We start from the raw sequence: 248,343 nt of genomic DNA, 5'->3' as shown, positions 1-248,343 counted from the left end.
TGACTTGGAATCTTATGTCTTTAAAACCACGTGTCTTTGTAAACCGATACCTTAATTGTAAAGGGCTCTACCCCCTTTGGCTAAGGTCCGCTCTATATAAAAATGTATATATTTAAAACGTAGGAAAACCTGAGTTAGGCAAGTGTGCATTGGCTGGGTAATGGGGGCTCTTTAAATTGATCTTGTGATGCCGTATAAATATATAGAAATGTAAGTGAGGTCTAAAGGGGTGAAGTCAGAGGCTTGGCTAATAGAAGCAAAATATCCTGTGACTTTATCATCGACCCTACATGTAACAGCATATAAAACATTTTGGCCGTCCGCACACTTAACTGATAATTCTATTTTTATTTGAATTCTTAAATATCACTTGTTTACATTCCATCAAAATGGAAAGATTGCAGTATTTAATCAGCAGTCACATTATTTTCTACAGTCAGTGCATTCCTGGGAGGAAGATGTCTTAAATGGGACTGGAACTTGTGACATGCAGATTACACAAAGATCCCCGCAGTAGCCGCATTAGTCCACTGATCTATCTTACAAGGATTGGAACCTATGATGATGACAGATACGTATCTCTGCAGTGAGTGCATTAGCACACTCAGCTTCGTCATTGGGATCAGCATCTGTTGACTGCAGAATACAAGCAGATCTCTACAGAAGGTGGATTTATCCACTTTGTTTTTTGAAGGGGCCAGAACAGTCTTCTCCAGCTATTGGCTGCTCTCTGAGTACCTGTAAATAGCTCTCCTGGGTGCAGGTGGCTAGCCTACAAAATTAGATGCTTTTGTTTGGTTCAATTAATAAAAGAACACCAAAATTGAAAATCGCGTATTAAGGCTAAAATGTATCTAACTTAAGAATTCATAGGCTGGTGTTTGGAGGAAAATAGATGATTTTCCTACATATATTTAAAGCAGAAATTTGAGTGAGAAATCATGCGGCTTTGGTGATGCCTATTATTACAAATATTATTAAGTTGCTGCCAGGGGCATTGCAGCTACGGTTTCAGCCTGTATTTCCCAAGTAGGGAAAATTGGTACAGCCCTTTTGGTCGAGCCTGCCAGGGAGCGCAAGCTGGCGGTTGCAAAACACTTACTGTGGACTTACAAAGAATTTACGGGGGCTTACATCCCCCCTATTGCTTACCATTGGTTGAATTTATTCAGTCTCATTGCTTCCTTCTTGTTCAGGGGCTTTCCTGGTCTCAGCTTGTCGACCTTGTGTTTTGTCCCCCTTCTGAAACATAACCTCTTTACCATCTCTCTAACTGGCTGACTTGTGTCCTTCAAATCCTTTTACAGAACTAGTTTTTAGGTGGAACGCGCAAGCGCTCTGGCCTGTTGTAATCTATCTGTGGGCTTTTAACCACCCCCTCCGCATGCCCATCACTATCATGGGCATGCCTTTATAAAATCCTTTATCATTGGTAAATGCTTTATATTTGTCCCTCCTTGGGGCAGTTTTGTTACCGCTGTGGCCATCGATCCTGCTACATGGATAATTGCATGATTGCCGATACATTTGACTGCAAGCAAAATTAATTTTCCTTTTGTGTGTCTCCTTCACACTCATGGCGGTCGTAGTGCTTTGAATTGGTGTGCTTATGTCAACTGTTTTACTTTTCATTTTCAATTTATGTGGCAAGAAAAGTCCAGTTAGGAATTTACAATGCTAATAACCCTAACTCGAGCAAACCCGAGGCCCCTCGCATTGCAAATGCTTGTTTCTTATCTGTTAAGCAGTCTATCATAGAGCATGTGCTTTCCAGCGCTCTCATTCTCTTTACATGTGTTCCCCCAGGTGCCTACATTACAGTGCTTCTATTGAAACACCACCATTTGAAGCTGCTCTCATTCTGCAACATGATGTACTCATTGACAGCGGCCATTCCACCAAAAACCAAAGTGAAAGCAAAATCCTAATGGTCCCCACAGAGTGTGTATAAACAATCTCCTTTCAAACACTGCACTTTTCTTTTGGTATTGTACAGCTGACATATTGTGACGAGGCAGAACCACACTTTTCTTTCAGTTCAACGCTCCCTTTGCTGCACAGCAATGTCACATAAGCATCCCGAACCACAGTGCTGTTCACACTGCCCTAACGGCCCTTGTGATCCTGGGCTGAAATGGGTCAGGCTTTCCAAATGCAAAATTGTTAAAGTTACTGCAACAAGCACCTCCTCAGCTTTCCTGGATGAAAGGTCCTGGCACCGCCTGCGCTGCTGAGTCTCTGGCACAAACAGGGCCTCTCTTAAACCGAGTTAGTAACCCTTCCTCCAGCACCTAGCCACTGAGCAAGACTGGCCAATCACCTTTAAACAGAATTCTTCCTTCTCGCTCACTCCTGCTGCACACTCCTCATGGAGCTGCTGTGCTCGGCCTCGGCGCTGCACGGTGTCGCGCCACTGGTGGGGATCCTGCTTCAGCTTGCAAGCTACACGGATCTCCACTTCAGTCCCCTCCAAGCACCTTTAGTTTACACTCATCACAACTGCTACATTTTGAAGATGGACTCTGGTAAGAAGACCCAGGAGACAGGTAGATACAGGAGCAGGTGCTGTATTAAGGAACAAGTAATGGGAACCCTACCAGGAGCTAGGATGCAACACATCCCCCAGCTGTAGACAGAAACTCCAACTGACCTGGATAGAGCATAATGACATAACAGGTTCCATATAACTCACAACATTGCACGCACCATAGAAGTACAGAAGAAAGTATACCATATACATGCCATTATCTAGACTCTACATATTTGGGACTCTGCATCCTTCATCAGTTTTTGCACTAGGCCACCACCTTCTAATGCAGGACATTCAACTGCACACTTTATACACATCCAGCGCAGCACACATCTGTAATTGAAGTCAATTTCTAAATGAATAAGTAGAAATCTGTAATTGTTTTGTGAATTCCAAGTTCCTTCCATGTGAAGTCATTTTCACATGTTTATATGTAACAGTGGTATATTTATGCATATGCTCATATTTCACGATGAGTAATTGCACTTGGAAATCCATTTTTTCTCCAAATAGAACATATTTTCATCCTGGAGAAACTCCTCCCACTACAGGCCACCAGTTTTTTTGGGACTATGAATTAAGTTCATAGTTGGGTATTACTGTACACGCAACTACAGAACACAATAGATACGACCCACAATATACATACATCTGGGCCGAACCATGCCCCCCATTACCACCGGTCCTGGGCTCTTATTCGTCTGCAAGGCAAAGAGCATGTCTACCGCCCAAGAAGATGCTGAAGCAACTTAGTAAGGCCCTCCTGTCTCATTCCAGCAGACAACAAGATCACATGTGCAAGTCAGTGAAAATGAAAGCCACCTTACCCAACAAGACAATTCATGCTGTGGTTGTGAGTTATGTTGACTCTTCTTAGATGTTTTCGAGTCCTTTTGTATCTAGCTGGGCTCATAAAAGATGAGAAGTGCACCTGCAACCCTTAAGGTGTTATCATTCTGCAGCTTCCGTCTGTTGCCTTCTGATCTGATGGGCCATTTATTTTCCTATGTGTAGTTTGTTTCCTTGTTTGACGTCCTTCGGTTGTTCCTTGATGATTTTATTTATGCACCACAAGGGGGCTAGTTTTCACGTCTGTCTTTACGTTGCTGTGCATTGCCTGATATTTAGTATGTGTGAGTGAGTTAATCATGGGTACTGGTTGCTGTTGAGGGAACCAAACTAGCAGCATATTGTCCTCCCTGAATTGCATATGCTGCTCGGAGCTCAACTATTTTGCTTGTTTGAAGCTGATGTGTGGTTTTTGAAGAATATGCTTTTGGGAGTGCAGGGATAACCAACTATACATGCAGGAGAAGAAACATCAGTTCATACCAGTTTAGTTTTCATTTTTTCACTTTGCCTCACAGGATTAGAGATGTTAGTGTTTGCATTTGCAAGTGTTTCTGTTGGGCCAGTTATAGGTGTGGGGCTGGTCTTGATGGTTGCCTTCAGCCTCAGCTGCCCCATACTGACCACTGGCTGAGTCTGCGTTGACCATGGGATGCAAAGGCGACTTTCTAGATTTTATGGTACTAATCTCCATCAGTTCTTGTTCTCTCCATGGTACAGTGTCAAGGTGAGGTGTTCCTAAAAGAAATGTTAAAGTCCATCAGACCCATCGCTGGAACATGTTTGAGGCTTTCCTGTGCATCAGGTGAGTAGAAATGAAAATGTCACTTACCCAGTGTACATCTGTTCGTGGCATCGGTCGCTGAGATTCACATGGTATGCATGAGCTCGCCATCTGGTGTTGGGTCGGAGTGTTACAAGTTGTTTTTCTTCGAAGAAGTGTTTTCGAGTCACGGGACCGAGTGACTCCACCTTCTGTGCTCATTGCGCATGGGCGTCGACTCCATCTTCGATTGTTTTCCCCGCAGAGGGTGAGGTAGGAGTTGTACTATAGTAATAGTGCCCGCGCAATGAAAAATGTAAGTATGTACCTATTAAAGGATTAAGTAATATATATACAAATGTACAAAATTGAAGGTAACTTCTGAACTGCTACAGGCTTCCGGGGAGGTGGGTGGGTCCATGTGAATCTCAGCGACCGATGCCACGAACAGATGTACACTGGGTAAGTGACATTTTCAGTTCGATGGCATCTGTCGCTGTAGATACACATGGTATGCATAGACTAGTAAGCAGTTAGTTCCCCATAAGCGGTGGTTTAGCCTGTAGGAGTAGAAGTTGTCTGAAATAGAGTTCTTAATACAGCTTGACCTACTGTAGCTTGTTGTGCGGATAGCACATCTATACAGTAGTGTTTGGTGAATGTGTGAGGCGTAGACCAAGTGGCTGCCTTACAAATTTCTTGCATTGGGATGTTTCCTAAAAAGGCCATTGAAGCACCTTTTTTCCTTGTTGAATGTGCCCTGGGAGTAATGGGCAGTTGTCTTTTTGCTTTAAGGTAGCAGATTTGGATGCATTTAACTATCCATCTGGCTATACCTTGTTTTGATATTGGGTTACCTGCATGAGGTTTTTGGAATGCAATAAATAGCTGTTTAGTTTTTCTGATGTTCTTCGTTCTGTCAATGTAGTACATTAATGCTCTTTTGACATCTAATGTATGTAGTGCTCTTTCAGCCACAGAATCTGGCTGTGGGAAGAATACTGGTAGTTCTACCGTTTGATTTAGATGGAATGGAGAAATAACTTTTGGTAAAAATTTTGGATTAGGTCGTAGGACGACCTTATTTTTATGTATTTGTATAAAAGGTTCTTGTGTTGTGAACGCTTGAATTTCACTTACTCTTCTTAGAGATGTAATGGCGATGAGAAAGGCAACTTTCCAGGTGAGGAATTGTATTCCGCAAGAGTGCATGGGTTCGAAAGGTGGGCCCATGAGTCTTGTTAGAACCACGTTTAGGTTCCATGAAGGAACAGGTGGTGTTCTTGGTGGTATAATTCTTTTAAGCCCTTCTATGAATGCTTTGATAACTGGTATCCTATACAAGGAAGTTGAATATGTAGTTTGCAGGTATGCAGATATTGCTGCAAGGTGTATTTTAATAGAAGAGAAGGCTAGCTTTGCTTTTTGTAAATGGAGCAAGTAATTTACTATATGTTTTGGAGTTGCCTCTAGTGGTTGTATCTGATTATGATGGCAGTACCAAACAAATCTTTTCCACTTACTTGCGTAGCAGTGTCTAGTGGATGGCCTTCTGGCCTGCTTTATGACTTCCATACACTCTTGGCTAAGTTGTAAGTGTCCGAATTCTAGGATTTCAGGAGCCAGATTGCTAGATTCAGCGATGCTGGGTCCGGGTGTCTGATCTGTTGGTTGTGTTGCGTTAACAGATCTGGTTTGTTGGGCAGTTTGATGTGTGGTACTACAGACAGATCTAGCAGTGTTGTGTACCAGGGTTGTCTTGCCCACGTTGGTGCTATTAAAATGAGTTTGAGTTTGTTTTGACTCAATTTGTTTACTAGGTAAGGAAGGAGAGGGAGAGGAGGAAAAGCGTAAGCAAATATTCCTGACCAGTTCATCCATAGGGCATTGCCTTGGGATTGCTTGTGTGGGTATCTGGACGCGAAGTTTTGGCATTTTGCGTTCTCTTTTGTTGCAAATAAGTCTATTTGTGGTGTTCCCCAGAGTGTGAAGTAGGTGTTCAGAATTTGTGGGTGGATTTCCCATTCGTGGACTTGCTGGTGATCTCGAGAGAGATTGTCTGCCAGCTGATTCTGGATCCCCGGAATAAACTGTGCTATTAGACCAATTTGATGGTGGATTGCCCACTTCCATATTTTTTGAGCTAACAAGCTTAACTGCGTTGAATGTGTTCCTCCTTGTTTGTTTAGATAATACATCGTTGTCATGTTGTCTGTTTTGACAAGGATGTATTTGTGGGTTATGATTGGTTGGAAAGCTTTTAGTGCTTGAAAAACTGCTAATAATTCTAGATGATTTATATGCAGTTTTGTTTGATGTATGTTCCATTGTCCTCTTATGTTGTGTTGATTGAGATGTGCTCCCCACCCTGTCATGGAAGCATCTGTTGTTATTACGTACTGTGGCACTGGGTCTTGGAAAGGCCGCCCTCTGTTTAAATTTATACTGTTCCACCATAGAAGCGATAGGTAAGTTTGGCGGTCTAGCAACACCAGATCTAGAAGGTGACCCTGTGCTTGAGACCACTGTGAGGCTAGGCACTGTTGTAAGGGCCTCATGTGCAGTCTTGCGTTTGGGACAATGGCTATGCATGAGGACATCATGCCTAGGAGCTGTAGTATTGTTCTTGCTTGTATTGTTTGGTTTGGAGACATGTGTTGAATGACCCTGTTGAAATTGTGGATCCTTTGTGGAGTTGGCGTTGCTACTCCTTTTGTCGTGTCTATTATGGCTCCTAGATATTGCTGTACTTTGCTTGGCAGAATGTTTGATTTTGCAAAGTTGACGGTGAACCCTAGATTGTAGAGGGTTTGTATGACTTGATTTGTGTGGTTTGAGCATTGTGTGAGCGAACTGGTTTTGATTAGCCAGTCGTCTAGATACGGGAACACATGTATTTGCTGCCTTCTGATGTGTGCAGCGACTACTGCTAGGCATTTTGTGAATACTCTTGGAGCGGTTGTTAAACCAAAAGGCAATACTTTGAATTGGTAATGTATTCCTTTGAATACAAACCTTAGATATTTCCTGTGTGATTGATGTATTGGTATATGGAAATATGCGTCCTTGAGGTCTAGGGTTGTCATGTAGTCGTGTTTTCTGAGCAATGGTAACACTTCTTGTAGTGTGACCATGTGAAAGTGGTCTGATTTGATGAATGTGTTTACTACCCTGAGGTCTAGAATTGGTCTCAGTGTTTCGTCCTTTTTTGGTATCAAGAAGTACAGTGAATAAACTCCTGTGTTTATTTGTGTGCTTGGTACTAATTCTATTGCATTTTTTTGCAGTAGTGCTTGAACTTCTATCTCTAGAAGCTGTGAATGGTATTTTGATAAATTTTGTGATTTTGGTGGTATGTCTGGAGGGAATTGCATGAATTCTATGCAATAACCATGTTGGATAATTGCTAGGACCCATGTGTCTGTAGTTATTTTGTCCCATGCTTCGTAATATTGATGTATCCTCCCCCCCACTGGTGTTGTGTGGGAGGGGTGAGTGACGTGTGAGTCACTGCTTGTTGGTAGTGGTTTTGGGGCTTTGAAATCTTCCTCTATTTCTAGGAAATTGCCCCCCTCTATACTGGCCCCGAAAACCTCCCCTGTACTGTCCCTGGTAGGTGGGCGGTGCGGACTGTGAGGTGCTAGCTTGTGTGGCCTGACCCCGAAACCCTCCTCTAAAAGGTGTTTTGCGGAAGGTGTTATAAGATCCTCTGCTCTGCGGGGAGTAGAGTGCGCCCATGGCCTTGGCAGTGTCAGTGTCCTTCTTGAGCTTTTCTATGGCTGTGTCGACCTCCGGACCGAACAGAAGTTTCTCGTTTACTGGCATGTTAAGCACTGCCTGCTGAATTTCTGGCTTGAATCCAGACGTTCTGAGCCATGCGTGCCTACGGATGGTAACCGACGTATTAATGGTTCTTGCGGCCGTGTCTGCTGCATCCATGGAGGAGCGTATTTGATTGTTGGAAATGTTTTGACCCTCCTCAACAACCTGTTTTGCTCTTTTTTGCAGATCTTTTGGGAGATGTTCAATGAGATGCTGCATCTCATCCCAGTGGGCTCTGTCGTATCGCGCTAGCAGCGCTTGTGAATTTGCGATGCGCCACTGGTTTGCTGCTTGGACAGCAACCCTCTTCCCGGCTGCATCGAACTTCCTACTTTCTTTATCTGGGGGAGGTGCATCCCCAGAAGTGTGTGAGTTTGCCCGTTTTCTGGCAGCCCCTACCACCACAGAGTCTGGTGGCAGCTGAGAGGTGATGAATACAGGGTCCGTAGGAGGCGCCTTATACTTTTTGTCCACCCTAGGCGTCACTGCCCTACTTTTAACTGGCTCCTTGAAAATGTCCTTTGCATGGCGTAGCATGCCTGGGAGCATCGGCAGGCTTTGGTAGGAGCTGTGGGTTGAGGAGAGGGTGTTAAATAAAAAATCATCCTCTACTTGTTCCGAGTGTAGTTCCACATTATGGAATAATGCTGCTCTAGCCACCACTTGTGAGTAGGCTGTGCTGTCTTCCGGTGGTGATGGCCTAGTTGGGTATGTGTCTGGGCTGTTATCAGACACTGGTGCGTCATACAAGTCCCACGCATCCTGATCTTGGTCATCGTGGCTCATGGCGGTGTGAGCTGGCGAATGTGACGGGGTGTAAGTTGGCGAAGCCGGAGTTACAGGTGGAGGCGAGGGAGGAGGTGTTACCTTTTGTGCTGTTTGTTGCTGAGGAGTAAACTGAAGCGTTCTCTTTCGTTTGACAGGTGGAAGGGTACTGATCTTCCCAGTCCCCTGCTGAATAAAGATACGCTTTTGCGTGTGATCCACGTCAGTGGATTGCAGTTCTTGTTCAAATCTATGTTTCTTCATTTGAGAAGACATAGAATGCTCTTCAGTGTAGGAGCCAGAAACAGGGTCTGATGTCGCTTTTTTCGGCTCCGAAAACCCAGTCGATTGTTTTTTCGGCTCCGAGGTAACCTTCCTCTTTTTCTGTGCCGAAAATTCTTGGCCTCTATGGTCTTCGGCGCCACTGTCTCGGCGTCGATCCGTGTCGACACCGAACTCTCGGTGTCGATGCTTCTGTTTAGCACTCTCTCGGTCCCGAGGAGGCTGCGTGCCGGTGTCTCGACCGAAGTCGGACGATCTCGACACTGAATGGGCCTTTTTCGGTGCCGATTGTTGGTCACCGAGAATTTGGGTGGAGCCATGGCCGGTTGGCAGTGGCGTCCCCTGGGCCTTCTTTCCTTTTTTAAGGTTTGATCTCGACGTCTTACTCACAGTTCTTGTAGAGTGTAGCTCGTCGGAGTCTGAGTCCTGGATGGAAAAGGATTCCTCCTGTTCCTCTTCTGTCTCGAACTGTCGACGCTCTTTTGGCGTGGACGCCATCTGGAGTCTTCTCGCTCGACGGTCGCGCAGAGTTTTTCGGGACCGGAACGCCCGACAGGCCTCACAGGATTCTTCGCTGTGCTCGGGTGACAGGCACAGATTACAGACCGAGTGTAGGTCCGTATAAGGATATTTGTTGTGGCATTCGGGGCAGAATCGAAACGGGGTCCGATCCATCGGCGTTGTCCTCCACGCGGTCGGGCCGACTAGGCCCCGACGGGGTGCCGAAATCTACCCCGAAGGGCACCGAGGCGCTTCGATGTTCAACGCGTCGTCGTATGTGTCTATCTCTAACCGGATCGCAACGATACCGTCGAAAATCTTCCGTCTTCAGCTATCTTTCCGTTCCGAAACTCGGAGCGACAGGAACACGTCCGAACCCGATGGCGGAAAGAAAACAATCGAAGATGGAGTCGACGCCCATGCGCAATGAGCACAGAAGGTGGAGTCACTCGGTCCCGTGACTCGAAAACACTTCTTCGAAGAAAAACAACTTGTAACACTCCGACCCAACACCAGATGGCGAGCTCATGCATACCATGTGTATCTACAGCGACAGATGCCATCGAACTCATCTACATCTAAATTGTGTCTGGAACTCTCTTATTTCAGAGTTGGGTTGGTGGGTTCTTCTCTCTTTACCTGCTGATGTCTGTTGTACTTGAGACCTTTGTAAGTCACCAGGTCAGCAGGCGATGAGAAGAAACACTATACACCTTATCCAGGACTAACTTCTGAGCCCAGTTTTTTGGCATTTTAGTGCCCATTTCCTTCGTGGTGTTTCTCCTGTTCCACTTCAGGTAAAGCTTATCTATGTCACCTGCGTGATGGCTGGATTTGCGGGCAGAGTGATCCCACAGGTCGATTTGGCAGCCCAGCTTAGTCACTTTTCTCCAGGTGGGTTTGTCTTTCGGCAGAAGCTGGATGGGCTTGGCAGTGGAATTGATTTCTTCATTCACTTTTTCCCCATACCTTAGGTGAGTCTTCTAAGTGACTCTTCCATCAACCTCCAGAGTGAGGCTTGGTCCCTCACGAGAGGGTAAGCCGGTACTGAGACTGGTCGCTCAGGTGTGTTCCATATGTGTGGGTGAGCTTCAGGGACCATTGTGATGGGGTGGTGGCAGCAAAACCTTTGTTCTACATCAGAGTGAGCAGCAGCGGCTATTGTGATGCAACCAGTGCATGCTGTGCCACTCACCATCTCCTCAGGACACTGCAGATCAGGTGATATGAAACGCAGTCCTAAAGTGTGTCTGGAGAGGAAGTCCGTGTTCCCTCAGAGGTCTGGCTCAGTTAAACTGCGTGAAAGAAAATAGCTGGGGTGCCAGAAACCAACAACATATATGAATCTGTTTACAGACAGCCTGGTATGTAAAGAAGTAAAGGCTGACCTGATAATGAGGTGAAATGTCTCAGCAGTCCATTTGTTGGACAGAATTTTTTATGTTGTACATTAAGGATTGTCTTTCTAATCGTGAAGAACAACCAGTGCTCCTCACATTCACCCCCTGGGAAAGGATCGCTCCTATTCCGAATGTGAAGATTGAAGACATTCTTCTGATTCAGACATACAAAGAGTGAGCCTGTGCACAGGATGGCCTCAAGGTTGTGGGTGGCCAATGTGCTGGAATGAGTCAAGTGGTGCTTTTAAAAAAAATATTTCTGCAAAAAAAATTATATATTTTTCATGGGCAGCACATTTTAGAAGGTCCAGATCACATTGTTGATAGTAGGTGACCAAGGCCAGAAAAGGTACCTGTAGTTGTACTTTCCCTTGTGTACTTCTGTGGTTGCATCAGTCAAAGCACAATATTTACTCAATGTATCTCACTTCCGTTGTCCAACGGATGCATTTCGGATGGGTGGTCAGGTTAGGGTCCGCAATATGAATCATAGATGGAACAAGTGAGACAACCAGTCTCGACTATAAATGATGGTGGTATTGATAAAGGCCATGGCATAATTTGGGTGAGGAACCAATGAGTGGTCCATGCCATTAAGAAAGCACAGTGTCAAGAGTTCTACCATGAATTGGTATAAACCCCTTGAGATCAAGGATGCCATCTTATTTCATGTGCTGAGGGTGACTGACAAAAACCAAGGATGCGAAAGACCAAATGGGTTAAATACCCAGACAGAGGAAACTTGGTCAATTGCGTAGCCTAGCTGACTTTTCCTGATGTCAGTACAGAACAGGAATGTTCTGTATCTCTTTGGTACCATTTAGACAGGGGGGAGCTACTTAGAGACAGCTTGGTGATATCCAAGTATTTCATCTGATTGCATTTTCATGAGCTTTATGTATTTAATAGTGGTATAGTTTGGCCCTATGCCAAGCTGTAGTTTGTACCAATGAAGCCCCTCTGGGCAGGTGCGAAAAAGTGAATATACAATAATCCCAAATGACCGCTATGGTTTTAGGACAGTTCCTGGTCTATGCTCTCAAGACGAAACACCCTTGGTTTAACAATATTTTTTTTTTGTTTTAGCTTCCTTTTAAATGTTTCTTAGCTGTCAGTGGAGAAAAAGTAAACATATGTAAGTGTCAAAGTGAACAAAAGAAACTGTACAGGAAGTTTTCCAACATTTGAAAGTTAATATTGAAATCACAGCATCCAACACCAGCCATCTCTACTGTGGACCCCGGAAGCTCTGCACTGGACGAATAACCATCTGCCCGTCTGAAACCCAACACATTACCACTTTCCCGCTCTGGGCTTCGAACTCCCTACCTGCTGCTGAAGGAGTGACGATGACAGTAGCCTAATAGGTCAAATTACCTTAGGCCATCTTTAGGTCCTTGACTCAGTACATCTAACTCAGGTGTTGAAGTAAAAAGCTGAAAAAGTAAGGGGATACTCCATTTGTTGACTTCTTCGCTTGGCTATGTTCAAGAGGAAAACAAAAGGCCCAACACCTAATTCGTTGCATCAAAAGCCGATGATGAGGAGTGCATGCCAAGTTTGTTGTGCATTTTGCAATCTGGCAAAACATTTTTTGGAAATTATGAACAATGACTCCTGCTGAAATGTACTTATAACCCATGTCGCCATCATCTTTGTAATGCTTAGCCGCAACCACTGCATCCTGCTGTACTGTGTTCGGAGCCTTTGGGATTTGCCTTTGAGTGAGAAGCCTTCTTCACTTTCCAGTATACTGTGCTCTACATTAAGCGTCTTCTCACTGCAGCTGTGCTCCCCTTAAAACCAACCTCAAGCTCCTCCGCTGCCTTTCCCTATCCAGAGCCACATGGCACCTTCTCGTCCATTCACTGACCACGCATCCTTTGCATATATACCGATATCATTTTTCACCCCAGTACCCAAAATAGAAAGCCTCTTTCAGTTTTAAAAGTCAGTTCCATCTCTGAGCCAGCTTCCTGTTGTCGACATAGCACCTCTTGGTATGCAATACAAAATCCTTCATAACGGCATGATTTAACAGTCTGACCATTTCAAAGATTCCTAGATTTTATGGACCAGAAAACCTTTCCTCAGTGCTCTCCTCTGCTACCCATTACCTTAATTTTATCAGAATTCTGATTAGGACATCAGGTGCCCATCCCATCCCAGACCTCCACTGTACAGTGCTGGAAACTAGCCACGGTCACACTCAGATAATAAACCAAACATAAGATGATCTGAGTCTCATCACCATGTAAGTAAAATTGGAAGCAGGTGACCTAATGACTCAAAGATGTTGACCAAGCTACGAAAGACAGGGAGCCTTACAGAATTACCTGGATTTTTTGCTTGTTTAGGGTTAACAGGAGACACAGAGATCCCTTAAATACTCTTCATGCCCCAGCAGTTGGTTGTGGTTTATTTAAATAGGACAATATAATTAACTTATTTCAAGCTTAATCCAGGTGGCTGACTTGCACCTTCACCTATAACCCCAGGCCCACCCAACTACACGTCTCCCCAAACTCACCTCCACTAACTTTGCAACTTACATTTCTATGAAGATCTCAGATAGTCCAGGATGTTTATTTACTGTCCTAACTCCAGACCTGGGATATTCTGGGAAAAGCTCAAATTGTTCAATTGCTGTTATTTAGAATTGTCAGCAAGACAAAAAAAAAAAAAATAGAACCTTACACAATCAGAAACACAACCCATAAAATCTTCTTAGTGTCTCCCCATTTTCCTCACCCCATCCTTCATCTCCTGGTCACCAGCTATACTCCCCCCTTCACCCTCTCTTTCCACTCTGCGCTAGGATAACCTATCCAACTTGTCTTTTCATCAACTCACCGTCACGTTTCAAGTCAGTAGTTTTCATGCCTTTACCAAAAAACCAAGCTACCCACCTCCATATCTAACCTTCCTTTGAAAGAAAGAAAAAAAATCTTGAGTGGGTATTTATCCAGCGCACCAGGTACCTACCCACCTTCAACCTACTAAACCCGATGCAATATGGCTTTTAACATCTACACTGTGTAGCCCACACACAAAGGTATACAACTTCATAAATTCTGACTACCATGACCATCTACCCTATGTCCTGGGATTGCCATTGTTGATTGCCCTACAACCCTTACTACCACTGGCATTGAAAACACCTCTCTTGAGTGAGACACATACGGTTTCCAATTGCTTATTTACTCTTTTGCTGGTCCTTCACGTTGCTTATTTCCTGACTGGCAATCCTCAAGGCTTCACCTCGGCACCCTTGTTAGACCACCTCTCTTGGTGGTAGGTATCTACGACTTTCTTTATGAAAATAACACACAAATCGTTTACTTTTCATTCCACTTTCATGCAAATGTATCCCAACTTCTCACTGCCATTAGATAATAAATGTCCTTCCTTTCTCTCGTCTGACGTCAAAAACCTATGGCCTGTCCACACATGGCAAGGTCCGCCTCATGACTGGCATGTTTGGCCTGCCCCCGCATACCAAAGGAACAAAACACCAAAGTTACCTACCTGTAAGTACAGTTCTCCAGAGTTGGTATATTTCATAGATTCATATGCTGCAGTCAATCTCCATCATCAGGTTGGCTGGGCGTTCTACTGGAATCTCTACATAGAAAGCAGTTCCACTTCAGCAACACTCACATCACTAGAAAAGACCGAAGTCCAACTATTGAGCAGAAAGCGCACTCAACTCCATTCTCGAGGGGCTACCATACCTCACATTTTCAGTAGCATAAGTGTGAAAAGAGGAAACAAGTTATCTGACTGGGGAAGAAGGATGGTTGTAGGTGATATGATGAACAGAACCAACACTTGAGACCTGTAGTTACAGTTCCTTCTCCAGGACTGGGTCTTTTATAGATGCACATGACTGAATTGGAATAGTAAGCAGTATCAACATTTAATGGCAAATCTTAGAAGTATTAAAATTATGTGCTTTCATATAAATTAATGTAGAACTAACTAAAGCAGGAACAGGCTTACCTTATGAAATAGATACTAGAGGACTGTCTGGGCCACTGCTGAGAGTAGATTTTTCTGCATCCAGGCATTAATGTTTTTCCAAATGTTCTAGCTGCCACTAATCTTATAGAATAAGCCGATACGGAGAAACATAAGGGACATCTAGCTTTAAAATGGCAGAGAGTAAACAAAAAATAGTGCAATCCACTCAGTTATTCTTGGTTTGTAGCTAGATCTTCCTTTCTGTAGGAGTCCAAATGCAACAAATAATTCATCAGATCGCCAAAATGTTTTTGTAAGGAAACCGGCTTTTTGCAGGTTTACCTCCTCTTTATTTTCCCCCATTTGGACTACTAGCTGCCAGCTTTTCGACTCACAGTGCATTGAGGCCTGCCAAACAGACCTCAGTGCAAGTGTTTCAACGCTATACATGTTACATGTTTAATTTGATGCATCCAAATGGCAAGGCCTGACTTATAGGTCCCTATAATATGGTACCCAGGGCATGTAACGCAGTGTGTCCACTTACGGCTGAAGCACTGTTTATGCCACGCTTTGTGTGACAAGGTACTAAATGGCTCCCAGCCTGCCACTGCAGACTGGAAGGACAGTGGTTTCACTGCCAGTTCAACTTTGACATTGAAACCGACAAAGCCACCCTATCCCTTAACATATATAAGCCTCCTCTAGGGAAGGCCTATGAAGTCCTATGGCAGGGAGCTGTATTTTGTTAAGTAGTACATATATTTTTTTATGTCTTTACAGCAACACCTCCAAATTGTCGTTTTGCTGTGGGTAGAGTTGGCTAACACAGAATTACTGGGTGGCATCCCGACCTAGCTAACTTCCGACTGGGACTACCTAACTGGGTCATGTAAGGTATCAAATTAATCGCATAATTAAATGCAACCTGATGGCCAGGTCAAAATTAATGTCACTATTAAAGTTAAGCAACTTTGGAAAGTTGCCACTCTGTGCCTCTGCTAGTCCAGTGGCCTCTTCAAACGTCTGATGAGTGAAGTGTGCTTTCAGCCACCAACGTGGGATTTTGAAAAACAGTTTTGATCACTACAGCCCTGTTAGCACTTTTGGTACAGATAAACAAAAATACTCATAATAACTGCTTACAGTTCAAAGCCTGGATCTTACAGTTGCGGCAGATGTCAGGGTAACAAATAATGTTATTTTCCAAGCAGCATATTAAATGTTCATCCTGTGCATCGTCTCTGAAGACAATTTTATCTGTTGACTATGAAGTGTGCTATGTTGCCAATTAACTGATGGCACATGCTGTGAAAAGCTACTTGATTATTCATGTAGCCAAAAGAGGAATCTAATTGGAAAACAAAGTTTAAATCTTGATAGGACCACCAAGTGAACCATAATGGAAGTAGGTCTGTGACCTGACCAGGCTGACTTTAACAGGTACTGTAAACCCTGTAGTTCTGAGATGGCAGGATGCAAACCCATGGAACACCACCAGAAACCAAAAAAACAAAAACGTCTGCTGCTTTACTTGTCCTTTTAAATTGTTGAAGCTGCTCGTGCCTGATGAAAGATCAGCAGGGTCCAGCAATTCTAGTTGGGAAGGCTCCTTGTAATCCGATAATATCAACCATTTGTGATGACCACGATTGTGGTGAAGAATCCACCCCCCCCCCCCCACAGGCCTGTCAGCTGGTTAATGGAATGCAAAGGCCTTTTGACAGGTGGAGACCATCACTGGACCAATAATGGTGAGGCCATGCTGGAACCATGAGAATAAGCTTGCATGGCTTTCTTTTCATCTTGCGGATTACTCACAGAACAAGGTCAAACAAAAGACATAAGCAAAGGTCTTGGACAATGACACTGAAAGCACCCACACAATCTTGGACCCCACTATCAGACTGCAAACAATTAGTATTTCTTGCTTTTGGGTTTTGTAAAGAAATCAAACACCAGTTGGAGCCAGTGATGAATGATCACCGTCACCAGGTCTTCGTTGAGTTTCCATTCATGACTTGCTGCTGCTAGTGAAATGCCATCACTGATTATCAAGTTCCAAAGATACTGTGACTGTTCTGGAAATACTGAGTACTGGGTGCCTCCTTGTTTCTGTAAAACATAGTTGTTGTGCTACTTGTTCTTATGAGCACTGAGGAGTTCATCCATCTTGGAAGAAATTATGGAAGCCCTCTTCTCACCAATGTAAGATATAATTTATAGCTATGGAGTTGTTTTTCTTCTTCTGACCAATGCTCTCTGAGCAGAGGACTGAACTGAACTGTCTAGGTATATTTCTGTTGTCATCACCTACCAGGCAGCTTGCAACTGAAACTGCAGGCCCACCACCAAGTTAGATTTTGCGTTACACAGTTCCAACACAGATCTCATTTGAAGCATTGTGTGACTCCAAACTGCAGAGGATCTGGACACACAAAATCTTTGGCCATCTAACTCTTCATTCAAAAGACAAAAGTGTAGCCTATCGTGGGAAACTAGTGGAACGTATGACATCATGCAAGAGACTTTAAACTTTTAAATCAACAAGTTTGAATGTTAAGGCTTGTATTTAAAAAAAATGTGATGGGTAGGTCTTCTCCAATACTCTACCCAGAATATCCCTTTGGACTTAGCTTGTGGTTAGATTTGGCTGTACAAAGTACAAGAGCCAGCCACTGAAAAATATACTTACCTACTTTTTTGATGACCTTGCCATAGTGAGTGGCATGTTCTTGACCAACCAGTCATCAAATGAAGGGAAAGAATTGATGTAGTTTGCTTCTTAACATGCTGCCACTGGATGGACAATTACATTTTTTTTTATTGGCACTGACTTGGGACCGAAGGGAAACACGCTGAACGTATAGTGGCACTTGGCTTCATCAAAATAAAGATATCTGGAGTTGGGAGGGGGGGCGGGGGTGCAGGCACAAAGCCTACTTTGGGAATCCCCGACAGATTCGAATATAAATAGTATTAACAGGTTAATAAAGTGTATATAATAAAGAAGCAAATTGAAATTTTTAAAACATTTTGCAATGTGAAGAAATGTAAAAACAGAGGCTAAATATGAAGTTTGTATCCTCAGATTAATTCGAGGGAGCAGTGCAAATGCAGCAAACAGAACACAGTATATCGACGAGGAGCGGCCAATTAAAATCAGAAAAGCTACAATCTTCCTATCAATATTTTGATTTTTTTTATAATCATGTGTGAATTAAATAAAATATTTCATTATTTGTTCATCCCTGGGTTTTAATAGTTATTCAGTGGGGGATCCCCAGGTTACAGTAATCATTAAGTGGGGGGGTTCACAGAAGCCAAAAGGTTATTGTAGAAAGCTGGCCTGGTTTGTGGTGGGTACCTAAGGTACTTACACCTTATACCAGGTCCAGGTATCCCCTCTTGGTATAGTGTAGGCAGTGTCTAGAAGCCAGGCTATCTAGAGGTAGCTGTGGATGAGCAGCCAAGGCGTATCTAGGAGACATGCAAAGCTCATGCAAAACTACTGTAGTCACACAGCCCTTAACACACATGAAAGAAAACACTCAGTTGTACAAAAAACAAAAAGGCACTTTATTTTTGGTCACACAATACCACTAAGTATTAGAAGGGCAATCCTCCAGTAGGAGGTAAGTAATACACTAATTATATACACTAGTAAACAGTAATAGGCATAGAAAAGGTTAGAAAACAGTGCAAATGCAGTTAGACAATAGTGACGCTAGGGGGAGCCCAAACCATATACTAAAAAAAAATGGAATACGAACACAGGACCCCCATCTTGGTAAGCGGGATGTATAGAGGGGAGCTGGGAGTACTAGAAAACCACAGAGGTAAGTAACAGTATCCCCCCAGCGACCAGGAAAGCAGGAGTAAATCACTGGAATTTCCCCAAACCACCCAAAAGAAAGAAAAATAAAAAAAAAAGACACCCAGACAAGACTGCAAGAAACCAGCGGTGGATTCCTAGAGAGGAAGACCTGTGGAGAGGGGGGGACCAAGTCCAAGAGTTTCAGTGGAGTCCAGAAAGAGTAGAAGCTACTACCCACCCAGCTATCCTTGCAGGCGTTGGTCGACAGTGATGAAGATCAGGTCAGTACTGCAGCCCTGGAGCCGGAGAAGAGTTCCTGAGAGATGCAGAAGATGTCCAACGCTGGGATGAAGAATGCAGATGGGTGTCGGTGCAGGAATTCCACCAACAAGCCTTGGCAAAGGCAAGTTCAAGGTTAGTGGAAAAGTGGAGCTGCAGGGGACCAGCAAGGCCCAGGAGGACTCAAACCAGGAGGGAGAGTCAGAGGGAGCCCTCAGCGACAGAGAGCCCAATGAAGCAGAGGCAACACCCACAGGAGTCCCACAAGACGGGAACACAGAAGTTGTTGAAGAAGCCCACGTAGCACTACAGAAAAGGATCCCACACCGCAGGAATACCACACAGAGGGCTGTGCGTTGGAAGGAGTGCTCAGGGCTGGAGCTACACATTGCCTGAAGATGCCTTGGAGGAGATGCAAACAAGCCTTGGCAGCTGCAAGAGATGGGGTGCAAGGGGGTACTGTCCTGCGTGGGAAGGTAATGGCTTACCTCCACCAAAGTTGAATAGCTGGCAGAGAGGCCCAAGAGGACTATTCTGGACCACCACCCATGATGCAGGATCCATGCAGCTCAGGGTGAGAGGAGATCCAAGCAGCTGGTCGTTGTTGCAGTAGGTGCCTGAGGATGAAGGGAGTGACTCCTTCACTCCATGGGAGATTCATTTTTGCTTCTTGGTGCAGACTGAAGACTTGCCGCCCTCAGAGGATGTACAGCTGGGGAAATGTTGCAGTTGCTGGAAGAAGCTGGAAAACAATCTTGCAGGGCAGAGTCATCGCAATAGCTGCAGATTGTAGGTTCATGTGGAGTCCAGTTGCGGTTCCAGTGGCCAGAAGTTGAAGTAAACGTTGCAAAGTAGTTCTGCTGGAGTCTTGCACATCGAATCTGAGGACCCCACCCAAGAGAGAAACCCTAAATAGCCCTAAAAGAGGGATTGGTCACCTAGCCAGGTGACCACCTATCAGGAGGGGGCTCGGACATCACCTGCCTGGCCTGGCCAGATTAAGATGCTCCCAGAGGTCCCTGCCAACCTTGGTTTCAAGATGGCAGAACCCAGGGACCCTCTGGAGGAGCTCTGAGCACCACCCCTGGGTTGGTGATGGACAGGGGAGTGGTCACTCCCCTTTCCTTTATCCAGTTTCGTGCCAGAGCAGGGACTGGAGGTCCCTGAACCACCGTGGACTGGTTTATGCACGGAGGGCACAAAATGTGCCTTTCAAAGCATACCAGTGGCTTGGGGAGGCTACCACTCCCGAACCAGTCACACATATTTCCAAAGGGGGAGGGTGTTACCTTCCTCTCCTAAAGGAAATCCTTTGTTCTGCCTTCCTGAGCTTGATCAGATCAAGCAGCAGGAGGGCAGAAACTTGTCTGAGGGGTGAAAGAAGCTTGGGCTGCCCGGAAACCCTGAAAGACTGGTGATAGCAATGCTGCAGGTCCTCTAAGGAGCTTCCAGAGTGCATGGAATCATACTTCTAATAGTGGCAACAGTATTGGGGTATGATTCTGATATGTTTGATGCCAAACATGCCTACGTTCGGAATTACCATTATGTAGCTGGACATAGGTAGTCTATGTCCAGTACACGCATAAAATGGCATCCCCGCACTCATGAAGTCCAGGAAAATGGAGCTGGAGTTTGAGGGGGCACCTCTGCTAGTGCAGGAGTGCCCTCACACACAGGTACTTGCACCCTGCCCTCTGGTCAAGGAGGGTGCATGTACCCTTTCACACCTGTTGCAATGGCAGGCCTGCAGAAAGGTTTGTATGGGCTCCCATGGTGGCATGATACATGCTGCAGCCCACGGGGATTCCCTGGTACCCCAATGCCTTGGGTACCTAGGTATCATATACTAGGGACCTACATGGTGGCACCAGTGTGCCAAATGTGGGATGTAAAAAAAAAAAACAAGTTAGAAGGGAGAGAGCATAATCACTGGGGTCCTGGTTAGCAGGATCCCAGTGAACAGTCAAACACACTGACAACAGTCAGAAAATGGGGGTAACCATGCCAAGAAAGAGGGTACTTTCCTACAGTTATGAACCACTGTTGTATAAGCCAGTAACTGATTTTACAGTGGTGGATTCATCAACTGTAGCTTCATTCATGGCATTGTTATGGTCCTTGTCAAAGGCAGGGGTGTAGTTGTAGGTAGTCAGAAAGGGCTCGGTCATCGTGTGTACAAAGATGACAAGGGGCATGCAGGGTAGAGACACAGATGATAGTTTGCTGCAGATAGTCTATAACTCATTCAATACCCCAGCACCTCTTGTTCATTTTGTTGTAATTTCTTTTAACTGTTTTGACTCCTGTGTTCCTTATTTACCACCTTGCTACCTTGGATATCTCCCACTGATTGTTGGGTGATGAATATAAATGGAATTATTTGCACTGCCCTCCTCGAGGGCAAATCAATATGCAGTAATGATTTGATAAAAAAAAAAAAAGAATTATTAAAAAATAAATTTGGCAAAACATGAAAGTCTCATGTCACAAAGGAAGTGGTGCACACAGGCATGACAGAAAACTCCGGAGAGTAGCTTTACAAATAATTACAGTTTGCTGTACACAGGTCAGAATTGATGACGGTTGTGAGGTTGTTGTCAGAACATACATGAACAGTCTCCCAGGCAACTTATTTTCCCTTGATGCATGAGGAGCCTGTCTGTTGTAGTTCCCAGTTGATCTTTTTGGGCATGTTTCCCTAACATGGAGGACACTTTTTTGGCGTTGTCTCTATGATTCTTTGTCTACCTCCAGTTCTTGTGATCATTTTTTTTTTTTTTACAGCTCAGCTGATAAATCCTTACTTGAGGAAGATTATCCACCACCTTCTTGTTGTGTATCTACCAGAGAAGAGGGACCCCCCTATGATTATGGATATTTTTGTGCAGAAAGAGCAACACATTCTGAGGTCTCTGGTTTTATGGCTAGGGTAGAGATAGTATATACAGTCTGAACGAGGCTCATCAGTGTGGAGCCTCCTTTTTCCACATGAAGCACAATATCTGAGTAAGCCTTTCTTGGGTTTTGCCACAGCAATGAAAGGCTAGGCACCCTCCCCTCAATCACTGGTGTCTTGTAGAGTGCAAACTTGTCACCCAGAGTGGAGGGGTCCTCCAGGCGCTGGTGGGATGCTGTGAGCCTCGTCCGGCTGGTGATGGCTGTCAAAGGGCCAAGTCTTGAGCTGCTTTCTGAAGTTCTTCAAAGAAGGGGAGGTGCGCATTCGCGACAGATGTGGGCCGGGGCGTGGGTGACTGAGCGGAGTTCTCTGGGTAGTTGTTGATGTAGGCAGGACGGGATTTGTGAAGGGCCTTGTAGGTGTGCATGAGGATCATGAAGTGCCATCTTTGCTGGACAGGGAGCCAGTGGAGGGCCCCGAGGTGGGGAGTGATGCTGGTTCTTCTGGGGAGGTCGAGGACGAGTCTTGCTGCTGCGTTCTGGATGGTATAGAGGCAGTTCATGATCTGCTTTGTGGTTCTGCCATAGAGCATGTTGTAGTAGTCGAGTTGGCTGGAGACAAGAGCCTGGGTGACTGTCTTCCTGGTGGAGATGGGGAGCCAACAGAAAATCTTGTGGAGGATGTGGAAGCAGGCAGAGCAATATGTGTTGATGTGTTGCTTCATGGTCAGTTGGGTGTCCAGGATAATTCTGAGGTTTCGTGCGTGGCCGGTGGGTGAGGGACCAAGGTCAGCAGGCCACCACGAGTCACCCCAGGGGGAGGGTTTGTTCCTGAAGATGACGATCTCTGTTTGGTCTGAATTTAGCTTGAGGCAGTTTGTCTTCTTCCACGTAGCGATGTCTGTCATGGTGTTTTGGAAGTTAGTCTGTGTGGTGGCGTCATCGTCTGTGAGGGTTAGGACGAGCTGGGTGGCATCTTAGGAGACCATGTTGAGTCCATGGGTGCGTGCGATGTCTGCCAGTGGAGTCATGTAGGTTTTGAAGAGGGTGGGGCTTGTTGGCTACAATGGTGCCTGTTTTCATTGCCATGTGCTCTGCCCCCTATGGCATTCCATGTCATCCTGTACTGTTTTGTGGTCTTCCACTATTCTTCTAGTGGAACAAATGTTTTTTTGAAAAAAAAATTTTTTTCATCACCCTTGTCTCCATTGTGCCGGTCTACTCCGCCTTCAATTGGACTGGTTACTTTTTCAGACTTGGGTGGACTTTGTTCGCAGACCCATCTCCTGGGGTTATATTGCTTTGGTATTTATTCTAAGGTAAGGGATCTGCGGCTAGTTGTCTCTATCAGATGAACAAGTTAGTTACCTTCAATAACGCCTTATCCGGTAGAGCATAGACTCGCTGCATATTCCTTGCCGATCCTCTCCGTTTTGCAAATTACTTTATTTTGCCTCACTATCCCTTCCTTGGTCTCAACCTACCAAGCATTTCCATTCAGTGGTGGTAATTCAAAATTACATCTTTTTCTTTTTTTGGTATACTGTTCCATTGCCAGTTTCTATGGTGGCTCAGTGTTGTTGCACGGATTCCAGTCACAGAAGAAACTGATGTCAGCGTCATATCCGGTGGATGACGTCATTATAGAGACACATGGTGCCTCACGCGCAGAGGTACTGGTGAAAATGTTTTACGGATCCAGTATGGTCCCTGGGGAGAACTCTAAGGTAAGGAATCGGCGGCAAGTTGTCTCTATCAGATAATAAAGGTAAAACTTGAATTTGGACTTTAATTGGAATTACTGAACTCTTATAAATTGGAGTGGTGTGCTAAGATTCCATAAACTTTACCTGAACATGAATAATCTAGGTTATGGGCCACATGCAGCGGAATCACAGAAAGCACTCAGAACTGACGTCATACAAATTTACTGGCATTCATGACAATAAAGGTTTCTAAGCTATGTAGACTTCTCAGAGTACTAGCATGCTTTTGTTTAATGTCCAGACAGAGTGACTCCTCTGATGGTGACCAGACCCAATTCTTAATATTTCACTGAAAGCCTTAAATGATAGGGCAAGAGCGGGGTCTGTGGGAGAATTCTCAGAATAAAAGATGCCTAATGTTGCTGCTCTGGTAGGGACAGACATAAATAACATGCCCTACCATAACTATGCATTCTGAGAAGGCTATCTTAGAGTCAACATCAGGTTGGACTGAAGAATGTTGAACACAGACATGTTGCAGTGTTCTACTTAGAAATATATTTTAATTCAACAAATCTACTTTTTTTTAGATTACATATTACTCGTTGCAAGGTGAACATCTTGAGTGTGTCATTTCATAATTTCATAGACAGAGCGTACTCTCAAAACAGGTCTAAAGCCTCCATTCATGGACTGTCTGATGCAGAACTTTTATGAAAACCAGCTATTGTTTATAATTGCCTTTGATACGCAGTGCACTGTATTTTTTGGAGCACAGAATGGCTACCTTCTGTGTGGCTATTTAGGTGACCCAGAAAAATACAGCAAGCACTCTTGTTATCGAATTCTGAAATTGCGAAGTGCAGGTGTACTCAATTATGTCCCTTACCTGGGCATCCCATGTCACATCTTTCAAAGAATAGAGGAACACATATAGTTTATTATGATGAAGACAAATATGTTAGGAGGAATAGGTCATTGGGATTTGGCCATAGATGGTAAACCTTTTCCAATTCCAACTAATGGAGCTTCTCCATCACTTGCTCTTCCAGCCGCAAAGTATCTCAGCCTTTAATGTTACTTCTGTTAGGCCTTGGGGGCACCAATCCACTGGTAGCTCAGTTTTTATTTTTTTTTGTTTTTTTTATTTTTTAGAGTAGATGGGAAGGTTAACCTTCTTAAGGGTTTTAAATTTCCAAATTCCTACAGATATTATTAGATTTAAGTCTACCCTCATTTGTTAAACTCTTCACCAGCTGAACCAGGAAGGCTAACATACTGAATGTGGCTTCAGGTCTCAGCCTTTAAAGGCCAGAAGCAAAGCCTCATTCACTCCCACAGAAAGAACGCAATTACTTCTCTTGCAGCAAATACACAGTTCAACTTAAGGATGCATTATTAGTTGGAAATAGCATGGTCTGCCCTAAAACAGGTGAAATTGTTTTTTCCTTGTTCTGTGGTACGAGTACAGTAGATTTTCTAATTTGTTTCACAGGGACATTTTCCAAAGCAGCCACATTCGACTACAAGCCCAAAGGGTTAGACATACAAGTTACTTAGCGTAAGTAATGTTCTTTCTGTTTGATTCGACATCTGCCAACAGATTCCTGATGTTTGGAATCCTTGTAAGCACCAAACTGGAACCAAAAGACCCTCAATAACTCAGATGCACTGATAGTTGGTGCCATTGTTGTCAGCCATAGCTCTATTCCACCCCTAAATATGACCGTAAGGAGCAGTAAAAGTATGCACCACCACTGCATGCTGACTTTAGGTCTCGTCCTTTTTTTTCCCCACCCTCAGGTGCTGAGAAAATCAAGCAAAACAGGCAGTAAGTGAAATCTAAGCTACAAACATTTAATTCATGAAAGTCAATTCCACAATTGGGGAGGCAGGCAGGCATAGAGGAATCTGCAGGTGGCTACATTATCTACTAGGAACGTCATCAGAGATGAGTAACATTCTTCAGTATAAATACAGTCTCCCTCCAATTCGGAGGTGGGTCAGAGAAGCAGATTAAATCTGAAAATCATGCAGGACGAATGGGAAAAATGGTCCTCCCTGTGGAACTGAGTAGAGCTTGGTGAAAATGTAGACAAAAGCTCACATAGTGGCTTGATTAGTGTCCAGAGCTGGAACATCCCCAGACAAAGCTGTGGTTGTAGCCTTCACAACAGAGGAGTCAGCCATAATGCTCTCCGGATATTCCTTATTTGCTTGTACATAACAGTTTTATACCAAGAGCAATAAATTAGGATAAAGCCTTATGCTGGACAGCTTTGTCTTGCTTCTTACTGATGTACCCCACAAACAGTTGATCATCAAGATGTTTTTTTGTCCTATCAACGTAGAAACTAAGAGTACTCTATGGATTCAACCAGTGTAACCTCTTTTTCCTTCTCAAAAGTAAACGGCTGAGGAAAGAACATAGGCAGTGTAACAGACTGTCCCAAGTGAAACAGTGACACTACATTCGGAAGAAATGAGGAATGCTTCCTAAGCACCAACTTGTTCAGGAAAAGGAAGGATGGATATGGAGGGTGGGCTGAAAAAGCCTGAAACCCGCTGAGCAGAGGAACACAGTTTTTAAAGTTAGAAGCCATAGCATACAAATATGAACTAGTTCAAATTGTACAAATGTCAAAAAGGTCCGGTCCAACTTAAGACCGACGGTGGCATAGCAAAAGAAGCAGAGGCAAATGTGTAACATCCCTTTTGTGAAATGCATCTCAACAGGTGATTTAAACAATGAGGACTGACCAAACAAATAAGTGGACGCGGAAACGGCAATATGACACCTTCATCTGCCGTCAAAACAGCCTTGTCAGACAAAATAAAGAGAAAAGTAAACACATTAGATAACACTGCCTCTGAAGGGTCTACATGCATTTCTGCACACCACGAGACAAAGTGAGCTCAGCAGCCTGATTATATAATTTTGGTGGCTGAGCAATGAAAAGCCCCAATGACATCCACTTCACCCTCCAGGAGGTCAAAGGTTATTAGCTGGCACAGCTGAACCTCCACGAATGAAGGTGCACCTGTGGAGGTTAGTGGTGAAACCCATGTTCTGGTACTGGGACAACAAATCCTCTTGGAATGGAGTCAAAGAGAATGACAAACACTCTTTGCCGATAGTATAGAGTGCCAGACCCTCCAAGCCCAGTCTAGTCCATGAGGCTAATTTGTGTTCAGTCATCTCACCTTCCATACATCGCATGAGATCAGATGAAATGGTGGATACTTATACAGAATGCTGAAGTCCCATCAATGGCAAAATGTATCTCCCAGGGCCACTAGGGGAATTGCAGAAGTCAGGTGCTTTCAAAGTCCTTTCGGAGGTGGTGAAAAAGTTCACCCAGGATATACCCCACTGGATGAAAATTCTATTGACCACCTGTTGGTGCAGACACCACTCATGGTCAGCAAGATAATGTCTGCTTAGTGTGTCTGCCTTGACGCCGAGGGAGCCTGACAGATGACTAAGAGAAAAGTGGGATCCTTTTCACAGAAAGCCAGCACCATTTCCTCAGCTCTTACAGGAAAAGAGTTTGGAGCCCACACAGTCTTGCATGTTGCAGTACCTCATGGCAGTCACATTGAGTGTGGACTTAATCCAACTTGCCCTTAATCAAAGGCAGAAAGGCCTTCAGGGACAGAAAGACTGGCTGAAAATCACCTCATTTATGTGGCTGCTCTGTACCAACAGGGAACAAATATCCGCTTCATGCAGGTGACACCTCCTGCTCCCTACCATCCAACAGACAATGCATCAGTCAACTGGTCATTACCATGGCAAATGATGAAGGAAAGCAGAAGGGTCACCACAAGTCAGATTGCGACTCACCAGCTAGGTCTTGAGAAACCTCTTCAAAGATGCAGGTCATGCCCAAAAGACTCCCTCATTTTTATTTCTTAAGTCCAGTGAAAGCACAAAGCTCACAGAGGTCTGCATTTGCTACCTTGTCAGTGGTACCAAAAGGATGCAAGAGGAGAACAGGCCGAGAAACCATGATAATGGTAACACTGGAAGGAGAGCTCCCAACTAAAACACTGGGATGAAACCATGAAAGTCACGAACCAGTAAGAGTGGAAAGACAAAGGCAGCTGTGTCCAAAATTGCTCTGTTAAAGCATGGCTTGAGGGTGTTAATTGGAACCATTAACGAAAAACGAAAGTTGAAGAACAGTTACACCATGCTCTGAATGTGGTCTGACACCAGCTATGGCAGGCCTGTGTTTGGACTCCGGACATTATCAAGTTATGGAAATATATACATTCCTGAAATTAAAAAATGGGCTGTGACCTCTGACATGACCTTCATAAAGACCAGAAGGGCTGATGTGAGGCCAAAGGGGAGGACTGTAAACTAGTAGTGGGTGTCTCCCACCACTGTCATTGGTATTGTCTGAATTCATAAATTGTTAGACCTGGCACACTTAGGCGGTCATTCTGACCCTGGCGGTCAAAGACCGCCAGGGCGGAGGACCGCGGGAGCACCGCCGACAGGCCGGCGGTGCTCCAATGGGGATTCCGACCGCGGCGGTAAAGCCGCGATCGGACCGGCAACACTGGCGGTCTCCCGCCAGTGTACCGCCGCCCCATTGAATCCTCCAAGGCAGCGCAGCTTGCTGCGCCGCCGAGGGGATTCCGACCCCCCCTACCGCCATCCAGATCCCGGCGGTCCGACCGCCGGGAACCGGATGGCGGTAGGGGGGGGGTCGCGGGGCCCCTGGGGGCCCCTGCAGTGCCCATGCCACTGGCATGGGCATTGCAGGGGCCCCCGTAAGAGGGCCCCTACAAGTATTTCACTGTCTGCTTGGCAGACAGTGAAATACGCGACGGGTGCCACTGCACCCGTCGCACAGCTTCCACTCCGCCGGCTCGATTCCGAGCCGGCTTCATCGTGGAAGCATCTTTCCCGCTGGGCTGGCGGGCGGCCTGAAGGCGGCCGCCCGCCAGCCCAGCGGGAAAGTCAGAATTACCGCGGCGGTCTTTTGACCGCGCAGCGGTATTCTGGCGGCCCCCGACAGGCCGGCGGCGACCGCCGCCGGTCAAAGTCGGAATGAGGCCTTAGTGTTCTTACCCCATACTTTTTGCCTTTACCTCCTGTTTTGCTGCTGTATCTTTCTGTTAACCTTACGATGCTGAGCACTTTGCCACTGCTAACCAGTGCTAAACATGGTAGCATTGGTGTATCCACAATTGGCATATTTAATTTACATGCAAGTCCCTTGTAAAGTGGTATACCACTTACCCAGGGCCTGTAAATTTGATGCTACTAGAGGGCCTGCAGCACTGATTATGCCACCCACTTAAGTAGCCTTGTAAACATGTCTCAGGTCTGCTACTGCAGAGCCTGTGTGTGCAGTTTCACTGCCACCCGGCTTGATATTTAAAACCTCTTGCCAAGCTTAAAACTCCCCTTTCCTTACATATAAGTCATCCCTAAACTAGGCCCTGTGTAGCCCATAGGGCTGGGTGCCATGTAAGTGAAAAGCAGGACAAGTACTCTTCAGTTATTCATGTCCTGGTAATGAAAAACTCCCACAGTTGTTTCTCATTACTGTGAGGCCTGCCCCTCTCATCCAGCATTTGGAATCCCTTATAATGCCTTTAAGCTGTAATTTCTGATCTGAGAGGATTAACTGCATCAAGTTTAGTACCATTGGAATGGTAATAATAAATCCTCTTTACTGGTAAGTTGGACTTATCATAACTATTCTAGAAATGCAACTTTTAGAAAGTGGGCATTTCTCTGCACTCACTGCCCTGTGTGCCCACAGCCTATCGTCAATACACATCTGGCTTTGCCTAATTGATAGCTACACCTGTGCATTCCCTTCAGATACCCACAACACAGGATACTCAGGTGCATCTGCATTCATCTGCATACTGAAGGGTCTTCCCAGGGAGGAGGTTGGAAACTGCTCCAACTTACATCTCAAACGGTAGTGGTCAGGGCCCTCCCACTGATAGTCTGGAGCTACGGCTGACCTGAAATGGGGACCTGTGCACTTCACCGAAATTCTTTGTAGTCATCCCCCACATCAAAGGCACTTTTTAGTATAAGTACTGGTTCTCTGGCCCACTAAAATTATTACACGTCCAGACTCAAGGAAATGCTGCCGGAGAAAAGACTGCTGTGTGTCAGGATTGCCACTCTGTCACGACCAACTGTTCCCGGGAACTGCTGCCTGCTGATCTCTGCCCGGTAGCCCAGGCCTCATCCACCAACCCCAGTGTGGTTCCAAACGGCTTTTGCTTCACTTTGCCGCTTGTTTCCTTCAATCACCCGGCGCAGCCTAGCTGGACTTCGCCGCCGCTTTTTGAAATCACCCGGAGCGGCTCTACTAAGCTTCGCCACCCACTCTCTTTAATCACCCTGAGCAGCAGTACTAACTTTGCTGCCCGCTCTCTTCAATCACCCTGAGCAGCCTTCCCAGACTTTGCCTCTGCTTTCTGCAATCACCTGGAGCGGCTCTGCTAAGCTTCGCTGCCTGCTCTCTTCAATCACCCTGAGCGACCCTGCTGGACTTTGCAGCCGCTTTCTTCAATCAACCTCAGCAGCTTTGCTAAACTTCGCTGCCCCCTTTGACCAAAGGTCCAGAGTGGCATGGCCTCCTGCGTTAGGCCTGTCTACTCTGCGCCAAGCTGCCAGAAGGGGGCGTTGTGTATCTGACTCACCCTGACTAGGACTGCGCTCCCTACCTGGACAGGGTGCAAACTACTGCCAACTATAGGTCCAATTTCTAACAGTAATCAGTCTTCTTGTCTACCATTTTTCGAATGCACCGGTGAAATGCTGAAAAGGTAGTGGATCTTACACTGTATTTCCTTCAAAACAAAATATCTCAGTGATCCTGCGCTGTATGATGGGAAATACTGTCCACAAAGCTTAATACTGAGGTTATATATTCCTTTTACGTTTTGCTTGAAAACAAAAGTTCAAAATAGAAGTGTATTCAGCCAACTGTATTAAAATTACATAATTTTAAGGGTGGGGCATATTTCCTAAGCAGCTGATTATGTTTAGATTTGGCACCTCCATGACCTTAGACACTAGGATTCTCATCATTAGCTGAGGAACTGCGATTTGGTTGCAATATCGTCAGAAAAGGTATGGGGTGGCTAAGAATCTTTACACAGGAATAATTCCTAAGGTGTTACTCAGCTCACTTCTTTCTGCATGCAGCCGGGTCTCTGAGCAGTTCACTTCAAATCCCACTTCAGTCTTCTGTAAATGCACCTGAAGCACACTACATCCATACACCCCACAACTCACACTGATTCCTATTCGTTAAATCATCATCTTCACCAAAAGACTCGCTGTTTTTGGCTGCATTTTCCCAGTATGTCGCCACTGTAAAGATGTTCCCATCCCACACCTAAAGGCAACTGGTTGTTAGTTTTGTAGTATATGAATGTACTAGACACACACATTACAAACTAGTTCAAAAGCCTTCGGGTCTCACTAGATTCATCGTATTTTAATACAAAGGAACAGGAAAGCATCGGCGTTCAGTGGCTCATTGCTCTCTTTAAAAAGTAATGATCCCCTTTTATCCCTCCCTCCCCCAGTTCACCCTTTACGGACAGTAGTGCAACAAGTGTCTCTCAACCCTGCGGCCTGCATCCCGGCACCTCCGGCGGGATGCAACCTACCTCATTTCTTTGGGATCACCCTGTGTGGGTGGACTCCACCCTGGACTGTCGACCTGTTTTTGCACGTGGGTCACACAGTAAATCTTCGGTGTGTTTTCAAAAGGCACCAGACTCCTCCCCGATCTGCCAAATATCGGATAGAGATCTTTAAGAAGGGTTCAACATGTCTGACAAACACCTGGTGCTGTAAAGTGTAGGTCCCCTCCCTAACTTACTAAGCAAGGAGGCGGCAAGGGGACATTTGGGTTGGGATGCTGAAAAACAACGGCTGATGGGAAAGGTTCAAGGAAACACAAGTAGTTGTCTTCAAAAATAATTGCAACCCCGTAAGAAAGACAGGCATGAAACGTCATGGCTAAGACTGTACAAAATACCACATAAAAGTTACACACAAAAGTAATGAGACGCTGTTGTCTGGGAGTTCAAGTCTTCCTCGCTCTACCAGACTAGGACCATGCAACTTGCACAAGTATTGGAGCAAAGCCAGGTGATACGTAAGCAGGTGAGGAAGGATAGGCATAAGAGGTATCTAAATCATTCCAACCAAGCCCATGAAAATGGAGGCAAGGGGGGTGAAGCCGCTCAGGATGGAAGGGCCAGACTGAGGCCTGTGACGGTCATCTTCAAGATGCTGCGACCACTGAAGAACATGCACATAAGACAGGACATCAAAAAGTAGAATGTCAGTGAAAAATGGAGATCGAGGGTATTTCAGAATAGTTGGGCTCTGGCAGAAAGCCTCTCCTCCACACAGTGCAGAGTGTGTCAAACGGGTCCGCCCGGAGGAAGCGAGTACTAATTCTTGATTATGTGCAAAGACAAAGGGGTAGTAATGCTGACGGTGCTGGATGGGGGGAATCCGGTACAGGACCTGCCCCACAACACCTTCCTTTCCGGGAACACCAGCAAATATTTGAAAGCATGATTGGCAAGGCCGTCAATGAGGCTTTCAGGAGTCCCAAACACAAGCGAGGTGTCTGGAAGATTGCAGGCATAATACTGTGTTAGAAAGAGGGCAGTGGTCTTTTTCAGGAACCTCATATCTACATGGGACATGGCCTTCCCTTTCTCAGGCATTCCTGAACAGGGACACCAACAGTTCCAACATGATCCTTTAGTTTGCGGACATTCATTGTTTTCCAAATTGCATTTCTAAAAAGAGACTGGTAAATGGTCAGATGGGACGATGCCCGTCAACGCCGGGTGGGACACACACTCTCCACTTGGGAGCGACACCTTGCTTCTTTTGCTTGCGGTGTCCAGGATATCATCCAGCAACTGATATCTGGAGTCAGGTGGCACAGAAGACGGCTCACATGATGCCGTTCGTCAGATACTGGAAGCCGTCGTACAGCTTGGTGGTGATGGACCGCATACTACCGTCAACAAGCTGCTCCACCAGAAGCTGCAGCTGCTCTTCCGTCATGTTCATGTGAAATCGCTCCTTCAGGTTGCGAATGGTGCTGGAGCCATGAAAGCAGGGCAACTGGGAACCTGTCAGTAAAGTTTAAGACAAAGAACAGTGAGAAGCACTTTGAGAAAGTACTACATCCACAAATGAAAAAGAACAATGAAAAGAAGTAGCGAAAGGCTGTCATCCGGAAGGACACAGCTTCAATTTCACGTTCAGCATCATCTTAAGAAATCCAATGTTACAAAGATGAGAGTGTGTACAATGACAGAAAAGGACCTTTAGAAAACATTGATTGCAAGGCTATGCGAACAAAGCAGCTCTTTTCCTTCTGTGACCACCAGAAAGGCAAACGTTATGGGGAAGTGTACTCCTAACCACTATCAATGGATCAAAACCAACTCACTGTAGGTTCATAGTGTGAATGAGGTACCCGTGTATAGAAACACATTCTAGGCCTAGGGCGTTGTTTGATCCAACAGCTATAAATTACCACTTACACATCAGGGTGCACTGATCTTTCTAGCATATATTTCATACCACATATTTGAGCGGTGTTTGAAGATCAGGAAGAGTGAAGAGGTGATTCTCACAAATACATCACACTTTTCTGGCAACCTCAGTCCTGGCAGTCTCATGCTGCTACAGGAAAACAGAGATCCTGCAGTAAGAATTTTAAAAGTTCAGCTTAGCAAAATATGAAAGAAAGTGTGGGAGATGTAGAGATAAGCATTGGCAAGAGCAATAGATCTCGCCTATGTGAGATCTATTGTCTTTAGTGGAGTGACATTGTGCGGCGTGTGTAGGAAGCTGGCTCTTTATATGATACATCGTGCAAAGAGTCCATGGGTTCCCTTACTGGTGGACTGGGGCTTAACTACACTAGCAACCCCAAAGTGCTCTCCTAGGGTGTATTGTAGACAAGCTGCCTTAGGCTTATCAGAGAGGAATGTTAGACATCTGCAAATACACATACATTCAACTGAGACACACGACTCAAGGAGATCCACACCAATTTACAAAAATAACAAGTAGCTTTATATATGTTTTGGCACCAAACTCAATACGTTCAGATAAGTACCTTTTGCAAAAAAAATCTTTACAGTTTTGAAAAGGAGACAGTGCAATTTCTGAAAAGTTGCAATGTTATCCTATGGAAAGAAAAACAAGGACTTACGGGACCAATCTCCTGGTCTTAAGGTAAGTATTGGGCAAGTGACAGGATTACACCAGCAGTTCACACTGGGCAGCACTGGGGCGACAGGGTGCAGAGGTGTAGTATGGCATCAAGTGCCCAATGTTAGTCAATGGGGCTCTGTCAGGTTGAAAAAAGGCTGAAGGTCTGGAGTGAGTCCAGTCGGATAGAACCAACAAGTTGGTTCAAATCTTGAGATGCTCTGGGACGGGTTTGGGTCACTTTTGGTCCTCTTCTCTACAGGCCAGGCGTGACGGGTGCAGGGGTGTCCTGAGACATCAGGTTTTCTCCACTAGGAGCACTCACGGTTGAGAGGGCCTGCGGGCAGAGGCTGCAGGCGTGTCAGTGAGTCCACAGTGGACAAGTCCAAGGTGGGCTTTGTCGCTAGAGGGCTGGGGGACCATGTTGCCACTGTTGGCCCACTTCAACTTAGGCTTGGCGGCACAGGTGCAGTGGTGCTTTCCGGTGTCAGGTTTTCTATGGTCCAGAGTCTAGCACTTGTCTTGGGGTGCCTACAAGAGGCAGGGAAACGGGTTGACTGCTCCACATGAGCACCTGAGTGTTTGTTGAAGATGGGGAGGCCTCCCAGGTTTTTGATTGCACAACAGCTTGCAGGAAGAGTCGACTTTGGTACAAATCGGCAGGAACCGCAGACTGGCGGGCAGGGTTGGGGCTAACTCAGGTGCTTCTTCCTCAGGCTTTGCTTTTGCGGCTCAAGGGTGTCCTTCGTAGGTCAGCCGGAATCTGATTTCCTAGTGCCAGAGGCTCCCCTCAATACTACATTTAGGGGCATTTCGGGAAGTAGCCAGCCCCTTATATGACCACTTCCTGAGGGAACTGGGCGTAAACCTGTCCCAGATTTCCTAAACCTGCCAACACCAGGATCGCAGATTTCTAAAAGTCGTGTCCACATCAGGCAGCAACCTTAGGGATGGGACTAACCTGAGGGTGAACACACCTCCCTGAATGCTACATTTCCTGGCTGTCCATATGCCAAATAGGCCCTGGGGCAGGGTAGTAAGCTCCATATAAATAAAATTAAGATGAAGTGGTACCTCAATCACAGTACAAGAAGTGGATGGGTACTAATTAAAATGAATCAAACTGTGTTTGAGCTATGTGCCACAGACAAAAAAAGGAGCCCTCTCCAGCACACCACAAGTGAAGGTAAATGGTGTGGAGTAGAAGGGACTTTGCAATGCTGGTTAAGTATCGCCACCTACCTCACAGGAAGAACTCAGAAGATCATCATCCTTCCCTACTCCTCGACCCCTAAGAACATCACTTGCGGTGTATTCAAGGCACATCCCTCAACACAACCTTTATCAACATATACATGCCACCCCTGGCCAACATCGTCAGGCGCCACGGACTCAACATTATCTCCTACGCTGACAATACTCAACTTATCCTCTCCCTGACCAACAACACAACTACCGGCAAAGACAGGTTTCAAAGATGCATTAAGTAGTCAAGAGATCTGGGTTAAATCCATTGTTCTTTGGCTCACCATGTCACCCCCAGTTTGGACCCAGCCATATGCAAATCAGTCTTGACCCTGCCCCTGACGGGAACAGTCCAGCCCGAACTGCCAGACCAGGTCCTCCCTGGACCACAAACAAGCATCCTGGATATCAACCCTCACCAGCCAGACTAGCTTGAATCCAGCAGCACAGCTATAATTAAATAAAGCCATTTTGGCTTAAAACCGAGAGCACACCTAAGTCAGAAGTGCTGGCTTTTTAGTTGTTGTTTGTGTTTAGAAATTATAGCATAGTTTTTCTCTCGCGCTCGAGTTCAGAAACCAAGCAAACAGAACAGATGGATAACAATGAATAAAAGGGGTGTTTTTCATCTTGGTGATCAGAGTGCATCATATTCTACTTTAGATTTCACTCAAACACCTTGGTAAAAAAACACCCCGTTTATTCACTGTTACCCAACTATAATTATATATGTTATCTATAGTTCTCACTGAGAGCGATTCCTAATCTGGTTATTCACTGCTAAGACGTAGCAACAGTGAGAAACAAAAGTTGTTTCATATTTTTGCCACGTTATAAAGGAATTCCAAGATGCTCTAACAGGGCTCTCTGAGAGCCTGTCATTGCAGCGCTGGCTCTCTGCTCCCACTGACGGAAGACAGCACCGCTTTGAAAGGGGCTGGGGGGAGACAGCACAGAAGATGGTGGGGGTAGGAGGTCATATATTTTTTTCCATTTGGGACAGGAAATAGGTGCCATATGATGTTTTCCTCACAATTTACACATCTACTTCTGCGCAGCATTTGAAGAAAGGGAAGATTATTTTGGGGTATAAATAACAAAATTAAATATGGGTAAAAAGTAAAAAAAACAAGGATGTTTCAAACTCCTTCTTGAAAAACATCCTCTTGATTCACTGTTATCCATCAATAATTCTTAATATAAAGTGCTAGTAGCCTTACACCTTTAATCATGGTACCACTGGACAAAATGATCCATATTCGACTTAAGTGCACCCATTTAGGGACAGTCATTAAAGATGTGCTAGCCAAGCCAATAGGACTGACTTCGATGTTGACTCCTGATGAAATCCTTAAAGAAAAAGCCTTTCATCATAGAGAACACCAACACTCTGTATGCAATACATATGTAAGGTCAGGAATTTAAAGTGTGATGATTCATGTACTTCTAACGTTCAGGTGAACTGTGTTAGAAAATTAACTTGCAAGAGTATCGTGTAAATTTGCAAAGTGTTTACTTTGTCTCATCTGGTGCTAGTTCTTAAAATAAGAATGTTGCTAGGCTGGGAATGTATACTTTGATCTGTAAAAGTGTTGTTTCTGACATGCTTTTTATGTGTTGATATATTTTATCTTTGTTGAAGTGAGGATGTACATATGTTTTTTATATGATTCTACTGTTATTTGGTGAAATGCAGCCAAATACAATAAAGGTTTATGATCACTTGACAGTAGTTGTTTTTTTTATGCTTTTATCAAGAAGATATGCCCCAACGGTATATAAGGTTGCACTGTAGACTATGTCCAGCAGGCAATACGTGTAAACCACCAATTATGTTATGCAGCAAATTGTCCATGGATGACTGGGAAGCAGACCAAACAATTCCACATTACTAAACTTTCTAATTCCATAACTGACCGGAGGTGGTGCCTCTTGTGGACAAGGGTAAAGTATTAGTGAAGAACCACAGCACTGGTTCTGTAGGGGATAAAGAACTTTTCACAGACAAGTCTTGTTAAGCTTATCGTAAGGTCAATTATTTAGTCCAGCAATAGCAGACCATCAGCAGAACTGGGTGTAGTATTGGTTTACTTTGGCCAAATAAATATTTGATCGCAATAATGGTTGAGGCACCACCTCCCTACTGACTTCAATTAGATGAGATTCGTATCACAGCTTTTGCAACAAAGTGCTGCACAGGAGGGATGGGAAAATAGAAACTTATCTGTCTCAGTACTAGTCTATGCTAGCTTCTGACACGCACAGATGATCTGAGCTAGGGTAAGGCGCTGTCGCTGCTGGGCTGCTCCTGAACACCTGCGGCAACCTGTGGAACAGACTGACATTTGCTCAGTTACATGAGTTTTTTAAGTACCTGCTGTAAAGCTGGAGAAAAACAACCTTCCATTAACAAGAGGCCTCTGATCGTCAACACTTAACTAGGCATGATCTGAACAATAGAGGACAGTAAGTCGGCACTGGGTCCTGTGACACAGCAGATGCCTACACGTGGAGGCTGTATTACTATGACGATTGAGACCGATGAAGCAACAATTGAACTATTGGTAGGCTAGGTATGATGGGCGTGTTCAGCTGGTGCAAAAGGAATTTAGTAGAGAGGGGTAGAGGAACTGAGAGGAATGAAATGGTGTGCAAATCCAGGGCAAAAAGTGCGTCTCCTTGGGGCCCGCATAAGAAAGGTGGTAGTGACAGATTAGGATTAAAGGTGGACAGTCTCACGAAGCAGTGGGCTCCTGATGTGGGCAGAATATTTAAAAACACTGCATACAAAGGCATAGTCTTTGAATAACTTGACTGGACTAACACCTGCCACTTTTTGCACTGGATCCCAAAAGTGTATCACAGGGACTTGGACGTAAGGCATTTGGAGGCTCAGCGTCTGACGGGATGTAGTGCATTAAGCTATGATTCTACTGCATTGGGAACTATGGGCTCTAGATTCAGCCTTCCTCAAAACCTAATGGATATGTTCAATGATGGGGCAGAGAGTGACAGTCCTGTGCTAGGACTAAATGATTCTCAATTTAAACAATGCCTACCGGCACAGAAATTACTTCTGCCATGTGAAAAGTGCAGGTTTAGGGATACATCCTGTGAACAGATCAGTCTCTTCCACTGAATAATGAACTCAAATCAAGTTAACATGCAAGAACAAAATCGCCCACGGACGTCTAGTGTGGTTCAACAGTGGGAAGGGAGGTAAGTCCACTGTGCTAACACAAGTGGTGGGCTTTGGAGCTGTTAAGATTTAGGTGCTACGAGGGTGGCTGAGTGGAGATAGGGTGTTGAGCGCTTCAAACTCACATCTAGTACAATTTAACCCTGGGGAGGTGGGTTGTGACCTGCTGTTTAACCCCCACAGCTAAGAAGTGGTACAGGGAAAGGCCAAGACTTCCTGCATTAAGGAGTACTGTAGGTTATAAACAGAGCTGTGACTGACAACTCTTGCTTACAACCCGTCTTCCAAATGAGACAAGATGACCAATAAATTGAATGGGGAATTCATTTTTTGATAGTACTAAATGCAAATAACAGCCTCGTTTTGAGAGAAGCACCAGAAACAGAATAACAAAAAACTGAGATGCACAAAGGGAAGGCGACGACTGACACAGGCATTGAGCTCTCAGCTAGAGCATGAACAGTGTGTGTCAGGGGGCCTTTTACTGTCTGTCTGAATGTGTGTTTGCATGTAACCGTTTATATGTTCATTGGAGGGGCAAGGTCTATCAGGGCTTTTTATGCATCAATCAGTCTTAGGGAACATGCCTTCAGTTTACACCTTCCAAGCATTCAGTCAGTTGCAACATTCAGTGACATGGTTAAGCGGATGCAGTTATGTGCCCTGATTCTTGGGGCTTCCGTACCTTGCTGCATTATCTCCACGATTTGCACCACTTTGTCCATGTGCTTCCGGGCAGCGATGAGTCCCTGCAGCATAAGCATCTTGTAGTAGTTGAACATGTCACCGTCCAGGCCTCCCATCACCTACAAAATTAATGCAGGCACAGCGGTTAGACAAACAGAGGGATGGACAAAGTCCTAGTGTTGAACCTAAAGGAACAACCAACAAAAAAAAAACTAGACCAGGGTTTGCTGGGCATTCGGTCTCTTCAGACTCCACAAACCATTCACATGGGCAGAACACCCACAACGTGGATTTCATGCCTCAGAGGAATAAAACTGATATAACTATTTAAAGTGATATAACTATTTAAACTGAAAACCTGGTCAACATAAGATGAAGGACAGCCACCAAAAATGAAAAGGGTTGTATCGGCTCGCTGGGGCATACTGGAAACTTCCATTACAGCCGTTACCATTTTCAATTTCCAAAACATAAAATGTGGCAACAGCTAAAACAATAAAACTCAAATACAAAGCTGAATGCATCTGAAAAGATTAAGAAAAAATGGATAAAGACCAATAAAAAAGAGACACAAACTTACGACCTGTAACCATGCAAGGCAATTATGCCATGCTAACCACGATTAACTAGTTCTTTTTTTCCCTTGAGGCTAAGCAATGCTATTGGGCCTCAGATCCAATATAGCAGTACTTCTCTAGAGCGAACAACGTTACCTTACGTCAGCCTAGATCACTTCTTGGGTAACACGCTCATTGCGGCAATCAGATATGTTTTAAGGCATCATCTGCACTGGTCTCTTTGTACAGGAATAGGTGAGAATAAAATTGAATTGTACTTGAGTAAACCCGGGTTACAGGCAATGGATGAGACTGGGGAGCTCCTATAAGAAAGTCTTGAACTTGAGAGCAACAGGTGTTCGGAGATACAAGGATGAAGAACCTCTTCAGGTGATGCTAAACTTACCAGCTGTAGTTAACACCATGGACGATTAGATGTGATTCATACATTAGAGCGTAGTCACAGAAGTATCTGTTAACTCCATCAAACGGATTAGGTGATACCTTTCTAGCCGGACCTCGCAGGGCTGCATCAGTCAAAAAAGACCGTATACGGCGATCAGTACTTGTTGTGCCACACATGAGTTCCCACGTTTGCTCTTGCATTTAAAACTAACACGATCGTCTAGTTAAGCAAGACACTGGATGTTGGTTGATGACATTCAGCATTTCTTTATACATCAGGAAGAAGCTGGAAAGATTCATTCCATATTTAAACTACAACCTCAAGCCACTACAAAATTGGATTTTTCAGAATTGGTTCATCCAGATATATCTGAATTGATGTGAGTTTACTATTATCATGTAGATCATAAACCCATTATCATAATCTCCCTAAGGTTGATTCAACCACAATATCGCCACGACAATAATATTACTGGTGGTGACTGACTAGGCGATGCTATTATAAAATATATAAACCAGGTACCCAAGCACTGCCTTTTCACATTCGATTACTGACCCACAACTAAGCAGAGGAAATGGAGGCGGAATGTGTTTGTGGTTGTAGAGGGGGGGGGGGGTCACTGTGCAGCCAATCTGGTGTTTAGGTTTACTTTAAAATGTGCTGGGTTTGTCTAAAAAGAGATTCAAAGTGCTGCATCAAGAGTACTGGCGAAAGTCTCTGAAAACCATTCTGAATAGTTAAGCTGACGATGAAGATAAGGGTGAAACTCCATGCAACAATCGTTATCAGTAAAACTTTAAGCTAAACATCACTGGGAGGATTGCATCGAGCAATATAGTTGCTCAAGGCCCGTAAGATGACTAGCTCACAATAAAAAAGGAATCCCAAGATTCCAAGAAGAATCTTCGGTGCTCCTCACAAACTTGCAATTCACTGAGAGTACATAAGCAGACACAAAAGACCTTTTGTTAGACAACTACTAAAACATGCTGTATTTAAAGTCCGGCAGAGAAAGTCGCTTGTCAGTTTCAGCCCCACGAGTGCCCTGACAAATCCGACTTTTGCTGATTCATATCCAAGACCCAATGAAAATGGAGTGTGAAGTAATTCTTCATCTAGTCAGGCCTAGGCTGCTACAGTCCTTCTCATGTCTACCACGAATGACCCATGAACATCGACAATTTGCACCACTGCTACAGAGGTTCAGACCAAGATAAAGAGGATGCTCTGGGACGTCAATTTGCATTACAGCACCTGTAAAAGTATTCATTCCTAGGTCCATCAGCAGCTTCATTTGCACATTTGAGGCGTCCGGCCTCTCCAAAGGAGATGCAATAATATCTGAGCAGTGGTGGCCAAGGTGCCAGAGTGGTTCCGCCCCACCATTCCTTCAAAGCTACTGTTCCCCTTGGACTAATCTCCTTCAGGAAGCAGAGGGGGCATGTGCACGCTCATCTCCATTTAGAAAGAAAACAGCATACAAACGTTTATAGCGATAGGAGCACAATTGCGTTTTCCCTACTTTTCATCCTGCTTCAATGGCCAGACTGTGCATCTCCCATAAGGTGAAAGATTGCCATTCCTATGCATCCTGAAGCACAAAAAGCATCTGCACGAGACTTCACGTGCTCTGAAACTTTGGGAGAATGCCTCCTAACAATACCTAAACAGGAAAAAAGTCGAAAAGCGAGAAATGGGTTTGCATTGTCTACATCCTACAGACCAATTTCCATATTTTACCCATAGTCTATTCTGATAAATGTCAGCCGAAAAAACAAACTTACATAAAGTTGCAGGTTTTAACCTAAAGTCGGGGCTATTTACGAAGTTGCTCCCAAGGTGCTGATCGAGTCTAACACAACCAAGCATAACAACGTATACACCAACGCCTGAAGTGTGCCACAAGCCATTTAAGGAGAATCTTTCTCTTTCCTGCCTCTGTTTCCAAAAAAAAAAAATTATTTCGCTCGGAGGTACCTTAAGCCACGGAAGCAATGGAGACCAGTCCATCAGTACCTACCCCCGGCACTGGAAACATTGGCAGAGCGAGAAAATGGTCAGTCAATGGCCTCGGGTCAGCTGCCACCTCCTAAGCTGGTGTGAATGTCACAGCAAATGTTACTGGAGACAAGCTGCACAAAACAGAAAAACTGTCCTCGCCCCTACGATGAGAGGGGTGAATGAATTTTGGCTGAACACACTAAATTTCAAAAGCCCTCTTCAGGTATCAGAAAAGTATCTGCAGGCAGAATTAATTGTGGAACTACCTGCCCTTGGAATCAGGACCAGCGCACTGGGTCCTAAGTTTTAATAAGTGCCTGAAGCTAGACTTAAATCAGCAACTCGCACTCAGATTAAATATTTGTATTTCCTATTTTACCGCTGTTCCAGGATTATTTTTAATATGGAACTACCGATGAAATATCTAATGCATGTAGGTCAAACGTTCGCATGCTGGGGATGCTTTTAAAACTGTAAAAATTGAGAAAAATAAAACTTTCAAGTATGGAGAACTGCATACGCATGTAATGTTCTCTGATTTGTGTAAGTGGCAAATGGGATGAGTCAAAATGAACCCAGTCCAGTGTTTAACAGAACTGCCTATTTGTAAGTAACCATATTTTAATGTAATTTAGGCCGCTTCTCTTGTGCAAGCTGTTTTGAGCTCTCTTTTTCCACTTATTCTCCCTTTCCCTCATCTTTTTCAAAACAATAAAAATGTGTTTTTAAAAAAAAAATATGTAGGCCGCTTCTGAACTATAGACAAAGGCGGAAGTGTCCACTGGATCGACTTCTTTCATTTGTGCCTCTGTTATTCGATTCTTCCACAAAGATATTCTAATAGGCTCATGTTCTCAAAACTGCTACCAGAAGGGGGCAGCACTGTATCATACATCTAACAAGGCGCTTTTGGCAATTTTTAGGACTAGGCTACCAGACTTCGCAGTGGTTGCGAACGACTTGTTTTTTTGGGGGCAGTATTGCATAGAGCGACATCGACCCGAAGGCACAAGGACACATGCATTTTTTGGGGGGCACGAGGTGATTAGATGTTTTGCTCAGAATCAAATAATGATGAGCCGACGCCGAGACTCGAACCTGCTTCTCCATCCCCAAAGTCGGCACGCCACCTTCTTTCCAATCCTCTATTGTGAATTTGCAGTAGGTTTACAGCCTGCCCACTGTTTGCACTGGGTCGGCTATTTTCAGAACCACTGGAATCACGCAACCGCGGTGGGCTAAATTATGTGGCAGTGTTGACAATTATATTATGCGGCAGAACAGGCAACGTATAGCATAATGCGGTAGGGTACCTTGCGTAATATTCTCCTTCATTATTTTTATATTTTTCTTATGTTAACGCAGTATGGGCAAAGGTTTCACCTCACCGGTACCAGTTCTACACCCAACCAGGTCAATAAGCAACTGAAAGGTGACCAGTTGATCTTTGCGAAGGGCTTTCCACTGTGAGACAACAAGGGTTACTCTGTTTTAGTAAGTTTTGATCCATTTCAGCATAAAACAACTTTTTCGTTAAAATCTGCATATTATGCAGCAGATGAAGGATTATGAGGCAAATGTTGCAAACGTACAATTACGAGAAAAACGCCTCAGGCACAAAACCGCATAACTCAAATGGCCTACTCTTGTGTTTGTCCCTGACTTATATTTTTCCACTGCTCACATTTAAGGAACTACTTTTTTTTCTTTCAGCACCCCATGACAGGGATGTATTTTCCAGCCTTCTCTCTCGTGTCCTGCATCACCCCTAGATACCCCTCCACAAGCCCCGTGGTGCTCCTCACCTCTTCCAGCTTGTATGGAGAAGGTGCCATCTGCTGCCTCAGCTGGTGTCTGAGGAAGAAGGTGTACTCAGCATGACACTGACCCTAGACGCCCCTAAGTCACGTCCATGGGCTACTGCAGAGGACAAACAGCTGAATCCCGTGGAAAGTAAATTAAGCCTTGGTAAACATTTAATCCCGGGCTCCTTCACAATCTGCCCTGAAGGGGACTCAGTGTCCAGTCAACAGTTCTAGATTCTCTACCCATGAAGGAATCCCAGTTATTTTCACAATCTTTACAGGCTCCTGGGGCTATGCCCAGCGACCATCTCGGAGCAACTCCCAGTGTTAAAGTCCACATGCCGCGCTCTCACCTCGGATACCTTCGGTGCGTCAGACGAAGATCTGTCCGAGTTTTCTGCCTGCGGCCGGAAAATGTTTAAATGTTGTATGACTCTTTTCAGAAGGTGAGCCTTTCACCACTGCTTATAAGGCAAGCAAGTTAAAGGATGAGCTGTTCCCAGTAACAAAATAAAATGGCTCCACAGCCCGCAATGCTTAGCAAAAGGTGAACAGTTCACTCCAAACTCAAAAGTTGGGAAGATTTCCACAATGTATCAATCTATGTCATTTTGTATCTCCTGCTCAGTATTACACAATTTCGGCTGCTGCAGCCAAGGGCACGCTTCCCATCTGATGCCTTTTCTGATAAAAATGGAAAATACACTAATAATCAGGGCGGCAGATTTGAGTCTTCAGATCCCTAGACTGGATTTCTCTAGAACACAGATTGGTCTGCAAGACTACCCAAATAAGCCTGGACATCCATCCAGAAAAACTCCAGAACAATGGTGGAAACTGTAACCTAAGAAATCAAGCCACTCTCAAGCTGGACACAACCACATTGAGAAAGACCACTCTCAAAGAATTCTTCGTTAGAAATATGCAAAAAATACTGAATGCGTTTCCAATACATACCAGGCAGACACAGGAACTTGTTTTACTTTTAACACATACCACTGTACACTGAACTGGACAAGGGAAATGTCTCTCCAAATAGTGAATGTCTCTCTCACTTGTATTGCTGAACTGTGTAATCTCAATGACCATGTCAATTGCCATATATCACTTCCACTACATACCAATGCACCTGGATATAAAAGCACTCTTCTCACAATGTCTAGGGGCCCCCGCCCTCAATATTAAGGGCAATACATATAGATCTCCACAATGTGTGTCATTGTTGTCTTCCTCTAGATTATGGGGACATCGGTTGCAAAGTTTGTGCCCGTTTCCAAACCAAGTGTCTCAAACAAGTAAAGAGAAAAATCTGGTTGCAGTCACCAAAGCGTTTCGACCAACAACACTGTGCAGAGGCAGTTAAAGATGGTCAAGTGTCCTACTCTAAAGCCAGCATTCTATGTCAAAATGCCCAGTCTGCAGAGATTCCTAAAAAAAATGCAATTTTGGAAAATATCAGAATACTGCATTCAGGACAGAGCCACAGATCTGTCAAAAAGAGTCTCTGCAATCACTTTGATTGTTAAATGTATAAATCCTCAAAAAAGCCCCATAACATTTTTCATGACAAGATGCACATTAAATCCAATGAAGACTGAAACACAGAGAGGGCACTGGTGTAAAATGTCACTTCCACACCCTTCGGCATCCTAAACAACTGTTGTCATAGCACCCGAAGACCAGTTGCTACTCAGACTTTAAATTGTTCTCCATCAGACACAGAAGAGGAATACATACTGTTATCTTGACAATGGTCAACAGAAGCTGATTCAAACCATCTTTCATCGCTCCTCCCATAATGAGTGTTGCAGAGCCTCACCTAGGTCAGTCAGTTGAGAAATCAACCTACGCACGAACCCCGGGACTAAACCATATAGATTCCATTATGAACAAGAAGAATGGTTGGATCATTTCCTAGCCAAACATATATGCAGACCCTAAAATAACCTTCCATGGTCTAATGGCTTTTCTGAACCGCTGCCATTCCCATGCCACTCAGACAAAGGAATTCTGTATCTCAAACAACCTCAGCGATCTTAGCTTGGCGAGCCATGGGATAGAAACTTCTTTGTGGTGCAACAGTCTGCTCTCACAAGCAGCAATAGTTATCAAACCACATAAAATTATGGTACAGTTTGACACCACTTTGGTGAATGTGGTAGTGCACCTCCCTTGCCAACCCCCTCGCCACAGAACAAAATGTGAGAAGCAATACGGTCTTTCTTGCTTTCAAAGGTTTTCTTCATGTGCTTAAGTGAAAAACATTCTGGATATACTTCATAACTCACCACAATGTGCTGTATCTCCAACAGGACAGCACAACCTGCAGAGCCCAATTTCACCCAGTAATCCAACTCTAGTCTGAGCTACACACAAACCCATCTCAAGAAGTTCTGGATGTCCATCGCAAAGGACCATCAGTGGCTAAGTATGCTACTTTCATGGGAGAGTCTCTCTCCTCTTGGGGAGACACTGCTTTCAATGGAAGACCTCCACATGTCACCCCTAAATATTCTTTGATTTGCAGAGTAGTTATCAAGTCTCACAAGCACCCCACTCTAAGGATACCCCAGACTAATCTACTCTAATGAACATCATTTATTTCCCCAAACCTTCCGACGACAGGGGAGGAATGCCAAACTCGGGTAACAGACAAGGCTAGTGTCCCTCCTCACAAATAACTACTCTGGCACTAGGTACGTAAGTTCACCATTAACTGCCAGAGGAAAACTTAGCATTAATTCAGGCAACTTCACTTCAGAACACAATATAAAAGTAAAAGGCTTTGTTTTACTTTGTGGACTATTGAGAACAGAATACATCTGTGTTTTCTGTTAAATACATCTAGTAATGCACTATTTGCCTAACTTCTCGGGTATCTGAAGAGATTCTATTAAGGCTTATCTTGCTGCAGTTAGTGCACAGCGAAAACCTTGGAACATTTATTTTTTTGTAAAATATGTTTATTGATTTTCTGTCATCAAAACAATGCAACAAAACTTGCAGGTGCCCCGAACAAGAGCCACCACTCAGCTCCCCTCCCGTTCAGACAGATCTGCCCTATTGCCATCTCACGACGTGGGCTCCCCCACCAGCTCCCCTACCAGTTCCTCTACATCACCCTCCAACAGGCCTTGGTAAAAACGCCACTGTCCCCACACCTTGTAACACGTTCTAGGACAGCCTCTGCTTTCATACACCACCCATTCCGCCTCCATGCATCCGGTCATCCCCCCTCCTCTATTGTAGGGGTCTCATCCCGGCCCCACCTTCTGGCTATGTCTCTTTTGGCCACCACAAACCCCAAAGCACAGACAGCAACTGCCTCCGAGGGAATTCTACGTCATTGGGTATCACCAGAAGCACAAAGTGGTGCGTCTTCGGGAGATTAACTGACACCACCTGTTCCAATTCCCTAAAGACCTTCACCCAGCAGGAGCTCAACCTGGAGTAATCCCACACCATGTGCATGAAGGAGCCTACCGCAATGGCACATTGCTGTCATTTCATGCTTTCCGCCCTCCCCATCTTGTTGAGGTGGGACCGGTTATAGTAGGTCCTATGGAGGATACTGAATTGGATTAATCGCAGTGTAGCAGGTACGGCTTCCTCCCTGGGGTACATCAGTGCCTGTCCCCAGGTAGGTCCTCTAGGGGCCCCACTTCCGTCTCCTACCGCCTCCAGAGCCTCCCTAAAACATCCGGGCTGTGACTGAGGATAACGTGATACAGGTGGGGCACCACATTCTCTTTGATCTCCCTTCCCAGGACTCCAGGGGGCTGCTCTCTGGGATCTCCTTCCCTTGTATTCCTTCCGCTCTCAGGGCATGAGAGAGTTGCATGAGTGGTATTGCTGCGTGGGGGCCAGGTCATATTCCTGACGCAATCTCAAACTTCTTAAGCTCACCCCCGGGGGCACCAAGTCGCCCAGAGTCTCTATACCAATCTCCCAGCGGCGGAATCCCAAAGACCTCCCCACCTCTGGTAAAGTCGTGCCTCTCCGCAAGGGAGTAGCCAGTGTGCGCTTCCCCTGCAGGCACATATCTGGCACCGCCTGATCCCATGCCCCAACATTGCCTGGTGGGCCCAGGGAGAGCCCGCCAGGCCCCCTCCCATAGACGTAGTGGAAGTGGGTTCTGGTTTTACATGTCCATCCTCACAACCGGGTAAGACGTCTTTTCCTGGGGACAGTCCCCCCATGCATTAATGACCTGTAACTACTCTGCCCTGTGATACGCTCTCACATCTGGGAGAACCAGTCCCACATTGTAAACTGAGCGGTACAGTGTCCGTATAGCCACTCTGGGGATACCCCCATTCCAGAGGAGGATCCTACGTGTGCAATCAAGGGGGAGGAAATAGCATTCTGGGATAGGAAAGGGTGTATTCTGTAGCACGTAGAGGAGCTTCGGCAGGGTAATCATCTTATACAATGCTTCCTGACACGAGAGAGCCAATCGGTGCGCTCATCATCGCTTGAACACTCATTCTTGGCCAAACTACAGGCGTGTTGTCACATCACTGGCAACGCATAAACCTCCTGACATGAAATGCAAATGTTACACTTTGGTTAAACATAGTCCCATGACTCCTCCGGAGAGGTGTCTATTAAGTTTGCACATTTAATACTCAAAAACAGAGGACACTGCAAACTCAGGTCAATGCTTATGGCACGGTCACTGCACTGTTCATATATTTTGTGAACTTTACATTGAGCAGTGTGGCTTCCTGTCAGCCAAACAAGCAAAGGCAAACAAAAGGAACCAACAAGGAAATGATGAGCTTGCCAGAGTAGGACCCCAAAAGAAGCATAATGAATTGTGCTTAAATACGTTAGCTTATTTAAACTGACAAAAAAATGAAGGGCAGGAAGCTAGTCAGTACTCTACAGTGGAGGGCGATGTGTGCTCCTGCAAAGGTTCAACACTCATTATGCCGCCAATCCTTCAGTACCCTGACTAGCAACAAGGACATTGCATGGACTGGTGGAAGAGGCACTGGGACATAAATATCTGCATACCGAGAGGTTCCCTTCAAGAATCTCTCATCAAGAAGGTATCCACATCCATGCTATAAAAGGCCAAGTTTCTACATTAGCTACACAGGGAAGCATATAAATGTTGCAATGCACACATATCTTAGATACAATGCATGCTCACGTTTTCTGAAAGCACCTTGCCTTGATGGTTGTAAGATAGCACATCGTGGACAAAAAAATTGACCTGCCAAAATACTGTAGCAAAAATATTGACATCCAGACTAATGTAAAGCTAATCATATATAGGTAAGTTTAGGTTTACCACACTATACTTAACTCCACATCTGCATACCAGGAAAATATGTAGGTATATATATCACCAAGGTACAAAGTCTGTGTTATCTGCTAAGGCATCAATGGCCTAATTCGAGATGCAGATGCCTTTGTTGACCACTTCCACAAAATCTTGTCTTTTGGAAAATCAAATGCGTGTCTGCACCATCTCTTAAGAATGAAGACACTGGATTGTGCTTCCTCGCGCCTGAGATGCTGACTGACTCAAGTCGTGGATCTGATCAGCGGACTCCAGGGTCTTGTACCAGTGACTTGTACTTCTTGAGCAAGCACAGGGTTGCCACATTGTTTGCCATCATCATGAAAACTTCCACTGTCTATATATGACCTAGAACCAATTGCATCATTGACTGATCCTTCAGAAGGATTGGCCATCCTAAGGGTTGAAGACTTTAAACCGGAGTAGTAGGAATTATCTGATTAGTACCTTTTGGTCCCTCTAGGAGCCATCCACAGGGTAGACACCAATGGTCTTGGAGCACACAGGGGGGGACTGATAGTCCCCTGAGAACAACCTGATACAGGACAAGAGGTTCTAACATGTTCCTGATCTGTGGCAAATCCCTTCATGATAAGTGAGGGTCTCACTGCACATTTTCTGGCCCAATGGAAAGGCAGACAGGAAGGCGCAGAGCATGTGGTTCTTTGTTCCGATTTCTTTTCACCAGATTAAGTGCACTTCAAAACAATGAAGAAACAATGGTATTTGTGATGAAATGTTGTCAAAGTTTAATATCAGCAAACAACAGCAGGCACAAGATCACACCAACAGGTGTATGATGGTGCCGAAAATATAACTAACTGGCCATTAGCAAACTAAAAAGGGCATGGCACTGTGTTGGGGGGATTCTTTCTGCATTGACGGGAAAAAACTGTTGGTCAACTGTGAAATCTGTGGCCTCCTGGAAAGGGCAGATCAGCCTGGGGACCAGGCAGCACACTGCAGCTTTCTTATGTCTTCGGATGCTGTACTGCGTATCTGCCCATGTTGTACTTTTGTTGTAAACATGAATCCATGGGATGGTTGATACAGTAATCTGAGTCATATTTTATTTTTCATTGACGTCTTATACATTATAGAAATAAAAATGTGACTTTAGTTAATGTCTTGTGTTATTATTTTTGTAAATTGTACCAGACCCGTACAAAGGTGGAGCAGTTGAGCCTTTATGGATATCTGTGAAGCGACATTGATGGAGAAGCTGGCAGGATACAAACAGCTCCCAATAATGCCTTACTTGCATAAACTTGGAGATAAACAAATTACCGAAGTCAAAACAAGCACAACTGAGTTAGTCCTTAATCACACGTCACTTACATCAACAAACTCAGAGGTGAGCTTGAAAGCAGATGTCTCAAAGCCAAGGTTTCTTGGAGAGCTGGAGAGAATGAACCCAAAATCAATGTGGATGATGTGCCCCTCTGCATCCAGCAAGATGTTTCCATTGTGCCTATAAAAAAAAAAAAAAAAAAAGCCATGAGATGGATGGGAGAGATGGGGAGCTTGGGACAAGTGAAAGAAAGGGGGCAAGGAACAAAGAGAAGGGGAACATACGATTAGGAGAGAATGGAATGGGAGAAAAGAAGAGTAAAGAATGGGGAAAGGAGGGGTATGTGAGATAAGGACAGAAAAGGAATGTGGAGTAGGGAGGGCAGTGAATGGCAGAGGAAATAATGGAACTCTTAAAAGGATAACTGAGGATAGAGGAAAACATGGGATGCAGAAGCTTGGGATCAAGAGAAGCATCCCTTGGGACCAAGAAAGGCGTCCCTTGGGAACGAGAGAAGCATCCGTTGGGACCGAGAGACCCATCGCTTGGGACCGGGGTCTGAGAGACCCATCGCTTGGGACCGGGACTGAGAGACCCATCGCTTGGGACCGGGAATGAGAGACCCATCGCTTGGGACCGGGAATGAGAGACCCATGGCTTGGGACCGGGACTGAGAGACCCATCGCTTGGGACCGGGAATGAGAGACCCATCGCTTGGGACCGGGAATGAGAGACCCATCGCTTGGGACCGGGAATGAGAGACCCATCGCTTGGGACCGAGAATGAGAGATCCATCGCTTGGTACCGAGAATGAGAGATCCATCGCTTGGGACTGAGAAACCCATCACTTGGGACTGGGACTGAGAGACCCAACGCTTGGGACTGGGACTGAGCGACCCATCGCTTGGGACTGAGACCCCCATCACTTGGGACTGGGACTGAGAGACCCATCGCTAGGGGTAGAGAGAGTCACTGCTTGGGATAGAGAGAACCATTGCTTGGCACAGAGAGAACCATTGCTTGGGACGGAAACAACAATTACTTTGGACCAAAAGAGGCATCACTTGGGACCAAAATCAGCATTGTATTGGACAAAGAAGATTGACAGGGAAAGGAGAGCAAAGGATGTACAGAATGAAAGAATCTAGCAAAAATAAGGGAAGCATAGGATAAAGGAGAGAAGAGCAAGGGCACATGTGCTGCATGGGAAGTATAGAAGGAGATCAGAGGATGTGCAACACACCATGCCAGGAAAGGGAAGAGTAGAGTGAACAGTGATGGTTAAAGGTGGTGATTATGAATCAGGAGGCTGAATGAGATCTTGAGCTGTGAAAGAGAAATCGTTAAACTGAATAATTCTTAGAAGAAATCCTGACAGCCCACATGGTATATTCATCCTTCCTAAGGGACATATGTGCCCCATCCCCTCAAAGCTCCACACAACCCCGGACTCCCACAATTTTCGATCAGAACAGTTAGCACCAAGCATCAGACCTTCCAGATATGTACAATTTAAAGATACAACACTTCCTAGTGCATGAACTGGGATCCTCAAATCTCAGTTTCTGAAGAAGCACACAATGTATGCATCCCCTTTCCAAGGGAATCCTGCTTTTCAACTACACAAGGTACTTATTCTTGTATTTGCTCAGACATGCTGTCTCAACTGTGCTATCAAAACTCCTACATGCCCTTTTCAAGAAATAAATAATTTTCACAACTATCATTATTTTTTCTGTTCAAAGAGATACTATCCGACTCTGGGAACTGCCAGTGGGAAAAGGACTTCTGAACCACTTTGAACCACTAACATAACTCCAGTGGAACACCATTAGCTGTTTTTCCTCTTCCTAAAGTGGGTGCATGCTGTACACTGCCTCACCTCCAGCGGATGACAGCGTGTACTTCCCAGCTCTTTAGAAACCAATGAATCTTAAGAGTCTATTATGTTTAATTACACTTGTGATGGTCCAGGGAGCAAAGACTTTGGATAAGTTGGTTTAGAAATAGGATTGGATGTGAACTCAAGGCAGAGGCATGGCTACGGGAGCTTCAATGCCAGTCTATCGCCATTTAATACAAAAGCCTACACCTATTTAGCGCTACTCTCTTTCCTGAAGGCAGCTACTGTTTGTATTATTGTATCTTGGCGCCTGAAGGCAACATTCCAGTGCTATATCACTGGGGTGAAAAGATTTTGACAAAAAACTGGGTCATCCCACAAACAGTGAAGTAGAACTACAATTTTGTATCGAGGCACAGAATTACTTAAGGGCACTCAGACACAGAGAAAGCACAATGAGGTACTAAGGGGAATTAAATGCAACTTATACACACATAATCATCTGCGTTATCTGCAAAGATTACATACATTGGCTGCTAATTATTTATGCAATGGAAAACCCATACGTACCTCCCTCAGTTTTGTGAACCCTCTCTGAAAAATGTGGCTAGGTGCTAAGTACACTGAAATTTGATGTGACAGATGGTGAAAAACAAGCACTAGCAAAGCCAGAAGGTCTCGCCTTTGCAAGCAAGAGCTGTTGGTTTTGCCAATATGATATAGCCGTGTTGTACACTACTTGGCAGCTGTTCTGCATGGCTTAAAGTGGCGTAAAGGAGAGTGGAGTGTAATTAAGCAGAGCGTCATGGAGTAGGGTGGGATGTTATAGAGTGGCACGGAGAGGCGTGGAGTGGCACAGAGTTGAGGGGAGTGACAATGCTGTGGACTGTAGTGGAGTGGAAGGGGGTAGAGTGTTGTGGAGTTGAGTAGAGTAGGGTGTTATAGAGTGGCACAGAGTTGAGGGGAGTGACAATGCTGTGGATTGTTGTGGAGTGGAAGGGGGTAGAGTGTTGTGGAGTTGAGTGGAGTAGAGTAGGGTGTTGTAGGGTGGAGTAACAGAGTGTTGTTGAGTGATATAGAGTAGAGCAGAGTGCCATAGAGGGTGTTGTAGAGTAGACTACAGCACTGTAGAGTGGTGTGGAGCAGAGCAGACTGTAGTAGAGTGGACTGGCACAGAGTGTCAGAGTGGAGCGGCATGGACTGGAAGGACGCAGAGGGGAGTACTAGAGTGGCGTAGAGTGGAGTAGTGTTGTAAAATAGAGTGGCACAGAGGGAGTTATGCAGAGCATCGTAGAGTGGAGTAGTGTTGTAGATGAGTGGCATAGAGTGGAGTATATTGTCAGAGTGGAACAGAGTTTTATGGAGCACAGAGTCAGAGTGCAGTGTTGCAGAGTGGTCTAGAGTGAGGCGGCGTACAGTGGTGCGGAGTAGGTTGGCATAGAGCGCACTGGGCTTGAGTAAACGGGTATAGGGTGAAGTGGAGTGGTGCTGGATAGAGTGCAGAGGTGCTGTTGATGCAGTGGCACGGAGTAGCATAGAGTGCTGTTGTGCAGAGCAGATTACAGTTGTGTGGAGTGCACTGGCGTAGAGATGAGTGGTGCAGAGTAGAGTGAAGTGGCATAGAGTGAAGCAGTGCAACGTGGTGCAGAGTTTAGTGGCAGAGAGTGCGGTCTTGCAGAGTAGAGTGCCTCAGAGTGAAGTGATGTAGAGAGCACTAGCCTAAAGTGCATGGCATAGTGCTGCAGGGGAGAGTGCTGTAGAGAGCAGAGGCATACAGTACAGTGATGCAGAGTGGAATAGAGTGGTGCAGTGTAGTGTACTGGTGTGCAATGGCAATGGTGTAGAGTGCACTGGCCTAGAATGCACTGGTGCAGGGGAGAGTGCTGTAGAGAGCAGTGGCATGCAGTACAGTGGTGCAGAGTATAACAGTGGCGTAAAGTGTAGCGACGTAGAGCGCAATGGTGTAAAGTGGCAGTAGTGTGCACTGGCATAAAGTGTTGCAGAGAGGAGTATAGTGGCATAGAGTGCAGTGGTGCAAAGTAGTTGGTAGAGCGCAGTGGTGTAGAATCTAGTAGTTTTGAGTAAAGAGGTGTAGGTACACTGGATAGAGAGCAGTGGTTTAGAGTAGAGTGGCATAGATCGCAGTGGCGTAGAGTGGAGCAGCACACAGTAGAGTGGCATAGAGTACAGTGGTGCAGAGTAGATTGTTTCAGAGTGAAGTGCTGAAGAGTGGAGTGGTACAGGGGAGAATGGAGTGGCTGACAGTAGTGGTGCAGAGTGCACTGGTATAGAGTTGAGTGGTGTAGAGTTAAGTAGATTGTAGTGCTGTAGAGTGCAGTGGCAAGAAATGCAGTGGTGCATAGCAGAGTGGCATAGATTACAGTAGTGCAGAGTAGAGTACTGAGGTGTAGAGTAAAGCGGCACAGAATGCAGTGGTATACAGTAGATTAGAGTGGTGTAGAGTGCAGTGGTAGAGTGGCATAGAGTAGAGTGGTCCAGTGGCATAGAGTGGCACAGGGAGGAGTGGCACAAAAGTACAGTGTTGCAGAGTAAAGCGTTGTAGAGTGCAGTGGCACAGAGTAGCGTGTTGTGGAGTGCAGTGGCACAGAGTGCAGTGGCGTAAAGATAAAGGAAATTGTATCTTTGTGTCCTGTAAAAAATTCATACAGAAGCAGTAATTTGTTTTCAATATGTCCTCGATGCCAGATTGTTCTTGTGCATCTGCACTTGTTGCACAAATAGAAAGGGTGACATATAGGTGTAAGTGCAAAAGGTAGGGGCAGGAGAAAGATGCCTGATGAAGTGTTATGAAATATTACTGATGTGAGTTTGTTGTCGTTTCGAAAGAAGACACTGGCGTAGATTAGAGGTGATAATGCGAGTAAGTCAAATCTATTTCCACAAAAAAAGTGCTCTCTGGGAGAGGTAGTGTGTCCTGGGTTGTAGTGGTATTAATTAAATATGCAGATATAATTTACTGCGGAACAAATGATTATTGTATGTTGATCTTATTTTTGGCATACGGTGTTACTGCAAGTAGGATATTTAATGCAATTAAGGAGAACTTAGTAATGTTGTATAGGCCAGGGCTGAGAAAGTAATAAAAAGCGAGAGACCCGTTTGTGTTGTTTATGTGATTTAATAAGTGAAAGACGGGGCTGAAAAGCATACATTATTAACTGCTGTCTGTGGAGAAAGGGCATGAAAGATGCAGTGTAACTGCTAGAGCGTTCAGGGAGGTTTAAGCAGATACAGTGCTGGGCAAAGTGTTACAAGAAGCAAAAGGCAGATTGTGAAGCTTTGAATTTGGAAAGGCAGAGGAAGAGGAGCTTGGGGGTGCTTACGCCTGTGGATGAGTGGAGGAGGGATTCTCAGAGCGTCTCTAGGACTGTGGTGTCTCTTTGTGCTTTATGCATAAATTTGCAAGTCGTAACATTAACCTTCCTGCTACTTGCAAACAGAGGAGTGAAACTACCGTCCAGGAACCAATAGACTTGCTGCCTGAATGGAAGTTAGGCCTTTGTAGAAAAAAGGGGGAAGGGAGAGAGGGGTGAAGTGAGTCTTGAGACAGAAGAGGACTATGAAGATGGGTGAAATTATGTTAGAGTCTATGTTCACTGTGTTTGTGTTGGGAATGGTGCCACTGTACCTGCTGCACCATCGTTATGTCTGCTCTGGTGAATGTAGTTCAGAATGATCGATAAAAAGAGAGGCGTGCTGTTGGTGTGTGTCCCAAAGCAAGTGATAAGTTGTGGTGTTAGTAAACAATAGCCATAATTTGTATTTTAACATTGAGCTACGGTCAAAATTTATATTCTGGTGCAGGCAGTGTGTGGTATAATCCTACTGCAAGTAAAGGAATTGTGTCTTTTGCCTGTTTAAAATACAAACTGAAGCTTCAGCACAGGTTTAATGTTTCTATGAGTTCCTATTGTCCTGGTGTCACTGTACATGCTGTTTAAAAATAAAGTAATCCTCTAGAAGTGCGTGTTCAAAGATAGGGAAGGAAGAACCGAGTGGAGGTGCTTAGAAGAGCAGTAATGGGATGTTGTTGTTTGTGAAGAACAACTTTGCCTTTTTGCCTGTGATGAACTTGTCCCAGTGTAATTTTAAAACACTGGGACACGTTTAGCAGCGCCTGCACTATTGTCCGCTTTCATTATAAGCAGCATCATGCAGGCGGAGGGTTTATTTTTTATTTTTTTCACCTCCAGCTCGGACAAAGATAAAGGCCGAAGTTAAGGGGCCATCAGGCCTCCTTTTCGTCCAACCGGATCCAAACTGGGCACAGTCTGGAGGCTCACACTTAGATGCAAATGGAAGGGAGGGGAAAAAAAGGCTCACAGCTTGTCACCTCACAGGTGCTTAAGAGAGGTAGCTTTTGACTTTGTTTAGTCCCTATTTATAAGAGAAATGCATGCATTGTATAAATGCCAGATGTGTTGGTCTGTCCCAGTATTTGCACAAATAATGTCAATACCACCATTTTTTTTATAGCACTACTCAGCCAAGTGCATGGTGTCAGAGCACTTTAACATACATATTACACATTGACAATAAATCATGTAAGTATGTACATCAATGTACAAGATGTTTGTAGCATAAAACAGTGAGGGTTAACAAGGTGTAGGAGTCACATATCCTTCAGAGCTCACAGTGCTATATTAGAAGGTTTACAATTTATTAACTTGAAGTAACAGAAGCACCTCTGTGTTAAAATCAGTAATCCCTTACCCATCTAGGTAAAATAAAAATCTGTCATCCACATGTTACATGATGTGCTAAATAAGGTTTATGTTACAGGAGGGGCACAGGTGGACTTCATAGGGGGCGTAATTTCAATTCCTCGGTCCTTAAATGTTCCCACCTTGAAGTCAGCGAAAGCAAACTCTAAGCTCCCTCTGAAGACACAGCTTGACATTTGACCCCTGAAGCAAGTTTGTGGAAGAATACAGTAAACAAGTTTTAGGCAACAGGAGGGACAAACTCAAGTTGGACAGCCTAAAGCAAATAAAGCCAGCAAATAAAAAAACCAGAATATGTGAGTTATAAACCACGAAGCCAGTGGTAAGCCACAGATCAAATGTATTCCTTGGTCAACTTTCTGAACATCCCCAAGATGTCTTTAGCAACCAGACAGATGCACTGTCTGGTAGGCAGCGACCTCACCAGCAATGCCACAGGAAATCTTGGATGGCTGGTCACACCCTATAGGGGACCAAAAATAAGTATTAGTACTCACCGGTCCTTGACCTGTAACAGGTAGCAAACTAGACAGTAGCCAGCACAACTTTGTACAAAGTTGCGCTGAGCAGTCAGGAAAGCTTCGGTGGTATAGTTGCCATGCTCTTGAAGGAAGTAGTCCAGCAGCAACAGCTGAGATTGCTTCTTCACTTGATGGATAGAGACAGCGTTGACAATGGGCTCAATCATGCCGCTGTCGGAGGAGATAACCAGGATTTTGTATGGTTTGATCCACAGGGGAACACGTTCCTGCTCCCAGATTATCTAGAAGAAAGCAGACATATTAAGAATCAGTTTTTGCACAGGTTGAAACTTCTATCAGGTTTGAAAAGAGAATAGGCATGATGGCAAGGCAAAAGGCAGTACTGGTTCTGGGGTACTGAGAAAGCCATTGTGTTACTGACATTCACATTTCTAACCTAAACTCTCCTAAGGTCAGACAACACCCACAGCACTGGAACCAACATGCACACTTTCCTAAGCTAGCTGGTTTTAGGTGAATAATAGGACAATACTTACTTACCTGTCAGCTACAAAGTTTCTATTGCATCCAACCTTTGTGAATTCTTTACATCCTGCGATATTCTACAGTAGAAAACTAGGTATTCTGATGATTCTCCTATCTGAGGTGTCGAAGGGCAGCAGAGATGCACAGAGAGGCATTAGGGCCACCTTAAGAGGAGTCAACCTGGCTTTGTGTGCTTACTTTTATGCAAATGTTTGTTACCACTGTGAAAGCCCACTTAGAGAAGTGAAGATAAATCTGCAAAGGATAAAGTATCTGCAACCAAGCCTTGTTACCAAATCATAAGCACACATTTTTGGGACTTTCATCTCACAGCCAAGAAGAACTAAGGCCAGTTTTTGTTTACATTCTTTAGGCAAATATTTTGAAAGGAAGTCCTGTAGCATAGCTCTATTTTACAAAGCCTTTTTTACTTTTATCTTCAAATCTAAACAAAACTTTTTCAGGACATTTTCAGTAACGATTTACTTGTTTGTATGGTTCTCAAAACAAGCACACACAGACTGGATGCAGCCTGAGAGAAGCACCAAATATGGACTCACTGCCTGTGTGCTTAAGAGTATTTCTTTGGATTTTCGTAATCATTCAATGATGAAAACAAAACAATCAGACAAATGTCTGCAGAGAAGAAGCCTATTTGGGTATTTATGAAAGACTGCAGTAGTTGTGTGCAAAAAAGAATGTTATTTAAGTGTGTTAATCCTTCTGGTGGATAATGTATCTACCTCCAGAATACTCACAAACTTGATATTCACAGGCATCAGCCTGGAGTTGTAAATGTTTCCACAGCTTGCCACTGCCAGCAGGTGGTGTCTGGACATTTCAGGCCCGGCAAGCGACACCACAGTTTCATCATTAGAGCCAGAAAGTGCCCACCCTGGCACACCAATATCTGTTCCTCATCCATTTTTTCCATGGCATTATAGGCAAAGATATGGAAATAACAATGAATTTGAGGCAGTGCAGCAATCTACACTGGAACGTTTTTAATGTTGGCTATGACCAATCTTCAAAATAGAGAGGTAAGCTGGATCAGTGAGGAATTTGTGGATTCCTAAAATGTCCACCAAAAAGATCATTACAGAAGGTAAATAACTTTTTCTTCTAATGGATAATTCTACTTGACAATTTCTCACTAGATAGAGCTATCCCAAACTTTAACCACTTTCCTGGTGTTGAGTCTGAAGGAGTGGTCAAATGAGGAAAACCTGGATCACAGTGTGTGCAAAATTGTCATTCCGTCTCACCTCAGAATCCAAACAATAATGCTTGGCAAGAGCGTGAAGGAAAGACCATGTTGCACTACAACATATCTCAGCTACAGCAACACCCCTGGGGAGTGCTGAGGTGGAACACTTTGGTGGAATGAGAACGGATTGCTTCTAGTGCTTCCTTTTTGGAAGGGTGTGGCACATATTGATGCAGAGGTTTAGCCAGCAGGACAGAGCCCTTTTCTGGCCTGTCGTGACTCCTTGAAACCTGCATACTTGATAAAACAGCAGGTCGTCAGACCTGATCTTCTTGGTGCATTCAATATAAAAACGAACCGCTTTCTTGGCGGCCAGTCAGTATAACCACTCCTCCTCAGTGGGTGAGATAGGGAGTAAAATGTAGGAAGTGAAATTAATTTATTGAGATGTAAAAAGATCACCACCTTTGGTTGGAAAATCATTTCAGTTATGACAACAAATTTGTCCTGGAAGAAGCATGTGAAAGGCAAGCGAACGCTCAGTGCTTTCAAACGACTGATGCACCTAACCAAATTAACTCCTACAGTAAAAACTAATATGAGTATTGAACAGGCACAACTGACCACAGATGAAAGCCAAAACCAGGTTCAAATCATATTGAGGCATCAGTGGGGCATGAGTCAATCCTTTAAAAAACCAGCTCATGATGGGAAATTTGATGAGACGGTTGGTCTGTAAGGCAGAGCAATGCCAACAAGGCTGCAATGTATCTCTTGTCAGTGTCCACCGTGCAGTCCATTTGGGAAAGTGCAAAAAAAGAAAAAAAGGGGGCCTCTGGCAGGCTAGCCTACAAGGGATCCCCATTCTGCCACACACAGTAGGTGACAAACCACCTCCACCTTCCAGAGTAAACTATCTTGGTGGAAGGAAGACAAGCTCTGAGAGGTAGACAGAGTCAAGAGTGCAGGGAGCAGGCAAGATGTCTGCATACTGCACCTATCCCGGCCAGTCCTGGCGAACGAAGATGACTTGAGCCTAAGCCTTATGAATCAGAACATGAGGAGTTAAGAGCATGGGAGGAAACGCTTGGTGAAGTGAAAAGCTCCACCTCAACCAAAATGCTTCTCCCAAGGCTCTCTGCAACAGCTACTGGAGGCATTACGTGAGTGGCAGAGGTGTCTACTCAAAGGCTGCACCACAGGGCAAAGATGCACTGGAACACCTCTTTTAGGAGACTCCATTTGTGACATGTAAGAGGATTCTAAATGTGGCTGTTGGCCCTTGTTTTTAGACAACTGGTCAGATGGTTTGCGACTAGCAAGATCGCATGCTGGGGTTCCCAAGCCCAGCGCCTCAGTGCTTCTCAACAAAGAAAGTGAGACACCCACTCATCCCGGTTTGCCAATCTGCAGTCATATTATCTGCCAAGATCTGGACAGATTCTGCAAAGGGATGGAAGAAAGGCTTTGAGTGCTAGCCAAACCAACTTCATTTCAAGCAGGCTGGTGTGGAGACCCGAAGGCCTCTGCTCTCCTGTTCCTCTAAGTGAGCATCCCACTGCAGTCACATCTGGCAAGGGGTAGAAGACCATCCCTTGGAAAAGATGTTCTTCCACTTGCGACCAAATTCTGCCACAGTGTTTCTTACATCATGATGAAGACAGACAGATCTTCCACAGGCTGGAACCACAGACTGCAAAGGCACCAGAAAGAACACTCACATGCCAGAATGCATACATGACTGAGGATGCAGGAAGCCTAGAATGTGAAGAACCATCAGGAATAGAATTCAATCTCTCTCCCAAAACATCTGAGTTACATCTGGAATGTTCTAGTTTCTACAGGGAGGAGGGAAAGTTCAAAATGATGTCGCCAGTACTGCCTGAATAAACAGGAGGCATTGGGAGAACTCCTGGTGAGACATGGGCTAATTGATGGAAATCCCAAGTTAAACAGGAGGGAACCTCTGGTCAGCAAGAGTTGTAACACCATCTGGTGCCAGTCGGATTTGAGCAGTCAGTCGACTAAGACAGCAAATACAGAGATCTCAAACTTCCCAGATGAGGTGCAACCACCACCACCACGTTGATAAAGACACTCTGAATAACATTAATGCCCACTTCTCAGATCATAGCTTATAATATCCGTTGTATTTATTTTGTACTAGTTGATAGAGGGCAACACTTGTAGCAAATAAATCTTTGCATTAATGCATAAACATAAAACTGTCATTACAGTGTTTTAGCTGTTAGAAGAGGAGTCACAAAATAGGTTTGTTGATCAGAAACCTCCAAATAAGCAAAAGCAGCGGTAGCGAGGGATATGGTATATTAGTTATGCTAAGTTGATGTGTTTTAAACTACACTGACACACTTTTCAGAAACTATTCCGACAAAATGAACTTTAGAATTGTTACCTCTGGAGCAGTATTTGCATTATGGATGCTTGAAGTTGAGAAGTCAGAGAATTTGCAACTTCTAATTTTTTTTAAATTTTTTTTTAAACTTAGCAAGGTGACATAATCTTTGCTCACCAATTTACAACAAGCGTCTTTGGCAAACGCCACTTACCCTCCGCTGCAAAATCTGCTAATGAGGCATATATTCCTATCACACTGCGCCAGACCATTTTTTAATTGTACTTCAACTGAAGTAACAACTTTCTTACTGCTTAAAACAGCCAAGAGACCTTAGCTCTTTGGCAAAAATCATTGGGTGGGTGTTTTAAAATTACATCCCTAAGGTTCCTCATGCCACAAGTCTTTCTTTAATTGGATGACAACCTTTAGAGAAGGTAATTACTCTATATCAAAAGCAGTTTCTAATGGATGTGGATAACATTCTGTCCATGAACTGGGTGTGGATATACGAGGAACATGGAAATAAATCATTGATTGGAGCCAAAATTGAGATCCACATCATTTGGGGGTGGAGGTGTATTGTTTTGGGTACTTTCAACTGATCACATAAATAGGAGCACTTATGATCAAGAAATGTCAAAGAATCAAAACTAGATTTCCATGAATTTGAAGAAATTAACCACTTCACCCCAGCCCTGAAACGCCTCACTGCCTTCCAGTGGGACCAAAATTATATTTAAGGTTATTTGCCTTGTCTTTCTAACCTACACAGCAAACGCCCACAACATTCACAAAAGTTCATCCTTCACTACAATCATGCACACCTATATTCGTAGGCTGGTCAACGGCAAGGCAGCTGTGAATGCAATCAAACTTCAACCACTGGAAACAGAGGAAAAACAATGGTTGTCTAAAGCCCTGGAATACTTCGAACCCAACTAGTAGGAATGACATCCAAAGATCAACATGTAAATGTGTCAACCTGATTTTTTCTAGGTTAGATTACTTTAACAGCCAGTATTTGTAAATGTTAGCATATGTAAGTATTAAGCTACATATAATTCAAAATGTTGTATTATGTGCCATCATGCACCTTCAGAAAATCAACAAGGTCTCCTCTGAATACCGTACTTGCACTGGTTTGGACTTGAAGAGGGCTTGTCAAGAGCAAAAACACTTACCTGTAACTGTTTGAGGACTTGGAAAGCTAGCAGCTCTTGACGGAGGTCATCCCCACATTTCACAATCACAGAGAGGAGCCGCCAATTAGGAAAGTGTCCATAAGGAGAACCTTCTCGGATCCGCCTGTACAGAAAGAAAAATGCCAAAATTTAGTGCGACAGGGCCTGCAAAATCCAGAAAGATGTGTCTAGGAAAAAATGTCATGAGCCATCATCAATGTAATTGTTAGCCAGAGAAACCTGGTGAGATCTTCTATAACCATTTTTCTCATTGATAAATATAATAATATATATCAATAGCATAGAGATTTTGATATGGTTACTCAGAACAGAAATACCAAAGAGTGATTCAATAAATTACCTTTTGCACATCTACTCTTTCTTTCTCAAATTCAAGAGGTATAACTCCGACTACTGAGTCCCGGAAGAGGAGACCCAAAACTCTATTTTGATATACAGCACCTACCGGACTTTCTCCTGCCACGGTTCCTTCAGAGCCACTGCGGATGGATCATCAGGATCTCTTCGGAACGTTGTTGGCGCATGCGCAAGGTTCTCGGACAAACGTCGTCTAAATGGGTAAAGCACAATAAAAAACAGAACAAAAATAATGAACAAGTGGGTACTGTTCATGTGTACTCTGTCTTTTATCAATCTAACGCACTAGGTCACTAATGAGAATAGTTATTTTCTTCATCTTGTGTTCCTTTTAGGCTGTAAACGAGTACTTCACATTTCTGCAGCAAACGTACCCCCTTCAGTCTGAAAACCCTAGGGCAAGGGAAACTCTCACTGTTGCAGGTTTCTCCTCTGTAAACTCTATGGTTTGCTTTTTCTTCTAACAGTGGCCATGTGGAGGCATTGCTGTCATATCTTCTATTAGGACTAATTCCAGTTTGCCAGACAGAACAAAATAAAATACACACACACACATATACATATATACACCCACTCACAAGTATAAATACATAAACACACAAGCATATGCATGCTATCGAAGCCAGTCATGGCCAGCAGATGAGGCATTATTAATTTGTTTATTTTTACTCTGTGCTGGATAGCACTGCCACAGTCACTGCATTCATGTAGAGTTCACTGCTTTAACACTAGGCCACTATGGAGAAGTCAATCCCCGTCACCGGAGGCCATAGGGAGTGTCCATTAGCATGCCCTTAAAGGTACTCCTGACTCATCATACAAGCTGCTTCAGACACAACCCTAAGCAAAATTAAGGTTTAGGTCACCAGTGTTTATGGCCAACTCAGTGCCTCCCTTGTCTGTCCTGTTTTTTTAAAGAGAGAAACAGGATGCCTTGTGGTAGCTGTAAGAATGGCTTTCAGTCATTGACATGGGCAGGTGTCACATGTGAGGTTGAGCTCTCACCTTATATCTCCAGCAGCGATGAAGACAGGCTCTTTGCTTTCCTGGCTGGTGATGCTGTCCACGGAAAACTGTGAAATATTGTCACAGCTGTTGGTGTGGATCTCGGGCAGCTGCACAGAAAAAAAGGGTTTGGTTCCAACATATAAAACAGGTAGGTTTGTGCAGCATAGGAGTGGACTCTTCCATAACAAACATTAGGAGTTTAATAGAACAAAAAACACATGGACCACAAGAATGAGTGGCCTTCATTTGAAAGGTTCAAAGCCGACTCTCAAAGACCAGACGAAATTCCGGAGAGTAAAATACTAAACGGGAAGTGCCTGAATTTGCCCTTCTAAGTCACTGGTAACACTAAGAGCACCCTTTGATAATTATCATGCTTGTGTGTGCCACTGCACAAGTAAACTCATCCGACACAAATCTGTCCAACCCTGCATAAAAACAGAATAGCCGCACTGCATGGCCACTATTGTTACACTAGACAGCAAGTCGTCCAAGAAGCATTTTGAACGCATCAGTGAGGTAACCTAAACCCTGAAACCTAAAACCTAAGCACATGAAATAGTAGGTACACTTCTGGGCAAACTTGAGCAGCCTCAGGAAAAACAAAAAATGTTGTGGAAATACACTTGAGCAAACATTTTTAAGCCATTGCCACCACCTACGATAACACTCACCATAATTTTCTGCTTCTTCTGCCATTCCACTTATCTGACGTAGATTGCATGTGGCCTAGCTATTGAGGCCAGTCTATTTATGCAGTCTCAAAGTGGAGTGTTTTGAATAAGATTGGTCTTCTAGAATGGCAGAGTTGGGTTAAAAATGAAAGCCAATGCTGTGCTGGTTTGCAGGAGCTGGGAAGCAGAGGCAAATCATTCCCATCATGTTTTTGATCTCTGGCGAGCTCTCCCAAGCTGTTACCTCCTGCTCAGTATCTAAAGAGTTACTGCAAGCTACGCTTCACTGACCAGGCTAGTAAAACCGGTCTCGTCCCAAATAAGTGATGATGGTTCACATCGAACTGTAAACAGATTTTATTGACCACACAAAAAGAATGGACATCACAGGGCATGGGAGCAAACCCAACAAAAAAAACGGATTCTTCAAAACTTTCCTATATACCACACACCTGTCCAACCACACAAAATTACTTAACATAAATCTCTTTGCTCCACCCTTTGCTTATTAGCAGTGATTGAAGTCATGATAAGAGCACTCATTCTGGTCATCACGAACATGAAAACACTACTTGTGTAGGCAACAACAGACTTCATCATTCTTCCAACCAATCAAATTCAAAGATGTAACATGCTGCAGGCCACTATGCAATTCAGCACCCCATTAGATGTATGAAGTGCTACACAAATGCAACTATAATACAATTCAATAGGGTCGGAATGCACATTGGCTTCCTTGTTTTTTCAGGTGGTGGGGATATGGCCAAGAGATCTGGGTCATACAAACAATTTGGCCTGAGATGGGCTAGGGTGAATACAATTCACCCGTTCTGAGACATGATTCATCAAATGTGGGATGGGTTTCTGCCTACATCCTAGAGTTTAGTGAAAATCACAGATAGTAATTCAACAGGTACCATCTATGGTTGGTCTTCCAGGGTTAATTTTAAGTAGATCGTAATGGAGTCCTTATTCCCTAATGTAAGGGAAACACAGTCTTGTCTACCCTTGTTAATGTGGATTATAAAAATTTTCATGCAGTGACGGAATCTAAAAAAGGGTCTACAAATATACACGTTTTTAACAATAATCAATTGATGATTGAGCTAATGAAAAGCCAGCATAAATACTTGTACCAATCTATTACTTTCCTAAACAGAATCACAATCTGTTCACCTGCTCCACCAAGTTGTGGAAATCATCACAATGGACAACATCGCTCACTGTATTCCAACACATATGTATGTCTATTACACAAAATACACCAAGACAGAAAAGAATCCACTCATATAAATGATAACAAAATTGTTGAGAACTTATAGACATTTCGGTGCTCCATCAGCGTTTTCGGATAACTACCCTATTCAGGTCAAATCAAGTATTTGACATAAATCTTTAATCATTTAACATCCATAGCAAGAGATGTTTGGAACACCACCGTGCACATGGACCAACCTGTAACTTAATACGTATGCTGATATTGGATGAGTATCTTCCTATTTGAAGATGTATTGTTTTTGATTTACTACAGAACTGACCAACATAGAATAAAGTTATCTCTTTAATTAACCTTTTTTTATCGAAACTAGGATAAACAAAAAATGATGCAAATGCTAGCCCACTTGTGTTCATTAAGGCTGAAGCAACAATTGGCATCACTTTTTTAAACACATGGGGTTAAAATACAGTTCACTGTACATGGGTTATGTTGATGTACTGGAGGACTGCACCCTCGAGCTGCCTCAATCAGTTGGCCTCGCAGAGGCTGGCTGGTGAAAAGGGTGGGAGGAGACATACCATATGTTTTTTTGGTCCTGCTGTAATTAAGAACCATTTTCTAAAGCTAGCCAGGCTCTTTGTCTCAAAAGTTCTTGTTCATGAAGCAGACTATTTTAAATCTGAGCCCTGACCCAAAACAGTAGCGGTAAGTATGATCAAGACACTTTTTGGCCTCTACACTGAGGTTCCACTATGCTCAATAAAAGGAATCCTTAACCCCAGCACTGCTCATTCTCCCCTCCCACACACAATCACCTCCATCTTCCTCAGCATCAACTAGCATCCTTACCACCTCTTCAGCCAGATATATACAGCCAGCCACTCATTCTTCTACTGCACATAACTGGCTCAAAGTCCGCATTTGATACATTTTAGACTCCCCGCCTCCGGGACTGGCCAGAGTATGATTAGCCTGGTGTTCAATGGAAGTGCAGTTTGACCTCTTTTGCTCTCTAGCTTATGGAAGACTTTCACGTTGATTGAGAAGGTTAGTTGGGAATACTGTACTATATATGCTATAATGTACTACACATACTTCTGTTATGTTCTCTTTTCATTCAAGAAAATGGATACAAAATGTGAAAAAAACGGAAGAAAAAAAAAGACAAAAAAAAAAACTTTAAACCTTCTCATAGACACCTTACAATTTCAGTATCTGACTCCATCCTTCTCCAGAATGATCACTGCAACACCTTAATGATGTTTTTAAAGGTTTTACTCCTAATTCTCTCACGTTGTTTGCAGGTCAGACTCAAAATATTTCATGCTCACCTCCACCTGGAGTTCCCCAATGTCATCCACAGACCATGCTTCATCATCATTGTCATAGTTGGGAACTGTAGTAAAGCTGCTGGCCCTCTGCTCATGGGTTATCCCGCAGTCCAGAAGGTTTTCCACAGAGCGTGTGCTCATGATGCGATTCTCTGGAATACGGACAGGTACCACAGAGGTCTCGAAGTTTTCACATTCAAGTACTTCGACGTACACCAGATATGGAGCCTGGAGGAATAGGAAATTGTGTTTAGAGCAAGGGGTGGAAAATCTATAAAAAAATGTTTAAAAAGTGTCAATTTTCAACTTTAGAACTTCATCAGTCCACACAAACTATGACCCATCTAGTTTACTAATTCTCCTCCTGATTCATGGCAGATTCTTATTCTGCTTCAGGACTGCTGTTTAACTTGCAGTCTGTGGCTTGTTTGAGTTCCACCGTCAATTACATTATGTAGGACAAATTTTATATGGCGGAGAAGCACCAATTACTTGGTGCCCTAGCGCTTTTCTCTGCAGACGTGTATTCCATCACTGTGGGTTTGCCCAGAAAAATGTTGTCCATGACACTGGCGGTGGACAGAACAGGCCCAATATAGTGAGAATTGGGTTGTGTTGGATGCTAGCCTTCCCTCGGAGTATGTTCGAAGGGGAGGGGAATCTTTGTAACCAGGCAGATAAACCCAATGTGGAGGTTAGGGATTGTCTCTCGTGGTTGTATGCCAGATGGGTCATGGGTGATTTGTCCTCCATATAAACCGTCAGTTGTGTTGGTCAGCCTTTTTGTGTCTTGCTTTTCATTATGCAGTGTGTACGTTTCTTCGTGAATGTATCGTTTCTAGGAAGTCAATGCATGCTTTTTAGTTAAACATCTGTGGAGAATACCTCCCTTTGGTAAAATCCACAGATGAAAATGCATGACATTAATAGGCAGTATGCCCACTGACAGAGTCTACATCCCTGAAATAGTGGCCTACTAATGGGAGGGAATGTGAAAGGGTGTTTCCAGGGTTAACGGCATAATCAACACCCAAATTGTAGCTCTCATGCTTTATATATGACCTTCCTAAAGTGTTGCCACCGCATTCCCAGAATGCTAGGGACCAAAGGACAAGTGTCAAGCATAGTAACACAGGTTTGTGAGAGACAATAACTTGGTGTAGTTTTGATAAGCAAAACAGCCCCTCATGCATGCAGTGCAAGAACTCCATTGAAGGTAGAATGATACATTAAGCAGTTAACAGCATGAAGAGGGTAATTCTCCTCTGGGTGGAGCTATAGCCCATTATATGTATAGAGAGGTGCCAACAATAAGTCAACAGACAGCTACACTGGTCAAGCTTCACCTAAAAATACTGAGTAGTTACTCAACTGTTATACTTGTGGCAATTAGGTCGGCTTACATAGCAGACTTTTTGTTATTCTTAAGCAGAACTGGGCAAGTCTCAAGAGCTAGCACGCAGAACCATTTGGTTAAACAAAGCATACATGGATATTGTTGCAGCTGCTCAGGCTGGTTGAGTGAATTTATGAGAACTTAGGGGAGAATATTTGCTGAAAATTTCATCTAGTCAAATGAGCACAATTTCAGTTTGCATATTTCCTTGACATTCTGAGGAAGCCACTGCATCTTATAAAAAAAATGTTTTGTGTGCAGCAAAAACAAATGGAATATGTTACTGCAAACTGTGATAGGAAATGCACTGTTTGGCGACAGTTTGTGTGCATTCAAGATGAAAATATTTTGCCAAGTAGCAATTCTCAGACAACTACTTGTTTTCACGGACTTAACGGCAAAGTTGGGGCTCGACTGCAAATCACAGAAGCCATCTCTATTCATGGATAACGTTCTCTGGCTGCAGATTTGTATGTGTCTCAAGGCTGCCTCAGTGTTGGGCAATGACGCCTATCTTAGGTCAAGAAGAGCTACCTGTCTCTGTAAGTGGTGCCATTTCAAGACTTACATACTTCAAGGTTGTCAGTACAGCCCAGACCAAAAGATTACTTTCTCCTGGTTAGACTTTTCATCCTAGGCGTGGTCTCCCTTACCTTTTTGCCTCTGTTTCCCAGGTGATGTGTGCAGGACTCTGATTTTGCTGTTTTTGTTACTCTGGGCACTTTACCACTGCTAACCAGTGCTAAAGTGCAAGTGCTCCTTTACAAAATGTGTATGTAATTGGCTTATCCATGAGTGGCATATTTGATGTATTAGTAAGTCCCTAGTCCAGTGCACTAGAGGTGCCCAGGGCCTGTAAATCAAATGCTACCAGTGGGCCTGCAGCACTAAGTAGCTCTGTAATCATGTCTCAGACCTGCCACTGCAGTGTTGAGTGTGCAGTTTTAACTGTAAATTCGACTTGGCAAGTGTACCCACTTGCCGGGCTAAACCTTCCCTTTTCTTACATATAAGACACCACTAAGGTAGGCCCTAAGTAGCCCCAAGGGCAGGGTACAGTGTATGGTTAAGGTAGGACATATAGTAATGTGGTTTATATGTCCTAACAGTGAAATATTGCTAAATTCGTTTTTCACTGTTGCAAGGCCTGTCCCTCTCATAGGTTAACATGGGGGCTACCTTTAAATCTGATTAAAGTGTAGATTCCCTTTAGGAGCGCATGGACATGTGGAGTTTGGGGTCTCTGAGCTCACAATTTAAAAATACATCTTTTAGTAAAGTTGATTTTGAGATTGTGTGTCCGAAAATGCCACTTTTAGAAAGTGAGCATTTTCTTGCTTTACCATTTCTGTGACTCTGCCTGTTTGTGGATTCCCTGTCTGGGTCAGTTTGACAGTTGGGCTGGTTGCACCTCACACTAGACAGTGACACAAAGGGAGCTGGAGTGTAGCCTGCATATCCTGATGAGCCATCTGTGCTAGGAGGGAGGGGAGGAGTGGTCACTCACACCTGAAAGGGCTGTGCCTGCCCTCACATAATGCAGTCTCCAACCCCACTGGTGAGTGTCTGAGGCCTGGCAGGATTTCACATCCAAAGGAGACTTTACTTTGAAGTAGGCCTACCGCAAAGGAGAAATTTGGTATCAGAAGGGCACTCAAAGCCACAGACAAACACTTCTGGAAACAAGAGGAACCTCTGCCTGGAGAAGAGCTGAAGAGCTGAGGAAAAAGAGCTACCCTGCCTGTGACTGTGCTTTCTGGAGCTATCCTGCAGTTGTTGCTTCTGCCAGAGTAAGAGGGCAAAGACTGGACTTTGTGTGCCTTCCATCTTGAGAAGAAATCTCCAAGGGCTTGATTTAGAGCTTGCCTCCTGTTGTTTGAAGTCTCAGGGACAGCAAAGACTTCCCTCTACCAGCACCTGGAGTCTCTGGAGAGACTCCTACGCTGCCGCCCTGTGGTGCCCATCCAGTTCCTGGGACCCTGAAAGGAGAGGTTGGCAGCCTAAGAGGAGGAAATCCACACACAGGATGCTGTGTGGGGAAAAGATCGACGTGACTCCGATCTGCGGCTGAAGAAATAATGCGCCGCCTGCTCCGCGGCTAAAAATCGACGATTGCCGGAAGCGTGACCGAAGAATCGACACAAGGAGCTGGAAAAACGACGCGCAACATCGCTGACAGAGGCTGGGAGATCGCAACCCGCGCCGCATGGTTATTGAATCCTCGTGCGGCTGGATTTCCGACGTAAGTACCGCTGGGCGTGTAAAAACAACACAAGGTACATTTTCACGCTAACAGTGTTAGGGTGTGTTTTAAACTACATAAAGACTCTTTTTGCTTTTTAATTGATAACTTGACTTGTGTATTGTGGATTTTTGTTGTTTTGGTCTTGTTTTGTTTATATAAATATTTCCTATTTTTCTAGATCTGTGTTGAGTCATTTTGTAGTGTTTTCATTGAGTTACTGTGTGTGCTGTTACAAATACTTTACACCTAGCACTCTGAAGTTAAGCCTACTGCTCTGTCAAACTACCAAGGGGATAAGCAGGGGGTAGCTGAGGGTGATTCTCTTTTACCCTGACTAGAGTGAGGGTCCTTGCTTGAACAGGGGGTAACCTGACTGTCAACCAAAGACCCCATTTCTAACACTCCTCATGTGGACACTAAAGTGTCCCTGGAAGGTGCAGGGCTGTGCGTGATGTGGACAAGGGTAATGGGGCATTTGGCGTGGCAGAGCTTTTACTATTCTGTACAACCAGAGGACAGGAAATGGAAACTATTACCTGGCTGGATGAAACTTGTGCTTATGCTGTCTTTTTCTACTTATAAGAATGAACAATATCTTGGACGCAGTGCATAGCAGCAGACGTTTACAGCCTATCTGTTCAAATTACTTTATGTAACTAGGGCTACAAATACAGGAGCCATATGATGTCAATTCAGGGTAGGTATCGGACTCCATTAATAACCCATCCAGCACAAACACATGCAGAAGACCTGGGGATTCTGGAACAGACAAGCCTGTGCCTTGCAACACGGCAGGCAAAACCTGCATCCCATGAACTGCAGTAGCTGCAATTAAAGTTCTCAAGTCATAAATAAACATTGTTAATGACTACTGTACACAAATCCCTATTGCAATAGCTATTTTACCTGGGATTCATGTCTCTAAAGATTTCTAGATGCCTGTCTAACAGAGCTGCCCATATTTACAGAGAATATACCCACAGTGCTTCCATAAAATACAACACCTGGGTTAAACGTGCAGCGTGAGGCTAGGAAATATATACAAAGAATAATGATGAAGCTATAAATATTTGCAATCAGTTATAATAAGTCAATATGAGATCCTTCTCCTGTTACTCCACCTTTAACCCAAACCTCTAAAGGTCATCTCAAGCTTCCCCTGCACAGTACATGACAAGCCACAGTGACATGCATTATCCCAATCCTTTGTAATCCCAGTGTGTGTACATTTTCCATTGAACTTGGTGGTAGAAAGCCCCTGCCTGATGGAGATAATCTTCTCAGTTTCCAAGCGGATTAGAGCCTGCTCAGACAAGACCTACCTTGTCCTTGGAGTTCAGCACCACGGCTTGGGTGTGGGGCACTCGTACAACATGATGATCGAAGGCAGCAGTCGGCAGCCAGACACGGGCCGGAAGCTTATGGTTCAGCAATGACAGCTCGGAGATGAGCCGCTGGGTCTTCTGCTCCTTGGTGGGCAGAGTGGCTAACCGCTTCCCGATCGCCATCATCGACTTGATGAACTCCCGTTCAGGAGCCAAGCGCACGGGCTGCAAGTGTGGAAAGGAACGCAAACAGTTAGCTAACTGCAGACTGCGCAAGTGGCCATCACAGACACTTCTACAGTTCATTACAATGACTTCAGGCACATGCTCAGCATTTCTGCAGGAGCCATCCTTGAAGATCATAACCATCCTTGGCTAAGGAATAGATTTTCATTTTTTATTGCTCTCACAATAAAGTGGTGCTTCCTTACATGCGCCACCCCACTGTTACTCTTGTCCTTATCCGTCTACTTCAGAACAGGCCCAAAACGGTAAGGAAAAGTAAACACTTGATTTAGAGGTCGACAAGAATATTCCCACCTAGTCTCCAAACATGTTTGGGAACAACAAAAAGTAGGCTTTGGGCATCAAAATCACGCAGGAAACTATGAAACATCACACCGAGAAAATCAACACAGGTTACTGCCTTTGAATTTTTAAACCACACAGAAACATCCAAATCTCAACAGTTAGGAACTTGAATAATTTGCACTCAAAAGTACATTTTAGTAAGGAATTTCTGGGCATCCTAAATTCCTAGACTACATTAGGAAGACGCAATCACTGAAATTTTTGGAAACCCCACCCTCGATTATAAAGGTCCATGCATGGATATTATCTAATTTGTTACTTTTCAATTCATTATCTTAAAAGAACGTCATCAGAGCCATGTGGTACATTTTAAAACAAACAAGTACTTTATCTTTAACACAATTATGTTGCAATATTTAATATTGCTCCGTATGCCTCAGAAATAGTTCCTACATTAGAAGCCTTAGTTCTAATGTAAATAGTATAAAAATAAACACAAAAGTATTTATATATATATATATATATATATATATATATATATATATATGGAAAATGTCACTTACCCAGTGTACATCTGTTCGTGGCATTAGTCGCTGCAGATTCACATACTGTGCACATCCCGCCATATGGTGTTGGGCTCGGAGTGTTACAAGTTGTTTTTCTTCGAAGAAGTCTTTTCGAGTCACGAGATCGAGGGACTCCTCCCATTTCGGCTCCATTGCGCATGGGCGTCGATTCCATCTTAGGGTGAGGTAGGTGTTGTATATGCTAGTAATAGTGCCCATGCAATGGAGTGAATACGTATGTACATAATGTAGTTTAAAGTAATATATTTACAAATATACAGATGTTCAAGATCAACTTCTAAACGGCTACAGGCTCCCGGGGAGGCGGGTGGGCGCATGTGAATCTGCAGCGACTAATGCCACGAACAGATGTACACTGGGTAAGTGACATTTTCCGTTCGATGGCATGTGTAGCTGCAGATACACATGCTGTGCATAGACTAGTAAGCAGTTATCTCCCCAAAAGCGGTGGTTCAGCCTGTAGGAGTTGAAGTTGTTTGAAACAATGTTCGTAGTACTGCTTGGCCTACTGTGGCTTGTTGTGCCGTTAGCACATCTACACAGTAGTGTTTGGTAAATGTATGAGGCGTAGACCATGTAGCTGCGTTACATATTTCGGTCATTGGAATATTTCCTAGAAAGGCCATGGTAGCACCTTTCTTTCTAGTTGAGTGTGCCTTTGGTGTAATAGGCAGTTCTCTGTTTGCTTTAAGATAACCGGTTTGAATGCACTTAACTATCCATCTAGCAATGCCTTGTTTAGAAATTGGATTTCCTGTATGAGGTTTTTGGAAAGCAATAAATAATTGTTTTGTTTTTCGAATTAGTTTTGTTCTGTCAATGTAGTACATTAACGCTCTTTTGATGTCTAATGTATGTAGTGCTCTTTCAGCTACAGAGTCTGGCTGTGGGAATAACACTGGTAATTCTACTGTTTGATTTAAGTGGAACGGTGATATGACTTTTGGTAAAAATTTAGGATTTGTCCATAGAACTACTTTATGCTTGTGTATTTGAATAAATGGTTCTTGTATGGTAAATGCTTGAATCTCACTTACTCTTCTTAAAGATGTGATGGCAATTAAAAATGCAACTTTCCATGTTAAGTATTGCATTTCACAAGAGTGCATGGGCTCAAAAGGTGGACCCATGAGTCGTGTTAAGACAATGTTGAGGTTCCATGAAGGAACTGGTGGTGTTCTTGGTGGTATAATTCTCTTTAGACCTTCCATAAATGCTTTTATGACTGGTATCCTAAATAGAGAAGTTGAGTGCGTAATTTGCAGGTAAGCTGAAATTGCTGTAAGATGTATCTTAATGGAAGAAAAAGCTAGCTTTGACTTTTGCAGATGTAGTAAGTATCCTACGATGTCTTTGGCAGATGCGTGTAAGGGTTGAATTTGATCATTATGGCAGTAATAAACAAATCTTTTTCACTTATTTGCATAGCAATGTCTAGTGGTAGGTTTCCTAGCTTGTTTTATGACCTCCATACATTCATGTGTAAGGTCTAAGTGTCCGAACTCTAGGACTTCAGGAGCCAGATTGCTAGATTCAGCGATGCTGGATTTGGGTGTCTGATTTGTTGTTTGTGTTGCGTTAACAGATCTGGTATGTTTGGTAGTTTGACATGACGCACTACTGAGAGGTCTAGTAGTGTTGTGTACCAAGGTTGTCTTGCCCATGTTGGCGCTATTAGTATGAGTTTGAGTTTGTTTTGACTCAACTTGTTTACTAGATATGGAAGGAGTGGGAGAGGGGGAAAAGCGTAAGCAAATATCCCTGACCAACTCATCCATAACGCATTGCCCTGAGACTGATCTTGTGGGTACCTGGATGCGAAGTTTTGGCATTTTGCGTTTTCCTTTGTTGCAAATAGATCTATTTGTGGTGTTCCCCAACTCTGGAAGTAAGTATTCAGTATTTGGGGGTGAATCTCCCATTCGTGGATCTGTTGGTGATCCCGAGAGAGATTGTCTGCTAACTGATTCTGAATTCCTGGAATAAATTGTGCTATTAGGCGAATGTGGTTGTGAATCGCCCAATGCCATATTTTCTGTGCCAGGAGACACAACTGTGTTGAGTGTGTCCCTCCCTGTTTGTTTAGGTAATACATCGTTGTCATGTTGTCTGTTTTGACAAGAATGTGTTTGTGGCTTATTATGGGTTGAAATGCTTTCAGCGCTAGAAATACTGCCAATAGTTCTAAGTGATTTATGTGAAACTGTTTTTGGTGAGTGTCCCATTGTCCTTGGATGCTGTATTGATTGAGGTGTGCTCCCCACCCTATCATGGAGGCATCTGTCGTTATTACATATTGTGGCACTGGGTCTTGGAAAGGCCGCCCTTGGTTTAAATTTATACTGTTCCACCATTGAAGCAAGGTGTATGTTTGGCGGTCTACCAACACCAGATCTAGAAGTTGACCCTGTGCCTGTGACCACTGTGATGCTAGGCACTGTTGTAAGGGCTGCATGTGCAACCTTGCGTTTGGGACAATGGCTATGCATGAGGACATCATGCCTAGGAGTTTCATCACCATTTTGACTTGTATTTTTTGATTTGGATACATGGCCTGTATTACATTGTGAAATGCCTGAACCCTTTGTGGACTTGGAGTGGCAATCCCTTTTGCTGTGTTGATTGTCGCCCCTAAGTATTGCTGTGTTTGACACGGCAGAAGGTGTGACTTTGTGTAGTTGATTGAGAAACCTAGTTTGTGGAGGGTTTCTATGACATACTTTGTGTGTTGTGAACACCTTTCTAGCGTGTTGGTTTTGATTAACCAATCGTCTAGGTACGGGAACACATGTATTTGCTGCCTTCTGATATGTGCAGCTACGACTGCTAGGCACTTTGTAAAAACTCTTGGCGCAGTTGATATTCCGAATGGCAACACCTTGAATTGGTAATGTATCCCTTGGAATACAAACCTTAAGTACTTTCTGTGTGAAGGATGTATCGGTATATGGAAATATGCATCCTTTAGGTCTAGTGTTGTCATGTAGTCTTGTTGTTTGAGTAGTGGGATTACGTCTTGTAATGTCACCATGTGAAAGTGATCTGATTTGATGTAGGTATTTAATGTTCGGAGATCTAATATAGGTCTCAGACTCTTGTCTTTTTTGGGTATGAGAAAGTACAGAGAGTAAACTCCTGTTCCTTTCTGGTGTTTTGGTACTAATTCTATTGCTTCTTTTAGTAGCAATGCCTGAACTTCTAGTCCTAGAAGATCTATATGTTGTTTTGACATATTGTGTGTTTTCAGTGGGACGTTTGGAGGGAATTGGAGAAATTCTATGCAATAACCATGCTGGATAATTGCCAGTACCCAAGTGTCTGTTGTTATCTCCTCCCAATGTTTGTAAAGTTGGCTTAGTCTCCCCCCCCACAGGTGTTATGTGTTGGGGATGTGTGACTTGGAAGTCACTGCTTGTTTTGAGGGGTTTTGGGGCTTTGGAACTTCCCTCTATTTTTTTGGAATTGTCCCCCTCTATATAGCCCCCGAAAACTTCCCCGCTGATATTGGCTTTGATAAGTGGGCCTTGCTTGTGAGGTTGTGGCCTCTGTAGGTTGACCTCGAAACCCTCCCCTAAATTGTTTTGCGAAATGTGCCTCTGCTTTGTGGGGAGTGGAGTGCGCCCATGGCTTTTGCGGTATCAGTATCTTTTTTGAGTTTTTCAATAGCAGTGTCGACTTCCGGCCCAAACAACTGCTGTTCATTAAAGGGCATATTCAGCACGGCTTGTTGTATTTCCGGCTTGAATCCTGACGTACGCAACCATGTGTGTCTCCTTATCGTTATTGCAGTATTTACTGTCCTTGCAGCCGTATCTGCTGCGTCCATTGATGACCGTATCTGATTATTGGAGATACTTTGTCCTTCTTCTACCACTTGTTGTGCCCTTTTCTGGAACTCTTTGGGTAAGTGTTCTATGAAATGCTGCATTTCGTCCCAATGAGCTCTATCGTATCTTGCCAAAAGTGCTTGTGAATTAGCAATACGCCATTGGTTTGCTGCTTGTGCTGCAACTCTTTTACCCCCAGCATCGAATTTGCGACTCTCCTTGTCTGGAGGTGGTGCATCTCCCGAGCTATGAGAGTTTGCTCTCTTGCGAGCTGCCCCAACAACCACAGAATCTGGTGTTAATTGCTGCGTAATATAAACAGGGTCTGTTGGTGGTGGCTTGTATTTCTTCTCCACCCTTGGAGTTATGGCTCTGCCTTTTACAGGATCCTGAAATATTTGTTTGGAATGTTTTAGCATTCCCTGGAGCATAGGTAAGCTTTGGTATTGGCTATGAGTGGAGGAGAGTGTATTAAACAAAAAGTCATCCTCAATTGGTTCTGAATGCAAGGTGACGTTATGAAACGCAGCTGCCCTTGAGACCACCTGCGTGTAGGATGTACTGTCTTCAGGTGGCGACGGCCTCGCAGGGTAACAGTCTGGGCTGTTATCTGATACAGAAGCATCATAAAGGTCCCATGCATCAGGATCATCTTGACTCATTGCAGTATGAGTCGGGGATTGCATCAGTGGTGGCGTGGCTACCGGTGATGTGTGCATTGATGGTGGTGGAGATGATGGTGGTGGAGTTGTTTGTCTTGCCACCTTTGCCTGTGGCTGCTTGTCCTTTTCTTGAAAGGCAAGTCTTCTTTTCATCTTAATTGGGGGAAGAGTGCTTATCTTCCCTGTGTCTTTTTGAATGTGGAGCCTTCTTTGAGTGTAGTCTGGCTCAACTGATTCAAGTTCCTCTCCGAACTTATGTCCTTGCATCTGGGAGGACAATCCCTGTTCCTCTGTGTAGGAACCTGTTTTCGGTTCCGAGGCTGGATGTTTCGGAATCGAAATCTTTTCGGTCGCCTTTTTGGGCTCCGAGGAAACCTTCTTTATTTTCGGTGTCGTGGTGTCTCGGTGCCGAACCATTTCGGTGCCACTGTCTCGGTGCCGAATCTGCTCGGAGCCGCTGTCTCGGGCCGAGATTGTTGTGTGGCGGTATCTCGACCGGAGTCGGATGACTTCACCACATGCATGCCCTTTTTCGGTGCCGATGATCGGTCACCTATTTTTCGGGTTAAGCCATGGCCTGTTGGCGGTGGCGTCCCCTGGGCTTTTGTTGTCTTCTCGTGAGTTTTATGTTTCGACGTCTTACTCACGGTTTTCGGCGTTTCTTCGGGATCGAGCTCGTCCGAGTCCGATTCCTGGATGGAGAAGGTTTCTTCTTCCTCCTCGACACGCCCTTGTCCTGTCGGCGCCGACGCCATCTGCAGTCTTCTCGCTCTTCGGTCTCTTAATGTCTTCCGCGTCCGAAAAGCTCGACAGGCTTCACAGGTATCCTCCTTGTGCTCTGGAGACAGACACAAGTTACAGACCAGATGCTAATCTGTATATGGATACTTGTTATGACATTTTGGGCAGAAGCGGAATGGGGTCCGTTCCATCAGCCTTGAAGAGACACGTGGCCGGGCCGATCAGGCCCCGACGGGGGATCGAAAAAACCCCGAAGGGCCACCGGAGCTCTTCAAAAGTCGGTGTCGATCTGTTGTAACTAACCCAATACCGAACGCAAACAATACCGACGATTTTCCGAGATTCTAACTAACTTTCCGACCCGAAACACGGAGCGAAAAGGAACACGTCCGAACCCGATGGCAGAAAAAAAACAATCTAAGATGGAGTCGACGCCCATGCGCAATGGAGCCGAAATGGGAGGAGTCCCTCGATCTCGTGACTCGAAAAGACTTCTTCGAAGAAAAACAACTTGTAACACTCCGAGCCCAACACCAGATGGCGGGATGTGCACAGCATGTGTATCTGCAGCTACACATGCCATCGAACATATATATATAGAAGCGAGTATTACATAATAAAAAATAATTGTTTTACACACAAAAAAACATTTTTAAATTACAACATACACCACTTAGTTATGATTAGATTGTTCTAAATCACCTCATTTGAATCCAAAAAGACTGGATGCTCCCAGTGCAAGTGCCTCTTATAAATTGTAAGATAAGGTCTCGAAAAACTGCAGTGAGCAACTGAAACACCTCATCTAGTACTGTCAAAGGAAACGTGATCTAGGAAACAGGATGGCATTCCTCATGAATTCTGAAACATTGCATGATGAACTCTCAAATGTCTAAATTCAGAATGCATAAGTTGCTCTGAACAGTGAAAGCCTCATAGGTATAGACCAAGTATGATTGCAAAATTACGGGTGCAATGGCTGCTCTCTGAAGCCCCACTTAAAAGACGCATACGATTTAGATCTGTAGGAACCTAAATCAACTATTTCTGTAGGCAGAGATCATCTGTTACATGCTTCCAAGATTAAATCGGTTGAAGTTTGCCACACTCCAAAGGACTTCAAATTCTTCTTGGCTTCTGCTTGGTATACTTGTAAGTTTACAGAGTTAATAAAAGTACAGACTCAAAAGAAGAGAACTCAATAGAAAAACTTCTAAAAGTAGATCTATACACGTCAGGTTCAAACATGCATGCTAGTTCCCGTGCATCCATTAGACAGAACCCTGTCATCCAAAACTATGTCCCGTAAAATACGATACGGTGGGGCAGGTTGGAGTGCAGAACTGCCCAGGGTTGTAAAAAATATGAAAACTCTGAGAATCTGCTGCCTGGAGAAATAAATGGAGGGAAATGACAACCTATTAAAAGAATCGTCATTTCCAACATTTTTACACATCAACAAATAACCTGTTATAACAAGCACAAGTATGCAGTGAAAAGCTGTTTTAACAGGGATTGATAGACTCAGTGTAATACAAAAATTCAGGAGAAACATGTTACAACAGACACCCCAGCAAGCCAACAACGTGCACTAACAGGTCCTTCACAGCATAAAAGGATATACATTCTAACATAACCCATCAAACAACCTCCCTCCTCATCAGAAGAGCTTCCAGACACAACCTCGGAAGGGAACTGTGTGTAAATATAAACACTTGCCAACAAGGTGTTGCTTACAAAACATAAAAGCATGTTACTTTAGTTTTGCCACACTGTGATTTTACTTGTTGAACAGAGTGGACCCCAAGCTGGTGTGGCAGTTCCACCCTAGCCATGGTCTTTGTACTCCAAACTCCTTGGTCTATTCCCAAAACGTAAGCTCAAATGACGGACCGAAAAGGATCACTTCCCTCTTTTCAAATGAGAGTGCTTCACCATCAGCCACCTTCGCCAGGGGGGCGAGTTTTGGGGTTCCTCAAAAGATAGACCAATAAGGAGTAGCTTTGAACAAAAGGTCCGAACAGTACTTCACAGAAGCCAGCAAGCAATCCAATGGGAAGGTACATTGCTATAAATGGGAACTGTACGATTTATTGTATTTAAGGAATCTCCAACACACACATGCCCGTTAGCGGGCACTATTTCTGTCTTAAATGTCAGTTCCAACCTTTTCAAACTTCAAGCTCGCCTAGCTCAAACTAAAAAACAATGAGGTAGTATGGTGAAACCACTATTCCGAAGAGAAGTTTGGAAGCAACGTTTTATATGTTTAGTGCTGTGTAATGTGAAGGTTTAATTAATGCTAAAGGAGTGCTCATCAACAGGAACGAACAATTCATGAGACTTGGGCCTCAGAGTATGGCGGAGTACTGTGTTAGCCAAACTCCTGGTTTGCCTGTTCAATTTTGAATTGGTGGAACCATCTTGTTTTCACTGGTGAAGCCTTCGTTAGCATCACTGGCAGACACTTCATCACCGACTATCTACCTTTTTTTAGGGAGTTTTAGGGAGGAAGCTCTGGTGTACTTTGTCTCAAATAGGAAAACACAAAAAATACCTCCACACTGTAAGTGGAAATTCCCAGTGAGTCAGGGACATTTGGATTCGGTTTCACACTGAACAAACTTCTAATTTGGGCTTGTAAAACATAAAACAAAAGTTGTTGTGCTGGAGAAGTGAATATGGCGCCTGCACAGCAAAGCTTCAATACCTGCAGAGAAAGTACAGTGGCAGGGGCTCATGTAAAGGCAGAGATCTCCATCTGACAGGCAGTAATCTCTAAAGATGACAGGCTGTAATCTGCCAGGGAAGCAGAGCACATCCCTACGCTGTACTGGGGGAACAGAGTGTAGGCTGTCTCGCCTAACTAGGGCCCAAAGTTGCACACATGTTGTACGGGATTTGCAGCATGCACCTTTCAAAGATGTATCCTAAGCATTACTTTGTCACTTTCAGGTCAGGTTAGAAACAGTCCTTCACAATGTAAAATAACCTGTGGTATCTTTAGAAGGAGTTTTTGCAATGAGACCAAGATGATGTGTACAGGAATCAGAGAATCCTTTACACGTTGAAGCTATACATTGCTTCACTGCCAAACTGTGGTACATTAAGAACTGTTAAACTTAATGTTGAGAAAGTTGGATCCAGTACATGCAGATCCATAAAATAAATTCATGTTACAGGTAAGTTATTCTGCATCATGGATCTTCAATGTACTCCTCAATGCAACCATATATGTGTAGAAAGCTTCTGTAAGGCTTCTTAATCAACCTCTGATTGCCTCTCATTCATCAATCTATAACACTGTGTTCCTCTTTCTTCACCTTGCCTTCAAATTGGGATCTGCTTTAGACCAACCCCCGCAACCTCTCTGTTGTCACTAATCCCTAGTCACCATGCTTGACTCTCCTATTATCTCGCCAATCCATTCTGGCTAGAAAACTCCCTCCCTATGTTCCTTCAAGTTTTTACCTTCACCCTTACAGCTTCTTAGAAACAGGTTGCTAACCTGTATGCATTTCACAGCTTGACAATGTTAGATTCACATGGTGTGGAAACATATCACATCCAGTGGTTGGATTGCGAATATCATCTGTTTACTTAAATCTTAGAACGGTAGGCATCAAACAAAGAAAAAACACTCTACATCGTGGAAGCAGTCTTCTGATCGCTTTTTTCCCTCTTCTCAAATAAAATGTTAGTTTGTGAACATACTATTAAGGACATCTCATGTAATACCCCCATTACTGTATCTCATTGTGAGTCTGTGACACCTTCAATTTAGAATAACGATTGGTGTTGTTAAGTTATTTCATTCGAAGAGGACGGATACTGTATCCACCAGAAAAAGCGTTACCTAAGTTAAGTAACTTGTTCTTCTGATGGATACATGTGGATTCCCCACCTGTCGAATAGAGTCCCAAAGCAGTCCTGCACTCGGAGGTGGGTGCCCGTCTGCATACACCAAGAAATCCTGTAGCACTGAACGGGCAAAATGGTGATCCTTTCTCACTTCAGAGTCAAAGCAGTTATGTTTTGCTAAAGTGTGGGGGGAAGCCCAAGTTGCTTCCTTGAAAGTGTCAACAAGAAGTACACCTCTAGCCAAAGCAGCAGACTGAGCTCTGGTCGAGTGAGCTCTTATACCTTTAGGAGGTTCCTTCTTTGACAGAGCATAACATATTTTGATGCAAAGTTTGACCCACCTTGACAATGTTCTTTTATGGACAGCTTTGCCCTTCATCTTGCCTACGTAGCCATTGAACAACTGATCGACCGTTCTAAATTCGCTCATCCTGTTCAGGTGGAAGCTCAAAGCTCTCTTTGGATCCAGACGATGCAGCCTTTCCTCCTCCTTAGAGGGATGGGGAGGAAGGTAAAAGGACAGAAAGGTGATGGACTGCCCCAAATGAAAAGGAGTGACTACCTTTGACAAAAATAGACTCTCTGGTGCTCAAAACCACCTTTTTGGCATGGAAAGTGGTAAACAGGAGTTTTACACTCAGAGCTTGCAGCTCGCTAACATGTCTAGTTGTCGTGATCGCCACTAGAAAAACAGACTTTCTCGTAAGGAGCCTCAACTGGCAACTATGTAAAGGCTCAAACGGTGCCTCCATCAGGTACACTAAACACAAATTTAAATCCCACTGAGGGATGATGAACGGAGTGGGAGGAAAAATATTAGTCAAACCTTTAAGAAATCTTAAAACTATAGGGGACTTAAACAATGAGGGTTGGTCGGGTAAACAAATAAATGCCGGCAGTGCAAACAAATATCCTTTCACTGTCGCAACTGCAAAACCCTGTCATGCTAAAGAGCAAATTCCAAAACATTGGGTAAGTGAGACTTTAAAAGGGTCAATATGCCGTTCTTCACACCATCTGACAAATTTGGTCCATCTATTAGCATAAAAAGTTTTGGTGGAGTGCCGCCTGGCCAACAGAATAATATCTACCACATCAGCAGGAAGAGAAAAGTAATTCAGGTTGCCCCAGTCAATCTCCAGGCATGTAGGGGCAGGCTCTGGAGGTAAGGGTGTGGAACCCGCCTCTGCGACTTTGACAGGAGATCTTCCCCTCTGCGGGAGATGGAGCGGAGAGCACAGTGAGAGTAGACGGGGGTCTGTTTATCACAGCCTTCTTGGCCAATCCGGGGCTATTAATATGACTTGGGCCTGGTCTTGGTTAATCTTCCTCAGAACCAGAGGAACCAAGAGTATGGGGGAAACGCGTAAAGCAACTGTCTTCTCCAGTCCAACTGAAATGCGTCCCCCAGCATCGTATACTGGAGACTGCAGAACAACAGGCAGTGCGCATTCTTGCAAGTGGCAAACAGGTCTATCTGACGCTTCCCCATAACTGGAAGACTTGACGAACCACCTCCAGATAGAGATGCCACTCATAGTCAGCTGAAAAGTGCCAGATGAGACTGCTGCACATACGTTGAGAATATTCAACGAAAAGCTCATATTGAACAACAACTTGGTCGTCACCTGCGAATGGTGCAGCACCAACTCTGGGGACTTGGCTTTGATTAACCAATCATCAAGGCAAGGGAACACTGGTATTACCCACCTTCTGAGATGCGCTGCAACCACCACCATCACCTTGGTGAAGACTCAAGGTGTGGAAGTAAGACCAAATGGAAGGAACGCAAATTGGTAATACTGTGTCCCTACCATGAACCGGGGATACTTCCGGTGTGACTGCAGAATGGGGATATTATAATACGCATCCTGCAAGTCTTATTTGTAAGGTGCAATAAGGACCTGAGCCAGGTTCAGCATTTTCAACTTTTCCTGCCTGAGGAATTAATATTAAATCCTTAGATCGAGGATTGGGTGTGAACTCCCGTCTTTTTTGGGAATCAGTAATATCTCGAATAACATCCCTGACCCCTTTTCCTGCTCGGGAACCAACTCCACTGCTCCCTTCAAAAGAAGTGTTTGTACTTGCTGCTGAAGCAAAAACAAGATTTTCTTCTGAAAAATAACTGTGCTGGAGTCGAAAGTGAGGGGGAAACTCTTGGAAGGGTAGGGCTTTTCCATTTTCAACAATGCTTAACACCCAATTGTCCGATGTTATGGACTTCTAACACTATAGAAAATGAATTAGCCGCCCTCCCACAGGCAAAGCCAGCTGCAAGATGTAAGAACTAGGGTTGCTTTCCTGCAACAGTTGCTGGGGAGGCAAAAGAGAAATAGGAGGAGGGAGACTGATAGGAGGAACCTTTCTGTCTTGATCTGCCACGCCCTCTGTATGACTTATACAGGGGATTGGCTGGCTGCTGTTGCTGATTTCTTTGGAGGAGGCATTGTCTCAAACAGGACAAAAAGATGACTTCCCTTCGATACAGAGCATCACAACGGAGAGTCGAGAAAAGTCACCACACGTCAAAGGCGCAGAAAAAAGGGAACTGACATCAACATGCCGGTGAGGACATTTTTATGGCTCCGATGACATCAGACAGAGTAGTGTGCGGAGCCGTACCACTGTGACATCCTCGGCAATGTGGAGAGCTATGGAAAAGTTTATGTCGAATGCTGCGAACTGGGATATTCAAAAGAAGATGAATCCACAGGTAGATGTATCCATCAGAAATAGTATTTCTCACTCCATAGGAAATGGGCCTGAAGTTGCAGTGGAAGCAAAATGTCTAACCTACAGACTATCTACTGAGTAATGCCTAGTGAACATGTGCATGGGCTATCACATTTCAACTTTTCATATATGTTGGTGATGCGGTATACTAAAAAGCTGTTATAGTTTTTTTATTACTTTTAGAGTCTGGCTCAAGTCTGAAATATAGGGTCTTGTGACATAATACACAACATAAGTCAATACAATTCATAATACATCATGCAAATATCATACTAATAATAGTATTGTCCTTGTTGCGAAGAGCAAAGGTAAAACAAAATTGGCAAACCTTTTTTAAAATCCTCACTCGAATCAATGTAATAAATTAGTGCAATCCTAAGATACCATGTGTGCAAAGATTGTTGGAGCACCAAATGGATCTGTAAATAACACTTGTAACTTCAGATTACCTTGCAATGCATATACAGTATGAATGTGGCATGATTATACAATGGGTCCACAACAAAATGTCTACGTTTTTGTGGTAATGGGTTTTCAACGGTCAAAGTCTGAAGTTTGTTTACCTGCCCCACAGAGTAATGTTACTGAAATTGTAGATTTCACTATGAGTGTTAAATGTTTCAATCTGCACATCGGCAGAGCTTGCAAAGGTGCAGGCATAACAACTCTTTTTATAAATCATGTGCTGTGGTACTAAAAGACAGACTGACTAACAATTTTTTATGTACAAATACCAAGACATATTGAACTTTACATCACATCACTGAAGTGTCTCATATTTTCTTCTCTCAAAACGGAGTTCAACCCAAGAGAAAAGGAGGCTGGGCAGATAACAGACAGGCAGTACTATTTCAGATGTCACTGCTACCAAATCCTAACCTGGTTAGTTCAAAATAAGTATTCATACAAGGAGCAGCACCTTAACATACTCCTGTATCAGCCAAAAGGTTCAACAAATAAACAGACACTGTATTTTCTTTCCAATTGAAATAATTGGGCTGGACAAGATATTTTTTTAATTCAATCTCAATTTAGATGTAATATGGATGTAGTCCAATTTAGTGGGGGACCAAGACTTCTTAAACTGTGGCGATGCATTGGTTAAGGTCCATCTTTGGTTGCCTTCACCGAAGGTAAGTCGAAGTCTAATGTATGCAGTCTGTTGTACAATGTGATGGACACTACATATTAGTAAATAATCCATTTTGATTTTTCTTAAAGAACAATATTTGGTAAAAGCTCCTCATTCTTTAAAAAAAATATTGCTCGTAATTGTAGCAGCAAAAACACTAAAAGAACAAACATTAAAAAGCATCAAATTATTTCAGATGTTCTTTTTGTGGGTATGCTGATCAATGATTTTATCAGTCTACAAGAAGGATCCTCCACAGTCTAGAACTGTTAACACCGAAAGTGTGGCCTGAAATCTACACACCGATGGCTTCACAAATATTTGCTCAATCTGATTTTGTCCAAATCTACAATTCTCTTCCCTTTCAGTTCTTCACTTAGATACAGTTGACCGCTGAATTTAGGAGTACAGAGTAACAAATATACCTCAATAAGTAATAGCTATATTTCTAGTTATCTCAGCAACAGTGCATATGAATCTTTTTTTATCTACATTTGTACTCGGAAGTAGAGGACCCCCGCTGGTAGTCCTACGTTAATGGATACTTAACAGGCAGAGAAGAGACCTGGGATTAGATATCGTTTACGCAGTTACCCCCAACTGAATGCTAAGTCTCCTGTTTTGGATCAATTTACTAGACCTTTTTTCTTCAAGGAACACTAATTATTTGCATATTAAAAATATGTTACAGTAGCAATGGGTGATTCCATTTCTTCTGTTCATGATTCATGAAGCCCACATGAATTAATTAGACTACTGTAATTTGAAGTGAGGTATTCTGTCATCAGCATGAAATCTTCTGTATACATATTTGAAAGAAGAATACTGATTAGTTAATGAAAATGATACCTCATTCTTAATTGGTTAGTTCTGATGTTCTGACAAAACTATCTATTAAAACAACAGTCATGAAAGCCTTAGATATTATATGCTTATTTTTGCTCCTTGGACACAGTGTCAGTTTCAGTACTTCAGGCTAAATGATCAAGACCTCTTTTTGGGCTGCCCTCTTGTTTTCTCCACTTAAGGAGCTGACAGAGCGTAACCTTAATCTAGTGTTTTTCTTTTAGGTTAGAATGATCTGCAAGATTTAATTCTCTTCTTCTTTGATTACTGAAAGACAGTGTATTCATTTCCCAATAAAGATTTGTTTTGCAGCAGTTCTTAAGTCTCCAACATTTGTCACTCACTCAGACAATCGTCAATTCGCAGGTTTAAATTGTTTCATCTATCCTAAGTGTCTCTTACTTACTGTCTTTCAAATAGTGATGCAGCATGGTAGTGATCAAGCAGCATGCTGTTACTTTAAATTGCCTAGATCATGAAAGTCATATAAAAATTGAACTATATGCACCAGTTTATCGAGTAGGAAATAGTATCAAATACTTGAAGACGTAAAGTTACACGGCAAAGTGGTCTAAATCTGTTTCATTGCTATCTGACATACCTTTGCATCATCACATGGCTGGGAATCCACTTGGGAATCAACCCAGGTTTAAGGAGCAAGGCAGTTGGGCTTAATGAAAGTTTGTCCAGAGTTTCTCTTTGCTTCTGTAATGATTTTATGAAGCCAAATATTGCGCAGGAGTGTCTGTTGAAGTCTTAATCCTTAATAAATGTGGTTGGTGCTCTAGATCTCCAGGCAAAGGAGTGTTAGTCAATTTGAAGCACTGTTAATAGCAATGTGAATGCATGCTACAATAAACAGGTTCAAACAACCTGATCATAAGCAGCTGAGCCAAAAGCATAAACAATACTTTGTTAGCAAGAAATCCGTAGTGTGCCCCACATGGTATAATAGAGCATTAGATACTCCCGACAAGGGGAAATATAATGACAATCTAAGAGGGTATCTTGTGTGAATGTGTGAAAGACAGCACTCTCGACAGAAAGACTTGAAGGTGTCAAAGCATGACAATGTCTTTGAAAGACAATGATTGCCTCATCAACCGAGAGAGAACACAACTGCCTAACCCTACGAACTGATGTACCCAAGAGTCAAGGTATTTAAAATTACGTTGCTGTGTGGGCTGGAACAGTACTGTTAACTCTTTATACGAAAAAACTTTAAATTAACACGAAGAAGCCTTTAATGAGGAAGGAGGGGGACATTACTTTAGCTCTAGGTATATGTGAAGTCATGAGTAGGGAAGATAACACAAACCTCCAAAGAGGTAAGTCACGACGTTGAGTTTGGCCTCCTATAGCAGATTTCTTCACTTTCCTCTTTAAAGCAAACCCCCTTTGAGTGCCAGATTCTTGCGACTGACCTCCATTATCATTAGGACAATGATAGCCATCTCTCATCTTAATAGTATGGACTTGTGAATGACTTTGCCATGCACTGAGGCTGTGCACATAAATGACCTTGTCTAGTCTTAGCAAACCTCCTCTAAAGAGATCATCTATAAAAATCGAGGCACAAAATGTTCCGAGTTTTAATTTTCTTTTTTCGTGATACAATGTTTAATCTTCAAGTAGAGAACTTCCCTTGCTGCTGAGAAGCTTAGATCACTTACTATATAACTCTTATCTACAACATTCTCAAAGGCTGTCTGCCGAATTACGCAATTCAAGGAAGGAGTTATTCAATCAGAGCAACTTCATTCTCAATTGCCCCAAGCCTCAACTGCTAGCTTTACTCAAAAAGTAGATGAAAATAGGTCCCTTGCATTTTTTTAATGTAGTGTACCAGTGTGAGGGGCGTGTCTCTCTGAACCAATGCAGTTTTTTACTGCTAAGCATTATAACAATAAACCACACAGCAAGTCTGAACTCCCCCAGTTCCAACTAATTTTTCTTGTATCGCAAGCATGCCCGGTGAGTGTCTTATCCACAAGTGGCAGAACAAACAAGCATTTGCAATGCAACGGGTCTCTCATTTCTCAGAGCTAGAGCTATTAGCAGTTGTAAACTCCCAACTGGACTTTTCTTGCCTCATTAAATGGAAAAAGAAAAAAACGAGTGTGACCGCGCTACTAAACAAGCGAGATTGTGCTCCGAAAAAAGAGATAAAGTGGTCCACTAACAGGACGGATAACAGCGAGCCTCATATGTTTTCAGTACTTGGTCGCTGCGCTCAAGGAGGGCTAACCACCAGAAAAGGCATGATGTATGCATGCCTTCCACTAATGAAAGCAAGCATATTTTAAAAGGTAAGCCCACGAACCAATGAATGACACTGATGTGACATGGATGGGGCTCAGAGCCTTTTTCTAACTACTACAGCGTATTGCAAGCGATATGCATGCGCCTGCTACGGAGGCTCGACCCTAAAAAACTCCCTTCTTCAGATTTTACCAATGCAAGAATTCCACTATAATTTGGACACGTGGATCCTGCTTTGCCTGTGACCGTTGTTTGAACAGGCATTCTTGTAGCAGCTTCATTCACAAGTATGGGAATTGAATTAGGAATATGCATGCCCAACAGGGATTTAATCACCCAGGCTTTCGGATTTGCAGAGTACAGACAGTGAGAAATTATGTTGAATGATACCGCTTTTCTTTTATTCATAGAGAGTATTTTGAGAATGTATAATCACAACCAAAAACAACATTTATTGTGAAGAATGGAGCAGCAACCTCTACACATTTACTTTACATCCTACCCAATTCAGGTGAGTCAAAGTGCATTCTGCAGCTCAAAGACATTTTCAAGAATTCTCTATTCAGACTAGCTTGCTATGGAGATAAGAGACTGCCTATGTGAATACAACCCTTTCTGAAATGGAAAGCATAAACGCTAGGCACTTGGTGAACACTTACCAATTTATTATTGAACAATAGGAATATTGGTGAATTTTGTCTCATGGTCACCTGCGTTTCTTCTCAGTACATTAGAATATTAAATATCTGTGCTATAAATTCTTCTGTGATGGTTTGCAAAAACACAAGACTGCAATTCACAACAACACAAAATATTAACATTTTTTCCAGTGGCTTTGATGTAGGCACAATAACCATAGACAGCGTGAAATATTCTTAGCTGATTAGGTAAGGTTTTCTAACCAAGAAATACTGAGAGAAGGGGGATACTATTGACGACCAAGCTCTTAATAAGAAAACTGATGCATTCAGTTTCATTCTGAAGTTAAAACGTTTGAACATATGAAACAAGGTTATTAGGTGGGGAAGATTTGGATGGAGCATTCATCTAAAACATCTACAAAGATTTATGCCTTCCAAGACAGGAAATATTTTCTGCACCACATGCCTCCTTTCCATTAGAAAACCTACATGTTTCATAGTCTCAGACTTCTCTAGCTCATAAACCGTGATGGTGACCTTAAGACAGGTAACGACTAGACAATGAACAATTCTCTGCAGTGGAGAAAACTTTACACTGACATTTGTGTAAGACGTTTCCCGTGGTGGTGTTCTAGAGGGAAATGGTCTGAATCAGACTTTCCCTGATGGTCTCTCTAACCTCTCTTTTAACCCCAGCCTAGCCCAACTTGACACAAAAGAGCTGCAGGAAGCAGATCGAGATCAAGAGAGGATCACCACGTTTTTAAACTAATCTCACAGGTAGGTGATACAAGGTAATAAAGGTACTTTGTGCATGTCTATTAAGGTCTCCCACATTCCTTTAAACAGGCTAGTCAGAGCAGCTTTCTTCGGATGGCACACAAATAGAAGGGAAGCTGTTGAGCAGATGTTAAGTCTTGCATACAAGCTGGATTCTATCTGCTTGTGTCCTATGCTCAATGGACCAGCGTATGCTCAGTTTAATTCTATGAAACAGCTACAAGCTTAAACTTTGCACATCATTAACCTACTTGATAAATAAGTAATGAAAAACATATGATAAAACCTAAAAATGTATTTTCTCCACAGCATAAGGAGTCCATATTAACCTAAAAACCAAGCCAATTCACACCCCAAAAAAATAGAACACTCCATTCCGGTCGATCACAATGTAGAGGATGAAATTGCAGACTAACAATGGAACAAGGAATGTTAGATTTGATAAAAAGCACAGAGCGGAATGAAAACTGAATGTACACGGCTCCAAGATATTATAGAATCTGAAAATGCAAAACCAGAAAGATTCCACAATGTTGTGGAAGAGACGTGGGCAATGCAAACACATCTGTGGGTAGCAGAAGAAAAGGGTCCTGGGGAAGAAAGCTGTGAACAAAGGGATCAAATAAAGTGCCGCTAAGTCAGACATGCTGTGGTGTTCACTTGAGGGCACTGGGTGGAGGATGACAGGTACTAGGGGTTAAAGAGTCAGATGATCGGAGAAGGACTCAGTCTATGGAGTGAAAGGCTTGGCCCTGGGACATAAGAGCTCAAACGGACACTGAGAATTTAAAAATGGTACACAGTACCAAGGAACCAAAAATCCACTAACACAGAGAGACAGAAAGCATACACCCAAGCCAGTGCTCAGTACCAAGGGGGGAGGCTCTAGGCAGTTGATCTGATTTAGCATTACCACACAAGTAACACTAGTCTGTGCTAATCCATCGCTCTTACTGAGGTACATGTACGCAGGCTATTTTTAAAGGACTGTTCGAGGTCCAGCAAAAAGATGGAAGTGTAATGAAATCTGAATAGATCGGATAGTGCCCTCCAGGCAAATGTGGGAGAGGGACGCCTCTATATTAAGGTCTATAATTTACTATAGTCTAGAGCTCCTAGTTGTCTTTATCTTGTACTGGTACGAAATGTAGGTGTAGTACATCTTAAGAGTAGATCTCTGGGAATACAGCAGAATGCTTTGGGAACAGTCCACAAACCTCAGAATAGGTGTGTTTACTGGTGCAAACAAATCCAATTTACCTGTGAGGTTTGGAGAAAATAAAAGTCACAGTAGCACCGACTTAAATGAATAGGTGCATATCTTCTCCCTCCTTACTTATTTTGATTTAATAGTCTAAATAGAAAAATGGCAACATCTTAAATGTGTTGAATAAATTCATCAGCCTTTAGAGAGCAAGATATTTTAAGGGACAATCATCCCACAGGGAGAGGTGAGATTATTTCTCAACAAGTTCATATCTGTAAATGGGAAAGACGAGGATGCTGCATAAGGGATCTACACCAATTGATGTGCATGTTCACCACAATGGGTAGAGTTGGCCATGGGAAGCTAAGTGAATGTCAACTGTTTTTTATTTAGACCAAACACATAAATAAGCAGAAAATAGTCATAGGCATCTGAATCCATTTTTTCAATTTTGCCATCCTATTAGTCTAGTACTGTATAAGCAGAAACTGATACTGAGGCAATAAGGCCATGTCAAGAATTTTGGAAGAGGGACTAAGTCAACTGACTGCAATGTAACATCAATAAAAACTAGTTGCAAACAGTTTAAGGACAGTTCAATTAATAAGAACAGCAGTAAAAATAATCAGCATTTTGTGCCCAAACCTTAGCTTCATTTCTTTTGGGGTTGCTGTTCGAAGCTGAATAGAAATAAGCGGACTTCAGGCCTCTTTTTAATTTAGCATTTTGTGAAGAATACTTACGCCAACAAATTGGGCACACACCATGAATGAGAAATATATGTAAATCGATATGGTTAGGACAGAGGAACACAAAGTATTTTAAATTAAATATTAGTTTAAGAAATGATTATAAAGAAATTAGACAGGTCTGATTGAGAAAGGTGAATTTCCAGAGAGGCACACTGATTGTGGGAGTTTAGGCAAAAGTCTGAAATGTACAAAACAGCCAAAATCTACTTGAGATGACAGCATTTCCCCTTGCATATACTTTTCAAAACAGGACTCCAGCACCTCGTTTTTTGGAAGTTTGGAACAAGCTATTGACCAACCATCAAATACCTTGGTACTAAGGGGCTACTCTCTGATCATCAATCAACAGTGTTAGAGATTTTTTCATTACATATCCACTAGAAAGACACCGTGCACTTAGTAGTGGGTAACATTTTTCTAATACATCCTCATCCATATTCCAAAGTGAATAACTTGTTTTTATACATCATCATCATCATCCATATTCCACTACAGCTTCACAAGTTCTCTATTGTACCCACGAGCTGCCAGCTAAAATCCTCTAGTATTTGCAGAAACAGAGTCCAGCCTGGCCACTTCCAAACCTCATTCTCTGCATGCTTTCCTTTTCCAAGACCTTTTTGCTCCTTGAAATACCCACATAACTATACAAGTAAAGGGAAACCTGCAAAATAGTTGCAGTATAATCAAATTATGCTACAGCGCTATGAATCTGCTGGGTCATGCTACCAAGCTGACTTCTTTCTAAACAAGCAGCATCTGGGTGGGAAGACCAAGTAGGCCTGTGGGATGACAGACTAAGCCTGTAATTAGTCCTATACAACAACGATGTCACCTGTACAATAAAGAGGCACATAAGCTCAAACATTCTGGGCATTTGAAGATGGATTTACATGGAAGTAAACTGCAAGAACAGAACCAGCCTAATGCGCCCGAAGCTGAACTTCATCACAAGTACATAAATTCAATGGCCTAATGTCAAAACCCAAGTAGTCGAGCTGCAGCAATGCTGATCCGAGTTTCTTCCCTGCAAACATGCTTTTCTTATCTATTTGACAATATAAACTATAAAACACACACTACCAAAGAACACATTTTTAATATCACCTTCTTACATTCTCTTGTGGAGGGGTGAGGGGGTGTGAGCACTGCAATACAGGGCAAGGACAACACTGGGCTCAAGCTTGAGCACAGCCAGCCAGCCAAACAAACAGTCGCTAGTAATTCTATACTAGGCACATGCGATGAACAGGATCACAGACAGAATCAGACAAAAAGAAAGACATGCATTGTGTCTAGTGTATGGGGCGTCATTCACAGCAGGAAGGCCCTTACCAGGTGACCAGGACCTATCCAAGCGCGGCCAAAAGGCGCTCAGTTGGACTCTCCTAGGAGCATGCCGCTTTGGTAAAGGAAATGCTGTTGTGAAAAAGAAGGAAGGAAGCCAGCCACCCAGCCATGGAAATAAAAGTGGCGACTTACGGAACAGAACGATTTATCGAGACTTTCCGAACTCGATGAAAGTTCCTGGGAAATGGAGGAGAGGATGTGGAAGGAGAAGGAGAGATAATAGGAGGGGTAAGGAGGGAAGAAAAAGTCAAAAGTCAACAATTAAGCTCCACTGTCATCAAAATCAGTTTTGTTCATTTTTTCAATAAAAGAGATAATCTCCAATTAATTGTTACCAAGTTTAGTGTCTCCAGAGGGAGGAGATCATTGGACATTACTACTGTGATAAAAATAAAAAAAACTCAACTGCAGTGAAAATTGTTCTGGCAATAACAGGACTTATTCAAAGCCTGGAACCAAGAATAGTATATCAATCATGTTAAATGTTCAATGCAGGGCATCAGAGGGTGCTAATCGAAGTTTCAGAGGGAGTAGCAAATATCACTTTAGCACCAAGGGCCTTTTGCCCTGAACCTGGGCACAAGCCCTTCTTCTCTTACCAAGGCGTGTTCAAATGTAAGGTTTCTTCCATAAACAAGAAGACAACTTTTATTGTTTTTAACAACATATGCACAAATTACGTTAGGGACACACAGCAGAGATAAGTCATTACAAACGGGTAAGACCTAAAAAAGAAAATGGACGTTAAAAGCGACAAACACTGGACCTAAAATTATATTTTTGCTTGGTCTTCAAATGTAAACATACTCCATGATGTCCTTTAACAAAGAAAATGACTCCCTTGTTAATACAGACTAAAATCAACAGTGACATTTCCATGCAGACATTAACTTTATGTCTGATCGGCTCCCAGCTTGCCTTGCAGTGAAGTAGATCTTCCTTCCTCCAACTTGGCTGCAACTTGTTTCCAAGTCCCATTGTCGTTTGAAGGGCATCTTTCTTTCCTGCTGCTGGAACACATGCTCAATGATGACCGTGTTCCTACTGTAGCTCAATGGAGGAGTCTTGTCGATAATTGGACAAAAAAGGGAAACAACATATTTCTAGCATATCTTGCAAAGTACCTTTACTTTTGGGGTGGCCCCAAAGCCTAACAGCGCAGTTATGCATGCCGGCACACAAAACAGGCATGAATCAATGCATGTTCTCGTTTTACCGTGTACTAGGGCTCCAATCTTTAGGCCTCAGTTTAGAGAGTAAGGTTATCTGAATCAAATAACACACTTGCCCTAGGGGAGTTGAAATGTAAATAATCTGTATGGGTTTTTACCTTTAAATACAGTGGGCTTCCATCTGTTATATGCTGTTGTTTTCCTATGATCGTTTGAAGGCGGCAGATCTCACCCAAGTAAAACTGTACAACATTTGATATAACACTTTGTACTAGTATTAAGTGTACCTCTGTATGCCCGGTTTGGGCAGCTGAGGAATTGGGCATGGAATTCAAATGAATGACTTGCCCAGAATAACAGAAACTGTCCAAGGCAGCAAATGAGGATAATGGCACAAATCTGAAATTCCAGTTGACACTTTAACCAGGATGCAGTGTCACTGTCAGTAGAGATACCCTGTGGCGTGTGGACATCGAAATAAAGGTGACCACATTCATTCACACCCTCACCTGAAGGGGTTTACCACAAAATCCAGGAGGAGTTGATAGAAGAACACTGAACTAATAACTCCACTAACTAAAAAAGAAACTTAAACTAAATGAAGTTCCTCTTTCACTGGGATTCATATGGTGAACAGTACACAGAGTCGGACATGAGGAGGCACACAAAGGGTTAAAAGCCAGCTCTAAGTAATAAGATCAGAAGTGGATCAGAATGAATGACCTGGGAGGTGTGGGCTTATGGTAGATAAATTACTTTTTTCTCAAGCAACTTAGCAATTGCTGATTTTATCACAAATCTGAACATACTAGATTTGTAACTATTGTAAAACGCAATACTAATGTCAAGATGTTCAAACGATCACGGCACTGTCCTAAGGCACAGTGAGTAAAGTCCTAGGACGCAGTGAGTAAAGATAGTGCAGTAATCGCTTGTGTACAGCCCTGTTTGTCCAACACACCACAGAGTACAGTTTACACCACTATGAGGCCAACCCAGCCTTTTTATGCTTTTAAGATAAAAAAATGATAACCATCATGTGAGTAAAAGTGACGCCTTTCATTTATTGCACTTCAAATCTCAAATCCGCAAAATGGTCTGAAAGTATAACATCAAAACCATCTGATACTGTTATGCTTCCCAAAAGTGTTGTGGACTCCTTTTTAGGTCACAGCCTACCAGAGAGCACATCTGTCTGGTTTGCTAAAGACATCTTGGGGGCATTCAGAAAGCTGACCTAGGAATGCATTCTGTCCACTGCTTGCCATTGGCTTTGTGATTTGTAACTCACATTATCTTGATTCAATCTGCTGGCTTTATTTGTTTTAGGCTGTCCAGCTTGAGTTTGTATCTTCCCTTGCCAAAACCTTATCTACACTATCCTTCTGAGTGCTCTCTTTCTGTAAACAGGCCTGTACATCTTGTTCTTATCACATCACATTTGCTGTGCATTTAAAGATCGAGGTCAAATGTCGGGCGCTGTCTTGAGGGCCCTTATTTACCTTTGTTTCCTCTGACGTCAAAGTGAGAGGTTTCATGTAACAATCTTGCTGGATACTGGTGGTAGGAAAGCTTTTTTTCTAGTACATGACAACATTTAAATGAACTGTGTAAGCATTTCAGAACATATCATAACTAGGACCATAATTAAGCATATTTCTGAAAGGTGTGGAAAACAAAATACTACTACATGATCAAAACAAATCCTTACACTAGGTGATGCAAATTCCATACATTTTGTCTGTGCACTGTATCGTTTTTTTTAGTAAATCTGTATGCCTCTGCAAATGTAAAGGTCATTTCAATTGAAAATGTGTTGTCTGTAATGGCAATGTGATACCACACCTTGAAAACTCCACTCCATGCCACTGCACTCAGCACCACTTCACGCTATGCCTCTCTACTCTACCCTGTACCACTCCTCCAGATCACTGCACTTAGCCACTGCACTCTACACCACTCCAGTCGAGGCCACACCAATCTACTCTGTACAACTCCACTCTATGCCACTCTACAACACTGCACTCTACACCACTGCGCTCTATGGCAATACACTGAACGCTAATGCACTTTACTCTGTAACACTCAACTCTATGTCCCTGCACTCTACGCCAATCCACTGTCAGCCACGCTAATCTACTCTGCACCACTGTACTCTACATCACTGAACTCTACACCACTTTACTCTACTCCACTACACTCTAGGCCACTTCAATCTACTCTGGAACAATCTACTCTATGCCACCATGGTCTACTCCACTCTACGGCACTGCACTCTACGCCACTGCTCTCTATGTCACTCCACTCTGACACTGAACTCTGCACCACTCCACTCTACGCCATTAGACTCTACACCACTCTACTTGGCTCTGCACCACTGCCCTCTGCGCTGCTGCATTGGACATCGCTAAGTTTGATGCCACTATACTCTGCAACACTCTACACCAGTCCACTCTACACCACTCCAGTGTATGCCACTCTATGCGACTCACACTATGCCACTCCAATACACAATACTTTCTGCCACTCCACAATGCTCCACTCTTCGCCATTCCACTCTACGACACTCCATGCCACTCTCCTCTATGCCACTAACTTGTAGCCATGCTGAACAGCAGTGACGCTGGTGTACAACATAGCCAAAACACATTGGCAAAGCCAATAGCTCTTGCATAAGCGAGGTCTATTGACTTTGCCAATGCTTGTTTGTACATTAACTATCACAGGTTTGCTTCGTCCACAGTGTGGCTAACAATGGATAAATATTACTTAATGTAAATACACTGAGCTAGTAAGCCCCCTGAGCCCATATAAACTGAATCAAGCGGAGCTATATGCCTAAAGTTAACTCTTCAAAAATCCGCTAAATTCTCATGCTGGGACTTCACCCCACAGTGCAGTAACAAACCTTTAGTCTTAGCAGCCTGGTCTCGGTCATATCTGCTTTCCCTCACCTTTACTAATAAAGGTTTCCTAAAGGGACCCATAGTTCACCTAAATCCCTTTCTACCAATGTGTGGGAACTGATCGGGTAAGTTTATTTTTTTCCGAAATATTTTGAAAGATGCACTGTATGCTTTGCTTTTAAAACTTTTACATTTAAAAATAAATAATCAGTTCCTGCAATCGCTTGGTCTCCTGTCGACTTTTAACAGTCAACGTGTCAAAACTTTGAAGACACACCCCTTCAGAGTTATACCGGAAGGGACATGGTGGTAACTAAGAAGTGTGACAGCACTGAAGTACACGGTGTGTGATCATATTACCATAACCAGAAATACAAGACTTATTGCCTCCTGGGTTATGTAAGAGATCAGATGGCTGTAGGTTGAATATCTGTCCCGACAAAACTCTCCCCCGCATACAGCAGTCACAGCTTTGAAATGCAGAGTATTAAACTTTTGAACCGTGCTCAAAAGAAGATAATTTCTTCTTTATGGCGACTCTTTACCTCTGGTGCTCATGTTTGGCCCCAACCTGTAGGTATACTGCCCACTACTGGCAAGACAGTCTCTTTTTGAAACCGTGTAATCATAGACTGGAAGGCTACTGCTGCACTCGCACAGACATGTACTAACTAGAAGTTGTCTCTGTAAGGAGTGGTTTTGAGCGATTGCAGAGGTAAGCTGGAGGCAGCTGTGAACTGACTATTAGTTTCTAAAGACCTGGTGTAATTGTCTCCCTAATTTTATCCTTCCTCGACATTATTTGGACAGCCACTGAAGAGAAGAAAGGCAGCATCAGGTAGTCAATGCCTTATAAAAACAGACTACCAATATCTGTGGGTGAAATTGTGCACCGATTCCTGTAAAAACAGGAAGCACAGTGCTTGCTGAAAACTTGATAGGAAGACCGGGTAGTCCCCTGCATATCTGACAGGAACATGCCTGAGGAACGTAAGTTAAGACACTTGGGGACCTGTGGGATGCTCAACCAGTTGACGGAAGAGATGCGTTGCTCTTGGAAGGCACAAAGATATAAGAGTTTTAGAGATGGCCTTTCCTGCACCCATGCCACAAGCCTTTGTGTTGTGCAACAGAAGTGAAGAGGACAGAAGATCAGCAGACAACAGAAGAGCAGGGTGCACTGTACTAAAATTCAGAGAACACCTGTGGGTTGGAGAGGATGGAAGAACACGTATTCAAACAGGCAAGGACCCTTGAGTCCCCTGGGGTCCCTGCATCGCCCCTGTTTTCTTTGACATAGTCAGCCTCTCTATTCATGATGCAAAACTGCATGTTCAAGTTGGGTATGGAACACCAATGCCCTTCACAAGTATATTAAAATCACAAACAAAACTGGGCTTCTGGAGGTTATTTAGAAATGCCTTATAAGAGATCCAGGGTTGAATGAACACACAGTTGTCCTCAACTTCTCCAACGAACTCTCTTCATCTTGCTCATCACAACAGCCTCTCTTCTTTTCGAATGCAGTTTTTTTTTTTTACCTTCCCACAGTGGATCGCACTTTGTAGCTTTGGTCTGCCATAACTATCCGTTGTTCCTGCAAAGATTGTGTTAAGTTGTGTGTGTATGTATATATATATATATATATATATATATATATGTTTATTCCATCCATACACCCTTGTAAGACCTAAAACGTCAGCATAGTTGCACCATTTCCTGTTCAATCTTAAATTAATTTGGCATCTGCATTTGTACCTTCACGCTTTTCTTTATACAAGATTCCATTCTCTATGATTTCTTCTTGTGCTTTAAATCCATATTTTTTATACTGGTAATTTCCAAATTTTTCATGTGACCTACTGCTGTTGAGGCTGGGATATCTTCTTATGGTCTCAATTATTCATGAAAAACAGATTTTATTTTTTCCTGCTACTTTTTTCCCCACTCCTCCACTGATTCTTTTCTCAGGTGTGTCTCGCCTATTTCCTCGACTTCTCCAAATCTAGACTTTGTTTGTGACGAGTCTCTGGATTACTCTCACAAGATCTGATCTGTGCTCAAATCGTCATATTCACCTCTACAACAGTCACAGATTAGGTAACTTCTCTTTTTCTACTGCAAAAATTTGGTTTAAATCATTTTTTTCTGAGCTCTCTCTCCCTCCCTCACCCTGTGACGGTCTTCCTATCGTTGTTCCTCTTCAGAATACTCGAAATTCGTGTGTGCATTTTTTGTTTTCTCTGCCTTACCAGGTCTTTGACCACTCCGTATTTAAGTTACTCAGTATCTCTGTAAAACTCAGAAGATGCATCGTTCTGCTTCTTTATTTTTTTAATATGTTTTGCTCTGTGTTGCATCCCGCCCTCATTCTTTCACTCTCACTCCTAAACTGTGCAATGAAATCTTTTCATATTAAAAGCGTAAAGTCTTGATGTATTAAGCAATTCCTAAAAGATACTATTCTAACATAATCTACTCATGTATGACCTTGCTGGTTTAGTTTACTTATTTTCATGTTCTGTTTGCTACCCCGGAGTTTAGTGATTTTGATAAAAGATATAAATAATATGTGTGAATAAATAAATTAACAGGCTAAAATGGAGATTATTATTTTTTTTAAATCAAGGTTGGAAGTCACATCTCACACCCTTGCTCTTAGCTCCCCTGAATAAGGTATTCTTTTTTGGCTTATATTTTTATTTTATTGCATAAATTACATGAATCTTTACAATTTGTCAGCAAACATGCATTAAAATCCGCTTTTAAAAAAAAAAAAAAAAGATTTTGCTTTGATAGAAATATTAGTTGTAATGATTTAACAATTGGGAAATAAACCTATAACTGCTTAAAATGTTTACAAGCATGTGTGTACATACTCCTACTGGCACCAGATAAAAGTTAACACAAACCGTATCTGCTTCACGCACCATATTTCTCATGAAACGTCCCATTTCACTGTCCGTGCATATCAGGGGCACTGTATTATGGCAACTAAAGTCCCAAAGGCATTCATCACACATCTACAAAGTATGTTACATCTTGTGTCACCCATAATTTATAATACTTGATAAAGAGTTTTATTGAATGGAATCCTCAATCTCAACAATTGTTTTCTAGATTCTATCTCTGGGATATCCACCAATAATGGCTGAAGCTCAACTAATCATTCAGTTAACATGAAGTGAATCGTTGACTGCCCGTCAATTTGAGAGAATTCGTACTTTTGAAAAAGTTGTTTTCAAACACTTATTAAACATAGACATTGAGCACTCCAAGTAAAAGGTTAGTCCCAAAAGGGTATTCGGATAAAGAACTTCTGGCCATCTCGGATTTGTCCCCCTTGTGTGCCCGGCGACTGGTAGCGGCAAAACATCTGTGGTGTCTACCAACTTAGAGATCTGGGAAACTTCAGCTCCTGTGTCCGTGGAGCTGGTTCCAGGACATCAGTCAACTGATCCATGACTGTTCTTGCTGGATGTCTGGAATCAAGTTTTCCCCAAGCCAGGAGCCTTTTGCACAGTCCAAACTTTGCTAGCTTAAAGTGCAGCAGATGCAGTCCTTCCGAGCGTGCTGCCTCTCTTTGTGAAGGTTCCAGGGCAGATGGGCAGTCCTTCTTCAGCACTCCGATTCCAGCATGATCTGATGGTCAGAGTGCCAGGAGTGCCATATTTATCCTAGAAGATTGCCCTGAGGGGGCCATGCGGTCACTAGCCAAAGGGATACTGGGTCCCCTCCTACCTAGTGACAAAGCTCCTTGTATGTGTGGTATCTGGCTATCCTATATTGCCACATTCATTCCTTGGCCATTAGGAGCTTGGTAGCCCATCCTAGAGGTGTGGCTAACAAAGGGCTACATGCCCACGGTAGAACCGTTTTGGAAGACAGTTTTCCCTCCTTGACTCTGTTTCCATTTTGTCTGCAGGAACAAAAGGCATCCTGCTCACTGGGTGTTGGTGCTAATTCTCTCAGAAAGGCAGCTTCACCTTTGGAGCTTGCCTTCCGGGCTAACACCCTAAGTGGTCATCCTGGGGGACGAGAAAACACCTCTCTCTGAAGCTACTGCCTCGGTTTGTGTGCTGGGGAGTCTGTGTGCCCGTGCCTTTGTGAGGTTGCTGGGCTAGCTGAAGCACAGAATGGCAAATTTCTAAAAGTTGCCTACATTTAATAGTGGTATTACATTTGACCTGGGCATCAGATCTGATTTAATGCCACAATTAATTTGATAACTTATATGACCCAGTTGGGTAGTCCAATTCAGGAGTTAGCCGGTTGGAATGCCAACCAGGTAACCTGTGTTAGACAATGGGGCTATTAACTTTATCCACTGCACAATGATAATTTGGAAGTGTTGCTGTAAAGGCATATCAAAAATACATGTCTTTCCTAACAAATTACAGCTCCCTGTCATAGGGCTCTATAGGCCTTCCTTAGGGGAGACTTGCATATAGTGTTAATGGATAGTATGGGCTTTGTCAGTGGAGTGAATGGCAATGTCGAACCCAACAGTCGTTAAAAAGGCTGTAATAGATTTAACAGAGGATTCAGTGTTGCCAAGAGCCTGCAATTCTACTCCTATGTTGCATTTAGCAATTCAACCAAATCAACCAGGCAGCTGTAGCCATTAGTTCCATTCACTTAAACCTGCTAGACTCACAAATGAAATGACTGAAGTCCAGGAATTGGAAAAACAGTGGACCAGTGGGGTCAACTGGTGGCCACAGACAGTTCCCAAAGGACCATGCACCTCGGACTAACCAGGCCCAAAGTTGTTGCTATCTGTCAAATGCACACATTTATGTACTCATGCTTGATGTGAGATCAGGTCACAAGAAGGATTACTCTGGCTGACTTCTGTTTTTGAGCGACATCACTTTGGCGCAGAAGTCCAATTCTAGTATTATGACTATACAAGGATGAAAGGAAGCACTCTGTACAAAATAATGTGACTGAAAAATGTCACTCAAATATGCAGGAAGAACCCAAACGTGTGGCAAAGACTAGAACCATCTGAACAGGCAAAGACTATATGAGTGGAAACAAAAACATGTTATGCTAATTTACCAGGTAAGTTGCACAGCAGCATCAATTTTCTCTGCTTCCTAATTACCAGATCAAAAATTATTCAAGGGATGGGGGGCTTAATTCACCAACTGGAATAAAAGAATTGTAGTATGTAGTCCTCTAGCTGTAGGGTTGAAATTGCACTGAACTTGTTCTTGATTTGGGTGCAGAATATTGATTATGCACGTGCAGGCAGACTAAGCAATTCTGTTGTGAGCCAGTAGCCCCCTTGGTAATTATTTTGGAGTGGCAGAATATTCCATTTAGACACAAAATATCAACTATCAGTTATCGACAGTGCACTGCTCTTCTGACGAAGTGTTGCTCAGTATGATGCCTGGATTTCAGGCCCACCACCTTCTTCATTCCCATACGCACACCAGTCAGTCTTTCGGGACTCACTAGAACTTCTCACAAGGAGGACAGGGTGCACCATATGACTTCTAAGATATGCAAAGAGTATGCAAGTCAACAGCTGTAAACTGCTTGACAACGCACATGGCTTTGACTCACAAGGCTGCTGCTGCGTCAGATGCCAACATTGAAGGGCAAGAGAAGAGAAAAACAGCAATAAAGATGACAATAAAGCAGGCCAGGGGCTCCTTGCATGGAAATGTGAGGAAGCAGCAGATAACATGCTACATTGGTTGGGAAGGACTTATATGAAGCAAAGGGCATGGTCAGGTAGATACTGTATTTTGTTTTCCTCTGGTGCTGTCACAATTCAACAGATCTGACCCCTTTATCGACAGCTCTTATCCCCAAAACACACTTTTGTATTAAAAGTACCTCAAAAGCAAAAGTACCAACTCTTTTACGAGAATAAGCTGATTGTAAAGTAGATCATCCTTTCAACTTCCTAGCAACCGCTTGATTCTTATAAGAATGGCATATTAAAGAGGTACTTATAAATCCTATTCACATCCCTCCTGCAAAACCAACGATGGTGCTTGCACTGGATAATCACAGTTCAGAGGCTGCGGCCATAATCTGACAGAACTGCGGCCAAATTTCGAACATGCAGGCATTTCCTTTCGTAGGCCTCATTCCTTCGGAATGAATCAGCTTTGGGTGGAAAAAGCTCTCTTGGAACCAGAGCAGGTGATAAATCCAAGCCAAATCATCAAATAACACCATCCAGCTGCAGGTTTTATTTGATGTCCCTTGAGAAATAAGAGCATTTGAAACTTAAATGGCCTCTCCAAAATCCCAGCTCTGGAGAGAATATATGGTGTAGAATTTCTGTCTGTTAATACTCACTTTACTCATTTGTCACATCATACCTCTATTTGCATACTGCAACACCAGATTATGCTATAACGACTTCTAACAATTTTTATCTCTTAAACTGTATATTCATTTTCCTTTAGGGTGAAGTTTGATAACACTCTTGCCTATCACCATCAAATGATCTCTGTGGTGGGATCTTGTTTTGCCTTTCTCCAAGCCCTGAAAAAACAAAGGAATTTGTCCCCTTAGTGAAGAGGAAAACCATTGTGCACGCAGCCATTACTTACAGAAGGGGACTATGCTAATGAACAAGTTACTTACCTTCGGTAACGCTTTTTCTGGTGGATACAGAAGCTACCTGTGGATTCCTCACCTTATGAATTCTCGAATGAGCTAGAATTAGACAGGAATTTTCTTCCTAGCTCCCACCTCGACGAGGACATCACAATTGCACAGCTCCGCACGCGAATCTGTCTGACGTTATTGTGGCAATAAGAAGTACTCTCTGGCGTGCTGACATCAGTTTCACCATTTTTTACGTGCCTTTGAGGTGAACAAGTGAATACTGACCTCACATGTAAAATACATACCAATGCAAACACAAATATAAACCAGAATAACATTTATATAAAAACACCAAAACATATATACAATCCGTAGAAAAAGAAGTCTTGGTAGGACTGGACAGGCAATGGGGAGGCGGGTGGGACTTTGAGGAATCCACATGTAGAGAATGTATCCACCAGAAAAAAGCGTTACCAACGGTAAATAACTTGTTCTTCTGATGGACACAACTACCTGTGGATTCCTCACCTTATGAACAGAATCCCAAAGCAGTCCTGCACTCGGCGGTGGGTGCCTGACCGGTCAAACCAAGAAATCTTGCAAAACAGAATGCAAAAAATGGCCATCCCTCCTAACTTCCGAGTCTAACCAATAATGCTTCGCGAAAGTGTAGAGGGAAGCCTAATTGCGGCCTTACAAATTTCAGCGACTGGGACACCTCTAGCAAAGGCCGAAGTGGCAGACTTAGCCCTGCTGGAATGGGCCTTAATATCCTCAGGAGGAACCTTCTTTGCTAGTGACTAACAAATCTTTATGCAAAGAATGACCCACCTGGAAAGGGTTCTCTTGTGGACGGCCTTGCCCACATATCCAACAAAGAGTTGATCATCAACTCAAAAGTCTCTTGTCCGCTCAATGTAGAAACTCAGAGCCCTTCTTGGATCTAAGCAATTAAGTCTTTCCTCCTTTGATGGATGAAGAAGAGGGTAAAAGGATGAGAGTGTTATAGACTGGCCCATCTGAAAGGGAGTGACTACTTTAGGAAGGAAAGATGCCCTGGTTCTCAGCCCCACTTGTCAGCATGAAAGGTTGTAAAAGGAGGTTTCACACGAAGAGCCTGAAACTCACTCACACGCCGAGCTGACGTGATAGCCGTTAAGAAAACTGTTTTTAAAACTAAAAGCCTCAATGGACAAGAATGCATAGGCTCAAACGGTGAACCCATTAAAAGACAGAACCAAATCCAAATCCCACTGAGGCATGACAAACAGAGTGGGAGGAAACTTGTTAGTCAAACCTTTCAGGAACCTAATAACTATAGGGGATTTAAGTAAGGAAGGATGATCAGGAAGGAAAAGAAAGGCAGACATCGCTGACAAATAGCCCTTCCCTGTCGACACTGCACTACCCTTCTGGGCCAAGGAAAGAGCAAAATATCAGACAAATGTCCCTTCAAGGGATCAATTTGTCTCTCTCCACACCAAGCAACAAATTTTGCCCACATGCCGGCATAGACAGTCTTGGTGGAGTGTTGCCTCGCCGATAAGATAACATCCACCACTTCTGGAGGGTGAGAAAAGGAACTCAGATTGCCCCGTTCAATCTTCAGGCATGTAGGTGCAGGCTCTGGAGGTGGGGGTGTAGAACCTGCCACTGCGACTGCAAGAGGTCTGCTCTGTGAGGGAGACGGAGCGGAGGGCACAGTGAGAGTTTGAGAAGGACTGTGTACCACACCCTTCTTTGCCAATCCGGGGCTATTAAAATGACTTGAGCCCGATCTTGGTGAATCTTCCTCAGAACCTGAGGAATCAAGGGTATGAGGGGGAAAAGCGTAAAGCAACTGGTCGCACCAAGACATCTGAAATGTGTCCTCCAACGCCCCCTGCACCGGATACTGGAGGCTGCAGAACAACGGGCAGTGTGCGTTCTCCTGAGTGGCAAACAGGTCTATCTATGGAAATCCCCACATCCGGAGGATATGAAGAGCCAGGTCTGGATGAAGACACCACTCATTATTGGCCGAGAAATGCCGACAGACTGTCCACACATTTGCTGAGAACCCCGGCCAGATGGTTTGCTACTGCACAAACCGGATGGTCCTGTGCCTAGGACCAGAGCCGCAGAGCCTCTCTGCAGAGAAGATACGACCCTACTCTCCCCTGCTTGTTGATGTACCACATTGCGTTAGTGTTGTCCGTCAGAACCTGAACTGACTGACCGCAAAGAGATAGGAGGAAGGCCTTGAGAGCCAGACGTATTGCCCGCAATTCTAACAGATTGATGTGAAACATCTGTTCCACTGGAGGCCAATGACCTTTGACCTCCAAGTCCCCCAGATGAGCTCCCCACCCTAGAGTGGAAGCATCAGTTATGACCATGGCCACCGGTGGTGGTAGAGAAAACGGCCTTCCTTGGGAAAGGTTGCCGTCCACGGCCCACCATCGTAGATCTGCTGCATCTGTGGAGACCGTTATCATCCACTACTCGAGATCCCCTCGGTGTTGAAACCACTGCCTGCGGAGGCACCACTGGAGAGCCCTCACGTGCCAACGTGCATGGGGACCAACAGAATGCAGGAAGTGAACAGACCAGGCAGACGTAGGACCTTCAGGACTGGAACAGCGGCTCCCTTTTGAAACATTGGAATCAACGCCTGAATGTCCCGTACCCTCTGATGAGGAAAGGCCTGATCCAATGATGTGTCCAGTACTGCCCCTATGAACAGGAGGTGCTTAGAGGGCTCAGGGTGAGATTTGGACACATTTACCAAAAAGCCCAGGTTGAACAACAACTGTGTTGTCATTTGCAAGTGATGCAGCACGAGCTCTGGGGAGCCTGCTTTGATCAGCCAATCATCCAGGTAAGGGGATACAGATATTCCCTACCTTCTGAGGGCCGCGGCAACCACTGCCATCACCTCCGTGAAGACTCGAGATGCGGAGGTAAGACCAAAAGGAAGGACCGCAAACTGGTAGTGTTGCGACCCTACCACAAACTGGAAATACTTCCTGTGCGACTTCAGAATGGGGATATGAAAATAAGCATCCTGCAAGTCTTCCTTGTTCAACGCAAGAAGCACCTGTGCTAGGCTCAGCATTTTGAACTTCTCCTGTTTGAGGAACCAATTCAAAATCCTCAGATCCAGGATAGGTCTCAATCGACCATCCATCTTGGGAATCAGAAAATACCTTGAATAACATCCCTGACCCTTCTCCTGCTCTGGAACCAACTCCACTGCACCTTTTAACAAAAGGACCTGCACCTCCTGTTGAAGCAAAAGGAGATGATCGTCCGTGTATATCGAATGACAGGGAGAGATGGGAAGGGGAAACTCCTGATAAGAAAGGGCATAACCTTTCGGCACAATATTCAGTACCCAAGAGTCCGATGTGATTAACTCCCACTCGTGGAGAAAACAAGATAACCTTCCCCCTATGGAAGAAACATGATGTAAAATGGAGAGAAAACTATGGCTGCTTTCCTTGAAGCCCCCCCCCCCCCCCGAAGAGGAGGAGGATGAACTGGAAGGCTGCCGAGTGGCTCCTCGCATCCTAACCCTCCCCCGACCTCTATAAGATCTGTAGAGATGGTTGGCAGGCTGCTGAACGTGGATTTTGGCCTTCCATGGAAAGAGGACCCCTGGTCAAAACCCCTGAACCTTCAAAAAGACCTGAGGGGTTTCGAGGATGAAGATTGGAGTCCCAAAGACCTCGCAGTAGCCCTGCTGTCTTTAAATCGTTCTAAAGCTGAGTTTGCTTTGGACCCGAACAACTTCTCTCATCAAAAGGAAGGTCCATAAGGGTTGTCTGAACATCCGTGGAGAAGACAGAAGACCTGAGCCACACATGCCTCCTGGTCGCCACTGAAGTGCCCATTGCCCTGGCAACCGAATCTGCTGTATCCAAACCAGACTAAATAACCCGCTTGGCCGCCACTTGAGTGTCCACCAGGAGATCATCAAACTGTCCCTGCACATCCTGAGGAAAACTTGGCACAACAGCTGTTGCTGTGTCCATCAGGAAATTAATATACCTCCCAGCACACAGGCAGCATTGACAGACTTCAAGGCCATACTGCACGAGGAGAAGCTCTTCTTTGCTCTTTGCTCCATTCCCTTAGACTCTCTATCTGATGGAGTAGCAGGGAGCGGACCAGGTGCAGGCCGGGCAGAACAAGAGGCTTGCACCACCAATCTCTCAGGTGTTGGATGCGGAGATAGAAACTGCAGATCCCCTGGAGCAACTCTGTACCTCCTAGCCACAGTCCAAAAAAACGCTGGAGTCGTGACAGGCTTCCTCCAAATATCTAGAATGCTCAGTAAGTACATCACTAAAAGGGAGGAGGGGCTCCGAAGACGTTTGTCTTCGCCTCCGATGCTGGTAAAGGAAGGTCCAAAAACTCAGCAGCCTTTCTTATCACTCTGTTGTAAGATGCTGCCTCTGCTGTGAGCTCACCAGTGGATGAAAAATCCCACTCAGCGGATGTATCCAGGCCACTTGCAGAGTCCAGGCCCTGAAATTCACCCATAGGCTCAGGAATCTCTCCTTCCTCCAACAGCTGTTGCCGATAACCTGCTCCTTCAAGAGCCTCAAGGTCCTCCTTCTCGACCTCAATCTGGCCTCCTAGCGCAGCATCGACAGAGAATTAGCCGACGACTACGACGCTGGTTTCAAAGCAGATGGACGCTCCGGCAGAGGAGAGGGTGGAGAGACACTGCGACCCGATCGAGATCCATCCGGCGCCGGCATCGACTCCATCTGTGCCGTCGGCAACATCATCCGGTGTGACGACATCATTGTCGCCGAACCAGTACCTTCACCTGGATAGAAGGGTACAAACGGGGCATGTTTGTACGGCACCGGCGAACCCAGTGTGAAAGCTAATGGACCAGCCAGTTCACCAACAGGGGCCACAGCTCTGTTGAAAATGCTAAACATAGCATTGAGGAATGCTGATGGATCTGCTCCCGGAGTCGGGAAGGCAGGAAACCTCTGCTGCTCCTGAGGCACTTGAGCCCAATTCGAAGCCTGCACACTGAACTCATGACCATGAGTGGACACAGGAGAAAAGTGAGCCGGAGGACTCGGCGGGGACTCGAAGATCTCTATCAACGTTGGCACCGGAGAAGCCTGTGGATTCTGAAGTCACTGTTGGACACTTCAACCAGATTGGGATCTATCCGGCGCAGGCATCGACTCCATCAGCAACATCATCTGGGGTGACGACATCATCGTCGCCGAACCAGCACCATCATCCGGATAGAAGGGTACAAACAGGGCATGTTTGTACAGCGCCGGCAAACCCAGCGTGAAAGAGAATGGACCTGTGGGACCAGCCAGTGCACCAACAGGGGCCATAGCTCTGTTGAAAATGCTAAACATAGCATTGAGGAATTCTGATGGATCTGCTACCGGAGTCGGGAAGGCAGGAAACCTCTGCTCCTCCTGAGGTACTTGAACCGAATTCGAAGCCTGCACACCCGACTCCTGACCATGAGTGGACACAGGAGAAAAGTGACCCGAAGGGCTCACCGGGGACTCGAAGATCTTTATCAACGTCGGCGCCGGAGAAGCCTGTGGACTCTAAGGCTGAGAAGTCACAGTTGGACTGACCTCCCACGACATACAGCGCCGACTCGGAGGGGACCGAAATCGACCTCTGGAAGAACAACATCGAGAATCCTGCCGGTGCCGCTTCTTATGCGACCTTGAGAACTTATGCAAAGATGAATCCCTTGCCTAAGATCTTCGATGAACGTTATGCTCCTTCTTAGCTTTTGCCAAGAAGAGCTTAGCCTCTCTCTCCTTCAAGGCCTTCGGGTTCATCTGCTGGCAGGACATGCACCCCTTCACGTCGTGGTCCAAGCTTAAGCAGCACAAGCAGTTCTTATGAGGATCCATAACCGACATGCGACCCCCGCACTCATAACAAGGCTTAAAGCCCGTTTTTTTCGGTGGTGACATTGTAACAACAAGAAATCCTCGAAACAGTAACTGTTCAAGAGGTAGGAAAAAACGTTAGCGGCGAAGGTGTGGGAAAAAGGGAACTGATGTCAGCACGCTGACGAGGACTTCTTATTGCCATGATGACATCAGATGGAGTCGCGAGCGGAGCCATGCAATTGTGACGTCCTCGTCGACGTGGGAGCTAGGAAGAAAAGGTCTGTTGAATGCTGGCGCATTGGGAGAATTCATAAGGTGAGGAATCTACAGGTAGCTGTATCCATCAGAAATCCTCTATCTTGGTCTGCCATCGTACCAAACAAACAGTATAGAACGCAGCCGACTGACTAATTCTGGATGTTCCCAAAACGGCAAGTCCCCTACTGTATTAGCTTCCCATCAAAAATGCATTATTTTTAAAGTTTTAATCACCTCTTTTCGAGCCTTTCATTGCAAGGCCCCAAATACACCTGCAATAGGCTAAGGCACTACCAGCCTGCTTCAACCATGCTTGTTTTCCGGTCCAGGGAGGACCTGGCCTGGCAGTTCGGGCTGCACTGTTCCCATGGGGAGCAGGGTCAAGACTGATTTGCATATAGCTGGGTCCAAACTGGAGTGGCGTGGCAAGCAAAATAACAATGGATTAAACCCAAGTGACTGGGGGTGAATGTTTGACAACATTCAGCATTCCGGCTGAACTTGGTATCAAAGCATCAAGGAAAGGATGTCCTTCTGATAAATTAAACACACTCCCTGACGAGAAATCAGTTTTATAAACTGCTTAAAGATGCAGCTCGAGTACAGTGTGATAAGACAACTATCAGCCCATCACATCCTCTTAGAGTCAGATTTTTCTGATTTCCCATCATAATCCACAGTTTAAAAAACATTGCACAGAATATGCTGAATGGCTGGGTATCTATGCGGTCAAAGTGCACTGACCACTAAGAAAAACCACACACAAAATACAAGAGAACATTTCACATACTTCTAACACAACAGAAATCTGTCAAAGTTAGCATAACCTGTCTCTTACCCAGCACTTTGGTTCTCAACAAGTCGTGCAAACATCACTAACAGAACAACATCTGACAAATAACAGCACCCAGCACCTTCGGAGAAAGCCAGGGTGGCTGTCATGCTTCCTACAGCAACAATCAGTTTCTCCCACCTCGCTCACAGCATGAATGCTGAGCAATGCACAAGCCAAAACACACAGGCACCACCAACCTGATTTGGAGAACTCAGCTCAGTCGTGAAAACTATTAACAGCGGTTTCACAAGTCAAATCAGACCCACCATTGGCAACACTGAAGACCTTCACTTCCTTCGCTGTGGTCTGTGTCCTAGTTTAGAACACCCCACACAGACTAATGAATGGCATTTTGCACGGGCTTGTCACCGCCCAATAAAGTCTGGTTTTGTAGACGATCAGACAATCGAACAACCCGGGGCAGTGGAAATTCTTATGTGCTTTGCACAGACAGTGGTTCAATCAGAGCTTTATTCAACCTCTTACTTCAACGTATGACTACTCGAAGAGTCACAGCGAGATGCTGAGCCTCTGACGAGGAGCAGTGGTGTAAATTCAGGGAGGAAGAACCTTCACAATAATACCTGGTCTTTGTGAAGGCCGCTACACCGAAGCGCGTGGGCGTAGAGCACACTGAATAACCTGTTGTCTGTAAATTTGCATGACTCATCTGGATCAGGCGTGGAAAGCCATGGACTACTTTGGAGCTTTACACCTCCAAGTCCATGGTTAGGGACTGCATCTGTACATTTCTAAACAATGCTAGGAAAGTGCTTAAAAAGAAACAGAACTCTAGTGCCGCTTTGAAGGTCCTCGTAAAGCAACATTCTGAGGGATTGGCAAACAGAAAAGCCTGTCAGGAAAAAGCAGAAATGTAAGCATAATGGTTATCGATTTTCTTTCTAAAGTACGCAGTGACTCACCCTGATCATTTCAAGGTCAAGGCTGAGGCCATAAGCATGGTTCTGCTGCACCACTCAGCACAGTGGGGCATTTCTCCTGCTGATGCACTTGATATTATAGGTGAAATTACCTGCCCAACAGTGGCAGAGCTTCCGGATCCCCCCCCCCCCCCGCCCAGTGAGTTCCAATCTTCATGCTCTTAATATCACAGAATAGTGTTTGGGGAGGGGGGCATCTGCTGACGTGCTTTGTTTCGCATATGGGATCAATTTTTATACTCAGACAACACTCGATGGCACATTCTTCCTGGCATCACCTGCTGACGTTCTCTGTATCATGGGTATGGTGACCAGCACACAACTATGGACCTGTCTGCCAGAGTCTGGATGGAATCACCTGCTCAGTGGTGCACAGCTTGCGTCGCAGTCTGATGTGCTTGGTATGGCCGGCAGGAGCCGAGAGCCCACCTACAGTGTGCTCTGGCAAGGCCTGTGTCTCTTCATCTGCTGAAGTCACCAGCACCTGCTTCTGCCCTCTCTGGCCCAACTTCGGACATGTCCCTTGTGGATTTCATCCCCAGCATGCACACAAAAACAAACAACTTGCTCAACGGTCGATATGTCATATCAATGGGCTTTACTCTGCAGTAAGTTTTGAAAATCAATGAAAAGTACTTCAGAAGAAAAAAAAAAAACAACAACAATAAAACATCCCTGAATTGTTTCACCTTCTCAGCTATTACTGTAAACATGGATGAGCTTACAATGTGCACGAGTGGGGGAGTGAAACTTATTTTGAATGACGCTCAAAGGGTAATGTCTTCAACTAAATGAGCACCCTTTAATATCAGGCATTCTGTTAAAATGATCAATTTCTCTTAAAAGCTGGATATTTGCATGATTCATTTCTACTGCGCGAAGACCTAAATCACACTGTAGCAACAGGTTCAATAGTTTAAAACTAGATATTCGACTTTTAGAATAAAGCCATGTACTCTAGGAGCACTGAACTCTCATTAGCAAACAATAAACCTTAGTTTAAAGTAAAGTAGGAGCTGCATTTCCAACAGGAATTACCATTGTGCGCTCTATCAGACCTAAAAATCAACCTCATTCATAGAGTTATGCTATACTAATAAATGTATTTATTTACTTACCATAAATAAACCACCAAAACCTTTCTGATGGTGCACGCAACCGAGGTGCATAGTTACCAGGTGGAGAAGGATGAGTACTGATTTGTATAATGGAGGAATGTCAAAATGGGTGAAAAAGATAGATTGGAATGCTACCCATACAGATTGTCAGTGATTTAAACTATTTGTGAGCTTTCCTCCCATCACCTATTATATGTTTACCTCAATGCATGCACTAAGTGGCAACGGGGTACACCCAAACTCGTGTACATTTCTCGCTGTGCCACATGATACAATCTAAACCTCACAGACAAGGCCCAATATGACCAAAACTGATCTTGTCTCCAGAAGGGAGACTATCCTTCTGCAGAGAGCCTCATCCAACTGTTCCCATAAGGAGCAGGATCGATACTGACTTGCCTAAGGTGGGCCACCATCTAGAGTAGCACAGATGTTAGGAGGAGCCCATCTACCTATACGTAGATGCTGTCTTGTTGTATCTAGCCCAGTCAACTCTTTTCCATCGATATAATCCTACATATGTTAGGGATTTTTGGAGACCACTCGGGCTACCGAATGAATTGGTACAAATCCCTAATCTTCCCATTGTAGGGCAGTCCCCATGCATCACCGCAAAATGTGTAGCATCCCTGGCAAGCAAAAGTTTCAAATACCTAGGGATCCATGTCACCCGAGACCAACATAACTTTTTGAGCCAGAACCTGCTCCTGCAGACTGACTGTGTACACAGAGACGTTGAGCATTGGAGAACGCTGCCCTATCCTTGATGGGAGGACGGCTTTATACAGAATGTCTCTTCCACACCTAATCTACATACTTCAGAATACTCCCTTCAGGGTCTTACCGGTGTTATTCTAACAAATAAATTGTGCAATCAGTCTTTTATTATGGAACTAAAATAGCTGCCACATGTCTTATGCAAACTCCAAATGTATAAAGGAGGGATTACAATTCCGGACACCCTTAAATACCAGTGGGTCTCGTAATAGGAAGTGGTAAACCACTGGGTCTGTAGTGATCGGGGAAACCCGCTAATAGAGCGGACAGAGCTCGCATGGGTAAGAGGGGCTCCATAACAGCACTGTATCACAGACAACTCAAACGGGTTCTACCGATACACACCAAGACTGTGCTTCAGGGGTGGAGGGAAGCCTTGGGTTTTCTGGGCTGGTGAAATAAACTTACAGAGACGACACTTTTCTGGGATAGCGATTTACTGAAAGAAGTGGGCAACTTGACTGGCTTCTCTTAGTGGGGGCGAATTGCCATTGAACGCTTGGGAGATATCTGGAGAGAGCAGTCCTTCATAAAAACTTTAAATTTCTCCTACAGGCAGTCGAGTTAGACCAAAAGATACCAAGAGATAGAAGTATCTCTGGCTTGGACACGCACTTCTATGCCACATCCAAGAGGGTGAACAATTGCAAGAAGCCACTCCTCTAGAGGACAGGCAACTCACAGAGCCCATAACTGATACGGCTATCTCACTGATCTATAAGAAGCTAGTAAATAACTCCCCAGATCTGTTGGTGTCTTTGAGGGGGGCCTGGTTGAGAGACCTGGGCAACCTTGATGATGACTGGACGGAAGCATTGCACAGTCCAAGGATAATAGCCATCCAAACTCTATTTCGACTAGCCCAACTGAGAATCATGCATAGATCTTACTATTCCAAGACCTTCCTCCATAAAATAGGTAAGGCCTCTACAGGGCTGTGTCTTAGAGGCTGTGGACAGGAGGGCTCATTCTTCCACATCTTAAGGGGGTGCCCGGTGATTCAGACGTATTGGTGGGCTGTGACCGATAAGATCTCTCAGGTTTTGGGGCAGATCATTACTTTAGATCCTAAATGGCTGCTTCTGCTGATATTGGAGGAGGAGTTATGGCCGAAATACCAGAGAATATGGGCAACGCTAGCGTCAGGAGTGGCAAAATGTAACGTTGCACGATTCTAGGGAAACCTACCCCCTCCACGTGGATTTTGCAGAATGGGAAAGAGATTTGGAATGGTGTCAAAGAGCAGAACAAGTGGCCTTTGAAAACAGGGGTTGCCCAAAAAATTGGAATAAAGTGTGGGAGAAAAAGCCTGGAGTGCTTTTCGGGGTGGAAAGTGGTTGGGAGACTGAAGTGAAGATGCTCCTTTGGTGCGCTACATAGAGTTGTCCATTTGCTATGTTTCAAGCTGTAAAGGTGCCAGTTTGTGTATCTGCAATGGTCGTACTATACTACCTGTGTTGCGGTGATCTTGCCATGGTAAGTTGCTGTTCGTTGTTTACCAACTGTATAACGAGCACTGTACTAATAAAACGTTTTCTTTAAAAAAAAAAAAAGAGTGGCACAGATGGCGAAAACTGCTTGCTGGGTTGAAAAACAAAGCTATGCAGAGGTTGCCAGTGGTTTAGACTATTTGCAAGCATCCCTCCCATCACCTTGTGTGTACAGATAACAGGGCACCTTGCACTGTTTATATCAGCTTACCCGACAACAATATTATATTACTGACACAGGGTGCCAGTTTTTTGTTTCTAGCGTCCGCCCACAAAAAAAAAAGGCAACCCAATTGGTAAAGCATGGGTACAAACTCTTCCTTTTGTTTTTACAAGTCTGAGAAAAGGAAAAAGAAAAGCATCCAATTAACGCTGTACAGATACCGGTCTAGCCACAGAGGAGGAAGGGCCCACCTCCAGTCAACTACTGGGGAGAAGAGATGCTGCTGGAAGGGAGATGTCACCACGTCGTGTCCACAGAGCCTGCGAGCAGCCCCCGAGCAGGTCAGGGTGCAACGCTTGATCTTGAAGTGCAGACTGTGCCAGGGAATACCCCAATGTCACCCACCTGCCACCTCCAACATGCTCGTGGGATCCCTGGCCACTGCAACCCTTTACCAAGCCACGGCAGCGCCAAGCCCTGCGGCCTTACTTCATTTCATTCCTTACAGGTGTTTACTTCTGGTAGAATACACTAGGTGACAACAGTGAACTGAAATCTTTGTGAGGAGACAACAAAGGAATAAACAACACAGAGCCCTTAGTTACCTTAAGAATCTGGCATGACTTCCGAGTCCTGGCTGTTACAACGAGGAAACGTGAAATCCGCGGCTACACACTTGCAAACGCGTTCAGTGGCCGGAAAGCAGACTGGATGTTTCTGCGCCAAAGTCCCTTTGTTCTGCTGGTGTCACTTTGTTTCATGTGGCCGCAGCCGTCCGCACAGGATGCAGAGGCCACGGAGGAAACGCTGCAGTTTGGAAACACTCGTGTGCCGGAAGATAAAATGCAACACACAGCCGGCCGGCCCCGGGGTCGGGTGACGCCGATTTCAAAACTTAGCATCAAGAAAGAGGAAAGATTGGTTCATAACGCCCTCCATTTACAAAAAATATATATTTTTTAGGACTTAAACTTAAAGCATCACAGTGTCGGGTCCATCATTAAGCTGTACTGATGAAGTATAAGTTGTGTGCTGTTCATTTTAAAATAGGAATGCTGGACACCTGTGACCTCGTTGTGAAATGTCAAAAACTGCTACCGGTGGAGCATTCAGATCGATGATGACAGGAGCGAGAAGAGATGTTTGAACACAACACGTTTCGTATTTATTTACAACAACGACTATGCCTGTAAACTGTATGATCTGAATACAGAGCCTGCAGGGCTCACACCTCGTGCCACAGTGATCTATAGTTAAAGTGTTGGGAATCAAGATGGCAGACAGGCTGGACCACCAGGCCCTGTCCACAAGCAAAGAAGAACCAATGCCGGGCGGCTGTTGTCAGGGATCCGCTCTGCCAACTTTCAGCGACATCGTCATTGGTACCCTGCATTCCTGCTGGTTGGGACAATGAATGGGCGCTCTTGACTGCAGCATCACTGGCCTCAACAGCTGATTGTTTCCTGGGAGAGGAAAGCCCCGCCTTGGGCTCCCGCTTGCGCCTTTTCTGCCTAGGCCACTGTGATGAGCTTTGTGACAAAGCTGGCACGACGCTCTCCAAGGCGTACAATGCGCCCAGAGAGTGGGAAGCGACTGTAAAAGGAGATACAGTTTGCACAGGCGCTGACCCTTGGGAGATGAAGGAGGCGGCAACCGAGTCACCGCATTCCACTGCGGCCCTCTATGAACAATGGTCAACCTCAGACCGAGCGACCGTGCAAAAGAAAATAGATCTGCAAGCAAGTTCTACAAAATTAAAGCGTGCCTCCTGACCCCGTCGCCACTCCCAACAGTTATGGGGTGAAAGACTCCTGGTCCAAATATTATTTCACATCAATAAGATTACTTTGACCCACAATAATTATCACTGAGATTGAACAGAGGATTTACTATCAGTAAAAGATACAACTAGGGAGGTAGGTTTTAAAGAAAGAATCTGTTGAACTATTCCAATTATGTTACTCTGTTGCCTTAACAATACCTCCCGTGCAACCACTGGGAGACTTCTTAGGAGTCATCACTTTAGTATTAAATAAAATGCAGAACCAAAATCATATGACCCAACATTCTTACATTTGGAAATCGGAGCTAGGAGGTCAAAATGAGCTTCAGGGAAAAAGGAGAGAGAACTGCAGAATTTGTTTAAAACGTGTCTGTCTGTCAACCACTTCTAGAGCCTGCGGTTGAACGTCAATACTCAGGACTCCACCTCATGCCAATACTCAGGACTCCACCTCATGCCAATACTCAGGACTCCACCTCATGCCAATACTCAGGACTCCACCTCATGCCAATACTCAGGACTCCACCTCATGCCAATACTCAGGACTCCACCTCATGCCAATACTCAGGACTCCACCTCATGCCAATACTCAGGACTCCACCTCATGCCAATACTCAGGACTCCACCTCATGCCAATACTCAGGACTCCACCTCATGCCAATACTCAGGACTCCACCTCATGCCAATACTCAGGACTCCACCTCATGCCAATACTCAGGACTCCACCTCATGCCAATACTCAGGACTCCACCTCATGCTGCTCTTTGACTACCCTACATCTCTTCCCTCTAGCTCTCTCTTTAATATTCTCTCCCATTCCTGCCTCGACCTTGTATTATTGTTTTGCTATCTTTATCTTTCTTCTTTCTCCTTTTTCTGCCTTTCCTCTTGCTTACTTTTGGTCTAAGTGTGATGATAAAAAATATGCCCTAATTCCTCACAAAACAAAACAAGCATTTGCAATGCAATGGGTCTCGCATTACATCGAGTTAGAGCTATTACCGTTGTAAACGCCTAATCTGACTTTTCGTGCCACATTAAATTAAAAACAAAAAAACGAGAGCAATTGTGCTGCAGAGTAAAGAGAAAAAGTAGTCCAGAAACCATACAGAAAACAGAGCCTCGTAGGTTTTCTGTAGTTTACCAGTGCTCTCGAGCAGGGCTAAACACTGGAAGAGGCATGACGTATGCATTCCTTTCACGAATGAAAACAAGCGGATTTTAAAAGGCAAGCCCACCAACCAATGTAAGTGACTGACGTAACATGGCCGTGGTTAAATTCCCCCTAAAGGGAGATTAGAAGAGGGACGGAACGCTTGGCGCTCGCCCCTAACAAGTGCCTGTACCCACCACATTCAACCAGCTACGCAAGTTAGGAACTGCCCCTCAAACAATTTTACCACCCAATAATTAATTTCGGGGGATAGTCAAGGCACTGGTCTAAGAAATTAATTTCTGTGTTTTCTGCAGTAATCCAAGATACTTGTAAATGAACAATAATGTACAACTCATTTATGATGCGCTGGGCACAGTAACAAGCAGCTGCACAATACTTTCTACTGAAACAAAGCACATATTTTATTTGGCAAACTTAGCTCCACTGCACTAAGGGGAAAAAAGGAGCTTAGAGAAGCAAGGCAAGATCTTTAACTTTCCCCTCAGTCAAAGGCAGCCCACTCTTTTGCAACCACAGAAGAGCGTGGGCAGTCAAATTAGTAATGTTACAAAGAGACGCTGCTATAAGAAAACAAATCAGGGTTAGGAAGCAAGTCACGTTTAACATTCCCGCCTGTGACTCAACTCATATGCCAAATAATATTCACATAATTTGGCCAAACCTCTAAGCTGTGCTTTTAACAGCAAGCAGCCACAAGAGCAGTAGAATGTTCTGCCTGCAGCTATCCACACCCCCTAGCATGAGGTACTTTTTAAATGGCACGGTGCAGTCTCTTTGCTAATGGATAGGCTTTTCGGCAGCATTCAATAGTATGCTTGCTGCACACTTCATTTACATGATGGGCCCTCGGGACATCAGAGGGCCAGGATGAGAAGGTAGCTGTCATTATAGACCACCACCAGACCGGTCTGTAAGTAGCATATTCAACACACAATGTCAGATTAATGGTGGTTTTTAAGACAAGTGTGTTTTTTTGCCAAATCTTAGGCAGCAATTTTAACAGGTAATAATTTGGTGTGGCTTCGAGTTGTTTCTTCTATTGCAGACAAGAGCAGGATGTGGGCACCTACATGTGTAGAATAACAGTACATCACCTAAAGATGGGGAAAGGATACAAATTTCTCAGTTTGTTACCAAATGTACAGTCCACATTTTCAGAGATATAAATGTGTTTAGTCTTACGGAGATGCTCCTCCTCCCTCTTATTTGCAAGATGAGGTGTCCGAAACCAGTGCTGTAAAGGCAACGTCTGAGTCGCAATTCTCAGTGATCCTAGGTGGGAGAGACTTAAGCAGTTCAAAGTAAGCCACCAAACCAATCCAAGACCCACCTTCTGCAAATCTCAGAACTAACCCTCACGCTGCTCTGACGGCATTCTGGGAATGGGAGAAAGGGGAGAATTTACTGTACTTCCAGAAAGGGGATAGGCAAGGACTGCCCGATATCCTTTACCTCTGTACCCTCCACCATCCTAGGTTTAAAGGCTGAGTCCTAGAGAAAGCTACTGAAAGAGACCCTCTGTTTTCTCATACACGGTGATCTGCTAGGATCGTCAGCCAAAAGCGTTAACTAGAACAAAGGTGTTGACTGTATTGCAAAGCAATTGAACGTAAGACAACACAAAGCAAGGCCAGCAGCAGAAATCTCAGTTACTGTCTCTCTCATTCAAAAACTCTACCTCACGCCCGCAGACCTCCTAAATACCAAGCACACATCTTTCTCTTTCCCATGTAAAAGGAGCTGCAGAAATTATAGCTCAGCTCCGTATTTATTCACGGTGCTGATTGGTGATTCTACTGCTCCAACAGAAAGTATGCACTCTCCATACTATCAACAGAAAGAGGAGGTGATGGTGAAGAGATACAGGCTTTGCAGAGTCCAGTTTTGTGCAATGAGAGCATGCACCTCTATTAAGGACAATAGAAGCCGGGCACACAGCTTCAATCATTCATAAAAAATGGAAGCATGCATCCCTATACAAAGGCAAAATCAGATGGAGCACAAGGAGGACAAGAAACCAAGGATTATCTTCTTTACATGACTTTAACAGCGCAACAATACAAATACAACTAAAAAAAATGGTGGGGGCAATGAGCGGCAAAAAACAAGAGTGGGACTCAGGAATTTCCTTATGACTATATGCCATTCCTATTGAGACCAAGAAGCCTAAACGTTTGAGCACACTATTGTCACAATAAATACCTCACTAGATCGACTGCAAAACTTATCTTTACGGTGAACTGTCGCCTTTGAATCAGGGCTCATACCCTTTCAAAGGTCAGCGGCGTAACGAAACTTGAGGGGGCCCCCTGCAGAGTACATGGAGGGGTACCCGCTCTGTACTCACTCAGGAGATCTCAGGCCAGGGTAGTGTGCTGAAGGGGTCTACCTGGAGCTAGGGGCCCCAACACACTGCAGCGGCTCAGGAGAATCTTTGTAACGCCACAGGCAAAAGTCAAGGACTATGAATTCTTAAAGCTATCTTGACAACAGGTCAGACATTCATCTCAACAACGCCTACCAGGCATGGAGATAGGCTTTATTTCTGTGCAACCTTCAAGAATTCCTTCCCACACTGCTTGGTCTCCGACTCAAGCATAAGAAAATTGATACACAATTTTCAATTCCACAAGAAATGACTCAACCTGCTCATACAAAGGTGTTGAAAGCCCACTACATTCTCATCTTGGAAGACATCAACGTTTAGCTGCCAAAAAACAATAAACCCATAGCTGTCCATAGACAATACTGAACAGGCTCATGTAAGAGAGAGAGATCAAAGGTGTTTTCGCTAGGCTATTTAGTCACTTGCACATTGTGCACGAGTCAACCCGGCTTAACAGTTGGCAACCCTTCACTCTAGCATCATAGCAACGCCAGACATTATTGCCACAAATAGCTATTTCAATGGGTTGATCATAAACTTAGAACCTTGAACATGAAGGATTGCAACCTTTCGCAAATGTAGTCAGTGACTTTAAAATGCACAAAACAACTTAAGATTCATATAAGAGGGTATCGCTGAGATGTCAAGCAAAAAAATCAGCACTACACAAAGAATCAACGTACCAAACTAGAACAATAAGATGTTCAAAGATCAGAGATAAAGAATGGATTCAGCTCCTTGGCAATAACACTCATATTGACTACTTCATTGTGAAAGTCAGGGATACGATAATGAACAATCCACATCCATGACTATTTCCTCTCATACTAGATGGCTCCTTTTTATGTTTCCCACTTCTGAGATCACCAATTAGTCCATCCTGGAAAGACGGCTTGGAACATTTTATTCAAATCATGGGGGGCAATGTGGATCAAAGTGCCCTTGCACTAATTATGCCATGTGCCACAGAAGTTCTAAGTGCCATCCTCTTTCAGGTCAATGTTTCTAGTACTTTGATTATGCTACAACCCTTTCTCCCAAGAATCCACCTACATACAGATGTCTAAGATACCACAGCCAAGTAAGATACTGGAAAATGCTAGTCTTTCCAGATACTCAAGCAAGTATGCATACAGTTCAATTAATCTAGATGAGAGTAACCGAAATACAACAGGATCACCTCAGCTTACAAATCTGTGAGTGAGTTGGTACAAAACCATGATCACTCGCTGATATAGTGTGACCAGGCATCTCGGATTTGCCTTGACAGTCCACATCCTTGTTGTCTGTTTCCTTTGTTGATGGGAGATGTCAATTAAATGATTCTATGCTCCTCCTGGATGCAAAATGGTAGCCCTACCTCTATGCCTGTGGAATGTCCTGTTTTTTGTTTTCAACATTGTAATTGTAATTGTAATTGTAATCGTATTTATATAGCGCTTACTACCCCTGACGAGGCGTCGAAGCGCTTTTCGATGAGTAGCACGCTACTCCGGTACCCAACAAGAATTAGTGATGGATTAGTATAATTTAATAAGGAGTACAGTTTTAGTATTATTATGAGTTAATTTGAGCTGCGGATATGAGAGTTTGTTAGTTAGATTGACTGGAGTAATGGAGGGGTGGAGGAGGAAAGAAATCCAGAAGTGTTAATTGTGAGTTTATCCTTCATTTACTCAATCCAAAGGCTTGAGATGAATAAAAGGGGGGCGGAGGGGAAAGAGGATGTGGAAGGGTTAGGGAGAGCATAGTAGCAGGGTGAGATGAATGCAGGAGAATTTAGTAGGGTTGTGTGGGAGGTCACAGAGGTAGAGTGAGGTTTGGTGAGTTAGATGTGGGGGTGGAGGGATGAGCTTAGGCAGAGATATTTAGGAGATGAAAGTGGTCGAAGGGATTTGGGATGAGTCCGAGTGAGAATGGAGGATAGTTTGATAGAGACATGACATAAGAGCGATGAGTAGATAAGTGTGATAAAAAGAGAGCAGAAATTCATAGAAACATGACAGGCACAGAAACAACATATACACATACATACACATATATATATATATTTATACACACACACACATGACTATACACACACATCTGCACATACAATACATAATTAGAATCATGGGTAAAAAATACTTAGTCGTCCATCCATCATCCTGGTAAAAAGGCGGGAACTCCCCCACCTACCTCGAGGGTGGACGGGGCGTGGCCCAGCGGGCGGAGCCCACAGGTGCTCCACAAAGGGAGAAACCCTCCACTCTGTGTCTCCAGCAGAGGAAGACAGAAACCGCGCGTCCCAGTCAGACACAGACCACGCTCCAGCACATCATCAGCTCACCTCCAGGAAGGATTCCAGATCCCCTCCGCCATGGGATCTCTGAGCGCACAGCCCCGCCCCGCCCCGCCCCATTCCTGCTAAGCCCAAGAGCCAGGGTGGGCCGTCCTTTCCAGAAGGTGAGCTTCAACCGCGGCATCTGCCGCGTCCACATTGTACACTAGGGTACGTGATGGGCCACGGGGGCAAAACGTCTTCAGCAACCTTGTGTGCCCCCGGCAATGTCATTGCCACTAGTGCGTCCCCGCGGAGATGTCCTCGCGCCCCTGCGCATCAACAACGCACCACGCGAGTCGGCGGCAAACGCAGTGGGGTCGCCTTGGAAAGCTGTCCATCATCCTGGCAAGAGGCGGGAATTCCCCTACCTACTTCGAGGGTGGACGGGGCGTGGCTCAGCGGGCGGAGCTTACAGGTGCTTCATAAAGGGAGAACCTTCTACTCTGTGTCTCCAGGAGAGGAAGATAGAACCCGCGCGTCACAGTGAGACACAGACCACGCTCCAGCACACCATCAGTTCACCTCCAGGAAGGACTCCAGATCTTCCTCTGCTATGGGATCTCTGAGCGCACAGCCGTGCTTCATCCTTGCCAAGCCCAAGAGCCAGGGTGGCTTGTCCTTTCCAGAGGCTGAGCTTCGACTGCGGCACCTGCTACGTTTATATTGGTAAGTGCTTCCTGTTGAGGTTTAGTTTCTGTAAAATGAGCATCGTGGCCTACACAACCGGAGTATTTTCTACGAGTTTGTCAGTAAGCGTTACCTAGCATGTTTTATACACCCTGTTTATATTGTACACTAGGGGTACGTGATGGGCCACGGGGTAAACGTCTCCAGCAACCTTGTGTGCCTTTGGCAATGTTATTGTTACTAGTGCGTCTTTGTGGAGATGTCCTCGTGCTTCTGCGCATCAACACCGCACCACCGGAATCGGCGGTAAACGCAGTGGGGTCGTTTTGGAAAGCTGTCCATCATCCTGGCAAGAGGCGGGAATTCCCCTACCTACTTCGAGGGTGGACGGGGCGTGGCTCAGCAGGCGGAGCTTACAGGTGCTTCATAAAGGGAGAACCTTCTACTCTGTGTCTCCAGGAGAGGAAGATAGAACCCGCGCGTCACAGTCAGACACAGACCACGCTCCAGCACACCATCAGTTCACCTCCAGATCTTCCTCTGCTATGGGATCTCTGAGCGCACAGCCGTGCTTCATCCTTGCCAAGCCCAAGAGCCAGGGTGGCTCGTCCTTTCCAGAAGCTGAGCTTCGACTGCGGCACCTGCTACGTTTATATTGGTAAGTGCTTCCTTTGAGGTTTAGTTTCTGTAAAATGAGCATCGTGGCCTACACAACCGGAGTATTTTCTACGAGTATGTCAGTAAGCGTTACCTAGCATGTTTTATATACCCTGTTTATATTGTACACTAGGGGTACGTGATGGGCCACGGGGTAAACGTCTCCAGCAACCTTGTGTGCCTTTGGCAATGTTATTGTTACTAGTGCGTCTTTGTGGAGATGTCCTCGTGCTTCTGCGCATCAACAACGCACCACCGGAGTCGGCGGTAAACGCATTGGGGTCGTTTTGGAAAGCTGTCCATCATCCTGGTAAAAGGCGGGAATTCCTTTACCTACTTCGAGGGTGGACGGGGCGTGGCTCAGCGGGCAGAGCTTACAGGTGCTTCATAAAGGGAGAACCTTCTACTCTGTGCCTCCAGGAGAGGAAGATAGAACCTGCGCGTCACAGTCAGATACAGATTACGCTCCAGTACATCATCAGTTCACCTCCAGGAAGGATTCTGGATCTTTTCTGCTATGGGATCTCTGAGCGCACAGCCTTGCTTTATCTTTGCCAAGCCCGAGAGTTAGGGTGGCTTGTCCTTTCCAGAAGCTGAGCTTCAACTGGGGCACCTGCTACGTTTATATTGGTAAGTGCTTCCTGTTGAGGTTTAGTTTCTGTAAAATGAGCATCGTGACCGAACCAACCGGAGTATTTTCTACGAGTATGTCAGTAAGCGTTACCTAGCATGTTTTATACGCCCCGTTTATATTGTACACTAGGGGTACCTGATGGGCCACGGGGTAAACGTCTCCAGCAACCTTGTGTGCCTTTGGCAATGTTATTGTTACTAGTGCGTCTCTGTGGAGATGTCCTCGTGCTTCTGTGCATCAACAACGCACCACCGGAATCGGCGGTAAACGCAGTGGGGTCGTTTTGGAAAGCTGTCCATCATCCTGGTAAAAGGCGGGAATTCCTTTACCTACTTCGATGGTGGACGGGGCGTAGCTCAGCGGGCGGAGCTTACAGGTGCTTCATAAAGGGAGAACCTTCTACTCTGTGCCTCCAGGAGAGGAAGATAGAACCCGCGCGTCACAGTCAGATACTGATTACGCTCCAGTACATCATCAGTTCACCTCCAGGAAGGATTCTAGATCTTTTCTGCTATGGGATCTCTGAGCGCAGAGCCTTCCTTCATCTTTGCCCAGCCCAAGAGTTACGGTGGCTTGTCCTTTCCAGAAGCTGAGCTTCAACTGCGGCACCTGCTACGTTTATATTTGGAAGTGCTTCTTTTGAGGTTTAGTTTCTTTAAAAATGCGCATCGTCGCCTACCCAACCGGGGTATTTTCTACGAGTATGTCAGTAAGCGTTACCTAGCATGTTTTATACGCCCCGTTTATATTGTACACTAAGGTTACGTGATGGGCCACGGGGTAAACGTCTCCAGCAACCTTGTGTGCCTTTGGCAGTGTGATTGTTACTAGTGCGTCTTTGTGGAGATGTCCTCGTGCTTCTGCGCATCTACAACGCACCACCGGAATCGGCGGTAAACGCAATGGGGTCGTTTTGGGAAAGCTGTCCATCATCCTGGTAAGAGGCGGGAATTCCTTTGCCTACTTCGAGGGTGGACGGGCGTGGCTCAGCGGGCGGAGCTTACAGGTGACTTATAAAGGGAGAACCTTCTACTCTGTTTCTCCAGGAGAGGAAGATAGAACCCGCGCGTCACAGTCAGATACAGATTACGCTCCAGTACATCATCAGTTCACCTCCAGGAAGGATTCTGGATCTTTTCTGCTATGGGATCTCTGAGCGCACAGCCTTGCTTTATCTTTGCCAAGCCCGAGAGTTAGGGTGGCTTGTCCTTTCCAGAAGCTGAGCTTCAACTGGGGCACCTGCTACGTTTATATTGGTAAGTGCTTCCTGTTGAGGTTTAGTTTCTGTAAAATGAGCATTGTGACCGAACCAACCGGAGTATTTTCTACGAGTATGTCAGTAAGCGTTACCTAGCATGTTTTATACGCCCCGTTTATATTGTACACTAGGGGTACCTGATGGGCCACGGGGTAAACGTCTCCAGCAACCTTGTGTGCCTTTGGCAATGTTATTGTTACTAGTGCGTCTCTGTGGAGATGTCCTCGTGCTTCTGTGCATCAACAACGCACCACCGGAATCGGCGGTAAACGCAGTGGGGTCGTTTTGGAAAGCTGTCCATCATCCTGGTAAAAGGCGGGAATTCCTTTACCTACTTCGATGGTGGACGGGGCGTGGCTCAGCGGGCGGAGCTTACAGGTGCTTCATAAAGGGAGAACCTTCTACTCTGTGCCTCCAGGAGAGGAAGATAGAACCCGCGCGTCACAGTCAGATGTGGTCATCTTACACTGATATCACGAATAAACAAACTAGTATACTGCAATATGTAAAAAAAAATATCTTTGGATGAAGGACTCCTGTGTGTGCCTAAGTACAACAAATGCAAGTGTAATCCTGGTAAGTGCAACAATCTCTCCAACTTTTACTATACCCAAAGTCTAGGACACCAACTAACCCACCTGGGAAGGTGAGGAACCTTTGAATTCTATTTGTCTCAGACCTATGGTGCTCCCTGAGTTAAAGTGCGGGTGAAGAGCACAAACTATTGCCCCTCCAACTGAACCACAGCATATAATCAGAGTGTTTATTCCTTTGTGTTTGGACTACTTCTCCACTATAGACAAAGACCTAACAAAAAAGCACATACTGAAACTACAAAGAATAAGAATTCTAATCTGTGCTTCAATCCAAAGTAACTGAATTAAAGCACCCTCGTCCTAGAGGATCCACACTGTCTTTCAGTGCAACAAAAGATTCAAAGTCCTTTTCAGCAGCCATGATTCATTTAGATTAAAGTATCTCAATTAGATGGCTTTCCATTACCATTACAAGATGCCTCGGATTAAACACTCCGTCCAGATCCACCATTTCAAGTTGAAGCAGAATAAACATTGAACAGCGACAATAAGGGCACACAGCAAGCGATTCTGGAAAGAATGACCAATCAAGAGTTTCTGTTCAGACTTCCAGCAGCAAGCTTACTTAGTGGCAATCCCTGTCTAACAAGGAATCTAGCCACTTCAACTGCCACAGAGGAGCTGCAAGCCATAACAACTTAGCAAACCAGGCTCAACCTACACTCTTATCAACTGACCGATGAGCAAAACCTATCCCACAAATACACCCTTGTGCTCTAACAACATCTGATCTGAGTTATGCTGGCTACATCTAAAGTGATGACTGAGTTGATGGATTTGCTCACAATGTACTGAATGGACTCAATGGTCCAAACCCAATCTAAAGTGGTAAAATGTCATATGTTATTTAGTAAATAAAAATCGCTAGGAGCACCAAACAGAACCAGCCCAGGAACAACCATATGTTCCAGAAAGCATGGGGCTGGCTCCTTACACATAGGTTGACTACTAAACAGCAAACAAGAGAATTGACTGTGTCATTTATCACTCAAGGGTACAGATCTTCGGCATGCACCACAAACTATGACGCTTTAAATATATGGTTACATGTTAAACCAAGAAAAGAGCTTGGAGCCAGACAGATGTATGTATGGGAGGCAGCCCAAAACACATATGGTACCCTGATCAGAACATAACTTGGTTCGCCCACTCTTGATGGCCCAAACTGCGAAAGGAAATCCAAACAGAATTGAACAGATGTTTTTCAATTGTGTTGTGCGCCTCCTAACTGATCTGTGGCATATCCAGCTGATGGCAAAAGGTTGTGGCAGTGTATGCCAGTCCTAATTTGTGGAACAGAAGAATCTACCAGGCACAATTTGCATATCAGCACATTTACAAAAATGTAAACGTGGCTCAGTACTTGGCACCGAGTAAGCCCAGGACCAGCAGGGTAACTCCTGTGCTTTTCAATTTTAAGAAAAGAGGCGTCTGTGTGGCCAAGGCATCTAAAACTCTGGTTTCTTTGTGCTCGATGGTGACTGGTGGCAAGCAGCTAGTGGCTGGAGGATTCTCGACTGAAGCGAGCCGAACCCACAGTACAACTCAAAACATGTTAGGCCTGCATTTCCACCAACGTGGAGATCTGCTTCCTCCACCCCACCAGCACTCTCGCCTCCCCATGAACCTGAGTCATCAGCCCAGGGCTGCGGTCTCTGGGCCAGCAGCATGACATCACCACAGCTGATCTCCACAGCAACTTGTCCCCCAGCAAGGGAGCGAGACGGGCTATCGCTGTACAAAGGTTGGAGAGGGAGGAAGGGGAAGCCTTTTCAGGACAAATGGCTGATTACTAAACGTTCACAATTTAAAAATGGTTCCTAACGACGATTGCGAGCAACAGTAAACATAGCAAGCTAGCAAGTTTGAAGTGATTGCACTCGCCTGTGCATAAACAGCAAAGATTAAAGCAGCAAGTTAACTCAACAACTGTTCTGTAAACCTAAAGCATGTACAGGCCATTCCAGGACAAGGCAATAATAACTGCACTGAGGGTATGAGACGCGAGAAACTCGGTTATGTTAAGGGAATCCTTAGGAAATTTGCCCTGCTGCAGAATTTGCGAAAGCACAATGCTGGATCAGTGAAACTAAAAAGGGTCACACTCCTCCGTACAAGGTGCGCTACCCCTAGGGCACTCCAAGAATCACAAGGCCACCACGGAAGGGCAGCATTCCTAAGAAGGGCATCCTACCTTGACTCTGGATTCATGACTCGAGAGGGCAGGAAGGTAAAGGACTGGCTAGCAAGAACATCACACTATCCTGTCAAGTGCCCATTAAAGTTTCGGAACCACTAGGAAAAGCAGCGAGCAATCTAAGGTAAGAAAGCAGAAGATTGCAGGCAGCTCAAAGGGGATTTTGGGAGCTGGCAGTAGTTGGCTACAGAGCATGACACGGTCCATAGAACACAGCGATGCTGCAAATATTCACATTAATTGTATTGCTCATTTATGCACCTACATCGATCGTGCCTCGGTCAACTCTGAAGAGCAAAGGGTTCACACAAAGCAGCGTACCAACTGGAAAAGACAAAGTTTGTATAGCAGCACATGCTCCTAGCACTGCAGCATATGCCTGACCTCTAATCCCACCATTCCCTTCAAGTCCACAGTACACTGACACCAGGATAAGCGATGCCACTGTACAGAGGAGGGGGTTGCATGAAGGGAAAGTAGCCTATTTATGGCTTGGAAGGGAAAGAAGACTGGAAGCAATAGAGGGCCAGGGGGCATAGCAGAGCTTGGAGTCGAGCAGAGGCACCGGCCTGAATCGTGGCTAAATACGTGGGTTTTGTATTCCAAAAATGTCAACTGACTCCTGAGGAGCTCGCTAAAAGACCTGCAAATTCAACTAACTATGCGTTTTTCACCACCTTTTTTTTTTTTACAATTGTGGAAATCCTCAAAATGTTCAAAGCAAACATGTTCTCTTAAAGAAATAGAACTGGAAGTTACTTGCTGATATTGTAATTGGGTGGACTAAAAAACACTGAACAACGTTTGCACCACACTAAGATTTTTCTGTTTGCTATAGAAATCCCTTTATTTTCCGAATTTTTTTGTACAAGAAATGTCATGTAGGCTATTAGGAGAAAGTGTGGGCAGAGTACAAAGGATAGAACTGAGTCACGAAGTCTTATGACACCCATGCGCTCTGCTGTTGAGCAAGAGATGCATTCTCCTCAGCAAGAAATGAATTATGTTCAGTTGGGCCGCGAGGCCTCCAGGGAACAGCGCGTATCAGCAGTTTCCCCTTGAACCAGCCACGGCTGCCAAGTGGCCCCACGTGAAATGCCACACCTTCAGCCGGCCCTTTACTTCATCGTTCAGTACCTGGCAGCCTGGGAATTGTGGGCACAATTTTAATATTGTTAGTCTAAACTCAATTACCGTTGGCTAAAAAATTGACCGGACTGGGTGAAAAACGTTGCCCCTGCGTGGGCCTGCCTGGCAGGTGTGCTCGGCGCTTAATTTGTGCCTGCGGCTGTGGATGGCTGTCACAGAGACTTCTTGTTCATCATCAGATTTTTTATTCAGAATAAGGGGCAGAGTAAAGGAAGAAAACGAAAAAGATGGGGAAACGGCGAGAAAGGATGGTGCGTGGAAAGACATTAGTGCAGGTAACATATAGAGTACCTGGTTACTACTGAGGAGTGCCGACACTCTGAAATGAAACCTACGACACCTGTGCTGAGAAGGGCAGGTACTCCCCCATCCAATTAAAGAAGTGCCGGTCCCCTCCCATTAAATGTATCAGTGCAGAGAAGTGCAGGTACTCTGTACCTTGAGCGCGCTGGCCCTGTGGGAGCACCGAGGAAGGGAAAAAACGAGGGTGAAACACCAAGTGCAACAGTGATACAAAGGGGCATGAAGTGCAGGTCGGGGTAGAAAGCCGCGAGGTGGGTTCAAGGATGCGCATCCTCGGCGCTCTGAGGAAAACGCAGGGCCCAGCACTTGGCGGGTTCATCTAGCCCTGAGGCGGCCATCTCGAGGTGAGCACAAACACCTGTCCCCGCAGCGCCTCGAGGCACATCTGAATAATGGGGCCACCGGAGCCGGGCGAGGGAACCCGAGCCGGGCCCGGGCTCTCCACGGCAGAGGAGCCGGCACCGCGCGCGCAGGCGGGGGGCGCGCAGCCTCGCGCACCTTTGCGCATTGTCCTGCAGACGAGCAGCTGCTGGAAGCCCCCGCAGGATAGCGCCCTGAGGGAGGGGCGACTGGCTGACACTCCTTCCCTGGGCCCTGCGGCTTTGCAAACTCGCTGGCTTATTGTTTCCACGGGACGGTGTCCTACATAGTGGAAACCAGAGCCTCATTTATAATTCAGACGGAAGAACTGAGCGGGGAAAGTTACTTGTAAGCAATACCCTGCCCGGGAGCGGGGGCGGCTCCTGCAGCACTGCAGGTAAACCGCTTGAGGTCGTGCGCGCGGGGCACATCAAGGGTTGCCACCTGGCCGCTTTTTTTACCAGTATGACCAATATTTTTATGCGCCGGCCGCTTCAAAAATTAGGAAAAAAAATCACCTAAAGCAGGCATTTTTCACCTTATCGGTGCACGCTTTAAAATGAAGCCTAATTAAAAAAAAAAATCATATTAAAACGCGCGTTCTTCAGCAGCCTCAAAGATCCCCGATTAATAAACGAAGACCGAAGACTTTCAAAAAAGGAAGGGGGATTTCCCCCAAGATTAAATTAAGGCTCAGGATCTGTGGCCAACAACAAAAATCCACATATAAGATATCCTGCTTCACCTATATCTATCATCTCATGTAAACAAATCCTAAGCGACCCTTTTATGTTTAAAGAAAATCAACATGTAAGATTGTCTTATGGGTCTGCCCACTTAGGATTTGTGTGTGTATGTATATTATTATATATATTTTTTTTGTCTCTTTGAACAAAGACAGAAAAACCATGTTAAAAATAAAGGAAGACGATTATATATAAAGTTCTATTTAAGTAGCATGTAAATCGGGACCATTGCAGAATCTTAAACGTGAACAAATGGCCGTTATTTTTCTCTGGGAAACGTGCAAACCACCAGCAGCAAGATTTGAAGTAGGGGCGGGTGAAAAATTCTGCTCCACTGGTGGAGTTGGTGGAGTTTTGCCCGCTTCGCACCGAGTTGAGGCCAAACTCTGCCAACACCTTGGTGGTGGAGTTTTTTTTTGTTTTTAATCTTGTGAGGCTCTCCAAGCATGAGCAAGAAATTCTGTCCTCTAGGTCAACTTTCCAGTGGTAGAAGGCCTCCCGGAGAGATTTAATGCACGCGGTTCCGGCAGGTGACAGCCGTTTGCGCTGCGAAAGCTGCAGCTTGAGTAAAAAAAAATCTACTCAAGCGAAAAAAGAAGCAATGCCGTGTGGTGCAGTTCACGCTGATGGTGGCCTCGGAGCTCTTTGGGATATAGGTGCACAAACATGGAGAAAGGTTGGTTGAAATATGGAATTACCTGATGCCTATTAGGACAAAATGGTGACAAAGCCCTGAAGAATAAAACAATCCACCGAAGATGGTGGCATGGGATTTTTAGCACAAAAACATAAAAGACTACTGCCGAGGGGCTGGCTTGATTTTTGAAGCGTCATATAACCCTTTCATCCATAAGGAACTGCAACAGATTAAGCACCACTTTTCTAAGTAAATCACATAACATGCTAGAACTGAAATCAAATATCGATAAAAATAGAGATTGTTACTAGAAGTCGAGCAAGGGTGGTACACCTTTGCTCTTTTGCGGCTGTGAACAGATTTTAAAGAACTATTTTTAAGTTAGGGGTCCGGACGAAGTTTCTTGTTCACGGTGCAGCAATTATTATTTTTTTTTTTTTAAAAGGAGAGCCAAAAGGTAGGATCAAAATGTGCTGCCACCAACTTACAGACAGGCAAACACAAAGACCTGTCACTACATAGGACGGAGGCATTTTACAGCATAAAGACAAAAATACAGAGAAGTGCACTACTGTCATCCACAGGAGAAAAAAAGACTATGGAGGAGAGTGCAGGACTGTGCACGACTAGAACTTAGCTTAACTGCTGCCAACCATGGCTGAGTCCTGCCTTTACAGCTGGTGTTACTCGAGAATGTATTTAAACATAACCTTTGTTCAGGCTTAAGAGCAAAAAAACAGGTGCCACGGCCGTCACCATGTGCCCTAGGAGGGTAACACTCCGCTTCCAAAGAGAAAATGACCACAAAGCAAGTGCTACCGCTGCCCACCTGTCATCACTGGAATCTAAGGCTCATGCGGGTCCCGAGGGTTCACTGGGCAACTGTTCTTAAACTGAAGGAGTACCACATTGGTGACATTCCGCTGGGTAGCCATGTCTGCCTCTTGGGTCCTCCAATGCTTCAACATTGTGGTTGAGTATAGAAAAAGAAAAAAAAAAAAAACACGTCAGCTGCACAGGAAGCATAGAAGTGGTCAAAGATAGATTTAACGCTAAGAAGCTTCAAACACAAGGACGAGCGATGATTTTGATGTGATGCATTCAGTAGCGCACTAATGCACTGCACCACAAGCAGGGTGGAAGTTACTGCTTCACTGGGGCAGAGGCAGGGCACAAGTCAGGATATGCAGTATTATTTCACAAGACTCTCCACCCATTTTTCCGTCTCCGATCAAGCACCTTCATCCTATTCACTACACCTGAGCGCATGAACCAGCATCAAGTATTCAGACACAATGTAGCTTCTAAAATCTATTTGCCTGCAGCTTATTTGAACTCCAAAAAGCTGCTGTTTTTTCACTTATAATGGCCTAAAATAATGCTAGTCTACTTGCTTCGAAATCATGCGCCCAGACACAATAAAAAAAAAAAAAAAAAAAATACGTAAAAAAAAAAAAAAAAAAAAAACTTTTGTGCAAAAAAATGCTGTCATAGAAAATGAATTCCTAATGCTGCAGATTAAAATTTCCTGGCTTTAATTATATTGGTCTACAAATTGTGTTGATGTACATACAAATAGGCCAGCATGTTCGACAATGCCTAGCAGTGCCCTAGTCTACCTCTTATGCAGGAGGACACGGAAAAGGTACCCCTGCAATATGCACATCAAGGGGCATCTTTTTAAACACTCTACCAGTATGGCTAGTACAACTGATTAATGATTTTATATAACCGTGCACAAGTCTATCTCACGGCCTACTGACTGCCACGTGTAGCATCAGATTACAACATTTATCCAGCAATTCTGCAGCACAGATGGTTACTCGTAGAATTGCTTTGGAGCAGTTCTGGGTGACTCACTATCAGCATTTGCCAATTAGCACAAGAACATAGTAAACTCAAGTTCGTCGTCTTCGCAGTTGGTGGGAATCCAAAAATATGCCTGTATAGGCAGCTTCAATGATAAGGAGCCAACGAAACTTGCCCAGCAGCATACCAGAGGCATCTAAAATCATTCCGATAACAGAGCATACCTTGTTCCACTAACAACAGATTACCCCTGCTGTGGATGTCTGGCATGTCGCTCTGGAAAGGACACCTGGCTCTTTCCGATGCAAGGACAAATTACTGGAGCCAACCTTGGAACGCAGCATCGAATCAGATTGGCAGCGGGCTCCTGACCCAACTGTTCTCACTATGAGGATAACTGAAGGTCTGGCGATTTAAAGAGGAAACTGAACCAGAATAACGTGGATTGGTGGTGATTAAAGGACGGGATTGGCATGCTGCCAGTCCCCTGAAGTCTGGGGCCAGACCACGAATTCCGCCTGTGGTTCTGCAGCAGCCTACCTGCCTGCTTACTGGAAGGGCTGCCCATGAGAAAACCCAGCCAGCCAAAAAATATCTAAAGTTGATTCAGAGTGCTTTATAGCCCTTTTGACACTGCCCATCTGAGATGGTGAAAAGCTACAACAAGAATGACTAAGTGCAGCTTAGAGGCACCAGGAGCCGTAGCAGTGAATCTGCCCGAAGAATATCCTTCTTCCTTCATCACTGAGTGACCCTTTTATAAACTTTAAAATTCTCCTTCACCATTGATGGCCGCCCGCAGCCTCCAGCTGATGTGGCATGAGCAGAAGCTCCCTGCCATCCATAGACCTGTGTGGCCATTACTGCAAAAAAGCCACAGGAGATGGTCTTTTCCGACCTTGCTGTATGTACACAGTACCATGAACCAGCCTGCACGTTTTGTTTAGGGCCCAGAGTTCATGGAACTGAACCAGGAGGTCAACTGTGTGAACTCTGATCCCTCTGGACTGGTATTACAAAATCTTTCGTGGGGCTGGACCCAGTCCAAAGTCCTATCTTGACAAAGAGTAAAAGGTATCCCCAAAACTGAGATATATTTCTCTGTTCAGGTAGCATCAAACGGGACAGCAATGCTGGTTTCCAAAGTTCAGAGAGATCCCGACACTAAGATTTAATGGGCTAAGTAGTGAGTCTCCCTGTTGCACTTTTTCACATTGAAACCCTTATCATCTCTATACAGTGCCTACAAGCTACCGGGAGAGATCAGTATTACAGATGATCAGCTCTAGGGACAACACTCCCGACACTTACCTCCCACAGCAGAACACTGGCTTTAATGAGATCGGTTAGCAGAACAGTATCTGAAATAAGGCGTGGAACAGGGTCATGTCCTAAAAGTAACATTTTAAACAAGCTCAACACTGCCAGTGCCAGAACCTCAAGACTAACACTAGTTTGAATGCACTGCAGGACTACAGAGTTTAATAACGAGTTACTTCTTGTCAGATAATAATCCAGAACAGCGCTAGAAGAGAACTGCTGTGTTATTCTGTATCACAAACTTCGAAGATACTTCTGACGAGCTAAGTACATAGTAACTGCTCAAGCAAGCCACCCAGGAGAGCATTGGTCGCTTTGAAAGAAACCTTTTGTATGGAATGGCAAAAAAACGCAGTCTCAGTTTTCAAAATGTTAACTTGTCTCTGCATCTTCAGGATCTTATTCTGGACGGAAAGCACTAGTAGTAATGAAGAGAAACAACAGGAAGCGGGAGGGTTACACTGTTGTATTCAGTACACTCAATTTCCAAACACTGTTACATATAGAAAGTTGTCCTTTACAGAAAATAACAAACCTTTATTGGAGCTACAGGTTAACATGAAAAACAACGGTCTTCACAAAAGTCTCAGAAAGAGACAGACCTTGATTTTTGAGATTTTAAAAACATACTTTACTGCACAAAAACATCTCAAACCTAATGGAACAGAAATAAGCTGTTGCATCGAGTTTCCCCCTCACTAGCCTGCTCGGACTGGTGATGTTTGAGAATACCAAATTTTGACCATACCCGTAAGTCATTCGAGCTAGGTTTGGGCCGTGTAAATAACAACACATAAAAGCATCTCCAAAACTTTGAAGCTCTACCACTTAACATCAGACAGTTCTTTGGTGTTCACCAAATGCAGCAAATTTAAACAGCTAGAACATCTAGCTAACTCAAAAGCGAAGTCAGCACAGGGCACCAAGATTTAAAAAAACGAAGTACTAGTCTGTTTATTTTTCATTTTTTACATGCAGGAAATAGATATTTAAGAAGCAAATTGACAGGGGTTTACAAGACAGCAAGAACAACAATAAATGAGCAAAAAAACAGGAAACCTGTTTATGTTAAATATGTAATGTACTGCTGCCATGAATGACACCGAATACTGGCAAGCTGATCTGCACTTCAATGAAAGCAATATTTGCAATAGTCCTGTCTATTTGTTATTTAGAGTCATGTATGCCTCACAGCGCATAATGATAGATACACATGCCACATCCTCTCACTTATTAGAGCGAGGACTCATTTTTCAGATCAACTTTTTGCCATTCCAAAACCATAACACTCCATATTTCATGCTGCCCAGTGCACCGCATGCAACTCTTCTCCCATATGGATTACTGAAACACCGCAAACATAAGTGGCACAAAATCGCCATTCTAATAGCTACCTCATCAGAGATTAAGGACTGAACGGGCCTGGAATCTAATATTCCACCACAAAGCACAAGAACCTCTTGCAGGGGGCAGTGAGAAATACAGTGCGAGAAGTTTCCATTAGAAAGTTGACTGAAGTGTCACTGATGGGCAGTACAAGTCATTTAATTTGGGTGCACATTAGGAGTGACGCAAGTGAGATAAGATTGCACTGCTGAAGAGGACTTAAGTAGTGAGGCTTTCAACCCACACACAAACTCACACCCACATTCTTCAAAGTCCCAAGAAGCGATTCAGTTCATTAGCATTTTCTCATGCTTTGCCTATTTGAAGGCATAATGAAGACCCTTATAAATACCCCCCAAAATAAACTAACCCTGGTGAAAAGCTCGGGGACCATCGAACTTCCCTGTTCCTAAGCTTTCCTCAAGTCATGGGCAAGGGCAAGCCACCTGGGAAAGATAATTCCCCGGGACATCCCTGAAACCTTCTCCTGTGCGGGGAAGAAGTGCCAACATCACCAGCTGTGAAAACATTGCTCCTTCGAATGCCCCTTGCACATTCCTTGAAACCTGAAACTCCCAGGTCAGCACAGCCAACTCTTGCTTCGCCCAAGTTTAGAAAAAAAGTTCAAAGTCTCCTTTCTACTGAACGTGAAGCAGAATGCGCGCTAGCCGGGCGCACATTCCTCCGCTGACTCAGCTGAGGGATTGTTAAAAACCCCAGCCGAGGGAGGGAACCAGGATGAAGAAGCAAGACCTGCTGCGGGGCGGCCGCCGTGCCTGGATTACCTGCAGCGAAAGATGGCTGGAGACTCGCTTGCTAAGTGCATGTACGGGCGGCCATGGCTGGGAACGCGGAGCACAGCTTTTTGGGCGCAACCCACTTCCGAGAAAAGTGAATGCACATCTGTGCACAATTTTACTTTCCAACAGCTGGAAATGATTTCCGTTGTTCCCCTTTGCAATACACCGATCTCGGAGCGGATCAACCAGCAAGCTTAGTGTATGAATAATATACATAAACTCGTGTTTACAGGAGGACTCTGAGGTGGCATTCATAAATAAACGCACCACTGGCGCTGCAGCCCTGGTTCGCCTCTAGCTGATTCAAAATAACTAACTCACTAAAAAGAATGACGTGTAAAAGAAAAGTCGAAGACTGGAGCACTGGGCCCTTGATGACAAGGAGACTTACGGTATCCATAAAACAAAAGACAAGCAAGGCATGGCTGGCTTGTGATCTCTAGCTATTAACAAGAGAAGGAAACAAGCATTTGCAATGCGAGGGGCCTCGGGTTTGCTCGAGTTGGAGCTATTAGCGTTGTAAATTCCTAAGTGGACTTTTCTTGCCACATAAATTGAAAATGAAAAGTAAAACAGTTGACATAAGCGAGCCGATTCACAGCGCCACGGCCGCCATGAGCATGAGCGTGAAGGAGAGACACAAAAGGAAAAAGAAGTTCGCTCGCAGTTAAACTTATCAGCAAAAGTGCAATTATCCATGTAACAGGGTCGGTGTTCAAAGCGGTAACAAAACCGCCCCAAGGACGGACAAACGTAAAGCATTTTCCAATGTCTTCAAAGGATTTTTGATGGGAAAGCCCATGAATGAGTGATAGTGATGGGTGAGGTTAAAAGCCCAGATACATACCAACATGTCGGAAAAGCAGTGCTTGCACGCTGCTATGCTCCACCTAAAAAAGGGCAAATGACTGCAAAGCACCAGTGACCGTGGATCACGCACCAGGCCAGTATGAGGTAAAAGGACCTCGAAATGTATTCCAGGTTAGCTCACAGAAGAATTACTATTAACAACAGAAGGTCAGACAGGGATGAAAAGACTCCAGAATAGGACAGGATAACTGACAGCTGATCTGTTAATAGACCCACTGCATTATGCCCTAAAATCTAATACTTTCCACATGAACGGTTTGTGCTCCTGGGTTACGTAGTAGGAGGTAATTTATTCACATAGTAATTATAACAACTTCAAAACACACGCACACACCTGTAAGCAGTACTTGAAATGGAACAATAGAAGTGCAGGTACTCGGTATCAGAGTATCTGCTTGTTTGTGAAAAGTGCTGGTACTCTTTAATGAAAAATATTACGTTTTTCTTGAGAAGTGCAGGTACTCTCCCTCTCAAAATAAAAAAGCGCTGGTACTCGGTACCAGACAGTATCGGCTCATTTAAAGCACTGCCTGTGAGAAGAAATAGAAAACCTGGTGGTGGTGGGGGGAGAGGGGGAGAGGGTGTGGGGAGTGGGGGGGGGGGGCTGCTTACATCCAAAGGAAGATGGGTGAATGGGAGATGGGAGAGGAGGCTCTAAAACTGTCCTCAGTCTCATTTGAATGTGTGTGAGACTGCCTCTGCTTAAGTTATTTTGCAGGGACTGGTGGCCACTCCCTTCCTGGTATCAATTTATCTACCTCCAATGCCATGGTCAAACAAAGATTCTAAAGTTAGGAAACCTTGCTAATGAAAGCAGCTTGATAGCCAAACATTTTCGCACTGCCTTAAATGAAGTGTCCAGCCCCACACTTTTTTGTCCTGACATCATGCTTTGCATCAGAGTTCAAGACTTTGGGCAGGCCAGTCAGAAATGCCACATCTCTCTATGGGATTAATTTACCATACCACCTTGCACAAAATCAGTCCTAATACATATTACTTATATTTGTAAATGTATTTATCAGATTTAGATCTCCGCTCCACAGCTCATTGCACCTTTACAAAGGATACTAATACCTTCTTTTCTTTGTAGAGACACAGGCTGTAGACACCTCCATTGCCTGAACATTCCTTCACAAAATCTTTTACTTCCAGGAATCAAAATTACAACTCTGTTATAATTTCTCACAAAACCGTTCTTTAAGGTAATTTTACTGTGTATCCGAAGGAAAAATGTATTATTTTTGTGTCTGTCCTTGCCTCGATTCCCCTGCTAAATTACAGTATCGCTTACACTCAGCATGTTAAAGGAAACATCTTCCACTAGGTCAGTCGATTCACAAGATGTAGAAGGTCGGATGGTAAACGAATGACCTACTTATCAAAATACCTGGTGACATGGAGAATCTGACACTTACCAGAGAGTTGTTTGGGGCTCACAGGAGCAAGGATCCAGTCATCACAATGTTAAAATGTCAAATTGCCAACCTTGTAAACTGACACGACCGACCACATAAACTGGCATAGTTATAATGTTTTGTATCGTAATTGGACTTATATAGCATTTACTACACCTGATGAGATGTTGAAGTGCTTTACAGCAAGTAGAACGGTACTCTAGAACTCAAAGGCAGTGATTAAGCCAAAGGTTATTGATTACTATTTGTTAATGGGATTAGGTTTGTGCTCTCAAGGAAAATGTTCCAAGCATGTTAGTTTCTTTGCAAAAGGTTAGATTAAAAGGAGTTAAATGTGATCACTAGTGGGGGCCTATGTGAGTTTTTGCTGATGGCTTCAATAGCTAGAGTGGAGATTACCGGATATTGTTAGGCTACATGGATATGGTCTCAAAGAAGGATGTTGAGATCTATGAAAAGGCGGGTAGATAATTTATACACCTACTATAAAAGGTGATTTAGCGAAACAGGAATGTGATTCAGGAGTAGGAAAAACTCGGAGACAGAAGACAAGAAGTGGATGAAGGTAATGAGGTATGGTTTCCTAGTCAAAAGCAGTGGCAGAAGCTAATTTTAGGAGAGAGGGGGGTGGACGGGGCACACATGCACACACACTCATTTATTCATTCATACTCACACACATATCCATTCACAACACTCATGATCAAATATTCAAGCACAGCCCAAACATTCAATAAACAAACACAAACACACACACACACCTTCAGCTCTGCCTCGGAGATCTTGCCCTGAATGCCCAACTGCGTGGGTATTTGGTATCCTGACTTTTATTTTGGTCCTTGCCTTATACAAATCTAGTGTGACCCCGTAGCCAGTACTTCACAATGTGAGACCCAGGACCTGTCCAGTTACCTGGAGGGACTCTAAGCGTGCTCCCATAGTGGGCTGAGGACTACTGTCCCAGTCCGTGGTTTAGCATGTAAGGCGGTGGTGACAGTATACAGTGGTGATCTTATAACTGCCCAGACCTTTTTATCTGTGTTGGTAAGAACACGACCTACTCACACCTCTTGTTTAATGTTTCAATGTTATGTGACAACACCCAGGAGCAGAAACTTCACACTTCATTGTTGTGAGTGCTCCAGTCTCGAGGCTGCTCCGGTGCTACTTTGTGCTTTTTTGTTTAAATCTCTTTATTGCATTTTTAATTACGTTTTATTGCATACAATGAGCACTCAATGGAAAATATAGATGACGGATGAACCTCACACATTACTTACTCAATCTCACAATTTTGCATAAATGTATGACGTCAAAGATTCAAAATATTTAACATGATCAATAGAAAACAAAAAGCAACATAACTAAAGGGGAGATTCTGCTCCAATATGGAGATATCGACAGATAAAGGGAGTCCGCTGTGTTTTGGGACATAACGAAGGGATCAGTGGAAGGCATAACTGAGGTGTGAGTTGGCTCCAAGGATAAGTCAGTGGATGGGATTGTGACAGGGGAAGTGAGTCACAGGGGATGGCAAGTAGGGATGTCAAGTTTCAAGTGTATGGGTGCTTAGGCGTCTACATCTTCCAATGATGCAGGTGATTCCGGGGATGTGTCAGCGGACAGTAATGTCGCCTGGAAGGGCTCCAGGAGTAGAGTATAATCCAGTGCTACAAAGTGACAGAAGCATCAATTTACACAAAGGCAATGCTTGAAGGCAGCCTGAGACCCTTGAAAGAGAAGCACCTCAAACCAGTTCTGTGGTTGAAGGAAGCCACTCGTTTTCCTTCAATTAATCACACTTCACAGCCTGCAATATAAGATCACATTTTAATCTTAAACCACATATTATTAGCAAGTTGTGAATCGTGCTTAGGGTGCCTTCCGTACTGCCCTATCAAAAGCAGATGTAAAGGTTACAGAACAGGCTTGACATACAAGAATGAAAGCCTGAGCCATCTTCGTACTACTCCATCGAACCAGGACTAAAAAAAACGACCATCAATCTCCAATCTCCTAATCTTAACGTTGGAAAAGAAAAATGGTGTAATATTGTATATTTTAACTAACTCCATGTAGCATACTCTCAATTATATTTGTACCGCCCAGAAAGGGGGGGAGGGGGGAAGAGTTCGAAATTGATTTTAAAATTATTCTGCAATTATTATCTTCTGTTGAGTCTAACCAGTGAACTTGCAGCAATTTAAACTGCCAATATCAACAATAGCTTACATATAACATACATTCATGAATTACTGGAGTACACACCAAGAATTTGCACAATGATACCACATGGTAGAACTTAAAACACAACCAGGACTGATGTAATCGTAGAGTAAATGTCACATTAAAACACCAGCTTACTACGACGTAGCCATCACTGCATTCCTCTTGTAATCTGTAGTGGAAAAAGGTTACCAGTTTTTACTCTGTGAGCTGAGTGCACAAACCTGCTCTCAGTTATGTGGTTCTCAAGTGAAGGTTACCTTGTTCCGTCTTTGATGGATACCGGACCCCAAAAAGGGCAAGGTGTAGTGTTTACATACTAATGGTGCAATGCCCTTCCCTCAGCGATATACTCACCAGGTGGATGCTGCTCTGCAGCAGGAAAATGAAGTAGTACTGGGTAAGTTGCATCATGTGTCAAATAAAAAGGTTTATGTACAAGGTGTCTACAGTCCTCCATACTCCTGTAATGGAATACACAAGTTCATGGCAATCTCCACAAATCTGAACAGGGTATAAATGAGCCAATTATTTAAGAAGCATCATGGACTGTCTACTGGCGTTTTTATAGCATTTATGATTGCAAATTTACATACAAATGAGGCATGCTAACATACTCAGTCAAACCTTCATTTCATCCCACTCGCTATTTTCCAAACTAAAATGCCTTCCTTTACCTCATCATCGTTTTCCACTTTGGGGTTGCTTGATGTTCGCTTCAGGCTGCTGTTCAGACTGATGCTGACCGTTGCGTCGGATTTGGAACGCTGATGAGTTCGTTTGGAAGGGGAAAGCCCCATATCAGGGGCTGGACTGAGTGTGGGCAGCTCCCTCTTCTTGTGTGCTGGCTTCAGCTCATCAGAGAGGATGAGTTTGCGCAGCTTGGTCCCACGGGAGTGGCGTTGGGTAGAGATGTGCATGTCCGAGGAGTAGGCGCCAAGAAGCCAGGCGCACTGCAGTGAGAAGTTGATGCTCTGCCGACAGCGGTGTACAATGTATGGCTTAATGGCATCCCCAACATCTTCGTCCATGTGAATGTACATGTTCAGCAGCTGTGGCAAGTAAAAGTCTACATCCTCATTGCGGAAATAAAATAGTCGATTTCCAATGTAAGCCTGCACACCAGGCTCCTTGGAATTGTACAAGTATGAGATAGCCATGGAGATATCAAAGAGTTTAGACTCAAAGAGCCTCAGCAGCCAGGACTGCTTGGCCGAATTGTTCTTTTGTCGCCTCCTAGCATTTTTAACAGTATTAATGTCAATCGGTGACTCGTCTTCCTCTCTAATTTTTGTGGGGGTCCCCACAGTAGTTTCAAGGTTTCGATGCCCATTTCGGTTGTTCGCGTCTCCATTCACCAGTCCACCTTCACCATGCTGATCACTGTCCTCCTCCATGGATTCACACCCATCGATCTGATCGAGGCTCTCCACAGAAGCGCCATGCAGCAATTTTACCTTCTCTAGCACTTCTTCACAGGCCTTTTTTGCCACTTCAGGGTCGATAACTAGAGGGAGCTCACCCATGCCTTCTGAGATCACATCGAGAGGTACCCCTCCATTGGCTGGCGAGCCCTGCTGGGGGACCTGATCCAAGGGTCTCTCTGGGACTGGTTCCACCATGATGTCTCCCATTTCTGTTGCACGGCTACACAATTCAAAGCTATGAGAAAGACACATAAGATATGTTAAACATTTTTGGGCAAAAATTCTCTCCACCTTTATTTGCTTTCGCCATAATATTCATCAGGTTTCAAGCTATAAAACTTTGTGTTCTGCACCTTCTGTGTTTAAATGAAGTTCGCACACAAGAGCATGTTTTGTTAAATTTAGCTAACCTAGTACTTCCACTCAAATCACATTTGAATCACAAGTTACTAAAACTGAAATATGTGTTGCTTAGGTTGCGCAGATAGTACACGCTGACTAGCATTTTTTTAAAAAAGTTACGTCAATGGTGGATTTTGGTTCTTTCTTTCTTTCACTGCCCTTTTTAAGTTTAAAGCTGTAGAACCATAATTTATATTTCCTAGTAGGCGTTAGAGTTCTCCTATGGAAAGTCGTATAGTCTTAACACCGAAAAGTTAAAAAAATACTTTATCTAAAGGAATGTCTGTAATGCGTCAGCTACAATTAGTTCTGGTGCAATCAGCAGACCTTGTGGGTGAGTGTTGGTGTCTTAACATAACTATCCAAACTGCTGTGGTACTGAGTGACCCCTTAACCACAGTTCTTACCTGAATACACACTGTAGAAAGTTGGGTCCTAGACTAGAAACAATAATCTCCCTTTCATGGAAACTTGCTTCCATGAGAAATACAAGCCCCACCATCAGATCCGACCTTCAGATATATTCCACAACTACACACTAAGGTTTAAGAAGCACAAGAGAGACACCAAAGTGTTTTATTTAGCCTCACTGGAAAGATCAGTGATACAATACTAACTTACAGGTGCACTAAACTCAACTAGCAGATTCCAGAATCTAGTTTTATCCCAGGCTAGATCACAGAGAAGAAACATCTCTGGAAGAAACCTTCGGAGCTGCAGACAGGCAGTGAATCAATTTAGAAGGATAACCCAGCACTCAAGAGGCCGCAGGGCAGGCATGAAAGAAGTGGGGCGCATCGCTGAAGGATGTAGCAGAGAAGGAACAGAAAGTGCATCTGTGTGTCGGCATGAAGGAAGGGAACCTACAAATGCACGCAGAAGGTAGGAACAGGGTCTGTGGACACACGGTGGAGACGGAATAGAACCTCTACAGGGGGAGGAGGGAGAGCTATGGTTCCGGCATGTGCCTCCGCACACAGATGTGGTAAGGAAGACAAGGTCTATCGGAAGAACTGAGAAAAGAAAACAAGCCGTATGTATGTGGCCTAGTGGAGAAGGCAAAGATTGAACCTACATCCAGATATTGATAAAAAGAAGGAATGGAAGTCACAAGCAGACTTAAGGAAGGGGGCAAGTCATTGGGCATCTGGAGAAAAGAATGGAACTGAAAGGATCAGCACAGTGGTAGCAACTGAAGGAATGGAACAAGCACACAGTCATAGTCGGGAAGTAACAAAGTAGCATCAAAGGAAGGAACTAAAGACAAAAGTAAAGAGAGAAAAAAGAAAACTAGTAGAGAGGCAGCGAGGGGCGGATTTATAACTCATGTACAAACATCACAGCATACTGGAGCAGAACTTAAAACACATGTTAAAGGACCTTGATTGAGTAAGCAGAACGGAACCAGATACATGCACACTGAAAAACTGAAGTTTAAAAACAAGCCTCTCAACACAAAATATGACACCACATTGTATCTCTTTTGTTTTCTTGCTCGATCCACAGGAGCGTCTCCAGCTCACATAACACCTCCCACAGGCACCACTCGCCACAGGAACACGGATATCGAGCCCAATTTATCGTCCGTTCATCGTTCTATACTCAGAAGGGGTAAAATGTATTTTCCAAATAAAGGTAGACTTCAGTCTGAAAGAGTTAAAATTGCTTGAATTTTGCTTCCCTGCAGGGTCTGAAAAACGTGAGCTGACATTGCCTGTGCTATGGAAGAGGGCTAGGAAGGCAGCAACGAGTATGAGACGCAGAAGTGGCTGGAAGCCGACAGACCTACTCGAGCTTTGCACTAAGATGTTTCTAAAAAAAAAAAAAAAGCCTCGGGCTTTAAGGCATGTTGTAGCACACATCTACACGCTAACAAGTCACGTATGTGAATCCTGCCTATTGAAGGGGCAACCTACGACGATCAGAAATCTGAAATATATATATAGGACTGTTTCAAAATGCTCTCCTCGAAGCATAGGACCTTCTTCACTGCTTCAAAAACAGTACGAGTGCAAAAGGAATTAATTTTGGGACAAAACAGCGCATAACCTAGTCCAGAATCTTTCTTTCATCGTTCCACGCCTGAAAAAGAGGTACCACTTAACTAGGCGTCACGGGCCCCCAACAGAGGTTCAATTATTTCTCCTTAAGTGAATGTTCTACCATGCTCCTACACTGGAAAAAAAAAAGACTCACTTTATTTTTATGCCCTCCGTAGAAATTCTAACTCGTAACCATATTTGAAAACGATGGTAGCCAAGCTTTATTATTACAATAAAGTGTCAGCTTAATATTGAATATTTCAATTGTTTATTTATGCTTCTTTTGTATGGAATATTTAATAAAAAGTGTAAATAACAAAAATATACAATCGGCCTGTAATCAACCGAGTCACAGTGCTAAGAGTAAATGATTTTTGGGCACTTAAGGAGTCAAATTTATTTTAACAAATCCGATTCTGTAATGGAGATAATTACCTAAATGAATATGTTCTGCACCAAAGGACTATATATTCCGTGGGTGGAAATAATCAATTTAGAAACAGCTGAGTTTATAAAAAAAAAAAAAAAAAGAAAGTGAGGGGAAAGTCAGTGTAGCCCCTGCACGAATTCATAATCCGGGTGGGGCTCCCCACCCTGCTTCAGCTAACATTCTTCAGCTCTGAATCCTTTCCAGCTGCCTCTACTCACAGGCCGGAGCACAGGCATTGCTCACTCAGTACACATTTCGAAACACTAGACCAGTTCACCTAACTGCCTTCAAATTAGGCTCCATAAATAACAGTGCCATGCCTCACCCCAACCTGGGCCACTCAACACCACAGGGCAAATCAAACATTCTTTGTACGAATTTATCTGAAGAGGCAAGTGACGTCTTTGTAAACGGATGTATTATAGAATAGGTATGGTTAGTAGCTCCAGGTTGTAAAAGTGGCTATAGATACTAGGATTAAACGTGTCATCTTAAATAAACCTTGATGGGAACGTGGGGCTTGTCTTCTGAGAAAGACGGACGCTATTTTGTGATAATGTACATCTCTAGCAAATCCAAAGTCCTGAACAGCACTCACCCGGATCTGTAAAAGTATATCGAAGTCCTGGCTCTACACAGAGCTTACACGAGCAATCGCCTGCCATAAGAGATACTTCAGTGAGCAGACGAGTGCGATTTTTAGCTTTGCATAGTATAAAAGAAGCCTTGTCAGCCTGAGCGGTTAAGGACTTGTGCACTCTGGAAGTAGGACATGGTCAATGAACATTTACACTTTGCCTTGTCCATCCAGGTACCAAGCTTGTTTTTGAAGGTGCTAGCACCGTAGACTAGAAGACATTCATATGCAGTTGGTGACCTTAATAAGCACCCTAAGATCCCTGCAAATCAAGTCTTTGTTCAGTCCAAGTCAAAGCTTTGGCAGTGCTTTTTAAGGATGTGGCGAGTCACACAACCTCATTCGTCCAGACACACCCCTTGTCTTCAATACCGTCCTGTCCTTATTTCTACGTCAAATAAAAGTTACAAGACTGTTTCTAGGCATTGAAAGTAAGGGCAGACTTTAATGAAGGCACCCTTACCACTCGGCCTCCAGTTGCCATTGAAACAAAAGCAGAACTACATTGAAGGCAATTGGCGCTTCAATATTGACAGCCTTTTGATTCTAGGGGAAAAAAATATAACCAGCCACAGAAGCAAGAATGGGAAGAGAGAGGTACAAAATAATGGCGGTGGTAACAAGGAGGACACAGGTGAAAGAAGGAAGGGCAGGAGCGAGCAACAAGAGTGGTACAGGGTGAAAAGGAATGAGGGACAGGAAAAGGGATGGATGGAAAAGGAGCCAGCAATAGTAGGGAGAATGGCCTACAACTGTTTAGTAGTCCCTAGGGCAGTGTAAGGAGAGATCAGCATTAAAAGGTTAAACACCCTAACAACCAAATGTATCACCTGAGAGAAAAATAATCCTTTGGGCAGAGCCAAGATGCAACTGACAAAGTTGCAAGGCAAGGGATCAGAGAGGCTGGTCAAAAAATCCAATGGTTGAATGGGGAAGATGGCTATTCCATCAAGTACACTGCAAGATAAAGGCCTGTCAGATAGGTGCATGGTCAACCCAGTCCTAAAATGCTTAGGACACGCACACAGTGAAATTATAGTGTGACAGCAAAGACAGAGCTGGAGTGTTACCTGGCGCAGCAGAAGGACAGGAAGTAAACAGTCAGGCTTGGTCAGATGATCTTAGGTGCTGGAACTGGATAGACTGGATATGCCTGATGGCCCCAATCTGTGGAAAACGTGTATAGAGGATGAGCCATATGAACTTTAAAGGAATGAAACTAGAAGCCTTGATACATCTGGCCATGTCTAGCAGCCATAAACCGAGCTGAAATGGGCAAACTGTGGTGTCTGATGGTCATTTTCTGTATGGGAACTGGTATATTCATCGCTCCTGGCAGGTATTATTGCAATGGGCATAGCACATGCAACCGACTGCCCCCATCCGCAGTAAAATATGAGGACTAGAGTAGAGGGGACATCTTCAAAGAAGTATGCATTTTCACTTGGCATGGAGTGGTTCGCCCCGGGGTCCTATCCGTCATCCATATCCATGCAGGTGTGCATCCAAGAGTCTCCCCGGCACAAAAGGCAGCTCGGGCGGAGATCACAAGCTCCACAATGGGGGACTACGTCACGGCGTTCAGAGCCGAGCCCCACAAGCAGCGCAATCACACAGGAGTGCCAGGGCTGCCCTGGTGAATGCCCGGCCCTGCCCTTCCCACACTCTCCCTTTCACAAGCCTCTACGGATCACGCCAAGCGGCCTGCCGGCTCTTCCAGCCACACTGCCACATTCAACAGCCCCTTCTGAGCCGCGGCCAGGGTGTTCCGCAGGCCTCCCGCCCACGCGGGGACAGCTCTTTATCTGTGTTTCTCTGGCTCCGGCCTGGGTTTTGCTATTTCGGAAAGCTCGTTTCCGTGCCGGGGTTACAAAAGTTCATGTCCGGGCTGAACGGTTCTCCTGCAACGAAAGGCCCAAGTGATGGACAGAAACCCGCAGAGTCACGCGCTACGGGAGAGTCGCCAGTGGAATTAGGCGGCGATTAGGAGCAAAGCCCTTTTCTCTTGTTCCTTTAACCGTTTTGCCAAGTCCAACAAAGTTACTTTCCAGGCAGGGGAGCTGCCTTTCTCCCACGGGACCCGGGAATAGCTGAAAGGAGTACCAAGAATATCAACTGGCCTCGACCACCAGCTTCTGTTTGCACATACAAGATGCAACCGTATCCCACTCACTACTTGCTTGCAACCTGCAGGAATGTGCCGGCCACTGCCTGGAGCTCACCCCCAAACCCAAGGCAGGACCCTCTAACAGCTCACTCCCTGTTCACACCTTGGCCAACCCTCCACCGGCCGTGCCCAGAGAGCAGATCCCTACTACTCGATCCCGTAAAGCCCGGAGCAAGCGCTATGAATACACTACTCTATCTCCCACGGGCTCTGGAAATCGCTACTGGTGTGGTGTGTTAGGACTAGGAGAAATACGCGCCTCTCCCCCGCTGTGAGTATCTATCACAACCTCACAAGTTGGCGGGCATTTCGTGTTCATCGGAAACTGAGCAGCTTGAGTGCCATAATCCAAGTAAACCGGGTGCTCCACTGCCGCTCCAGCAAGATCTTGCCAAAGCAGTGAGGTTAAACATACAAAGACCATCGAAGAACTTAGAAAGGAGTTGTACCAAGGATGACACATACAATCCACAAGCATTTTGGAAAATCTCAGAGTACTGTGGTTGTGAAGCAAAAATCTTTCGAAGAAGGTGTCAAAAGCATGTGACAGTCTGCTTTTTAGCTCAGTGGTTGCAGAGTGCAGGTCACTACAGAGAAGGGAGATTTCAACTCACCGAATCCACACTGCAGTGAATGGCTTAGACTGAATCCTTAGCAACAACTCTGGATTCTGTAGTACGAGTCAGCGTTTGCTTCAAAGGTCTTCCCTCACCTCAGAGCCTCCAACTCTCAAGGGAGATAGAGGAATGGCACATGACAAATCACAACTCCCTCAGTATTTATCCTTGTGCTAGGGCAAGGGATACCTCCAAACACAGGCTTTCTTGTCTGACACACATACATGCAGAAGTATGTCAGCTGATTTCTTTCCATGCATGACAGAGAGCAAAATCATACATATATATCAAAAGGAAAGCTGTCAACACCACACTTCTATTCCTTGCTTAATACATCGGAATTGGGAGGGAGGACTTTGGGAGGTGCCCTGCATCAAATATAGGCATTTTTTGCTTAGCACTCCATAACTCCTCTCGCCACAGGTAATAAATGGATGATATCTATGTACACAGAGTTCATAGACTTCATGAAATTGGAGTTTGTGTAGCCATTAGTTTTCAGCCATGTGACACCACAAGCATCCACATTTAGCTCCTGCTGTCCATGATGAACACTTGAAAACCTCGGTGAAAAGCGATCTCGCTTTCCTGCTGCACCATCGTAACAGTTCTGAAGTAAAACTCTCTATGAGAGCTCAGCTTTGAAAAGCAAAGTAGGCAAAATCATGTCTACAATAAAAGTGCATATTCCCTGAATGGAAATTAGACTAGCAATACACAACAAAACAATGCCATAATCAGATAAAGAATCACCAATACACTTCAGATGAAAAAAGTAATTTACAATGGCAATCCCATTGGACAACCATAAAGTAATAAATATCACATAATTAACAGCTGAAAAGGTGCAGTTCACAAAGAATAAAATATACATGTTTTATTTACAAGTGTTTTACTAACTTCCATCTAGGCAGAGGGTCAGACAGCTCAAATAGTGCTCTTCTTGTGTAGGTCACTAAAACCGTCAGAGAAAACCACCTTGTCAGCACCTATCCACAATTCCGTTACTTGGAACGATATCTTAATTTACTACAAGTTCCTGAACTGAAGAAGGTGGGGACGGTGATTGGAGGTAAGTGGGTTTTTACCACATGCCATGGTGCTTTTCACTGGAACTTAAAATGGTGGAATGTGAAGCGTAGTATTATTCGTCACTGATAAACTGTTCCTTAACTTCAAACCACTAATGTACAGATAAATAAAAACACATCAGCTATATTCTAAGGTGAAAGGTGAATGCAGAGTTCTACGAGGTTTATTTCAGGGACAGATCATTAAATCCTTTGTAGAGTGGCCTTCACTCTACCCTACAGCCTATGACTCATACTGAGGCTCCGGAACACTTATAGGCAACTTCCATTGCATATGGTGGGCATGCCTCTTGCTCACTGTCTTTTGGATAGCGATTTTGAGTCACATTAAGGGCATTATAGTCTACCACATCCCGGCAGACTACCACACAATCATCCTGGGACTATACCGTACATCCCTGCAAGCAAGGACACATGCAGATTGGTACCTCATGTGTCACATGGCCGGTGCGGCTAAGCAGCTTATAGCCTGAAGGTCTTCCTCTGCTCCCCCAATAGCATCCTGGTTCACACAACTCTGGCTTAGCATGGCAATGGAACAGAGGACACACAAAACTAGATTTTACGGACAAAAAGTTCCTCCGCCAATGGACGCCTCTCATCAACTACATGTCTTGACTAGAGTTCTCATGCTTTCAACCTCCCAGACTTCATGCCGTGCGTCTGTTTGACTGACCAGAGTAAAGGGAACTCCTTGCTCCTCCCCCTTCCCTCCTCAAAGATCTTCAAAGAGGAAAATATATGACGCTTAAAACTCTTCCACCGACATTGGTACCTGGCTGGAGACCTGACACCCTCCCTTCTTTTCCACTCCCTCCCTTTACCCTTATTCCTATTTTTTTATTATGTTTCCCCACACTTTCTTACTTAGTACACAGTCACGCTGAAGCAAAGCATCCTGTCCTTTAGCAAAGGAGCTAACCACCTACTAATCAGAAACACACCAACACATGCGGCCCTTCCCTCCCAATGCCCCCCTTTTGAGACATCCTTGATTCGCATCCACCCCATGATATAGAAGCCGCCCCATTCGGGCCCCTTTTGAAGCCGGGGTACCACCCAAGCAGTGATTCCCCTCACACACCCTCCCCTCCTTTCTCCCAAATTGTAATTGTCGCAATGTTTCCTGATTGTTTCTGGATTGTACTGCTAACACCAAGTGAACTTTGATGGGAACTTCGCTTCTATTTTGTCTGTTTTTAAAACACACAAAGTGTTGTTAACTATTTAAAATTCTAATAAACGGGTTTGAGCAAAACAAATGCACCATCCGGACAATCTAAATTTTCCATGGGATGTGAATATTGGTTATTTTTTTTTATAAAGTATAATGCACAATCTGTCCGACCACTCCAATTATAATTTTCACTACACACCGAGCTCTACAAATTCCCCATCAGTAAGAACATAAAGTGGGTCTTCAAATTTAAGTAGTTTTCAGCTTTCTCATGGATTGGTTGGGTACACGAAAATTCCAGTTATGTCAAAGAAAACGGGCCAATAATTATTAATTTATCTGTACTGTTCCATTAGTTAAAAAGCAAACTAATAGGCATTTTTTTTACTGGGGATTCATACCATTAGTATCAACATTGCATACATTTGTAAACACCTAATGCTGCAACAAAAAATTCTATTTTTTCTGCTACCCTATAAACCTTTCTTTACCCTCACCCAAGAGGGTTATCTAACATATGTTCTCCATCATGGCACTAGTAAGAAGTCATTGCAGTACTATGTTTAAAATAAAAACACAATCTGACATAATAGCATCTCACATTCCCCCTACGCTCTGTATTGTGAAAGGGCCTTAAGGTGGTGTAAGTGTTATGCTTTTAACTTGTAGTATTTAATGGTTGTTTTAACGAAGCATGGCTGTCATCCTACATGCAACTGTTTTTGCATAGAAGCTCACCATAGAATAAACTGGAATTAATTGAGGGAAGCACAACCCAACTTTAGGTGTGCTGACAGTTGAAGGGGTATTGATGGGAAATATGGGTGAGTCCAACGCCAATGCTCGGGTCATTCTAAACTTTTTGGTAATCTGGGTGGCAGGAACCTGACTAGATGGGGTCTCATGTGAGGTTCACAAATGGTGGAGGCAGTTGAGCGATATGGCCGCCAGGGTTGAGCATTCTCCAGCTTCTATTTTTGGATCCTCAGACCACTTCTGACACATTTTGAAGTTTATGGATCAATTCTGTTTATTCATTAGAACAACACAGCTAATTGCCTACAACCCATGAAGGCGGCAGCGGTTGATATTGGTCAGCAAGCAGAGAACACAGCTTTATGCCCACAACCCGAAGGCCGGCAGCATTGCAAAAGGTGGAATAGAAAGAAAAGTAGAGAACACAGTACCTTAATACCCACATTTCGATTCCCTCTCCCCTCCAAATCCTCCTCTATTTTAGCTAGAAGGTCTATGGCAAAGTATAGAAGCGAGTAAGCCTAACCATAGAGCTGCAGGTCATTTGCGGTTGTAGGATAGCACTATGTTGATGTCACGTCAGTTTGGGGCCATGGAGCAGCACTTTCAGATAGGGGGCAGGTGAGCTCACTGAATTCTGAAGACAGAACGTGTTTAAGGGCCGCCCATGTTTTGGAGTAGGTGTGGCCTTGCTTGTCCGCTGGTAGGGACAACTTCTCCATCCCTAATAGGAACCACAGTTTGCGGAGCCAGGCACCATAGTCGGGGGTCTTATCTGTGCCCCCTGGTAATGAAATTAATTGATTCGCTGCACCAAGGGCGAGAGCCATCTGTATCTCTCTCTGAGAACGAAGCAGGTAGATTAAAGGGTTGGGAAGGTCCAAAATAGTGTATGCTGGAAAACGGGGGATCTTAGTGTTAAAGTCGTGGTCTGTGTCATCCATTATGCGTTCCCAGAACTGTTCTAGTTTTAGGCAGTGCCACAAGAGGTGTAGCAGAGTACCAGTACTTCCACAGCCCCTCCAGCACTCTTTGGATCAGCCGTGCAAGAGTGAATATTTTGAAGTTTAAAGTCCCACCCACACAACCCTTGAGAAATTGGTAACGGTGAGGTGTTCTTTCTTTTCCAGGTCCAGTTAAAGTTTTCCCATTTAGACTGACTTATACTGCAGGGCAGGGATGGACTTGTGGAATCATGCCTCAAACTATGGCATGTATGGGACCTGATTGTTTTACCAAAGTTTGGGCTATGTAGTAGTAAACGTGACAGAGGGCTGGGAGGGACCTTTACAGAGAGAGGTGTCTAGCCCTTTGCAGGTTTACCGCAAGGTGCCCTAACGACTGGGCGAGATGGCAGCTGCGCTAGAGAACCAAGTTTGCAGCATTTCCCAGGCTCCTGGTGATGCCTTTGCCATGGTTTGGGTCATCATCTAAGCTGGCACTGGTCAGAGCTTTGGCAATGGTTTAGGTGAGGCCCTGATGTAAGCAATCAAGAAGAGTCTGTGGTGATAAATCATGGAGTCCAATTTTCCATTGTGTCGGGTGGCGTTAAGAATTCCGTGTACAGTTCTTTTTCCTGCCCCCATCAAGATATCAACATATGATGTACTATGTAAATTGTGAAAATGTAAAATTGTTGATGCATGTTTTTGTGTCAATTCAGTCTTGTTTTAAATTTGAATAAATACTGAGAGATGTTTTCTCAAAGAACCCAACGTTTATGGTTGTGGGTTGGTCACTGTGGGGTACTTTGCCTCTCTGGCCCCTACCCAGTTCAGCAGGCCACCTCCTTTGTTTCTTTGGGGAATACCGACCTTGTGTCTGCTTTCTGTGCTGGGAAGTTCCTCGGATATCATAACTGACTCCACTACCACTGATGGAACTACAACTGATTTAACATTACTGCTCATTTGGTACCTGTCTAAATAGAAACAGCTTATGCTTCAATATAGAAGGATGCAGTTTTTCCCGTGTGTGTCTCACCACACATTATATTATATTATATTAGAGGCCTTAACAAGATGTATGAAAAACAACCAGTGCCAGAGTACTAACCAATTGGTGCTACCACCAATGGGCACACGGGACGTTATACGGTACTTTTATTTCTCTGAGCTTTAGAAGTCGGGCACTTATCTTTGTAATGCATGACTAGCTACTTGTTTTCACAATATCATCCTAATGCTTTGCGACACACTATGCTAAGGCTTTGTCACAGACAGTTTTGTAAGTAACAAGCTCAGTGATGACATCACCCAAACACTAAAATCAGTTTGCAGCCACCTGGCATTTCTATGCTGAAAAAAAATACTACCAGAAGTGGGCTACACTGCAACAGTCTCCTGGAAGCGAAAGAAGGGCCTAAGTTGCAAAAGGCCCCACGAACGTCACAGCGATAGACAGCTGAAATTTAGCTGAGGGGCCACACTGCAATTGCAATCATAATGCCGGGTCCAGCGCTTGGGCCAAGAGTGCAGGAAAAACATTTCAAATTCATCGGGCTACAGTGCCAAGATCTGGCGTTCTGGAGACAGAAATAAAAATTGCCTAATCCACTCTGTTTGTCAGCGCGTTGCCTGGGGAGAGAGAAGTGTGTGGATTTAATAAACCTCAACGTGACATTACAAAGCACATTTTGTACGTTGGAGTGCGATGAAAGTATTTCACAATTGCAGATGTTAATTAAATGTAAGTCGAATTGGCCTTCGCCATCAAGTATATTGGTAGGGTTATGTTAATGTAGATTTAAACAACAGGAAGATCTGCACCCAATAAGTGCTTTGAAGTGCAGAACGCACTAAACCAAAGGAGACTTGTAACCCAGAAGTCACAGGGTTCACAGGCATGCCGCACAACTCTATCAGGTTACACAGATCTCGCAGCACAGCTATGCTTCTGCTTATAAATAAGCAAACAGGGGAAGAACAGAACCGATATCCCGCTGTGCTGGCAGCTTTAACAAGAAAAAAAACACGTCCACTCTTCCGATTTTCCAGAACCCGAAATGCGCAGCTGCCTGCCGAGACAGAAGGCACGTGCAACGGTTGCAGCTGTGCTTATGGCAGGGTAGAAGTGTCTTTCAATGTTCATTGTCAACTCGAACTTTCACTTATTTAGCAATTGAGCCTTAACGAATTTTATTATAAATTTGATTTTCTGAAACTACTCCATGAAAAACCAATATTGACTGTTAAAGTGACATTAGCCGATTTTAAAACCTAACACCAGAGAACGATTATTTTTTTGAAAAGCAGAAGATGGTGCATTTTTCTTTGTCAAGGGTGTTACTTTTATTGACTATGTTTTGGGGCTCTAGGAGCTTAATTTGTTTGTAACGGACATAACAATTCGGTTCAGTATATCACGTTTTTTTTCAAGTCTTCAAGAGACAGTCACATCCTTGAGGGATGGATTCTCCTCGGATGACACGCAGGTTTTACTAATTCACAAAAAAGGATAATTCACCAGGATTTAAACATCAAATCCAGACAAAAACAGGATTACAGATTCAAAGGTTGAGAAAGAAAGGCATGTTACGAATACCCAAAAAACCTTACAAGCTAAGGCTTCAGAAAGAAAGTACCCATGAGTGACACCAACTTTACAGGATCTGGTTTCAGAGAGTTATTGCTCGATTTATATAGACTTCACATGATTAAACCTCACATGATGCTCTACTCTGCATTGCTTGACAATGAGGCTCTCAGGCTAGGTCTGCGCCATTACTTAATCTTCGGGCTTAGTGCTTGGGCTATATTTTAATACCATACATCAAAACTAGGCATAAGCCCACATTGTTACATGTTCCATTTGAGTTGTAAATCGTGGACGTGTACTAGAGCTTACTCTTTTGACGATCATACAAAGTGCAGCTATTTTAGCTGACACTCTATAAACGGACAAACTTACTTTATTAAAAAGGTATCTCTGAGTTCAATCCTCTCTTCAGATGACATCATGCTATACCCAAAACCACACACACACACACCCTTACCGGTATAAGATGAGTATGTATGAGCGACTCTCAAGAGTTTCAACAACACACATATAACATTCCACATTGGAATATTTCTCCCTGCACTCTATCGATGATAAGAAGGTGTGGAACTAACTCCATACTCATTGCAGGTCTGCTTAACCCCTATTGATAGTTGTTTTCGGTTGGGAAAGGTTTGGTCAAACACTAAGAAGTGAATTTGTAAAAATAAATACACATATGGTCCAACATTCGCCAAAGTACAAAAGGTGGTCCGTCTCCAAAAACGTACTTGCATCTTTCAGTGCACACAAACTGCACCATTCTGGGCAGCAAAAGGAAAGTAAGAGAGTTTTAGAAAAAGTAATTTGAAAAATGAGATTGCTACAGTTCTGAAATTAAGTATTATCAAGAGTCCATGGAGAGCGCTGTATTGGTTGAATTTACTGGCTCTTCCCCACACCAAGCAAACTACTCAATATTGATATAAAGACAATTGTTATACATTACTGAGAACCAGGGCCACTGGAATTAGGCAATTGTGCTGCTGCATCGGTTTTTGCATGATTACAGATTTGTCTCACTTGCCACATAACCCATCATCTGCCGCATAATCTGCACATTGTCATTAAAATAAATTAAAAAAAATTGTTGCAAGCTCAAACAATTCAAAAGTTACTATAAGAGGAGCAACATGCGTTACTGAGCAGTGAAAGGTCCTTTTCAAAACTGGACTGGTTACCCTTTTGTTGCTTATTGCTACGTTTAGGTATTAAAATGGTACTAACAAGGTGCAACCAATGGCCAGACAGTGTTATAAAATTTTAAAATGAAGAAATATTACAAAATGTGCTGCATTATGCTGCATAATTTGCCTTTTCCTGACACATAATTTACTAAACTGTGTTGCATAATTTGGCCCTCTCACACCTTATTATTCCGGTGGCCCGCTGAGAGCCCACTAAATGTATTAACGCAGGGTCAGCACCTCAAGGGACACTTCAACTCATGTATCCAATAAAATGCAAATGTGAGCGCTTATGTACAAGAGGACAGGTGCTGCAGAAGACCTTGCACACTCTACGCATATCTGATAACCTCAGAAAACCCATTTAACTAAAAATCCATTCAAAGAGATATTATAGAAGCCATATAAGCAAATATTAGCACTTATGAGGACACCGAATAATCGATATGCACGTCTGCTAGATTACTGGAGAAAGCACAGAACCCATGTACATCAGAAGAGCTCCAATGAGATCATAGAAGCTTAATTTATCAGAGCATCGCTGAAATCCTCGCAACACTAGTGGGTGTACGCCTGCTATATCACCTGAGAACCCCACACAGCTGATATGCAGTAGGCCAGCATCTGTTAACTCAAAAGCACTAGAATCTTAGAGAAAACATGTTCAAGTACAGCACCTCTGATAGCTTTGCAGAACCGACTTGGGAGTCTACAGTAACTATGTATATTGGACCTGGTAGCTGACAACTCAACAGAACGCACCTGCAAGAGCATCATCTAAGAGAACTCGTACAAGAGACTAATAGAAGTATTTCAAAGACTGCAAAGTGTTCACAAATCTTGGTTTGTCAGATCTGAAAACCTCACATAATTCAAGTGTTCGAGACCAAGCATTCCAAACCCCATGATCGTAAATGTTAATCCCTCCGAACACACGCAAAATTCTTACAATGCAGTACTTTATGGATTCTTTAAGGATTTCAGAATGCTAAATATGAGAACCAGGCCCTTAGTATAACTAACGGAATGGAGACCGCCAGATAAATCACTAGAAACCTCACTGGGCTAATAAAAGATGTGGGCTAGAAGCTTCGAGCCCATTGAGGAATCCAAATAAAAATACCAGTACATCAAAGAAACCGAACGAACCATTGTACCTGCAGTTCTGGTATCTCTGAGAATTCACACAGCAAATGCCCCATACACGAAATTATGTAACAAAACCCTGGTACGAGTGCCGGTGCTTCTTGATAACGCAACAGAACGCATGCACACAAATGCAAGCCACTTAAACCCTGTATGAGTGCAGTTCTAAGAATCTGCATGACCCACAGTATAGCCCTTGCTATAGCCTGAAAAAACGGTTAAACAAGTGCTACAACTCTGAAAATACACAGAACGCAAGTACTGGCTGCAGTATCTTTGGGAACATTTTATAATTCAAGACCCTGCGCCCCACCATCAGAACTTAAAAGTACACGTAATAGGAATTACTTTCTGGCCCTAGCCTTCTGACAATCCCAGTACTTTACTAACAGTACTTCTGACAACCCATGTAATAGTAACACATACACAAGTGCCAGCATGTCAGAACTCCTAGAACATTTGTACACCTGTGCAGCACACCTAAATAACTTACGTAATTAATTAACTACTGCCAAAGCCTCTTAAAAACATGAGGAACTGCACTTGAATCCCATCACTTCCAATAACCACCAGGAGCTGAGGTACATGATGTGGCACCTCCGAGAGCAAGCAGAGACCATCGGTGAAGAATATGAGAACCAGCATAGCTCAGGTACGAGTACAGCACTTCTGACAGCCAGCCTACGTTCATGTACACGTACGGCTGAGAGCAGCCGAGACAACTCAGGTTCAGGGACGCGAGCCCAGTAGCTCTGGAAACTGACTGAGTTCGGGCACAGAAGCTCCAAGAACCAGCATAATTCGCTATACGATTGCAGCTGCTTGGAGAACCAACCAAGTACAATAACAAGTGCGGCATCCAGGAAGACAGATGCACGTACATGAATAGGAACAGCCCAAAGAACCAGAAAAGCTCACGCACTTGAGTGCAGCAGCCCCTAGAATCAGCAGAGTCTCAGGACACGAGAGCAACAGCCTTGAAAAACCTGCCGAGCTCAGGTATTAGTGCAGCACTTCCGCGAACCACAAAGCTCATGCACTTCAGTGCACGGCCGGTGAACCAGCGCAGTCCGAGTGCACAAGTGCAGCGGCCCCGAGAACCCGCAAAGCTCGGGTTTGGGTGCACCAGCAGATCATAAACACAAGAATGCAGCACTCCAGGAACCAGCAATGTTCCGTGCATGAGTGTAGCACACCCAAGAACCTGCAGCCCCGAAAACTAACCTAGCAGAAACAACCCAGAGAAGAGCCGGGTCATCCCTTGAAGCAAAATACTGACTGGCTCGTGAAATCCAAGTGACAGTGCGCACAATGCGAAGGAGGCAGACGCGAAACAAGGGCTAGTTTACGGTGTCCCCTCCTCACACCTATGCGGAGGGGGGCGGGGGTATGTCAGCCAATCTGGGGGTGCACAAACGTTAAACACAAGGGGTGCAGAACCTGGCAGCTCACCCTGTCCCGTGACTATTTATGCGGAGCTCCAGGCCGTGGTCCCATCCCTCCCTACCTTCCCTTAGCCTGGGACCGAGCTGCTCGAGGCGCTCTTCACCCCCCGGACTTCTTCCAAACTCACACCTTTCACCTATCTCAGCTCCCATCCTTCCCCCCGCTCCCCCTAACACCCGTGTCCCCAGCCCCCTTCTCACCTCCCTCAGGCGGGGCGCCCCTCCATGTCGCCCCGCGCTCCTCATAGCACAGCCGCAGCCTCCGAATCCATCCCTGCGCCGCTGGCACCGGAAACCGCCCCCGCCTCAGCCCCGGCGCAGGATCCGCAGGACCTGTCACAGCCGGGCCTCGGACACCGGAAGGGGGCGCCGTAGAGACGCGGACAGAGCGCCGCCAGATGGCACGCGCATGGAAAGAGGACTGGAGTGGCGCAGCTTGGCGCAGGAACGACGGGACCCTCTGCCTTGGAACGGGATCCCTCCAATCACTCGAGCCGCCCACAGCAGTATCCCGCGTCGTGTTTTTAACGGCCTCTATAAATTATCGTTTCTGTAAACGCGCTCACGAATTATAAATACGTCCAGAAATGCGCATGAATGTATGTGAAGGACAACGCCTTCGAATGAGTAAATAACATTTTCAGTTAATCTAAAACTGTTTTCCTTTAGTTGTGAACTCCCCGTACTCTAACGCTAAGCTTTCCCATCTCAACATGGCCACCGAGAGCTTTGTGGAAGTTGAAACAAAAGAAAGACTACGGAAGGGGAATCCACCGGGTCCTTAACTTTAGAGGTATCTCTTATTTGAGTGGGGCATCGTTGCTGGGAATGTGATCGGAAACAATTTACCAGGGGAACCCATAGGAAGAGATCAAGGTGTGGCAGAGGAAAAGGTGCCTTTATTGTTAAATGACACGCTGCAAAGAAATTGTCAACAAGAAGAAACGTGACAGCATATCTGTTCTGGTCACAAGGAGACTGCATTTAAAAATATCTTATGGCTTAAGAAATTTGCTGCTGAGATATGTGCCTATAAAGTTTCAGGGCATAATGATAAGTTAACTCTGGCGGTTATTGCACTTGCTCGAGCGGTATTTCTTGAACTGAGTGGCATTTTTGATGCTGAAGTTCTTTGCAGACATGAGCATCTTCCACCATAACGTATTTTATTGTGCATATGGGGCTACTGCTTGTCATTCATTTTCTCACACAGTTTTCAGTATCCTGCAAAGTGAGATTTGTAATGAGCTATTCCATCCATTTTGTAGCCTTATTTGGATCCAGCTTTCTTGTATGCGCGAATCATGCAAAAACTCCTTTTATAAGAACAGTTTTGCGTATGTTGTGACTGCCACCGCAGTTTTGCATGCACAGTTTCCTCCAGGTAGGATCTGGAGTAAATTGTCCATTGAAACATCAAAACTTGGGTGCAAAGCGACCATTTGTCCACAGGTCTTCTTTTTGCAGTAGGAATGACGCTGAGAGTGCACGTGAACTGTGGTTAAAATAAGATAATGAAAGGCATACATTAGTAGGCATCATATTACTTGGGAGTCCTAAAATACTAATGCAGAGAAGAAATGGGTACAGGCAACATTTATAAAGATTATTGCTGGAGATATGGCTACAATTCACACAAACTAACAGAAAAGTTAAAATATGTTTCTTCTTCTCCTTTTATTTCATTTTTTGGTTCATAGAGTGTATTGCTGTAGAAGAGGGTTACACAGTAAGGAACGTTAGGGCCAAGTGGATGTAAAGCTGAGGCTTTCGCTGATGCTATTTCAAGACGACTGTTGAATCAGAGGGATGATCATCAATGAAGATACGCATAGTCATAGTCAATTTACACATTTTATGCCATATGCATGGCATGTCTAAGCAAACTGGAAAACTCCCTACCTAATCTACTAAATTAAACTACAATCTATGGTGACATTTCTGGCTAGGCTACAAACTAACTTACAATAAGCTGGAGGTGATTCTGCTGCATAAGCTATTTATCAAACACCGTATAACAAAAGCCATCTTCATATGGAACCCTTGTTATATAAATTATTTATTAATTCCATGCACATACCGCATATCCGCCACAATCAACAAAGTATGATTTAAAATACTAGAAGATATCAAAAAGAGAGTTCTAGAATGGTCATCGCTAAACCCATTATGGTGGGGCACTCTAGAAACTATCAAAATGATGCATACATCCAAAATTTTATGCCCCATTATCACGTTCCCTATGCCACTATCACAAAGTTCTTCAAGGAGCTCAACAAAACAGTAACAAAGTTCCTCTGGAAGGCTAAACACCTCAAACCATCCCCACAAAGACTACATAAAATAGACAAGAAGAGTAATTCACTTCCCCAGTTTTCATGTCTACCAAGATGTAATTCAGATAACACAATCTTGTTTGGCAGAAAAGCTCGATTAGCCGCAATGCACCGCAATAGGTTAAACTAAAATCCTCCCTGGTGTAATCCACATCTTTAGCAGTCTTCAACTCTACTAACAGCCGCAAGAGCTCTTATGCCCCAACAGCTGTTACAAATACTAACAGAACTTTAAACAAATATACCAAACTATGGGGCGCTACAAAAAAAAAAAATACAGGCTGTAGTTGCTGTAATCGGGTACAGTAATAATCTACACGAAATATCCCAGCCCCCTTTTAGGATAAATGGTTACAGAGTAGTATAATTAACCTTTACTTCTTCAACCAACTTCATATTTCACCCGATAGAAGGATTCAAACAGTTTAATCTCTCACCACCCGATTTAAAAAAACATTCAAAACCTAAACCTTATAGCAAAAGGACAATAACAAAATGGAACTTAAAACAGAATCCATTTACAATTGAACACGAACCAACCAACCATTATCAACAAGTATGCCTAAATCTGGAATAATTTAGTAATATATAAAAAGAAAGAGTTTATAAATGCTTAGAATACCCAAACACTGTACCGGTAACATTTTTGGGGAAAAATTCTGCCTCACACTAAGTGAACCAATTAACAACAAAGGAGCTGATATGGTACTTCATCACAAATGCACCAAAGCACCTTGTCCACCAAACTAACTGTCCCCCACTTCATTTATAGTCAGGCAGACCACAAGTATGCTATGTGAGCTAATGGGGCTCCATTGACAGAATACTTCTTTCGACGGCCCAATAGAGTTGGGGCCGTTGGAGGAAAAGCTTCACACTATCCTCCCTATTTAGGGTCAATGGTGTAAAGGCTTTTTTTCTTGTCCATCAAAGCCAGGAAAAGCCTAGTCGTAAGGGATGAGGAAAAAAGCCACTCACCCTGGGAGAAAACCCCCAGGATGTGGTGGTCATTAGTTTTTTCTTAGTTTTCAAAACATAATTCTCACTTTTAGAGTTTGTTTTTGGAAGAAAAAAAAATCTGAAAAGTTTGACAGCTGTCCGTCATGGGTGATGGTACCATCCACCAATCTTTTCATACATTGAAATTAATCATCATTATGGCGGTTCCTGTCAATGTAGAGAGTTGTTCTCAGGACCAGCAGACAACTCAAAACTTGTTAGGTGGCGGTCTCTCTGGATGGAGGAGGTAATGTTATGTGCCATCTCAACAGAGTACCCTCCATCCACCAGACTCTAAATTAGGCCCTAAAACTGCCTTCTATACTTATCCCATATAGATCTTGTCAGACCTTATACAACAGTATATTTTGTAGATTCTTAAATGTATTGCCTTTAAATTAATACAATTATTAAACAAAAAAGCAGAAGTGTGCAGGCCAGGATCGCAGCCAAGAGGTTGATCTTGTGCTGTGATGCACAGCAAAAGGCTAAATTACATTTTTAATGCTTAGGGCTTGGCTTGGAAAGATGACTTTGATAAATGTATTTTGCACCACAATACCTTGAGGCATGAATACAAAAAAATGTGGGTTCAGCAGACATGCTTTTTTAACTTGCCTTTCCGGTATTCATCTGATTATAGAAGACCACGTGGTGCAATCCTTCTTGGGAACAAATAATCCTGTTTTTACTGAAGAATAAGAATTGTATTATTAAGAAGGTTTTGAATGACTCTTAAATCTCTGCCATAAAAAGGGTCAATGTATTCTATGTGTTGGGATTCACTGTCAATCACGGCATCACACTCAGCAGCGTGTGGCCACTTTCTTACAGAGAACTGTACCCGAGCGAATAATTCAACGAGGGTTGGAACGGTGTATGCTGTGGAGGCTGGACATAGCCTAGTTTTGTATTATGCTCCCAGTGTGCAGTAGCTATGCTGTCACAAGAGGTGGCCACATTGGGAAGTGCGTACCTTCTGGGGAATGTTTGGGGTGTTACACCCCCCCCAATAAATGTATTCTCTAATAAATTGTTGGTTACAGGTGCTTTCAGTTGGGTATGGTGAGGGGGCTGTAAGAATTCACCAAATATTCTTACGTGCACACACAGACAAAATCATACACACACTCTCTCTCTCTTTTGAAGTTCTTTAAAGTGTTGATTATTTCACAAGATATTGTCTTTTATGTAACCCCAACAATCAGCACTTCTATCCATTCCCCCTGCCTCTTAAGCTCCCTCATGCTCTGCTTCTCAAATAATGTATTTTACCATGATATGCCAGCGTGTTTGTTGGGAAATTTGAAGGTCACACCCCGCAATCTTATTGACCGAGCTACACCCCCGCACATTGGTGTAACATGTTGGCGAGTGGCCATTTTGCTTTAGGATATTTTGTATGGTGACCACTGTGATTTATCACATTTTGCATGTTAACTTCCAGTGATGGGTTGACTTCCATGTTATGTTAGAGAGAGATGGTACAGAAGGCCACAAGGAAATCACTTATTGCCTGGCAACACTGAGAGTTGGTGTGTTTGTCTGCTTCTCTTAAATTTCGCATCCCACTACCCTGCATTCTGCACATTTGTTGTTGTCCTTTGCTTGTTTTCTTGTCAAGCGTTTGCTTTTCTTGCTCTCTCTCGCTCTTCTCCCCTTTTTATATAACCTGCAGAGTACTGGTTCATCTTTGAAGTCTTCAGAGCTCATCCTCAGACCAAAGCGCCCATCTGTCTTTTGGAGGGTGGGTTTATCATTCATGTGTTTTGTGTTCCATCCCTTACCAATATATGTACTATTAGTTACACATTCCTTGTTTCAGTCTCCCAGCATTTGGAACCCTCTGCAAGACTTCATAAGGGCCCAAACGATTTACTCTCTTCCCTTGTTCAGTTCCCATGTTTTTCAGAGTGCTCTATGTATCAGCACAGAATCAAATGCTTTGCTGGTCATTCGGGTTTTATGGAGACTGCAGTGCGAGTAGCTTTGCTGGTTTGTATACTGTCCATGCTGGCCTCTTGACATTATGTCCTTTTCGATCACAGGTAAAAGGTATCCGAAGGTACTCACACTTTGGGAGATAAGAGTTAGTGTACTTCCATTACAGAAAAGACTCTTGGAAATAATATATAAGCATGCCTTCAAATACAAGGAATTGCTAACGTCCAAGCAGAGTGTGACAGCCGCTTGGATTACAGTTTTCAGGGGCTCCTTTTTGGAATATGAAAGATATTTTTTGCAGTTTTCAGGCGGAGGAAATACTTGAGGTAAGCTTGCTAATTTACGGCCTTGTGGATAACACTGTATTACAGACAAACCATAAGTTACATAGAGAATATCATAGCTTGGGAGCTGGCCCCCTATTTGGGAGCCACTGCTCACCTGACCACAGGTCATTAGAGGGGCATACAATGAAAACCTCAATTTTATATGTGTTCAGCCTTATTGATTTTTGACGAGACAGTCTTGAAAATGACTTTGTGTGTCTGAATGTTGATGTCTTAACAAACTGGGTAGATATAAATCATAAACTGAATAAGGTTTGCGATAGGGAGAGACTTAGTTGTTGATTAAAGTGGGACTTGAAGATAAACCTTGAGTGAACCTCCTGGGAAGAGCTCTAAAAGGATAGCAGTAAGGAAGAATGCTAACAGCTAGAGTTTGTGCAGGCAAGAAGTCCAAAAACCAGCCTATAGGCCCATATTGATGTATTTGGCCACATGTTGGTCGGGATAGTTTGGGACACCATGTGGAAGGTGACAGAGAGATCCAAACCAGTGCTACTCTGCCTCCCACATACAGGACCATATCATCCTGAGCTCAAGGTGTAGGAAAGTACCCTCTTTTTTGGCAGGGTTAACCCCACTTTTTGCCTACTGTCAGTATGATTGGGCTGTTTTAATTGGGATCCTGCTAACCAGGACCCCAGTGATTGTGCTCTCTCCCTCTACATTTGGTTGCTTAGGACTTTGCACACCCCACAGTTGGCATACTGGTTCCCCCATATAAGTCCCTAGTATATGGTACTTAGGTACCCAGGGCATTGGGACACCAGGGGTTCCCCATGGTCTGCCGCATATATTGTGCCGCCCATGCAAAATTTGTCTGTAGGCCTGCCATTGCAGCCTGAATGAAAAGGTGCATGCACCCTTTCACCACAGGTCACTACACCAGGTCACTGTAAGTCACCCCTGTGGTGGGCCCTCCCAGCCCAGAGGGCCGGGTGCAGGTACCTGTGTGTAAGAGCACCCCTGCATGAGCAGAGGTGCCCCTACAAACTCCAGTTCCATTGCACTGGACTTCATAAGTGCGGGGAAGCCATTTCACCCATGTACGGGACCTGTGTCCAGCTACAAAATGGTAACTCTGAACCTGGGCATGTTTGGTATCAAACATGTCGGAATCATACCCCAATACTGTTGCCAGTATTGGTGGTATGATTCCATGCACTTTGGGGGCTCCTTAGAGGACCCCCGATATTGCTCCTACCAGTCTTCTGGGGTTTTCCAGACAGCCCGCGCTGCTGCCACCGCACAGACAGGTTTCTGCCCTCCTGCTGCTTGACCAGCTCAAGCAGGGAAAGGCAGAACAAATAATTCTCTGCGGGAGAGGGAGGCAACACCCTCTCCCCTTGAAAATAGGTGTTACATGGCTTGGGAGGGGTAGCCTCCCAAGCCACCGGTATACTTTGAAGGGCAAATTTGGTGCCCTCCTTGCATAAACTGGTCTGCACCAGTCCAGGGACCCTTGGTCCCTGCTCTGACGCAAAATTGAACAAAGGAAAGGGGAGTGACCACTCCCCTGTTCATCACCACCCCAGGGGAGGTGCCCAGAGCTCCTTAAAGTAGCCACTTGGTTCTGCCATCTTGAATCCAAGATGTGCAGAGGCCCCTGGGAGCATCAGAGTGGCCAGGCAAGGCAGGTGACATCACAGCCCCCTCTTGATAGGTGGTCACCTTACAAGGTGACCAATTCCCCTTCCAGGGCTATTTAGGGTCTCCCTCTTTGGTGGGTCCTCAGATTCAGTGTGCAAAATTCCACCAGGACTCCTCTGCATCGTTTACTTAATCTTCTGGCCACTGGAACTGCAACTGGACTCTTCAGGAACCAACAATCTGCAACTCTAGCGATGACTCCGCTTTAAAACATTGTTTCTCTGGCTCCTTCCAGCAACTGCAGCATTTCCCAGGCTGTGCACCCTCTGAGGTCAACAAGACTCCACCCTGCACCAAGAAGTAAGAAGGAATCTCCCTTGGAGTGAAGGAGTCACTCCCCTGCAGGTACCAACTGCATTGAAGACCAGCTGCGTGGATCTGCTCTCCTCTGAAACTGCGTGGATCCTGCATCACACATGGTGGTCTTGAGTGGTCCCTTTGGTCCTCTCTGCCAGCTGTCCAACTTGGGAGATGGTAAGCCCTTGCCTCTCCTTGCAGGCCAGTACTCCTGTGCATCACAGCTCTTACAGCTATCAAGTCTTGTTTGCTCCTGCTCCAAGGGATCTTCAGGCTCCGTTTAGCCCCAGCCCCACCACTTTTTCCTGCCAAGCACAGTCTCCTCTCTGCTGCTCCAGCGACATGAGACTCCTCTTCAGGTGTGCTGACTTGGCCTCACAGTGACTTACTGTGCCTGCTGTCAGTAGGTTGCCTGTGGGGGTTGCAGCTGCTTCTGGTAACTCTCCCAACTTCTGAGGGTCACCCCAGACTCCCCTCCTTGGGTCGAGTTCCCCTGGGCCTTGCTGGTCCTCTTCAGCTTTGCAACTCTTTTTTTTCTCCTTTTGCATTTACCAAGGCTTGTTGGTGGTTCTCCAGCACCACTGACCCACTGCAAACCGACAGACAACGTGGGACACCATCTGCATCACTTCAGGAACTGCTCTTCATCTCCTGCACTGCACAGCTGGTCTTTTTCCCTCGTTGACGCGGTCCTGCATCCACAGAAGGGTGGGTAGCGGCTCTGCCTCCAACGGAAACTCCACCACAAACTAGACTTGACCCCCTTCCTTTGCATGTCCTCTTCTGCCAGAATCCACCCTTCGGTTGTTCCAGTCTGGTCTGGGTCTTGCACAATTTTTGTTGCTAAGACCTCCTGTTAGTTTTGGGGAAAACCAGGTACTTAACTCTGCTGTCCTGGTTGCTGGGTGTCACTCTGGTACTCACCTCTTGGGGTTCCTAGTTCCTGCAGCTCCCCTTTAATGATTCCACATGCCTAAGCGGGGGACTGTATCTGGCATTCCACTTTCTCAGCATATGGTTTGGCCTCACTATTTTCTAATACTTTTGCCAATGCTTGTTTGTATGCTCCTTACTGATTGCTATTGTGTATATAATTAGTGTGTTTACTTACCTCCTGTTGGGGAGAGGACTGCCTGTTAGTATTCTAGTATTTGTGTTACCATAATAAAGTACCTTTATTTTTGTACCACTGTGTGGTTCTTTCATGTGTGAGAGTGCTGTGTGAATACAGTGGTTTTGCATAAGCTTTGCATGTCTCCTAGATAAGTCTTGGCGGCTCATCCACTGCTGCTGCTAGAGGGCCCTGGCTCCCTAGACACTGCCTACACTTTACTAATAGGGGATACCTGGTATAAGGTGATAACACCATAGGTGCTCACCACACATCAGGCCAGCTTCCTACACAAGGCTCTCTCACAGCACCTCCAGATAGCTTCCAATTTCACCTGAAGATCTGGAGCTCCGCAATAAATAAACACAATGGCACAAATGTCTCATTATCAGCTACCTGTGAAATGTCACAGAATCTATTTTAAAAGGAGTTGAAAATCTAGTTATCACTTCTATTTGCTGACCAACTGTTGGAATTCTGCTCACTAACCTACCTTTCACACTGACTACTGGCAGCAGGCCTTGTGACCTCACAGCTCATATGTAATTAACTATTCTAGTACAGCAGTAATGTTATTTTAATAATAAACCCGAGTTGTGACATCACAACTAAAGTCTAATAAAAAAAACTTAGAGATGGGTTTTGTCAACTTACCTCAAACGGCTTTATCTGCTGTCTGTGTACCTGAATCCCAGATGTAAATGGGTTAAAATATATTGTGGCTGGTCCACACTGTCGTTCCTGAAATAAGTGTATCAATTCACTTCAGCAACAAATCACTCCGAAGGAGAGGGAGCTGGAAAAATCCAGATCTCATTGAAATGCCTCTGCCCAGTCCTTGTTAAAGGCGTTCTCTACCACAGGTCTTACTTAATCTAAAGCGTTTCAGTCTTTCTCTGCTGATTTATATCATCGAGTAAAATTGCTTTCGCTCAAACCTCTTCCTGCCAGTCAAAGCACGCGCACAGAAGCCACACTCTGGTCTGAGCTGGGTCACTACTGCTTCCGCGGTGACCTTTTAGTTCGTCCTCTTGCTCCTGGTTTACAGTTTACTCCGTGGTGTGTCCTGTAAATAACCCACCTATGCGGCCATATCTTAAATCGGCGACCTCTATTTACCAAACAGCCTTCTCACTAAAAACAAGCTAAGCTTTTGATGCGGTTCAGTGGCACGTGATTGGCTCACTTAGTTCAAGGTCAACCGAATGATGTCATTGAGCCAGAGCAGTCAAATCTGAATTGCAGCCAATCAGCTACAGTCTTCCTGGACGGGTGGCAGTCCCTCACGCAGGCCACGCTCTTGATAGCTGTGCCAATGCCGAACTTTTGCATGTATGTTTATAGTTCACACGTATGTTTATAGTTCTGACATTCAGCACAATTAGAACTACCACTGAAATGTACAACATTTGCATATTTAATATTAAGGTCCTGGTTATGAATGGTGTAATTACACTATGGAGTATATTTACAAGAAAGTGGCACATCAGCATTGATGGGCCACTTTTTTTGCACCTTCCCGCCTCTTAACGGCACTCCGGCCCACAATACCACAATAGTGTCAAAAATGATGACGCTAGTCCGGTAAGGAGGCCCATAGGAGATTATGGGTGCGTCATTTTAACACCTGCTCTGAGCAAGCGTTAAAAATTACGCAAAAAATGGCACAGTGAAATCTAGTCAATTTTACTGCGTATTTTTTGGGCCTCACTGCATGGGAACGCCTCCCTTTCATACATTATGCCTGGCGCAATAAACACAAAGTGGCGCAATGGAAGTATTAAATACGGCGTGGGAGGCCTCTTTAATGCTGCCTTAGCATACAAACAAAATGAAGCTAGGGCAGCACAAGGGGCTTGTAAATCTGCCCCTAAAAGCAACAGCTCCAGGTGGAATTCCACCACCTGCAATTCCTAGTGTCTGTGGACCTGGAATTCTCAGGTCCACAAAAGGCTGCAGGCCTGATAATCACAGGCTCAGAGACGCAGAACTCTTTCAAATGCTACAACAGCATCAAGCAGAGCTTAACCTCGTGCATGCCTCATTTTAGAACAGAAAAGTAGGAGATGTAATAACAACTGAGGGAATGTGTTTTCCCCATCGACTTATCCTGAAGCAAAGGCAATTTCAGGCGGAAGACAGCTAAAATAAAGCCAATTCTGTTTTCAAAAATCAGAATCCTTCTGACTAAATTGAATCTTTTGGCATGTATGGAACCTGGTTCTTCCAAGACCCCTGACTCAGCATACCAGGGGAGGGTGGGGGGATGTTTGGGGGCAGACGATGCACTGCACCAAGCAGGCCCATTTGTGAAAGTTCTTAAAGCAATGCACTGCTTACAGCTTAATGAGCACCGGGTGGAAGGAAGTGCTCCACCTGATGCCAACTGTAAAGCTATAGGGATAGGATGTTGAAAACGTCTGATCACTGGAAACGGAGCTGGAGGGGTTTCCATCTATAAGTACACCCAACCAAATGTGCATGTGTGAATCACTTTCTCTATGTCAACACCATACCCTCTTGTTTTAGTGTAAGATGTTTTATAGGCTGGACCAGCTTTATAAGGGCCCATACAGATGAATGGCTGACTCAAGATAAGCACCTAGAGAGCAGAAACAGGACACATCCTATAGGGGCACTAAACACACCGCCATATAGCTAGGTTAGTTTTTACCACGTGAGAATCGGGTTAGTATAAATTGAGGTATTGATGCACCACTCCAAACACATTTTTCATTAAGCTTTTAGTGTCTAACCTGAGAGAAAAGGTGGGGTGTTGACATGGTCCTTTATAAGTCTGGGAACTTTAACTAGGCTCCTTTCCTGTGTGATTGAGTTATTTTGTCACACACTTTTCCCTGTCCCTAGAGCTCCTTGTGAGCATCCCATGGACCACCACGGCATAAATAAAAGCGAGGTGGGTCCCGATAACAAAGCATAACACATATTGTGGGTTGGCGGTGGGAGGTTGTTGTCCTTTTTAGATAAAATTTCTCTGGGAATACTGCTATGAGCAAGAACTACATGAAGGATATCTGCCAATAGCTAACTTCACCGAAATACAGTATCTTACACAGTTTTTTTTGTGTTACTATTTTCTTCGATTTGGGAGGATTCACTGGGACTACTTAAAAATGCCCTCCTGTTTACCATATAGTTACATTAAGTGTGCCTCTCCACTCATGACTCTACTCCAGAATTTTAACAGAAGGCATGGCCTTGTAATTATTTTGTGTTATAATTGCATTTGCAAAGTGTTTCGTGCCCCAAATGAGGCGCCAAAGCCCATTGGCAGACAGAGAGCACACTACATTCTGGGTGAAGTGCTTTTTGTAAGGCTGTTATCTGTAGCGTGTCCTATGTGGGAAGTATTTTGGTGTCATGTGTGACTGACCAAAGAGGCACTCTTATCTTGACTTAGGTTGAATTGCTTGCACATGCCATGCAGGAGATACGAGTGGACATGATGAGAGTTTAGTAGCACTGTCTATCTGGGAAGTGTTGTGGTGTTGTGTGATGAGTAGTGAAATCCAGCCTTCATGATCTAGTAGCTATATATGGATCCATTTGCAGTAACTAAGGGAGTGAGAGGGGGTGCCTTTAATGTTCTTATTAATTATATGGATTATAACTTAAAGAACTGTGGCATGTATGGCCCTATAGATACCACTGTACAGTATCCAAGGATATTATTTGCAGATATTCCAATTTTGCTGGCAAGTATCAAACATGCTTTACTCTTGACATGCTGCCTGTCGCTTTCGAGACATATTTCCTACTAAAGAGGCTAGAAGCGAATGTCTCCAAAAGTAGAGATAGAAGTGGATCGGAGATATAGTTTGAAAAGGTTTTTTTTTACATTGAATAAAAACAGGATGGAGCTTGTAGAAGGATTTGACTGGTTAGGTTTCTGTTTTTGCTTGAATGGATTTTTCAAAGCTAAAGCAAAAAAAAAGTGTAAGAATGATGAGGAATTGTGGGCATGTTATGTCTGCAGAAAACCATAAGTGCCTGCACCATCAGAGTTATACAGAGTTAATTTGTCTGCTGGAGATCTTTACGCAATAGATTAGGGGGCATTTGATACCAAACAGCTGCCATTGGCTCAGGATGCCTACCTAGGGAAACTGTGTAACCTCCCCCTGTTGATTGCCATGCATTTGGTGAAAATGGATCTAGGGATAAATGTTATCTTACGTTTGCAGGAAATGAAAGCAATCCTCGTGAGGGTCAAGCTTTGGGCAAACAAGGCTGCAACCGTACCTCAAAACCTCTTTAGATCTTTTGAAAGCTGACCATGCTGACTTGCTCCCCTGGGTGTCACCCATCAAGAACACCTTCATTTCTTATTTGGTCCACCCCAGCACTTATGGAAAATCATCAACACATTAATCAAGGAATAATACTGGGACAACATAAGACGCAACCACATCAATGTCCACTTGACAGTCAACTAGACCTAATTAACTACTCTACAAAACATAGGGCCTCATTATGACTTTCGCGGCAAATGCCGCCTACCGCCACGGCGATGGACGCCAACATACCATCGCCGTGGCTACCAGCATCAACCGCATTATGACTGTAGGCAGAATTCCGCCAGAAGGTTGGCAGAATTCCGTCGACAGTTATGACGGTGGTAAGGTACAGCGCCACACCAGCAAGACACCGCCTACCGTATCATGTTCCATGTGTGCGCGTGTGGATGTCGGGTAGTTCGGGAGAGGGAGGGGGACTGTGGGGGAGGACTCTGGGAGGGGGAAGGGGAGGGTGGCGGGGAAGACCCCTATTAGTGCCAGGGAAGGAATTCCCTGGCACTGATAGTGCCTACCTCCATGGCTTTCGTGGCATTAGATTTGCCACGAAAACCATGGCCGTAGGTGAGGTCATAATCCCGAGGGTGGGATTGTGACGGCCACCTGGCTGGAGACCAAAGCCTCTAGCCCAGAGGCTGTTACCAGCTTGAGCCAAACCGCCTATGTCATAATTTGGGAGAAGGTACCGCCAGCCTGTTGGCAGTACCTTTCCCCCACTTACTGCCGTCCGCCAGGGTTGTAATGACCCCATAATCTGGCCTTGTGGTTCTAAATTGTATATGATATTCCAATGTATAGTTTTTAAACTGGGAATTTTTCCACTAGGTAGTGTTACAGCCTGTTTTTGGTGGCTTAAAGGGCGGTGATTAATCTCAAGGCATGTAGAAAATTAAATGCACTTTCTGTGTTTATGCCGATGGTGCAAGAAACTTAGAAACTACAGAGTGAAACCACTTGTTGAAAATGGCCACTGCAATAGAAAAGCTGCATCAAGTTTACGCCAAACCAGAGCGGTAATGAAGATCTAATACTACAGTGGTAACTAAGAAATAGATCCTGTGATAAAATGAGATTGTGATCAAGATAAGATGGGGATAGTTTTGATCAGGCTGAGTGTACACAGTCGGCATAATGTATATCTCAAATGTTGCACTGATAGTGTTTATGGATAGTTGATGGAAGGAAAAAGTTACTTGTACTGTAAGCATCTGTTTGTAGCGTGTAATGCTGTAGATTCACATAATCTCCATACACCTGCCATTCAGTGCTGGGCTTGAACGTGTCACAAGTTATACTAACACCTCCCTTAGTTGGCAAAACGCATGAGCATTGGCTCCATTGTTAGATTGTTTTTCTATACAGCGGGTAAGCGTAGTGATGGAGCACTAACTAGCACAGATTAATGGCCTTGCGTGGAGTTGTGTATACCATGTTAAATGAGTAGATGAAAAAAAATCTGCATCTACAGCACTACACGTTATGAACGATGCTTAAGGTGTAAATAACATCTTCTTTTCATAGCATGTCTGGCTGTAGATACAAATGCTCTGCATAGACTGTAAAGCAGTGATCTCATAAGCAATAGTCAGCCAGTGGATGGTGCAGATGTTTGAAACAAAGTCATTTAGACAGTCTGACCAACTCTAGCTTGTTGGCGAGTTAAGACATTCACACAGTTGTGTTAAGTAAATGTGTGTGGAATAGACCATGAGACTGATTTACAAATGTCAGGGATATTACCAAGGGAAGCCATAGTGGCTCCTTTTTTATGTGTGGAATGCTGCCTAGGCGGGAGAGGCAACGTTCTCTTGGCTTTGAGGTAGCAGGTTTGGATGCACTTCACAATTCACCTGGTAACACCCACCTTTTGTCAAAGGACGGCCTTTGTGAGGTTTAATGAATGAAACAAAATGTCACTATGATTTACTGAAAGGCTTAGTCCTGTCAATGCAGTACACGAGGGGATGTTTAGATCAAGAGTGTGAAGAGTCCTTTTGGCAAATGGGTCTGGTTGAGGGAAAAAGGTGAACATCTCGAATGCCTGGTTAAGATGGAAATGGGATACCACCATTGAAAAGAACCTGGGATTGGTTCAGAGGTCCGCTCCCTCATTATGGACTTAGAAAAAAGCCTTCTCCAAAGTGAGGGCCAGTAGCTCACAGGCGAACCTAGAGAGAAATTGTAAGGGCATAATGTAGTGGTTTGAAAGGAGGGCTCATGAGTCTGGTAAGAATGACTATAAGGCTCCAGACCAAGGCAGGGAAACTCTGACCCATTTGTGCCCTTCCATAAAAGCCTCGATGACACGGATTCTCAACAAGGAAGAGAGTTCCCTGTTCGGCATGTAAGCTGCAATAGCGGCTAAGTGAAGGCGTATGGAGGTGTAAACCAGACCTGACTTCTGAGGGTGAAAAGGGTGACAGACAGTATTCTAAACTGCAGGTTTGAGGATTCAGGTGCTTCGGAATGTGTTAGTGGACAAATCATTCCCACTTGGCAGCATAACCAGCATGCATAGTGGGCCTGCGAGATTCTTTGAGAATGTCTATGTATTCTTAACATAGATTGAGGTATTCAAACTCCTAAGACCTCAGGAGCCAAACTGCTAGATTGAGCTGCCTGGGATTCAGGTGTATGATTTGCCTTAGTTCTGCGTGAGAAGGTCCAGCCTGTTGAGGAGATTCTCTGGGAAAACACAGACATCCTGAGAAGAGTTGAGAACCAGAGTTGTCTGGCGCACGTGGGAGCCACCAGGATTAGAGTAAGTGAGGTTTGATGTAGTTTCCTACCAAATATGGAAAGAGTGGGAGAAGAGGAAAACTGTACACAAAGATCCCTGACCACTTCATCCACAGAGCAAAGTCCATGGACTGAGGGTGGGGAAACGTGTAGGTGAAGTTTTGACATTTTGCATTTTGTTAGGTGGCGAAGAGGTCGACCTCAGGGACCTCCCAACGGTGGAAGTACAGGAATAGGACTTGAGGGTGGAATACCCGCTCATGGACTTGTTGCTGCATCCTCCTGAGCAGGCCTGCAGAGTCCTTTTTCACTCCTTGAAGGCACTCTGCTAGGAAGGGAACCCAATGGTGAACTGTCCAATATCAAATACTCTGTCTCAGTGCTGACAGCTGCGGAATAGGGGGGGGGGGGTGAGTGCCACCTTGTTTCTGTACATGGCACATGGCAGTCAGGTTGCCCATTTTTATGATGACCACTTTGATGTGTCTATAGTGTCGATGCCGATGGGTGTTGAGAGTCTCGACTGAATTCCATCATGGCTTCGATGCCTTTTCTTGATGTTGACCGATACTCAGGGGCGGTGGCACACATCCAAATGGCAGTGTTTTGTGCATAGGGCTAGATGTCCAAGCCCCTTGAGAGCAGTGCTTTGCCGCAGTGTGTGGTCATCTGTGAGGCTTGTGAGTTTGTGTGTCTGCAGTGCTCACAACTCCTAAAGTCATCCTATGCGTGGGCCTGTGCCGAGAGGGGAGGATGGAGCACCTTCAACCTCTTTCTCCTTTTGTGAGGGCTCCTAAGAGTAAGAGCTGATGACCTCCAGGCTGGGCTCATGACAAGGACGCCTGAGGAATCGGCATCTTCTTCAGTGCTGAGCAGGTCAGCTTTACTGAAAATGTCCAGCATCTGCTTGAATGATCACTGCATCTTGAGTTGGGCTCAGCGTCTGTGTCTGTGCTGCAGAAGGTTCTTTCTGCACCTGCAGGCGAGGCAAGAGGCATATCAGGTGCCATCGTGCTCTGAGGAGAGACAGACATTGTAAAACTTGTGAGGGTCGGCACAGGAGTATTTGGAGTTGGCACCGAGGGCCTCTTTGTTCTCTGTAGCCTGTATGGAAGAGAAGGAGCCTGAAGGGTCAGGAACCCGATCTTTGGTGACGGTCACTGCAGGGAGAAGAAAGAACGACCCAAAAAATGTTTTTTTCAATGGAAGAACTAGAGAGAGGGCACTCTGGAAATATCGAACGTGTAGAGTGTGGGAGCTGGGTCGAAACATGTATGGACAATCTAACAAGGGAGTTGTCAGTATACCTTGTGAATCCAAAGACTTCTCCAAAGAAAACAAGTTGAAAATGTCCAAGGCCCAAAACTAGAGTATGCAGAACATGTGAATCTACAGCCACACATGCTACAACCATTGTATTATTCTGAAAGAACAATAACATTATATGAATGGTGACAGAGGAGCAACATACAGGAGCACTGAGGTAACAGGCAGCCAGGCCTCATGGTCATAAGCAGGAGTGCTGGGCCACTGTCACATGAAACTAGGCAAACCGCGAAAGGAGAGGACAGTCAAATGTGGTACATTTCCAAAGAAGCTGTGGCGTAATGGTCATTCCTAAACTCTTTAATTGGCAATTAACAGTACCAAGAAGATTCCAATATTTGCTTGCTAGGTTACGTATTTTACAGAGCTCATTAAAGTGCAAATATACAATCCAAGGGAGTCTTCACCTGGATGTTGTCATGCAAATGCATGCTATTAACAGGGCAATGCTGAAATATCGGATGAAGTGGTAATTGTACATTTTGCTCAATTGCTCTTGTGGTGACTATTAAATTAAAGGGTTATCCCACGCTACTGACATGCGGTAATTATACTAGTGCATCAAAGTATTCGTCTGGGAAATAATATCACTGTAAAAGGGCTTGAATATGTGCACACAGGGGCCTAGTTCACTGAGCTTTTTACGTGACTGAAGTTGAACACGGTAATTATATACATCAGAGTACATAGAGACTGAATCTTATTTCCCAGACCACTTAATTTAGGAACATGGTGCTAATCCTAATGATGCAAGTCAAGTGAGAAGGGGCTGACACACTTTATGAGGCCTTCTCAACAACTTTCTGAAGTGTGACAAACTGGACTTCAATCTCCAAATAATAGCCAATGTGCAATGCTTACAGAAGACATTAGGTGTCGACTAGGAGAGAGCTGTACTGATAACATTGATAGGGATGTGTCTTTAGAAGGATGGGTAAACAGCTTTAGTGTTTGTGCAAGAGGCTGAAATCCTGCTGGAATGGGAATACACTGAACCAGACAGGCTTCAAGAAGGTAAGTGACAAACAAATGTTCACAGGACACCTTGGAACCACAATAAAAAATAAGAAACTGCTTTTCAAGCGCCAAATAGACATACCATGCAAATGACTTATTAAGACTACAGGAAGGCAAAATATAAAAAGTAGCAAAATTTAACATGCGTCAGTGGCTTGTGCGCTGGAATGCCACAACATAGATTCCACAAGTGTTGCAAAAAACTGAGGGGAAAATGCAAAATGTCAAATTTCCTCTCAGTTTATGGTTTATATACCTAGCTGTGAGGTGAAGTTGAGCAGTGTGTAGACGACAGATATATCTCCCTGCAGAAAACCAAACTGCATTCAAAGCAAAGGAAAACTGTACTTTGGAAATGTAAATTACTGTGGTGAAAGTCATGCTTTCTCAGAGGATCTAACACGTTCTATCCTTTCCTTACAACTTTGTTTTTGTATTTCTTTATCTGCTGAATATATGAACTATAAATCTTAGACTCCAGTGGGAGGCAGACAGTATGCGGGCAGAAAATATGGGTGTCTACTGAGAACTACCGTGTTTTTGTAGCACATTATGTTCATGTTACTACCGGATACAAGTACGGGGCTCCATCGATTGGATTTAGGGAAAGTGAGCTTGAACAAATTGATATGGACTGCGTAATCTATTCTGGTCCTTTATTCCAATGCCTACAGAACGTACAACAGGAGCTCTTTTAAGTATATCTCCTTAGCCGCTGATAGACATTATCCACAGGCATCATCTGTATGAATCATATGGAGCTGATGCACAGGCTATGATCAAAGTGAAGGATTCTCGATCAGGATTACCTTTAGCATGCCTTATGTGTATTGAGCAGTGCATGAAGCTCGCTTCATTTTGTTTAGGAAAACAGAGACTTTTTAGCTAGTATTCAAGCTCAGCCCTAACAGTGTATTTTATTCAAGAACCTTATATGGAGATTTAAGCCACAAATTACTGCCAAACCCAAAGATTAAGTATTCAGTTCCTATTTTCCTGAAAACAACTAATCTATGGATGCAAACGTTGATGCTACAGTACAACCTGTGCCGTTCCACCCTCACAAAGGAACTAAAGTGACCAACAAGATTCCCTGAAATCCGAAAGCTTTTAAAATAATTTATTGTATCGATTATGGGAACACACTGTATCCTGCTAGTCAAAACATAAAGAAAAGTACAGAATATAGGCCTCATATTTGGCCTCCATGATTAAGGTCACCTGTTGAAGGACAAACAGTCATAACATTGGCTTCTAATGGGAGACACCTTATATTAGACGTTCCTATATGTTTCTTTGACATATAGCGAGTACGTGTGTGGCATATCAATCCAAAGCTATCAGGATGCACACATCCATGAGAATTACAATATCTAAGACCAACGTCTACAGACACAGCTGCCTTTTAAACTACACACTAGGGCGGGGAATGATTGTCTGTTTGGGTGCTAAACTCCACAATAAAACGTCCTCTTAACCTCTGAAGTAGTACAAACAGGAATTGGCTTAAACAAACACCTAAATCAAATCTCTTTACAGCTTGATTCAGTCTGGAGGGTATACAGCAAGTTCTTGATTTGGATTTCTCACTGTAGACCTGCAGTCTTGAGAAGTTACAATATTGAATTGTGCACTACGTAAATGTGATAGCAATAAGTCAATAAATGGAGGGCTTTGGGAAGCAGAATAAAATTCCATATTGCTCACCACTGTAGGCTTTGATTAAATGTGGACATGACGATAATCAGTAGGCACTGTGACTATGTCCCCTTATAAACTCCAGTCAACGGTTCCCTTCAAAGCAGTGAAATATTGCATAGCCGGCGCCCATTTTTAAAGCATCCACTCTGCATGAGTTTGCTTTCTCTAAACAATAAATGGCCCCAATGTACAGAGTTTTCTTCACACATGCAGGAACAATCTATATGTTTGTAGTCTGTGCCCACCATGTGGGCATGGAAAATCAGTTGCGGTTACATTGGATTTACTAGGGTAGGTTGACTATCACTATGAACTGGTGGTACTTTGGCAGAGGGCCTGATATTATAGAGCTTTAGACTTGTGGAGGAGAGGCTGTAAAACTGGTGCATCCCCACCTCTGAATAGAGCTGGAAAACCAAAAGTCTGGACAGGTGACAATTAAAAAACTTTACGTAAAGCCCTGTACCCAAAACCCTGTCCGGAATACAGAATCACATCCATGCCTCTTTACCTATGAAATATGTCCTCTGAGAAAGGATTAAAGACGACCAGAACATGTTCATCAAAAGACCAAGATTGATCAGTTTGTCTGCAACTAATCTCGGTTGACGCAGAACCTGCTTAGAAGAGGACTCCTAATCGACATATTGTTCATATACATCTTGCAATGGCTTTCCCAACCTCTTTGGCGAACAGCAAATGTTGTATTAAAGTTTGCATATATTTGGAGGAGGGTGAGCTCAGAAGACGTTAAGAGCCCAAACGGCTGGGTGGAACATTCTAATTCAAAATGTAGGTATTGTCAATAAAATGTAATTGTATTGTCTAGTACAGTAGGTTCAAGCGGGGACAGACAGGCCTTTTATTTTGTTGGGCATTTCTCTAGTGGGCTGGAACCCTTGAAGGACGGGTTTGAAGGTCATGGGACGCTCCTGGAGACTGTCACTTTCCCCTGCTCCCTTAGGTTAATTGCAGCAAGCACAGGAGGCTTCAAGGAAGAGAGGGAAATATCTTATGAAATTCCTGTGTTAAGTGATTTTCACTATCATCCTCTCATTGTAACAGGAGGATATTCTGCAGAGGGTCGCAGCTTCTGCACTAAGGATGAGCCTTCTCTGGGCCAGTGAACAAGAATATTTAAAACTGTGGCATGTATCCGCATGTAATTCCAGTGCCCTATTTTAAAGAACTAGGGGTTAAGAGCTAAAGGATGTCTGCAGAAAAGGAAATACAAACAATGTATCCTGAAGATAACTTTATCCCTTTGAAACACTGTGTAAAGTTCACCCTCAAACAGTGATGGCAACTCACCCATTTTGCCCTCTTCCACAAAAGCCAACTTTAATAAGACTAGTTGGATATTACAAGTTACCATCCTGAGGCAGATCTCTGGAGCAGGGATTACTAATGGTGACTCAGGAGGTGCAGGGGTGCCAAACTAAAAACCCACTTGCACTAAATTTATTTCATGGGCTGAAAGTTTCCATAATGTGCAGCATCAGGCTACGAGTTAGATGCCAATGCCCTTGCATGGCAACACCCTATAGCGAAACTAGAGTTCCCAAGAAGTCTTGAAGTCTAATGATGATTAGAGATGGAACAATCCATTCTGTATGATCGTATATACCTTTCCTCTTGTCTTTGGGCAACTCTGCTACAATGTTGCTGCTGCCAGGAACCTTGCTTCGGAATTTGTAGTGGTGAACTATTACGTCTTTGGGAGTTTAAGAAAGAGCATTTTGAATACAGAAAAATATTGCGCAAATCAAGTTGTGCTGGAAAATGAACTTTGAACTAATTTTTTGAACATCTGACTTTAATAAAGACCTTGGATTTATTACATTTCTTGACCACTGGAGTTCTTCTGGAAGGAACAGAAAAATGATTGCACTAAGATATCATTGTTTATGACTTCTATGGGTGTGTATTTAAGGTACAAACAATATATACCGCTTAAAAATAAAAAAAAGAATGTTAATTATTTATTTTTGCCCAGTTGCATAAAAAATAAGCAATATCCTTTTCAATCAGTATCAGAAGATTTATATGTATGAAGACTGAGTAACAGAGAGGGGAAGTTTCAGCGATTTCAAAATCACTTCTATCACAGTGTGCTTCCGTTTCAAGAAAATGAAAAAGTTACCTACCTTTTGTAACAATGTTTCTTGTGGATACTATATCTCCCTTGACATTCCTCACCTGCTGACGTAACCCCTGCATCATAGTGGATCCAGAAACTTCAAAACTCCTTGACATCAGTAGGAGGCACTGGTTCCTTCTGGACACTGGAAGTGAGGCCTGGCGGTGTCATCAAAGCCACCCACATCCTGGTGCGACAAAGTCAGTATCCATCAGTTTTTTTTTGTTGTACTTTCAAAGCGAACAGATGGAGCAACATCCATCAGATACAGTGCTGTGCAAAACTCTAACTGGAACCTTATTAAAATTGTCCCTGTATTTCCACCCATGAGACAGGATGGCGGGGGTTGGAATTAGTTAGGAATCTGCAGGCAGATACAGTATCCATCAGAAACATTGTTACTGAAGATAAGTAACTTTTTCTTCTGATGGATACGTCTGCCTGCAGACTCCTGTGGATTCCTCACCTCTTGAAAAGATTCTCAAGCAATACCGTACCAGGAGGCGGGCTGATGGGTGGTAAGATGAGGAAATCTTGTAGCAATGATTTGGCTAAGTGCCCTCTGCTCCTCTGAGTTTGAACAGTAGTTCTTAGCGAATGTGTACAGAGGTGTCAACACACTTGCTTTACAGGTCCCTTTGACAGGAACAAGGGAGAATGGGCTCGGATTTTCTCAGATGGTTACTTTTTTACAAGGGCATGGCGCATTTTGATGCAGAGGATGATCCATCAGGAAAACTCTCACTTCTGAACCTCTTTGCTTTAGTTACTGTCTCAGTAGCCAACAAAGAGCTGGTCATCTGATGGAATGTCCTTAGTGCAGTCGATATAGAAACTAACCACCATCCAAGGAGCCAGACAGTGCAGCTGCTCCTTCGTCTTTGAGAGATAGTGCGTGGTAGGGGTAGAAAGAATGTCGGGTGATGGACTAACCTAGGAGAAAAGGAGTACCCACCATGGGAGGGAAAGCAGTTCTAGTTTGCAACACCACCCTTTTCAAAGGAAAAGATTTTGAATGGCTCACTGACCTTAACATTTATAACTGGCAACTATAAAGGGGCTGAAATGGAGAACCCATCAAAAATTAAGAATGAGATTTAGGACCAAAAGGGGGATAACAAAAGGAGTTTGGGGGTACTACTTGGTCAACCCTTTACGGAACCTTATCACAATAGGCGACCTGAACATGAAAGGTTAAGCCTGGAAGATAGAGGATCTCCGACCATGCGCCCAAATAACCTTTGATAGTGACCAGTGCACATCCTCTCTGAGCAAGAGGTAGTGCAAACTCTGCAAATTGGGCGTACATGAGATCTACATTTTTGTTCCCTTACCATGAGAAAAAAACAGTTCCATCTCCTGGCATACACAGATTTCTAGGAGAGGTGGAGAGCGGACAATTGCCTTCCACCACCTCCAGCGACAGCTGAACGTTTAGTTGTCCCAGCTCAATTTTCTTTCATGACGGTGAAGGCTTGGAAGTCTGGAGTGCAGAACCATCGTCCCCTGAGTAGGAGAGGAGCTCTGCCCTGACAGGAAGACAATGCAGTGGACACAGGGAGGTGTAGAGCTGCATACCACACCCTCCTTGGCCAATCTGAGCAGATAGATGACTTGGTCCCTATCTTGGCAAATCTTCCTCAAAACTTGAGGAATCAAGGGCATGGGGGAAACACGAAGTGAAGTAGAAAGTTCCACTTCAAAAGAAATGCATCCCTCAAGGCTCCCCTCAACAGATAATTGAGGGCACAGAACTGCTAACACTGAGCATTTTCCCAGAGAGCAAACAAGTTCACCTTAGGAATTCCCCCCACCCTTTCCTGGAGGAAGATGTCTAGGACTACCTCTGGTAAAAGGTACCACTTGTGATCAGAGAGATAACACTGGTTTAGGTTGTCATTGTCAGTTATGACATTGAGAGACACCACTAAGTGACTGGCTGTTAACCATATCCCTTGACAGTGTGCCCAAAACCACAGCCTCAACACCTCCTGACAAAGGAGTTGAAACCCTAAACGCCCTTGTTTGTTCATGTGCCCCATTGCTGTTGTATTGTCCATCAAGATCTCGAGGTACCGGCCACAAATGGATGAGAGGAAGGTCTTGGGCGCCAGCCAAGTTTCATGCAGCACTAGCAGGTTGAAACGAAGCATCTGCCCTTCTGGAGATCAGAGGACCTGATCTCCAGAAGGGCTTCCCACCCAAGAGTGGAGGGATCCTTTAGTACTACTATAACAAAAGGACATCCCACGAAGAAGATTCTCCTTACTCCTCCACCAGACCACATCCACCACAGCATTCCATGAGACCACAATGGTACCGGACAGGACTCTTCCATGCTGGAACCACTGCCAGCGAAAGCATCAAAGGTGAGTCCTAGGGTGCCAATGCATGTGGGTGACCAGGAGATCACAGAAAGCTAGTAGACCTAGCAAGCATGAGATCATCAAGACTGGATTTTGTTTGATTCATCTGGATGTCTCGGATCCTCTGAAGAGGAAGAAAGGAACAGAAAAAGGTAATGTTCAGAGCCACCCATATAACATAGAGGTTGGGGCTCCTGCTGAGATTTGAGCTTGTTGATAAAAAAGCCAAGGTCGATCTTCAGAACTGCCACAGGTTCTTGGTGTTCTGGTAAGTGTAAACTACAGCTGCATTCTTGGTGGTGCAGGGTAGGAGAAGGAGATATGAGGATGTTGCGAATTTTGACCCTTACCTTTACTTTTTCCCCTGTATTGTCTGGTGAGGGGATTTGCGGTCCACTATTGCTGTGACTGAACAGGCTGTCACGGAAGACAACTGAAGCCTCTTCAAAAACCCAGAAAGCAGAAAAACTGCCTATAATTCCTCTGAGGCTGTTGTTGTTGCAGGCCTAGAGACCCAGTAGTAACCATACTGTCCTGAATCTTCCCAAGGCAGAGTCAGCCTATGTCTCCAAACAACTGTGCACTGTGAAAGCGGAGATCCATGAGTGTGGCAAGTCCGTAGAAAAGTTAGACATGCAAAACCAAGCAAGGTGCCTTGCAGTGACAGAGGTCTCAATAGCTTGTGCCACTGAGTCAACAGTAGCAAGACCAGATTTGACAATGCACTTTGAAGCATTCTGGCCATCCCAAATGACCTCTAAATAATGAGTTTTAAGGTCTTCAGGAATTTGGAGATCTACCAGTTGGGTAATGTCCCAAATGGTATAAGTATAACTGGCAAAAAGCATGAGGTGTAAAATATTATACTGCTATACTGCAGACAAAATTATTGCCGCAAGTATTTAGGCATCTAGATCCTATATCGGACAGAGCAGACTAAAAAGTTTCTGAGACCTGTCCTGAATAATAAGAAGCTTGATTTACAAAGTTCTCCGGAGAGGAATGGTGGACAAAAGTAACAGTCCCAGGGAAAAACAATAGCGTCTTTCCACCAATCTATTTACTGCAGGAGCAGAAATGGGCATCTCTCATACTGAGCTAATGGACCGCTAACGCCTCCTTAATGGGGACTAGTGGTTCAAATGAGTATTCAGAATCCTGAAGAACCTCAGTGAGAACATTGATCTTGGTTTCAGCTGAGGGCAGGGTCGACTTTAAAACCTCTGCCTCATGTCTCTCCATGGGAGTGGAAAGATATGACCTCAGAGAGAGGAGGCTCAGAAGGGTACTTTATATCTATTTCTGGAGAGATATCGCGGCCACTGGCCAAAGTGAAGTCAGCAACTAGGTAAAGAGGGCCTAGTTCCAACCCCTCTTTAGTCCCAAGGGGATCAGATTGAGACCAAAGGAGATTGTGGGTAACATGGTCATAGGAAAGAGCAGATTTCTTCTGATATCTCCCCTCCTCCAGTAGTCTTTGGGCCTCTCTCTAGGGTCTGAAACTAGTCAGCACCGGTGGGTTCTTGGAAGGGTGAGTAGGCAGCGTAGGCAGCCTCAGGGTATTTCCATTTATAGAGTCATGTACCTCCCGAACAGCATGAAGAAATCAGTGTGGCTGGTGCTGAGTCAACTCCAAATTACACCCTGGTTGGCATGAATGGCATGTATATAGACATGCCTGATTGCCCCGCTGGGCCCAAAGAAGCACCAGAGAGTGCTGCAGCCCTGCAGAAGATCCTGAACATGGCATTAACAAAGGCTGCAAGGTCTCACCGTTGAACTTGGAAGTCAGGATAAGGCATTGTTGGAAATGGCCCTTTTTGCAGGGTCATCCCCAATCTTTTTGCCTCCTTCCTCCTATTTCTTCTGATTTTGTTGGCTTTAGGAATCGGGGCACTCTACCACTGCTAACCAGTGCTAAAGTGCATATGTTCTCTGTGTATAGTGCACTGTTGATTGGTTTATCCATGACTGGCATATTTGATTTACTGGTAAGTCCCTAGTAAAGTGCACTAGAGGTGCCCAGGGCCTGTAAATCAAATGCTACTAGTGGGCATGCAGCACTGGTTGTGCCACCCACATTAGTAGCCCTGTAAACATGGCTTAGACCTGCCACTGCAGTGTCTGTGTGTGCAGTTTTGAACTGCCAATTCAACCTGGCAAGTGTACCCACTTGCCAGGCCTAAACCTTCCCTTCTACTACATGTCAGGCACCCCTAAGGTAGGCCCTAGGTAGCCCCAGGGGCAGGGTGCAGTGTATGTTTAAGGTAGGACATATACTAGTGTGTTTTATATGTCCTAACAGTGAAATACTGCCAATTTCGGTTTTCACTGTGCATGGCCTATCTCTCTCATAGGTTAACATAGGGGCTGCCTTTATATATCCTTAAAACGCAGATTCCCTTTGAGAGCAGATAAAAATGTGGAGTTTAGGGTCTCTGAACTCACAATTTAAAAATACATCTTTTAGTGAAGTTGGTTTTTAAATTGTCTGTTTGAAAATGGCACTTTTAGAAAGTAGGCATTTTCTTGCTTATACCATTCTGTGACTCAGCCTGTTTGTGGATTGTCTGTCTGGGTCAGTTTGACAGTTGGGCTGTTTTTCACCTCTCTAGACAGTGACACAAAAGGGGGCGGGTGTAGCCTGCATATCCTGATGAGCCATCTGAGCTAGAGAGGAGGGAGGAGTGGTCATTCACACCTGAAAGGACTGTGCCTTCCCTCACACAATGCAGTCTCCGACCACCTGGTGCGCATATGGGGTCAGGCCTGAACAAGGAAGGATCTTGCAAACACTTGAGACTTTGCTTTGAAGTTTGCCAACTTCAAAGGCAGAACTGGGTATAAGAAGACCCAAAACCCCAGACTTTTAGAATCTTTCTAGAATCAAGAGGAACCTCTGCAAGGAGAAGAGCTGAAGAGCTGAAGGAGGAGTACTGTCCCTTTGCTGTGTTGCTTTGCTAGAAAGGCCTATAGTTGCTGCTTCTGCCTGAAAAGAGCGGAAAGGGTAAACTTTGCTGTGTGTCCTGCTTGAGAAAATTCTCCAAGGGCTTGGAGTAGCGCTTGCCTCCTGTTGGAAGTCTCAGGGACACCAAAGACTTCAGTTTCCTCAACCTGCAGCACTGGGAGCTGTGTGTTCCATGCTGTTTAAGAGGAGAAACCACCACAACGACGCCACTGGCCTGCACCGTAACCTGCCAACGCCACACGGAGTCGCATTGCCCCGCTTCGCATCGCGACCCTGCTCTCCCCGACTCCATCATCGGCCAACTTCACCGAGCTGCTGCTTGCACCGTGACCTGTGGGCCCCGCACTCCGGCATCGCCTGCTCACACCGCAGCCTGGGCATCCCCGATTACACCGCTCCTGCTGACACCGGTGCCGCTGCCTGCACCGTGGCCTGTGGACACTGCTCGTGAGGTACACGAAGCACCGTCCCGTCCCACACAGCAGCCCCGGTCCACCGGCGCCAGCATCATCAACTCTTGTGTCGTCACCAGGCATCCTGCCTGCACCGTGGCCTGTGGACAACGCTCGTGAGGGTCACGAAGCACAGTCCCATCCTTCATCGTTGGCCTGGGCCTACCGACGACAGCGCTTCAGCAACGACGACGACGCTGCCTGCACGTGACCTGTGGACACCGCACGTCGCACCGCCCCGCTTCACACTGCAGCCCTGATCTCACCGACGCCACTGGATGCCATCACCGAGCCACTGCCTGCACCGGGACCTGTGGGCACCGAACGTCGCATCGTCCCGCTTCGCACTGCAGCCCCAACGCTATCCACGCCTGCGCACCTGACTTCATCAGCCTGGAGTTCGATCTTCAACGCGTGTGACCTCAAGGGCCCGACGACTCCTGCACTGACTCCGGAACCAACACCACGACGTCAGCGACGCCGCTACCAGGAGCTCACCGCGAGGATCACGACGCCCTGCAAATCCAAGGTACTGTTTGCGGGTCTTCCCGACACAGTAGCTGGCCTGCAAAGCAGCAGCCGGCCTGAACTGTTGGTTTTGCTGATCACGACGCCGTGACAGCCCCAGGTGGAGCTATCGACTTGAAGGAACTGCATTTTTGGGTAAATCCTGCAGAATTCATTATTTTATTACTGTATGTTGGATTTTTATCATATTTGGTCTTGTTTTATATAGATAAATATTGGCTATTTTTCTGAAACTGGTGTGCTGTCCATTTGTAGTGTTTTCACTTATTACTGTGTGTTATGTGCAAATGCTTTACACATTGCTTCTGAGATAAGCCTGACTGCTCGTGCCAAGCTACTAAGGGAGTGAGCAGGGGTTATCTGATCAGGTATCTTCCTTATCCTGTCTAGAGTGAGAATCTCTACTTGGACAGGGTGCAAACTGACTGCCAACTAGAGACCCAATTTCTAACAGGCATCATATGCACTGGAAGTGGCACAGGCTAGGTCGGATCAGCTCTGGTTGAATCTGCTGGTAGTGCTGGTTCAGTACCAATTCCAGCTCCAAGGATGAAGAACCTTTGGGATTTGGAGGGTGCTTGAATGACTCAGAAGAAGCTTTCTGTTTCTTGCATTTCTTGTGCTTCTTTCGTCTGCTCGAGGAGCAAGAAGATGGTAACGTCGAGCAGGCCTAGGAGTGATGCCTGCATCTCTTGTCGGCGCGGGCCCATGCCATAAAGCTGCATACTGAGGCAGGACTCACGTGACTTAGAGTAATGGTCTGATCTCAGGCACCAGAGGCAGATTGAGTGAGGGTCAAGAATGGGCATTTATCTCTCGCAGTCCTTACATGGCTTAAAGTCCAAATGCTTTGCGGGAAACATCTTTGCGCAGCACTGTTTTTTAATATTTTTGGAGGCACTGGTTCATTAGTGTAAAGCTCTCCGAGAGAACGAGCTCCAGGCCTGCAATGAAGGTGTGGAAAAAGGGAACTGATGTTATTGCTTTGGGAAGAACGCTATATGGCTTCAGTTACATCACCAGGAAGTTACTTTCGGCACCAATTCAGAGCCTGCGCCCCCTACCAGCATCAGAGAACTCTGAAATTTCCAGATCTAGACTGACACCTGTGTTTATTCAACATGCAAAGAATATGCTTATGGTTATACACCACGAACATAAAGAATTGGTCCTTCAGAGATAACTTTAAAGTATCTCTTTACTCATCAAATTAGATGCAAAACAATCACTGCAGATTATTCAGATATCTTTTACTGTCTTTAAATCCCCTTCTGATCTGCAGATGTCACAGTCTAATAGAGTGTCACGGCAGAGTGGTTGTAGCTAGTGTCTATTTTTCTTTTATTTATTCCCCTTTTACTGATTCTACCATTGCCTAACATATAATAGCAAGATCAATTAATGGTGGATCCATTGATGATGTGGAAGAGTGCATCGCTCTTCTTAGATCCCAAGAGGGACAGTTACCATTTTCTAAACCAACTTAGGAGACCAGGCGAACAGAACCAAATTCGAATTGCAACCCAGTTGGTTCTCTTTAATGGAAAATAGAGGCAAAGAACATTGAAGTGCCACTTGAGTGGCCACAGCTTTCGGAAGCAAGGGCACTGCTTTTCCAAGATTCCATGTGAAATCTGCCCGAGTCAGTGAAAAACTACATAATAATGCCTGGTAGAAGACAAAAGAATGAACACCATTAAAGAACAAAGACAGTCTGATGTATCTACTTATGGGGCCGAATCTGATCTATTTGTTCTTATATTGTTGCATTGCAGAAAGCTGTCTGGCACCTTGACAAATCTCCAGATTATTTTTGCAATTTTTCATCCAACAAAACCCTACCTGCTAAGGCACCAGGGTGACCAGTATCATAAAAAGTCGGAAGGTGGGAAAGTGCCTGCCCTCGTTGACAGACCATCCGCCTGCCCTGAATAAGAATGATAATCTGATAACGAAAACCAGAGGAAGCTTTTTGAAGGACTTCATCACAAAGGCATTAACCTGCTTCATGCTCCATCAAGAGGGACAACATGTCCTTGGGTTAACGATATACAAGATTCTTCAAAGCACCCACAGGAAGGGGACAGGACAGGATACAATCAAAAGGCAATTGATGAGGGCCAAGGTACTCCAAAATGCAGCAGGCTTCTAATGCAAGAAAATGACTGGGGAAGCCAGTGGGCATGTAGCAGGAAAAGAACACAGGTATCCAGGCCTCAAATGTAACAATTTTGTGTTGGGCAAATGTGTTCTCTAGTCTTTAGACACAGCAGTCCTGGGTAAAGGAGAAGCATGGTAACCAGTATTACTGGATGCTATTTTCATAGATGTCAGGACATCTGAAGAACTACATTACACTACAGAAAAATTCTATGTCCCACAACTGTGGCCTCATTTGGCCACTGGTATAGAGGGCAGGAATGGGTGATTTGCCTCTCTGTCCTACACACCTTATAGCGCGGTGCCCATTACTGCCTTCTAGGTACCTGCATCTTTGGATAGGAGGCTTGACCTCTGTGGCTTAGTATGTAGTCGGTGGGGAAGGATGAAACAAGAGGATCCACTACATTTTGGAGCCTTCTTATTGAAGAGTTTATGGTCTTAAGTCTTTCCTGATTCTGGCGATCATGAGGTCTTGATGGTAAAGCTCTTTACTCCAAGCATGTGCCCCACTATGCTCTTCTGACATGATGTGTTTTTCAAAATGTTTGCCGGATCACATCTCATGAATCTTTATTGCAGATAACAGGGCCTGTGACCCTTAACATTTTTTCATAACAGCTATAGCAGCATGAGTCGTATTTGTTGATTTATCTCTGCTGTCTCATCATTTTCACAGGGATGACATTTTCAGGATCATTCTTACTCTCTTGTTTTGTTCAAGTTTCAGATTCTTTGTTAATATGAGTGGTGGACGTGCATAGGTAGCATATCATTTGTCCACCAAAACAGGATGAGGATCTTGTACAGTGGACATCTCTGTTCCACGTCGAAGTGGGAATTAGAGTCCCTGTAGCAGAATAGACCACAGTTGCCTGGGAATGCTTTTCCATAGGGAAAATCATACAGGGAGTGCAGAATTATTAGGCAAATGAGTATTTTGACCACATCATCCTCTTTATGCATGTTGTCTTACTCCAAGCTGTATAGGCTCGAAAGCCTACTACCAATTAAGCATATTAGGTGATGTGCATCTCTGTAATGAGAAGGGGTGTGGTCTAATGACATCAACACCCTATATCAGGTGTGCATAATTATTAGGCAACTTCCTTTCCTTTGGCAAAATGGGTCAAAAGAAGGACTTGACAGGCTCAGAAAAGTCAAAAATAGTGAGATATCTTGCAGAGGGATGCAGCACTCTTACAATTGCAAAGCTTCTGAAGCGTGATCATCGAACAATCAAGCGTTTCATTCAAAATAGTCAACAGGGTCGCAAGAAGCGTGTGGAAAAACCAAGGCGCAAAATAACTGCCCATGAACTGAGAAAAGTCAAGCGTGCAGCTGCCACGATGCCACTTGCCACCAGTTCGGCCATATTTCAGAGCTGCAACATCACTGGAGTGCCCAAAAGCACAAGGTGTGCAATACTCAGAGACATGGCCAAGGTAAGAAAGGCTGAAAGACGACCACCACTGAACAAGACACACAAGCTGAAACGTCAAGACTGGGCCAAGAAATATCTCAAGACTGATTTTTCTAAGGTTTTATGGACTGATGAAATGAGAGTGAGTCTTGATGGGCCAGATGGATGGGCCCGTGGCTGGATTGGTAAAAGGCAGAGAGCTCCAGTCCGACTCAGAAGCCAGCAAGGTGGAGGTGGAGTACTGGTTTGGGCTGGTATCATCAAAGATGAGCTTGTGGGGCCTTTTCGGGTTGAGGATGGAGTCAAGCTCAACTCCCAGTCCTACTGCCAGTTCCTGGAAGACACCTTCTTCAAGCAGTGGTACAGGAAGAAGTCTGCATCCTTCAAGAAAAACATGGTTTTCATGCAGGACAATGCTCCATCACACGCGTCCAAGTTCTCCACAGCGTGGCTGGCAAGAAAGGGTATAAAAGAAGGAAATCTAATGACATGGCCTCCTTGTTCACCTGATCTGAACCCCATTGAGAACCTGTGGTCCATCATCAAATGTGAGATTTACAAGGAGGGAAAACAGTACACCTCTCTGAACAGTGTCTGGGAGGCTGTGGTTGCTGCTGCACGCAATGTTGATGGTGAACAGATCAAAACACTGACAGAATCCATGGATGGCAGGCTTTTGAGTGTCCTTGCAAAGAAAGGTGGCTATATTGGTCACTGATTTGTTTTTGTTTTGTTTTTGAATGTCAGAAATGTATATTTGTGAATGTTGAGATGTTATATTGGTTTCACTGGTAATAATAAATAATTGAAATGGGTATATATTTGTTTTTTGTTAAGTTGCCTAATAATTATGCACAGTAATAGTCACCTGCACACACAGATATCCCCCTAACATAGCTAAAACTAAAAACAAACTAAAAACTACTTCCAAAAATATTCAGCTTTGATATTAATGAGTTTTTTGGGTTAATTGAGAACATGGTTGTTGTTCAATAATAAAATTAATCCTCAAAAATACAACTTGCCTAATAATTCTGCACTCCCTGTATACATTTCCTTATCTACAGAAATCAGGAAAGTTTATAACCAGAATAAGCCTGGTCAAGAAACTGGACACTACATCCTTTTAACAAGCAGAACGAAGCACCAGCATGCTGCTTTGTCAAAATACCTGCTCCCTTTTGAAGACCTTCAGTCAGTCCATACCAGAGTGAAGTACTTCACATAGGTTTCCTGAGACCTCTTTTACTGCTTTTGCCATGTTGAAAAAAAGCCCAGTGCTAGGGCTCTGGATTTCTTCTTAAGCATTACATAGAAAAGCCATCGTCACTCCCTGGAACCCAAAGCTCCCAAAACATCTAAGTCTGGGGCAAACTTAGCTTTACACTCAAATGAAAGTCACCTACAGTGTCTCAGTGATCTGTGTGCAATGCTCTGGATCCGGGCTCTTCTGCAACTCTGGAGCCCTGGTGGGGACACTACACGGCTGGGTGGTGTCCCCTGAGGTTGGTTTAGAAATCTGTGGGAATAAGTGAGAGAAGTCAGTTGCTTCCACATTTCCTTCTAGAAGTAGATCCACAGCTTAGTGACCCCACTGACATAAAAAGGGAAATGTAGACCGCCACTGAAAATGACTAACCTAGCAAGCGTGAAGAAACCTGTTCCTGCAGATGATGATATCCCACCCTCGCGCCCAAAGTTACCTGCAGCTGCTTATTAAAGACGCCCTGGCCGAGTTCCACATAAAAATGCAACTTACCATTGCAAAACAAAATGATTATTGTGGTTGCCTCAAACAAAAGCATTAATGCAGGAGCTAAGGGGAGAAAAGTGTTCAAAAAATATATTCTGGAGCTGAAACACGTGCCCTGCTCTGAGACAGAAATATACAAAGAGTTGAATAAGAATAATAACATGCACCCTTGTTCTGGGCATTACACTAAAGGCACAGACAGTCTCATTCTCCTCAGAATTGCAGTGGGAATAACAGACTTTCTTTCAAGCTCTGAAACCCAACGTTCATCTTGTTGTACTTATGCAAGCTAGGATTAAATTGATCTCCATTACCTTGTATTACCCCTTTTGGCAGTCTGCTATCCAACTCACTAATACAAAGATAAACTTACATTAAACACAGCATGCTAACCGAGCCAGAATACAAGTTAAAATGAAGTGAGACATAGCAATACAACAGTTTATATAAAAATATAAATATATATTCACATTTATATATATATATATATATATACATATACACATTATACATAAAGAAACTGAACAAACAGAGGCTCCGATCTCAAACTCCTTTTCTCACCATGTTAAATCTAGATAACGTTATGCTACAGTCAGGATGATCAAGATCTGTCAAGCCTATTGAAAAATAACAATCTTGTCCAAGCATTATTATTACAAAGCGAGAAACACTATATTTCAAAGACAGTGTAAAAATAACACCAGAAAGGGGCCTCTGACCTGCCACAATTGCAGGAATAAAAGTCATGCAAATGGTGCTGACACATTACTCAATTGACAGGGAAATAACATATGTGTTTAACATGAGAAAGGACTGCAAGTTGTTGGCCCCATACACAGTGGTGCCCCTGGGACACTAAAATAGATTCTGTGGAAGAATTGTAGCCCTGGAAGACAGAGGCTAAGGTATCTGCTTAACTAAATGAATGCTGACATTCACACAGATAAAAGAGCAGGTAAATCGACGACACCACACTGGCACCACTTAAGGAAACCCTGCAAACAAAAGCATGACCTATCCTGTACCTGAAGAAATACGACCACAACTCATCCATCCTGATGGACCTCTATTGACTCCCTTTGCCAGCACACACCATCTTTAAAACCGGCTGCATCATTTACAGAGCCATCACAGCCAGCATCCTTGCTTATCCTGATGGCAAGCGCACCACCTCTGGCATTCTCAGCACACCCACGGTCAGAATATCATCAGACTGCAGACTTAGAGGTGGGAAGAAGGATCCAGAAATACATCCCCATATTCGTCAATACCGCCCCAGCACAGCTCCAATTTAGGAAAGAACACTGCATCCCAATGCACTACCTGTCCACAATTTCCCATACTGTTACTCATTGACTTTATGCTTGTCTTTGACCAAATACAGCCCTCTGCTTCTTTTTGGCTAGATTCACGCTATAGAAATACCATATACACACATACATAAAGTTTTGTTGTCAGTAGCTCACTGAAAAATTTCAGTGTGGAAGCTAAACTGCTACATTCCTAGGATTTTCATGAATTACTAAACATTAGGGTGTCCATTAATATAAATCTTGTAACCATGCCAAATATGTAAACTGAAGGGGATGACTTCTAGTACCAATGTTCCCACAGTTGAGCACAAACATAAAGTTTGAATGTAAATCGAAACAGAATGCTGTGTGCAGGCAATAATGCCATGATCTTCAAATCATTGTGCCTTCAAAGGCATGTACTTGTTCAGACCTTGGTCTTTGGAGCTAATGCTTACTATTTATTACCCTTGGCTGGAGTTTCCTGAACATAATGCCCTCAGTGCTCGGTCCTTGATTTATAGAAAAAACCTCTATTCGTGTCCTCGGGTGCTCTGGAAGAGATCACACTCCAGGATAGACCAAAGGCTGATGATGCAGCTGCCCCAAGACCCATTGCTGGAGGGTCTGCTTGTGAAGGTTCCTTCGCAGCGTCTTGAAAAGCCCCTTCTGTTGAAAGGACCTTGTCAACTGGTAATGGTATGTGTTTTACGGCTTCCTGAGCCTGTTGAATTTTACTTCGTTCCTGTTCCTGGGCAAGGCCCAAATTGTACTTATGTATGCTGCACCTGCCATCTTGGATCACACTAACTTGAGAGGTTGACACCAAATCTTCTTTGGTATTGACCAAAGGAGTGACAACTGAGGCCAAACCCCCTCCAATCCCATCTGATGACATTATAATTTGACGAGTTTTATGCAAATCTGTAGTAATTACACTGGATTCAGTATTGTGTCTAGAGTGACTTGTTGGAGTATTTGACTGTTCTTCTGCTGATAGAGAATGCTGAATGGTCGGACAAGTGCCTGAAGGTGTATTTTCATAGAGAGGTTTTTCCTGGAACTCATTTCTATTAGGACTTGTGCTGTTGTCCCCCTTCACTGCCTCATTTCGGGCTAAAGCATTTTTTAGGGATCCACCCTCTTCCAACCCACAGATGTCCTCAACTATAGATAATTGGGATGGAGAGACATCAGAAGATGAACTCGCCCTGCGAAGACCCATTTTTAAAACAGTGCTTGCTTCTTGATGTTCTGCCCCCTCAGCAGTGTGATCCAAGAATTGTTGGTCCCCACAGACAGTATTGCATCCCCGAAGTGCCCCTGGAAAAACTCCACTACTTTTCTCAGAATCGGAAAGGGATGATTCAGCATCTGATGTAGGTTCACCAACTACAGTGCAGGGGCGTCCGCGCCTCTTCTTGAATGCAGCTCCGTGCGCTGCATCAGTAACAAACGTTTGTTCCACAGGGCGCTTTGATGTGGTGCTCTTTCGGATGTCTGGTGTGTCATTTGCCCGAATTTCACTGCTCTGCCCTACCACGCCTTTTTCGTTATTTGCACCAGTGGGGTAGATTTGTATTTTTGAAACACCCACAGGCACTGGTGGCAAAATCACATTGATCATGGGTACCGCTTTCTGCAAGCTTACCAGTCCTGCCCCATTTAGTCCAGCTGACATGGTGAGAGGAAGAGCAGAAGAGGGTACTGGGGAGATCTGGATAGAATTCCTGATTGCAGGCACTGTGATCTTCTGCCCAAACACAGGGGCAGGAGTTTGAAAATGTGTGCAGTATCCCACAGTTTGTTCCCCAGAGATCATTCGAGGCCGTAGTGGAGGCAGGCGAGCCACAAGTGCATCCACTTGGGGGCTGGAGGCTGGCTTCTCACCTTCAGTGGTCGTCTTCTTATCAGTTGTCTGCGGATTTGTCAGTGGTTTCAATGCCTTTTCTTCTGTTTTCTGAAATGTAACCATAACAACATGTTACAAGGATTTTCTAATGATTTTTCTTTTATTAAAAGGATCACCAAAATACTACAAAGTTAAGAACTATGCTGGGGTTCACTGTGCTATTTACCTTGCAATTCAATTCAATCAGGAACTAAACAAGGAACTACAAAACAGAATCAAGCACCTCATGTAAAAGACCAAACCTCGTGATTTCAGAATTACTTTCAGTGTATGCTTGGCTCACAGACTGTCCAGAAAGAGGAGAGTAATGCACAGATAGATGTATCTAGAGCACCGATGAGTTGTAACATAATAGAACCCGCAGACTAAATATGTTTGACTTCCTCATGTACTGAAGTATGTGTTTGTCTATAAGATTTCGAAGTAAGCAGACTTCTCAGTCTACATAACATCTAACAGTCGACAGAACAACTGTACCGTATGGTAGAAAATGGAGTATGTAAGTTTACATGAGCATGTGTTTTCCATGCAACTATCAATGCGTGTAAATAAAAAAGTGTTGTTATCTTTATTATCCCGCTTTCTACCAGGTTAAAAAGAAAAATCCATCCTTGTGTACTAGTGTTGACTACACCAGTTGATCTGATGAACACATAATAACAGGTAGGCCACTTAGGTGAGCAAATGACCACTAGGAACTACAATTTCTCACTTTTGGAGGTTGTGATACAAAGATCCAATTTAAATGAGTAAATCGGATTAATAATCAATATACATGAACCTTAAAGGCAGATATGTATGAAACAAATACTCAATCAGTAACAGAGAAAATCCAGTGAGGGTGGCGGAAGTGTACAGCACAAGATCAATCAAGCTGTAGACTTTGTGTGACACACAGGTTGATACCGGTTTGGACAGTCATAATTAGTACAGCTTCTGGAGTGCAGCCAATATAGGAATTCAGGCAAATTGTTTAATGCTAAATTTGCCTTTTAGTTTGGGGTGCATCTCTACACCGAAAACAGCTTTTCCGGTTTAAATGTCCAGAAAGTCTCTCAGATAAAGGAAAACAGGGGGTTGGTGAGAATTGATCTAGTCTCCCAGATCTTGTAGTAGGATGGCTGCTCTTTTTAGGGTCGAGCCAGAGTTGCATTCGCTCGTGCATGCGTATCGCAGCGAGACGCTTTAGTTATTAGAAAAGGGCTCGGAGCCCTGTTGACATCATGTCAGTGTGTTTGATTGGTTGGTGGGCTTGCCTAGTAAAATCTGCTTGCTTTCCTTAGTGGAAGGCATGCACACGTCATGCCTTTTCCGTGGTTAGCCCTCCTCGAGCGCAGCGACCAAGTACAGAAAACATGCGAGGCTCTCTGGTTTCTGTCGGATCGTGGACTACTTTTTCTCTATTTTCCTATCGCGATTTTGCTTGGCAGAAGTCGAGCGCTTTACACAGTTAATTTCACTTTTTCAGGGTACGTACATAAAAGCACTTTTGCCGATAGACGAAAAGTCAGGTTACAACGCGATCAGCTCTAACATGAGCAAACGCGAGACCCGTTGCATTGCAAATGCTTGTTTATATCTTGCTGTGTGTAACAAAGTCGCTGGGGAGGAAATGATGCACACGACAAACAATTATTGTTACCTCACTTCCAAGATAAACAGGGATAGGCCATTAACTCAGATATGTGGCCAACTAGGGGTTATGAACAATGTTGGAATCTCAGTTCCAGGAAATCACTGCAGATTTCAAATGACTTGAGTAGAACACTGTACCAAACCAAGCATCCAAGCAGATATGTCCCAAGAAGGGGTGAAACAGGATAACGCAGTGTCCTTTCTGGATGCATTTAGCATTTGCTCTCAGAGAGGCCTGTAGCCACACTGAACATTTAGTTTGTTCCTAAGATGTCCTCAAAAAACATATCATAGAAATTCTGCATCATGCCCATGGAGACATTTACACATCTTGTAAGCTTTTTTATGGCCTAACCTCTAAGATGAAATCACATGCAATTCAATGCTCACATTAAAATTTTAAAACGGGAGAAGGAAATGGAGAATAGTGTTACAAAATAATTTGCTTCCTTACAGCCTAAGAAAACTGGGGGGGTTTGATCTGCCACGTCCAACTAATTACAATTTTGCCCGTATTTTATGATTGGCATCCTCTGTATTATATGCAAAGAAATCGAGGTCTCAACAGGCTCGGGCCGACCTTTTCTCTAAATCATGTATGTACTTTACACCTCAAAGTCTCTCTTGGCCCATTCCTTATGCGTTTCCCCGCATTATTATACGGCATTGTCCTGAGTCACTTTTACAACTTCATGTATTTTGTGGTGGGCAGCTGAAGTTTGAATTTCATGATGTTTACCAAAGGTTTTTTTTATAGTGTTCTTTTTTTTAACTTCTCACTGGGTAGTGGGCTGTACAAAAGAAAGCAGGATTTTTCTTGTTTAACTGAGTGGGAAAATAATGCAATGTCTGGAGCTATTTCCCCCTTTACATTTCCAAACTTAAACATCTTACGCGGTTGTTCTATAACAGGAGTCTGCCTGGATTGTGTCTATTTATTCTTCAGCGCATATCTGGTGGCCCTTCATCAGTCCAAATTACCCAAGACCTGCACACTGATCCAACCTATCCCTTTCCACGTCCGCTGTTTGATGCCGTAACATTTCCTGCCTTCTTTTCAAATGCTTATCATTCGAGCTTCCGGCTGAATCTGATGCAACTTCTCTTGAATGGGAAGGAAGAGGTGTCGGGCCACGTTGGACTAATAAAGGACATTTGTACTTCGCACTTATTTGTTGGTGGCACTAGATTATAGACTAATGGTTAACAGAGTTAGAGAACGGAAGCCAAACTTATACAGACTTTAATGGCCAGGTGGCAATAATCAAATTGGGAACGACCCCCCCCCCCCCCCTCTCCAAATACTATAGATGGGCTGTCTTCATTCAGGTTTTATTGTGTCCTTTCTCGTTACAATTTCTGTGTCACTTATAGTCATTCGAGGATCTGCCACTACCGCTCTCTTGGTTGTTGTGCATCCATTAATGTTTGCTTCCGGTGGACAATGTGTTTTAGTGCAAATGTTGGGTTGTACATTACTTAGGATAGTTAGGCTTTGTGTCAGATTTGATGCAGAATTTCTTCTCTTGTTAACCTCTTTGAGGATTTAATCTCTATTTATTTCAAAATCTCCTCCACTTTCAGTTTGCTAATGAACTGCCTCCTGGTACCAAGAGCCTCAGGTCTTGATCCTCCTTTCTAATAATGACACTGCGGTTTCAGGAGTTCCACGTATTGCTAGGATTGTCTACTCTGCTATATTGTTACTCTCGATGGGAAGAGGGGAGAGGATAATAAGACTTCAGTGCCTCTAATGAGTATTTGGAACTTGGGAAAAAAAGAAGTACCTCAGTCTTGTCATCCTTGTTGCTTTGTATGAGAGGTTTCTCGCTATCAATGGCCTAAATACTTCTGTGAACACCTCAAATATAGGCCTTCTTAGTGGCCAGGTTCCCTTCCACTTATTTTGAATTCGTTCTTTACCCCCATCTCCCCTGTACTTTTAACTTCTCAAAAAGACCAGGGACAATGCTACTGAAACAAGTAAAGGGCGCCATCTGTTCCTCTGGGCAATCTAGGCATACCAGCAGCTGAACCCTTACTCTTTGCTGAACAGATGTCCAGCAGTCAGTGTGTTGTCTGGGACACCAGGAAACATTATACACGAAAATTAAGGACGATTAAGCGTGCATAGACCTGTATGAGGTGGATATAACAAGCAGCACCACTTACAGGTAGTGCAGAGAAGCCAGTGATTACCACTATACTACCATGACACAATCCTTAATTTTTGAAAGAAAGAGTACTGGTACCTGAAGCTCTGCTCAGAAGCTGGCGGCCGGTGCAATTAATTGTTGGGACACTGAATACCAAGGCTGGCAGTATTTAATCCACTTCCAGAAACTCCCTGTCTCTTTTTCTTTTTCTTGCAGGTTCCTGCGTTCTCTCTCTCTGTTAAGGTTTTGACGTCTTTCTCTTCCTCGGTCTTTACGATCTGTGTGCTTCCTTCTCTCTTGTACTTATTAAATATATGATGCGGGAAATAAGTGCTAGTGCCCAACAAAAGTGATAGTGCCCCCCTTCGGCAACCACCAGCTCAAATTAAGCACTTGCCATATACAAACACAGGCAGGCACACACTTAAAGACATCTTTCCATGGAAGGATCATCGGCACACCACTGTATGCACCTCTACAGGGCTCTACTGAACGACACAACAATGTAGAGGTGCTTGCTAGCAACAGCTCTGTGGCAGAGATCCACAAATCTACCCCACCTTAGTGCTTGCCTTTTTCTGGCCAACCCTTCTTTATCATAGATAGAGCAGAAGGATGCATTTTTCTAACAGTCAAAATGATGACTAATTCTGTCTGAGAGCTAATCCTTGGAGAAAAGTGGATCTTGTTCTAGAGGGTTATATTCCTTTACAAGATTTTGTATTGCCACCATAGTTGTAGCTGGAGTCAGAAATATCTCTATGTAGGCCTTAATGAGTTGCAGCACAAGAGAAAGCAGTTGTTTCAACGATGCACGTTTTTGTCATGTCTCACATACAATGAAAGATCTTGCTTGAGGAGTGGCCATTGTAATGTTCAGTGTCACAGCTCCTTTAACCAAAACATCATTCAAAGTGGGAATTTTGTGGATAAATAAAATCCTTGAGAGAGACTCTGGTGAGTAGGAGCCCCAGTAATACTTGGGTGATAAACCTCTACAAGAAGTTGTGTGTTCCTTCTGGGATGATACAACTGTTTTGCAGTACAAGATTGTCTCAGTATAGGGGCTCCCTCAGGGTTCGGTTACTTTGGGGCCCAAAGTGCCTTGGTTTGATGGACTGACACAGAAATGAGATTTTCTAGGAGGGCCATCGCTCCTTGATTGCGGATGCTTAGGACTCTCCAGCCGAGGAGTCTCTCACCTCCTGCAACAGAGGATCTTCTTGATGGTGTCCATAAAAACTCCCAACCTGTTTCTGCACTTCACATCAGGCCCTGGGCCAAGCTCCACCATATACCTGGACATCTTCTAAACTGAAAGGGGCAAGCAAAGTTTGAGCCCCAATGCCATGCCACATCACATGCTTCAATGTACTGTCCAACATCTTTCATTTTACAATTAACAAATGCAGTGAGAAGGAGGAGGATAAAGTGACACCCATACATGGACTTGTCCTTACTCACCTATCTTTAAGGGGCTGCTCCACGGGACACTAGGTGGAGAGAAGTATCACCCCTAGCCACATATGATGTCCCGTGTACTGGATTGAAGGAAACAAGGCTTAAGAGTTCTCTTAATATAGATTACTAATACACAAGCTGTAAAACTCATCTAGGTGTGGGATTTACTTACCACAGCTTTAGTAATTGTATTTTACCAATACCGTGGGTAATGGGAACCTGCAATTGTTGGCTATTGTTTGTATTAGAAGTGTGGGAATGTGGGAGAGTCCCTGGAGTTATAAATACTGGGGTTTAGGTGTATTATAGGTGGAACCAGCATATTTTATGCAATATACTATAGTGTTTACAGTCCAAGAGAGGCCTGTTTCGTTCTAAAGTTACACTGAAATTATAGTCTTCTGCATGGCATATTAACTCTTTCTGAGCGTCTAACTTCATGCCATCTCATTGAATAAGTGGCCACATGACCGCACTATGCGGGTACCTGACCACACAGTTAACAGTACAGCAAAACTGTAGCCCCAGAGCACTCAAAGTAAACACACAAATTGTTGCACTTAATGGCAAGTAACTTCTGACTGCCCTGAGAGGACCATACTCGTAAGTTTGCTCAATGTGGCCACAGTTTCCCTATCCTTCATGCTATAATAGTGAACACATCTGAGGCACATTTCTTTTGAGAACAGTATGATAATGCAGGAAGGTAAGCCATTAAACTTAGCTGCAATAAATCTTTAGAATGAATAATGTTCAAGTGCAAAAAATGGAACAAATGTTTTCCCTAAAACTACTTACCACTGAATGCCATAGGTGGGAGTCACAGTTTTCTTTTTGAAATTGAATTCAAAATGTTGACATTTTTTTTTCAAATTTACCTATCCAACTTAATGTATTTTATATCCCATGTTACACTCAGGTAGATATGTGAAGATCTATAAGCTCCAGATATTCTTTACATTTTTCACAGTCAGAAGACCACTGTGATAGAAGGAATGCTGCTTTTATACAGAAGTGAATGGCATGTAAGTAGCTGCACCTATACAGTAGCCCCACACTGGTTCCAAAGTAAGAAAGCCTAAAGTGGCTACTGCTTCTGTAAGTAGTAGTCTCTCTAATGGAGAAGCAGGGAGAGCACAGAAGTGTTAATGTACAGACTGCTGCAAAGACTCCGGGCAATTCTGTGTCTGGAGAAAGAGTCAATGACAGGGACCGGTTCTCACCTCTGAGTCAGCAACACTCTCAGAACCTTCAACCTTGTCATTCCGGGAACCTGGCGCTGGCTGCTTCTGGCTTCGCTGGGCACTTTCAGTGCCGTCTGTCAACCAAGCAATGCATATGTTACTTTAAGAGGGTCACTGATTTCTACAATGTTTGCACCAACAGAAGTCACTTCCAATGCCTAAGCGATTCATTCATCATAACCACAGATGAGGGGCATGACAAGAAGCATCCAAGAGCACATAAACAGAGTCATCGGAAAGTCAGACGAAGAGCATGGGAACTCACAGTTGTATTTATAATCATTGCAATGAAACAGATAATGATGAGGGCAATGACCACCAAGGTCAAAGTAAGGTTTGCATGAAAATGCCAGTATTATGTCAGGTTAAATAGCAGACGACGAAAGTATAACTATGGGCAAGATTATTTGTGTGGTGTACATAATGATTAATACAAGCAACACTTATTTCTTTTTATTTCACTTGATGAAAAAGGAAGGAGACAGCAGCGAACACAGCAATGCAAGACATTATCTCCGAGATACAGCGTGTGAGCTGTTACCCTTCCTTTCAGGAAGAGCTGAGGGAGAAGGGGAATGAGAGTGTCAGCTGCATGTGAGGACACTCTGGATCTCAATACCATTTAATGTGAGTCTTACTATTAGGCATACCCCCAAAGTGCCTACTCCATCATCAACAGAGTACTGGTCTTCTTGTCTACCTTGGAGGGCAACAAGAGATAAGAGACACGACGTTTCTAGTTATTCTGCTAATACGAATATTTCTCCATCGATGACCAGAAAGACCTGTATCCCTTAACCTAATACAGAGCCATGTACAATAGTCGATTTATATTTACAACAGGTTCCTCTTGATGCTCTACTCATTTCTTTCCATTTGTCAGAGAAAAATCGTTTTGATTTCTTCCACGTACTTGTTGCGACTTTGTTTCGTAATACAGAAACTTCTCTTCCCTTTGGTTGGAATGGTTAATCCACAATGAATGTCTGTTCCAAAAATGACACTTTGTTTGCATCTTGAGTTAGGTTGGTGTACTCTCCATGAAATGGTTGCAACTGGTTAGCTCATCACTCCTTGGAGTGATGGTACAGTCAGCAGGGGGATATTACATATCAGCACAGCTTACTCAAATTGCTCAACTGAGCTTTGCAGTACATAACAAAGGTTACTGTACATTCTTCAAACACTGTTTGTTGTTGCTTCTCAAATTATAGAGATGGATGACATGCTCTGTTACACAGAGCAAAGCTTTCTCAGGGTGGTGCAGGTGCTAGTTAGCAGGCTCAAATGTTTCTATTCTAAGCCACCTTCTTCTGCATATTCGTGGGACTATGCTTTAGCTCATTTGTGGCAGTCAGTATTAATCCTACTTTCTTTCATTAGTGACTACTGCTTAAGTGGTGACATCCCTAAGCAGAGATGATGGAGAGTTCAAATGGAAGAATGACCTTGCTGTTTGTTTTTACATTTGGCTTTACCCTACTTAAGAGGCACTGGATTAAATTATTTTGTTAATGTTGTTAGATAATTTCATGTAATTTAGATGTGCCTCCAATTCTTCTGGTCACTTTCCAGGTTCATATATGTTTCACTGTCTGAAGGACATGAGGACATTGCCATTAAATTGTTTCTCCATTCATGTCTTTTGGACTAGAGCTTGCCTGCATTATTCACCTCACTAGCTCTTGATCACCAGCAGAGTTTATTCTTTGTATTTGGTATATGGCTCCATAGACAAGACCTATAATTCCTTCTTATCTTCGCTGGTTACTGATCACAGGCAGAATTAAATGTTTGTATTTCCAATGAGGGATCTCTGGCTATCATCAGTCGCTGTGATGCCCAGGAGGGCACTGCATGGAGGGTAAGAGTGGTAGCCCATAGGGTAGTGGGCGGCTATAATTCAGTCCCGAGGACCCCTCACTGCGCGCCCCTTCTTCTTTGAGCCCTGATTTACCTATGGTAGGTCACCTGATGGAAGCTAGCTCTTTCTGTCTACCTGTCTGGGAGTTTCCATTGTACCATCTGCCTGTAGGTACTCAGCAAGTACCTTTGTGCAAGGAGCATGATCATAGAAGAAGACGACTCCAAGTCATGAAAGGTATAGCAGACACCATGCCCGTGGCCATAATGCCCTACTTCTACAAACAAAGCAAATGCAGATGTATAAACATTTTCTTTCATTTGGTTAGTCTTTGTTTTCTCCACACTGGATCCATAGCAGTCAGTATAACCCCTAACGTACTTGACAACTTTCAACCTTCCATAATACCTTGATCCTTCTTCTATGACAAAAAACACAATAGATAAAACCTGCTAAAACACATATTCCTATTGCTCTGTGCCTGGGCGTTTAGTTTACATTCACATTTTGCTCCTAAGCCACGTGAGAGCCTTGGAGCATGACCCAGAACAGCCCCTGAACAGAATGCTATGTGCTGCAGACACACGCTACTTCCTTTTCTAACTAGCTTTGTGTCATTTTCAGAAGCACAGGATTAAGCGAATTCTTTCCTACCTATACCTGAGCCAGTGTATTTCCCATCCATCCATCAAAGGATTCTTTGCTTTCAAAATAAAATGTTCACAAAAAAAATGTAGACACGGACAAGTAGATACTTTATCGAATTCCACACCCCTGCAAATGTATTTAATGCATATGACTTCGGCCTTTTTGCTCCACTGTGATGTAGCTTTTACTCTTGTGCTTGTTCAGTGTAACAAACACAATTACAAATTTCTTTGGTGTGTTAATCAGTTTACTTGAAGACAAGATGCCAGCATTGTGCGTTCAACTCGCTTATCTCAAAAAAGCACTGAAGAAACCTTTCAATTCACCACACATTTTTGTGAGACTAACATTTCAGGAAAACACTTCAGAAATATAAATCTTCGCTCATTATTGTAGGTGCATGCCACCTCATCCCAGCTTTCTAGGATTGAGCAAATATGCCCAGAATGAAGCTGTCCCATTAGAGTAGGCACATTGGGAAACTGCTCAAAGGACGTCATTGACAAGAAAGGGTGTGGCAGAGGCACATCAGAGAAGACACAAGAAAAACCAAGTTCACACCACCACACGTATGGCAAGCAAGAGACAGGCGTAGGCACAGTGGAAACTGACATAACCCCAATGAAAATAATACTGGCGTGCCACATCCAATTAGGGACTTGGGATCCTGAGTTTACAGCACAATTAACAGGACAAGGACTGTACTGGTGTATCAAAGTGGGTACAGAAAAGGCAACTCAACAATGCACTCGCACATTACAGAAGGTACAAGGGAGACTGACCCGATACCACCATGGACATGACAAGCTTAGCGCTGGGGCAGCGTGGGCTGATGATATGCTGCTGTATAAGGTACTGTGCCATCTCCACAACATTGTCGAAGGAACGCTGCAGGATCTTCTCGGCCCAATTACAGATGAGAGCACAGGAGGCCTCCACAACATCTGTGCTGTATGAATGCACTACATCTGTCAACTCTGACTGGATAAAACAAGAACAAAGCACATTAGAATAGAAGCACAACTGAAAATGGGTCTCAGCCTAGAGCACATGTGAAATTTATTTCACTTTATGTCAGATATTTTTCCACGTTCCAGCCTTTGATTCGTATCGGCAAATCCTACACCTGTAAACAGCAAATTGAGAATTATAGACCTGTGAAGTGAGCAGGGCTTCAGCCAACCCTGCTTTCAAAATGGAATTTTAGTTAATACGAGTTATAAACATCTTCACTGAGAGTAACGAATGATCACTGCATTTATGCCCCTAAGCAAAACACTAACCATAAACAGGTGATCAGACCTTTTAAATTCCCCTTTAAAGGCAAAGGTAAAGGAATTCAAAGGAACTGATCCCAGTAGACAGCAGTTCCAATGCTCTAAAAAATAGCTAGTTCTTAATCAAGTATGGCAACATTTAAATCAAAAGATGGTGGGTAGGCTGGCCATCATATAAATGAAGATTCACATGATGGAGAACTAGGAATGTAACATTCTTGTCTCTGCTGTGGAAGCTTTACTCAAACATTGAAATGAATCTGAAGCTAATCCCTCAAAGAAATGCGATGAGAGAAATTTAACATGGTGTAATGAACTGGAAAAGGAATAGGGAAATTAGCCAAACATTTTGCGTTTTGGAGACTGATACTTGGTGTCACCCATGAATCTGAAGTCACACAGTAGTTATTGTATGTGCACCAGCTGCCCACAGTAGACACAGTTTTTAGTTCACAGCAATGCGTTGCTTTACTTTTTTGGTGACAGGTTGTGCAGGATGCAATTTATCTTCGCTGGACTGTGTATATGTACATAATCAGCAAGGAAGTGGTAATATGTAGTAAACAATTGTTTTCATATTCTCATATCTTTTGACCTGAAAAGAGTATAGCCAAGGAATGTTAACATTAAGACTGTGAAGGGACTTTTCGGCCGGACTGGGTGGATTTTGAAAGAAGACGGAGGTGAAATCCTCGGACTCACATGGAAATCTGAAACAACGTTAAGGAGTTAGGATGGATGCAGCTTAAGACCCATCCAATTCTTGTGAAATAGCATCATGATTCTTGGGAACATAATACTTAGATCTAATCTTCTCCACAGCCTGAAGTGACTACTAAGGGGAAAGTGGCTTTCTACAAAAGAAGGAGAAGAGTGGATGTTCCCAAAGGGGGAGCACACAACAATGAGTTAATATTTAGTTGCTGTGGGGGCATGGCCTCCTATCTAAACAAACACTTTATGAAGGGGGCAGTGAAAAAAGAAATCCTAGAGGGACTCTGCTGGCATGTTAGACACCAGTTGTACTTTATTGAATGAAACTGGAAACCTGGGGCAAGGTTTAGAAGTATTTGGTCCATCTTGCATGGTGAAGATTGACAGACTACGTCACACACCAGATGCAGAAACACATAATCTTTGAAGGATGATGTGAATATGAAGTCCGCGGAGCAATCTTTATTACCAATGAGCTTTTGCATGGAAAAACAGGCCTTGGGACCCAAAGGGAGGCAGGTAACAAAGGTTACATTAACTTCTTCAGCTATACAACCTCATGACAGTATACCAATTTAAATAGCCTTGCACTGCCTACAGTCTCAAAGTACAGATATTATACCTCCTGTATGAATAGGCAAAAAACGAACACCAAAGAGTCATGCACTATGAGCAGTCCCAATAGGGAAATTGTATCTGCTTCTGCGAAATTGACAAAGAGCCTTACACTCACAGCAGTCTCATTTTACAAACGTGTTCTCTTTTTTACAGGGTTGGCGTTCTACTGTTAGTGTCACAAACCAGTGGAATCTTAATCAAATCAAATCAAATCACAAACATTTATAAAGCGCGCTACTCACCCGTGAGGGTCTCAAGGCGCTAGGGGGGGATGGGGTTACTGCTGCTCGAAGAGCCAGGTCTTGAGTTGCCTCCAGAATGCGAGGTGGTCCTGGGTGGTCCTGAGGTTGGTGGGGAGGGAATTCCATGGCTTGGCCGCCAGGTAGGAGAAGGATTTTCCACCTGCCGTGGTGCGGCGGATGCGAGGGACGGCGGCGATAGCGAGGTTGGCGGAGCGAAGTTGACGGGTGGGCGTGTAGAAACTGAGGCGACGGTTGAGGTATTCAGGTCCCTTGTTGTAGAGGGCTTTGTGTGCGTGGGTGAGGAGTCGGAAGGTGATCCTTTTGTTGACGGGAAGCCAGTGCAGGTGTCTCAGGTGGGCCGAGATGTGGCTGTTGCGGGGTATGTCGAGGACGAGGCGCGCGGAGGCGTTTTGAATTCGCTGCAGACGTTTCTGGAGTTTAGCGGTGGTTCCTGCGTATAGGGTGTTGCTGTAGTCCAGGCGGTTCGTGACGAGGGCGTGGGTCACGGTCTTTCTGGTGTCGGCGGGGATCCAACGGAAGATCTTTCGGAGCATGCGGAGGGTGAGGAAGCAGGAGGATGATACGGCGTTGACTTGTTTGGGCATGGTGAGAAGTGGGTCCAGGATGAATCCGAGTTTCCGTGCGATGGCCATCGATCTCAATCCTGCTGCAAACTGCTTGGGGCTATGTTGGACCTTCTGTGTATTCGTAGATACATTTGCGGTTCTGCAAACCTGGCAAAAGGTCCAACACTGATCCATCATGCTTGCTATGAATTTTGGGCTGCCAGCAACTAAGCTTGCGGTGGGTTTGTGGTCACAGGCCCAACATTAGCTCGGAATCAGGGGATACTTTCAATGCCCCTCATAGCGCCTTTTATTATTTATTTTTCAAGACTTGGGGACTCCTATAATCGTGGCACAACATTTTTCCTGAAGTTGCAGCCAGCCAAAAAAAAAAGTTTCAGGTTTGCGGACCCTACTTTGGGTTCACGGAGCCAAGATGGTCGACACAAAATAGATCCTTCGTCAAATCACATCTGTGTATCTTTTTTTTTAATGTTGGTTCACGTAAGACTGTGAATCTAGGTTTTAAGGCCTCCACAAATTAACAGTCCAAGTATCTCTATAATTTAACCTCTTTACGGCCATACTAAAACAATTCTGACATACCGATTTCTACCATAATGCCCAGTTTAGTATATTTGTTAAGGTTTTTTTTATGTATCAGAGAGCAAAGATTCCTGTGTGAATTAAAATGGAAATATACACTTTTTGGACCCCAAGCCGTATTTTGTAGCCCAAAATAATAAATAATAACCTTCCTAATGAAAATCTAAAAGTCTCAAGCTGTTCAACAGTTCTTCTTGTCTGTTTCCACTTGAAATAATTGATATTAAATAATCTTACATTGTCAGTAGTCTTCAGGTCTAAGCTGGGGAGCGATGGCATTTTCACCACAGTCCTCCGCCGGATGCCACTGTAGCAATATGTTCAAATGTGTTAAAGAACGTTCACTTTATCCTGCATTAGGTAAGTAACACTGTCATTGCCACCACACTCCTCTTTGGAACAATACAAACTCATCTGCAGATTTCTTGGGAGCTGGTCATAAATAAGCAAGCAACATCAGCCAATCACAAGAGCAAAGAAAGCCTAAAAAGGAATAGAATTGAAAGTATCTACAGGTTGGGCTGAGAAGGCAAGGAATTTGGTAACAGCACAAACTTGAAACTTAAAAACCTGCCCTTTCTAGGCAAAAAGAGATGGGGTTAGCGCATACCAAGGGGGCTTCAAATTCCATTTTGACATTACCATGAATTGTTTCTTGTTTCAGGGCAGGCTCGGCAGATTGAATTTTTTTTTTCCAGTGATTACCAAAAAACGATTAAAATGCTCAGCCTGAGGTGAAAGGTCGGGACCAAGCAAGAAGGATTCTTTAATGTTTGAATTGTAGTGTATCGATATTTAGTGCTTCCTATACCTCTTGCGAGCCTCAAGGAACTTTTTTGATTGTGAAAGCGCCTCCTTAAGTATAAGTTATATAGCATTCCGAAGCCCTGCTAAGGACGGGCAAGTGCTCAGAATTTCATCTCGTTTCTAGTACACAGAGAGCAGTGGACCCACATCTTTGCATACCCGGCGCATTCAGGACATCACAGTGAAGTAAGCATAAAAGCGATGACTGGGATAATTGAATGAATCCTACTGGTCTGTGGTCCAACATAGGCACGCGACACCCAACTGAATAATAAACAGTGACGTGATTTGCCATGTTTGTGATACAAAGAACTCTGGAAGATATTACTGATGCTACAGATACCAATGTATGGCATGGATGTCAGAGGATCTATGGTCACAGTTGTTCAGCCTAACAACTTGTTTGGAAGCATCTTTCTGGATTTGTTGAGCTTTGTTGACTAAGCACGCTGTGAGTCAAATACTAAGTCCTTTGGGGTAGTCAAACACTGGCAGCGCCATGGCTTTTGAGCCTTCAACTCTATTAAAAGGTTCTTTAGCTCTCCTGTTCGATCTTGTTAATCATTTTTTTATCTGGCTGGAGTGATGGTTTAAACTTTCAAAAATTTGCCATTTTAGTTTTGAGCATTTAGTCTCGAGGCTTTTAAAATTTCCTAATGCAGTGGTGCATAGTGTCTTTCCTTTCAGAGTTGAGAGGGGCAGTGCTATAAAATCCGTAATCTAATAAGAAGGAACTGCAGTATATTATACTCTTTTTAATCAAATAATTATTTATTTGCCTTAGTAAATTCCCGTGCCAAGTGTGCCCAAAGAAACCTTCCATTAGGTTCACTCTGGAAAGACCAAAATGCCAAAGCCCACAAAATAGTCTGAAAGCTTGCTTGGCGAATGTTCTTATTTCAGTAAGTTTGTTCTTATTTCAGTAAATTACGTGATCAGGGAAAAAAAACAAGCATTGTAGATTTTACAATACAGAAAGTGGTAAAACAGGCAGTGTTACCTCGACAGCCCCCATTCGGAACGGGATGTGCACCCAGTTAAAACCTTTTGGTATCAGTACTTACATGATGCTGTATTAACTGCAGAAGTACCAGGGAACGCGGCAAGAAACAACATTTACATGGAGTTACCGCCATCTAGTGGAATTCTATAAAACTACAGTTCTCTATTTTTATTTTTTCCAGCGACGTTTATCGGCAGTAATTTTAGCTCAAAGGATAAAAATACACACATCCCCCACCGCATAAGACATCAGGTATAAAGTATGGTTCACGGGTTTGTATCCTGACATAGCTGGTTCAGGCAGGCGCCCTTCACTAACATGTGCGCCGATTAACTGTCCTGAAGACCCGCTGCGAGCATCCAGAGGCTTTTCGGTTCATCAAGTGAGCTACATAAGTGTGATAATCTTTATTTTTACATCCAAAGCAACCCTTGGCCTGATTTACATTATTTAAATTGCACCCCCCATATTCTGGATACTATTTACATAGCTTTTTTTCCGTAAAAAAGCATGTTTTATTCACGAAAATTAGGATTAAAAACCAAAACTGAGTCTGCTGTAAAACTGAAGGGCTCACAAAAAACCTTTGCGAATTTCGCCCTTAGCGTTTACCACGCTACAGCGCACCCAGAGTACTTTTTTTCTGGCATAGGTATACTATTTCTGTTTCTTCCTTACAAAATGCTTGTAAACTATATTGTTAATTCTGAAGGCACACACCCGTTATCTTGCAATCTCTACTTTGACTAGAGCAGCGGTCGCCAACCTTCTCAGCAGTGAGAGCTACTTCTGATCGGTGTAAATCATCATGAGATACTGGTGGCCGGGATGTATGGGTAAATGAGAGCCTGTGTCGTATGTACTTCTGGCACAGGACATACGTTTCACCATATGTGGCATTGTGACATGAATACTACAACCATTTTTTTAAATGGGAGAAATTTAAAGTGCAGAAAAACATTCTGCAAAAATGTTCACAACATGGAACATTGCTTTGCACTTTAAACTTATCCCACCTAAAAAAATTATATATTTTTCAGTTATAAATATGACGCGATGTCTACCACCCATTTGGAGCAAGATGCTTTCTGTATGTAAATATAGCACTTTGAGATGGGAGAAAATTAAACTGAAGAGTTAATTTTATGTTTATATGGATTCTTTACATTTTCTCCCATTTCAAAGTGTCATATTTAGAAACAGCAGGCATCTTGCACCCAGTGTCCTGTAGACGAGGAGCCATAGCTATACCAGAAAAATACCATTTGTTTAAATGGGAGAAACTGAAAGTGAAGAAACATGGTTCGTAAAATATTAAGACATAACTGGCTTAATTGGAAGTGGAAAAAAAAATAAGACATTGGTTCATGGAAATATTTTTTTCACTTGAAATTTCTCCCATTTACAAAAATAACTGTATTTTTTAGTTGTAAATATGGCACGGTGTCTACTGGCCACTGGGAACAAGAGGCCTACTGTGATGGCAGATAATTAAAATGAAGAGGTAACATAATCATTAAGGTAACTTCATTTTAATTTGTTTCTATTTAAAAGCACTTAGAAACATTTTATTCTTACGCTCATATACTGAGACAACAAAGACTTATTTAAGAGTTGAATACTACAGTGTGTCAGTTCTTTACCTTTGTGTCCAACCCTAGGTCATAAATCATACTCGGGCACTGCTCATTATCAGGCCCTGCTATCCACAGCCTGATGATAAAAATGTAAAATAAGAACATCCATCCCTTAACTTTAAAAGGAAAATGTGACCCTGTCCTTATTTAAAAATGAGCTCAAAGCTGCGAGCTACTCTGAAGGTGTCTACAAGTTACTAGTAGCGTGCGTTTGACCAGTTGGAGACACATGGACTAGAGACTGCTCAGTCACCTGCAGGCTGCAAGTTGGGGAAATAAGGCAAGTTCAATTTAGGCAAAGAACACTTGTTTTAGTCAGCCGATACTAAACCTCTCAAGCTGAATAAAGAAAGCATCAAAGGCCAGATATACGAATAACTGGTTGCAAAGTTCTGAATTTTACTGTGGCTCAATCAGAAGTAACTCAAGAATAATAATGAAGCACGATTGGAGGCCATCATGGGATGAGAGCTTTCTAAGATCAGCAGACCACCATGTTTGTGATCACTATTAAATAAAGCACATTTCTTTTTTTCTAAATGCAGCTAGTTTTCCTTTGAGAAAAAGAGCTGCTTTTGAAAAGAAAAGCTCTTTTTGGCTTGTTTGAGATGACAGTGATTCCACTGACCACTGCCTAGTCACCAACAAACGTTTTCTTTACATTGTTTTAATTCACAAAGGGAGCATGAATCCAAGGGAACCCCCTTACCTTTTGGAAATGGGTGACCACCTTCCTTGACGACTCAGTGACTTTTCAATGGTTTGCAACCAGAGTTTGGTCTGAAAACTTTGAAACAAAGCACACCCTTTCAGTATTTGGAAGAGATGCCTACAACACCCTTCTTCCTGATACAGAATAGATATTTATCCACAATCCTATTTTAAGAGTTAGAGATTTTTTCTGACTCCTAAAATTGGATTAGTAAATCTGAAAAAGCATTTTTGATGGTTGCAAATGCTGAATCGGGGCGCCTGCAACCAAATAAAATGCTTAGTGCATCTAGCCCAAAATCTTTATTGAGTAAGCATTGCTCAGACAACCCTCAGCCTAAGTCACAGGATCCATAAGAGGACTTCCAAAATAATGGACAAGATGTAGAAGAGTTGCTTAAATAATGACAGTGAAGCATACATGCTTTGCCTCTCCGGAACTTGAATTTCCAATGTGGCAAAATTGTTTTTGTTTAGTGTATACAGAGCAGTAAAAGCAATCTAAAAATTGTATAGTTTCTACCCAACATCCATTTAAAGAATTGGTTCTCCCTGAGCTAAATATTGCTCTACTAGTCAGTGATCAAAAAAGACAGGCACATACTTTTCAACCTGCAAAAATGCTGTTTTGAGCACACCCTAGTCAGACAGAGAGTAGTAATCACAGTCTGCATTGAAAGAGAGATCTGGAGAGTTACGTGCAGTGCACAATCCAGGCTTACGGGCAGACTGCTCATTGGACTTTTTTACTCTAACAAAAGATCTGTATTGTACTTCAACTGCATTGATACAGCACTCACAACCCCTGACAAGGCAATAAAGCGCCTTCTACTCCTGACAAGGCAATGAAGCGCTTTCTACTCCTGACAAGGCAATGAAGCGCTTTCTACTCCTGACAAGGCACTGAAGTGCTTTGTGGGAGGTAGTACACTACTCTAGAACCCAATGTTAGTGGTTAAGTTAACAGTTATTATTCATTGTTAGCTACTGTAATTAGTGTTGTGGCCCCATAAATCTGTTCCATGCATTTCTTCCAGTGTATTTGTGGCACATTAGGTTTTTAGGGGTTAGGTGTGATCATTAGTGTGGCTGTGCACACGATAAAGAGTTATTTTTAAGCATTTTTTGTCTTTCTACATCTACTGTTTTCAAAAGCAACTGACTGACTTAAATGAGCTGAAAACACACAATAAAAGGATATTTAGATTGTCCTCGACCTCCCAACCGTCGGGCTTTGATGTTTGGAAAAATCTCCCGGATGATCTTCCCAAAGTTAGCTGCGCTCAGAGGGTGACAACAAAGTTTATCACAGTATCGCCTGAAGGGAGAACATACAGTGAGAGCAGAGACATTCAACACAGCAGAATCAATGAGTGCTAAGTATGTTACCACAATCTACTGCTATATTGATGTACAGTACACAGTATCATTTACACTTTATACTCCAGTGCCAATGTAATGAAAAGGCCCCCATTTCGTTCAAGACCCAGTTTTTGCACATGCTGATGGTCCATGTCACTTCCTATGATGTAAAATACTCTTTAAGTTACTGGATGAAAGTCAGTCAGCACCAGGTTATAAAGGTATGTCAATAGGAGACCTTTCGATCTACATTATTCTTTGACCCACAATAGTTCTCTTTCCCTAGCAATGACGTCAAGCCCCTTCAATGCTGCAGGGCTGAGAACAGAGCCCTCAGGGGTCACAGCAGTTGTTTTATTCAGTTTAATCACTAACTATCCATCCTGCAATAGTGCTGACTGCAGTTCCCCACTGAGTTGATCAAAATAAATCTTAGTCTTGAACTGTAACAAACTTCTTGGCAGTTGATTGCCCACACGGCCCACCATTTCTTATCCCAACACATCTTCCAAATAACTCAAGAGCTGGAGGCTTTCCCCACATGCATAAAATATCTCCAACTGTCTGGTGATCCAGGCTGTTCTCAAAGGACGAGGTGCATTTGTTACACTCACTTGTACGATTCGTACACATCCTGCTTCGGCAGACAGGTGTCTGTGTGCTCTTCGAGATGGTTGCGAATCCAGTTGCAGGCCCGCCTGTGTTCTGCAGTACTTGGAGAGTTCACATCTAAGCTGCAGTAGAGAAGGAGAGAATTGTCATAGGTTTTATCAGTGTGAAAAGGATATCCAAAGGTGAAGAGAGATGCGCCCACAAGTACAGTTCCTGGTCACCCACCGGTGCATGGGTTTCTGCTACCAGTTTGAAAAGACTCTTAAGTCTCAATCACTCAGTTTCCACAAATTTGGAATTTAGCAACTTACACTGATTAACTAAATGTTCGCAGCATAGTCTGACTGATCTATAGGGCAATATGGCAGTGCCAGAATAGCTGGTGTCTAAAGGTACTATGTATGCCAGTTATTGGCTGTTTGTGGGCTTGTTTTATGGTCTGGTGTGCCAATTTTAACTGTTGCTTTCTCTAATATCACCACACACATTGCCTGCAGAAAATAAAAAAGCATGCAATCTCCGATATCTTGCATAACACCAGCACAGCTTATCTTTGAAGGTTCAGAACTGTCCCGATTTACAAATGTGGGCTACTTTTTTAACTATCAGATTCGCTAATGAGGGCCGCTTTTATTTTGGTGCCCAGGCCTACTGTCGTCCTAGTCTGACTCGATTTAATATTCCTAGAACTAGGGGTGTGTTAAGATTCAATATCCACAGAGTCAAGATTTGTATGTCAAGATCCTTATTTATTCAGCATCCACGTCTGTGCCAACTCTTCATTCCTGCTTCCAGCCACCTTCTCCCAACTCCTTCAGAACCCCACAGTCCTCGCATTCCGTTCTCTGACATCACTAGCTCCAATGATGTCAGAGACCAGGAAAGCCCACAACACATCTCCCTTCTATAGAAATAATAACAAATTTAGTTTGAACATTACATGGAACATTGTAAACTCAACAACATAAGAATAAAAAAAAACATCAACAGAAATTACAGCTACAGTTCATAAGAATGCAAACAGAAACAATAAAATGACAAAATCATGAGTATTAGATAACCAATCAACATATAATCAAGTTTTGTCCACTCATGTGATGACATCCTCAACGTATGAAGTCTTCTAAGTATTTTGGAATTGTTCTATTCCTTACACCTTTATTAAACTTCTCATTGGAATCTATATCAGACCCACGAAGATTTCCTTCTTTAGGTGATTCATCTGATACTGGTTTTCCATCACGAAGATTTTCTTCTTTAGGTGATTCATCTGATACTGGTTTTCCATTCATACACTTAGCTAGACGCGACATGCTTCATACATCACCTCCTTCAACAACAACAACATTTCTTTTTACTTGTACAATTTTCTTCGGACCCATAAACTTGGAGGTTCCCTTTCTTGACCAAAAAGGTTTTTTAATGTACACCAAATCACCTTCACGCCATGACCTTTGATGGGCACCATGTCTCCTATCAAATGCCTCCTTATATTTCGCCTGATTATCAATAACTTTGCAGTGGACAGAACCCTTGTCCGCAGATGACTCCCCAAAACCCTTGTCAGCCAATAAGCACATGGGATTGAGTTTAGAACCGGCCAATCTACCCTTCAATAGTCTAAAAGGAGACATACCAGTAACAGCATTGGGGGTATTCCTGTGAGCCCATAATTTCTCCCTGAGAACGGTTTTTAAAGGAACATTATTGTTCATGGCAGTTTGAGCACTGGCCACCACCAATTGGTTCATTTTCTCAACCAACCCATTGGCTTGAGGTGAATATAAAGCCGTGCGAAAATGGGTGATGGCCAAATTGTTGAGAAAATTCTTCATTTCCAGTGACGTAAATTGCACTCCATTATCGGTAATTATCACTTTCGGAATGCCTTCACATGCAAAAACGTCAGTCAAAAATTCTATCACCACCTTAGTGGTAATAGCACTTACACAACAAGCAGAGACCCACTTAGACATATAATCAACCAATACAATTACAAATCTCTCATTGTGAGATAGATTTTCAAATGGCCCCACAAGATCTAAACCTAGTTTGCACCATGGCTCATCAGGGACACCAATTGGAGATAAAGGAGCAGTTCTTACATTCCTGGATTTATCACTCCTTGCACAGTACATACAATCCTTTACTATCTCTTCAACCTGTCTGTCCAAGCCCGGCCACCAATAACATTCTCTGATCCTGGACTTGGTCAAATTCCTCCCTAAATGTCCCTCATGAGCTAAATTAATCAGCTTCTCATGCAAACCAAGTGGAGGAATCAATCTATCACCTCTGTATACATCCATCCCCACAATGCTCAATTCATCCTTAACATTCCGAAACGCTTTAATACTGTCCGGACAAGTGTGTAAATCAGGCCAACCTTTCACAACATAATCTAAAATAAATGCACGATCAGTGTCATGTTCACATTCCAGTTTCCATTCTTCTTTATCAACAGCTGGCTCCTTTACCCACAGAACTGGAACCTGAACATTTGTGGCATAGTCTGACAAAGGTAATCTAGAAAGAGAATCGGCAGGAATATTCTCCTTTCCTGGAAAATATTCTACATGAAAATTGTACTCAATTAGATTCTCCACCCAACGTTTGATGCGAGGAGTCTTATTCTCTATGTTGCGACATGAAAACATTTGTACTAAAGGCCTATGATCGCTCCTAATAACAAATGGTAAACCCCACAGATAGTATCTAAAATGGTTGACAGCCCAATTACATGCTAAAGCTTCACGCTCTATTACTGAATAATGTGTTTCTGCCTCTCTTAAGGAACGAGAGGCAAAAGCCACCACTCTCTCCTCACCATCAACCAACTGTGAAAGGACTGCACCCAGACCTTTAAGGCTTGCATCTGTGGACAACAAAGTCTTCTTCGAGTATCAAAATACCCCAATGTGGGCATCTCAGCAATCCTGGATTTGACAATATCAAAAGCCTCATCACACTCCGAAGACCACAAAAAATCAACACCCTTCTTTAACATAGCTCTCAAAGGCTGTACTACACTAGCAAATTTTTTAATAAATTTCGAGTAGTATTCAGCTAAACCAAGAAATGATCGCACTTGATCTCTGTCAGAAGGAATAGGCATAGATATAATGGACTTAGCCAATGTCACCTTAGGCTTGATACCGTCTCCAGAAATGGTGTGCCCCAGGTAAGAGACTGTACCAACTCCAAATTTACACTTTTCTTTTTTCAGAGTTAAACCCTTTTCTTTTAGTCTTCTCAAAACTGCTCGGAGAGCAATATCATGTTCCACTTCATCCTTCCCATATATTAGCATATCATCTTGGAAAAATAACACTGAACTTAAACCCTTAAGAACCTCCTTCATTACCCTTTCAAAACATGCAGCAGCCGATGCCAAACCAAACGGCATTCTAATAAACCGGAAAGCCCCCAAAGGCGTGACAAAAGAAGTTAGATGTCTTGTGTCTTCATGAAGTAAAACTTGATGATAGGCTGCCGATAGATCCAATACACTAAATACTTTAGCCTCCGAGAGCATGGTCAGAGTCTCATTAATGTTAGGTAATGGTTGACGATCAACCCATATGCACTGGTTGAGGCCTCTCAAGTCTACACACATCCTAATTTTTGAACCATTATCCTTGGGAACCAAAACAACAGGGGCCAACCATTCAGAAGCCTCAATTTCCTCAATAACACCCAAATTTAACAGTCTGTTGAGCTCATCCTGCAACAGAGACAACATCAAATGAGGAACTTTTCTTACCTTATATACTACTGGTTTAGCTGAATCCTTTAAAATGATCTTATGTTTGAAACCAGCTAACAAACCCAATTTGTCACTAAACACATCAGAAAATTCATTCACAATTGAAGTATCACTCCCTAAATTAGATATAGACAGAACTTGTTCTGGAGAGTTTGGGTTGAGAATAATGCCAAGATCCCTCTGATGTCTCCACACTAGCAAGTTATCACCTTGTTTGGCTACATAAATCTTCCCAACCGTTTCACGACCTTTAAATTTGATTGTCATTAGAGAATAGCCAAATAAATCAATTTTCTGTCCCCCATAGCCTATGGGATCAATGTCTGGAGGAAGAAGATCAATATGATCATTGCCAAAGATTATTTCCCAATTTTTATCTCCTATTAATGTGAAAGGAGAACCTGAATCCGCAAGAACTTGAACAATTTTACCATCAATTTCTATATCACATTTTTGGCATAATTAACTTAGTATCACTATTTATAAGAGAATTATGAATGATAGGACCCTTCACATTTAAGATTACATCTTGAGTTAACACAGTTTCATCTACTGCATTGATCTTTTGGTTCTTACAGACTTTTGCCAAATGTCCCTTCATCCCACAATTTCTACAGTTGACATTCCTAGCAAAACATCCTGGATTATTCGCCAAATGTCCAGGACTACCACATTTGTAACATCTTGGTCTGGAATCTTTAGTCATCTCATTGCCTCCTTTCAAACGATACGTTAGCGGTTTCTGTATGACATTCCTGTCAACTTGAGCCGACACTTTAGCTACTGTTGGATTAACCAACGGTTCAGTTAAGCAACCTGAAGTGGTGTTCTTCATTTCCTGAACCCAAGAAGTAGCATGTTCTAAACTTTCCACAACTGCAACAGCTTCAGGAGCTACATGTGCATGTGGCGTTGATTGAAAGTGCAATGTCTTGCTAATGAGGACAGGTCTTGTGAGCTGTGATAATGTTTCATTTTTGGGGAGAACAAGGAGAGAGAGGACGTCACAAGAACAAGCAGCAGAGGTCCATTTCATTTGTGACCAGAGGTCTCCAACTACACAATGAAGCAGCTCTGCTGGGAAGAAGACAATATATGCAGTTCTACAGCAATAAACCCAGCGCCACCCCTGAGTGTTCCAGACCAATGACCAGAGACACTGGCATGGGACAACGCCCTCCTCTTCCTATTCAGTCACCTCGGTAGCACATGTGCCCTCTCACCTCTTCTCCGTTGCACTTGGTCCCGGCGGCAGCTGTAGGTATAGGTAGAGCTTATCGTTGTCTGAAAACTTCTGCACTTCTTGCTGTTGAGAAAGAGGATATGTGAACGATGATATACAGCCCACGGTGTCTCATCTCTGGATCTAAAACACACTCTGTTCAAATGTTATAAAAAAGCTACACTCAAGATTATATTTCTTTCTTTATGACTTTTCTACCAAAACTAGCAAAATTTAAGGCAGTGATCCCCGGAACTGAGCAGGTTATGAAAGGATTTTGGACCAGGAACAAGCACCTTTTTGCTATTTAATAGGTCAATTCAGTTCTTAAAATAACAATTTCGGATAGAACAGTTACGGCTCTGAACTTCATGATGGGGATATAAACCAACAGAGACTCCAAAGGTAGAGCGCCTCTAAAGAGTTGTGTCATGGTGCACCTAAAATCACTAGGGATTGAGTGTCAAGTTATGATCAAAAACCATATAAAGGCATTAAGTCAAGTTGTATCCTGAAATCATACTAGGGCATTGTGGAAAGATGTGCCTGGAGATCATGCTGGACCACTGCGTAAAGTCATGCCATAAAACTGCTGAGGAAAAGTGTCAAGATTTTTCCTCTAAATCATGCAGGGTATTGTTTCAGGCTGTGCCCAAACATTAAGTTGGAATTTTTTGAAGCTGTACCCAGAAATTATACTGGGGTGTTGTGTCAAGTTGTGCCCTAAAACAGTAAAAGAGACCAGTCTATCCGTGTTCTAAAAATCATAATATTGTCTTCTGCTTCGTGTACCTTATAATCATCCTAGGGCAGTGGCAGGGTGTGCCCTAAAATGTTGGGGCACAGAGTTGAGAAGGATAATAGTAGGATTTTCTTTATATGTGTACCCTAATACATGTACAGGCACTGTACTAAGGGGTGCTTAAAAACAATACTGTGGAACTGTATCACGTTGCAACTCAAGATCATACTCGGACATTAGGTAAACGTACAATCTAAAAAGACTCAGACATAGTGGCACAGTGAACCCCAAGAACACCCAGGAGCACTGGGTAAAGGTGTGCTGTAAACATGTTCAGGGCTGAACGAGTCTATGCCCCAAGATCATGATGGGTAACTGTATCATGTGATACAAAAACTCTTTACAAAAAAATACAAGGCACTGAATGCTCTAAAAATGAGTTTGCCGTAGGCCTTTTTGCCCTCACATCAGGAAGGCGCACTTTGCCAACATGTCCATACAATCATCCTTCAAAGTCATGCTATGAAATTGGTTGGGAGTGGCCTTCAGGGAAGGCTGTAAGTTGCTTGGGCAAGTAGTCAGCAATCCGTAAACATTAGTATCCCAAAAGTACAGTGCAATAACTTATGAACAAGGTACTCCAAAAACAGTACTTGGCACCAAAGTCAGCGTTTCCCAAGACTAACAGGGGGAAATGGGCTATTTCTTACTCTAAAGAGACAATCTTTAAACACAGTAGTGAAATACTGTACTTGTAATATCTTAAAGCAAAGTGTAAGGAAATGCCTCCTTGGCATGGTTGCCCCCTGACTTTTTGCCTTTGCTGATGCTATGTTTACAATTGAAAGTGTGCTGAGGCCTGCTAACCAGGCCCCAGCACCAGTGTCCTTTCCCTAACCTGTACTTTTGTATCCACAATTGGCAGACCCTGGCATCCAGATAAGTCCCTTGTAACTGGTACTTCTAGTACCAAGGGCCCTGATGCCAAGGAAGGTCTCTAAGGGCTGCAGCATGTCTTATGCCACCCTGGAGACCTCTCACTCAGCACAGACACACTGCTTACCAGCTTGTGTGTGCTAGTGAGGACAAAACGAGTAAGTCGACATGGCACTCCCCTCAGGGTGCCATGCCAGCCTCTCACTGCCTATGCAGTATAGGTAAGACACCCCTCTAGCAGGCCTTACAGCCCTAAGGCAGGGTGCACTATACCATAGGTGAGGGTACCAGTGCATGAGCATGGTACCCCTACAGTGTCTAAACAAAACCTTAGACATTGTAAGTGCAGGGTAGCCATAAGAGTATATGGTCTGGGAGTCTGTCAAACACGAACTCCACAGCACCATAATGGCTACACTGAAAACTGGGAAGTTTGGTATCAAACTTCTCAGCACAATAAATGCACACTGATGCCAGTGTACATTTTATTGTAAAATACACCACAGAGGGCACCTTAGAGGTGCCCCCTGAAACTTAACCGACTATCTGTGTAGGCTGACTAGTTTTAGCAGCCTGCCACAAACCGAGACATGTTGCTGGCCCCATGGGGAGAGTGCCTTTGTCACTCTGAGGCCAGTAACAAAGCCTGCACTGGGTGGAGATGCTAACACCTCTCCCAGGCAGGAATTGTCACACCTGGCGGTGAGCCTCAAAGGCTCACCTCCTTTGTGCCAACCCAGCAGGACACTCCAGCTAGTGGAGTTGCCCGCCCCCTCCGGCCAGGCCCCACTTTTGGCGGCAAGGCCGGAGAAAATAATGAGAAAAACAAGGAGGAGTCACTGGCCAGTCAGGACAGCCCCTAAGGTGTCCTGAGCTGAGGTGACTCTAACTTTTAGAAATCCTCCATCTTGCAGATGGAGGATTCCCCCAATAGGGTTAGGATTGTGACCCCCTCCCCTTGGGAGGAGGCACAAAGAGGGTGTACCCACCCTCAGGGCTAGTAGCCATTGGCTACTAACCCCCCAGACCTAAACACGCCCTTAAATTTAGTATTTAAGGGCTACCCTGAACCCTAGAAAATTAGATTCCTGCAACTACAAGAAGAAGGACTGCCTAGCTGAAAACCCCTGCAGAGGAAGACCAGAAGACGACAACTGCCTTGGCTCCAGAAACTCACCGGCCTGTCTCCTGCCTTCCAAAGATCCTGCTCCAGCGACGCCGTCCAAAGGGACCAGCGACCTCGACATCCTCTGAGGACTGCCCCTGCTTCGAAAAGACAAGAAACTCCCGAGGACAGCGGACCTGCTCCAAGAAAAGCTGCAACTTTGTTTCCAGCAGCTTTAAAGAACCCTGCAAGCTCCCCGCAAAAGGCGTGAGACTTGCAACACTGCACCCGGCGACCCCGACTCGGCTGGTGGCGATCCAACACCTCAGGAGGGACCCCAGGACTACTCTGATACTGTGAGTACCAAGACCTGTCCCCCCTGAGCCCCCACAGCGCCGCCTGCAGAGGGAATCCCGAGGCTTCCCCTGACCGTGACTCTTTGAGCCTAAAGTCCCGACGCCTGGGAGAGGCCCTGCACCCGCAGCCCCCAGGACCTGAAGGACCGGACTTTCACTGGAGAAGTGACCCCCAGGAGTCCCTCTCCCTTGCCCAAGTGGAGGTTTCCCCGAGGAACCCCCCCCTTGCCTGCCTGCAGCGCTGAAGAGATCCCGAGATCTCTCATAGACTAACATTGCGAACCCGACGCTTGTTTCTACACTGCACCCGGCCGCCCCCGCGCCGCTGAGGGTGAAATTTCTGTGTGGACTTGTGTCCCCCCCGGTGCCCTACAAAACTCCCCTGGTCTGCCCTCCGAAGACGCGGGTACTTACCTGCAAGCAGACCGGAACCGGGGCACCCCCTTCGCTCCATTCTAGCCTATGTGTTTTGGGCACCACTTTGAACTCTGCACCTGACCGGCCCTGAGCTGCTGGTGTGGTAACTTTGGGGTTGCTCTGAACCCCCAACGGTGGGCTACCTTGGACCAAGAACTGAACCCTGTAAGTGTCGTACTTACCTGGTAAAACTAACAAAAACTTACCTCCCCCAGGAACTGTGAAAATTGCACTAAGTGTCCACTTTTGAAATAGCTATTTGTGAATAACTTGAAAAGTATACATGCAATTTTGATGATTTGAAGTTCCTAAAGTACTTACCTGCAATACCTTTCGAATGAGATATTACATGTAGAATTTGAACCTGTGGTTCTTAAAATAAACTAAGAAAAGATATTTTTCTATACAAAAACCTATTGGCTGGATTTGTCTCTGAGTGTGTGTACCTCATTTATTGTCTATGTGTATGTACAACAAATGCTTAACACTACTCCTTGGATAAGCCTACTGCTCGACCACACTACCACAAAATAGAGCATTAGTATTATCTATTTTTACCACTATTTTACCTCTAAGGGGAACCCTTGGACTCTGTGCATGCTATTCCTTACTTTGAAATAGCACATACAGAGCCAACTTCCTACATTGGTGGATCAGCGGTGGGGTACAAGACTTTGCATTTGCTGGACTACTCAGCCAATACCTGATCACACGACAAATTCCAAAATTGTCATTAGAAATTGATTTTTGCAATTTGAAAAGTTTTCTAAATTCTTAAAAGACCTGCTAGGGCCTGGTGTTAGATCCTGTTTAGCATTTCTTTTAGAGTTTAAAAGTTTGTAAAAGTTTGAATTAGATTCTAGAACCAGTTGTAGATTCTTAAAAAGTATTCCAACTTTTAGAAGCAAAATGTCTAGCACAGATGTGAATGTGGTGGAACTCGACACCACACCTTACCTCCATCTACAGATGAGAGAGCTAAGGTCACTCTGTAAACTAAAGAAAATAGCAATGGGCCCCAAACCTACCAAAGTACAGCTCCAGGAGCTTTTGGCAGAGTTTGAAAAGGCCAACCCCTCTGAGGATGGCAACTCAGAGGATGAAGATAGTGACTTGGAGGGAAATTCCCCCCCTCCAGTCCTACTTAGGGAGAGCAGGGCTTCTCAAGCCCTGACTCCACAAATAATAGTCAGAGATGCTGGTTCCCTCACAGGAGGGACCAACAACTCTGAAATCACTGAGGATAACTCCAGTGAAGAGGACATCCAGTTAGCCAGGATGGCCAAAAGATTGGCTTTGGAAAGACAGATCCTAGCCATAGAGAGGGAAAGACAAGAGATGGGCCTAGGACCCATCAATGGTGGCAGCAACATAAATAGGGTCAGGGATTCTCCTGACATGTTGAAAATCCCCAAAGGGATTGTAACTAAATATGAAGATGGTGATGACATCACCAAATGGTTCACAGCTTTTGAGAGGGCTTGTGTAACCAGAAAAGTGAACAGATCTCACTGGGGTGCTCTCCTTTGGGAAATGTTCACAGGAAAGTGTAGGGATAGACTCCTCACACTCTCTGGACAAGATGCAGAATCTTATGACCTCATGAAGGGTACCCTGATTGAGGGCTTTGGATTCTCCACTGAGGAGTACAGGATTAGGTTCAGGGGGGCTCAAAAATCCTCGAGCCAGACCTGGGTTGACTTTGTTGACTACTCAGTGAAAACACTAGATGGTTGGATTCAAGGCAGTGGTGTAAGTAATTATGATGGGCTGTACAATTTATTTGTGAAAGAACACCTGTTAAGTAATTGTTTCAATGATAAACTGCATCAGCATCTGGTAGACCTAGGACCAATTTCTCCCCAAGAATTGGGAAAGAAGGCGGACCATTGGGTCAAGACAAGGGTGTCCAAGACTTCAACAGGGGGTGACCAAAAGAAAGGGGTCACAAAGACTCCCCAGCAGAAGGGTGATGAGACAACCAAAACTAAAAATAGTAAAGAGTCTTCTACAGGCCCCCAAAAACCTGCACAGGAGGGTGGGCCCAGAGCCTCTTCACAAAACAATGGGTACAAGGGTAAAAACTTTGATCCCAAAAAGGCCTGGTGTCATAGCTGTAAACAGCATGGACACCAAACTGGAGACAAGGCCTGTCCCAAGAAAGGTTCCCCTCCAAACTCCCATCCAGGTAACACTGGTATGGCTAGTCTCCAAGTGGGATCAACAGTGTGCCCAGAGCAAATCAGGGTCCACACTGAAGCTACTCTAGTTTCTGAGGGTGGGGTGGATTTAGCCACACTAGCTGTCTGGCCGCCTAACATGCAAAAATACAGACAGCAACTCTTAATTAATGGGACTAGAATAGAGGGCCTGAGGGATACAGGTGCCAGTGTCACCATGGTGACAGAGAAACTGGTTTCCCCTGGCCAATACCTGACTGGAAAAACTTACACAGTCACCAACGCTGACAATCAGAGAAAAGTACATCCCATGGCAATGGTTACTTTAGAATGGGGAGGGGTCAATGGCCTGAAACAGGTGGTGGTCTCCTCAAATATCCCAGTGGACTGTCTGCTTGGAAATGACCTGGAGTCCTCAGCATGGGCTGAGGTAGAGCTAAAAACCCATGCAGCAATGCTGGGTATCCCTGAACTGGTGTGTGTGAAAACAAGAGCACAGTGCAAGGCACAGGGTGAAAAAGTAGAGCTGGAGTCTGGAAAAATGGCCCAGCCTACCAAGAGAACAGGAAGGTCAGTTGGGAAACCAACTGCAACACAGCAAAAGAAAGGGAACCTCTCTTCTCAGGAAGAAGTTCTGCCCTCTGAGGGAACTGAGCCTTTGGAGCTTGAACCTTATCAGGTTGAGCTCTTAGGCCCAGGGGGACCCTCAAGGGAAGAGCTGTGTAAGGGACAAGAAACCTGTCCCTCTCTTGAAGGCCTTAGGCAGCAAGCTGCTGAAGAGTCCAAAGGCAAGAAAAATGGAACACATAGGGTCTATTGGGAAGATGGGCTCCTGTACACTGAGGCCAGAGACCCCAAACCTGGTGCCACTAGGAGAGTGGTAGTGCCTCAGCTGTTCAGAGAGTTCATCCTAACATTGGCCCATGACATTCCCCTTGCTGGACATTTGGGACAAACCAAGACGTGGGAGAGGTTAGTCAACCACTTCTACTGGCCCAATATGTCCAACATGGTTAAGGAGTTTTGCCTCTCCTGCCCCACCTGTCAAGCCAGTGGTAAGACAGGTGGGCATCCAAAGGCCCCCCTCATTCCACTCCCAGTGGTGGGGGTGCCCTTTGAAAGAGTGGGTGTGGACATAGTTGGTCCACTGGAACCTCCCACAGCCTCAGGAAATATGTATATCCTGGTAGTAGTGGATCATGCTACCAGGTATCCTGAAGCTATTCCCCTTAGGTCGACTACTGCCCCTGCAGTAGCCAAGGCCCTCATTGGTATCTTTACCAGAGTGGGTTTCCCTAAGGAGGTGGTGTCTGACAGAGGTACCAACTTCATGTCAGCATACCTAAAGCACATGTGGAATGAGTGTGGAGTGACTTATAAATTCACTACACCATACCATCCACAAACTAATGGCTTGGTTGAGAGATTCAACAAGACATTAAAGGGCATGATCATGGGGCTCCCAGAAAAACTCAAAAGGAGATGGGATGTCCTCCTGCCATGTCTGCTTTTCGCTTACAGGGAGGTACCACAGAAGGGAGTAGGGTTCTCACCCTTTGAACTTCTGTTTGGTCATCCTGTAAGGGGACCACTTGCCCTTGTTAAAGAAGGCTGGGAGAGACCTCTCCATGAGCCTAAACAGGACATAGTGGACTATGTACTTGGCCTTCGCTCTAGAATGGCAGAGTACATGGAAAAGGCAACCAAAAACCTTGAGGCCAGCCAACAGCTCCAGAAGTTTTGGTATGACCAAAAGGCTGCACTGGTTGAGTTCCAACCAGGGCAGAAAGTCTGGGTTCTGGAGCCTGTGGCTCCCAGGGCACTCCAGGACAAATGGAGTGGCCCTTACCCAGTACTAGAGAGGAAGAGTCAGGTCACCTACTTGGTGGACCTGGGCACAAGCAGGAGCCCCAAAAGGGTGATCCATGTAAACCGCCTTAAGCTCTTCCACGACAGGGCTGATGTCAATCTGTTGATGGTAACAGATGAGGATCAGGAGGCAGAGAGTGAACCTCTCCCTGATCTTCTGTCATCAGACCCAAAAGATGGTACAGTAGATGGAGTGATCTACTCAGACACCCTCTCTGGCCAACAGCAAGCTGATTGTAGGAGAGTCCTACAACAGTTTCCTGAACTCTTCTCCTTAACCCCTGGTCAGACACACCTGTGTACCCATGATGTGGACACAGGAGACAGCATGCCTGTCAAGAACAAAATCTTTAGACAATCTGACCATGTTAAAGAAAGCATCAAGGTGGAAGTCCACAAGATGCTGGAATTGGGAGTCATTGAGCGCTCTGACAGCCCCTGGGCTAGCCCAGTGGTCTTAGTCCCCAAACCTCACACCAAAGATGGAAAGAAAGAGATGAGGTTTTGTGTGGACTACAGAGGGCTCAATTCTGTCACCAAGACAGATGCTCATCCAATTCCCAGAGCTGATGAGCTCATTGATAAATTAGGTGCTGCCAAATTTCTAAGTACCTTTGACTTGACAGCAGGGTACTGGCAAATAAAAATGGCACCTGGAGCAAAAGAAAAGACAGCATTCTCCACACCTGATGGGCATTATCAGTTTACTGTTATGCCCTTTGGTTTAAAGAATGCCCCTGCCACCTTCCAAAGGTTGGTGAATCAAGTCCTTGCTGGCTTGGAGTCCTTTAGCACAGCTTATCTTGATGATATTGCTGTCTTTAGCTCCACCTGGCAGGATCACCTGGTCCACCTGAGGAAGGTTTTGAAGGCTCTGCAATCTGCAGGCCTCTCTATCAAGGCATCCAAATGCCAGATAGGGCAGGGAACTGTGGTTTACTTGGGACACCTTGTAGGTGGAGGCCAAGTTCAGCCACTCCAACCCAAGATCCAGACTATTCTGGACTGGGTAGCTCCAAAAACCCAGACTCAAGTCAGGGCATTCCTTGGCTTGACTGGGTACTACAGGAGGTTTGTGAAGGGATATGGATCCATTGTGACAGCCCTCACTGAGCTCACCTCCAAGAAAATGCCCAAGAAAGTGAACTGGACTGTGGACTGCCAACAAGCCTTTGACACCCTGAAACAAGCAATGTGCTCAGCACCAGTTCTCAAAGCTCCAGATTATTCTAAGCAGTTCATTGTGCAGACTGATGCCTCTGAACATGGGATAGGGGCAGTTTTGTCCCAAACAAATGATGATGGCCTCGACCAGCCTGTTGCTTTCATTAGCAGGAGGTTACTCCCCAGGGAGCAGCGTTGGAGTGCCATTGAGAGGGAGGCCTTTGCTGTGGTTTGGTCCCTGAAGAAGCTGAGACCATACCTCTTTGGGACTCACTTCCTAGTTCAAACTGACCACAGACCTCTCAAATGGCTGATGCAAATGAAAGGTGAAAATCCTAAACTGTTGAGGTGGTCCATCTCCCTACAGGGAATGGACTTTATAGTGGAACACAGACCTGGGACTGCCCATGCCAATGCAGATGGCCTTTCCAGGTTCTTCCACTTAGAAAATGAAGACTCTCTTGGGAAAGGTTAGTCTCATCCTCTTTCGTTTGGGGGGGGGGTTGTGTAAGGAAATGCCTCCTTGGCATGGTTGCCCCCTGACTTTTTGCCTTTGCTGATGCTATGTTTACAATTGAAAGTGTGCTGAGGCCTGCTAACCAGGCCCCAGCACCAGTGTCCTTTCCCTAACCTGTACTTTTGTATCCACAATTGGCAGACCCTGGCATCCAGATAAGTCCCTTGTAACTGGTACTTCTAGTACCAAGGGCCCTGATGCCAAGGAAGGTCTCTAAGGGCTGCAGCATGTCTTATGCCACCCTGGAGACCTCTCACTCAGCACAGACACACTGCTTACCAGCTTGTGTGTGCTAGTGAGGACAAAACGAGTAAGTCGACATGGCACTCCCCTCAGGGTGCCATGCCAGCCTCTCACTGCCTATGCAGTATAGGTAAGACACCCCTCTAGCAGGCCTTACAGCCCTAAGGCAGGGTGCACTATACCATAGGTGAGGGTACCAGTGCATGAGCATGGTACCCCTACAGTGTCTAAACAAAACCTTAGACATTGTAAGTGCAGGGTAGCCATAAGAGTATATGGTCTGGGAGTCTGTCAAACACGAACTCCACAGCACCATAATGGCTACACTGAAAACTGGGAAGTTTGGTATCAAACTTCTCAGCACAATAAATGCACACTGATGCCAGTGTACATTTTATTGTAAAATACACCACAGAGGGCACCTTAGAGGTGCCCCCTGAAACTTAACCGACTATCTGTGTAGGCTGACTAGTTTTAGCAGCCTGCCACAAACCGAGACATGTTGCTGGCCCCATGGGGAGAGTGCCTTTGTCACTCTGAGGCCAGTAACAAAGCCTGCACTGGGTGGAGATGCTAACACCTCTCCCAGGCAGGAATTGTCACACCTGGCGGTGAGCCTCAAAGGCTCACCTCCTTTGTGCCAACCCAGCAGGACACTCCAGCTAGTGGAGTTGCCCGCCCCCTCCGGCCAGGCCCCACTTTTGGCGGCAAGGCCGGAGAAAATAATGAGAAAAACAAGGAGGAGTCACTGGCCAGTCAGGACAGCCCCTAAGGTGTCCTGAGCTGAGGTGACTCTAACTTTTAGAAATCCTCCATCTTGCAGATGGAGGATTCCCCCAATAGGGTTAGGATTGTGACCCCCTCCCCTTGGGAGGAGGCACAAAGAGGGTGTACCCACCCTCAGGGCTAGTAGCCATTGGCTACTAACCCCCCAGACCTAAACACGCCCTTAAATTTAGTATTTAAGGGCTACCCTTAACCCTAGAAAATTAGATTCCTGCAACTACAAGAAGAAGGACTGCCTAGCTGAAAACCCCTGCAGAGGAAGACCAGAAGACGACAACTGCCTTGGCTCCAGAAACTCACCGGCCTGTCTCCTGCCTTCCAAAGATCCTGCTCCAGCGACGCCGTCCAAAGGGACCAGCGACCTCGACATCCTCTGAGGACTGCCCCTGCTTCGAAAAGACAAGAAACTCCCGAGGACAGCGGACCTGCTCCAAGAAAAGCTGCAACTTTGTTTCCAGCAGCTTTAAAGAACCCTGCAAGCTCCCCGCAAAAGGCGTGAGACTTGCAACACTGCACCCGGCGACCCCGACTCGGCTGGTGGCGATCCAACACCTCAGGAGGGACCCCAGGACTACTCTGATACTGTGAGTACCAAGACCTGTCCCCCCTGAGCCCCCACAGCGCCGCCTGCAGAGGGAATCCCGAGGCTTCCCCTGACCGCGACTCTTTGAACCTAAAGTCCCGACGCCTGGGAGAGGCCCTGCACCCGCAGCCCCCAGGACCTGAAGGACCGGACTTTCACTGGAGAAGTGACCCCCAGGAGTCCCTCTCCCTTGCCCAAGTGGAGGTTTCCCCGAGGAACCCCCCCCTTGCCTGCCTGCAGCGCTGAAGAGATCCCGAGATCTCTCATAGACTAACATTGCGAACCCGACGCTTGTTTCTACACTGCACCCGGCCGCCCCCGCGCCGCTGAGGGTGAAATTTCTGTGTGGACTTGTGTCCCCCCCGGTGCCCTACAAAACTCCCCTGGTCTGCCCTCCGAAGACGCGGGTACTTACCTGCAAGCAGACCGGAACCGGGGCACCCCCTTCGCTCCATTCTAGCCTATGTGTTTTGGGCACCACTTTGAACTCTGCACCTGACCGGCCCTGAGCTGCTGGTGTGGTAACTTTGGGGTTGCTCTGAACCCCCAACGGTGGGCTACCTTGGACCAAGAACTGAACCCTGTAAGTGTCGTACTTACCTGGTAAAACTAACAAAAACTTACCTCCCCCAGGAACTGTGAAAATTGCACTAAGTGTCCACTTTTGAAATAGCTATTTGTGAATAACTTGAAAAGTATACATGCAATTTTGATGATTTGAAGTTCCTAAAGTACTTACCTGCAATACCTTTCGAATGAGATATTACATGTAGAATTTGAACCTGTGGTTCTTAAAATAAACTAAGAAAAGATATTTTTCTATACAAAAACCTATTGGCTGGATTTGTCTCTGAGTGTGTGTACCTCATTTATTGTCTATGTGTATGTACAACAAATGCTTAACACTACTCCTTGGATAAGCCTACTGCTCGACCACACTACCACAAAATAGAGCATTAGTATTATCTATTTTTACCACTATTTTACCTCTAAGGGGAACCCTTGGACTCTGTGCATGCTATTCCTTACTTTGAAATAGCACATACAGAGCCAACTTCCTACACAAAGCTCCAAACAGGAGGAATGCACTAAGGTTCTTACACAAACCCTGGATGGTGAAAGCCATCATATCTGTGCATTATTATGAGTAGTCCATGAGCCACATCTCATCTACCACCCTCCTGTAAAGAGAAACCCTTCATCTGACAGATTGCACTCACCAGGATGCTGTCCACTTTGTTCTGCACACAACTGCTGTAGAAAGAAAAAGATAGAAGACCTCAGGCGTGAAACTTGAACAAAACTTGAAGCGAACATCATCCATGAAGATATAACATAGCAATAAACACCGACTGCTATGAATCAAGTAGCAATCAACAGAAAGAAAGTGTGCAGGGGTGTATTCTTTGCACAGGAGACAGGTCAGGAGAACAGTTACCTTTACCCCTAGGTATGACTGACAACATTTACTTTTTAGGGGCTTCTCTAATCCTTAAAACAAAATACTGTAATCCGTAACCCTTGCCTCATCTTATCATTACTTGGGTATTCCATACTTCTAATCCTTTTTTCTGTCACCTTTGAACCTCCCTACCCTCAGAGGTCAATCCTTCCCCCTCACTTCAGTCCATTCTCAGTGCCTTGAATGACCTTTAAAATGGTATAAGCACTACAGAAACAACATGACCTCCATCACTGTCCTTACCTACACCTTTAACTATTCTTTCATCAGATCTACTGCTTCCCCAGTACCACCAGTGACACTGCACATTGCTATCTTCACAGCTTCCCTGCTAAAGCAACATTTCCATCACTTCTCTGCCCACCGCCTACAACTATTTATTGTTAGCTTTACCGTTCTCTCCTTGTGAGGAAACTCCGAAGCAGCCTCTATTGCCATCCTTCCGCAGGAAGCTCAGGTTTTCATGTACCTGCACACCTAACTTGAAAACCTTCAACGGAAGGATTCACAGTCTCTCAGATAATAATCTCTTGAAGAATCTCCGTCTCCTGAACAGCAGGAGATGCAACAAGATAATTTTTGGGACACACTTGTTTGTAACATAATGGCATTGCAAATAAAGCAATTGAATGCACTATCGTAGACTGTTAGTGGTATTGTTTTGTACGCTTCTTGGAGCTGTAGAACTGGTATGCTTCTGTTGAACAGTCCAAAGACAGAATGGGCATCAGGAGCATCATCTTTAAAACAAGCACTGACAAAGACAAAATGCCTCACCTTTATTTTATATATTTATTTATTTGAGAGTTTTCTATAGCGCTGGCAAGACCGAGAGGGTATCAGAGCGCTTTACAACAGAATAGAAAATAAACATAAGAAACACATATGGAAAGTCAAGAGTCACATTACAGAACGATAATACAGAGGGGTTCTCATGAATAGAAGGGTAGCGATCCGAGGATGGTGGGGAGGGGAGTGAGAGACCCTTATTGATGTGAGGGTTGGTTCAGGGGGTATTCTTTCAGTAGCTTCTTGAAGGTCAGATGGGAAGGGTTCAATCTGATGTGAATGGGTAAGGAGTTCCATATTCTCAGAGCGTTGTTTGAGAAGGAGCATGACCGAGTTTTTTGCTTGTTCGATTTCGGTAGGAGGAGGAGGAGTGAGTTTGTGCTTCTCAGAGATCTGGTTTGACCAGCTTTCACTTACTTATTTGCAAGGTATTCAGGTTTCCCAGTGTGAAGGGATTTGTGTGTTAGGCAAGCATCAGGAGCCATTTGAAACTCCTCAAGGCTGGGGAGATGTGGTCAAATTTTTTAATTCCCGTCACTAGTTTGGCAGCTGCATGAAGAGTGGACCTCATAGGGGCAAGTCGGGACCTGTTGGCTTTGTACATTGTTGAGCAACATTAAAAAAAATTAAAAAATTAAAAATGTTTCATGACATGATGACAGCATTGAATGTAGGCATGATGATACTATTGGAGCCCCCGCCATTTTATTCTCTTTTATATATACTGATCCAAGATCATTGATATTGATTCAATTTGGGAAAGTAAATAAAAACAAATAAATTGTACTAAAGCATATTTGGCATCTCAATGTATATCAAGACGATACACTTTTAGGCTTAGAGTGCCACATAAATTATGCATAAAATAAAACAGGGAACTCCAGGTAATTCCCAAGGTTGAGGTGGAGAGCAGCTTCTTTCTACGAAGCACCCTACAACACCACTGACACTAAGTCTGCTCACATCAAATGTCTGTTTTTCTAGCAGAGTTTTTAGGCATAGGATTAGCATAGTGCCATCCACGCCCAGCTAGAAAGTGACAAAGACTAGTGTGGGATGGATTGAAGTGAACAGATTGTTTTGGATTGGAGCGGGGTAGGTTGGTCTAGATTGGAGTGGGGCCTGGTGTGGGGTAGATTGGATGGGAGCGGGGTAGATTGGAAAGGGGTTCAATTGGGCTGGAGTGGGATGGACTGGATTGGAGTGGGGAAATTGTTTTGGATTAGAGTGGGGCAGATTGTTTTGGATTTGACTGGGGTAGACTGGAATGGGCAACTGGAGTGGGGCAGATTGTTTTGCACTGTAGTGGAGCAGATTGGTTTGGATTGTACTGGGGCAGGCTGTTTTGGATTGGGGCAGATTGGAGTGGGGCAGATTGTTTCGGACGGAAGTGGGGCAGATTGTAATGTGGTAGATAGTAGTGGGGCAGACTGTTGTGGGTTGAGGTGGGGCAGATTGTTGTGGAGTAGTGCAGAATGTTTTTTATTAGAGTGGGGCAAATTGTAGTGGGTCAGATTAGATTGGGGTGGGTTGGGAGGAGTAGAGTGGGGTGGACTGGAGTGGATTGGTTTGGGGTAAGGGGCTTGGATTGGAGTAGGGTGGATTGGTGAGGGGTAAACTGGGGTGGATTGTAGTGGGGCTGATTGGGGTGTACTGCACGATTATGTATTAATGCACCATTTCAGAAATGTATACATAATAAAGAAACAATGTTGCTTTGCAATGATTCGAACAAGTTAATCATCATCTTTAAAGAAGATTGCCCACAAGAAAAAAACAAAAGAAAAAGTGAGTGGAAAGTGAGAAAAGACAACTTGGCAAAATAAAAAAAAGTTTAAAAACAACAACAAAAAAAACTTAATTTTTGGTTTGTCCTGCTGGGGACGTTTTTGCCAGTCACAAGCCTTCTGTCTGCAGGGCACTGGTAGTTAAAAACAACAAAATAGTACCTGCTTCATATCGGGAGCAGCGGATGGGCACTAATTAAGTTGAATCAATCAGTGCTTGGTCCCTGCTCCACAAAGAGGAACGGAAATGATGCCGGGTCTGCCTTGATTAATTACAAGGCTGTAAAGAAGAGCGCCACGCAAACCAACAAATGGTGAGCGACTGGCAGGCTCCAAGCCTCTTACTGTACACAACAGAGTCTCGCAAGTGAGACGCTAGCGCATGCACTCAAAGGATCGACCCTAAAAATGACAAAAACCTTTACCACATCAAGCACAATATTACAGTTTTGGATTGGTAAAATACCTATCCAAGCCAACCTGGAATTAACAAAAGCAACCCATGACAAGTGTTTTGCTCTTGCTACAGTTTTTAAGGGAGGTATAGCTTTGTCCATGGACAAGGTAGCACCCAATATAAGTCAAGAAAATAACCTTACAAGCTTAGAGTGTTGCATAAATTATGCACAAAAGAAACTGGGAACTCTGGGTAATCCCAAAGTTTTAGGCGGAGAGATTGGCTTGAGTAGTATTTTACCAATCCAAAGCTGTAATACTATGCTTGGAGAGCAGGGGCGCATGTAGTTGTAGTTAGCAGGGTAGGAGAAGCACATGGAGGAGACAACTGAGAAACACATGTCCACTCATGGTGCGCTTAACAAAAAAGTAAAAAGTAGTTCCCTAAAATTGAGCAGGGAAAGGATACAGGTCAACCAATCAAAAGAATGGTAAAAAAAAAAGCATTGCTCAAGGGGAGGAGCATACACAAGAAGAAGAAGGCAAGGCATTGAATAACAAACAAGGTGACAGTGACAAAAAAATCCAAAAAGTGGCAATCAACGGGCTCCAACACTACTGAAAGTTTTTGATATGGTCTACAAGAATCTTTTGCCTACAGACAGCTAAAAGTTGTATGGTCTGCAAGAGCTAAAAAAAAATGTGAGACTGCAGTTTGGTAACCTTATCTGAGAGAAGTAGGGAGAGAGGTGGACCTTGTGGTCCTGATCAAAAGTGAAATGGATAGGCGATGTGTCACTTGGTTTATAATCTGACAGAAATTGGAATATTGGGAGGCTCAGTTTCTTTTACATGCTGAGAACTAGGCAATCTGGAGAAACATGTGGTCCTCATCCGAATGGAGGTTAATAAACTGGATAGACTGAAAGACTGGCAATTCGTGTGGCATGGAGGTCCATACCTCTGGAATAGTTTAGCATTATGGAGGGGGCTGGAGGTTCTTTTATGAAGGCAGGTGGCATACAGAATGGTCATGAAGATCTCTATCTAGAGAAAATGAATGCACTGGATACCGCTGGAGGTTTGTTAGTAAAGGAAATAAGCAGACGAGGTGCCCTTGATAAACTGACCTGCACCAATCCTTCTCATGAGATTATAAAAAATATACTGATGCTGACTATTGGCAGTTTCTCTGATGTGTTAAAAGACAGTCTCAATTGATTCCTTTCAGATAGGTGTTTTGATTCAAAAGAAAATAGACTCTTTTTTTTTTTACACTAATCCATAATTTTACTCATATTTTCCAAGGACGGCATGGGCAAATGAGATGACTCAAGTTAGGATGTATCCTTCCCTCTCATGATGTCAAAAGGGGGGGAAGAGTCTTCGTGACTGAAAACTTTTTTTTTAAATAAATTTTTTCTCACTGTATTTTCGGTTTCAGTGACTGCAGCAGAATGTCAGACTCATAAGCATCCTCCGCAGGGCCCATCCGTGAAAGGCTCAGAAACGGGTCGTCGTCCGCCATGACATCAGCTCACTGCTTCACTGAAAGAAGAGTTAATTCATCATTGTTACCATCTGCACTTTTCATCAGTTTCAAACACAATAATGAACACAAATTAAAGTATCACAACTGACTATACAGAAGATGATAGCTAAAAATTAGGGATACTCCAAGACAAAAAGTTTTTTTTTTTAATCAGTTGCAAAACATATGTTCACTTTTGACACATACAATGTTCTAATTGCAATTAAGCTAAAACTGATACGTTAGTAGAAAAGTATAGTTATGACAGCTTAACTAAAACAGGGGTGGTTTAAAGTCAGCAAATGAATATAGGCAGCCAACTATCTCAGAGGTGCCCCCCAACACAAGAGTGCCCAACCAGAGGGGTAACTAACAATGGGCATTTTAATGAAGGAGATTGACACGGATCTGTTTAGAAAATCCCGCACAAGAGTTGAGTGTCCTAGACGCAAAGAGCGTTGTGTACTAATTTGTACTCTTTTCTTTACACATAAGGAGTGAAGCTTCTGCCCAACTTCAAAGACATGAGCTAACTTTCTCAGTCCCACTATCTTCCTGGCTGCAAAATCCTAAATAGCCAGCAGTTTATACAACAGTCTGTTGCAATAATCATGCTAAAAGAAGGCACAAGAAGACATGATCCTAGCGTGAGAGAGCTTGGGAAGGGAAGTGTAGTAATCACACAAGGAAGCTGAAGTGAAAGATGTTTATTCCTCAACTCCTCACAACCAACTCGCTCTACACAATTTCAACATTCTATGGCAAACTCCGGGTTGATCCGAAGACCCAACATTGTAAGGTGAGTGGAACGTACTACTTTAACACATAAAGACATTAAATATGTACATCTTTAAGATAACTCTATATATATATATATATATACACACTAAAACATATATATATATATATATATATATATATATATATATATATATATATATATATATATATATATACATATTTACAACAATAGAGGATATAATTCCCTCACATTTAATACTTATAACAGGAAGATTTTCCCCGATGGGTACAGCGTGTAAACATACGAGGACGATATCACACACATCTGTGCCTAGAAACAAACATATTCTCTGAAGAGGGGTTTTGCGTTTACTGCGGGCCAGGATGGGTATCGAACGAGGGGGGACAACAGTGTCTGTTGCCTGCCCACACTGTTAGTTTTTAACGATGAAAATCAAGTCACTCCTCCATTAAATTATTGGAAATTGCTGATCATTCTCTGCTGGTTGGCAAACACTGTCCTGAGGTTAAGTGAGAGAAGCTGTGGAGTTCTGATCAAGGTGTATGATAAATCGCATATTGTATGAATTATGGCTGGGAAGAACATCCATGTGATCTTATTAACTGGGCCAGGGGTTAGACATTAATACTAAATAGCAGGTGCACACAGAGAGCCCTTTTGGAAACTAACACTGTACCACACAACTGCTTCAGCGAAACAGTGGCAAAATCACAAACTGAGACTGGTGCACCAAAAATGAGGAGAAACGGGCAACCACCATCCCTGCTATCTCCACCTCTCTGAGTCCCATCATAAGAATAGCATGATCCATAGTGTCAAACAGGGGTAATGTGTGCAACAGAATGACATGCTTCAGTAAATGACACGAGCTGAGTAAATCAGTGGTACATTTTCCGGGTAACAACCCATAAAATCACATTAAGGTGCATGTACTCAACTATTAATGGATCTACATCTAATTATCAAAGCAGCCAACAGGTAACGTGACAGTGCAAAGAGCACATTGCTTCAAGTGTTTGTTTTCACTTGGTCCAATGCCAGCTTCGAATTGCAAATACTCAAGTTTTATCAGGAAACACCAGAGCCACTTGGCCATAGGATTGGCATACAATGTGTCAGTGAACGATAGCTATCCACGGTGCAACTGTCGAGTGACTACTTTCTAGGTACTGGAGCAATGGGTCCAGATTCGCTTTATTGTGGGCACAGCTATTTGCGAAGACGTGAAAAAACAGCACACGGCAAATATCATTCGTTGATTTAGACTTGACTGTCTGCATAAAACAGAACACATCTTCTGTAGATGTGTTGGGGAAAGAGGGCCAGCGTGTGTCGACAGAGATCAACAGCGGAGAAATAGGCAACTCAAAGTGTATGGCACAAGGACGGGTAATGTGAAAAGGGTATGCACGAAGACATGGGAACCTTTGCTTTTACATTAGGCTACAGCGCCTACCAGTTTGAGGTATTTCAGACACAAAAGCAGCGCATGAAGCGCTCGTGGCACTTGATGAAAGGGTGAAAATCTCAGTTTAGAGGGGCAAAACTGGTCAGATCAATTGCAGAGGCAGTACAATGACCCGTGCTGACACGCTCAGGGCACTTGGCAATGAACCTAGATTTGAGCTCGTGGACAGATAATATGAAGTGCTTTGGGCACGTGAAGACAGAGAAACTTGTGGCAGAGGGCGACATTGGGGTTGCAGCACGTAGACAAGCAGGGTTGGGGGGGTAGATCACGGCACAAACTGCCGCAGATTACAGATCAAGGTTCACGTTCGTGATATTGTGTCTTGAGCAAACACGAAACCTAATATTTTTAGACATACTTTGATCCAAATTTGAAATGTGACCAGAATGAAGTTCTCCACCTATCGGGCGAATGCACGAAAAGACAGAGATGCATTTGACGTTACTAATGATTAGGCACGGAATGCAGATTAAGGTGGGTTAACCTGCAGAGTTTCCAAACGTATTTGCTATCCATAACGCCAATGGAGTTACTGTATGCTATATATTAAAAAAACGTCGACCCCCTTCCCCTCAAATTCACAGAAAATACTATAATCATGAACTTCAAACGTTTTAACATCTTATATTCCTATACTGTTCTGAGGCAAAATATATAGCCTGTAAGTGTTGGTTCAGATGGGTGATAGCACAGAAGGTAAACACTTGAATCCCTGCCTTGGTCAAGTTACAGAAAAACAAGTAAGCTAAAGGCAACTTATAACGTAGTTATCACCTCGGGCGGTTAATTAACCGCCAGTCATTCATAAGTCTAGCATATATTTCTGAAATCTAAACATTGTCTGGAGTGCAGAGGGAGCGACTCGTGCTGATCTGTGCAGGATTTCCTAACCATATGCACTTGAAGCACACGGACAAAACCAATAGAGTTGGCTACTGTACAGACCATTGACTTAGAGGCCAATACACATGCACAGATCCGGTCAAGTTTCTCAGGACTGAAGCAGCCGCCCTACTCCTCTTTTATCTTGCATTCTGCTACATGCTGTCTTGTTTATTTCATTATAAAATCATGACTACGAGTCCCAGGGTGAAATGAAAGTATCCTGACTAGAGAACATATGCATTGACATGGGAAATTTGGCAGAGATTGAGATCGTCCATGCGCCCAAGCCAACGCACATTTTATCGCCTAAGCACGCAGGCCCACATACATAGAACACCCTCCCAGAGACCCACAAAAAACAACCTCACATGCAGAGAGATATACTGACATATAGATCTCGAGTCCACAATCAGCACAGCTCATTCATTCAAACCAACATGTACCCAAGCACATCGTAGACATCGGCGGATACAGGCCAACAAAACTACCAGACAACCAGACACACACACCGCAATAAATCAGCAGTACTCAACATACATACGATCTTAAGTATAGAGCAAGGGTGGAACAGACAAACAGATAGAAGAACGGACTGGCTGGCTTCTATTACTCCGAGAGAGGATTTAACAGGCGCCAGCCAGATGGATGGATAACTAACAGGAAAACAGTTTAATAGTCAGTCTCAGTGCATTATAAATCATATTTAAGGAGGGTATGAAGTGTCCCCCTGTCCGCTACTTACACGGACCGTCCACAAATTCAGCTTATAGTCTGAGGTCCTTTATTGATGTTGTAACGGATGACATTTGTTCGTGATTGGAGTACTTCCGGGTCGTCTGAAAACCAATACTATGGCGGGACACGTTCTGACAGACAAAGGAACGCGTTTTGCGTAAGGTGGCTTAACATTGGAGCACTCTTATTAGTCCAGCCAATCCCAGTGCACTGCGTAGAAGACCGAAGCGCTGATTGGCTGCAGAGTCTGCACGTGCCTTTGCTGTATATAAACACGGTCGGAGGCGCTTTTCACTACTTGGTAGTGGCGTCATGCAGAATTGGGCTGGGTGGGATTGTGGGCGAGATAGTCTGTGAGGAGTTTTTGAGGGAGGCGCCGGGAAAACATTAGCTGGGTAGTATTAGCTGTTTCAGCGCAGACGGGTGCTGGAGCTGCCAACCGCTGTTCTGGGCAGAATATTTTGTGGCATATTGTTTAGTGTTTAACCCCTTCGTTGCCAGGCCTTTTCCCCTCAGAGGCCGAACCGTTTTTTGGCTATTTGGGGCCGTTCGCGCTTAGGCCCTCATAACTTTTTGTCCACATAAGCTACCTACACCAAATTTGTGTCCTCCCCCCCCCCCCCCCCCCCCAACAACATCCTAGGGATTCTAGAGGTACACAGAGTTTGAGTGTTCCCCTGGAGGAGACAAAGAAATTAGCCAAAATATAGCTAACATTTATTTTTAATTAAGAAAAAAATGGGAAGAAGGGTTGCAGAAGAATGCTTGTGTTTTTTCCCTGAAAATGGCTTCATCAAAGGGTTTGCGGTGCTAAAATCACAATCTCCCCAGCTTTCAGGAAGAGGCAGAATTAAATCAGAAAACTACATTTTTCAACAAAATTTTAGCATTTTACTGGGACACGTCCAATTTTTAATATTTATTGTGCTTTCAGCCTCTGTCCAGTTAGTGCCAAAAATGGGTGTGAAACCAATGCTGGACAGCTAAACATTTCTGAAAAGTAAACAAAATTATGAATTCAGCAAGCACTAAATTATTAAACAAAATTTTAGCATTTTACTGGGACACATCCAATTTTTATTTATTGTGCTTTCAGCCTCCATCCAGTTAGTGCTAGATATGGGTGTGAAACCAATGCTGGACAGCTAAACAGTTCTGAAAAGGAGACAAAATTATGAATTCTGCAAGTGGTCATTTGTGTAGACCCTTCAAGGTTTTCGTACAGAAAGTAACAGCTAAAATAAAATATTGAAATTGAGGTGAAAAATAGAGCCATTTCTCCCCACATTTTCTTCTATAACTTTTTCTAGCTATGGCAGATTTTTGATAGCAAAATACTGTTACGTCTGCTGGACTCTTTTGATTCGAGGGATATATAGGGCTTGTAGGTTCATCAAGAACCCTAGGTACCCAGAGCCAATAAAGGAGCAGCACCTTGCGATGGGTTTTCATTATATACAGGGTGTACAGCAATACATTTGGTAAAATATAAAGAGTGAAAAATAGGTATCAAAGAAACCTTCCAAAATAGGCACAAGATAAGGTGTTGAGAAGCAGTGGTTATTTGCACATCTCTGAATTCCAGTGTCCCCATTCTAGCATGTGAATTACAGGGCATTTCTCAAATAGATGTATTTTTAAAACACTGTCTTACATTTGGAAGGAAAACATGTAGAGAAAGACAGGGGGCAATAACACTTGTCCTTCTATTCAGTGTTCCCCCAAGTCTCCCGATAAAAATAGTACCTCACTTGTGTGGGTTGGCCTAATACTGCGACATGAAATGCAACATGGACACGTGACATTTTTACATTGAAGTGTGACGTGTTTTTTGGAAAGTGCCTAGCTGTGGATTTTGGCCTCTAGCTTAGCCGGCACCTAGGGAAACCTACCAAACCTGTGCATTTTTGAAAACTAGACACCTAGGGGAACCCAGGATGGGGTAACTTGTGGCGCTCTCCCCAGGTTTTGTTACCCAGAATCCTTAGCAAACCTCAAAATGTTGCAAAAAAAGCACCTTTTCCTAACATTTTGGTGCTGCAAAGATCTGGCATCTGAGGTGAGCCACAAACGTCCTTGCACCCAGCATTCCTCCACGTCTCCCGATAAAAATGGTACCTCACTTGTGTGGTTAGGCCTAGTGCCTGTAACAGGAAATGCCCCAAAACACTACACGGACACATCAAACTTATCAAATACAAAACTACCTGTTTTTGCTAGGTGGGGGGGAACCTGCGTTTTTGGTCAGCAGCCATCTAGGGAAACCTACCAAACCCAGGCATTTCTGCAAACTAGACACCCAAGGGAGTCCAGGGAGGTGTGACTTGCGTGGATCCTCCAGTATTTTTTTACCCAGAATCTTCAGCAAACCTCAAACTTTGCTAAAAAAAAAATCACATTTTCCCCACATTTCTGTGTGGGATTACCATACCGACACAAATTTCCTACCACCCTATGTTCCCCTCAGTCTCCCAATAAAAATGATACCTCACTTGTGTAGGAGGGCCAAGTGCCTGTGACGGGAAAGAGCCAAAAACATGTTTAAATTGAGGGGGAATCAATGCGGGGCCAAAAGGGCAGTTTGGAAAAAAACGTTTTTAGGCTGACAAGTGGGGCAGAATTGTTTATCAGTATAGATGCGACAATGCTGGGTGGTAAGGATTTTGTGGATGCCTGCAGATTCCGGAAGGTTCCATCACAAAAAAGTGGGAAAAATGTGTGGTTTCAAGCAAAGTTGGAGGTTTGCAGGGCATTGTGGATAAGAAAATGGTGCAGGCGCATGTGAAGCACACCACCCTGGACTTACTCAGATGTTTACTTTTCAGATGTGTCTAGGTCTAGTAGATTTTTCTACATGGCAGCGTCCCAAAGTCCAAAAAGTGCAGCCCTCACCATTCCAAGTGGGACAATTTTGACAGTTAGACTATCTCTCATGGCCCAACTGTAAAACCAAAACCCCAAATAATCAAATGTCATATTGCTTGCCGTTGGGATAAGATCTTTTAGTGTGCAGGGGAGAACTCAGTTGGGGTGGGGGGCATAACTATGCCCATAGTGGTTGGTAGCCACCACCCCACTATTTTTTTTTATTCCCCAGCCTCTTGTAGGCTTTCTGCCCCCTCTGGGAGTGGATCAGGGGTAATTTGACCCTATTTTTTGGGGTGAGGGTATGGCGATACCCCCACCCTCTTTTTTTGAAAAAAAAAGTCTTCCCTGGTGTCTGGTGGGTTTTCTGCCACCTTTGGGGGCAGATGGTACTTACAAAAATAGGCTGATCTGCCCCCAAGGGGGGCAGAAATGGCCAACAGTAATGTGCCCCCATGGGGAGCGATCCTTGCCCAAGGGGCTGCCCCCCAAACAAAACTCACAAACAGTCCCTGGTACCTAAGTGGTTTCTGACCAACCGGGGGCAGATTGGCCTAATAGAAAAAGGCCGATCTGCCCCCAAGTGGGGCAGAAATGGCCTAAAATAAATTTGCCTTCCAGGGTAGCTACCCTTGCCTAAGACGTCGCCCCCCCCCCCCACCAGTAAAAACAAAAAAAAAAATCCTGGTGCCTAGTGGTTTCTACCAGCCTTGGGGGAAGGTCGGCCTAATTAAAATAGGCCGATCAGCCCCCAAGGAGGGCAGAAATGGCCCAAAATAAATTTGTACCCCAGTGGAGCGACCATTGCCTAAGGGGTCGCTCCCCACGTGTAAAAATGAGAAAAAAGATCCCTGGTGCCTAGTGGCTTCTGCACCTACGGGGGCAGATCGGCCGAATTTATAATAGAACGATCTGCACCCCAGGGGGGGCGGGCAGAAAAGGCCTAGTTAAAAAAAATGTCCCCCAGGGGAATGACGCTTGCCCAAGAGGTCCTCCCCTTTATTGTTTACATAAAAATAAAAAAAACACTCCCTGGTGTCCAGTGGCCATTTCGGCAGCCCGATCACTTTACGATCGGGCTGCAGAAATGCTTAGAAAGATATGAAAGTAAAGGCCTTTCTTTTCATGTCTCTCTGCCCGCCCCAAACCCTTTGATCAGAAGAGAAATGGAAGCATTTCTCTTCCAATCATGCTGGAAGCTCAGCACAGCTTACCCATTTATTCAGCCCCCTGTTTTTCTTTTTATCCTATCAGGGTACCCTTGTATAAATCAATGAGTTTGGACTACTCTAGGTAGTTTTAATTTTCACTTTTGATCTCTGGTTAAGGTGGTATATTCACTCCACCAGTATCGGTGAACACACACAAAAAAAATCCTCACTCCCACACTTAATTAGTAGCCCACTATGAACTCATTTGAGTTAAGATGTTTGAAGCTTGATAATCAAGCATGCCACATCTCAATGTGGTTGAGGGCCTTTATTTTCCCAGAGGTAACTAACTCCCTGTGGCAATCTGTGAGGCATAATCAGTAGCTGAAACTCTTTGTGTGCTAATGTGGCAAAATAAGCAATGCTGCTAGCTATGGTAATCTGTGCTGAAATGGTCTTGAAACTGGTATACCATTCCCAAGACCATTTACACTCCCCCTCTGAGGTAATTTCTCTGAGGCGTAACAGATATAAAGTCTTGAATGCACCTAGCACCATAATCAACCATGCCAAAAAATGAATGCGGACATGTTACTTGGAAGAGATACAGAAGTTGGTGCTATCTATGTGGATTATGTCTGAGGAATTTCGGATAAGCTGTGTCCATGTTATTTCAAACCCTCTGTCAGTATTCCTAATTATATTTTTTGGAGTCTGGTTGGTCTCCTCTAGGCCTTGCAGACTTTTTAGAGCTCTTTATCTTGTTTTTGCAGGGACTTACTGAAAACCATAGATTTGCTAGTGTTGTTCGGCTACTCCGGAACTTATTGGATTACTTTCCTTTTGAAAGGCCTCTTCCATTGATGTTATTCCAAAACTCAATTTTTACAGAGAAACAAAACCTTGTGAGTGCAAATCTGTTAACATGTCAGGAGGACTAAAGCTCCGCTGATGGTAGCCGTTGCCTGCCCAGTTTAAAAAACACATGCACATCATCAACTGGCTTATCCCTTCCTGAATTCTTGGTCCTAGCAGTCTTTCTTGTGTAAGAACAGATTGGCTCCCTGCTTGGTCACACAGATGCAAAAAGGCCTGCAGACTGTTACTTGCGGACCAAAACAAATGGAGAGAGCTAGGGTGTGGATCCTGTGACATAATGTCGTTTTTCAGAAGAAAATGATTTTCTGCCTCCACTTACTACTTTATGTTAAAAGGGAAGCCTGTGACGTGCTTTGCAGTAGGCATCATCATTAATGTTTAGCCATGGTAGCTTTTATTTTCATTTTGCCAAGTTCCTGGAACTACTTCAGAAACAAACTCACCACACTGGGGCTCTATCAGTCACCACAAAGTCCCTTGAGCCAGCACCATAAATAGAGGGATTCCGTGAGTCATAGACAGTAACATATGCAGCTTATAGAAAAATGTTTTGTGGCAGCTTAATTAAATCAGCATCCACTAGCACCTAACAGGAAAGGGACTTTTTGTGCCATGACGGTCTATGTTCAACACAAGCTCTTTGACATAATTTTCATCATGACGTTGTGGATGGTGTACACTGATTTCCCTAGAGCTGTGCGACCAGGCAATAATGAAGAATCACTTGAGGATTTTCCTTACTTTTCGGGCAGACTTTCTGTTGCAACCAACAGCTGATTTTCTTGGGTACCATAGAATGT

At 44.1% G+C, this 248,343-nt stretch overlaps 2 protein-coding genes across 4 annotated transcripts; both read right to left on the bottom strand.

Annotated features, from left to right (window-relative positions):
* Nucleotides 1-31,044: 31,044 nt before the first annotated feature.
* On the bottom strand, nucleotides 31,045-161,368 carry PI4KB (phosphatidylinositol 4-kinase beta). 2 transcript variants are annotated; one of them, XM_069218353.1, is made up of 12 exons: nucleotides 161,208-161,345; nucleotides 143,623-144,607; nucleotides 94,295-94,339; nucleotides 72,245-72,472; nucleotides 67,282-67,509; nucleotides 64,055-64,164; nucleotides 63,138-63,242; nucleotides 62,672-62,795; nucleotides 57,415-57,680; nucleotides 50,377-50,509; nucleotides 38,957-39,077; nucleotides 31,045-32,734 (listed from the first exon to the last, which is right to left on the bottom strand). In XM_069218353.1, the coding sequence occupies exons 2-12, from the start codon at nucleotides 144,577-144,579 to the stop codon at nucleotides 32,553-32,555; spliced, it is 2,499 nt and encodes an 832-aa protein (XP_069074454.1). In that variant the 5' UTR covers nucleotides 144,580-144,607; nucleotides 161,208-161,345; the 3' UTR covers nucleotides 31,045-32,552. The 2 variants fall into 2 exon arrangements, with proteins under 2 accessions (XP_069074454.1, XP_069074455.1); XM_069218354.1 differs by lacking the exon at nucleotides 94,295-94,339 and having other exon boundaries at nucleotides 161,208-161,368.
* A 33,641-nt stretch (nucleotides 161,369-195,009) lies between these two features.
* On the bottom strand, nucleotides 195,010-242,761 carry RFX5 (regulatory factor X5). 2 transcript variants are annotated; one of them, XM_069218349.1, is made up of 10 exons: nucleotides 242,656-242,761; nucleotides 238,691-238,811; nucleotides 234,050-234,083; nucleotides 221,933-222,015; nucleotides 216,946-217,065; nucleotides 216,171-216,287; nucleotides 211,049-211,130; nucleotides 207,571-207,769; nucleotides 204,256-204,350; nucleotides 195,010-197,828 (listed from the first exon to the last, which is right to left on the bottom strand). In XM_069218349.1, the coding sequence occupies exons 2-10, from the start codon at nucleotides 238,789-238,791 to the stop codon at nucleotides 196,368-196,370; spliced, it is 2,292 nt and encodes a 763-aa protein (XP_069074450.1). In that variant the 5' UTR covers nucleotides 238,792-238,811; nucleotides 242,656-242,761; the 3' UTR covers nucleotides 195,010-196,367. The 2 variants fall into 2 exon arrangements, with proteins under 2 accessions (XP_069074450.1, XP_069074452.1); XM_069218351.1 differs by lacking the exons at nucleotides 234,050-234,083; nucleotides 238,691-238,811; nucleotides 242,656-242,761 and having other exon boundaries at nucleotides 216,171-216,246.
* Between the last annotated feature and the right edge of the window lie 5,582 nt (nucleotides 242,762-248,343).

This window comes from Pleurodeles waltl, chromosome 12, assembly GCF_031143425.1.
Source record: "Pleurodeles waltl isolate 20211129_DDA chromosome 12, aPleWal1.hap1.20221129, whole genome shotgun sequence".
NCBI lineage: Eukaryota > Metazoa > Chordata > Amphibia > Caudata > Salamandridae > Pleurodeles > Pleurodeles waltl.
Note: the sequence above shows the minus strand (reverse complement) of the source record. Positions and strands in the feature narration are given on the sequence as shown.

Excerpts from the sequence above, each read along its gene's own strand:
- RFX5 (XM_069218349.1), bottom strand. The coding sequence starts at position 238,791 with ATGGCGGACGACGACCCGTTTCTGAGCCTTTCACGGATGGGCCCTGCG. Across the intron at positions 234,084-238,690 it reads TCACTGAAACCGAAAATACA|CAGTTGTGTGCAGAACAAAG; the intron begins GTGAGAAAAAAT and ends TTCTTTCTACAG. Across the intron at positions 207,770-211,048 it reads ACCTGAAGACTACTGACAAT|TCAGAGTTGACAGATGTAGT; the intron begins GTAAGATTATTT and ends TGTTTTATCCAG.
- PI4KB (XM_069218353.1), bottom strand. The coding sequence starts at position 144,579 with ATGGGAGACATCATGGTGGAACCAGTCCCAGAGAGACCCTTGGATCAG. Across the intron at positions 72,473-94,294 it reads TCGATAAATCGTTCTGTTCC|CCCGTGCGCTTGGCTCCTGA; the intron begins GTAAGTCGCCAC and ends CCACACTTGCAG. Across the intron at positions 64,165-67,281 it reads TTGGGGAACTCCAGGTGGAG|CTGCCCGAGATCCACACCAA; the intron begins GTGAGCATGAAA and ends TTTTCTGTGCAG.